At 35.2% G+C, this 288,358-nt stretch overlaps 1 long non-coding RNA gene across 1 annotated transcript; it reads right to left on the bottom strand.

Annotated features, from left to right (window-relative positions):
• Positions 1-80,602: 80,602 nt before the first annotated feature.
• LOC145520381 (uncharacterized) lies at positions 80,603-249,847 on the bottom strand. Its single transcript, XR_014064441.1, has 6 exons — positions 248,896-249,847; positions 238,556-238,731; positions 206,677-206,816; positions 200,418-200,502; positions 199,257-199,375; positions 80,603-80,805 (listed from the first exon to the last, which is right to left on the bottom strand). It is a non-coding gene; the product is annotated as an uncharacterized LOC145520381 (long non-coding RNA).
• Positions 249,848-288,358: the final 38,511 nt, after the last annotated feature.

The raw sequence follows: 288,358 nt of genomic DNA, 5'->3' as shown, positions 1-288,358 counted from the left end.
TTTCCTATTTGGAACCAGTCTGTTGTTTCATGTCCACTTCTAACTGTTGCTTCCTGACCTGCATACAGGTTTCTCAAGAGACAAGTCAGGTGGTCTGGTATTCCCATCTCTTTCAGGATTTTCCACAGTTTGTTGTGATCCACACAGTTAAAGGCTTTGGCATAGTCCATAAAGCAAAAATAGTTATTTTTCTGGAACTCTCTTGTTTTTTCGATGATCCAGCGGATGTTGGCAATTTGATCTCTGGTTCCTCTGCCTTTTCTAAAACCAGCTTGGACAGGCTACACTCTATGGGGTTGCAAAGAGTCAGACGTGATTGAGTGAATAACACTTTCACTTTCGCTGTAAAGGTAAAAAGTCGTTTGGATATACAAACTTTAGAATATCTGGATGAGAAAAGAAAGAAGACTTGTTAAATTACCCGTGTTTCATATTCAACTTTTGAAGATCACCAAGAAAATAAAAGGTAGTCAAACTGATATCGACACATCTATTATAAAGCAGTGAACAGATATTGTGGCTAACATGAAAAGGTTTGATACTAAAACTATGGAATGTATTTTTCCATTGTATTGCATGCTAAATCTCCTCAGTCGTGTCCTACTCTTTGCAAGCCCATGGACTGTAGCCTACCATGCTCCTCTGTCCATGAGATTCTCCAGGCAAGAGTACTGGAGTGGGTTGCCATGCTGTTCTCCAAACCTTCTGAGGTGGGTCATAATGTAAAGCAAAGTCTTGGAGATCTTTAATACTTTGAAGCCATATGAATGGAGGGTTAAATTGTGGAGGAAATTAAAATTGTGCTGGCATGTTTTTGATCAAATATACTTCCTATAATCCTATAATTCTAAACCTTGTTAAGGAGCAGCTGCTTAAATAAGGATCAACAACCTAATGGACATTAATACAGGGAAATGTACATGGCAAGAAGAAAAGGCAAGGAAATATACATAGGTATATATGGGTCAATTTTCTTAAAAAAGGCCAACTGGCCCTAAACTACCTTATAATTTAATCTCAAATATAGATTTGAAGAGCTACTCACAGGATTGCTTTTGAATTCATAATACTGAATAAAGTATTACCAGTCTATAACCTCAGATCATCATTTCTAACATTTAAAGAGCTCTGAAAAAGCTGCTCATCTTTCAGTGGAGAAATACGATGTGGTGGATTACAAATGGCCAATGTACACAGTGGAATTTAACATATATATGTATGTGTATACACACACACACACACACACACACATATATATATATATATCTTATATGCATGAAGCTCACCAGAGTTCAATTTTGTTTGCCTTAGATAATAAGAATACAAGTATGATTCATGTGCTAGTTTGCTTTGCAACTTCATCAATGTGTATTATCACGTATTGGAATTATCTTTACCCTTTCCCCTTTTTTGCTCGTATCTCTCACTTTTTGGCTTTGAGGTGCTAAAAATTCTGAAATGTTATTTTCCTTTGAGCTTTCTCAAGTATGAAATATCTCTAAATTGTTTATCAATGTATAACATTTAATAAACCATCTTATATATTTTTAAAATCATTAAATGGAAGTTATGAGAATAATTATGCTTCTATTATCCTGCATCTGTATCTTGAATTTCCATTTAAAAAGTGAACTCATACACCTCATCTCATTTTATCTTTGCACAGTCTGGTTAGCTTGATTAGTTTTCTCACTTTGCTTATATAGACTCTATACTAGGAGCATACACTGCCTTATTTATTGCCCTCATCAGGAATATTAGTTCCTCTGCGGCATAAGTGGATGCTTGGTGAGGATCCACAGTAATTTAGAGGACAAATAGGTTGTAAGCACAGAACAACTGTGTTTTATTCCCCAAATACCTGCTAGAGCAAAACAATCATTAAGTGTTGCTTATGAAAAAAATAGACATTTAATTTCATAGTCATTTTCATCTCTGAACATATTCAATAATTAAAATGGTGAAATATTATAACAAGAGAAAAATAACATATTTAACTTCAAAATTAAGGGCCATAAATCAAAAAATTCTGCTTTGCATACAGAATTTTTGAAAGTGGCATTTTAGTTTTCCAAGTATGTCATTTCTAATTAAATTGTGTCATCATAATGAAAAATATGATTAAAGATTTATTTTGAAAGCCTGATATTGCCATAAACACTAAGAATATTTGCATTTGTTCTTAGACTGTAATAATATGGTGCTAAACTATAACAAGTCTCCTTGTATTAGCTGTATTGATCAACATGTTTTGAATGTCTACTATGTGTAAATCACTGTATTAAAAGCTTTAGGGATTCAGGGAAACACAAATCCTCAAGGAACTTAATTACTTTTTGGAAAAAGAAACATGATAAAAGAAAGAGAAAAATTCTGAGAAATCAATACTTGCCAAATTTGTGGTAAATAATATCTACATTCAAAAGCAGCATATTAGTAATTATGTAGGATGACACAGAACACAAATCAGGAAATCTTGGGCATGTAGAAATGAATATACATAAGAGAAGCATTTTAAAGGCGTAGATTTCAGAGATTAAGTCAACAAAAATATGTTGGAGGAGAAAATTGATGAGAAGTAGTAAGAGCTAAAAAAAAAAGAGTTGATCAGCAATTTCAAATACTCTGGAGATCCAAGTAAAATAGAAGCAGAGAAATGTCTTCTCAAAAAGTAAAGACACGGTCTTTGGTGATCTTAATTTGGGTTATTGTAGCTTCAAGTTCTAAAATATGCATTTGGGTTTGTTTTATAGTTTCCAGTCTTTGGTGAAATTTTTGATATTGTCCTTTATTTCTTTGGTCATATTAACCATGCTTAGTCTAAAGTCTGCATAATGGTGATTGCATTGTCTAGATTACTTATAAAAATCTATTCTTACTGTCTGTTGTTCTTCATAGTCTTTTGTTAGATAGTTTTGCCCTTTTTCATCTTAAGTTATCTTTGTTATTGTCCTTGTTTGTAAACATTTTAACTTTGAAATAATTTTAGATACACAAAAGAATTGCAAAGATAGTATAGAGAAATCCTATGTACCAGTCACTCATCTTCTCCAAATGTCAACATCTTACAAAAAACAGCTCATTTATCAAAAGCAAAGATTAAACATTGGTACAGGATTGTAAAAGAAGCTAACATAACTTTATTCAGAATTCCCCAGTCTTTCCACACAGGTCCCATTTCTGTCTCAGGATACAATCTAGAAAGCTACATTGAGCTTAATTATGATATCACCTTAGTTTTCTCTAATCTATCACGGTTTCTTTGGCTTACTTAGTTTTTGTTGACTGACAATTTTGAATGTTAGTGGTCATATTTTGTAGAATGTCTCTCATTTGAGTTTTCCTATGATTACATTAGATTATAATTATATATAACTAAATTATATGTAATTTATAAATTATAAAAATTTTTGTGGAAGGATTACAAAAAGTCGATGTGCCCTTATCATGTCATATCAGAGGGTATATGTCACCATGACGTATCACTAGTGATGTTAATAATGTTATTAAACTGATATCTTCCAGATTTCTCTAAAGTCACTACTTTTCACTTTCCATATTCAATTTGTTAGAGTGATTCACTAAGTCCAGCCAACTTTCAAAGAAACTGTATTTAACACATACCACCAGAAGGAGAAGTATTAACAATTTTGTGAATACATGATAAAACAGTCACATGAATTTATATATTTTTGAAAAGAGTGTTTGAGGGTATGCAAATATCTTGCTTCTCCCTAATGTTTGGCTTGCTAATAAAATATTAATCAATAGATCTCACCTACAGTACTCATTCCTGAGGAGTACTAACAGTGATTTTCTAGGATCAGCTGCCTTCTATAATTTTTATTTGAAATTCTTGTAAAATAAAGATATCCATTTTATCCAATTTTTTATTTTTTCAATCATGTATATTTTATTTTTGGTTTCAAAGACGGGTGGGTGTTTATTTTATTCTTTGAGTTATAATAAACATTATTTATTTTGTGGCTCTAATTGCTCCAACTTTGGCCACTGGGAGCTCGTCTGAGGTTGGCTCCTGTGTCCTTTTGACATTCCAGTAACCCTTTTTTATTTGTCTGTTTGAACACTGCTTATGGCACTACAAGAGGCTCCATGTTCATCATGTGTTTTCCTTTTCCTAGCACTAAATTCAGCCATTTTGTCAAGAAATCCTAGTTCTTTTTGTTGGAGAGTAACATTTAGAAACCAAGGTCTAAGAATAAATTATGCTAATTATTAGGTTGTCACTGCTTATTTGTTGACTATCTCAACAAAAAACAGAATATATATATATATATGTTTATATATATATCTATATATATGAGATGTTTATATATGTCTCTATCGTACTGAAAATTTTTAAAAACTATTGAAACAAAAATGAGTTTTTTCTATTTTTGTTAAAGATTTTCTATATTAATGAAAGTCATTGTTCTGTAGTTTTATTCTAGCACCTTAATTTGCTTCTGATATTAGGGTAATGTTTCCTCTTCTATCTCCTAGAAAAGGCTATGTAAAATGTGTATTATATATTTCTTAACTATTTAGCAGAATTTGCCAGTGTGTTTGTCTGGGCCTGGATTAATATATATATATATATATTTTTTTTATATACATATATATTATATATATATATAAAATATATTGACTATACAACTTCAAAGAAGGACAGGAAATACTGTTAACAAATCTATTCTTGTAAATTTGACAATTTAGCTACAGTGAGCCAATTCCTTGATAAGTGCAAACTGCCAAAACTCACCAAAGAAGTAAATAACCTGACTAGCCCTATCCTATTATAGGATTTGTTAAAACAGTATTTCCTGTCTTTCTTTGAAGTTGTATAGCCATCTGGTGGTTGAGGTTGATTATATATAATCTAAAATTGATGAGTAGTCATAAATTGATGGGCTGGTGCTAAACTAAAGGGTTGGGGTTAGTGAGGTCATTGTGAGGGGGCCATGTGACCAGCAAAGGAATGCCAGTGATGAGCATTCCCTAAAGAGAGAAATGTCTGGTCCACTTGGCTGCACCTCTCTTGATCACATAAGTCTAGGTGCCAAGTGAGAGCCAGAAGTTTGTTATTCTGCTGTGTATACCCTATTGGCTGTCTTCTCTGTTTTATTAAACTAAATGAACTTGCTTTATTGTGTCCCAGGAGTGTGTTCATCTACTCAAGCCCAAGACTACTGCTGCGGGCAGACAATAGTGGGCATCTCAGCACACGTATCTTTTAATCCTGAAGTTGTTTATAGTAAATTTTAGACAAAATGTACATTGAAAAAATGCTCCCTCATCTCTAAATCTATTGTCTTTTATTATATACTATAAACTCTAAAATTAATTAAAACTACACATACAATAAAGTCCCCAAACTACAAGCATTTGTTTCAATTCCAATCTGCTACACTAATATAGAATTTTATAACATATTTTTAAAGATGAAAATAACTTCTCTGGTACACTTGCATTGGAGCTTTATACAGGCCTTTTTTGGAATAAAAATATATATTATTTATAGAAGCATTCATGTATAAAAATAGTTCAGAAAATATTCTATAAATTTAAAGACTATAACTTTCCATTTTAAAATGGCTAGTTTCACTTTTTCTACTTTGTGGAATGGTTAAAACGGACAGAATTTTAAAAGACTATGGAAAATAGCATATTAATTCTTGATTTATTTGCACCATTTTTTTCTTTCAGTATAAGAGTCATAAAAATAAAAAGTAACATATAAATATTTGTATAGCTGTTCTATCTATCTCTTCAGGAGTATAATAACTGACAGTGGTGCTAGCATCCTAGCAGTTGCCTGGGGCCCTGTCAAAGATTAAGCTGTTGAAGGATAAACTATCTTTAATACATTGCTCTTTCATAATCTCTTAGATCTCTGTGATATTACATTGAATTATAACTCCTACTTCAAAGATCTCAGAGTGCTTCATAGATTTTATATATTTTATTCTCAAACTCCCTCCAAGGTCAAACTGACAAATAATTACTCCCTCCCTCCCCCCTTTTCTTTAGTGATGGAACTACTCTAAACATCCAGCAATCATGATGAAGTGTTCAGTGCAAGTAACCCTCAGCCCACAGTAACAGTTATGTGGAGGACAAGGCAAAGTAAAATAATCACACCTGGATTTCTAGCTACAGTGGATTTTTGATTTTAAATCACATCATCATAATTATTAACATAATTGATAAGAATCATTAGAAAACCTTCATTGTTCAGATATATGCATTTTTACAACTAATTTTTTATTATTTAAAACATTTTATTGAAGTATAGTTGGTTTGCAAATTTGTGTTAGTTTCAGGTGTACATCAAAGTGATTAAGTTTTTCAGATTCTTTTACATTATAGATTATTATAAAATTTCAAAAATAGCTTCCTGTGTTATACAGTAGATTACTATTGTTTATTTTATATATAGATAGCATATGTCTATTAATGTCAACCTCCTAATTTATCCCTCCCCTACCCTCTTTCTCCTATGGTAATCCTTAAATTTGTTTTCTATGTCTGTGAGTCTATTTCTGTTTCTTGATAAGTTTATTTGTATCTTTTCTTCAGATTCCGCGTATAGGTGATACTATATGATATTTTTATTTCTCTGTTTGACTTACTTCACTTAGTATTATAATCTCTAGGTCTATCCATGTGTTGCAAGTGGCATGATTTCATTCATTTTTATGGCTGATTAATACTCCACTGCTTCCCTCATAGCTCAGTTGATAAAGAATCCACCTGCAATGCAGGAGACACCAGTTCAATTCCTGGGTCTGGAAGATCCGCTGGAGATGGGAAAGGCTACCCACTCCAGTATTCTGGCCTGGAGAAGTCCATAGACTGTAAAGTCCATGGGGTCACAAACAGTCGGACACGACTGAGTGACTTTCACTCACTTAATACTCCACTGTGTTATACTCCACCACATATTCTTATCCATTCATCTGTCAACAGACATTTAGGTTGCTTCCATGTCTTGGCTATTGTAAATAATGCTGCTGTGAACATTTAGGCACATATATCTTTTCAAATTAGAGGTTTCATCTTTGCCAGATATATGCTGAGGAGTGGGACTGCTGGATCATATGGTAATGCTATTTTTAGTTTTTAAGGAATCTCTATACTATTCTCCATAGTGGTTGTACCAGTTTACATTCCCATCAACAGTGTAAGAGGGCTCTCTTTTCCCACAACCTCTCCAGCATTAGTTATATTTGTAGGCTTTCTGATGATGGTCATTCTGACTGGTGTAATGTGATACTTCATTGTAGTTTTGATTTGCAATTCTTTAATAATTAGCAATGTTGAACAACTTTTCACATGCATGTTGGCTATCTGTATGTCTTCTTTGGGAAATATCTGTTTAGGTCCTCTGCTCATTTTTTGTTAGGTTGTTTGATATTAAGCTTTATAAGCTGTCTGTATAATTTTTATATGGTCAATTAATCTATGACAAAGGAGGTGAGAATGTACTAAGGAGAATAGTCTCTTCAATAAGTGGTACTGAGAAAACTGGACAGCTACATGTAAAAGAATGAAATTAAAACATTTTCTAACACCATATACAAAAATAAACTCAAAATGGATTAGAGCTAAATGGAAGACTGGATACTATAAAATGCCTTGAGGAAAACATAGGCAAAAAACACTGACATAAATCACAGCAATAGTTTTCTTGGATCTGTCTCTTAGAGTAATAGCAACAAAAGCGAAAATAAGCAAATGGGACCTAATTAATCTTAAAAGCTTTGCACAAAGGAAATCATACATACACACACACAAACAAAGACAACACAAGGAATAGGAGAAAATATTCGCAAATGATGCAACCGACAATGGCTTAATTTCTAAACATAACTTTCATATGCATGCCCTGGGAAACAAAAATATTCATGTACCTTGTTTTATTTTGATATTTGCTTTACTGCAATGGTCTGGGATCAAACCTGCAACATCTGAGGTATCCTTATACAGGTAAAATAATTCAATGGTTTGAAGTCAGAACAAGGATTTTGTTTGGTGCCTAGGGTCCAGAATTGGTTAGTAAAAGACACCAAGGAACTTTCCTAGGTAAATATGTACTCATACATGCATATTTAAATGAGTATACATAAATATTCATTGAATTGTGTACTGAAATTAATACATTAACTCAATTTACTACATATATTTTTATTTCATAGAATGTTTTTAAAAGTATACATCACAAGAACATCATGTTCATAACATTAGATGGTGTGTGTCAAGAACTTTAGTATTTTTGTTTTTCACTCTTTTGTATTTTACAAACAAGGACACTAAATCTCAGGCTAACATAGTCAAGAAGCCATGAAATGAAAGATCTTAGAAATAAGATAATGACAATGAGAACAGAAATAAAAGAATTGACAAAAAACATTAGAGACTGGTTATGTGGTTAGAATTAAAAAAAAAATTACCCACATAATGTTTTATGTAGATAACGGAGACAAAAGTGATATTAACCAAAACAGTATAATCATGTACAGAAGTGGGAAGATGTAAAATTTATGTATTTGCATTAAGGTTTGTAGCATTTGTACTGGTAATAGACTATTTAATGAGATGTCAAATATACAACAGAAACTAAAGGCTGTGAATAATCATCAGTTCATAACTAAAGTGGCTATTTTTGGAGTTAACTGCATATTTGATTATGAACATTATATGTTTTGCCTCAGGGCTTCCCAGCTGGCACTGGTGGTGATGAACCTGACTGCCAATGCAGGAGACAAAAGAGGTAAGGGTTCCATCCCTGGATCAAGAAGGTCACCTGGAGGAAGGCAGGGCAACCCACTCCAGCTTTCTTGCCTGGAGAATCCCATGGACAAAGAAGCCTGGTGGGCTACAGTCCATAGGGTCGCAGAGTCAGACATGACTGAAGTGACAGAGCAGGCATGCATGCATATTTTGCCTCAAATATTTAAATTTTGAAATTTTTTAAAAAATCAGGGAAAACTAGAAAGTGTGAAATATTAGATTTACCTTGAATTTTGGGGGGAAAGTCTGATAAAGGAAATGGAAGTCTCAAAACATTAGATATAAAAATATATTTGAAGACAGAATGATAACAAGATTTAATTTTTATACTTTATTGTATATTAATTTCTGCAAAAATGAAGTCAAAATATAAATTTGGCTTACACAGTTTCTCTTTAGTATATATTTTTGGTGTGTATATTATTTTTCTACTGCTGTTTGTAGCAAGTTATCACGAACTTAGTTGTACAAATTTATTATCTTTATTATCCTACTGTTCGTGAGGTCAGAAATCTTACATAGTTTTGTCTCACTGAACTGAATTTCCTTCTGGAAGATCTTGGGAAGAATCCAGTTCCTTTTCTTTTCCAGGTTTTAGAGGGTACCCACATTCCTTTGGTTCTTGATCCTTTCTTAGTTTCAAAGTCAGCAAAATCTGGTGGAGCCTTTCAGACAAAACATCACTCAAAAATGGAACTTTCTGCCTCCCTTTTCCACATTGAAGACCCTTGTAATTACACTGGCCCCACCAAGATAATCTCCCCATGTTGAGGTCAGCTGGTTAGCACCCATAATTCCAGCTGGTACCTTAATCTTCCTTTGTCATGTGAGGTAACATATTTAGGGATTCTAGGGACTCGGATGTGGATATCTTTGAGAGCCCAATAACTTATCTACTATTCTGGTTATATGAGGTTCCTTTTTGAAATTTTGTTCTAAAATATCAAAGAGGCAGTGTGTCATAATTCATTTATAAAATCTAATTTTACATTGTCAACTCTAGTTGGTATCTATGGCTTAGGTGAATTGTTGGTCATGCTTGTGGAAGACAAATTGCACTATAAAATTTTAATATGCACCACTCTGACTTTTTAACATGAAAATATTTAAACAAATTGAGTAAAAGATCTTGGTATATATAGCTTGAAATGCTAATTTTGAGCTTTACATTTTTTATCTGTGTATCACATGTTCATTTAGATTTATCTCTATTTTTCCATTCTCCCTTATTTCTACAAAACAGTTCACAAATATTGTTAATCATAAAAATATGCTATTGGTATCATGAAAATGTAATAATTATGCCAAAGGCCTTAGGTTTATTTTAAAGACAAAAATGTGTTTGTTTATATAAAACTGTATTAATAAAGTTTTTAAAACTAGAAAATTTCATTCAGGTATCTTAAACATGTTTCCTGAAATTCTCTTAAAATATTAACATCTTGAAAACCAGACACTTGTCACTTTGACCTTCATTTCTGGTTTTAGTTGATTTTTACTCAGTTCTAACTTGAAATTGATGAGAACTTCTCAGTAAAGAGCAGTACTGAAGATGATAAAAGACAGTTAAATGAGAGAATTCCAAAGTATTGTTGTTGTTCAGTCGTTAAGTCATGTCTGACTCTGTGATCCTATGGATGGTAGCACACCAGGCTTCCCTGTCTTTCACTGTCTCCTGGAGTTTTCTCCAACTCAGTGTCCATTGAGTCCAGGATGCCAACCAAGCATCTCATCCTCTTTTGCCCCCTTCTTCTCATGTTCTCAATCTTTCTCAGCATCAGGGTCTTTCCCAGTGAGTTGGCTCTTTGCATCCAGTGGCCAAGTATTGGAGCTTCAGCATCCGTCCTTCCAATGAATATTCAGGATGATTTACTTTAGGATTGATTTGATCCCCTTGCTGTCCAGGAGACTCTCAAGAGTCTTCTCCAGCACCACATTTTGAAAGCACCAGTTCTTTGGTGCTCAGCCTTCTTTACGGTTCTATCTAAATACAGAAAATCCTATCATAAAGAAATAATATGTCTTCATAATTTTTCTTTTGAAAGTCACTCAGTTGTGTCTGACTCTTTGTGACCCCATGGACAATACAGTATTCTCCAGGCTGGAATACTGGAGTGGGTAGCCTTTCCCTTTTCCAGGGGATCTTCCCAACCCAGGGACTGAACCCAGGTTTCCCGCATTGCAGGCGGATTCTTTACCAGCTGAGTTACAAAGGAAGCCCTGGAACTATTACTACTCAGAGAAGTGCTGAATAATGTTAGCATTGGAAACAGTGAATAGTAGCATGCGGATCTGACTCCCAGAAAAGGCTACAGCTATATTTGAAAATGATAAGCAAATTCTCCAACCTGCTGAGTAACAGTTCAATTTCTGGAAAAAATAATTAACCTCCTGTTAAATAATTTTAGCTGGTACACATTGGTGAATATATACGTATATTTCAGTGGGGTACCAGCTGTGGCAAAACCACTGTAATTATAGTGGGAAAAGTTTTCAATGCTTGATTTTTTTAAATAAGGTTCACTGGCTGCCTTCACCTGATCTTTCCATGTGAAAATAAACTCCTTTCTTGTGAAAAAAAAAAAAAAGAAATTAAGTCTCCTGAAAGATCACATGTGTAGATTTCCTAAAAATGATGAAGTTGTGTTAACTACTAATCTAACCGAGTAAAATTCTATTTAATTATTTATACTTGGCATGCACCTTTGATCAAATATTTTAATACATTTTATTGTAAGAAACTACTAATTACCTAAATTAAATTATATATCTTAAAAAAAAAGATTCATTCTTTTTGAGGTGTAAAGACTTCAATGAAATGAAACAAACCTTAAGTTTTCTATTTTCAAGTTTTAATATGCCTTACTATTTACCTATTAATATTTACTTATTACTTTACTATCAGCACATCACTTGGCCATGTCTTTCTTCTTGTTAGTTCACATGTTTTACTTGGGGGTGGATTTTCTTGGATCCTACAAAGCAGAAGACAAAGAATCTATTTAGGGATACCTTCATATCTCTTCTGCTCTTTTCCCTCCTCTTTTGCATGCCCAAGACTGTTAACAAATGGTTAAGGTAATATATAGACTGTTGGTGTCTATTCTTAGAAAATAGTGATTAAAAGGCAAGGACATAGCCAAAAAGTCAACTTTTTGGAGCTTGGAGGGAATTCACCACACACTATGCAGCAAATGTATGATTTTGTAAGAACCTGAGGGAACCTATGAAGTGTATCTGACTAGAAATATATTGTGCTCTTACCCGCTGAGTGGATCTATTTCCATACAGAAATGCTATCTTCTTTATATCTATTTGTGTTTTTCTGTGTCTTATGCCACATTTGTTTATATATTTTCTGTATATGTTTAATCAAAATATTGCATTTTCAAAACTGTTTCTATAAATACTCATATTATTTAGCCCATTGCACTGACCATAATTTGCACTTGTTATGTATTGAATAAATGCATATAACATTTTTTGACATCTCACTGGAATGACAGATACATTAATCAAACATTCATGCCTCCATAAAAAATTTATTGAGCACTTACAATTTGTCAGACGCTATTGTGATTGATGAGGATATCACAGAGAGTAAAACATATTGTTTCCACACTTATGATGCTTAAATTCAAATGTAGAGAGAAAATAAATATAATGATACCTAAATGCTAATAAGACATTGAGTAAAATAAGGCGTGACAGAATCCTGATTTTAGTGAACCTGTGGATAAAAAGGCAGTCAGAAATAATAAGTTATTAATTCTAGTAGAATATACTGGAAAAGGTCAGTTTTCATTCCAATCCCAAAGAAAGGCAATGCCAAAGAATGCTCTTACTACCGCACAATTGCACTCATCTCATACGCTACTAAAGTAATGCTTAAAATTCTCCAAACCAGGCTTCAACAATACATGAACCATGAACTTCCAGATGTTCAAGCTGGTTTTAGAAAAGGCAGAGGAACCAGAGATCAAATTGCCAACAACCGCTGGAACATCGAAAAAGCAAGAGAGTTCCAGAAAAACATCTATTTCTGCTTTATTGACTCTGCCAAAGCCTTTGACTGTGTGGATCACAATAAACTGGAAAATTGTGAAAGAGATGGGAATACCAGACTACCTGACCTGCCTCTTGAGAAATCTGTATGCAGGTCAGGAAGCAACAGTTAGAACTGGACATGAAACAGCAGACTGTTTCCAAATAGGAAAAAAAGTACATCAAGGCTGTATATTGTCACCATACTTATTTAACTTACATGCAGAGTACTCATGAGAAACGCTGGGCTGGAGGAAGCACAAGCTGGAATCAAGACTGTGGAGAGAAAATCAATAACCTCAGATATGCAGATGACACGACCCTTATGGCAGAACGTGAAGAAGAACTAAAGAGCCTCTTGATGAAAGTGAAAGAGGAGAGTGAAAAAGTTGGCTTAAAGCTCAACATTCAGAAAACTAAGATGTGAGAGTTGGACTATAAAGAAAGCTGAGTGCTGATGAATTGATGCTTTTGAACCATGGTGTTGGAGAAGACTCTTGAGAGCCCCTTGGACTGCAATGAGATCCAACCAGTCCATCCTAAAGGAGATCAGTCCTGAGTGTTCATTGGAAGGACTCATGTTGAAGCTGAAACTCCACTACTTTTGGCCACCTCATGTGAAGAGCTGACTCATTTGAAAAGACCCTGATGCTGGGAAAGATTGAGGGCAGGAGGAGAAGGGGACGACAGAGGATGAGATGGTTGGATGGCTTCACCGACTCAATGGACATGGGTTTGGGTGGAGTCCGGGAGTTGGTGATGGACAGGGAAGCCTAGTGTGCTGCAGTTCATGGGGTCGCAAAGAGTCGGACACGACTGAGCAACTGAACTGAACTGAAAATATATCAAGTTTTCATCAATATTTTAAACTAAAATAAATGAAATTTTTTATCCTCAAAGTGTGATGGTTAACTTCATTTGTCATCTTGACTAGGTGAGGAGATGCCCAGATAGTAAAACATTATTAAAGTATTTTTGAAAGTATCTGTGAGGGTGTTTCTGGAAGATTAGTATTTGACTTAAGTAGACTGACGAGCTCTGCCCTTACCAATATGAACTTGAGTGATCCAATCTTTGGGGACCTGAATATAACAGAAAGAAAAAGGAAGGGTGAATTCTCTCTCTCTTCTTCAGCTGAGATGTCCATCTTTTCTGCCTTCAGTCATTAAAGCTCTTGGTTCTCAGGCCTTTGGCCTCAGACTGTGAATTACACTACTGGCTCCCCTGGTTTTCAGGCCTTTGGACTTGAATTATACCACCAGCTTTTCTCTGTCTCCAGTTTGCAGGCAGACTGTGAAATTCATGAACTCAATAACTACATGAACCAATTCCTATAATAAATCTCCTCATATATATGTATGTGTGTGTGTGTGTGTATGTGTGTATATCTGTTTGTGTATACGTATTCTGATATATACATCTGAATATACATATCTGAATATATTCTATTGATTCTTTTCTCTGGAGAACATTAATGCACAAAGTTTTGTTTGGGGATAAATATTTTCAGTAATAAACATTATTTAATAATTAAATATTAAATAAAGCACACATTTTCAAATATATTTCTTACCATGGGCAGAAGCCTTTAAGAATTATAGAATATATCAATAAGAAAAGACTGCAGCAATTCAAGTGAAAGGAGGTAAGGTCATGTGCTATAGCAAAATAGGACTGAATGAAGAGATAAGCAGATCTAAAGATTATTTTAGAGGCAAAATCAGATGCAAAAAAGCAGGTCTCTAATGCTTACAATTAAAAAGAACATGTGGAGTTCATGGCAAAATTTAGAAAGGCATATAAAATCTTTAACTGAAATGAAATTATCATTCAATTAAAAAAACACATTGATGAGATGCAGAATTTCTTTCATCTAGAAAACAGGAGGAAAATACTCCACTAAAATCTTTTTATGTTCTGTGATAAAAGAATCAAGTTGACATTTTAAATCAAGATCTTGTATAAAACTAAATTGACAGCATTACTTAAGCTAGTCATGTTCATTAGTCTTTTAAATTTGGCGTGGTATTGTACTTATGAACATCTCTAAACATTTAAATATCTAGAGAAATATTTATTTGAGAACATTTTAATGTTATGTGCTGCGCTAAGTCACTTCAGTTGTGTCTGACTCTTTGTGACTCCATGAACTGTAGCCCACCAGGCTCCTCTGTTCATGGGATTCTCCAGGCAAGAATACTGGAGTAGGTTGCCATTTCCTTCTCCAGGGGATCTTCACAACCCAGGGATCGAATCTGCATCTCTTGAGTTTCCTGCACTGACAGGTGGATTATTTACCACCAGCACCACCTGGGAAGCCCTCAAATGTTATATTTTAATACAAATAATTATGTTTCCCTGAGGAGTAGAATTTTTTTATTACTTTATCATAAACTTTTTAAAGTTTCTTTTCCTCCAAATAAGTACACTGTGCTTGGGTACTCAGTTGTGTCTGATTCTTTGCAACCCCATGCATTGTTGCCTGCCAGCTTCCTCTGTCCATGGAATTTTCCAGGCAAGAATACAAGAGTGGGTTGTATTTTTCTCCTTTGGGAATCTTTCTGATCCAGGAATTGAACCCACTACCCCCATGTCTCCTGCACAAAGGTGGAATCTTTACTGCCTAGCCACTCTTCCTGCCTTCCTGCCTAGGGAAACCCAAATAAATACAAATTTATTTTAATTCAACATCTCATTAATATTTATAAGGATTGTTGTTTTTAGTCCATGACCTTTACACTGTATTGTATTTGCTTGGAGACCAGGTAATTTTTCTTAGAGGTAGATGTGAAGGATGGTTTTTCATTTTAGGAATTAAGCATGTGAAACACTAAATGGCTGATTGCTTTATCTAAACTAGGATATTACCTCAGAATTAAAAATTTTGAACTTTCATGGATGTTCTCTGGCTATCCATTATTTCCTTCCATTTTTTCTTGTTCTATCTTCTCATGACCTTAAAAGTAAATTCCAACAAGTTAATTACTTTTAGCTTGATTTAATATACCATATGCAATACAGGGATTATATACCTATATTTCTAACTGCACGTTGATTTTCATTTTCACTTGTGTTCACTGCATTCTGATTCTCAAGAGATAAAGACCCACATTTTTTTCCTGCAATCTCAAAATTTAATGTCTCCAAAAACACAGCATGAATTATTCTTAAGTTTGATATAATTGTAGTTAGAAAACCTGACCTGAATTTACATATGACTATTTAAGTTTTTATTTCAACTAGTGTGGATACTATATGTAATGCATACTTACATATTTCAATGAAGTCACATAAATGTTTATGACTAAAGAGTGTTGCCTCAGATAGTGCCAGGGTTGTTTAGTAATAACATTCACTCTGTTACTTTTGTAAAATCTGGAAAGAAAAAAAACCAAAAACCTGAATTCCAAAAGGCATCTCTGTGCAAATGGTTTGGACATGGTTGTGGATTTGTGAAAACAAATCTATAGCCACTGTAGAGTATATATAGACCTTGATTCTCTGCTGGCAGTTTGTCTGTCTTGATGACCTGTGTTCTATCTGCTTCTTTTATATCTCTTGAAATTTCTCACTCTTATGACCTTTCAATTCCTTATTTTAATATTCTCCCCACCTTTCATCAAACAGTAATAAAGCTCCCAAGGAATCACATACCTGATATTTATTTTTCAGAGAAGACGTTTCTGTGATCTACCATTGTTTCCTCATCAACACAGTTTCCTCAGTTTTTAGTTTGCATTTTTATGTGAAACCTTCCTGCTCTGCTTGCCTGTGCTGAGCTCTTCACGTACTCGTTCATGAGCTCTTCAGAGGACGTGAGTCATGATTTAAAGGCAGAGTAGGAAACAAGGTGAGGTAGCACATGCAGCTGAATATTTCAGGACGACTGAAAAATATTCATCGAGTTTCTAAGAAAATACTTATCTTGGTAGTTTGGCTAAAAGTGAAAGAATGTTAAGAATGAAAGGAAAGGAAAGTATTAGTCGCTCAGTTGTGCCTGACTCTTTGCAACACCATGGACCTTCAGGCTTCTCTGTCCATAGGATTTTCCAGGCAAGAATACTGGAGTGGATTGACATTTCCTTCTCCAGGGTATCTTCCCGACCCGGGGGTTAAACCTGGGTTTCCCACCTTGCAGGCAGTTTTTTTTTTTTTACCATCTGAGTCACCAGGGAAGCCATAGGAGCTGCTGCTGCTGTGGCTACTAAGTCTCTTCAGTCGTGTTGGACTCTGTGCGACCCCATAGATGGCAGGCTCCTCCATCCCTGGGATTCTCCACGCAAGAATATTGGAGTGGGTTTCCATGTCCTTCTCCAATGCATGCATGCATGCATGCATGCTAAGTTGCTGCAGTTGTGTCCGACTCTGTGCGACCCGTTGACAGCAGCCCACCAGGCTCCATGGTCCACGGGATTTCCCAGGCAAGAATACTGGAGTGAGTCGCCATCTCCTTCTCCTCATAGGGGCTAAAAGTGGGTGTCAGCAAAATAACAGATTATATCACCCAGGGAAATGGTATAGAGGGAAAACTGAATGTTATACAGAGAAACAAGTAGAGAGTACAGTAAGAGAAAAAGAAGATTACTTAAAAATTAAGAAGTGGTTGCAAAAATGGCAGGAAAATCGGGGTTTTGTGATTGGAGTAAATCAAAGTGAAAACATCAAGATAACTAAAACTATTAAAAGCTAGAATGTAGTCTGATGACAAAATAGAAAAATAACAACACCTATTGCATTTACCATAAGTAGGCAACTTTTTCAGTGAGAAGGTGGTTGAATAAGAAAGGAAGAAAAAGGGAAAGTATTTGAGAAATTCATTACAGTGTGGAAATAGAAAAGTCAAGTAAAGATAATTTCTGAAAGGGAGCAGAGAGATAAACTGGTACTGAGAATATGGTATAGAATAGAAGAAGAATCTGTTTTTTTTCCCCCAAAATTTGCAAGAAACTGTGTTCAAATACTGATGTGAAGAACTAATAAAAGTGGGAGGATGAAGAATGGGAGATGTGACATAATTTGGCAGAATTTTGGAGTTAACTGGAGGCTGGCATGGGCAGTAGGCTTGATCTCAAAGACAAGTGGGGGGAGACTCATTTCATCTATTAGATGTGAAAGAAGGGTGGGTGGACAGATGAATGGAAGGATGGCAATAAGTTTCTGAAAGAGCACATGAGAATGAATGGTGACATGCTTGAGGCTATAGTCTCTGTCAGTTAGGGACTATCTACCCAGAATGAGTAGAAAACTAATGGATAAAGGGATTTGGTTAAGTGACCAAGTTTTGAAAGAGCCTTGAAGGACAATGGGAGATGGACTTACTAGAACAATGGAACAATTTGGGGTGTTAATAATATACTACGTATATAATGATTTTTTTCTTTGGTCAAGTTCAGCTTGGTAAAGAGTTGAAAATGAGTTGTTACTCTGGACTTGCAGATTTGTATACTGCAGTTGTGTGTATAGACAGGGACTTGGTTGTGGAGAACAGAAGAAAAGAAGAATATATAAGAAAAGAAGAATATATAACAGGGTTTACAGATTAAGAAAAAGGAAAGAAGTTAGAATCTGGCTATTTAGAAAGATTAAAGAACTATAAAGTGAATAATTGGCAAGAATTAAATGAATAGTTTTATTTTTAGATATTAATTTTCATTTAAGATTTCCAAATAAAAGATTCACTCAAAATATTTATTGAGCAACTCCTGGATGAAAGACATTGTCCTTATCATTGTGGAAATGAAGGTGGGACAAATTTTATCCTTTTATGCAGCAAGAAGATCAAACCAGTCAATTCTAAAGGAAATCAACCCTGAATATTCATTGGAAGGACAGGTGCTGAAGCTGCAGATCCAGAACTTTGGCCACCTGATTCAAATTGCTGACTTATTAGAAAAGACCCTGATTCTGGGTAAGATTGGGCAGGAGGAAAAGGAGACGACAGAAGATGAGATGGCTGGATCGCATCACCAACTCAATGGATGTGATTTCAAGCAAACTCTGGGAGATGGTGAAGGACAGGGAAGCCCGGCAAGCTGCAGTCCATGGGGTCACAAAGAGTTGGACAGGACTTAGTGACTGAACTGAACTGAAAGTGATGAAGCTGAGATTCTAGCCAGGTGGATAATATTAAAATAAAAGATAAATGTGGCTGGATAGTATGCATTGCAGAGGTAACTGAGGGTGGAAGAGAATATTTCCAAGTTCCTTAACAATGCAACACAGACAGTGTCAGGCATTTCTGTGTGTGCTCTCCAATTGGGAGAGTCAATCATCAGCTTACAAGACAGGAGGGTACTTATATGCTGAACAGTATGAGAATTAATCCCTACCATCACCACAGCATAGGCCAGACCCGGGATCCTGACCCTGGCTCAGAACTAAGATCAGAAAGCCACAGGGTCACAAAGATACGTAGAAAAGCCACTCTAAATCTAACTAATAATAAATGGACGGTTATTTCAAAATAAGTGTTAGATGCAGTCAATCTGCTTTCAATTTGATTGATTGAAACTGTATTTTTAGTGAATTTTGAGAATGTCTACTAACCAAGACAGAGAATATGGCAGTTTAACACTTGGGAGGAAGATCCCGATATAAATTTGCATGTGGTAAAAAAATCAAAGAATGGACATAAGATAAGGAACAAAACTTAGAAAAGATGTAAATATGATTAGAATAAAGACATTTTCCTTTGGTACACCATACTTAGGATTTTTTTATGATTTCTTTTGAGTAGATAATTACAAATTATTTTAGAATACAAAAGTTTTGGTTTTGTTGATATTTGATGTGGTTATCCTTATATTATGAATGTTTTAATGTGTTTATTGTCTAAATTCACTGTATGTGTTAAAAATGATTCTCAAACACACTATGTACTGACTCCATAGTATTTCTAAATCTTTTCGATATTGTCATTTACTAAGTATCTAAATTTGTCAACCTAACATTTCACCTTTTTTACTTAGACTAGGAAACAATACAGCATCATTTTTATGCATTCCTTGAGGTACAGAATTCTGCACCAGTTAAAAGGGAAAACAGATTTTACTCATTTCTGAAAGATCAGATAGGACTGTGATATTCTTGTGACCATTTCTTAAAAAGAAAATCTGCCCCAGTGGGTAATATTAAGCAGTACTCCTGAGAGACAGTTGTTTTAGAAGAGATTAATTGTGGGGAATTGCCTGGTAGTCCAGTGGTTAGGACTCCATGCTTTCACTGTCGAGGGCCTCTGTTCAATCCATGTTTGGAGAACTGAAATCCCTAGCACAACCAAAAATAAATAAATAAATAAATAAATAAAATTTTAAACAAGGAGGCTATTTTTTTTAGGTTTTGCTGCTGTTTACTTGTGCTTTGTACTGTATAAGTACAGTGTAGAAATGCTTTCATTCTGTCCATAATGGCACTGAATAATGCTTTTAAGAGTAAGAGTTGAGTGGTCTATTTAAGGGCATTCTTGAGAAAGCTCCAGGGAAGATCCCCTGAATAAGGACAAGGCAACCCACTCCAGTATTCTTGCCTGGAGAATCCCATGGACAGAGGAGTCTGGTGGACTATAATCCATAAGGTCACAAAGAGTTAGACACAACTGAAGCGACTTAGATAGAGTTTATCAGGTAGGGAAAATGAATTTATTCTATCCCTTGTGGAGTGCAATGGCCTGATCAGAGATGGGTCACTGTCTATAATAAAGAAAGAGAAGGTCTCAAAGGTCACCTATAAGTCCATTCAAGCAGTATTTAAAAGAATAAAAACTTCAACTATAGACCAGATAAGTTATGATTCACACATACATGCATTTTACATAGTTGTCATTATCTGATAATCTGAAATGAAAGAATGATTCTTAGTGTCAACTAAGTTTCTTTTAGAATTTAAATATATTATAATTGGTAAAAAGGAGGTTAATGGTTGTTTCCAAATCATAATACATATCTTGGCATATACTTCAATTTTAATAATAGAGATGTCTATCAATACAGTTTTCCCTTTTATGGCATACAACTGGAGCTAAACTGTAGCTGTTCAAACAAGGACTACAATTGTGAGCCTAGGTTTTCTTTGACTAGAACTGTCCCATGTGACTAATTTCATCACTGAAATATGTTGGCTATCCTACATACTGTCCTAGGCTAAGACTTTTAAGAAAGGGCAGCTACATACTGATAAGGCCCTGGAGAATAGAATACAGACAGCATGAATGAAATTTATATTCTTTAAGTCAATATGTGGAATGGAGCCACCAGATGATCAGTAACACATAAATTAGATGACAATATCAGTAAAATATTAAAATATATTATGTTTAAACTAATATGTATTTGGGGTCTATTTGTTACAGTAATATATCCTAACCTAACTAATAGAACTAAACCATAACAAGAACTGAAGTCTGTTTGAATAGTGACTTTGTCAATTTATATACAATTCAATGCGTAAGAGAATCAAAATTAACTTAAATTGTTGATCTAACTTGTTTTCTTTTCAAATATCTTCTCCCCTGTATGAATTATATTTTTTTCAGAACCATTTATTTTGAAGATGAAAGACATTGAGATCTTACCATTTACTTTAAATAAAACTGACTAAAAATAGAGATTTTTCCAGCAAAATATAGACTGTGGAGTCCTTTATAAGTATGTACAGATTTTTCTTTCCCTAAAGAACAGTTGCCAGGAGCAAAATTCCTTAGGATATCAGTATATAATCAAACATTCATGAAAATGTGCATGTATGAAAAAACAAAAGAAAAAATATATCTAGTGACCGTTTCACTCTCTTGAATGTCCCTCTGGAACTTGAGGGGATTTCCTTTTCTTTTCATCCTCCATCATAACAGGTGTTAAGTGAAATGACTACGGAAGATGGTTGATTAAACAAAGTTAAAGACCTTTATTTTTCAGCTTTTAAGAGTCTAATATAATTAATTATGCACCTAAAGTTAAAGGATACTATGTGGTATTTCCCAAATTATTATATAATAATTTAAAAGTGTTTTTAAGAACACTGATTTTATATGGACTTAAGAGAAAAATTTATACTGTTTCTTCCAATTATTTCATAATTCCAGCAATGATTTTATTAGGAAAGAGTTGAGTTAAAGACAATTTAAACAAAATTTACACAAATATTTTTTTCACTGATTTTTGGTAGTGATCTCAGTTGAATCTTTTCCTGATATTATTATATTTATGTTATATGTGTTAAATTATTGAGAAAAATACACAATTTCAAAATAAAGTAAAACTTCAGAATTACACAGCACTGAAGAAACTATGGTTAACATTTTTCTCTACTCCAATATATTTTATATTCAGATTCATTCTTTTAGAAAAGAGAAGTCCTATTGTAAACACATTTTATATCATGCTTTTTATAAACATAATATCAATAATATTTTTGTTTTCATAAAAACATTTCTAATAATAATATCTTATTATATTATAATTATTTAATAAACTTATACTCATTTTTAAATATATTTTCTTAAGAAAATGAGAGATGTGGCAAACACTGAGTATTGTTTAGGCAAGCATTGAAATTTGTTTGCAGAGCTCTGAAGTGATCCAAGGAGTCTATGCAAATGATGGGAACTGGGAGAACTGAAGAAGTGAAGGCAAGAATCCTGGAGTGAGTTGGTATTTCCTTCTCCAGGGGATCTTCCAGACCTAGGAATTGAACCCAGGTCTCGTACATTGTGTGCAGATTCTTCACTGACTGAGCTACAAGGGAATACCAAAGGATGGCTTGTCAGGAGTGGGATATTAGAGGCCATCTATTTTATGTTCGGTTTTATGTGACATTTTATTTGAATTTAGGATTCTAAAAAACAATTTAGAAAAAAAGTATAAATGATCTACATATGTCAGTTTGTGATAAAAATTAAGCATAATTTTATTACTTTATTTCTATTTAAAATATTGTCTTTTGTTACATCAGCAATTATATATTGATTTAAATTATTGAGTGCTATAATTATTTTATATACAATAAATTTTGCCTTCTATTTTTTTAAGCCTATATGTGAACAAAATTCTATTTTAACTATGCTGTTATGTAAAACACTACTTTTCAAGTAAAATATGATAAATATGTTTAAATAAAACTATTGAGAAAACATCAGATTGATCGTAACAAAGTCAACTGAAGTAAGAGTTAAATTCAAAGTATTATTCTCCTTTTCCTTCTCCTTCTTTTTCTTCTCCTTTCTCTCTCTGTCTGTCTGTCTGTCTTTCTCTCTCCCTCTCTCTCTCCTTGCCAACCCCTTCCCCAGCCTCCTTTCAAATTCTAGTGCATTTTGAAGGCTAGTGGCTCAGCCAAAAAAAATTAAACATACTTAAAGAGAAAGCAAACCCCAGCCGTACTGAAAGACATAGATGTTTATGCTATAGTAGCACTAGCACTTTCTTCTCTAGGTTTGTTATTTCAAAAGAAAAGGATTAAGGGCCAATCAACAGAGATATTAAATGAGTAATGCTACTGGCCTCATATATAGCTAATGTTATGGCCTCAGAAAACTGATTTATGGTTGTTACAATATTTTTAAGAAGAGATCAATAACATATCATTGTAACCCATTTCAACGTCATACTGATTTTAAATATGTATGATCGTTGATTTTCTGCAACAGCTTATGACAATATATGCTACTTTTTCAAAGCCAACATTGTCGGTGTTCCACACAAATTAATATTCCCATACCAGAAAATTTATTTTATAGGAACATGAGTCTTTCAGGCTAATAAAGCTAATGAAAATAACACTGAACATGAATAGAGGAAACGGGACAGAAGACATTTGTCAAGACATATGAAAAGCAAATCTATACTTTGTCCCTCCAAAATGACACTTTAAATAGTTTGGAAATTTAGGTTTAAATATTTGGTTTTTTAAATGAATATTTTAAAATGTGTTATTTGTGATATATACTTAGATATGAGCAAATTTATACTATTAAATTTAAACTCCTTTACTTCATTAAATATCTGCATGGAGTTGGAAAATAAAGAATTTTTGTACTTTTTCTTCTCAGTCTTTAATTACATAATTCAGATATTATATGCCAAACTTATTTTCTTAATTCTTGACTTAGGTTCTTTCATAATTCAACCATAATAATGGAGCACCAGAATCTAGGATTTCTGTTCTCAATGGACTGTGCTCTTACACGTACACATATCAGTGAATAAGTAAAGTGGATGAACGAATTTCAAGTTGATTTTTCATTTACTCTTCTGTGTGCTTTAGCCATAAAATACAGTTCATTCAAAGGCCTTTTGTTGTTTCACTTCATTTATTTGGCATAATAGCAATAAATGTTCTACTTCGTGTGTTTCCCAATAGTGAAACAGCACCTGGCTTTACAATGAGACTAGAAGGGTTTATAATATGAAAGTAGCTTATTGTGCTCATGTACTAGAGGTGTCATTGTTTAAACATATTACAAGTTGATAATATCAGACTACCATTACCTACCAGCTGGAGTATAATATCAGAGTAGAGGCTTTTAGTATAATATATGTATTTGTAATTTGATTTCATATGATAACTCTTAGTAACTTTCCCAAGGTGTTAGCTCTTAATCAATTCCAGTATTCTTGCTGGTGAATTCCATGGACAGAGGAGCCTGGCGGGCTACAGTCCATGGGGTCGCAAAGAGTGGGATGCGACCGAGCATACAACAAACACAGAGAATGACCTTTCATCTTCATTAATTAGGGCCTTACATCATTCCTACTTACCTGAATCCCTGCCCTGGTTCTCTTCCTGACATCCTTGTGACTCCTGCCTCTTAACCTTTCAGAACCTGAAGCTTTCTACTTGACCTCAGGTTCTGTAACTCTTTGTTGTCAAACATAGGAGTCCTCATTTTACCTCCCAAACATAACTACAAAGATTAAAGTGACCAAGAGGGCTTCCCTGGTGGCTCAGTGATAAAGAATCAGGGCTTCCCTGGTGGCTCAGTGGTAAAGAATCCATCTGTCAATGCAGGAGACATTGGTTCAATCCCTGGTATGGGAAGATCACACATGCTGCAGAGCAAATAAACCAGAGCACCACAACTGTTGAGCCTGTGCTCTAGTGCCTGGGAACTGCAACTACTGAACCCACGTGCCCTAGAGCTGTCCTCTGAAACAAGAGAAGCTACTGCAATGAGAAGTCTGTGAACCACAGAGAGTAGCACCTGCTCTCTGCAACTACAGAGAAGTCCATGTAGCAATGAAAATTCAGTTCAGCTATAAATAAATAAATAAATTCCAGTTACCAAGGAATTTTATCACTGTTCTTCCTTCAATCTGGATATCTTCTCTGAACATTAATTAGAAATTTATTCAATTATCTTTCATACTCTTATAGCTATAAATGGTCAACCATTATGTAGATTCTCTTAATTTATTCCATCCTAATGAAAACAAAAGTAAATGGTATCTGAAGTTGTACAGGAGAATTTACTTTAAATTACCAAAATTTTTATAAGTAAGTATTTCTGTGTAATGTACCAACTCTAAATTTAGCTATTTTAAATAAATTCTTTAAATGTATATTACACATTGTTTTCTTATAAAGAAAAATTAAATATTTGAATAAAGTAACTTTTTAAGAATTAAGAGTTATCATTAGGAAAATTATACTTTAAGAAAATAGATGGTGAAAAAACATTCTGGAAACTGGAAAAATGGCAATTAGTGACAAAACACTTAAACTATTACTTGAGAATATTTTGGATGTCTGAAATTTTCCTTTCTGAAGCTGTGGCTATAACAAAAGAGTTCAGAAAACTGAAATAAGCATATTTTTTAAAAAAAACTATAAATATAAGCATATTTTTATTATTGACTATATCAGGAAAGGAGTTAGAGAAATAAAAATAAGTCAAGGAAACAACTATTAACTTTCAAAGAAGAAACGAAATAGGAAATTTGTAGCAATCTAAGGCCTTTCAAAGTTGTAAAAGCCATTTGACTTGAGATCCCTAAGCCCACCCCAATCAAAAAAAGAGAAAAAGAGAGAAAATCTTTGAGAAATAAGAAATAACCATCTAGGAGAAGTTTAAACAAAGTTAAATCAGAGATAATAACAGACTGCTGCTGCTGCTGCAAAGTCGCTTCAGTCGTGTCCGACTCTGTGCGACCCCATGGACTGTAGTGTACCATGCTCTTCCGTCCACGGGATTTTCCAGGCAAGAGTACTGGAGTGGGCTGCCATTTCCTTCTCCAGGGGATCTTCCTGACCCAGGGATCTAACCCGAGTCTCCTGCATTATAGGCAGACACTTTACAGTCTGAGCCACCAGGGAAGTCCTCCTAAGTCTTATAAATGAACAAAATATTTCACAAGACAAAGACCTGATCAAGCCTTTCCCAAGGAATCACAACAGCTTTAGGGTGGCCCTGTTTAAAATAAAAAAGAATAAAACTACAGAAAAATTTTTTTTTAAAAAAGGAAAAATGTAGCCTGTGCACAAACTGAGAAGTGAAAACGAAGATGAGTATGATTCCTGGAAAACCTTCAATGTAGGGATCAAACAGATACAAATTATAAAATGTTTGTGTTACAGTTGTACTTCCAAGAAACCACAAGCGAGTTGTGATTGTGGGCATTCAATCTCCTTCAGGAAGAAGCATCTTAAAAACATGCAAACCACTTAAGTAACATATGTATCCAATATACACTTTATCTTGAGTTTTAGAAAAGAAAAGTGAAGTCACTCAGTCGTGTCCAACTCTTCGTGATCCCATGGGCTGCAGCCTACCAGGCTTCTCAGTCCATGGGATTTTCCAGGCAAGAGTACTGGAATGGGTTGCTATTTCCTTCTCCAGGGGATCTTCCTGACCCAGGGATCTAACCCGAGTCTCCTGCATTATAGGCAGACACTTTACAGTCTGAGCCACCAGGGAAGTCCTCCTAAGTCTTATAAATGAACAAAATATTTCACAAGACAAAGACCTGATCAAGCCTTTCCCAAGGAATCACAACAGCTTTAGGGTGGCCCTGTTTAAAATAAAAAAGAATAAAACTACAGAAAAATTTTTTTTTAAAAAAGGAAAAATGTAGCCTGTGCACAAACTGAGAAGTGAAAACGAAGATGAGTATGATTCCTGGAAAACCTTCAATGTAGGGATCAAACAGATACAAATTATAAAATGTTTGTGTTACAGTTGTACTTCCAAGAAACCACAAGCGAGTTGTGATTGTGGGCATTCAATCTCCTTCAGGAAGAAGCATCTTAAAAACATGCAAACCACTTAAGTAACATATGTATCCAATATACACTTTATCTTGAGTTTTAGAAAAGAAAAGTGAAGTCACTCAGTCGTGTCCAACTCTTCGTGATCCCATGGGCTGCAGCCTACCAGGCTTCTCAGTCCATGGGATTTTCCAGGCAAGAGTACTGGAATGGGTTGCTATTTCCTTCTCCAAAGGATCTTCCCAACTCAGGGATCGAACCTGTGTCTCCCGCATTGTAGGCAGACGAGTTTTAGAAAGTTAATAATAATAATAATAAAAGTCTCCCAAGGAAATCATGGAGACACATGAAAAAAGTATAATACAGAAAGCAAAAGTTGAGTATAATCGAGGAACTTTCTTCTTCTACGGGTTTGCAGTCTTCACAGTATTCTCCCAGTAGGATTTCAGAATTGCTCTCATTCCCATAAATGGGAGAGTTTCCTGTGGCTATTCTGTCCCTCTCTACTTTCTTCTTGTGAGTGCGAAGGAATTGGTAGCAGGTTTGTTCACATGTTGTGAACAAAGAAGTCTGACATCTAGATCTCATATAAAAATCATCATGCGATAGCATCCTTTTTGTTTAGAACACAACAGTACATAATTTCACCAACTGGAAAACTTTACTGAACACTAAGTCCTATATTCTTTTATTACCAATCTTTCAAAAACTTTTGCTACAAATACTTTTCCATGTGAAAGAGTAAATATGGAATACTATATGTTGTTATTCAAAAGAGAGAAACAGTTAAATACATGAAAATGTGGTTAATGTCATTATTCATCAGGGAAATAAATGTACATTTTCTTTATCCATTTATCCATTTATCCTTTGATGGTCATTTACTTTGATTGTTTCCTTAACTTGGCTATTGTAATTAATGCTGCAATGAACATGGGGGGGGCACAGATATATTTTTGAGGTAGTGATTTAATTTTCTTCTGAAAATTTCCCCCCAGAAGGGGGAATACTGGATCATCTATTTTTAATTTTTCAGGAACCTCCGCATTTTTTTCCATAATGGTGGTATCAATTTACATACTCACAAAAAGTGTACAAGGATTCCCCCCTCCCCATCTTCGCTTTATGGCAGTGATCTATTACCCCAGCAAAAATTGAAGCTCTATATTAAATTCAGTCTTTGTCAATCTGTTTTATGGCATATTTGAAAATGGTACAATGAAATTGAAAGCAAATATCACATTGGAATGTTTACAAGCTTCACATGTGAAGTATCCTTGGAAAATCAGTCAGAAACTGCTAAAAGATAATGGCTTTGCTATGAAAGTGACTATAAAATTAGTCATAGCGGAGGTTATAGACCATTTGGCAACCATTCTAAAAGGAAAGAGAAGTCAAGTATTAAACTGCATCAGGCTAGGAAATCTCACCACTAAACATTTTCAAGGATATGAAGTATTAAAATAGACTCTTACTGCTGCAATGACTAAATCTTCCATGACATATTCACAGTAAAAGCCCAATTTAAATGCTAAGAAATAGATGGTTTTCCTCTCAAATTAGGTTGAAATCACCACCCACAATGGGATTGTACTTGAAAATAAGTTTTTTTAAGTGAGGTTAAATGAGGTCTTAAAAGTGAAACTGTAATCTTAGAAACTCTAATAAGATGGGTAATCTTATAGGAAGAAGAATGCAACCATCTCTTTCTCTTTACCCAATGCAGAAAGAAGAGGTTGTGTGAATACAGTGCAAGATGGTAGCCACCAACAAACCAAGAGAAGAGTCTTCAAATGAAAACGATTTGCTGTATCTTGTTCTTGGGTTCCCAAGATTTGGGTTGGAAATCTTGGGTTTCTTAACAGCTTCTAGAGCTGTAAGAAATGAATTTCTGTTATTTAATCTGCCTAGTCTATGGTATAATAATTTGTTATGGCAGCCTGGCATAGAGGATGATGGAAATTGAGATGGTTGGATGGCATTACCTACTAGATGGACCTGAGTTTGAGCAAGCTCCTGGAGCTAGTGATGGGCAGGGAAGTCCGGCGTGCTACAGTCAATGGTGCTGCAAAGAGTCAGACATGAATGAGAGACTGAAGTGAACTGATGGCAGCCTGAGCAGACTAAAAGAATGAATTGTACTAAAACTGAGTTTTAACAACTAAATATATTCCCTGATGGCTCATGTGGTAAAGAATCTGCCTGAAATGCAGGACATCCTGGTTCGATCCCTGGATTGGGAAGATCTTCTGGAGAAGGAAATGGCTCCAGTATTCTTGTCTGAAAAAAATCCCATGTAGAGAGGAGCCTGGCGGGCTCCTCATGAAATCTCAAGAGTCAGACACAACTTAGAGACTAAACCACCAAATACATTAGCATGTTATAAAGAATAAAACTTGATCTCCAACTTTGATAAATGTGCTCAAAATATTTGTGCTACCCATGCTACAATATTAAACAAGTACTACTTAATGGGTGACATGTACTTTGAAAAGTGCTTCAAACAATATTTTTCTGTTTTCATTGAAAATATTGATACATCTAACAGTGGTTTGGATCCATGGATTTAGAAAGAAAGTGAGAAAGTTTTTTTTTTTTTTTTCTCTTTAGCAGTGAAAATGACAACAGGAAGGATCAAGAAATAAAGAAGATTCTAAGAGCTCTAGAAAAAAAATGAGGAGGCATTTTTTCTGAAATTCAGATTGTGTGGTTCTGAGCTGAGTGATACTAAGAAAGCAACAAGCAGACAGAAATAAGAACTGGTTATAGAAAAGTGCCACATATATCTCACCCCAGGTTTAAGGACATTTTTTTTTTTTTCCAATCTGGCCTTCTTCTCTCAAGATGACAAACATGCTCCACTAGTAAGGCACTGACTGAGGATGATGGTCCCTGATCTCCTCAGCTTGTCTCTCTTGGGGTGGAACTTCCACCCTGAGTGACGGATAGGCTAAGGGCAATCAAAGCCTAGTGTCCTGACCTGTCATGCCTTTGATAGAGCTTTCATATTACAAGTGGAGGCTGAGTAGAGGGAGGAAGCCCCGCATGTGTCAGGTGTTCAGTTCAGTTCAGTGTCCAACTTTTTGCGACCCCATGGACTGCAGCACACCAGGCCTCCCTGTTCGTCACCAACTCCCGAAGCCTATTCAAACGCATGTCCATTGAGTCGGAGATGCCATCCAACCATTTCATCCTCTGTTGTCCTCTTCTCCTCCCGCCTTCAATCTTTCCCAGCATCAGGGGCTTTTCAAATGAGTCAGTTTTTTGCATCAGGTGGCCAAAGTACTGGAGTTTCAGATTTAGCATCAGTCCTTCCAATGAATATTCAGGACTGATTTCCTTTAGGATGGACTGGTTGGATCTCTTTGCAGTCCAAGGGACTCTCAAGAGTCTTCTCCAACACCACAGTTCAAAAGCATCAATTCTCTGGCGCTCAGCTCTCTTTGTAGTCCACCTCTCACATCCATGCATGACTACTGGAAAAACCATAGCCTTGACTAGACAGGCCTTCGTTGGCAAAGTAATGTCTCTGCTTTCTAATATGCTGTCTAGGTTGGTCATAACTTTTCTTCCAAGGAGCAAGCATCTTTTAATCATGGCTGCAGTTACCATCCGTAGTGATTTTGGAGCCCAAAAAAATAAAGTCTGTCACGGTTTCCACTGTTTCCCCATCTATTTGCCATGAAGTGACGGGACCAGATGCCATGATCTTAGTTTTCTGAGTGTTGAGTTTTAAGCCAACTTTTTCAGGGGTACATTCAGGTGTCTCAGGTGTACATTCCTAAAATAACGCTTCTGCAACTTGGGGTGGAGGTCGATGAGACATGCTGGTCACCTGCCTATCCCACAAGTACCATCCCCCTAAACTGGAAGTTGCTGTGGGAAGAAGCTCCATATTCTCGGCTATATCTGCCTGGGTAAATCCTCTGTCAAACTGAGATGCATACACTTCAAATCAAATAAGGATCATACAAGGTAGAATCAAGATAAGAAAAAGTAGAGTATGTTTTCACACATGAGAAAAAGCCATTATGTCTGAAGCTATGGAGGCAGAGTACAACAAGCTCACATATTCAGGCAAGATAGGCAGGTCTGGTGGGTCAGAGAAGTGTATATCCTCATATGATGTTTGAACAAAAGTGTAAATGACTGATCAAAACTTTGCCTTTCTAACCAAGAATTTTTTAATATTAATAAAATTCGGTTATGTAAATGAATAGCACAGTAATGGGAGAATTCTGGGTTGTTAACAACAGGTAGTGAATCATTTGAGTAAAAAGAAGGGCCTTTGACCATACTAAAATAGAATCAAAGAGAAATTTTCTCATTCCATGAAAGTATTCACTACTTTGTGTGTGTGTGTGTGTGTGTGTAATCAAATATAACTACCAGCCCTGAGGACAGGAGAAAGAACTCCAGAAGGGGATGGAGTTAAATTTTAAAGCAGTTGATCTGAGTGGAGATTTGCATTCAGGATATATTTTATAGAGTGGAAACCATGTAGTGATTTGCCATATGTCTGGTCTCAGCAAGGTGATGACTGAGCTACACAGCCACTACTTACCTGGAAGGCTAGCTTCATGTTGCTCTACAGAGAACATTAATTCTTTGTATTTGTTAATTAAATTCCTTATTTATTTTCTAATATGATATTCATTCAACAAGCACCTATTCATTGCTTACCCGTACATGTGTTACATAAGCAAAGATATAATAGAGTTAAGGCTATATTATATAAAAAGATATTTATATATAATACATTCATATGCATCCAATCTGATGAGCATTGCCTGGGTACAATTATGTATTTGAAAACAATAAATATATTCTAGGATATTCAGAGACAGAAAAAATGAATTAAATTTGTGATATGCTGTGAGAATAAAATGGACATAAGTCCCTACATTTGAATTTTTATCATATCTTTTTTACCTCAATATCATTTTGAGATAAATTAGGCATGCCACACATGTGCAAGTGTTAAGAATTATAATAAAGGTGATATAGGACAGCTAGTTCTCTTTGTAACTATGAGGTGGTGAATGCAGACCTTCAGTTGTTATGGCAACCTTCAATTAATGAGAGTATCATCAAAGTCATCTCTCTACAACATTTAATAAGTTATTTCCATTAAACATGATTGAATGTTCCTTTCTGAGTCCAATGACATAGCTGAAGTTAAGAGCCATATTTTTTTTAAAAAATGAAAATAGATATGTCTTCAATTGTTTAATGGATAAAAGTAAAAATCTTCTCTTAAAATTATTTTTTGTACAGATACCTGCAACTATGTTGCTAATAAAATATTAATAGCATCTACATATTTGTCTTCCATGTAGATTTATGGATCATTGTGGATTTTCCATTAAGCTAGTGAGGACAGATTTGATGATGATGGTGATAGTAATAATGATGACACAGAAAATTCTACTAATATTAGAAACATTAATTAATAAAATATTAAGAGATAATTTTGTTTCTATCAAAACAATCTCCAACTCTCTCACAAACTCATTAACATAAACAATAAGTTGAGAATACAAAGGCTATTATATAAGTGGATGTAGGATTGAGAAATTACTTGAATTTATGTCTACTACTTATAGAATGACTTTTCATATATTATCTTAGTACTCAACACATGTAAAGTAGATTTCATTAATCCCATTTTATAGATTGGGAAAATCAGACTCCAATCCAAAATTAAAGTAATATTTTACAGCTCACACAAAGAGTATGTATGAGACTGCTGCTGCTGCTGCTGCTAAGTCGCTTCAGTCATGTCCAACTCTGTGCGACCCCATAGACGGCAGCCCACCAGGCTCCATCGTCCCTGGGATTCTCCAGGGAAGAATACTGGAGTGGGTTGCCATTTCCTTCTCCAATGCATGAAAGTGAAAAGTGAAAGTGAAAGTGAAGTCGTGTCCGACTCTTAACGACCCCATGGACTGCAGCCTACCAGGCTCTTCTGTCCATGGGATTTTCCAGGCAAGAGTACTGGATTGGGTTGCCATTGCCTTCTCTGATATATGAGACTAAGTCTGTCCAAATGCCAAAATCTGTCCTCTTTCCATCAGGCCATGCTTTCTCCCTAGAATAATTCAGAGGTTAGGATATAAAAATAATATCACAACATGTATGAGTCTACAAACTACTACCACAAAGTACCAGTGCACTTATTTCACTACCTGTTAAATGATAAAGTTGAATATCTGAGCTTATTATCTGCTAGCTAATAATGCTTTTACGTTTATTACTCAAGTCCTAATATCTCCTTGGAGCACAACCAAGCATGATGTAAAAGGTAACTGGAGCATAATCAGAAAAGAAAATATTCTGATTCATTGATCAGCAATGTGAACCTTGAGAAAGAAGCTAAAAGGTACAACTAAAATAATAGGATTTTTCAGTAGCACAGATTATAAATACAGTCTGAGGCAAGTTTTAAAAAGTGATCCTTCTGAATTTTTTTTATATATATAAGAAATTAACCAAAAAAGCAACATTGTCTTTCCCTGTTAACCAGGAAGGCTGCATCAGTTACAATCTACAAAACTGAAGGCACTGCAACATTGGATATATGTTCATTTTTGTGCCAGCAATTGTAAATGCATTTGGAACACAGTCTTGGGCTGAAACCCTCACTTTTCCAAAACTGGTTAAATACCTTAATTAAAAATGATAATATTAAAAATGATTAAAAATGTGTTGATGACTTACTATGTACTAGATATGCTAGCTAAATATATTTTGCATGTACTGTATTTTCTGATTTAAAAAAATGTATTTCAGGAAATCAAACACTTAACCTTCAGTTTCCCTACTGAAATGAAAGTATAATATTTACTTCATAATTTTAAGATGAAGATTTTATGGAGGTAGTATATATATGATTATGAATACAGTTACTTGGTAAGATAACTCAGGATTTGAATTCCAGCTTTTCCACTGTATACCTCTGTGATCTTGGACAAAGATATTAGATTTTACATATTATATAAGGACAAAGTCTTACATTTTGGGAAACAAAATAATTTTTGTTTGTTTTGTATATTGGGAAACAATAACATAAAACAATAAAATAATTGCTTCACAATACTACAAAGCTACAGTAACCAAAACAGTGTGGTATTGGCATAAAAACAGATATATGGATCCATGGAACGGAATAGAGAGCCCAGAAATAAACCTACACTTCTATGGTCAATCTTCCACAAAGAAAGGTAGAATATCCAATGGACAAAACACAGTCTCTTCAGCAAGTGGTACTGGGAAAGTTGAGCAGCTGCATCCAAATAAATGAAGTTAGAACACACCCTCACACCATACACAAAAGTAAACTCAAAATGGCTTAAAGACTTAAATACAAGACATGACACTACAAAACTCTTCGAAGAGAACATAGGCAAATTATTCAAAGGAAATCATAAGCAAATGAAAAAGAAATCTATGGACTGGGGGAAAATATTTGCAAATGATATGAGTGACAAAGGATTGATTTCTAAAATATACAAACTGATCATAAAACTCAGTAACAACAACAACAGAAACAGTTCAATCGAAAAATGAGCAGAAGGCCTAAGTAGACATTTCTTCAAAGAAGTCATACAGATGGCCAACAGGCATGTGAAAAGATGCTCAACATTGCTAATTTCTAGAGATATGCAAATCATAACTATAGTGAGGTACTAATTCACACCGATGAGAATGGCCATTATTAAAACGTTTACAAACAACAAATGTTGAAAAGGGTAAAAAGGGAACACTTCTACACTGTTGGTGGGAATGTAAATTGGTACAGCCACTATGGAAAACAGTGAAGTGGTTCCTCAACCAAAAAAATGAAATAATGCCATTATAGCAACATGGATGAACCTAGAGGTTATCATACTAAGTGAAGTTAAGTTAGAAAGAGAAAGAAAAATACCATATCACTTATAAGTGGAATCTGAAATATGACACAAATGAACTATATGAAACAGAAACAGATTGATAGACATAGAGAACAGACTTGTGTTTTTGTGAGCCGGAGGTGGATTGAGAGTTTGGGGTTAGCAAATGTAAACTGTTAATACTATATATAGAACTGATAACCAACAAGTTCCTACATATTGCACAGGGAATTATATTCAATTTCCTCTGATGAAGCATATTGAAAAGGAGTATGAAAAAGAAGTATATATAGACATATATATAACTGATTCACTTTGCTGTACTGTGGAAATTAACGCAGTAAATCAACTATAATTCAGTAAAATAAACAAAAACAAATAAAAACAAATCATAGCTTCTGGAGTTTTACTGAGGACTAGACATGACTTCAGAGAAGGCAATGGCAACCCAATCCAGTACTCTTGCCTGGAAAATCCCATGGGCGGAGGAGCCTGGTGGGCTGCAGTCCATGGAGTTGCTAAGAGTCGGGCACGACTGAGCGACTTCACTTTCACTTTTCACTTTCATGCATTGGAGAAGGAAATGGCAACCCACTCCAGTGTTCTTGCCTGGAAAATCCCAGGGATGGGGGAGCCTGGTGGGCTGCTGTCTATGGGGTCACACAGAGTTGGACACAACTGAAGTGACTTAGCAGCAGCAGCAGCAGATATGACTTAAGAAGATTTAAAAAGTAATGCTTTTTAGGATTGTTTAGAGGATTAAACAAGCTTCCTAGGTGGCTCAGTGGTAAAGAATCTGTCAATGTAAGAGTCACAGGAGACACATGTTTGATCCCGGGGTTGGGAAGATCCCAAGGAGGAGGAAATGGTAACCCACTCCAGTATTCTTGCCAGGAAAATCCCATGGGTAGAGCAGCCTGGCAGGCTACAGTCCATGAAGTCACAAAGAGTCGGACACAACTGAGCGACTGAACACACAGGCCCACAACCATCTTAATACGGTGCCTGGCATATAGTTAATGCTTAATAAGCTTTACTTATTATTTATGGGCTTCCCAAGTGACTAGTGGTAAAGAACCCACCTTCCAGTGCAGGAGACATGAGAGTCATGGGTTCTATCCTTGGGTCAAGAAGATCTCCTGGAGGAGGGCATGGCAACCCACTTCAGTATTCTTGCCTGGAGAATCCCCATGGACAGAGGAGCCTGACAGGCTACAGTCTATACCTTGCAAAGAGTAGGACACAACTGAAGCGACTTGGCATGCACGCATGCATGGATTATTATTCATAATAACTTTATTGACACATGAAAGTCATCAGGCACATAGGAGGTACTCACCTGACAGTAAGTACCTTCATTCTTTCTACACGCCTTACTGCATGGATCATATACCAATTAATAAACATGATTCGGTAAAGTCTCTAAAGAGATCCCATGAAGTAGCCTAAAATTAAGTTCAATTTCACAATCATTTCTTGAATGCTTTCTTCCTACTTTTCCTGTTCTTTGCTTTGTTCTGTTTTATAATGTCTACTACCACAATAAAAATGCCCAAATTAAAGTGAATTAGGAGTAAGAGTATATTGGACAGTAACTACTGAGTTGAATCATATGAAATTGTGAATGTTTCTCTTTTAGCTCCTCTTTTAAAGAATAATATTTATTGAGTTTTCTACATGTATTAAATTACGAATTCCTCCAGGGTTTACTTGATACAGAAACAATTACCCTTGAAGAAACTAAGCTAAAAAGAGGTTATGAAAGGCTATTGTAGAAAAGGCAAATTAGTTAAATCTTAATTTTCATTCAAATATCCCCAAGTTTAAGAAACACAAAAAGAACTAAATAAAATGACCAAAATGATTAATTATAAGTTTATATTAGATGTCATATATGTTTTTAAAAGAATTGTATTTTATTACCTTTTTTCACTTTTCCCCCCCTAATTCTACAGAAGTGGCATACTTGGAACTCACAATGTTCACCTGAAAACAGTTTTTAAATAGTTACTTTTAAGTAGCCAACTCCAAATGTTTATCGAGTGCAAGGATTATTTTAAATGCTTCTCCAATAAATTAATTTTGTTATCACAACACTCCTGTGTGATAGATACTAATTAACCTCCATTTTTTGAGGCAAAACAGATAAATGACCTGCCCAAGGACACTCAGCAAAATGTGGCAGAGTCTAGAATTGAATGTCTAGATCTGATTCCAGAGAACGCTCTTTAATCATTATGCTGAACAAATGAGAGCAGCACCCACATGTAAGTGAAGCATAGTATGATAAGCAAGGAAATCTAATGTATTGCAAGAAAGTAATATATTTTATGTTTAGTTAATGAAAATGGATTATGTCAAATTCCAGGAATTTTATGGAATTTTTTTGAAGAGACTGGCAAGTTATGGAGAAGGAGAAAGAGACTGTGCAGTTTGAAAATCACATATCATGATATCCGTGATATCAAAGAAGAAACATGCAATCAACCAAATGGCACATCCTGTGCACTGCATGCAGCTCCCTTCTGAACCATTTATGTGATTCTTTCTTCTTGCTTATAATATTTTACTGCAAAAATCCAATGTAAATAAGTTAAACAGCAAGAGGTCAAAAGCTACATGATCTAGATAGATTCTGCTATGAAAGATTAGAAGAGGAATTTGATTAGAAAGAGTGTGCTATTTTTTGTGCTTAAATAATGTGATGTGAACAAGTTCAATTTGACTTATAAGTAAATGAGGTTGTACTAAGTATAGGAGCTCTGGAACTTCTTGGGTTCCAATGGCTTACGATATCTGCTTGTTTGAACATTGTTGGCAATGTAAATAAACCAGCTGCTCATGAATTGAAGTCGCCTCATTTATTCTTCCTGGTTGCTCCTACTGCATAGAAACCATTCCTCAGGTGGAGAATGGTAGAGATAATGGTACTGATGGATTTGAGAAGTTAGCTTAGGTTGCAAGTGATTTTAGCAGTTCGATGACTTATTTTTCCATGCCATTTAAGTTCAACAGTGAAGGGCAAGTCTGCTTCATGCAGAAGTAGACTTTCTTGACAGAGAATGGTATTGGAGACAGGAGGAAATCAGGAAAACAACAGCTAATTACCATGTTGTGGTCTTGTAGGGTTTAGAGCACTTTTGAGCTTTGCCAGGTATGTCTATTCCATCATCATATTTATCAGGCCCTGCACACTAGTATCACTCAGGTGAGCTCTTTCAAATGTGGTATCCTGTTCCTCATATTTTTCACAGTCACTTGGTGGAGATCCAGTGAGGGCAGATGATAGCAATTAGGGGAGACACCCCTTCAGTCTGGCGCTCCTAGAGATTCTAAAGCATCATCTCAATTCACTTAGCCCTTAAGAACTTGATAAACTTTGGTTATTTTCTTCTTACAAGTTTTATGGTAATTGCTTCTTCCTTCCATGATGTTCCTGAGTGAAATGAAGAGCATGTCTCTTCTCTGTGAGGGGCTTGTCATCATTTGGAATTCATTCACCTAGCAAACTCTCTCAAGGGTTAAAAATTATGATTTTGAAGGTTTTTCCATGTTTTATCAATTTCAGGACAGAAATGATCCTCCCTTGTGGTGCTTTTAACCTTATGTTAAAGAAAAATTACCTGATTGCTTATATAGTATATTTATTATCATATCTCTTCAATGGAAGTTAATTATTGTACGTGAACTGAAGGATTCCTAAAACTTAACAAGTCACACTATACTTTACACAGTTAAGTCCAAGAGTTCCAATCAACAATAATTAAATCAAATAGAGGTCCAAGTCATGGTTTAATCAGAGAAAATATCAGGAAATCATATTTTAGATAGATTTCACACTTTAAGCCTACGGTATGCTAAATTTCTTATCCGATTGTGTAAACATGGCAGTATGTCCATAAATACTTAGTTGAAATTTAGGTGAGATTTACTGAATGATAACTATGTCTAAGGCACTGTAATACAAACACTATGGGAGCATGCTCAGTTGCCCAGTTGTGTCCGACTCTTTGCGACCCCATGGACTGTAGCCTGTGAGGCTCCTCTGTCTGTAGAATTTTTCAGGCAAGAATACTGGAGTGGGTTGCATTTCCTCCTCCAGGAGACCTTCCTGACCCAGGGATGGAAACTGTGTCTCTTATATGTCCTGCATTGGCTGGCAGATTTTTTTTTACCACTGTGCCACCTGAGAAGCAAAAACACTACATGCTTTGCTTTTCAAAATTTTAGTGTAAACATATTGTTTATATAACATCATTATAGCACTTCTAGAAATATAAAACCATAACACCAAAGAAGGTATACATTAATTCTTCCCATGGAAATAAACCATGGCATTGGTAGTTTCAATAAGTGAGTCATGTTTATAGTTCATTTTTAATAACATAAGGAACCACTTGTTATGAATTACTGCAATAAAACCTGACTTCCCATAAGCAGAAGTCTTAATTTATGCTACTGTTCATCTTAAGGGGACTTTATAAATGTAATTCAATAATTTTACAGTTGTTTAATAATGTTGGACCACTAATTTTGTTTTTCAAATGCATCCTGTTGATGAATATTTAGCCATGTTCATTATATACACAATTTTTTTATCCATTGAAATGAACCTATACCTACATAATATTATTTTTCTGGTTTTGATATATTTACCTATTAATAATTGGTCCAAAATTACAGTGCTGATAAACAATGGGAGCAAGATCTATATCATGCTTCTGTTTTCATTGCTCATGATATTTTCTTTTGCTTGATTAATTCTTATTTTTTAAAACATAAATTCATGTTTATATCTTAATTCCAGTTAGGCTCAGAGTTCATTGCTCTTAAAAGCAGTATAAATTAGTGCTACTGTTATGAAAACTGTCTTTAATTTCAGATAAATTGGTGTTCTAGTTTTATATTCACCACTTAATAATTTTGCAATATTAGGCAAATTATATAATCTTTCTGAGCCTGGACTTACTAGTTTATAAAATAGGAATAAAATCTCATAGAATTCAACAGAGACTTGCAAGTTCTAATCAAAGTACCTGTAATAGAACAAATACTTAATATATATTAGATTTTGCTATTATTGTTGTTATCGTTCTCTGCCCATCCATTAAGAATTACACATAACTTAGTGGTGCTATTGTAATGATTATTTTATCTGATTTTCAGTCCCAAAGATTATCCATAATATAAAATTCATAAGTGCTTGTTTAATTTACTCAATGACTGTTCAAAATATACAAAATTGCTTATTAAGACAAAGAGATGAGAACAAGTTGATTGTTAAACAATCTGAAAAATAATCAGTAAGTTGAGCCCAGTATAATGGAAGTTAACTTTAATGGTTGCTAATGTACATCATTCATATTTAAATTCTACCATAAATTATGACCATCTCAAAATATTATAGCAAATTTTGCAATAGCTTGAACTATTTTCCTTCAAAACACTTCAAAATTAATGACTAAAAACAAATACATTATATGCTTATAAAATATATGAAAAGTGAAGTCACTCAGTCACGACCAATTCTTTGCTACCTTATGGACTTAGCCTGCTAGGCTCCTCTGTCCATGGGATTTTCCAGGCCAGAAGACTGGAGTGGGTTACCATTTCCTTCTCCAGTAAATTATATAAATATATGTAAACATATATTAAATGTATAAAGCTCCCAGATGGTATGTAGTAGAAAAGTACTAATTTGGAAAACTTTGTCATAAACCAGGTTTTTTTTTAATCAATAACCATTACTAATATAGAAATTAAAAATGTCTTATTGTCAATTTATAAAGGATTGCATATCAATTTCAATATACATGGTACAAAGAAATATTCATTGCATCAATGGCATTACTGCATAATACTGAGGTTATTGTGAGCAGAGTCCAGGAAATTTTGCCACAGCCTCAGGAATGGTAACACAGGAACAACGTTTCCATGACAACACTCTAACCATGCTTTCAAGATGTACTTGTAGATGTTCATACTTTGTAATGAGAAAATATAATAACATTTTTACCTTGAAAAGTAATCTAAAAACTTGTCAATCTTATTATTAACCATTTTATCTATTATTATCTGAAATTAAAAATATTTTATATGTAAAACATCTTCCTTAAAATAAATACTTTAAATTAATTTAATCATAAATAGTTAGACATTCTTACAGGAACTGTGCTTAATATAGGTTCATTTTTGCTGCCAATACCAGGTAGACTGCACATAATTTTACTTATTCATGATAGATAACAATAAATGTTATTATTCTAGAATCTAAATTAGTGCTTACACGTTATTGTTCAATTATTGGAGAGCAGTTTGTTTTTTCAAGTTACAATACAAATATTATATTTGTTAATTTGTTGCCAATTCATAAATTTTAAGCTGATTGAGTACTCTGTTTAAAAAAATAGATTAAAATCTAAATTATTTTCCTTTTGGTCACATTCATCTCCAGAACCTTATAGTAACGTTCACTAACTTTCCTATATGATAAGATTATGTCAATGTCTGTTTTGTAAGTGCTAGAATTAAATGATAGTATATGAAGTATAGTTCAAAATTGTTCGTATTTTAGAGAATTAATGCTCCACTTGATCTTCTACAAATATTTTCCTTTGGAACACTCAGACTGGATATCTCCTCTTTTTGAAAAGAGGAGGTCATGTTTTCTTTAACCAATTTAATTGTTCTTCATGATCAGGGAAACCTCAATGATGTAATGATTGATATCATTTCAAGATGCTACAGTTTTATCACGTATTTCTTAATATTTTAAATTCTAACCAATTTCCAACTCAAGGGAAAATGATTTGACTAGGGAGAAAGATGCTTACAGGTGGCTAAGTGGTGAAGAATCTGCCTGCCAATGAAGGAAACATGGGTTCAATTTCTGGGTCTGCAAGTTCCCCTGAAGTAACAGCTGGCAGCCTGCTTCTGTATTCTTTTTTTCTACTCCACTATTCTTGCCTGGAAAATTCCATGGACAGAGGAGCCTGGCAGTCTACCGTCCATGGGGTTGCAAGGAGTTAGACATAATTGAGCCACTGAGCACACACGCATGGAAGGATAAATACTCATAATTTGGTATTTTTGAGATAATCAGTACCACTTATATAAAAGATTTCCTAACCACTGTGAAAGTAGTAATTTCAAACTTTTATGAAAAGCTTTAATTTTGTACCTGTGAGGACAGATTATCTGATTGCTTTTCTCTGTAAAGCAATCACTTATTAATGTTGCGACTTATCTAATATCTCTGAAAATGTATTCCTGGAAATTTTACTAGTTGTCCTACAAAAATATCTTCAGTATTTATTTTTTGAGTTACTTAGTAATTTGTGTACATCTGTAAAGGTGTGAAACACATATGCAGATCTAATCATATAACTTTGATTTTAACATTTTTGTACTAAATGACAATATACCATTCTTGATAAAGCCAGGAAGTTTTATTTGCTATCACACTGAATGAATGCATGTGTAATATTCGATCTAAGCATGATAGCTTTAACAAATAACCATAACATTGATGTATATCATCTGTTCAGTGAGCAACTGTATCTATCATGGAATTCATTTCAATAGCTAAGTTATTTTTTTCTTTTTAATAGAATTGTTTTTAGCCTGCCATTTTTCTAATTTTTTTTGGCATAATATACTTTTTAAAGCAATACTAACAGGCCATGCAATTAAGATATAATACACATACATATAATAAATACACATGCATATACATATTATGTCTTTGAGCACAGATAAAATATGAAATCCAGAGATGTTTATCATAGTGTGGCAGAAGTGTATGAAAAGCAGTAGAAATAATTCAAAATTATATTTGGTTATTACCAAAACAGAAAAACAGAGACAAGAGAGAAAAAAAGGGAGACAGAAGGAAGGGAGAGAGGGAAGAAGAAAGAATGGAAAGGAAGAAGAAAACAAACAGTATAGCAAATTAATATATAGTGATAAAGAATACTCTTAGGTCAGTCTCTTAGGTTAGACTGTCTCTCCTCTGATTCTAATTTTATTACTGCAACTTGGGCAAGTTATTTAAGGCCTCTGAATTTCAGTTAATTTAACTCTAAATGTGCATAAAAATCACACCTATATATTTGTTATGTTGTATGAATTAAAAGAGAAAAATCTTAAAGATCATTTAATAGTATTATGCAGATAGTACTAAAAATAATATCGTTTCTTATTTTTATTGCAGTCCTCATTTATTATTGTAATAGGAAACGTGTGCATTATACAAATTAATTAACCATGGACCTATGACAAAGTATCTTTAAACAAAATGATATACCATCTTATATAATTAATCAACAAGCAAATTTTTATCATTTCAAAATAAATGCAAAAATTTCAGACACAAAACTATCAGGAAGTCAGTTACCAGAGATTACGTAGTCACTGATATTTGGCATGATGTTATTAATTATATCCTAACATAGTATAATTTATAGTTCATATTCTTTGCTCTTTTGCTCAAATATATGATTTGTTTTGTACTTTGTGTTATATTTGGATAAAAATAAAATATATAGAAATGGACTTGATATTGCATCTGATATAAGCATCTAACTTAACAATATTTAAATAGACACGGTATAGCTCATAAGAGTCAATTTGTGTCTCATTAATATTCTATAATATTGTGATCAAGTATGTTTAAGAATTATGGGATTTATCCATAGTGATTTTCAATTAACAAGCTATTTAAAAGGTTTGTTTTTAGGCGTAAGAATGTGGTTTGTTTTTTGAATTGGTGGACAGATGAGGACAGCATAATGCTACCAGATATGAAACTAGACGTCCAGCTTTCCTCAACAGCATTTATTATGTAAATAACTTTGTTAAAGTATAAGGATTAAAAAAAAGAGAGAGAACAGAGAGTTTGAAATGATTGTTATGGCAGTAGGAATTACCTTAATCAGCAGCTATATTACTGTCTCTGAGTTTTTGCTACTCTCTACTTGATAGAAAAAGAAGCAAACTGCAATTTCCCAAATGACTCACCTAAGTGGAGATACTACCTTCTAAATTTAGCTGGGAGTAATGTCTGAACATAAATGAATAAGAAATTATATTATTTTCCTAGAGTTTCCATAACCAAGTATCACACACTGGGTGGCTGAAATAACAGAACTGTGTGGTCCCATGGCTCAGGAGGCTTGAAGTCCAAAATCAAGGTATAAGTAGAGCTACTTCCCTCTGATGACTATGATGTCCCACGATTTTCTCCTGACTCTCATAGCCTCAGGTGTGCCTTGGCTTGCATAAGACATACTCCCAGTAGCTTTACATCATCTTCCTTCTACATCCATATCTTTCTCTTCACAAAGCATTCTTTTTATGAAGACATCAGTGATACTGGTTTACGGGCCCAATCTACTCCAATGTACTGTCATCTTAATTATTTCCAAGGTACTGATTATCAGGGCTTCAACATATAAGTTTATAGGGGATATAACTAAACCCATAACAGAAATCTATTACAATTTCATTTTAGGTAGTATTCTAGTTTGTTTCAAGCAATGTTTTTTAATCAAGTGTTACCATTAATAAAGCTGGTATTTTCATCCCTATTTATTTCCTATGACTACTTCACAATTATATCAGAACCTTTAGAGGTGGAGGAGAAATAAGTAGTATTTTCACCACCAATAATAAATAAGTTTATAAGGACCTGAATATCTACAGTTGTTAGAATTCAGGAAGCGTTACTTTGGTCTTGATACATTTGATACTTCATATATTGCATGTAATTGATAGTGTCTTCACATCAGATGAGATTGTTAGAGAAAAGTTATTTAGAAACTTAGTAATTATGACTACTTTCAAATAGATATTCTATTTATTCCAATGTGTTTTTTCTGTAGTGCTTCCCAGGTGGCTCAGGGGTAAAGAATCTACGTGCCACGGCAGGAGACACAAGAGACGTGGGTTCAATCCATGAATCAGAAAGATTCCCTAAATTAGGAAATGGCAACCCACTCCAGTATTCTTGCCTGGAAGATTCTACGGACAGAGGAGTGTGGCAAGCTACAGTCCATGGGGTCACAAGAGTTGAACACAACTGAGTGACTGAGCACACACACATACATATTTTTTTTTCAGTAAGCATCATTATTTTTCCAAGTAAGAGAAATTTAGTTAATTAGTAAAGTTGATTTCCAAATACCAGAAGTGTTGTGGCTGCTTTGTTTTCTGTGCAGTAAAATAATCACATTTTGAATGACAAACCCTTTAGCCATTATTTTCTAATTGTATTAAAAGTTTAGCACTTCCTTTAAAATGTACTGCACTAGCCTAGTAGTGTTACTAAAATGAGAAATAGAAGGCATCTTTTTGTAGTGTACTATTAAATATCACATTTGAAATGTGATGCTTTAAAATAGATATATTTTAAAGTAGAAACATTTGTTTCCAAATTGTTGTATTCTTTTATTAGAAATATATAATGTAAAATTTTTCAGTGTTTATTAAAATTTTCATATTGTCCTAAATTATTTGCTAATGTAACATTGTATATTATAATAATATACTCATGACACAGTAGTTTCTTAATTCTAAAATGTACATTTTTAGCATTTCTAAGTTTCAACTATTAGGATATATCTTTGAATTGATATAGCATTAGCTTTGCCAACAAAGGTCCATCTATTCAAAGCTATGGTTTTTCCAGTAGTCACGTATGGATGTGAGAGTTGGACTGTAAAGAAAACTGAGCACCAGATAATTGATGCTTTTGAACTGTGGTGTTGGAGAAAACTCTTGAGATTCCCTTGGACAGCAAGGAGACCCAACCAGTCCATCCTAAAAGAAATCAGTCCTGAATATTCATTGAAAGGACCGATGCTGAAGCTGAAACTCCAATACTTTGGCCACCTGATGCAAAGAGCTGATTCATTTGAAAAGACCCTGATGCTGGGAAAGGTTGAGGGCCAGAGGAGAAGGGGACGACAGAGGATGAGATGGACGGATGGCATCACTGACTCAATGGACATGAGTTTGAGTAAACTCCGGAAATTGGTGATGGACAGGGAGGCCTGACATGTTGCAGTCCACGGGGTCGCAAAGAGTCAGACACGACCGAGCGACTGAAATGAACTGGACAGAGCATTAGTTTGTCTTAGGGAGTGACACACTGTAGTGGTCACAAGAAAATGGGTAGCTGCTGGAGAGGTTTTCAATTCACCCTCTCCAACTTGCTTTTGGAGCCAGCCACTGTGAGTGTGCTCCTTAGAGCAGAGTCCAGCCTTCCCTCCTGTTAGCCTCCATGGCCCTCCAGCCAGTCATGGGGTGCCTGTACTCCCTGTGTGAGTCTTCAGGACTATGGTGCCCAATATGTGACTCCAACTGCTCATTCCTGAAGGCAAATCTTCTCTTATAATCTCCCTCATCTTCTGAGTCCCCTCCCAGGGGCACAGCTCCTAACCTGATTGCTTCTTTTCCCTGCCTACTTAATTTTGTGTGGATATTTCCTATAGCCTTCTTTATACAGGAATCTTTCTGCCAGTTTTCAGTTAGTTTTCATTGAGAATAGTTCCATAGGTAGATATATTTGTGATGTGTTCATGAAGTGAATTGAGTTCATGTACTCCTCCCTCCACCATCTTGATTGATCTCCCCATGCTTCTCAAATATGAAACTTCCTACTGTTCATACAATATAGACTGAAATAGAACATCAATACTTCTTCTGAGAAAGATGTTTAAGATAGTGACCATGAACATTGCAATCAAGTTATAATAATCATCTAAAATTGGTATTAAAATACAATTTTGAAAATGACATTTTAGAATATAATCTTGCTTAAAATCCTGGGATAAATTGATCATTCTCTGAAAACACTCTAAACTATACTGTTTCAGAATAACATATTTGGATATATCTCCAAGCCTAAAGAGTTACTTAACCAAAGAAAATATCAAATAAATCTCTTCCTCACAAATTCACAAATGATTTAAACAGCATATACATAAATGGAGATTCACCCAAAACTCCCCCCAAACAAACAAACAAAAATGTCGCCTGCCCAATTATTCTCAAGGAAGAAATAAACAATTATATTAAATAGATTATTGTATAGACTAAATTTTTATGAGGTAAGAAACATGTCAAAGTCTCGTTAGAGTGACTGGCAAGACAAGAGGGGAAGGAGATTAAAAAGCATTAATCCAGAGGCTCATCTCAGGACTCAGAAACTGTGACTAAGGCATGCATCTACAGGGAAAGAAAATTAGTTTTCTCTCTATCGTTCTAGATTCTCAGCTGAGACCACCTTGTAATAAAAGCCAGATTAACCAGAGAAAAACAGATGTTTAGTAATCAGTAAATTCTTGTATACATAGGAGATACCTGGGAAAACTGAGTAACTCCTCAAAATGGTTCAAGCCACCACTTTAAGTAAATCTCCAGCAGGAGTGCCAGCTGCGTGGCTCAGGAGCTGAGAGGAGATACCCCACATCCAAGGCCAGGAGAGGCGGCCCAGAGGAGATATGCCACGTCCAAGGACAGGAGTGGCGGCTGTGAGGAGATACCCCCACGTCCAAGGTAAGGAGCGGTGGCTGTGCTTTGCTGGAGCTGCTGTGAAGAGATACCCCACGTCCAAGGTAAGAGAAATGCAAGTAAGATGGTAGATGCTAAGAGAGGGCATCAGAGGGCAGACAGACTGAAACCACAACCACAGAAAACTAGCCAATCTGATCACATGGACCACAGCCTTGTCTAATTCAATGAAATTAAGCCATGCCGTGTGGGGCCACCCAAGTCAAACTGGTCATGGTGGAGAGATCTGAGAGAATGTGGTCCACTGGAGAAGGGAATGGCAAATGACTTCAGTATTCTTGCCTTGAGAACCCCATAAACAGTATGAAAAGGCAAAAAGACAAGACACTGAAAGATGAACTCCCAGGTCAGTAAGTGCCCAATATGCTACTGGAGATCAGTGGAGAAATAACTCCAGAAAGAAGGAAGAGACAAAGCCAAAGCAAAAACAACACCAATTGTGGATGTGACTGGTGATAGAAGTAAGGTCTGATGCTATAAAGAGCAATATTGCATAGGAACCTGGAATGTTAGGTCCATGAATCAAGGCAATTGGAAATGGTCAAACAGGAGATGGCAAGAGTGAACATTGACATTCTAGGAATCAGAGACCTAAAATGGACTGGAATAGGTGAATTTAACTCAGATGACCATTATATCTACTATTGTGGGCAGCAATCCCTTAGAAGAAATGGAGTAGCCATCATAGTCAGCAAAAGAATCCAAAATGCAGCACTTGGATGCAGTCTCAAAACGACAGAATGATCTCGTTTGTTTCCAAAGCAAGCCATTCAATATCACGGAAATCCAAGTCTATGCCCCGACCAGTAATGCTGAAGAAGATGAAGTTGAACGGTTGTATGAAGACCTACAAGACCTTCTAGAACTATCACCCAAAAAAGATGTCCTTTTCATTACAGGGGACTGGAATGCAAAAGTAGGAAGTCAAGAAACAGCTGGAGTAACAGGCAAATTTGGCCTTGGAGTACAGAATGAAGCAGGGCAAAGGCTAATAGAGTTTTGCCATGAGAACGCACTGGTCATAGCAAACACCCTCTTCCAATGACGCAAGAGAATACTCTACACATGGACATCACCAGATGGCTGACACTAAAATCAGATTGATTATATTCTTTGCAGCCAAAGATGGAGAAGCTCTATACAGTCAACAAAAACAAGACCGGGAACGGACTGTGGCTCAGATCGTGAACTCCTAATATTGCCAAATTCAGACTGAAATTTAAGAAAGTGGGGAAAACCACAAGACCATTCAGGTATGACCTAAAACAAATCCCTTATGATTATACAGTGGAAATGAGAAATAGATTTAAGGGACTAGATGTGATAGAGTGCCTGATGAACCATGGATGGAGGTTCATGACATTGTACAGGAGACAGAGATTAAGACCATCCCCAAGAAAAAGAAATGCAAAAAAGCAAAATGGCTATCTGAGGAGGCCTTACAAACAGCTGTAAAAAGAAGAGAAGTGAAAAGCAAAGGAGAAAAGGAAAGATATACCCATTTGAATGCAGAATTCCAAAGAATAGCAAGGAGAGATAAAAAAGCTTTCCTCAGAGATCAGTGTGAAAACATATAGAAAAACAATAGAATGGGAAAGTCTAAAGATCTCTACAAGAAAATTAGAGATACCAAGGGAACATTTCATGCAAAGTTTGGCACAATAAAGGACAGAAATGGTATGAGCCTAGCAGAAGCTGAAGATCTTAAGACCAGGTGACAAGATTACACAGAAGGACTATTAAAAAATAACTTAATGACCCAGATAACCATCATGGTGTGATCATTCACCTAGAGCCAGACATCCTGGAATGTGAAGTCAAGCGGGCCTTAGGAAGCATCACTATGAACAAAGCTAGTGGAGGTGATGGAATTCCAGTTGAGCTATTTCAAATCCTAAAAGATGATGCTGTGAAAGTGCTGCACTCAATATGTCAGCAAATTTGGAAAACTCAGCAGTGGCCAAAGGACTGGAAAAGGTCAGTTTTCATTCCAATTCTAAAAAAGACAATGCCAAAGAATGCTCAAACTACCGCACAATTGCACTCATCTCACACACTAGCAAAGTAATGCTCAAAATTCTCCAAGTCAGGCTTCAGCAATACATGAACCGTGAATTTCCAGATGTTCAAGCTGGATTTAGAAAAGGCAGAGGAACCAGAGATCAAATTGCCAACTTCCACTGGATCATCGAAAAAGCAAGAGAGTTCCAGAAAAAATATCTATTTCTGCTTTATTGACTATGCCAGAGCCTTTGACTGTTTGGATCACAATAAACTCTGGACAATTCTTCAAGAGATGGGCATACCAGACCACCTGACCTGCATCTTGAGAAACCTGTATGCAGGTCAGGAAGCAACAGTTAGAACTGGACATAGAACAACAGACTGGTTCCAAATCACAAAAGGAGTACAACAAGGCTGCATATTGTCACCCTGTTTATTTAAACTTATATGCAGAGTACATCATGAGAAATGCTAGGCTGGAGGAAGCACAAGCTGGAATCAAGATTGCCGGGAGAAATATCAATAACCTCAGATATTTAGATGACACCACCCTTATGGCAGAAAGTGAAGAACTGAAGAGCCTCTTGATGAAAGTGAAAGAGGAGAGTGAATAAGTTGGCTTAAAGCTCAACGTTCAGAAAACTAAGATCATGGCATCCGGTCCCGTCACTTCATGGCAGATAGATGGGGAAACAGTGGCTGGCTTTATTTTTTTGGGCTCCAAAATCACCACAGATGGTGATTGCAGCCATGAAATTAAAAGACACTTACTCCTTGGAAGGAAAGTTATGACTAACCTAGACAGCATATTAAAAAGCAGAGACATTATTTTATCAACAAATGTCCATCTAGTCAAGGCTATGGTTTTTCCAGTAGTCATGTTTGGATGTGAGAGTTTGACTGTGAAGAAAGCTGACTGTGAAGAATTGATGCTTTTGAACTGTGGTGTTGAGAAGACTCTTGAGAGTCTCTTGGACTGCAAGGAGATCCAACCAATCTATCCTAAAGGAGATCAGTCCTGGGTGTTCATTGGAAGGACTGATCTTGAAGCTGAAACTCCAATACTTTGGCCACCTGCGAAGAGCTAACTCATTTGAAAAGACCCTGATGCTGGGAAATATTGAGGGCAGGAGGAGAAGGTGACAATAGAGGATGAGATGGTTGGATGGCATCACCAACTCAATGGACATGAGTTTGGGTAGACTCCGGGAGTTGGTGATGGACAGGGAGGCTTGGTGTGCTGCGGTTCATGGGGTCACAAAGAGTTGGACATGACTGAGTGACTGAACTGAACTGAACTGAAGGATAAACGATGTTATATGGGGGCTGGATTGGATGAGGCAAGTTGTTATGGAGGTTACCAGGAAAAGACAGTAAAGAAAGATGTGGTTATTATGTAGATTTAAGTTGGTGCCTTCTTCATTCTAGGTATTTTGTCCTCCTTCTCTTCCTGGTCCTGATGAAGACACCCTTTAAAATGGAGATTTCCCTTTTATTGGTAAATGTATGTTACAAGAGTGTAACTTTTCCTTGGTTTCTAGAGCTTCTCCTATGTCTGCTGTTGCTTAAAAATAACCAGTTCAAGATAATCCTTATGCGAAAGAGGTATATTTTGGATGCCAGTAACTGATATTTTAATTAAATTGCTGTTGTTGTTCAGTTGCTAAGTCATGTCTGACTATTTGAGACCCCATGGACTGTATCACGCCAGGCTCCTCTGTCCTCCACTATCTCCAAGAATTTGCTCAAATTCATGTCCATTGAGTCGGTGATGCTATCGAACCATCCTTTTCCTCCCCCTTCTCCTTTTGTCTTCAATCTTTCCTAGAATTAGGGTCTTTTCCAATTATTTGGCTCTTCTCATCAGGTGGCTAAAGTATTGGAGCTTAAGCTTCAGCATCAGTTCTTCTGCTGAATATTCAGGGTTGTTTCCTTTTGGATTGACTCATTCGATCTCCTTGCTGTCCAAGGGACTCTCAAGAGTCTTCTCTAGCACCACAATTGGAAAGCATCAAAAGTTTGGTTAGATGCAAAATAATAACTTTCCTTTGGAATTCTCAGTTATCAAAATCAGATCAATATTCTAGGAGAAGTTCGTAACAAAGAGAAAAAAAAAACAACTCAGTCTTGCATCAGTATACAAAATTAACATATATATATTTTCAAAATTGTAAGAATTGCAATTTCAAAGTTATAATACCTAATGTAAACACTATAATAAGATTTAAACATAACTATATCAGGGAACACAGTAACATTTTAATTTATCTTCATGGAATATTTTTAAATCCAATTTTTCTTAATAAATTATCTTAAACTTATCATTTAATGCACAACAGGACCATTTCAAATTTCTTTAATTTATCTATTCATATTCTATTAATTTTAATTTTGTCTTGGACATTGACTTCACTTTATTTTTACTAAAATTTACATACTGCTAAATTGAGACCCTTTGATTTTTCAGTAAAGTCATATTAATATGTCATATACTACCATCTGTCATTAAATTTGTTTGAAGTTTCCATTTTATAGTATAGTGCTAATAATAGTTTTAATCATTTGTAAAATATTATAAATTTGCGGGTTATGTAGTAAAGAAACTTGTTGAGTTTGCCAGGAATGTACTTCATTTAATGAATAATATTTATTATTTAACAAAGTATAAATCCACAAGACTGTTAATTGATGTTAATTAAATTTCTAAATTGGTGATGGACAGGGAGGCCTGGTGTGGTACAGTCCATGGGGTGGCAAAGAGTCGAACACGACTGAGAGACTGAACTGAACTGAATTGAACTGAAACTATATTCAGACTTCAGTCAGTTATCTAACTTTAGATTGAAACTCTCTTTTTATCTCTTTTCTTAATATTATTTTTTTGTTGCTGTTGTTCAGTTACTAAGTCATGTCCAATTATTTGCAACCCCATGGATTGCAGCACACCAGGCTTCCCTGTCCTTCACCATCTCCCAGAGCTTGCTCAAACTCATGTCCATAGAGTCGGTGATGCCATCCAACCATCTCATTCTCTGTCCCCCCCTTCTCCTCCTGCCTTCAATCTTTCCTAGCATCAGGGTCTCTTTGAATGAGTCGGCAGTTTGTATCTGGTGGCCTAAGTACTGGAGCTTCAACTTCAGCATCAGCCCTTCCAATGAGTATTCAGGGTTGACTTCTTTTAGGATTGACTCGTTTTGATCTCCTTCAGTCCAAGGGATTCTCAAAAGTCTTCTCCAATACAAAAGTTCAAAAGCATCGATTCTTTGGTGCTAAGCCTTCTTTATAGTCTAACTTACATCCATACATGACAACTGAAAAAACCATAGCTTTCACTATATGTACCTTTGTCGACAAAGTGATGCCTGTGCTTTTTAATACTGGGTCTAGGTTTGTCATCGCTTTCCTTTCAAGGAGCAAGCGTCTTTTAATTTCATGGCTGCAGTCACCATCTGCAGTGATTTTAGAGCCCAAGAAAATAAAATCATTCACTGTTTTTGTTGTTTCCCCATCTATCTGCCATGAAGTGATGGAACCAGATGCCATGATCTTAGTTTTTTGGATGTTGAGTTTTAAGCGCTTTTTCACTCTCCTCCTTTTTACATCTATACAGTTCAGTGCCTGTGTGTGTGCTAAGTCGCATAGAGTCAGGTGAAGGAGGTGAAAAAAGTAATATTGCTAAGACTCCTTTTACCTCCAACACTGTGTCCGTTCCTGTGTCAGGGAAAGTGGAACTGATGCTACAAACATTATATTTATCTACTCCTTAGTGGTCTCAATGGTGATCTTTAGAGTGCAGTATTTAAAATGATGGTGAGTGCAAACACAGCTACCACCTGTGTAACAAAAATGCAAACTTTACTTCCCTGATTCCCCCTCACCCCAAGAAACACGACTGCTAATTGTCTCCTATCTGCTTAGCACAAGGGTTTTGGGATTGGTTAGTTTCTTCTCAATGAGGGGAATGTTCAATTTCTTATCAACACATTACTTTCAATCTGTGCATCTATATTTGTGTGACAGGGTACAAGAGGAGTTAGATAAAAAGTAAATGGGTCATGGCAAGTAAAAGGAGAAAACAGACCAAATTTCTGAGAGTATGCAATCTAAAAATCTGGTATCACTGCTGAGGATTCCACTGTAATGGAAAGTATTATTCTGCATTTTTTATCACTGCCTTAGTTGATTCACTTTGCTAATATCTTCTCCATCTATGAGATTTCCCTCAATTTATAATTTAGCATTTGTTTCAGATTTTATTTTGTTACAGACATTCTTGAGATGATTTTACCTCCTCTTTTTGACCATGGATAAAAAAGTATTTTTCAGTCTTGCTTAGCTTTATTATAAAACTTCTTAAGAAATTATTTACAGTCATTGCTTCCTTTCTTTCCCAACAAAATTAACAGTTTGCTTTCTGGGCCTCATGTTACTGATGTATTTGTTAAATATCACCAACTATTTCTTAATTACAAAACCTGATTGTTTTTCTTTAATTCTTAGCTTCCTTGATTTCTTACAGTTTTTGAATTTGTTATCCCTTTTCTTTTCTCAAAACTGTTCTTAACTTTCCTTCAGCTTACACTAGCCTGCTTTCTTTCTCTTTTCATTAGTGATGGCTTGATTTTTTTTTTTTTTTTGCCACCAAATCTAATCATTGAGCTATTTTTTCCCCATATCTTCTTCCAAAGAGAAAAGTCTCCAGATTCTCTCGAGGTTTTCATTATGATCACTATATATAGACAACTCAGTTTCTCTGAAGTTAAGAGTCACTCTTTCTGATAACAGTTTTCTGCACTTGATCTTAGCCAAAAGGCTGAGAAGTGAGGATAACAGTTTTCTGTTTCTTTTTTAGTCACTAAGTCTTTTAATAGGTATCCCCTTGGTCCCTCCATGAGGTTTGACTTCCCTTTCTCTATGTATTCAGTACTTTCTCCTCGCACTGCCATTTCTTACCTGATGGTCTTGTTTTCACTGCTCGGTACTTTAGTTTTTCACAGTGTTGCTCTATACCTCAAATCTATATCCATTTTGCACAGTGAAACAAAATTATTTTTATAGACTTTGCTTAAATATAATAAGATTATATAGTATCGGGGTCCAAAGCGCATTAACATAAACATTGGGCAATGCCCTTACTGTTTGATGAGGAAATAATGATAGTCATTAATAACTTTTATAAATACACATTAGTTGCTTAGCTAGAATGAGAATCTCATGGATACACTCATACCAGGCTTGTATCCTTCCACACTACCTAGTTACAAATAATATATTTCTAAAGTCATCAAGGAGAAGGCAATGGCACCCCAATCCAGTACTCTTGCCTGGAAAATCCCATGGATGGAGGAGCCTGGTAGATTGCAGTCCATAGGGTCGCTAAGGGTCGGACACGACTGAGCGACTTCACTTTCACTTTTCACTTTCATGCATTGGAGAAGGAAATGGCAACCCACTCCAGTACTCTTGCCTGGAGAATCCCAGGGACGGGAGCCCGGTGGGCTACCATCTATGGGGTCGCACAGAGTCGGACACGACTGAGGTGACTTAGCAGCAGCAAAGTCATCAAATTAAAAATTCTAAACCCAACATTATATGGCTGAACTGTCCAACAGATTGACCACTAATTATATTTGTCTTCTGTACATGTGAAAGATGTCTAATCTGGACTGAAATACTCTGTGATTAAAAATCACACTTCTTAAAAATACTTAGTACACAAAATAATGTAAAATGGTTCAAATACCTTAAAAGCACTGATTGCCCATTTAAATAATTATATATCAATATTAATATAGAGTCAAAAAATACTTATTTTACTTATTTCTTGCTGCATTTTAAAAATAATTTAAAATTTTATGTTTGGCTCTCTGTGTCTCACAATATAATACTGGACAGTGTCTTTCTAGAAACTCTATGAATCAATACTTTATATACCTCAAAAACTCCTCACAAGGAAATTTTCACATAAGGCCAGCCAGCCTAGCTCAGTTCTTCAACATTCAGTAATTCATGTTATTGTCGTATTTTGCTTTTCATTTCTATTATCTGGAATATACTTTTAGACACGTTTCCTCCATTCCTATGAGCATATATTTGTTCAATGAGATTTTGCTACATTTTTTTCCCTCCCATAAAGAAGTAGAACTCAGTTCTCCATTCTCTTGAATTAGGACTTGTGACTTCCTTTGATAAACAAAATTCAGAGGAAACAAATTTGATGGAGTACTTAGCTTAGGCCTTTAGACGTCGCACAGATTCTATTTTCACTTTCTTGGAATGCTGCCCCAAGATCATCTGTGAAGATGCCTAGTCTATCCTATAGAGGATGAAAAACCAAGTAGAGCAGAGACAAATCAATCTAGATACTCCTCCCTATATAAATTATCTGACAGTGAGCCCTAAGCATTAGACATGAGACCAGAGGTATATGGGGCAAGGCAACCTTTTTCAAGAATTCATATCCATGTAGTTTTATTCCAGTCTTCAGCCACATTAGTGACACTAGATGATAGCAGAAGAACCACCCAACTGAATTCATTCTGAACTGTAAACTTAAAAAACCAAGGATAATGTGAACAATTGCCACATTTTAGCCTGTTTTGTTATTCAGTAATAGATAACCAGCAGAAGTTCATGTCCCTTAGTATTTCAAATTCAACACTCTATCCAAAGCAACTTGAACTGATGACTTCCATGAATACTTTTCTCATTATCATAGGCCTCTAACTGCTTTCCTTTAACTGGATTGACATAATATTTGAATATTTTTTCTATAATTATAAGTTTAGAATTATTTTACAAATATTATTCTTGCATTCATAACTATATAGTTTAGCTCTTTCCTGACAAAAATATGAGATTTGTAACACAGTGCTGAAGTTCACAACTATCAGAGACACTGCAGTTATGACTGCAGCCATTTGTCAGCATTACTGTATGTCAAGTGCTTATTTTAACTCATAAAATTTCATGGCATGAGAAAATTTTTTATTCTCAAGAGGAACAGAGACATAGAAAGGTTTATAACATGTGCACACAATGGCAATCAGTGGGGCCAGACTCTAATTACCGAATAGTTATCTGATGCCAAAACTCATGCTCTTAACCACTTTAGGCTAATACCCTCTATAACCTGGCATGGTAAAGATCTTACCTAAGGGAAACGATGTATTCTAAAGGGACTAGTTAGTATCATGTAGCTTCCTACTCACATTTTTTTGCAGGTTTTCCCCTGCCCTATATTTCTTTGTCGTCTTTTTTAATATTGGAAATCATCAATGCTCAAATCTAAGCCTGCAGATTTTTATCAATCAATATTAGATTTCTAGGAGAGCTCAAACCCATAGTTTTAATTGCTACAAATGTCAATATTTCCAAAATTTATACTTCTTAGTCAGACTTCTCTAAATTTCATCATCTTGACAACTAAATCAGTCACAAATGCATGTGTTTCTGTCAATTTTCATAACTATCAGTCAAATAGAAATGATTATCATCGTGGGCTATTTCCACCAGCAACACCATGAATCTATTGTCCATGTTGCAAGATATATATCCTGAAAACACAGATCTAATCATATCATGACACTTACCTTATGAAACTCTTCCAGATGTTTAAGATTTGAGTGTATATATGTCTCTGCACAGACTGGCTACCCAACTTAAACATTTCCATTTCACTCATGCTCCCCTTTCCTCTACTCTCCATCTACATTGGAATTTACTTCCTTAAATGAACCATGCTCCCCACAGATTGAGTGGCTTTGGACAAGCTGATGTGTTTGCATTATTTTGTGGTAACATAAATAAATAACAGTAGGCTACAATTAAAGCATTCCTGAGTTTCATCTACTTCCCTAATTCTAGCTGTAAAAATACTGGTGCAGGTAGCTGAAAGGGGGTGGATTAATTTGAGGAATGAACTGTTTGGCCCTGGAAGAAGCAAAGGCTTATTATTGCACCTACTATTAATGAACACTCCAAAACACAAAAACCCATCTCAAGGGCCTCTGGCAGTTGAGAGAAGCCTAGAATAAACATATAAAGTACTGTAATCCTTGACCTGGTTTCCTTCAGCTCTGCATAAATTAAACACAAGATAAAAGATCATCAACGCATGGTCTTCAAGCTGGTCTTTTGAAATACAGTTGACCCTTAATACAGATTTGAATTGCACAGGTCAACTTATATGCAGACTCTTTTCAATAGTAGATACAATAGTACTATGTGATCTACGGTTGGTTAAATCTGCAAATGCTTAACCACAGATACAGAGGAAACTCAGATATGGAGGGCAGACTATATGTGTAAATTTCTCCCTGCATGGAGGATAGGCACCCTGAATCCTCAGTTGTTCAAAGATCAACTGTAACTGTACAAATAACTATATGTCATGGTAGTAAAGGCAAAACAGACTGCATCAATGATATATTTGGGGAGAAACAAAATTAATTTAAAAACATACAAATTATCTCTGCTTTTAAAAAATAAAGAGAAGAAAATAATAACCACACAGAAACACTTCGAGAGTTAAAAAGTAAAAAGCAGTGCAAAGTATGCAGACAATGAGTATCCATTTTATAGAGAGAAACACATAATTTTCAACAAGAAATGTTTCATACTTTCTCAATATCATTAGGCTAAAAAGATCAAATATAAGATTTTTAAGGGTAATAAAATGTGATATAAAATGTTAAGATCCAAGTTGAGGGATAGTTAAACTAAAATAAAACCATCACAGGACTTAGAAATAAATAAAAAATAATTAAAAAAGAAAGAATAGAAGCAAGCCTGGTAATGAACAAAAGCCATGGAGAAAAAAATCTGAAATAAACAAATAGACTATGGAGAGGAAAGTGACATAACTGAGAAGAATTAAAATATAACTGAGAAGAATATAAAAAATAATGGTGATTGAAAAGGCAAATTATCACAGTAATTCAAATAAAGAAAGTAAAGAAAAAGATAGAGATAGATAATAGACAAAATCAAAACCAAACTAAAGGAAAGTTTGTTTTTCTTTTTTTACTTTCCTTTCTTTTTTCAATTTATATTTGATCATAGGAGACACAGAATCTGTTGCTAGAAAGGAAATACAGTGTTTCTCAAGAAACACAGAAAATCAGCAATTGAAGACATTCAGGTGAACTTACAGGGCTTTGAAATATTTTGACAGAACAAAAGCAATTAGGGCAAAAAAAGCATGCCAGTGACTGGAGTTGACCTTAGACTTTGCCACAACTACCTTTAAAGCTAGGAAATAGTGGAGCTATGTCTATCTGCTTTGGAGGGATGAAGTTATGGTCCAAGAAATGTATATTTAACCAACTTCTAGTTCATAGAAGAACATTTTAATACATACATAGCTAATATCCTAGGATTCTAGGCAATGCAATTGAAAGGATTTCTTTATAAAAACTAAAAGTCTTAATAAATACACAAAACTTACATAGTTTGCCTTAGACATAACATAAAGGATATTTCAGGATTTGAAAAGATGCATTTTTTGTTTGTTGTATTTTAGACCGACTGCTTGTCTTCAGTCAAATGGCAAGCAACGTTTAGATATTATCAGTACTGCTATCAGTCCTCTATCAAATGAGAGACTTTCAAATATTCTTGGCAACCAACCATCTGAGATCATTTTAATAAATAAGCGAACAAAGAGAGATTTATTTGTAATTAATAGATAAGGTCTGAGCTAAGGCTGGGAACCTGTTTCAAACTGGATAATATTTTGATCCATTTTTGTCTTAATTGTTGAGACAGAAATGGCAGTCTCCAGGCATCGCATACTTCTATTGATATTTGGATTGGATTTATTGTTGATGTCTTATTACAACCTACCTGTCTCATATAAAAAAATTAAGTGAAGCATTGTACTCTACTTCTAATTTTATATATATGTATATATATATATACATATGTTAATATATATGCATATATATATATATTACATATACACATATAGGTGTATATATGAAAATCTTAACTTCAGAATTTTAACATTATTATTATTTTCTTCATAATAATATTTTAAAGAAGCATAGATATCTGTGTATTTTACTTAACACTTACTCCTAGTTTATGAATCATACATTTCCTCAAGGACAAAAATAAAAATCATTATTTGAATGGCAAGTGATAAGAGACATCCAGGCCCATAGAGAGAAATTTGTCTGACCATCTCCATTAAATACAAATTCCAAGTCTAGACTGTTTTCTGAGCTTCATCTGTAAATATCAAACCACCTATTCAAAATCTCCACTTACATATCAAAAAGATACCTGAAACTGAACGTGTCAAACTGGATTTACTATCTTCTTCTAAATCTTCCCCACATCCAAAGTTCAGTTTAAATTAAATGCCATCTTCATTTAACCAGTTGCTCAGGCTTGAGTCATGCATGATTTCTCCTACTACATCAGCCCCAGATCTCACAAAACTGCTTATTACAGTCCATTTTTATTGCCACAACTCTTGTCCAGGTTACCATCATTCTCAATTTATTGTTAATCTTCTAACATCCATTTGCTGAGCCTGGTCCTCCAATCAAGTCTCTACAGTGCAGAGAATAACCATTTAAATATGTGATAATACTATGTCTTTACTAAGAAACTTGCTTCCCACTGTCTCCACAATAAAAGATAGATTTCTTCTGGTAGTAGAAGACCCTGCCTAAACAAGGCCCACCTATCTTTCCAGGATCACCTCAAGTTACTCTGTCAAAGTCATCTCCATTCTAATACTGGGGCTTTACAGTTCTTCAAATGCTCATTGTTCCAGTTTTGCATCTTCGCTAAAGCTATTGTCTTTTCAAAATGATCTTTTATTCTGCTTTATATCTATTCTATTGATCCTTCCTGTCTCAGCTCATATTTTTCTCTGAGAAGTTTTCACAAATTGGACCCTTCTTTTCATATATGGGTAGGTACATTTGTTATAAGTTCTCCTCTACTTGAACTATTGATAATATTTTGATAATATTGATAATATTTTGAATACTTAAAATATTTTAATAACATAAATTAAAAAAAAAAAACTTACCATAGTGCATTATCTCTACTGTTCTCATAATGTCAATTATACAATTCACATAAACTGAATTCACATAATATATACTTTACTTATTGTACAAGTCATTGGTCAAACTCTCTTCTACTATTAAGTTTCTAAAACAGTGTTACATTTTTGTTGATATTTATCATAGAAAATTTTAAGAACTAGAGATAAATATGTAAAGAAGGAGATAAAAGAAAATACCTACTTATATTCTCATCTCAGAAATAATCATCATTAACATTCTTCTTTACATATATAACAGTAACAAATTTTGTATATATGTTTGTGCCTTTGCATTTTGCACTTGAGTGGGAGCTGATATTTTATAAACTTAATAAAAAATTGTCATTTTATTTCTCATTATAATATAAGCAATTTCTCCATGTGATTTAACAGTCCCTTCTACCTAGGTGACACAGTGGTAAAGAATCTGCCTGCCAAGCAGGATATGCAAGAGGCTTGGGTTTGATCCTTGGGTTGGGAAGATACTCTGGAGGAGGAAATGGCAACCCACTCCGGTATTCTCGCCTGGAAAATTCCATGGACATAGGTAGGTGCCTGATGGTCTATAGTCCATGGGGTAGCAAAGAGTTGGACATGACTGAGCATGCCTGCATGCAAAACATGCTTACAGCTGCATGGTTCCTTATATGAATTCATTGTATTTAATCATTCTGCTATCATTGTATATTTAGCTTATCTTTCATTTTTCACTTTAGAAATACTGCTGATATATAGCTGACCATATTGGCACATAAATTTTCTTGTACATCTCTGATCCTATGCTTAGGATAAGATCCTAAGAATTGACTACCCACATCAAAGAGTATGATTTTATTTTTTAGGTTAGAAGTTTATTTATAAATGGATTAAATTTCATCTCAATAATTTCAAAGAGATTTTACACAAAATGTAAGCATTCTAAGAGAATTCTAAACACATATAGCAATAAAATTCTCCACAAAATTAATATTGGTAATCCTGTGAATGTATGAAAGAAAAACCATTAATTATTAGAATATTGCTTTACTTAGAGATATAATTTTGAGATAAATTTTAAAGAAACAGCCTTTGTAAGTAGATCAAAGTAGATCTGGAATAACACACACAAATATAAGGTATTTATAACTCCATAAAATATTTTTGATTATCATTGTTGTCTACAAGTTATATGTACAAGTTAATATATAATGGCAATGCTCTAATAAGTTTTGAAATGTTTCCTGTATTGTACCACTGATCTAGAGTGTGCATTGAAAATGAATCTTTTCTAAATGGGTATGGATAAAGCATGCAAATGTATGAATTTTCAAAGGAAGCAAAATGATCTCTCTTCCAATTCTTGAAATATATTCATTGATTTTTTGCTCTAGCAACTGCAAAGTCAGGCATCTGTTACTGTTTGGTGTGGTGTTGAATTTCATGGTTTGTTAATTTTGCAGTTATGTCTACGAAGCTAATAAAAGGAAAATGGGCAAGTCTTTTATTCTGCAAAATTCAGAATATCCCTTGGGTAATTTTTTCTTCATGGAATTCATTTCACATTTTTCTTTTAAGTGAATGAGATGTTTCCCATTTTTTTAAGTTATCAAGAACTATTATGGGTTACTCAAATTTTAGATTGTTAAAAATAATAAAACTGTGGATCCACACCATTAATTCTCCAATATTGGTTTCAGAGATTCTTTTACTATGTAGAGGGAAGGATAATATAAAACTTTAAATAAAACATATCTCTATACTTCCCCAGTCCATATGGACACTGTCATAACACTTCTATTATTTTCAAACTATATAGCATGATAGTTGATCCCTGGATAAAAATGAATTCACTTGACACTATGAATATTTCATTGATTTTTTAATAGACAGAGTCTGAGCTTTTGGTAATTCTAGGCAGAGGCTCTGCCGTGCCAGGGACTGTAGATCCAAAATTAAATTAAGTATATTTTAAAATTTTGAGTTTAATATAAGGAAATACAATTTTATTTTCAAAATTCCAGTAAACATTTATGAGCAATTTTATATAAGTATACAGAGGAGTGGAGGAGAACAATGAAAACCTAAGATGCATCTGAAGTAGTCTTTATATAGTCTGGTTAAGTATAAAATTAGATATTGTATAAGGATTCAGTCAAGAGAAGAAGGCAACCTTTGTATTACAATTATACAAGCTTGTATACAGGGAATTAGAAACTTATCTCACCCACTGAATGGGTTGGGTGGAGTAAAGATCAAAGAACTTGGAAACCATCAACTATTGAAGGATTCATCTTGTAGCAACAAATCAAGTAATTTCAACAAGAGTCTTCCTCAGCAGTTGTTTTAAATACCAAGAACCACTTTTTTATTGGGTTGTTTGTTTTTCTGGTATAGACCTGCATGAGCTGCTTGCATATTTTGGAAATTATTTGTCAGTTGTTTCATTTGCTATTATTTTTTCCCATTCTGAGGGTTGTCTTTTCACCTTGCTTATAGTTTCCTTCATTGTGCAAAAGTTTTCAGTTTAAATAGGTCCCATTTGTTTAGTTTTGTTTTTATTCCCATTAAATGGGGAGGAAGGTGAGAGGGCAATTCAGGGTGGGCTGGGGGGGACACATGTACACCTGTAGCTGATTCATGCTGATGTATCACAAAAACAAACACAATATTGTACAGCAATTATCCTCCAATTAAAAAAATTAATTTAAATAAATATATATCAAGAACCTACTAGGAGCTTTTCCTACTACCACAAGAACCAATGATCCTGAAAGAGCCCTTGCCAGTCTCTCAGCAGCTACAGCAAATCCATTGCTTCACAGGGGCTTGACTGGAGTGACTCTGAACACTGCTAAGCCAGCACTGACTCTGGAAAATAATCGTCTCCCCTCTTCTTCTACCTCACATTAATAGTGCTTAATATTTCTTCAAATTAGCAGACTATACAGGAATCCTACCAGAAATAAATCTGGGAATTGTAGTCCAGTCCTAAATCAAATTAGGGATTTGATTTAGGTCATACCTGAATGACCTAGTGATTTTCCCTACTTTCTTCCAGTTAAGTCTGAATTTTGCAATAAGGAGCTGATACTAAATGATAACTGAAATTCACAACAATATTAATGTGCTTGGATTTGGTATTTGTTAGGATTATACACTCAACAACATGGCTTTTTTTCATATTTAGCCCAGTCATGGGGACAATGCAAAATCATAACATAAGTTAAGTTAATTTTATTGATGTGCTGTGCTTTAGTTGCACAGTCATGTCTGACTCTTTGCAAACCCATGGACTGTGTCCTGCCAGGCTCCTCTTGTCCATGGGAAGATTCCAGGCAAGAATACTGAGTGGGTTGCCATGCCTTCCTTCAGGGGAAATTCCCAACCCAGGGATCAAACACAGGTCTCCTGCATTTCAGGCAGATTCTTTATAATCAGAGCAACCAGGGAAGCCCAATTTTAATGACAGAGTTGAGATTAAGCAGTCTTTAGAACCGCTAAACTTCAGTTCAGTGTAGTCCCTCAGAGGTATCCAACTCTGCAACCCCATGGACTGCATCATACCAGGCCTTCATCACCAACTTCTGGAGTCTATCCAAACTCATGTCCATTGAGTCGGTGGTGCCATCCAAATATCTCATTCTCTGTCATCCCCTTCAACTCCTGCCTTCAATCTTTTCCAGCATCAGGGTCTTTTCAAATGAGTCAGCTCTTCACATCAGGTGGCCAAAGTATCGGATTTTCAGCTTCAACATCAGTCCTTCCAATGAACACCCAGGACTGATCTCCTTTAGGATGGACTCATTGGATCTCCTTGCAGTCCAAAGGACTCTCAAGAGTCTTCTCCAGCACCACAGTTCAAAAGCATCAATTCTTCTGTGCTCAATTTTCTTTATAGTCAACTCTCACATCCATACATGACTACTGGAAAATCCATAGCCTTGAATAGATGGACCTTTGTTGGCAAAGTAATGTCTCTGTTTTTAATATGCTATCTAGGTTGGTCATAACTTTCCTTCCAAGGAGTAAGCATCTTTTAATTTCATGGCTGCAATCACCATCTGCAGTGATTTTGGAGCCCCAAAGAATAAAGTCAGCCACTATTTCCACTGTGTCCCCATCTATTTGCCATGAGGTGATGGGACCAGATGCCATGACCTTAGTTTTCTGAATGTTGAGCTTTAAGCCAACTTCTTCACTCTCCTCTTTCACTTTCATCACTTTCTGCCATAAGGGTGGTATCATCTGCATATCTGAGGTTATTGATATTTCTCCTGCAATCTTGATTCTGGCTTGTGCTTCCTCCAGCCCAGCGTTTCTCATGATGTACTCTGCATATAAGTTAAATAAGCAGGGTGACAATATACAGCCTTGACGTACTCCTTTTCCTATTTGGAACCAGTCTGTTGTTCCATGTCCAGTTCTAACTGTTGCTTCCTGACCTGCATACAGATTTCTCAAGATGCAGGTCAGGTGGTCTGGTATTCCCATCTCTTTCAGAATTTTCCACAGTTTATTGTGATCCACACAGTCAAAGGCTTTGGCATAGTCAATAAAGCAGAAATAGATGTCTTTTCTGGAACTCTCTTGCTTTTTCTATGATCCATCAGATTTTGGCAATTTGATCTCTGGTTCCTCTGCCTTTTCTAAAACCAGCTTGAACATCTGGATGTTCATGGTTCACCTATAGCTGAAGAATGGCTTGAAGAATTTTGACCATTACTTTAGTAGCATGTGAAATTAGTGTAATTGTGTGGTAGTTTGAGCATTCTTTGGCATTGCCTTTCTTTGGGATTGGAATGAAAACTGAATTTTTCCAGTCCTTTGGCCACTGCTGAATTTTCCAAATATGCTGACATATTGAGTGTAGCACTCTAACAGCATCATCGTTTAGGATTTGAAATAGCTCAACTGGAATTCCATCACCTCCACTAGCTTTGTTCATAGTGATGCTTCCGAAGGCCCACCTGACTTCACATTCCAGGATATCTGGCTCTAGGTGAGTGATCACACCATTGTGATTATCTGGGTCATGAAGAGCTTTTTTTGTGCAGTTCTTCTGTGTATTTTTGCCATCTCTTCTTAATATCTTATGCTTCTGTCAGGTCCATACCATTTGTGTCCTTTATTTAGCCCATCTTTCATGAAATATTCCCTTGGTATCTCTAATTTTCTTGAAGAGATCTCTAGTCTTTCCCATTCTATTGTTTTCCTCTATTTCTTTGCATTGATCGCTGAGGAAGGCTTTCTTATCTCTCCTTGCTATTCTTTGGATCTCTGCATTCAAATGGGTATATCTTTCCTTTTCTTCTTTGCTTTTCGCTTTTCTTCATTTCACACCTATTTGTAAGGCCTCTTCAGACAGCCATTTTGCTTTTTTGCATTTCTTTTTCCTGGGGATGATCTTGATCCCTGTCTCCCATAATTTTTCAGGCACTCTGTCTATCAGATCTAGTCCCTTAAATCTGTTTGTCACTTCCATTGTATAACCATAATGGATTTTATTTAGATCATTACTGAATGGTTTAATGGTTTTCCCCAATTTCTTCAATTTCAGTCTGAATTTGGCAATAAGCCTTTTATGATCTGAACTACATCAGCTCCAAGTCTTGTTTTTGCTGACTGTATACAGCTTCTCCATCTTTGGCTGCAAAGAATATAATCAATCTGATTTTGGTGTTGGCCATCTGGTGATGTCCATGTGTAGAGTCTTCTCTTGTGTTGTTGGAAGAGGGTGTTTGCAATGACCAGTGCATTCTCTTGGCAAAACTCTATTAGCCTTTGCCCTGCTTCATTCTGTACTCCAAGGCCAAATTTGCCTGTTACTCCAGGTGTTTCCTGACTTCCTACTTTTGCATTCCAGTCCCCTATAATGAAAAGGGCATCTTTTTTGGGTGTTAGTTCTAAAAGGTCTTGTAGGTCTTCATACAACCATTCAACTTCAACTTCTTCAGCATTACTGTGCAGGGCATAGACTTGGATTTCTGTGATATTGAATGGTTTACTTTGGAAACAAACGGAGATCATTCTGTCATTTTTGAGACTGCATTCAAGTGCTGCATCTCTAACTTATTTGTTGACTATGATGCCTATTTCATTTCTTCTAAGGGATTCCTGCCCACAATAGTAGATATAATGGTCATCTGAGTTAAATTCACTCATTCTAGTCCATTTTAGTTCACTGATTCCTAGAATGCTGATGTTCACTCTTATCATCTCCTGTTTGACCACTTCTAATTTGCCTTGACTCGTGGACCTAACATTCCAGGTTCCTATGCAATATTGCTCTTTATAGCATTGGACCTTTCTTCTACCACCAGTCACATCCACAATTGGATGTTGTTTTTGCTTTGGCACCGTCCCGTCATTCTTTCTTAAGATATTTCTCCACTGATCTCCATTATCATAATGGGCACCTACCAACCTGGGGAGTTTATCTTTCAGTATCCTATCTTTTTGCTTTTTCATACTGTTCATTGGGTTCTCAAGGCAAGAATACTGAAGTGGTTTGCCATTCCCTTCTCCAGTTGACCGCATTCTGTCAGACCTCTCCACCATGACCCGTCTATCTTGGGTGGCCCCACACGGCATGGCATAGTTTCATTGAATTAGACAAGGCTGTGGTCCATGTGATCAGATTGGCTAGTTTTCTGTATTTGTGCTTTCAGTCTGTCTCTCCTTGATGACCTCTCTCAGTGCCTACCATCTTACTTGGGTTTCACTTACCTTGGATGTGGGCTATCTCTTCAAGGCTGCTCCAGGAAAGTGAAGCATAGATTTTCTTATATAATATGTTCACCTCATTAGCATTATCCTAGACTGCAATTATCTGCTGTATAGCACACTGAACTAGCTCTCCTATGTTGGTCTTCCTGCAACTGATATTTTCCCACCACCTCTTTCCACCTGTTCTCCACACTAAAGTTAGAGTGATATTTTCAAACTGAAAATATGATGATGTCATAACCAGAAACACAAACTACATTCTTAGGGAGATAAATGTTTTGTTGGAAAAGTTCAGTTTAGCAATTTTCTTAAATTTCCTCTGGCATTGTTTTGTAATCTTCAGTAATTTACCTAACTTCTTGGAATTTCTGATTTTATTTCTAAAATAAAGCACCACCTCAAAAGGGATTACTAATATTAAGCAAGATAAGCCCTCATACACTGCCTGATAAATACCTGTTCAGCAGTGGCTAGTTTCTCTATTAAAAATCTTTTCTGTATGGTAAAATATCTTTTAAAATAATTAATGATTAAAGGAAGCTATGATTAATGACTGTGGCTCAGATCATGAGCTCCTTATTGCAAAATTCAGACTTGAATTGAAGAAAATAGGGAAAATCACTAGGTCATTCAGGTATGATCTAAATCAAATCCCTAATGATTATACAGTGGAAGTGAAAAATAGATTCAAGGCATTAGATTTGATAGAGTGCCTGAAGAACTATGGATGGAGGTTCATAACATTGGACAGGAAGTGGTTATCAAAACCATCCACAAGAAAAAGAAATGCAAAAAGGCAAAATGGTTGTCTGAGGAGGTCTTACAGGTAGAAGAGAAAAGAAGAGAAGCAAAAACCAAAGGTGAAAAGGAAATATATACTCATCCAAATGCAGAGTTCCAGAGAATAGCAAGAAGAGATAAAAAAGCCTTCCTAGTGAACAATGCAAAGACATAGAGGAAAACAATAGAATGGGAAAGACTAGAGATCTCTTCAAGAAAATTAGAGATATCAAGGGAATATTTCATGCAAAGATTGGCACAATAAAGGACAGAAATGGTATGGACCTAGCAGAAGCTGAAGATATTTAGAACAGGTGACAAGGATACACAGAAAGACTATACAAAAAATATCTTGATGATTCAGATAACCATGATGATGTGATCACTCACCTAGAGCCAGACACCCTGGATGCTTCCTAAAGAAGTATCACTATGAACAAAGCTAGTGGAGGTGATGGAATTCTATCTGAGCTATTTCAAGTCTTAAAAGATGATGCTGTGAAAGCACTGCACTCAATATGCCAGCAGATTTGGTAAACTCAGCACTGGCCACAGGACTGGAAAAGGTCAGTTTTCATTCCAGTCCCAAAGAAGGGCAGCCAAAGAATGTTCAAACTACCACACAATTTCAGTAATTTCACTTTTCAAAGGTCATGCTCAAAATCCTCCAGGCTAGGCTTCAATAGTACATGAACCAAGAACTTCCAGATGTATAAGCTGGATTTAGAAAATGCAGAAGAACCAGAGAACAAATTGCCAACATCCGTTGGATCATTGAAAAAGCAAGAGAATTCCAGCAAAAACATCCATGTCTGCTTCATTGACTATGCTAAAACATTTGACTATGTGGATCTAAACAAATTGTGGAAAATTCTTAAAGAGATGGGAATACCAGACCACCTTACCTGTCTCCTGAGAAATCTATATGCACATCAAGAAGCAGGAGTTAGAACCAGACATGAAATAAGGAACTGGTTCCAAATTGGGAAAAGAGTACGTCAAGGCTGTATATTATCACCCTGCTTATTTATCTTATATGCAGTGTACATGACGTGAAATGCCAGGCTGGATGAAGCACAATCTGGAATCAAGATTACCGGAGAAATATCAATAACCTCAGATATGCAGATGACACCATCCTTATGTCAGAAAGTAAAGAAGAACTAAAGAGACTCTTGATATAAGTGGAAGAGGAGAGTGAAAAAGCTGGCTTAAAACTCAACATTCACAAAACTAATATCATGGCATCTGGTCCCATCACTTCATGGCAAATAAATGGGGAAACAGTGGAAACAGTGACAGACTTTATTTTCCTGGGCTCCGGAATCAGTGCAGATTGTGAAATGAAATTAAAAGACACATGCCACTGGAAGAAGAGCTATGGAAAACCTAGACAGAGTATTAAAAAGCAGCAACATGACTTTGCCAACAAAGGTCCATATAGTCAAAACTATGTTTTTTTCCAGTAGTCATGTATGGATGTGAGAGTTGGACCATAAAGAAGATTGAGCACCAAGGAATCGGTGCTTTTGTACTGTGGTGTTGGAGAAGACTCTTGAGAGTCTTAGACTGCTACAAGTTCAAACTAGTCAATCCTGAAGGAAATCAACACTGAATATTCAATGGAATGACTGATGCTGAAGCTCACACTCCAATACTTTGACCACCTGCTGCAAATAGACAACTCATTGGAAAAGACCCCAATTCTGGGAAAGACTGAAAGCAGGATGAGAAGGGGAGGGTAGAGGATGATTGGTTGGATGGCATCACTGACTCAAGGGACATCAGTTTGAGCAAACTCTGAGAGCAGGTGAAGGGTAGGGAAGCCTGACCTGCTACAGTCCATGGGGTCGCAAAGAGTCAGACGGAACTAAGTGACTGAACAACAACAGCAATGGATGCTAAAATCTAAAATAATATTAAATGTTTTTCTATCATTGTGATTTTTAGAATTAGTATAGATTAACTGAACTATAATTGATGTAAAATAAATTGCACACAGGCCCCAGAAAGCTATTACCAAAATCTAAATATCAAACATTTCCATAGCCCCTCATAATGCAAGGTTCTTTATCTCTTAATAACAGCACAGCTATTGATTTGTTTTCCAGCACTATTGATTAACTTGCATTTTCTAGAATTTTATGTAAATGGAATCAACACCATTTAATTAAAATATTACCTCCTCTCTATTATTACTTATGCCTTTGCACTTTCATAAAAGAAAAGAAAACTGACCATATCTGTGTGGATTTATTATTAGACTTTTTATTCTCTCCCATTAACCTTTTTGACTATACTTTTACCAGTAACACAATCTGATTATTATAACACACAGCATTATAGTTTATTTGACATTGGTTAGTAATTTGACTATGTCTTTATCAAAAAATTTTTTAGTAATTAGCTCCTATATATTTCCATGTAAATTTTGGGATTGGCTTGCTGGTAACCTAAAAAAATTCCTTATCTGATTTTGACTGTGGTTGAATTAAATGCATAAGTCAATTTGGCCAAGAAATGACTTCAGAATACTGCTTCTTCCAATTTATGTACATAGTATATTTTTCTATTTATTTGCATTTTTGATTCCTTATTTTCAGCTCCCAGTTTCTCACATGCTTTGTAAGACTTATAGCTCAGTATCTCAATTTTTTGACCTATTGTAAATCATAGCTTTCCGAATTGTGGTATCTTGTTGTTCAGTTCTAAGATATAGAAATAAGATTTTAAATATATATTTTTTGAAGTTGTATTCTATGACCCTGCTAAACTCACCTGTTAATTTCAGAAACTTTTATTTGTAGATTGCTTAGATTTTCTAGGTAGATAATCTTGTCATCTGTTAACAGGGACAATATTACTTCTTTCTAATTTGCTTGTATTTATTTTCTTCTTCTTGCCTTCAGTTCAGTTCAGTTCAGTTTGGCCACTCAGTCGTGTCCGACTCTTTGCGACCCCAGGGACTTCAGCATGCCAGGCCTCCCTGTCCATCACCAACTCTCAGAGTTTACTCAAACTCATGTCCATTGAGTCGGTGATGTCATCCAACCATCTCATCCTCTGTCATCCCCTTCTACTCCCACCTTCAATCTTTCCCAGTATCAGAGTCTTTTCAAATGAGTCAGCCCTTCGTATCAGGTGGCCAAAGTATTAGAGTTTCAGCTTCAGCACCAGTCCTTCCAATGAACACTCAGGACTGATCTACTTTAGGCTGGACTGGTTGGATCTCCTTGCTGTCCAAGGGACTCTCAAGAGTTTTCGCCAATACCAGAGTTCAAAAGCATTAATTCTTCAGCACTCAGCTTTCTTTATATTCCAACTCTCACATCCATACATAACCACTAGAAAAGCCATAGCCTTGACTAGATGGACCTTTGTTTGCAAAGTAATGTCTCTGCTTTTTAATATTCTGTCTAGGTTGGTCATAACTTTCCTTCTAAGGAGTAAGCGTCTTTTAATTTCATTGGTGCAATCACCATCAGCAGTGATTTTGGAGCCGCCCAAAATAAAGTCTGCCACTGTTTCCACTGTTTCCCATCTATTTGACATGAAGTGATGGGACCGGATGCCATGATCTTAGTTTTCTGAATGTTGAGCTTTAAGCCAACTTTTTCACTCTCCTCTTTCACTTTCATTAAGAGGCTCGTTAGTTCTTCACTTTCTGCCATAAGGATGGTGTCATCTGCATATCTGAGGTTATTGATATTTCTCCCGGCAATCTTGATTCCAGCTTGTGCTTCCTCCAGCCCAGCATTTCCCATGATGTACTCTGCATATAAGTTAAATAAGCAGGGTGACAATATACAGCCTTGACGTACTCCTTTTCCTATCTGGAACCAGTCTGTTGTTCCATGTCCAGTTCTAATTGTTGCTTCCTGACCTGCATACTGGTTTCTCAAGAGGCAGGTCAGTTGGTCTAGTATTCCCATCTCCTTCAGAATTTTCCACAGTTTATTGTGATCCACTCAGTTAAAGGCTTTGGCATAGTCAAAAGGCACTTTTTACCTTAGTGCACTGATAAAACTTCTAATACAATATTGAATACATGTAATGAGAGTGAACATTCATGCCTTGGGTCTGTCTTTTGTGCAAGTGTGTGTGTGTGAGTGTGTGCATGTGTGTTTGGTGGAGTTGGGGCACTGCTTTACTTTCTGGCATTAAGGAACACTCTCCAAACTCATCCTATATATTCTATACCATAGCCCTAGAATGAGCCATGTATTTAAGGCGAGTATTTTGTTGGTGAGTGATATGAAAAACCAAAACCTGGGCATTAGGTACAATTGCACCATTCATTGTTTGAATGCTGAACCAGCCTTGCATTTCTGTTATGAAAGAGGAAAGTATTAGTCACTCAGTCATGTCCGACTTTTCTGCAACCCCATGGACTGTATGAGTCCTACTTAAATGTAAAGCTTTATTATAAATTGCTAGATGTAATGGACCAATTATCTTATTTCAGAATTGTGAGTCTGTGCTCAAGATGGATATTGGGCTAAGGTTTGATTTTTCTTCTGCTCTCTTTGTCTGAGTTTGGTATTAGGATAGCACTGTCCTCAACAAATGAGTTGAGAAGTATTCTCTCTATTTTCTGGTGAGGCTTGTATAAAGTTGGTTCTGTGTCTGCATAAATGCTTAGTGAAATTCACCAGTGAAAAATCCGGACCTGAGAATTTTTTTTGATGGGGGCTGGGGGTGGGGTGGGGAGAGGCTATTAACTGTGAATTCAATTTCCTTAATAGGTATAGACCTATTAGCAGCCTACATTTTTTGTAATTAGTGCCTTTCAAGGAATTTATTCATTTAATCTAAGTTGTTAAATTTATAGGCATAGATTTGGCTGCAGATTTACCTTATTATCCTTTTAATGTCTGTGGAATCAGTGTGATGACTGCTTTTTCATTTCTAATACTGGTAATTTCTGTCTTTTGGTTTAGCATTTTATAGGTCTACTGATACTTTAAAAGAATGAATTCTTTTAAATGAATTCTCCTGAATTCTTGTTTTCTATAGCTTTCATGGACAAAGATAGAAAGATTCTAAGCAGATACCATGTTTGCTGATGTTCAACATCATTTTGGCAAATGTGGTTTCTAAATCTATTAAGATAATTGCATAGCTTTTTCTTTCTTTTGTTTTAAATCGTGAAGTCATCCATGAATTGGAATATATCCCATTGGCATGATGGATTATCCTATTTCACATATCAAATTGTTTAATACAGATTGTCCTTTATATAGTATTTTTGTTGTTGTTGTTAAGGATTTTTCTCTCTTTGCTTCAAAAAGCTATGGATCTTTAAGTTTTCTTTGTTCTAATGCTTTTGTAAGATTTTTATTTCAATATATGCTGGATTCATAAACTAGCTTGAAATTATTCCCTCAACTTTTTTATTATTTGGAAAGTTTTAGGAAAGATTGGTTTTACCTCTTTTTTAAATGTTTGGAATATCTCTGGGGTAAGTTAATCTCATCAACGATTTTGTTTATGAATAGACTCTTAAATAATGTATTCAATTACTTTAATAGATGGGAACCATACGGATAGACAATTTTCTCTCAGTTTTAGAACATTGTATTTTGGAGAAATTTTCTATTTTAAGTATATTGCCAAAGACATGTTTATAATATTATCTCATTAACATTTTATCATTTATAGACTGTATGTTAGCTTTCTTTTATTGTTTTTTATTAAAAAATGTTTCATTATTTATTTCACTTTATAGTAGTATATCTAGAGATTTATGATATTAATTTTAAGAAGTAACTAATGGCTTTGCTGATTTTATATATAGAAATGTATATATGTTTCACTAATTTATATTTCCTATATCAGTCTATATTATTTCTTATTTTTTATCTAGTATTTGCTTAATTAATCAAGCTCACAGATTTCTAGTCTCTTTCGTTTTCTTGTCTATATATCTAAGCTTGTATATTTAACTAATAAATGTATGATATAAAAAGACTCAGAAAGGTGGTTATGTTACTGAAAACAATATCAATCTATTTAATTATATAGACAGTATATTTAATTTCACAAAAATTAACATAATTGAAAAGCAAGCTTCTTTAAAAAATACAATAAAAAACAAAGTTACTATGAATTTTAAAAAGAACTGTCTCTTATTTTCTTTGGCATTTCATATTGTTCTTTTTTCAAGGTTAATAATACTTGACCTCCATGTTATGAGCTCTGAGAACATGTATAAGAGATTACATATTAAAATTTTATATTTATGGAGGTCATATGTCTAAACCATTCTATTATAACATAATATGTTAAAGCTCCCTGGTGACATACAAAAATAATTATGCCATCTGTGACTTCAGTTTTCTCTATAATAATGCTAAAATCTAAAAGTAGTAATTTTTAGAACTATTTTAAAAAATTCAGTTCCAGATGTTGCAGTAGGTTATTAACGATCAGTAATTTGAGATTCTGCTCTATAACTACACCTGAGATTCTTCCTCTTGGTGTAATTCATATACTACAGAACACTCCCACAGAAAGCATCCCTAAAGGTCACCTGACTGATTTACAGAGGACAAAAGTATAATGAGACGTAGGAGGAAATAAGCATTTTTAAAGAAAAGTGAAGATAAAAGGCATATGAAAAGACACTATTGTGAAAAATGATTCTGTGAACAGAATTTGGATATACAACTGTGAAAAACCTATCCCTATAATGACAACGTTTTAAATTCTAGATGGGCAACATAAATATCCTTTCTATATAATATCTCCATATATTTTATGAGATCCATGGTCTACTCTATTTATATTCCCTTATTCTATTTACTTTTTGTAATTGGTGAAAAGGATGTTAGACATAGAAAGGAAATTTTACTGTGCAAAGATTCATTATACACAGTCTGTTTACATATACTTGATAATCAATATTTTTACTACAGCCTCATATTATTTTAATGATTTTATTATGACAGATTTAGTCCATCAATAATTTATAAAATACTTCTTATGAATTATAAGTTGATAGGCCTGCACCCATCCCCAAAATTTTACATTCTGTGATAGCTTAATTATCAAGCAGTAGTAATATCTCTATTTACATTGAGAAAAGTGTGTGTGGGAGTGGTGTGCATTGTATGCATATATCACATATACATGAACTTAATTCTCAATCAGTGACTACTTCTCCAGTGAATGGCTCCCATATAAGTTGGACACTTGTTTTTATTTTCAATGCAAGTTTAAGCATATTTGAAAACATTTCCAACACAACAAAAATTTGAGATTCATCTTTCTTTTGTCCATGTTTATGCTGTTATGAAAACACTCATTCAGAAGCTCTGAATTTAAATAAGTTGGCCAAAGTTTGAATGCTATGCATGTAATGATAAAATTATTAAAGACATTGAAGTCAATTGGGCCTTAGGAAGGATCACTACGAACGGAGCTAGTTGAGGTGATGGAATTCCGGTTGAGCTATTTCAAATCATGAAAGATGATGCTGTGAAAGTGCTGCACTCAATATGCCAGCAGATTTGGAAAACTCAGCAGTGGCCACAGGACAAGAAAAAGTTAGTTTTCATTCCAATCCCAAAGAAAGGCAATGCCAAAGAATGCTCAAACTACTGCACAATTGCACTCATCTCACACACTAGTAAAGTAATGCTCAAAATTCTCCAAGCCAGGCTTCAGCAATACGTGAACCGTGAACTTCCAGATGTTCAAGCTGGTTTTAGAAAAGGCAGAGGAACCAGAGATCAAATTGCCAACTTCCGATGGATCATTGAAAAAGCAAGAGAGTTCCAGAAAAACATCTATTTCAGCTTTATTGACTATGTCAATGCCTTTGACTGTGTGGATCACAATAAAGTGTGGAAAATTCTGACAGAGATGGGAATACCAGACCACCTGACTTGCCTCTTGAGAAACCTGTATGCAGGTCAGGAAGCAACAGTTAGAACTGTACATGGAACAACAGACTGGTTCCAGATAGGAAAAGGAGTACATCAAGGCTGTATATTGTCACCCTGCTTATTTAACTTATATGCAGAGTACATCATGGGAAATGCTGGGCTGGAGGAAGCACAAGCTGGAATCAAGATTGCCAGGAGAAATATCAATAACCTCAGATATGCAGATGACACCACCCTTATAGCAGAAACTGAAGAACTAAAAGAGCCTTTTAATGAAAGTGAAAGAGGAGAGTGAAAAAGTTGGCTTAAAGCTGAACATTCAGAAAACTAAGATCATGGCATCTGGTCCCATCACTTCATGGCAAATTGATGGGAAAACAGTGGAAACAGTGGCTGACTTTATTTTTTGGGCTCCAAAATCACTGCAGATGGTGATTGTAACCAAAAATTAAAAGACACTTATTCCTTGGAAGAAAAGTTATGACCAACCTAGACAGCATATTGAGAAGCAGAGACATTAATTTGTCAACAAAAGTCCATCTAGTCAAGGCTATGGTTTTCCCAGTGTTCATGTATGGACTATAAAGAAAGCTGAGCGCAGAAGAATTGATGTTTTTGAGCTGTGGTGTTGGAGAAGACTCTTGAGAGTCTGGACTGCAAGGAGATCCAACCAGTCCATCGTAAAGGAGATCAGTCCTGAATATTCATTGGAAGAACTGATGCTGAAGCTGAAGCTCCAATACTTTGGCCGCCTGATGTGAAGAGCTGACTCATTTGAAAAATCCCTGGTGCTGGAAAAGATTGAGGGCAGGAGTAGAAGGGGACGACAGAGGATGAGATGGTTGGATGGCATCACTGACTCAATGGACATGGGTTTGGGTAAACTCCGGCAGTTTGTGATGGACAGGGAGGCCTAGCGTGCTGCGATTCTTAGGGTTGCAAAGAGTCGGACACGACTGAGCGACTGAACTGAACTGAAGCCTCTATATCCTGTGTTATTGATGGGGTACTCTCACCAATTCTTTAGCATCATTAAAGTATGTTGATGCTCTAAACTGACTCATGCCTTCTCAAATATACACACACATACTCTAAAACTTGGTATTTTGCAGTATGTGTGTGTGAGCTCAGTCACTCAGTCATGTGACTCTTTGCGACCCCATGGACTGTAGCCCTCCAGTACCCTCTGTCCATGGGACTTTCCAGGCATGAATGCTGGAGTGGGTTACCATTTCCTACTCCAGGGGATCTTCCTGACTCAAGGATCAAACTCACATCTCTTGTGTCTTCTATATTGGCGGGAGATTCTTTACTACTGCACCATCTGGGAAGAAGCACTATGTACTATTATACAAAAAGTAATTCAATTACAAAACAGAAGATGCAAACTTACTTTAGATATATTATGATCATATTTAAATCAAGGCAGTGTGATGTGGGCAAAAGATTGGACACATATATTAATGTATGTGAGTGGGAATACAGAAGTATACCTCCACATGTGATTCATTTTATATAAATATATAATGCCAAAGTAATAAAATAAAGAAAAGATAGAGTTAATAAATCAGAATAACACTGAGATAACTGGGCAGACTTTATTTTTTGGGGCTCCAAAATCATTGGAGATGGTAATTGCAACCATCTGTGTCTGAAAATAAAAGACGCTTACTCCTTGGAAGGAAAGTTATGACCAACCAAGAAAGCATATTAAAAAGCAGAGACATTACTTTGCCAACAAAGGTCCATCTAGTCAAGGCTATGGTTTTTCCAGTTGTCCATGTATGGATGTGAGAGTTGGAATATAAAGAAAGCTGAGCACTGAAAAATTGATGCTTTTGAACTGTGGTGTTGGAGAAGACTCTTGAGAATCCCTTGGACCCCAAGGAGATTGTACCAGTCCATCCTAAGGGAAATCAGTCCTGACTGTTCATTGGAAGGACTGATGTTGAAGCTGAATCTCCAATACTTTGGCCACCTGATGCGAAGAGCTGACTCATTTGAAAAGACCCTGATGCTGGGAAAGATTGAAAGCGGGAGGAGAAGGGGACACACAGAGGATGGTATGGTTTGATGGTATCACTGGCTCAGTGGACATGAGTTTGAGTAAACTCCGGGAGTTGATGATGGACAGGGACGCCTGGCGTGCTGGAGTCCATGGGGTCACAAAGAGTTGGACACGACTGAGAGACTGAACTCAACTGGGCATAAATATGTAGAAAATCCCAGTGGTAAAGAATCTGCTTGTCAAAGCAAAAGCCGCAGGAAATGTACATTTGATCCCCTGGAGGAGGAACTGGTAGTCCACCCCAGTATTTTTGCCAGGATATTCCCATGAACAGAGGAGCCTGGTGGGATTCAGTCCATGGCATCACAAAGAGCTGAACATGACTGAGTCACTGTGAACACGTGCATCTCATTATATACAAAACTTAGCCCCAAATGGACAATAGACATAAACATAATCTATAAACCTGTAAAACTTCTAGAAGAAAACGTAGAATAAAGTTTCTTAGAGAAAAAAAATAATAGCTATTGTTATACGAGTTGATGCGGAAGAAATGTTGAAAACAGAAACTTTATTTTTATCATGATAAAATAAAAAGCCCCTCAGATAAAAGAGTCAGGCATGACTGAAAGGACTTAGCACGGACTCATAGTATAAAAAATAAAATGTATTTTTGATACAAATAGAACAATTAAGACTATCAAGCCCAGAGGAAAACCACAAATATATGGACACAGTTTGTGACAGGTTGAGTTGTAGAGCAATCAGGAAACATGAACTTTTTAAATAAGTGATGGAATAATGGATATCCATATGGAAAAACAAAATAAAAATAGGATCCTACTTCTCATTATTCAAAAAAATACATTCCATAAATATTAAATGACTAAATATAAAAAGATGTATATAATTTTATAAGAAATGATAATTACATTATGATCTTGGTATGTGAAATGATCTTGTAAATAAGGATCCAAAAGTGGAAACCATAATGGAAAATTATTTGTGTTGGCTTCAGTCTATTGATAATGACGCACTATTAACCAGGAACATCTAGGACGCTTACCTGGACTTATATTATTTTGGCAGCTCCCACAGTCATTTCCCTAACCAGAGCCAATGGTGTGGCTGGTTCTTATGGTTCTTATGATTGCAAGACACACTTCAGAAACAACCATCATGTAAATTTGAAAAGACAAGGGTTATTGCTTATAAGTCCTAAGGGTACATGGCACACTCAGGCACACTCAGTGAGGTCTTGGGTAGGAGGCGAGAGTGTGCTTATAGCTCTACCTTTATGAGGGCCAAGTGTGGGGTGCTTAGAGTTTCCTGGGTTCAATATTTGTTGGTGAACTTAAAACATAAGAGGTTTACCATATTAAATAAAAAAAAAAAATAAGAGGTTGAATTAAAGCAGGAAGGGAAAAGCAAGTCAGCTATCCATAGAAAACAGTATGGAAATTCATCAAAGAATTAAGAATAGAATACCATATGGTCCAGATATTCCACCTCTGGGTACTTATCCAAAGAACAGGAAAACATTCATCCAAAAAGAAATATGCACTTCAGTGTTCACTGAAGCATTATTGATAATGCTAAGATACAGAAACGATCTAAGTGCCCATTATGGATGATAGAATAAAAAAAGTTGTGATATATATATATATATATATATGCCCAATTTTTTGCATCTTCTCATATCTAACACTAAAATCATTAATGAAGATATCTGTTGACTAGCAGAATCTCATTGTTACTAGTAGCAACCCTCTGTCAAAATGTATGCTTCACAGCACCATACTCCCCCTTCACCAAAATCACATATATACTGACCTTCTCCCTTACCTCTTTGGAGTAGCTCCTCAGAGCTATCTGAGATGCTGTTTCCTGGGCTGTAGTCCTCACTTTGCCCCAAATAAAGCTTAACTCACAACTTTGTGCATTTTTTTTTTTTTGTCTTTACAAATCTGAGTCATAAGCAGCAAGTGTCCTAATTATTATTATTCTTTAAGTTGTACAGTTTTTATACTTCTTGTGTGAATGCTCTGTTTTATTTCAGTTTCATAAGAGAGTATAAAGCAAAATACTTATAGAGATAGGTGTGGAATTGGTAAAATACTTTTCAGCATAAATCACTGTATCTAGGACATAGGTTCTGTGAAACTACATTTTAGAGATAATTTTGTGGAGTTAGGGAAGTTACTAAAATAACCATATAATGTGAGAAACCTTTAAATTGCACAGCTTTTAAGAAAGTGATACACAGGCATGAATATTATACCTTGACACATAAAAATCACTAATTTATTTCTAGTTTTATGTATGAAAAAGTGTAAGCAAGGATAGTAAATTTTTTAAAAAAGACTTTTTTCGGAGAAAATTCAAAGATGAAATGCTGATTTGACAGGTTATGACAACTATGATAAAATAGGTGGAAATCTTTGAAGACATAGTGTGATATTCTGTTGCTCACATTTCTTTTAACAGAGACACAACTTCCTTTCCTTTCAATTCTGCCAAATATTGCCATGATAATTCAAAATCTTTTTTGTTAACAATTTAATGAGGCAACTTGGGCTCTGCTATTAAGGGGTTAAATATGCATAAACTGAATTGTTCTTTAATCATCATAAAACAATTCTAGAAATTCTTGTTGTTTCTTGTTTTTGAAAGGCACATGTGGCATGATACTTTTGTGATAATTCATAATATTCACGTTATAGTCACACACTATAATTTTTAGATATTTTTGTTATATACCCAAAGTGTTCTACATAAAGATAGAAAACATTTGACTCACGTTTGTTTTCATGAGTGCTCCAAAATTTTTGTATTCCATAATGCAGCACCCCTGTCATCCTAAGATTGAAAAAAAAAAAATATATATATATATATATATATTTACTTACACAAAATTATAGTCCCCTCTGTGCACAAATAAAGACACAAATGCAAAGTCGTTAAACATAAAAATTGTTATTTTAATTGCAATATTCAGGTAAGAAAATCCTAGAGACAAAGAAAATAAAGATGTCCTTGGTTAAAAATATTTTGCACTATTTTCACCTTTTATTTCCAGTTAAAAAATATTATTAAGGTTATTATTTCTAAATGAAGGAGGAAGTTGTTTAGTCTCTTAACGTTTACTGCTTGAGCCAGCCAGTAAAATTCTAAAGATGTATAAAAGCATTTACTCAACCACTAAGAGACAGCAGTTCAGTGTTTAACATTCTTGCTTTTTTAATCTCTCTCTGGTTGATTTCCAACTCTACAGATCAATAAATTCTGCTTTTAAAATATACTAACAAAAAAAAATATCTCTTGAAAGATAGGGGAAATTACTCCTGAAATACAAAACCAACCCTAATAATAATAATACTAACAATCAATCAACTGAAACATCAAGAAATTATGTGTGAAATGCAAAAAGGAATTGAGAAAATTGACAATTAAACATTTAATCAAGAAAAATTTCATGCAATTATTTAAAGTCCATCTTTTCTCCAGTAAAATAATCCACTCATTATAATAATCATATTAGTGTGTTAAAATTTTTACTGGTCAAGACATAACTTCTAATCCCAGAGAGGTAAGTGAGAAATTACAAGTGCACACAAACAGTTAAGGAGACCGTGAAGATTCTGAACAGAAGACACAGGAACCAAGTCCATGCACAGCTCATGTAATCACGGACAAGAAAGCTCATGACTTTAACAATGGAATTTTCTTTTTCCAGTTAAGTAAAGTTCAGAAGTAACTTTTCCAAATTAACAATTACATCTTAAACTCTGCAATCTCTTAATACTGGTTTTGTGAACAAATTTAGAGCTCCACAGTTAGGTTTATCTAAGGAAAACATGTTTTGCCTTTAAAGAAAAAAAAAAAAGTTAAGCACACAATGTTATGTAGATTCCTTCAGAATCAAGGAAAATTATATTACTTGCAACTCACACAGGTTCCAAGTTAGAGCACTTTATTTTTAGTCAGATGTATTCTGCTCTCATTTTACTTAACTACATCAAGGTCAGTGAAACATTCCCTTCTCTAATACACATCCCTCTTTCTTCCCCTTGATCTTTTGATCCAGGATTGGCAAGTGTGAGAGACCCTGAGGCAAAGCCATTGACATGGAGAATCCAACAGAGCTTAAAGAGTCCTGAATTCTATTTTTGGAATTTCAAACTTCCCAAATAAGGCTTCCCAGGTGGTACAGTAGCAAAGAATCCACCTGTCAATGCAGAAGAATCAAGAGACATGGGTTTGATCCTTGGGTCGGCAAGACCCCCTGAAGAAGAAAATGGCAACCGACTCAAGTATTCTTGCCTGGGCGATTCCATGGACAGAGAAGCCCTGGCAGGTTACAATCCATGGGGTTGCAAAGACTCAGACATGATTGAGCGACTAAGCACACACACAGAAAATTTCCCAGCTATGACGTGTACTTTGGTGACTGTGATCTGTGATACGTAGAGTTCAACTTGCCATAATGTGAGGGGGATATATTCTATTCAGTTTTCAGGAAACCCCAATTTCTTCTCTATCTTGCCCTGCCTGGCTTGCTTTTCTTGTTTACTGCCAGCACTGGTTACTCTTTCCAGAAGAATTTGGAAGGAGGAAGGAGACAATATGTCCTATCAACCTCCCAAAAAGCCTCACGCTGAAATCTATCTTGTCTGAGAGACGCCTGTGCCACCAGGGAGGACCCTGAGTCAGAATGATTGGCCAGAGACAATCTGGAAACTAACTCCTTTACAATAAAACCTGAGACTGTTAGCCATGTGGCAGAGTTTTCTCCTGGGTTCCCTTACCCTGCTGCTCTCCACCTGGGCACCCCTTCCCAATAGTCTTTTGCTTTGTCAATACGTATGTCTCCTTGGATAATTCATTTTCAAGTGTTAAGTAAGAAGCCACCCTTTGGTCCTGGAAGGAGTCCCCCTTCCTGCAACATAAACATTTTATGCAAACTGATCACCCTTTCAGAGAACACTCCCACTGCTTCCTTCCCAGTTTGTCTAATTGCTTTTTTCCAGAGGGGTACATCAACTCTTTGTCTTTTTTTGGTCTTCTCCCATTCATTCCTTAGCACCTTCTCCTTGTACCTGGCATATTTTAATTCTTCAGAAAATCAAACCATAAGCAAGGCTGATCCTCTTTAAAGTCTGAGACCACTTCACCTTTGTTCTCCAGGTCCCAATCTTCTGACAATTCCTCTGGGAAAATTTCCCATTAATCATGTATAGGATTTTCTTTGTTATTACTGACCAAGTAATAGATATAGAACGTCCTTTCAAGAAAGTCCATTTTGCACTAATAAGCAAAAAGAATTGCTCCAAGAGTAATATTCCTTGAAGTGATACCAGGAAAAGATAGTTGATCAGTATTTCAAATTTTATATATATATATAAGGTTATATATAAGGTTATATATATATATATATATATAAGGTTTTCAAGGTTCAGTTGAGTCTCCCATGTTCAGAAACACAATATTAGAGGCTTATCTAAATATCGCTGGGTTAATTTCAGTTAGTGCCTACTACACACCATCCCTGTCTAACGCAGCCAACCAGGGCAGCATAAGTTTGGATCACAGCATGTACCTCTAAAGATCAGTGTAAGAAGTGTCAGAAATCTTCAGAAACCTTCAAATATTGCCAAAATTCCAAGTTTCTTTTATTCCCACCTATCCTTGATAAACTCACTTCAAAAATTCAAAGGACTTTTACCAAGACTCAGTAGCTACCAAGAAAGAATCAAATTTAGAAAATATACTTAAATACACTTCTTTAATTGACCTATGTGACAGAGACATTAGCCTAAGTCTTTAATACTTGTGTTCTATTTTATTGCTTGCTATTTCACTGAGGCATGCCTTCCAAACAGTTATTGTAAACCCATATCCAGCTTCCTGTTCTTTATTATTAGAGTACAATATGAAGACATGGAACAGCCATAAGACTGGTAGAAATTTAGACTATGATGCAGTTATGAAAAGGTAAGAGCTATTTGGCTGGCCATGGAAATGAGGAGAACCCTGCATGCCCCCTTCAAGTACAAAGTCTCTCTGTGCCCCTTGCCTCTTGTTTGTAGGAAAGTTAAAGTTTCCCAGGCCTGCTTGAGTCACAAAAGAGCAGGCTCAAACAGTTAATGACTAAAACACTAGAGTCACAGACTCAGTGTCTGATGCACATTCCTGAGTTGGTTTACAGATGCTATCACTGCCAAGAGAGTAAAAGCTAACTGCATAGTGACCAGACTACAGCCCTGACACCAACTGTTCCATCTTGAGCGATACAACATCTATAGCTAGCACAATAGCTAGGATTTAATGGGATTAACACTATTGCTCATAATAATCTATATCTTTGTGGGCTTCAAAATAACTGTAGCTTGTTCTGCCCATATATGTAAGCAGACCACTAAAACTGTCACCAAAGAGGTGCTACAGACCCTTGTCAACCTCTTCCATTCTAAGAATATGGTTCCCTAGGTCAGCATGATGCTACAGAAGATGGACCTTTGCCCCTAATCCCATAGAAATGGAATGATGTCTGACAAGTGGGGATTTGTAAGCAGCTCCTTTGCCCATTTCCTGTTTGCCCATTTCTGTTCCTCTCCAAACTTATAGGAATGAGATCACTCGGCAATTTAACCTAACTCCTTAATTATGCTCTCCTGAATGCACATCAAGCCTTCCTTAAACTGTTGATTCTTTTCCTAGATAAAAAGGAGTAAGACTGAAGAATTAAGTAGTTAAAGAATGACTGGGGTAGATACCTCAGCAGACCTCTTAGCACTCCTGCAGGCAGATCGTGCAGGCAAGATGACATCTGAAGAAATAGCCAGTCAGCAGCAATGGAGAATGACACAGAATCTATCCTCCTACATCGAAGACTTGCTAAGTGTCTTCCCCCTTCTTTCTCCTTTTCAAAATCGTCATACCTGAGCAGAATCTTCAGAGTTGGTTTGAGAGACAAACGTCGACCTCCTCCTCTTGCCGGCTTTCGGATTAAAGCAACTTTTCTTTCAATCACCATTAGCCTCGAGTACTGGCTTTCAAGCAGTGAGTGGTCAAGCCTGAGTTGAGTAACAGCTGGATTTTTCTAACCTTACATAAAATATTTCTATATACTATTTATTGGAAACCTGTCTAGTAAAACATGAGCCTATTCATTTTCAATTGGGTAAAGATTGGCATAGCAGTTGTATGATCCATTCTCATGCTATTATGTTTTGTTTTGTCCCAAGCCAGAGGTGATCCTTGCTTAATGCTTCTTAGACATTTATACAACAAATATTTATTTTGTTGTATGAAAAAGGGGGGATACCACTTGGCATTAGGTGCGGACTCTATATAATCATGGAGTGTATACTCTAACAAGGAAAATCAGATTGGTGAATTCTTATAAAAGAGAGGAAAATAATAAAGAATTACAAGTAGAGTGCTATTGGATTTCAAGTGAGGAAGAAATTCCCTCTAGTATCACTAATAACAGTAGAATTAAGTTTAAGTTTCAGTTTTAATCAAGTCTTAGTTTCCTAGCCAGAAGTCACAAATCTGCTCAAAAATTACCATATTTTGTGTAATTATGCTTTTGAGAATTTTGAAAAAAAGGAGGTTAGCAAGTTTTGATATCAGTATCTGTTTCAGAACTTCCCTAGTGCTCCAGTGGTTAAGTATCCATCTTGCAAAGTGGGAGACATGGGTTCGACCCCTGGGCAGGAAGCCCCACAACAAAAGATATCACATGCCACCACTAATACCTAACACAGTCAAATATATATATATATTTAAATATCAGTTTCATATGATCTCCACCTTGAGCACATCAGTTGCTTTTTCAAGTGGAGATCTAACCACTTCTTAATAAGAACACATGAATGGAGCAATCAGAATTTGCTATAAGAATGTATTTGTATATGTGTGTCTGTGTATAGTTTTGTTCATTGCTTTTGCTTGTTTATATTTTCTTTTTTGAGAAGGTAAGGGGGAAAAAAATACTCTACTGGCAAAACTACAGGATTCAATACAGAAAAGACAAAGATAAAAGAATCTTTTCCATTGCTGCATTATCTGTAAGATAAACTTCTCCCTGGAATTTATCTCAAGTTTTTCTCCTTTTAAGAATTTCAAAGGCCTTTACATGTTTCTTGAAATTATTGTTCCCTTGGCAGCTACTCAGTGAGATAGCTGCAGACAGGTGCTATTATCCTTACTATAGAAAATACAGTGTGGAGTAATATCCTAAAACTTTGATTGTGTCCTTTTCCCCACTGGGTGAGGAATTACTCAGATAACGTGCATCTGTGTGCAGGATTTTTATCTTTCATCTAGATTTCCTAACGTTTCTTTACACAGGTGAGGAAGGGGACAAATGCCAACCAAATATATATGAATTTCAAGAGAACTGTCACCTTTTTAGTCCATAAAGAAAATCTAGAGAATAGTCAGGTCAAAGAAACAAATAGATGGACAGAAATTTCTTCACAGTGGAAGATAATTTCTAGGCAGAGCATGCTCAGCCTGTAGAAAACAGAAGATAGTTAGAAAGCATATAGAAATTGTTTTTGATGCTGAAGATATCCTCAGACCTGTAAAGCATTAAGTTTTTTAAAACAGGTGAGTCAGAGATCAAGTTGTGTGTACAAATATTTCATTTGTCTAAGAGGTAATACTATCTGATTCAGTAATATTAATAAAGATTTTCCTTGATCAAAAAAGATAGGGTGATCAAAGCTGACAAAATGAATTAAAATCATGTTAATGTTTAGCCATAGACACTAGAAGTGAAAGCCAGTAACTGTATGTTTAGATATTCTTTAGAAACCAAAACTATAGGTGTTTCATGTGTCTGCTCCTACTGAGATACAAGAAGGTACACAGGGGGCTGATAAAGGAAGAATAGGCTCTAAATGATGAATTTATGATCAACATATGGTAATAAGACTGAACTATCTCTGTCTCAGTGGATTAATCTGAGACTCAGACTAGAAGACAAAACAAAGAGGATATTTAACCCAACTTTCAAATTTTTATTTTTTCGAGCTGCAGCTTTTTGACCAGGCTATTAGTCTCCTTCAGTGAGCTAGTCAGAGAACATAAAACTTAGCATAGTTAAAAGGCTTCACTGACTTACTGTATTTCAGAAAATCTGAGGTAGAACTGAACTAGAAATTTAGGCAGAAAGTTCAGACTCAGTCAGGTGGCAAAGTACTTACACATGAAAAGATATATATATTTCCACATTGCTAAGTTATTTTTCTTGGTACAGATCTCCGATCCAAACTTGGAGAGAATGATGATTTTTTCAAACAGAAAAATACATACTCTTTGAAGACAGGTGGGTCCCTCACCTAGGGGTTCAGTTCATTTCAGTAGCTCAGTCATGTCCAAATTTTTGCAACCCCATGGAGTGCAGTACACCAGACTTCCCTGTCCATCATCAACTCCCGGAGCTTACTCTATCTCATATCCATTGAGTCAGTGATGCCATCCAACCATCTCATCCTCTGTCATCCTCTTCTCCTCCTGTCTTCAATCTTTCCCAGCATCAGGGTCTTTTCCAATGAGTCAGTTCTTTCCATCAGGAGTCCAAAGTATTGGAGCTTCAGCTTCAGCATTAGTCCTTCCAATGAATATTCAGGAAGGATGTCCTTTAGGATTGACTGGTTATATCTCTATGCAGTCCAAGGGATTCTCAAGAGTATTCTCCAACACCACAGTTCAAAAGCATCAATTCTTTGGTGGTCATCCTTCTTTATGGTCCAAATCTCACACCCATACATGACTACTGGAAAAAACATAGCTTCGAATAGATGAACCTTTTTTGGCAAAATATTGTCTCTGCTCTTTAATATGCTGTCTAGTTTGGTCAGAGCTTTTCTTCCAAGGAGCAAGTGTCTTTTAATTTCATGGCTTCAGTCACCATCTGAGGTAATTTTGGAACCCAAGAAAATAACGTCTGTCACTGTTCAATTGTTTCCCCATCTATTTACCATGAAGTGATGGGACCAGATGCCATGATCTTAATTTTTTGAATGTTGAGTTTTAAGCCAGCTTTTTCACTTTCCTCTTTTACTTTCATCAAGGGGTTCTTCAGTTCCTCTTTGCTTTCTGCCATAAGGCTGGTGTCATCTCCATATCTGAGGTTATAGATATTTCTCACGGCAATCTTGATTCCAGCTTGTGCCTCATTCAGCCCAGCATTTTGCATGATGTACTCTTCATATACGTTAAATAAACAGGGTGACAATATACTTTTCTTTTCTTAGCTATTTGTAAGGCCTCCTCAGACAACCATTTTGCCTTTTTGCATTTGTTTTTCTTGGGGATGGTCTCGCAAATCTCTGTCCATTGTTCTTCAGGCACTCTGTCTATCAAATCTAATCCCTTGACTCTATTTGTCACTTTTACTGTATAACGTAAGGGATTTGATTTAGGTCATGTCTGAATGGTCTAGTGGTTTTCCCTACTTTCTTCAATTTAAGTCTGAATTTGGCAATAAGGAATTCATGATCTGAGTCACAGTCAGCTCCCAGTCTTGCTTTTGCTGACTGTATAGAGCTTCTGCATCTTTGGCTGCAAAGAATACAATCAGTCTGATTTTGGTATTGACCATCTGATGATGTTCACGTGTAGAGTCTTCTCTTGTGTTGTTGGAAGAGGGTGTCTGCTATGACCGGTGCATTCTCTTGGTAAACTCTGTTAGCCTTTGCCCTGCTTCATTTTGTACTCTGAGGCCAAACTTGCCTGTTCCAGGTATCTCTTGACTTCCTACTTTTGCATTCCAGTCCTTTATGATGAATAGGACAACACCTAGGGGTTGGTAGAAGTCTATATAAAATTATTAACATATCTAAAGAATTAGTACATCAGAGTAATGCTGGCACAGATGAGGTAGGGCTGTAAAAGTTAAAAAAAATATATTGTGTTCTTTAAAGACCTTACTAGGATGGACGGTGCTCTAAATATGTGTATGTGAATCTTTAGCAGCTCTATACTCTCAATAGAATATTTGGATATACTAAACTTTGTGTTCCTGTGTCTTCCTATGTACACTTTTGTGGCTGCACCTAACTCATCATTACCTAATAGAACACAGAAAACTGTGTTCCTGACTCCAGCTCACTAAGAAATTTTCTGACCACAATAAGACTTTCCATGTGGATTTGCCCCAAAAGATAAAATCAGCAAATTGGTAGTCATGGATTCAGTTCACTTGAACATCATGTTTACCTGTATAAATTATATTAATTCATAGTCTTTGTTAGAGTTTATATCAGTCTCTTTGAGTTTTGTTGATGTGACTGAATACTCCACTTCAGATTCTAATCATCTCTTGACATTAGAATAGCAGAAATCCTGAGACGGCAGAGGTGAAGTCCAGCTCCTGGAATTTAATGACTAACTTCAGCACTGAAATTATGTAACAAAGTTGAGCTGTACCAGCAGGCAGAAGCTCCCTGTAGGCAATGTTCCCCTGTCTTATTTAAACATGGTCTTGAAGTAAAATCGTATTTCTAAGACTCAGTATAACAAAGTTAGACTTGGAAAAAAGTTATGCAATAAGTTATTATAAAAACTATTTAAATTCAAAAAGGAAAAATGGAAGCACTCAAGATCCCAGAGGTTACCAGAACGAATTACTTCTAGAGCTGAAGTCAGAGTTCAACATGGCTAGGCTTCATTTGGCAGATTCTACTAGTTATTCTCTTGTTCTAAATGCCCACTATTCTTTAAATTGCCACTCACTGTATGATTTAATTGGCATTTCATAGAATTACTTTAAATAATTTTGGAGAAAAATATTGGGTTTCATCAAGCATTAAGTACATAGGCCAGACTCTCAGGTGATTTGGGGATTTAATGTAGCTAATGAAGATTAACTCATACCTTTGGAAATCTTTATTGACATATAAGCTGTATGCCTAAGTGCACTGGAAAGAATGTTCAGAAGGTGTGAAGAAAGAAGGATTAGTAATCTTAAGATGGTCTTTGGGTGACTTCATGGAGAATAATTAAACTCTCCTCTGAATTTTACTTATATACTTGTAAAATAACATGTGACCTTAACTTTTGACAGTAAAATGCTAAAGTACTGTGGAAACTCCTCTCTAACTATATGATAAAACTTTATGAAAATGTGGTGGAAATTCAAGATCAAAATCGGGAAGGTTTAGGACGATGAAGCATTTCTATTATATATCAGGCTATCCAAATACAATGTTTTAAAGGAAATGTTTCTACTTCCAAATTTTCTAATTGACTTAGTTTTTTTAACCCATACTGGGTAAACCTAGCCAAATTATAGAATCCTTAATTCCTTCTAACCTTCAGGGGAAAATATGATTAGTTTAGAAGAGTACCCTCACATTTAGCCATATGTCTTTCAAACATTTATCTACTTAGATTTTGGAAATATTTCTGTTAATATTGTCCCTAATCATGAGAAATATATAAACATAAAGTTTCCTCAGAAGGAAAACAAAAGGTACAAAACAAGAAAAAGCAGATAAAGATGAAGTAAAGGCAGTAAATGATTAATAGTGAATGCTGGCCAAACCCTGGATCATTTAGCTAAGCACATCATGGCTCAAAGGGGAAGGTGATGCTGCAATACAATATTAATAATAGTAATAACAATAACTGCAATAAGTTAAAATAGGCACAACCAGACTAATAAAGAAGAGTGGAGGTTCTTAGAGATTGGAGTAAAACCTGCATTGGAAAATAGAAGTATGAAAGAGAAAGGTAGAACAGAATAAGGAAAAGTTAGTAACACAGAGTACGGTAGAGCAGAAACCAGAAGACTCACATATCCAAGGATTAGGACAGAAAGTTAGTCTACAACTGAGAAAAGACGTTGAGAATAAGTTGAAAAATAAACCAAGCAGCTGACTTTAGATATCTCAACACTTTGTCTAATAGAAGGTGCTTTTCTTATCCACTATAATTCTAAGAAGCCTGGGGACAACTAGTCTGTTCTCAACTTCATTAATCTGGTATCTGGACAGAAGCACACATAGCTATACCTGTTAGTGCGATTTATCTTCAATTTTGACATATACTTGAAAAAATTATTTAAAAATTATATAAGGTTTAAGTGACAGATACTTACTCATTTTTTAAAATATTCACATATTTGATGTGGATTGTTATTTCAATATTTGAGGATGGGAATCTGTCCCATAATACTTAAACTTGGTTGTCATTCAGATCATCTGGCATGCTTGTCCTTAGGCCCATCTGTTAGGTTGTCATGGTGCCATACTGAGGAAGTGGAAAGCTAGTTTGAAGTAGATATAAATGCCAACCAAAGATTAATTTAGCAGGAGAGCTTGTTGAGTACAAAAAGTGACATCTCCTATAAGAGGGAACTCTTGACTAGCAATGCCAAATCGGGGCCCTGTGCTTCATTACATGTGAGTGCATCTGTTGCCACTTGTAGGCCTAATGCCATAAAAGAGAATGACTTTCATTGTGAAAGCTACTTTGGAAAAAATGGAAGCTTAGGTAACTGCATAGCTTATGAAGGATAGACTTAACTGTTGCGTATCTAATAAAGTTACTGAGATGGATACCTCTGAAAAGCTGATGAAAAAAAATAATATACAATATTTTTGTAGCTTAGAGCATTTCCTTATGAAGTGAAAGGCAGAATTAAAGAGAAAGAAAATGTATAGAGTAATATGTAACTATTAATACTTTATTAGAGAAGTTGGTAATATATGGAATGGATTTTAGCATTACAGGATTATACTAACACCATAATGGAAAGAGGGAAAGTTAGAACCAATGGGATAACTTCAAGCATCACAACATGAAATACGTGTGGTTTGGAAACAGAGAAAACATTTAGGATTCAAATTAAGAAAGAAAGATTAGTTGGGAAATTGTATCTAACAATTATACATAAGAAATAAAATATACTGTAGAATATGCAAGAATATTAAGAATAAAATTTAAAAAATGAATTAAGTTAGAGTAAAACTTGGCATGTCATAGATTTTAATGAATGTGGCAAAGCTCATAAAAGTCATCTCTTCAACTTAACTGATGATAATTTTTGAACAGATGCTTTCAGAAATATTTCATGACAACATAGAATGTGTCACATTCAGTGACTGAATTTCCTTTATGATTGATTTGAGATAAATCTAAATTAATTTTTTTTTTAAACTTGTAGGTGACAATTTCTTAAACTTACAATTTGAAAAAAAAAAAATGCTGGTGGCTTTTGTTAAATAACCAAATAATCACAACAATTGAAAAGTAATGAACTATTTTTTCTTCCTTTTGTTTCTATGAACTAATGCTTTAGAGATATTTTATATTACTTTTCTTTTAAAAATCACCTTAACTGTGTCTTTGATTTGAAATCTCAAAATCGATAATTTGACAGATTTGTTGGTTGCATATCACCACACTGCTATACTAACAGGTATATTTTGTGTGATAACTTTCCAGATAAAAGCATGATTTGTAACCCTGTGAATCAAATTCTCAAGTTTTATTTTTTAAAAGTAGTCTTTAGGAAATATGATATTCCATAGAAGTTGAAGCTTTTTCATAATATATTGCATAAAATACTGCATAAACTACTTTAATCACCTTGAGGAATGAACCAAAAGCTGTGATTGAAAACTTGCAAAAGCTGTAAGCGTCTTAGTAATTATTTAACAGTGGAAAGCATCATCCAATGCCTTTGAAGTTAAGAATCCCATTTCTTCATGTGATGTCTTTAAATGCATTTCAGGGCAGAATTATTTCCTTTTGTAATATGGCAACTCTTTATCATACTTGTAGATTAAAATGAATGTGTTTTGTTGAAATCAAGTGGCTCTACTAATGAGCCAATTTGAAATCATCTTTATCTTGATCTCAGGAGAATTGTTCCTACTTCTTAAAAACCTCATGTTGGATCCATATATATTGGTTTTTAATTTTGATTCAAAATCTTATCATTTTATTCTATAGAAAAAAAACTGAATTTTCCATTTCTAGCAATATTGAGCAACAACTATTTCAGCAACATTGAGTATTAATTATTTTAAGTAAGTTAACTCATGTATTTTTCACAGTTAAGCCATGATGCAGCTACTGTTATTTTCTTGCAATGAATAGATGAAGGAATTAAAAATCTTGGAAGAGTTATAATTTGTCCAGGATCTTGTAGCTGGTAAACAGCAGAGCTCAAACTCAAACATAGGCAATCTAGATCCATACTATTAAGCCAAATTAAATCTTAAATGATGTGCCATAAAACTTTTGTAAATATGTGGAATAAAGTACAAGAATCAACTTTTTAAATGTATTACTGTGTTGTTGTCATTGCTTTGGGCTATGTAAGGTCATGGCAGATCATGGAATCTGGTCCCATAACTTAATGGAAAATAGATGAGGAAAGAGTGGAAACAGTGACGGATTTTATTTTAGGGGGCTCCAAAATCACTGCAGATGGTAACTGCAGCCATGAAATTAAAAGAGGCTTATCCCTTGGAAGAAAAGTTATGACCTACGTAGACAGCATGTTAAAAAGCAGACATTACTTTGCCAACAAAGGTCCGTCTAGTTAAGGCTATGGTTTTTCCAGGAGTCATGTATGGATGTGAGAGTTGGACTAAAAAGAAAACTGAGCACCGAAGAATTGATGCTTTTGAACTGTGGTGTTGGAGAAGACTCGTGAGAGTCCCTTGGACTGCAAGGAGATCCAACCAGTCCATCCTAAAGAAAATCAGTCCTGAATATTCACTGGAAGGATTGATGTTGAAGCTGAAACTCCAATACTTTGGCCACATGATGTGCAGAACTGACTCATTGGAAAAGACCCTGATACTGGGAAAGATTGAAGGCAGGTGGAGAAGGGGACGACAGAGGATGAGATGGTTGGATGGCATCACTGACTCAATGGACATGAGTTTGAGTAAACTCTGGGAGTTGATGATGGACAGGGAGGCCTGGCGTGCTGCAGTCCATGGGGTTGCAAAGAGTAGAGCACGATTGAGTGACTGAACTGAACTGACTGATAAGTAAGATAGATATAAGTAATATTATATCATCATCAAATGAGTTTACGTCAAACCTTTGGAAAAAAAATTGATTTCAGAGCTTTTGTTTTTTTGAATTTGAATAAAGGATTTGAGATCTTTAATATATCCACTGTAGAGAGAATGAAGCAACTTGACTATGGTCTTGTTTCATCAATTTCTTTGTTCTTTAAATTTACACTCCAAGAGAAAAAAATAAACTAAATTAAATATACTTATAAATCTTAAAATACGTACAATTTGTAAATAAAAAAGACCTTTGTGTGATTTAAAATTTTTATGTAATATATAGTGTTGTTTTTTTTTTTAATTAAAGACATTCAGAGTTCAAATTCAATTCTAGTTTCAGGCAATAACATTTTTATTACCCTAAGGGACATTTGGAATTCATTGTAAACATGTGGAGTCAGAAAGAGAAATTTATATTTTCATGTATTAATGTTTATATTATCATACAGAGCAAATACTGAGCATTCATTTAAAATGTTCTCTGGAATATAACCTTAGGGCATTACAATTACATTTCAGCATGAAAACTTGATTTGCAAAATATTTTTTGACTGGGGACAAGGCAGAATGTATTTTATTGTCTCGTTGACAAGTGCACTGATCCAGGTATATTTTATTTTGGTATTTGACATGAAGCATTAATGGAATATATGTGTAGGGTCTGCACTTATTTATCCTTTCAATAAAATATAATATGACTATATCTCTAAACTTAAATATTTAATATATTGAATGTATTTTAGCTTTCCTGTTTAAAACTTTCTTAGAGATATTTGAAGATTTTCCTTTCCCATTCAACTCTTCTTTCATGAAAATCCTATAACACACTCAGAAGCATAAATAGAAAACAATATTTGAAGAAATAAACACTCAAATTAGAACATGATTGTCTTTGGGTTCCGTGTCTCTCTTTGCAGTATTTGTAATAAAACAAAGAGTTTTCCCTAAGATATACTGACAATGATAATATTATTGAAAACAACTAGATTAGGAGTGAGATCTTGTTGAATGGCATTGTTATACTGGGACCTTGAAATAGGGCTGAAGTGAGATAGGATCACGACTCTTGAGAGTCCCTTGGACTGCAAGGAGATCCAACCAGAACATCCTAAAGGAGATCAGTCCTGGGTGTTCATTGGAAGGACTGATGTTGAAGCTGAAACTCCAATACTTTGTTCACCTCATGTGAAGAGTTGACTCATTGGAAAAGACCCTAATGCTGGGAAGGATTGGGGACAGGAGGAGAAGGGGGCAACAGAGGATGAGATGGTTGGATGCCATCACTGACTCAATGGACATGGGTTTGGGTAGACTCTAGGAGTTGGTGATGGACAGGGAGGCCTGGCGTGCTGCAGTTCATGGGGTCGCAAAGAGTCGGAAATGACTGAGCGACTGAATTGAACTGAACTGAACTGAACTGAAATAGGATCACATGGCTGAAAGGAAAGCTTTTAACAATACTGACAAAACTCTGTGAGGAAGATATTGTTGCTATGATTGTTATTTCTATTGCCCACATTTTTTTAGCTAAGATAAAGGTTGGAGATTAAATGATTTTCTCAGTATCACAGGGCATTTTAAAGTATCAGACCAAGACTTCAACAAAAGCCTTCTTATTCAACATTCTCTGTAATTTTAGTAAGGCTGCTAGAAGAAAAATAACTTTGGACATGACTTTCAGTCTTTTATTCTTATAATGAGACTTATTTTAAAAACACATTAGACAATTGTATAATGCAATGTAAGTAAGTGCTGGTTTGAAGTTTGAATATGTATAACTAATTGGTTTCAGTGAAGTAGAAGACAACCGACTGAGCACATATGGTGATGACTGTTAAGAAACAAATGTGTTTGATGTTTATCTCAAAAAAATAAAAAGAAAAGGAATGCTGCACCTCCTCTTCAGGCTTCCCGCATAGCTGTTGGTAAAGTATCTGCCTGCAATGTGGGAGGCCTGGGTTCAATTCCTGGGTCAGGAAGTTCCCCAGGAGAAGGAAATGGCAACCGGTCCAATATTCTTGCCTGGAAAATCCCATGGACAGAGAAGCCTGGGAGGCTACGGTCCATGGGATTGCAAGAATCAGACAAGACTTGTTGATAGTTTAGTGATATCGACTACTGTCACTGCTAGGAGGCATTGCAAAATACTTTGCATCCCCTAACCAGAGAATTAAATGTTACAAACTGTGAGCTATATACTATCACTATTCTAATACTTAACCTAACCCATATAAAGCCAGTGGGAGCCCCTTTGAGATGATTCTCTGACTTTTTGTCCCAGCCTTATTCTGAGCACCTGCTTAATCTCTGCAATAGCAATATGTTACTAACTTATGTTTTCTATGCCCCAGCTCTGGAATCATCCAAATCATTAAGGGCTCAAGAATAGTATAATTAAAATTTTGATGCTAGTGTACCCATTGCTACCTGTATACCATTGCTTCTAAATTATTTCAGCATACAGAGTAATTAGGGGATATATGCATATCTTCTTTCAACCATCTATCTAATCTCTCTAAAATATGCATATAGCATATATTTATATAGGTATATACATTTGTATATGGAATTAAATTTAGTGATATCTATATTAAGATTGAAAGCAAAAGAAGGGGGTGACAGAGGACAAGATGGTTAGATAGCATCACCGACTCAATGGACATGAATCGGAGCAAACTCCAGGAGATAGGGGAGCACAGAGGAGTCTGGCACGCTGCAGCCCATGGGGTAACGCGACTTAGTGACTGAACAACAACAATATTTATATTTTTATTTATAGTTCACCTATATATTTAAATACTTATATTTAATGAACTCACATGAATTCACATATTTCTGAGCCAATATTCTATAGTTTGTTTTAACATTTCTTTTTGTTGTTGTTTGTTTGCAGCTGTCTTCACCAACTATGAGAAACTTACATCTCATTATCATTAATGTGATTATTTATTCAAACTTATACAACAGAGTATTTATCAATACCACACAGAGTACCAAACTTGATAACTAACTCAAGAACAGTATTTTAATATTGATTTTTATTTGGGTCTTTACTATGTCGTATTTATTTTAAAATAATGAAATACACAGTATTTAATTTTAGGCATTTCTATGCTTTAAGTATAATGCACAAAATTTCAGTGTACTATTAAAGTTTGAGATATTCACTTGCCCATGTAGTTCATGCCTTTACTAAGATTTAGAGCATTCATACTAACAGAGAAAGCTCACTCATGTCCTCCCCTGTCAACCCATGCTCCTACTCATTCTTCAGACTGACATGGTTTTCTGCTGATCAGATTATCAGCTGCCTCAGAACCACTCACTTTCAAACTCACCAATCTATCAGTATAAAGGCACTTGAGTAATTTCAAGTCAGGAGTAGTTTGAGCTTGTTTTAGAAGAATAAATTTTAAAAATTTATTTGCTTATTATTTTCATTCGTTTGCTTATCAATGCTCTGCATATTGCCTGACACAATTTGATGCAAAATTGTGAAGGGGTGGATTGTGCTCCTCTGTCTTTAAAGTCAATTTAAATCCTTTCAAAGGGATTTGGTTATTATCTTTCCTGAATTATTTTTGCTAAAATCATTCTTTAAGCTTGCCGGATAGGACCTTTCTACTTCTGTTTTACTTTTTTTAAGACAAAATATCACCATCAACTTATACACAGTCTTTCTAATATATTTTTACCTGTGCATTCTTTTTTTTTTTTTTTTTACTCCTCCTACTAAGGAAAATAAACTCAATTAATGGGTTGCTTCTACTGAAGTACCAGAAGGTCTATCCTCAATCAAAGCTCTCTAATTCCATACTTCCCTGCTAACATCCTCCCTTTAAGTTGCCTGGATGATTCTAAATTATAATCCTCTTAATTATATATATACTTAATGATATTGTAATCAATTTATCTTAAATCATGAGCATATTTGGAAGCTACAGATATTATTTTCTAAGTATTTTTAAATGATATTATGGCATTACAATTACATGACTATTTGTGATAAACTGACTTCAGATTGGTGCCAATTCTTCACCTTCCCATTAATAAAACCTTTCTTTGTAGCTCCTCACCTCAAGTGATCCGTTACCTTTTTCTTTCTACCCCTAGCATCTAGGCTGGATTTTTAACTTGCTTTTACCATAATGATGTGACAAATGATAGTGTTCCAGTTCCTAGCTTAGATATTAAGAGTCCTCAAAAGTTTCTAAGAAGTCTACCACTGCTTTGTGAACAAGCCTGACTAACCTACTATATAATATGAGATACACAGCTAAGTTATCTATAATTCACCCAATCAGCAAATGTGTATAAGTTTATCATACATTATCTATCCTCTAGTTTGCTCATCTCCTAATGTAGGAAACATTTATTACTTGCCCTCACATTCAACCAGCCACTTGAGAGTGGCCCAATAAAATTAATAAACTATAGAATCCCAATACAATTTGTAAGCCACAGAGAAGACTGAGCCAAAATTGAAGTTTTTAAGTTGCGGTGCTGCAAAGACTCTTGAGAGTCCCTTGAACTGCAAGGAGATCAAACCAGTCAATCCTAAAGGAAATCAACACTGAGTATTCATTGGGAGGACTGGTGCTAAAGCTAAAGCCCTGATCCTTTGGTCACTTGATGAGAAGAGCCACTCATTGGAAAAGATCCTGATTCTGTGGAAAATTGAAGGCAAAAGGAAAAGGAGGTGGCATAGGATGAGATGGTTAGATAGCATCAGCCACTCAATGGACATAACTCTGAGCAAACTCTGGGAGATAGTGAAGGACAAGGGGGCCTGGAGTGCTTTAGTCCATGGGGTCGAAAAGAGTCGGATACAACTTAGCAATTGAACATCAACAAGAACTCCTTCTATTCATGTTTAGACATCCTGAAATCTGACCTCAACTGCATTCTCCATTTTCACTTGTTCAGTATGTTATAGTCTTTTCTAAGAACCTAGTTGGTAAAGATAAATATAGTCTTAGGAGTGAGGAGAGTAATTAAGATTTTGTTGTTTTGAACTTTGGAGCATGAGCTATTTTTCCAGTAGTTGGTAACAATAAGGAAAATTTAAAAAATTTCCTGTGAGTTATTTTTTTTTATTCAGAGACAGAAACTGGTGAGTGTTTTGGGTAAAGCAGTAGTGATCCAGGTAAAAAACAATGCCCCTTGAAAGAACTAAAAATCAATATTAAAAAGTAAAGTGATAGTCAACAGCTTAGGTCCCCAAAAGGAAAAAAAAAAAAACAAAACAAAAACTGAGCATCGGAAAGTTGTCATTGTATCAAGAAGCCAGCTTATGAAAGGATAGATGGTTACCCTTTCAATTATTTTGAATCCTATCTTTGTCTCCTACACTCTCCAAGTGTGCAGAGCCTATTGTCTTTAAAATTTGTGGTCATCATTTTCACTCTCTGATGAAAAATATAATAACCATGGACTGATTTTATAAGACCCTAATGCTGGGTAGGATTGGGGGCAGGAGGAGAAGGGGACGACAGAGGATGAGATGGTTGGAAGGCACCACTGACTCGATGGACATGGGTTTGGGTAGACTCTGGGAGTTGGTGATGGACAGAGGGGCCTGGCGTGCTGCAATTCATGGGGTTGCAAAGAGTCGGACACGACTGAGCGACTGAACTGAACTGAACTGATTTTATAATAGTATAACGTTAATACTGCTATGATTACTGAGCAAGTTCTATGTCAATAAACTCTGTTTGGCTCTCTGTACTTAGTCGCTCAGTCATGTCCAATTCTTTGTGACCCCGTGGACTGTAGCCTGCCAGTCTCCTCTGTCTACAGGGATTCTCCAGGCAAGAATACTGGAGTGGGTTCTCATTCCCTTCTCTAGCAGATCTTCCCAACCCAGGGATCCAGCCCAGGTCTCCCACATTACAGGCAGATTCTTTACCATCTGAGCCACCAGGGAAGCCCAAATAAACTCTAAGGGCTTTAAACGTTAATCACAAGTTCACATACTATTGTAACATTTTAAGATTGATTCTGGTAATAACTTGAGATAGGAAAATTTCTTACTTTTTTTTCCCTTTTTTTCCCAAGAGAATATTTATGCTTTTCTCACTGTATAAATATCTGAGTACAACCCAGAGAATAGCAAACTGCTAGACTAGGTAGGGGGTCAATTCTGGCAGCGAATTTCTAACCAGAGTTATATTTTCTATCCTTGCCCACTGCCCCATCCCTGGGCCAGATATAAAATTTGGCTATCAGTGGAAGAAAATAGTGGGAAGTTTTGAAGAACCAGAATAGTGCAACAGAGTTTGGAGTGAGCCTAAAAATGATTTTCACTATCCCTCTACCTAGAGGGATGATGTGCTGTGCTTAGTCGCTCAGTCATGTCCGATTCTTTGCGACCCTGTGGACTGTAACCCTCCAGGGTCCTGTGTCCATGGGGATTTTCCAGGCAAGAATACTGGAATAGGTTGATATGCCCTCCTCCAAGTGATATTCTCAACTCAGAGATTGAACCCAGGTCTCCCCAAAAGGATGGTACTTAGAAAAAAATGTGACTAAAACAGTCAAATTTGTTGGTTTTATAAATAGTCTGTGAACTGCTAAATTTTCTACAAGTTGCTACATGCTGGCAACTCATGGAAATAAATTATTTCAGTAAAATATGACTGAAAAATCTTGTAGTGTTGCCAGGAAGAACGTGGACTTGCATGCCCAATTAGGCACAGAAGAAGAAGAGAATTTTGAAAGTGCCTATTGTGGTGCTACTGAAAGTGAGCTGAGTGCAAGAAATTGATTCAAGTGATGGATTTATTGAAAGCACAAAAGAACTTTATGGCTCCATTTAATGTGGGGCTTATGGAGACATGAGGTCACTTCTCGGAAGATCCATTATACCACATCAAGGAGCTTTGAGAGAACAGACAACTGTCTGAGAATTTCTGATCTATTTGTCCTAAGAACAGCATAAACCCTAGCCTAACCAGACCCCTCAGGTCAGTTCAGTTCAGTCACTGAGTCATGCTTGACTCTGCAACCTCATGGACTGCAGCACGCCAGGCCTCCCTGTCCATCATCAACTCCCGGAGTTTACTCAAACTCATGTCCATTGAGTCAGTGATGCCATCCAAGCATCTCATCCTCTGTCATCTCCTTCTCCTGGCTTCAATCTTTCCCAGAATCAGGGTCTTTTCAAATGAGTCAGTTCTTCACATCAGGTGGCCAAAGTATTGGAGTTTCAGCTTCAGCATCAGTCCTTCCAATGAATATCCAGGTCTGATTTCCTTTAGGATGGACCGGTTGGATCTCCTTGCTGTCCAAGTGACTCTCAAGAGTCTTCTCCAACACCACAGTTCAAAAGCATCAATTCTTAGGTGCTCAGTTTTCTTTACAGTCCAACTCTCATATCCACAGATGACTACTGGAAAAACCATAACCTTGGCTAGATAAACCTGTGTTGGCAAAGTAATGTCTCTGCTTTTTAATATGCTGTCTATGTTGGTCATAACTTTTCTCCTAAGCAGTAAGTGTCTTTTAATTTCATAGCTTCTGTCACCATCTGTAGTGATTTTGGAGCCCCCCAAAATAAAGTGTGTCACAGTTCCCACTGTTTCCTATCTATTTGCCCTGAAATGATGGGGCTGGATACCATGATCTTGTTTCTGAATGTTGAGTTTTAACCCAGCTCTTTCACTCTCCTCTTTGACTTTCATCAGGAGGCTCTTTAGTTCTTCTTCACTTTCTGCCATAAGGGTGGTTTCATCTGCATATCTGAAGTTGTATATTTCTCCCGGAAATCTTGATTCCAGCTTGTGCTTCATCCAATTTAGCATTTGTCATGATGTACTCTGCATATACGTTAAATATGCAGGGTGACAATACACAGCCTTGACGTATTCCTTTCCTGATTTGGAACTAGTCTGTTGTTCCATGTTCAGTTCTAAATGTTGCTTCTTGAACTGAATACAGATTTCTCAGGAAGCAGGTCAGGTGGTCTGGTATTCCCATCTCTTGAAGAATTTTTCAGTGTTTTTTATGATCCACACAGTCAAAGGCTTTGGTGTAGTCAATAAAGCAGAAGTAGATATTTCTCGGAACTCTGTTGCTTTTTCGATGATCCAATGGATGTTGGCAGTTTGATCTCTGATTCCTCTGCCTTTTCTAAAACCAGCTTGAACATCTGGAAGTTCACGGTTCACATACTGTTGAAGCCTGGCTTGGAGAATTTTGAGCACCACTTTGGTAGCATGTGAGATGAGTGCAATTGTGCGGTAGTTTGAGCATGCTTTGGCATTGCCTTTCTTAGGGACTGGAATGAAAACTGACCTTTTCCAGTCCTGTGACCATTGCTGAGTTTTCCAAATCTGCTGGCATATTGAGTGCAGCACTTTCACAGCATCATCTTTCAGGATTTGAAATAGCTCAACTGGAATTCCATCACGTCCACTAGCTTTGTTGGTAGTGATGCTTCCTAAGGCCCACTTGACTTCACATTCCAGCATGTCTGGCTCTAGGTGAGTGATCACACCATTGTGATTATAGGTGGGCAGATATGGTACACAGACATCCATGGATATAAGTAGGAACATCAGGCTTTACAATCAAAATGACTGAGAAAGTAACCCCTTTCCTTCAAATTCCAGTGATATCTGTTAGTGTCCACTTAAATAAATATTCCACCAACGTTTGTGTGGCAGGTGCTTCGACTTTAGAAAAGACAAAGTAGGTAAAAGAAAGAAGTTAGAAACAACACACCAGGGATCATGGTTAAAACACTGTGACAGATCTTTCGCTAGTGTTCTTCAGATTGCCAGGTGAGAGGAGGAGAAAACTTGGAGAGAAAGCCTTGATTGATTAACAAATGAATAACTGATTATATTCACTGATTGAAGTCTTTTGTTAAAGAACCTAAGTAGCAGACTTTTAGTCTCTGAGAAGTGACTGTGGTTACAAATAAATTGTTCTCAAAGTCACTGAGCCACTTCATGGCAAAACTGGAATGTACACCTGGTCTCTTCTGTCTTGAAATACTTTGCTCTAAACTATCATTTGATGTCTCCACATTCCCAAACATCCAGGTACCTAATGACAACTCCCTTCCTTGTGCAACCTAGACTTGATATTTCTATTCTGATTAAGTTCTGTCTGTGAGTTTCTCTTCCTTTTCATTATCCATGTCTGGTGAAACAATGAATTTGGATTTATTCATCTGTCCTCTACAATGTTTGTTGAGAACTGATGGTGGGCAGATATCACACATTCTCAGACCAGTAAAAAGACAGGTAGAAGTGGTAGGCAAAGGAAGAAAAACCTTTAACCAGTAGAAAGAAGTTATATTCTTCTCTAACTAAAAATAGGATTTCTAATCTTTCCTTTTTACTTTGTATCCTTGGGCAATTGTTTACCATACTTTTTAAGTTGTTTTGTTCACACTTCTATACTCAAGAACATCTCTCATCTGCTTCAATTCAATTCAGTTCACTTTAGTCACTCAGCTACGTCCGATAATTATGGACTGAAGCACGCAAGGCTTCCACGTCCTTCACCACTTCCTGGAGTTTGCTCAAATTCTTGTCCATTAAGTCGGTGATGCCATCCAACCATTTCATCCTCTGTTGTCCCCTTCTCTTCCTGACTTCAATCTTTCCCAGTATCAGAGTGTTTTCCAGTGAGTTTGCTCTTCATATCAGGTGTCCAAAGTATTGTAGCTTCAGCTTCTGCAACAGTCCTTCCCATGAATATTCAAGGTCAATTTCTTTTAGAATTGATTGCTTACATTGGGAAAATCTGTTCCTTCTATTCTTAAAGATTAATCTCTCACTCTCTACTTTCACATATCTTATCTCTTTAGGGACTTATTCTACAGTTATCAAATCTCCCTCTTATATCTTCACTTTTTTTCTCTCTCTACCATTTCTTCTCATTAGAATTTAAAATATTCAGGTCCCTCCTAACACATCTTATCTGAAATATTATTTCCTCTTAACTTCCTGAATGCTAACAGATAATCTATTAACTTTCTGGCTATTCATATGCAACTTCTATATATCTCAAAGTTCTTAATGCATGTTTGCAAAATGGATGCATCAGAATTACCTAATTCTGAATGAGGAAATACAGTTCTGAGGCCCCACACCTTATTTACTGGATCTCAGTTTGTAGGTATTTATTCGTTAAAATGCCTCAGGTTTCTGCTGCACTGCCAGGTTTATGACCACTGTTAAACGGTTTTTCTTCATTTGCCTATAACTTCTATGTTGGTGTTCTTCATGATCTGTTCTGACCCCCTTGTTTAATTTTCTCTATGGACCATTTCACATGTTCCTATGTCATCAATTATTACTGAAGATGAAATCCCACTTTTCTGTAATTGCAGTCTGGTTATATCAATTACTTTTTTTATGACTTGGGCATATCCTTTATGTGTATGCTTCAGTTTCCATTGCTCTAAATAAGGATAATAATAAAAATTTCTACATAGAGTTTTCTGGAAGGATTATAATCATTGTAAAGGCTTTAGAAGAGTGCTCAACATGTAGTAAAAATAGATAGGTGATAGATAGATAGATAAGTAAGCACTGAGCTGAATTTAGCTCAAATTGCTGACCAATAAATCATGAACAGATAAACTTCTCATTGCTTTAAGATAATTCATTTTGGGGTGATTTGCTACAAGGAAACAAATAACATACAGAGGTTCAGGTTTAAGCTTTCATTTTTATAAAACAAATATGTTATATGATCTAAAGTTTTGTGATTTTTAACCCACAAGATAATGCCATACTTGAACATAGAACAAATTTCCCTTGACAATCTAGAGAGGATATTAAAATGTTACTTACTTGTTGCCAGATCAAAGATACTAAGCTACTTCTCTAACATGATTTTATTGTTTCCCATACTCCTCTTCCTATAATGAACATCCCTATTATTCCCTCGCTGGTATTAGCCTTCTACATCATTTTCCATCTAACTAGATTCTATCACCCTTATGGAATCCAGTTCAAAGCCCATCTCCTTTGAGAACATTTTCCTTCAAGGCACAGAAATATTTTTTGTGTGATCTGTTATAACAAGGATAATTGTCAGTAGAATCTACCCTGAGGCTTACTTTTCCAGAATCTTCCAAAAAGTATTTGCCTTAAGAACTCTCTCGTGCCTTTGCCCCAGGTTCATGTCATGACCCAACAATTTTAGAGTACCAGAGGAGACATTTCTGATTATCTTGAAAGAGAAAAAGAAATTGTGGACTGTGAAAAAAAAATTATGACTACTGATATATTTTGTTCTAGTACATTGATCAGATTCTAAAGTTTTTGAATTCTCTAAAGTAGAATATAACCCAGAACATATAACTATAGATAATAGTTGATTGGTGAAATTATTTTTTTTAAATGCATTGAAATGCTCTTAAAATATCAAAAGTTGCAAAAGTATAGTAATGTAAGTGCATGGAATAATTAAAGGGGAAAAAAAAGAACTTTAGAGCTTTGTTACTAGGACATGAGGCAACAAGAAAATCTCACATTTTTTAGACTTAACATAAAACTACATAAAATCTTGGGCTTCCCTTGTGGCTCAGATGTTAAAGAATCTGCCTGCAGGGAGACCTGGGTTCAATCTCTGGGTTGGAAAGATCCCCTGGAGGCGGGCATGGCAACCCACTCCAGTATTCTTGCCTGGAGAATCCCCACAGGGAGGCCTAGTGGGCTACAGTCCATGGGGTTGCAGAGTCGGACATGACTGAGTGACTAAGCACAGCACAACACAGAAACGCTTATGCTTACAATTCCTTTACACAGAGGATCTTGGCTTATAATGGCTCAACTTATAAATTTTTCAACTTTACAAAGCCGTGAAAGCAATATGTATTCAGTAGAAACCACACTTTAGATTTTTAATTTTGATCTTTCCCCCAGGCTAGTGACACATGGTGAGATAACCTCTCATGATGTCACAGCTCCCGATCAGCCACCAATTGTGAGGGTCAAATCCTGTACAGTCTACAACCACTTTTACCAACACAATCATTCTCTTTTTTCACTTCTAGTACAGCATTCAATAAATTACATGAGACAATCAACATTTCATTATAAAATATGCCTTGCATTAGATTTTTTTGCCCAACTGCAGACTAACACAAGTGTCTGAGAACGTTTAAGGCAGGCTAGGCTAATCTATGATGTTTGGAAGGTTTGGTGCACTAAATGAATTTTTAACTTTAGACAATTTTGATTTATGATGGGCTTATTAGTATGTAACCCCACTGAAAGTCAAGAAAGATCTGTATATCAAAAATAAATATTAATATTTGTCAGTGATTGAATAGCATGAAGGTTGAAGCATATTAGTTTCATTTTGCATGGTTAAATATTTCAATTGCTATTTGGCAAAGATCTTTTTAAAGTTAGATAAATAAGTTACCCATTAACACATACCTTACTATAAAGTCAAAATTTTAATATTTGAACTAGTTCAGTATTTTTGAAGGCATTTTCCCTCCTAATAATGCCACTACGGTAATATCTCACTTTTCTGATTGTGTATATTTAAAATAAGAGAGGAAATGCACTCTCATCACTACTATTCAACATTATTTTGGAAGTTTTAGCCACAGCAATAAGAAAAGAAAAAAGAAATAAAAGGAATCCAGATTGGAAAAGAACAAGCAAAACTCTCACTGTTTGCAGATAACATGATCCTCTACATAGAAAATCCTAAAGACTCCACCAGAAAATTACTAGAGTTAATCAATGAATATAGTAAAGTTGCAGGATAAAAAATTAACACACAGAAATCCCTTGCATTCCTATACACTAACAATGAGAAAACAGAAAGAAATATTAAGGAAACAATCCCACTCACCATTGTGATGAAAATAATAAAATACTTAGGAATAAATCCACTTAAAGAAACAAAAGACCTATATATAGAAAGCTATAAAACAGTGATGAAAGAAATCAAAGATGACACAAATAGATGGAAAAATATACCACGTTCATGTATCGGAAGAATCAATATAGTGAAAATTAGTATACTACCCAAAGCAATCTATAGATTCAATGCAATCCCTATCAAGCTACCAATGGTATTTCTCAGAAAACTAGAACAAATAATTTCACAATTTGTATGGAAATACAAAAAACCTCGAATAGCCAAAGCAATCTTGAGAAAGAAGAATGGAACTGGAGGAATCAACCTGTCTGACTTCAGACAATATTACAAAGCAACAGTCATCAAGACAGTACGGTACTGCCACAAAGACAGAAATATAGATCAATGGAACAAAATAGAAAGCCCAGAGATAAATCCACACACCTATGGACACCTTGTCTTTGACAAAGGAGGCAAGAATATACAATGGAGAAAAGACCATCTCTTCAACAAGTGGTGCTGGGAAAACTGGTCAACCACCAGTAAAAGAATGAAACTAGAATACTTTCTAACACCATACACAAAACAAACTCAAAATAGATTAAAGAGCTAAACATAAGACCAGAAACTATAAAACTCCTAGAGGAAAACATAGGCAAAACACTCTCCGACATAATCACAGCAGGGTCTTCTATGACCCACCTCCCAGAGTAATGGAAATAAGAGCAAAAATTAAAAAATGAGACCTAATTAACCTTAAAAGCTTTTGCACATTGAAGGAAACTATAAGAAGGGTGAAAGACAGCCTTCAGAATGGGAGAAAATAATAGCAAACGAAGCAGCTGACAAAGAATCAATCTCAAAAATATACAAGCAGCTCATGCAGTTCAATACCACAAAAATAAACCACCCAATCAAAAAATGGCCAAAGAACAGACATTTCTCCAAAGAAGACACACAGAAGGCTAACAAACACATGAAAAGATGCTCAACATCACTCATCATCAGAGAAATGAAAATCAAAACCACAATGAGATACCATCTCACCCCAGTCAGAATGGTTGCTATCAAAAAGTCTACAAACAATAAATGCCGGAGAGGGTGTGGAGAAAAGGGCATCCTCTTACACTGTTGGTAGGAATGCAAACTAGTACAGCCACTATGAAGAACAGTTTGGAGATTCCTTAAAAAACTGGAAATAGAATAGCCATACAATCCAGCAATTCCACTGCTGGGGGTAGACACCGAGGAAACCAGAATTGAAAAAGACACGTGTACCCCAATGTTCATCACAGCACTGTTAACAATAGCTAGGACATGGAAGCAACCTAGATGTCCATCGGCAGATGAATGGATAAGAAAGCTGTGGTACATATACACAATGGAATAGTACTCAGTTATTAAAAAGAATGCATTTGAATCAGTTCTAAGGAGGTGGATGAAACTGGATCCTATTATACAGAGTGAAGTAAGTCAGAACGAAAAACACCAATACAGTATATTAACGCATATATATAGAACTTAGAAAGATGTTAACGATGACCCTATATGCGAGACAGCAAAAGAGACACAGATATAAAGAAGAGACTTTTGGACTCTGTTGGAGAAGGAGAGGGTGGGATGATTTGAGAGAATAGCATTGAAATGTGTATATTACCATATGTGAAATAGATCACCAGTCTAAGTTCGATGCATGAAACAGGGCACTCAAAGCCAGTGCACTGGGACAACCCTGAGGGATGGGATAGGGAGGGAGATGGGAGGGGTGTTCAAGATGGTGGCCACAAGTACACCTATGGCTGATTCATGCCAATGTATGGCAAAAACTTATTGTAAAGTAATTAGCCTCCAATTAAAATAAATAAGTTAATTTAAAAAATAAATAAACAGAAAAATGAAAAGTTGTTTTCTTGGTAGAAATATGATGTTGATTAGAAGTTCAGGTAATATTCAATGTTATTCTTAGTTGAAAACTTTGCAGTTTTATAAATAATAAAATTACTATTAATTTTAAATAGATTCTTAACTTAGCAATGCTGTTTTGATGATTTATTTTTAAATAGAGAATCTGAAGTACCTTTTAGTGAGAGAACTAACAAAGGTCATGTAAAGAAGAAAGTCACCAAATGACATAAACCAAGCTATTTAATACTGCTTTTATTATTGCTTAGAGTTCTGAGTTTTATAAATTATGGAAATTAGCACTTGTACTAATGATATATTTTTTTAGTTCCTTCTTAAACATTTTACAGAATTACAGATTGGGATGAGCATTGCCTGTACCATTCTTAAAATGTGCCCTATAAATGAGCTAAGAAAACCACACAAAAACTGTTTATCTGCTTTGTATTTATCTTTTTAATATAAAAACATCTTTGTATTTGCAGAGATTTTAAATAACTATTTGCTTTTTTGCCATATCTACCATCCTTTAACTGCACAAATTTAATATGTTTGCACATTATCTACATCTGATATGATAATATATGCCATTTATTTAGCTTCCACCTAGAAATTATTTCTTCATTGATGTTTTGTAAGTTATTGAATACTTTATCAAGAAACTATATGTATTTTGATATTTAACAGTCTCAATTCAGGTTAAAGTCTATGTTCTAAAGTGACTAAAATTGTTTTCTTCTGGATAAATAGAGATCTCTTCCTTTCAAATTTTAACCTTAAATATGTAACTCTGACAAAACACTCTACAGTCTTTGTAATTTGAGGGGGAAAAGCTATAATTTTATACTCTTAGGTCACACTGAAGGGGACACCCTGTACTTGCATTTGGCAGTAATAAAATATTTCTCAGAAAATTTAATTAACAAGTTGAGGTTTTAAAGTACTTAATGGTATTTCTCATCAAAATATTTTAAATTGCTTTTTAAATATTAACTCATTAATTCTCATAGCACTCATGAGAGGTAATTATGTACTCAAGAACATTTCTTCATTTGAGGACTACTCACAGTCATTTATAAAACTCCTTTCTTATATCCTAAAATAAATATTTGTGATAGTGTGATTACACAATTGGTTAATTTATATTCTCATATTATAATACTTTTCCTGATACATTCAAGGTGCTGTGCTAAGTTGAAGAAAGAACATCGGAATAAAAATAAAATGAATTTGTGACATTTCTCCTCTTTAGGTTCAGACTTCATACTGATTATGATCTTTCACTAACTGTTTTCCTGTGCTTTGAAGGAATATGAGAGATAATGAATTTAGCATTTAGAAAGATGAGGAAATGTCTAGGTCCTGAAAGACAACTGAATAGGGCTGAAATTGTGTTGATTCTAAAGAATCATGTACTTTAGAAGGCCCAAGAAGGCCCATGTTCCAATATACCCTTTGTATACTTCACCAATAGAGATCTTATTAGATTAAAATACACTAAGAAAGCAACTATACACTCGGTAACAGCTTGAATGTTTATGATTTAATATAAATTTTAAAAACACAATTATTCACTTTTATAATGACTCTACATTCATGACTTCCCCAATGGCTCAGTGGATAAAGAATCCACTTGCAATGCAGGAGACACAAGAGATGTTCGATCCCTGGGTGGGAAGATCCCCTGGAGGAGGGAGGGGCAACACACCCCAGTATTCTTGTGTGGAAAATCCCATGCACAGAGGAGCCTGGTGGGCTACAGTCCATGGGGTCACAAAGTCTGACATAACTGAGTACATGGCACACTACATTCAGGGAGTGAGTAAGATGGATTCAGTTCAGTCCAGTGGCTGAGTCGTGCCCGACTCTTTGCGACCCCATGAATCGCAGCACGCCAGGCCACCCTGTCCATCACCAACTCCCAGAGTTTACCCAAACTCATGTCCATCGAGTTGGTGATGCCATCCAGTCATCTCATCCCCTGTCGTCACCTTCTCCTCCTGCCCCCAATCCTTCCCAGCATCAGGGTCTTTTCAAATGAGTCAGCTCTTCGCATCAGGTGGCCAAAGTATTGGAGCTTCAGCCTCAACATCAGTCCTTCCAATGAACACCCAGGACTGATCTCCTTTAGGATGGACTGGTTGGATCTCCTTACAATCCAAGGGACTCTCAAGAGGCTTCTCCAACACCACAGTTCAAAAGCATCAATTCTTTGGCACTCAGCTTTCTTCACAGTCCAACTCTCACATCCATACATGACTACTGGAAAAACCATAGCCTTGACTAGACAGGCCTTTGTTGGCAAAGTAATGTCTCTGCTTTTTAATATGTTATCTAGGTTGGTCATAACTTTCCTTCCAAGGAGTAAGCCCTTTTAATTTCATGGCTGCAATCACCATCTGCAGTGATGGGATGGATTATTAAATGCTTAATGAAAGACTGAAATCAATAATAACTAGTTGGAAAGTTCAAGTAGGTTTCAGGTTGATTTTGAAGCTGAAGAGTCAGATTGTTGGGGAGTAAAAAAACTGAAAAAAACCATATGGTAAGAGGGAACTCAAATTGATTGAAGGTATCAAAATTCTTTTGTTTTATGCAACATTTTATCTGGACTCTTAGTAAAGGTAATTAAGCTATTAAAATCCATACCATGTATTGTCAACTCTTAAATTAAATCTGTTTAGAATGCTACAATCCTTAAACTTCCACATTCCATTAAGTCTCTAAACCAGGTAGCTTCCTCTACCATCTTAAGTACTGTCTAAAATTTTGCTGGTTAATCTTCATCCTTTCCTCTCAGAGATGAGGATATAGACAACCTAGTAATACAATAGCTAACATCTTAAAATGCCTAATAACTGTGAGAAAGTATCATGAGCACTCTGCTCTTCTTTGGTAATATTATTTTTACCCACTGCACACACACAAGAGAAATCTTAGAATGGTTAAGTATTTTGTTCAAAATCAGATCAGCAGAGAGTGATAGCTTCAGGATTTGAAGGTCTGTCCAGTTCAAGATCTCACTTCTCCAGTGACTGTCCAGCAAGGTTCCACAAACTAGTTAACTTCTAGGTTCAGTAATTTCTAGGTTACTGAACCCAGAAGAAGGATCAGTGAACATATCCTTGGCAATTTTGTAAGTTTTTTATGGAATTTTAAGTTTTTGTGGGTCTCTTCAATAGTTATATAAATTTTGGATTATCTAGAAGAACACTTAAAAAAAATAGAAAGCTACCATTTTACATCAATGTGTTTCCCTTTATGTTTAATACATTATTTGTGCCAAGTACTACTCTCATTGTCAGGGACTATTGTGGAAGGGGAAATAGTGAACTCAGCCCACAAGCATACATCTAAATATGTGAGCACAACTGTACACTGTGAAATAACAAAATTAAAGAATCAGTGAGGCAGAATTGAAAATGGTACTATAACATACCACACTAAGAAGAATGTATTTGCTGCAGTCAGTATCACATTCAGTTTGAGGGCTGTAAAGCACCATCTATCACAGTAAATTAAAATTGATGTATGGAATATGGTTGCTTTCAATTTAATGCATATATGCTATATACTATAATAATGTAACAATGTGAGTGTGTGTATATATATATATATATATATATATATATATACACATATATATAATTGTCGTTATTTAGTCTTTCAGTCATGTTCAATTCTTTTGTGACCCTATGGATTGTGGCCCATCAGGCTTCTCTCTCCATGGGATTTCTCAGGCAAGAATACTGGAGTGGGTTGCTACTTCCTTCTCCAGGGGATCTTCCCAACTGAGGGATTGAACCTGTGTCTCCTGCACTGCAGGCAAATTCTTTCACCACTGAGCCACTTGGGAATTTATATGTGTTATTAATATAAAATGGCAAATGAGAGATGAAATATAAGAGGCATTATACTTAGTTTTATTACTAAAATAATTAATCAACAATGGAATTTACAAATTTTTTTTCTTAAAAAAATATACAAGTGTTACTCAAAGTTTAGAAGTACTTCCATCTTCAGGGTCAAGCTTTAGATATGTCTTTCATTCTTCATCTTATATTTTATTAGTGTTATTATACTTTTGTTCAGGCATAATTCATCTGCACAGCTGCTAGATAAATAGCTGACATGAAGTAAAAACATATTAAATGCAGCAAAATGTTAAGAATCTAATAGATAACAGAGGGAACAATGACTCTGTGAGAATGTTATTAATACCTTTTGGCTGATACACGCTTCTATAATAAGACCTCTGGCAATGGTTTTAAACATACAAAAAAATTGTTGCTGACTATGCATGGCTTTTACATTTGCCTGTGAGGAGTTCAATGTAAATATAGTTGTTTCTACTGAAAATACACACATTCAAGGAAGTAAATATAAGTTGAATAGACTCTCTTATAGTCCATGATTCAGAAAGTGTTTTCCAGAGCATGCTCTACGCTCACTGTTTCATATTTGCACATGTACTCACATGCACTTCTCTTCCTCACCAATAAGCCTACATTTGCCCTTAAGGTAGTAAAGCAGCACTCACTAACATTCAAGACTTATTCTTAGTATGCTCTTTTCGTACTTATTGACTTCCATGTATCATTTCTCTCACTTCACCATACCTACTGTCAATTTCTGTGGCAGTAAGTATTCTTCAAACATCTGTAGAGGGCCATCTGTCCTTAGTTTCATTCATGGATCTACCATCTTTTTACACAGTCCTTGAATATTGATATTCCTTCCAAGATCTTATTATTATCCCTCTCCCTAAAATTTATAGTAAATCTCACCAATAACCAGTGTTCTTACCTATATATTAACATTATTACCTTTGTTCATTTAACCCTTGGGCATTTGCACTTGGATGTGGAGACATGTAAAACTTAACAAATATAAAAATTAATTTGATCTCTTTCTCACAGTCTCTACTCCTTTTTTTATATACCTTATGTTAGAAGCAGATTGAAGTGTGTTGCCATTTCCTTCTCCAGGGGATCTTCCCAACCCAGGGATCAAACCCACTTCTCCAGCATTGCATGTGGATTCTTTATCCACTGAGCCACTGGGAAGCATCTAGATAGATAAGTAAATGGATTTTAAATTATTTTTTCCTGGAGTCCTCAAATGTGCTATTATTTCTGCCTGGAAAACTGGTCCCATGTAATTAATATTCACTCTATTCCTTCAAAACTTCCTCAGGGAGGACATTCCTCACCTCACAGAATAGACATATACTCTTATTCTGTGCCTTGGAGCTCTTTTTCTTTCCTAATATAACACTCATAGCAATTTACTGCAGTATCTAGTGCCCAAGGTTTTTCTCAGGGCTATGAAGAAGAAAATAAGTGAAGGAAAGCAGAAAACAAACACTCTAGCAAGCCTCCAGAACTTTTAGAATATTAAACACATTCCCAGAAGTATGGCTTCTCTGGAGTCTACCTGAAATTGTGGTTTGCTGTACAATTCCAAAACCAAGTGAATCCCCAGTTAAACCTAAGGATAGTCAAAAGGACTTAAAAACAACAACAACATTGAATCCTTAGGCTGCACTTACTAACCCATTCTGTGTATCAGGTCCAAAGAGTCAATTTAAATTTTTGGTGATAATGATTTAAGAATATACATGGCTAAGAATATAACTTATTATAGAATTAAAATCTTATCATATAGCCAAAGGAAAGGAGAGAAATCATTGTGTGAATGATAATAAAATAACTTTGATTGGCCCTATATTAATCTTAAACATAGATTTAAATATTTTTCTGTGACAATGTTTAAAGAGAAATGATAGCAAAGTAAGTTGTAGACAGTAAACGTACATTGAAACTTTAAAGATACAAACCAGATCAACCCTTTATCATACCTTGGTTTTAAATTCTTCAGTAATGTATATGGATTCCATGGTTTCTAAAAATTCCATGACAATGCTATATAACTCTTACAAAAGTTTACTAATTTGACTTTTGGAAAGAATAAATCAAAGATATAACTTTACAATATAGCAAAATAAACACATTAGCCTTTCCCTTCTCCTGGGGATCTTTCTGACCCAGGGATCAAACCCAGGTCTTCCACATTGCAGGCAGATTTTTTTACCATTTTTGCCAGCAGGAAAGTCCACCCTTAAAGATAGTCAGCTTAAAATAGTAGTGAAGAATTTCTCCAGGAATTTTGAAAGTCTTAACAGAAGATGAAATATATAGTATATACATATGTTTTACTTTGTTTATTGCATGGCATATACTTACATATATTTTGTTAATGACTAACTTATAAACAAAATTCAAAATATATTTGATAAAAGGTCTCAATCTGGGGTTCAGTACTTTTTTCACTGGCCTAAATTAACAATATCAATAATAATAACAACTGATATTCATCCAATACTTATCATGTGCCAAATATATTTGTAAGTATTCTATCATTACATTTACAAAGCATGCTATTCCCATCTTACTTAGAAGATAAATGAAGATTAACTGTGTTAGATTCTTTGCTGAAGTCCACACAGTTGTTAAATGAAACAGAAAGGGCTTGATTTGATCTTGACACTGATGACCTTACTACAATGATCTATGGTTTGCCATAGGAGAGAGTGTTCCTTCTAAATAGCCTAGCATATAAAAGGGATAAAATTAGCTTCCATTCAATAAATATTGAAATCTAAACTAATTAAACATTTAGATATAAAAAAAGAGTAAATTCATCAACATAAAAGGGCTTTGGATGCTATAAATAAGAACAGGGAGAGTCACTATCCCAACTTCCTCCAGAGAAAGTTGTAAATTCAGCAAATGGAATTTCTGGATTTTACCTCCTTTGGCATGTGTATTTGTAAAATAGAATGCGGACCTACCACACTGTTAGAAATATACATTCATTAAGTTGTCTGCATTGTATTTCCAAATATTTTATTAAATATTACATTCACTCAAAATTCCCTTACTCACATTCTCTAGTCAATCTTTTAAAGTTTTCATTTTTCATAAATGTATTAACATAAGAATATATACATTCATTATACTGATAATGAGTATAATTTGTCATTTGACATTCATATTTTGGCACTCAAATATTGTATATCAGTTTCTTGATTTATGCTTATATGAAATGTGTTTTAATCTCATAAATTCAAGGACAAGGTCACAGATTGTAATAAAAATATAGATGATATGAAGTCATTTGACACAATTTTCCCCAGTAATGTTAGGCTGGTGCCATCACCATTGGCAGAATGTAACTATTTTCTTAGTTTGTAAATTTGTCTGGTCTTAGAAATTTGTATTTAAAGATAATAAATCACATCATAATATTTTCATAAGGAAAATATTCAACTTTATTTTCACTCAGAAATTCAGACACACCAAGGGGGTAAGACATGAATATTAACCAGACTATATTAAGGGAATAATACTATAGTTCAACAGTGACTGATGAATTTTAACTTTATGTTGACATCATGACAAGGGTAATGGGAGAGTGGAGGTAGTTAGTGGAAAATGCAAGTATTAAAAAATATAATATATCTCTAGACAATATAGAAGACTACATTTCAAAAATAGAAATTATGAGGCGTTAGGCAAATCATAAATATATTAAGAAAATAGTTATGCTTGTATCATATATTTTTGAATTAGACATACTAGTGACCTGATTAGCAGTTACATCATTGGTGCAATTACATCCATTTTAAAACTTCTAAAATAGTGATTCTTAGTTTATTTCTTTTTATTCACTCTCCTTAATAACTCTTAGTATTCCTTAAACTTTAAAGTTCTAATAATTCAATAAATTCTAATAACCAACTGTCTACTGAGTGAAGATTTTATTTTGATGTGGCATAAAAATAGAAACTTATTTTTAATATATATGTTATCACTTTTAAAAATTAATGATTATTTTAATAATTTTCTTTAATAATTTCTTTGAAGGTCACTTTTATTACTAGACCTTTTCTTTATGCTTGAGATATTATCTACCCAATCTAGCTATGTACATATATACTTATCTGTGAGCTATTATGAAAGATAACTCATGTCAATTATTTTTTCAAGAGTACACAGTAACTCTTGGAATTTATTATTTTTATGCCAAATTGTTTTGTTCATTAATTTGGATCTTTCTAAATAAACATGTATGGAATGCTAAGTATTTAGCACTAAATCAGTCTCTTGAAGCATAAAAAATGAATACAGTGTTCTGAATGTCAATGAACTCATGATCTTGGGTGGAAAGGTGAAGGTTAAAGAAATTTTGCCATTGTGTGATTTTCATAAGGAAGATGCTTTGCCAGTGTAGACAGGGTTGCATTTAGATTTGGAGGAAGTTTCTGGAAAAGTCTTTTCAGATTTAGTGATATCAGCTGAATCTTGAAATACCAGCACACATTAGCAAGAAGCCCAGGGGAGAGATGACAGTCAAGGAAGGATAGGCATAGAATCTGTAGCAGAGAAAACATAGCACATCTAGGAGAGACTGAAACTTAAATCCACAAGGCTGGAAAGGCAGGAAAGATAAAAACACTGACAATCCGCATGCCATGAATGCTAAAGAGTTTGGATCTTTCACTGAAACAAAGGTGATTTTCAAAAAGGATAATACTTCTGAAAATGGTCAGAATAAAAACTACCATTTTTTCTGTAAATCTTACAAGGTATTCACTACCAAACTGACAAAATCACCCTGTTTATAAATTAATATTTATATTTGAAATAATCATCAGAGAGCACCCCTTTTATATTTTAAAGTAGATTCCACACAAATGTACATACAAATTTTTGGAGTATTAATTTATAAGGAAATGATAAATCCAAGTAATTTGAAAGTTTTCTAAAATCAGTGTGTTCTCTATATAAACAAATAATTCTATGCCACTAAAATGACAAATCTCCAGAATACTATAGTTTTACTTAATTTTTAAAATAAATCTAGATTTTATACTAAAACAATGTTTATAATAGAATTATTAAGTGTGCCCTATGATTGTGTGATTTATTAATAGCTATATTGATATTAAAAATATTAAAGGTTTAATTGCAGGCTTGCTTTGAGTAAGATGAGCTTAAAGGAATAAGATAATAATAATGTAAACATTTAAATCAAGACCAATAATCAGTAAAAGGCCTCAAATAGTGGCCCACAGCTAAGTTTTGTTGGTAGAAAGATTCTTATATTATAATATTCACATTCTATAGAAGAAATTAATCTCTAAAAAAGTAATAATAAAATATAAACTAATTCTGACTTTTGTTATAGGAATGATTTTATGTATTTTCCCTTATCTAACACATTTTAAATAAAATGATGACAAAGATAATTCTCAAGATTCACACTAGAAAGTGGACATTGTTATTCCAAAGGCCACTAGCATGTTCTATACAATAAACATGCTTCTTGGATTTATATGGTGATAAGACAGCCACCACAGAGTTGTCGGCTACACAGACTAAGTGATACTCACTTCCAGTATCAAAATATGTATTAGTCTAAGTTCTCCAGAAAAGTAGAAGCAATATGTATGGATATATACAGTCATACCTCTAGATGTCTATCACAGGTTCAGTTCTAGAGCACCTCATTAAAACCAGTCACACAGATATCACTGGCTTCAGGGCATATATAAAAGCTATGATTATACTATGAAAAGTCAAAGTGTCAGCCACTCAGTTGTGTCCAGCTCTCTAAGACCCCATGGACTGGAGCTCACCAGGCTCCACTGTCTGTGGAATTCTCCAGGGAAGAATACTGGAGTGGGTTGCCATTCCCTTCTCCAGGGGATCTTCCCAACTCATGGACTGAACCCAGTCTTCTTCCTGACCCCTGGATTGAACCCAAGTCTCCTGCATTGCAGGCAGATTCTTTACTGACTGAGCTATGAAGGGAAGCCCAGATTAATCAGTATGGTGGCTGCTAAACCCTGGGGTAGCTATAGAAATTTTTTAAAATATGATACAAATTAAGTTTGCTGCATTGATTGACTCTTCCTTCCTGGAATGATATCTCTGTGGTATGCCATGGAGCTTTGATAGCATTTTACCCATGACAGAACATCTTTCAAAAGTGGAGTCTGTCCTTTCAGACTCTGCCACTGCTTTATTGACTTAGTATTTGTAACACTCTAAGTCCTTTGTTGTCCTTTCAACAAATTTTACAACATCTTCATCAGGATTCCATCTCAAGAAATCACTTTCTTGGCTCCTCCATCTGGAGCAACTCCTCATCCATTAAAGTTTTATCATGAGATGGCAGCAATTCAGTTACCTCTGCAGGTTCTGTTGCTAATTGTAGGTCTCTTGCTGTTTCCACCATACCTGCAGTTACTTTCTCCACCAAAGTCCTGGACCCCTTAAGTCATCCATTAACAGCTGGAATAAACTTCTTCTGGATTTTTGTTCATCTTACTTGGATCTCTTCCCATGAATCACAGATGCTCTTCATGGCATCTACAATGGTGAGTTCTTTCCAGAAGGTTTTCCCTTCACTTGATCCATCAGAGGAATCACTCACTATCTATATGGCTACAGCCTTATGAAATGTGTTTCTTAGATAATAAGGCTTGACATTACTTCTTGACCTCTGGGCTGAAGAATGAATATTGTGTTAGTAGGCATGAATAAATTAATCTTTTATACATCTCCACCAGAGTTCTTGGGTGACCAGATGTATTGCTAATAAGCAGTAATATTTTGAAAATAATTTTTTTTTTGGAGTGGCAAATCTCAGAAATGGGCTTAAAAAATTCAGTAAATCATGTTATAAACATATGTGCTGTAATCCAGGCTTTGTTGTTTCATTTATAGAACACAAACAAAGAAAATTCAACATAATTCTTGAGGGCCCTAGGATTTTCACAATGATAAAATAGCATTAAACTTAGAATTGCCAGCTGCATTAGCCTGTAACAAAAGAGTTAGCCCGATCTTCTACTTTTTGAAGTATTGACTTCTCCCCTTAAGCCATGAAACTTCTACATGCATCTTCTTCAAGTAGTAGGCTCTTTCATACACTCTGAATGCAAAAGTAGGAAATCAAGAAATACCTGGAGTAACAGGTAAATTTGGCCTTGGAGTACAGAATGAAGCAGGGCAAAGGCTAAGAGAGTTTTGCTAAGAGAATGCACTGGTCGTAGCAGATACCCTCTTCCAACAACACAAGAGAAGACTCTACACATGGACATCACCAGATGGTCAATACCGAAATCAGATTGATTATATTCTTTGTAGTCAAAGATGGAGAAGTTCATACAGTCAGCAAAAGCAAGAATAGGAGATGACTGTGGCTCAGATCATGAACTCCTTATTGCAAAATTCAGACTTAAATTGAAGGAGGTAGGGAAAACTACTAGGCCATTCAGGTATGACCTAAATCAAATCCCTTACAATTACACAGTGGAAGTGACAAATTCAAGGGATTAGATCTGATAGACAGCGTGCCTGAAGACCTATGGATGGAGGTTTGTGACACTGTACAGGAGACAATGATCAAGACCATCCCTAAGAAAACAAAATGCAAAAAGGTTGCCTGAGAAGGTCTTACAAATAGCTGTGAAAAGAAGAGAAGCAAAAGACAAAGGAGAAAAAGAAAGAAATACCTATTTGAATGCAGAGTTGCAAAGAATAGCAAGGTGAGAAAAGAAATCCTTCCTTGGTGATCAATGCAAAGAAATAGAAGAAAACAATAAAATGGGAAAGTTTAGAGATCTCTTCAAGAAAATTAGACATACCAAGGAAACATTTCATACAAAGAAGGGCACAATAAAGGACAGAAACAGTATGAATCTAACAGAAGCAGAAGATATTAAGAAAAGGTGGCAAGAATACACAGAAACTATACAAAAAAGATTTTCATGACCCAGATAATCACGATGATGTGATCACTCACCTAGAGCCAAACATCCTGGAATGCGAAGTCAAGTGGTACTTAAGAAGCATCACTATGAAGAAAACTAGTGGAGGTGGTGGAATTCCAGTTGAGCTGTTTCAAATCTTAAAAGATGATGCTGTGAAAGTGCTACACTCAATATGACAGACAATTTGGAAAACTCAGCAGTGGCCACGGGACAGGAAAAAGTCAGTTTTCATTCCAATCCCAAAGAAAGTCAATGCCAAAGAATGCTCAAACTACCACACAATTGCACTCATCTTACACACTAGTAAAGTAATGCTCAAAATTCTCAAAGCCAGGCTTCAACGGTACGTGAACCAGGAACTTCTAGATGTTCAAGTTGGATTTAGAAAAGGCAGGAGAATCAGAGATCAAACTGCCAACATCTGTTGGATAATCGAAAAAAGGAAGAGTTCCAGAAAAACATCTATTTCTGCTTTATAGACTGTGCTAAAGCCTTTGGCTGTGTGGATCACAACAAACCATGGAATATTCTGAAAGAGATGGGAATGCCAGATCATATGACATGCCTCCTGATAAATCTGTATGCAAGTCAAGGAGCAACAATTAGAACTGGACATGAAACGAGAGTGTTTTCAAATCAGGAAAGGAGTATGTCAAGGCTGTATATTGTCACACTGTTTATTTTACTTATATGAGAAATGCATCATGAGACATGCTGGATTGGACAAGCACAAGCTGGAATCAAGATTGCCAGGAGAAATATCAATAACGTCAGATATGCAGATGACACCACTCTTATGGCAGAAAGTGAAAAAGAACTTAAGAGCCTCTTGATGAAAGTGAAAGAGGAGAGTGAAAGAGCTGGCTTAAAACTCAACATTCGGAAAACTAAGATCATGGCATCTGGTCCCATCACTTCATGGCAAATATATTGGGAAACAGTGGAAACAGTGACAGACCTTATTTTTTGGGTTCCAAAATCACTGCAGATGATGACTGTAGCCATGAAATTAAAAGACGCTTGCTCCTTGGAAGAAAAGCTTTGACCAAACTAGACATCATATTAAAAAGCAGAGACATTACTTTGTAAAAAAAGCTCTGTCTAGCCAATGCTATTGTTTTTCCAGTAGTCATGTATGGATGTGAGAGTTGGACTATAAAGAAAGCTGAGCACAGAAGAACTGAAGATCTTGAACTGTGGTGTTGGAGAAGACTCTTGAGAGTCCCTTGGATTTCAAGGAGATCCAACCAGTCCATCCTAAAGAAATCAGTCCTGAATATTCATTGGAAGGACTGATGTTGAAGCTGAAACTCCAATACTTTGGCCACCTGATGTGAAGAGCTGACTTATTTGAAAAGACCCTGATGCTTGGAAAGATTGAAGGCGAGAGAAGAAGGGGATGACAGTGGATGAGTTGGTGGGATGGCATCACCAACTCAATGGACATGAGTTTAAGTAATCTCCAGGAGTTGGTGATGGACAGGGAAGCCTGGCATGCTACAATCCATGGGGTTGCAAGGAGTCGGACATGACTGAGTGACTGAACTGAGCTCATATATTCTGAAATTCTGTTTAGTGTTGCTACATTCATTCACTATTTTAACTAGATCTCCTGAGTACTTGCTGCAGCTTCTACATAAACATTAGCTTATTCACCTTGCGCTTCCATGTTGTAGAGATGCTTTCTTTCCTAAAATCTCAAGAATCAATCTTTGTTGATTTCAGTTTTGTTTTGTTTTTTTTCCTTGCAGATTCCTTACCTCTTTCAGCCTTCCTGGAATTGAAGATAGTTAGGACCTTACTCTGTATTAGGCTCTGGCTTATAGGAATGTTGTGGTTTGTTTGATCTTCTCTTCAGACCACTCAAACTTTCTCTGTATCCGCAATAAGACTGCTTCACGTTCTTATCATCTGTGTGTTCACTGGATTGGCAATTTAATTTTCTTCAATAACTTTTCCTTTCCATCAACAATTTGGTTGTTTGGTATAAAAGGTCTAGCTTTCCGTCAATCTCTGCTTTATCATGTCTTCTTCTGTAAATGCAATCATTTTTAGGTTTTGAGTTAAAGCAAAAGATATGCAACTTTTCCTGTCACCTGACCACTTACAGGCCACTGTAAGGTTATTCATTGGCCTAATTTCAATATTATTGTAACTCAGGCAACAGGGAGACTTGAGGAGAGGAAGAACGATGGGAAACAGCTGGTGGGTGGAGCAGTGAGAACACATACATTTATCAGTGAAGCTTGCTGTTTCACATGGGCACAGTCCATGTTGTTCATTACAACAGTAACAACAATTACAACAGCAACAACAAAGACTGTTGATCACAGATCACCATAACAAATACAATCATAATAAAGTTTGAAATATTTTGAAAGTTAACAAATATGACACAGAGACATTAAGTGAGCAAATGCTCTTAGGAAAACAGTGCAGATGCAGAGTTGCCATACATCTTCAACTTGTACAAATCACAATATCTGTGAAATACAATAAAATGAAGTACATGCATGTTTATGTGTTTCTGTGTGTGTATTGGATAGATACATGTATATGCATATGGGGCTTCCCAGGTGGCACTAGTGGTAACCTGCCTGCCAATGAAGGAGACATAAGAGACACTGGTTCAATCCTTGGGTTGGGAAGATCCCCTGGAGGAGGGCATGGCAACCCACTCCAGTATTCTTGCCTGGAGAATCCCTATGGACAGAGGAGCTTGGGGTGGTGGGGGGTTATAGTCAACAGGGTCGCACACAGTTGGACACATCTGAAGCAACTGGGTACACACACATGTATATATACTATACTCACACACACACACACACACACACATATATGTGTATATATATAAAGATAATTACTATCAGGAGTTGACTCATGCAATTTATGGTGGCTCAGAAGCCCAGCTTGTCTTCTGCAAGCTGAAGACTCAGAAAAGCTGGTGGTGTAATTCCAGTCCAACTCCACAAGCCTGAGAACCAGGAGAACCTAAGGTATAAGTCCTAGTTTGAGGGCAGAAGAAAGAAGATATATGTCCAGAGGAATAAGTCAGGCAGAGAGTAAATGCTCTCTCCTTCTGCCTTTTTGTTCTACTCAGGTCCTCAGGGAACCATGATTTACTTTGTCTGCCAATTTAAATGTTAATCTCATCTGGAAACATCTTCACAGACACACCCAGATATAATGCCCAACCAAGTACCTGGGCACTCCTTATCCCATCAAGTCCATTCATATAATAAATAACCAAGAGTATGAAAGTGATGTGTTAAGATGACTTTTGTTTAAAAGGCATATATCTTTCATCAAGTAAGAAATTTACAAGCATAAACACAAGTGTACAAAGGATTATTTTGAGTTTTTTTTTTTTTTTTAGACTAAATAGAACATCACCTTTCCTGAAGATTTTCATAGCCTTTCTTCTAGCAGCATCAAGACAACAGATATCTGTTAATTCCTCTGAATCTGGGCCTGTGCTTGAAATTCACCCCCAGAGTACACTCCTCTGTAGCGTCACCTTCTATACTCATGGCAAACAATAGCTATTTCTATGCTCCTCCTCTCTTCTTTCAACTTACTGCAGCTTCATCCTTCAACTTATTTGGTAAAAAACAGTAACTTGCATTGCTTTTAAATATTGAACTTTCTGTTTTGTAACATATTTATGTAGTCCTCTGTTATTTCCCATGCTATAACATGGCATGATGTTTATGGTACAGTATGCAAATTGTATGTGTTAAAACTTGCAAGCCAAACATTTATTAACAATTCATCTTAATCAATGATCAGGAAACAACGTTTTAAGTATTTTACATAAGAACTGCTACCAGGTCCTTTATTACTGTTTTTAATTATATTTTAGGAAATTAGTTGGGGATTTTAGCCTAATGTGAAATTCATAGTAAACGTCCCATTTACAAAACTGGGAAATAGACAATCTGATGCCATTTGGTAGCATAATTACTACTTTTCAATATTGTATTTCTGAAGTTATGTGGGAGATACATTTATGTTTATGCCAGGAAACCTGTTATTTTTATTGACACACTAATGGTCCTTTATTACATATAAGATTTTGAGCAAGGGAATAAAATGGTCCAATTTTCGTTTTTAAAAGACATGCACTCCCTTGAAACCTTTCAAGAAACCAGATTTTATATGTATAATTTACAATGATGGTGAAGTATTTTTATTGCACTTTTAGTAGATGTTCTTCTGTACATAAAGCATGAAATGGTTCATGTTCAAACACTGTAATTCAGAAGCAATAATAATATAAACATTTAAATAAAAAAGGTTGATCATTACAAAGATATTATTTTGAATACTATTTTCTACTGATCAGTGCATTTTCATTTTTTATTGCTGGTAATAATATAACTTTATTTCAGAATTCCATAAGAAACTACTTGTCTCTGAAGTATATTACAATGTCACATCTGCTTATTTATTCCCCTTTTCTTTCTGGAACTTGAAATGAATGCTGTTGAAATATACAACTAAAAATATTTGTCAGGTATTTGTTATAAAATGAAACTTTCTTAGTGTCTCTCTACTCAGCTCATTCTATAAGCAATATTCATTTTACTATCTCTTAAATTTTTTCATTATTTTTTTACTCTGTTTTCTAAGCCAAAATATCTCTATATTGTAAAACACAATTTCATATTGTATCTTACCCCAGGCTTTCCACCCCCCTCCAAATTCTCTGAACTTGGTTCTATATCAACCACTATTCTCAAATGTTTGGTTTCTATCTAGATTTACACTATTTAATCATTCTATTATGAGTATTTATTAATTAATGATATTTTCCTTCAAGATTAAAATAGTCTAAAAGTAGAAGAGTTCATGCATGTGTGAGTGTTAAGTTATTTCAGTTGTGTCTTACTCTTTGCAACCCCATGAATTGTAGCCCTCCAGGCTCCTCTGTAGAGTACTAATAATCAAATAATTTATTAGTAATATGGAAATTAAAAAAATATATTTGCATCAAAATCATCTCTAAAGAAAATGAAACAAGACAAAGTAAAATAAGACAAAACAAAAAACAAACTCGATCAGTTGGAGTGAGTAACCCAACTCCAGAAAGTGTGCTTAAAGAACAGATGATTGCTTTGCTAATATTTGGAGTTTCCTTTTGATAAGTCACATATGCAAGATGAAGTTGACAGTAGAATTAGTAGGGCAATGGCAGCTATTATTTCAGGGACTCGTGTAAAGAGAGAACATGTCTGAGTTATCTATATCAAAGCCAGCATTAGCGAAGTGTCTGGTTTTTATGTTTTGTATAGTCCACTTGATTAATCATACCTTTCTTAAAATATCCCTTTGTTGGTTGTTTGAGGTGTGTGAATTTTTATTTAGTTTTGTTTTTGTTTTGTAATTTAGATATGAATCAAAGTATCATGCCCCATTTCAAAGGGACTCAAAGCAAGCACTGCCCCATGTATCAATTCCATTATTATGCTTGCAGTTCTATTGAAAAATACAAAATACAAAAGCAGAGGGTTAAGTATTGAGGTATCATAGTGATATTGACGAAGAGAGAAATGTTTTATTGAGATATAGTTGACATATGGTGTATGTTTTAGGTGTACAGCACAACAATTTGACTTACCTACATCATTAAATAATTACCACAATAAGTTTAGTGAACATTCATCACAAAAAAATAGGAAAAAAAACTGTTTTCCCTTGTGATGAGATTCATCTATCCCATTAGTTCTTTTTATTACTGAGTGACATTCTATTGTACAGATATAGTACACTGTGTTGACCCATTCACCAGTTGATAGATCTTTGGGTTGTTTTTAGTTTTTGGTGATAAGATAAAAAGCCATTATAAACATTCTCACAAAGGTCTTTGTAGTCAGTAAATAATAATATGAAGAGTAATTTAAATTAAATATGCTCTATTTTATGTTGTTAAAAACATAATCATTAAAAAAAGGTTACACTTTAAAAGGAAGTCAGTTAATGGTGTTTCAGTCTTAAGGCTCATGTCTTAATCTGAGATTGCTCATGTTCAAATTGAACACATTTTGGTAATTCTTTAAGTTTTATGAGTAAAACTGAAGTGACTTAGCCTGCAAGTGTGAAACTTTAGATAGGAGTTAAAGACAGTGACCACATTATTGCCAGTGCTTGTTTCCATATTACAAATTTCTGTCTTAAAAGTTACTTTGGCTTTGCAGAAATAGCATGCTAAACCAGATGGCAGAAGAAAGGAAACACTTTCTCACAGAATAATTTTTGGACTATCAATAAAAGCTGTCTAGTTAATGACCAGGTATTAAGCCAAACCCGCTTGGCTCAAGGTCATTAAATATCCTTTCCAGCTCAACTTGTTTTGGTCGACTAGTTTAAATACACTTCTATGGAGAAATAGTCCTGTGAAAGTGAGCAGAAAATAAACTAGCAAATAAAAGACAATCAATCTGAAAGTATAGCTACTTTCCAGATTGAATCTTTTTCTGTAAATTTTCTAAATATGATGAAAGACTGTTAACACACATACACACAAAACAAAGTCTACATGGTTAAAATAATGAATGGACCAGAGTTTAATCAACTGCTAGCAAATTGGTTTCCTTAAATGGCTTCTATTTTGCTCCCAGAAAATTACAATCCAAATATCATATTTAGACTCTTTTAACGTTTACCTCTACAGTGATGAAGACTATGAAAATAGCAGTAAGTAGACATTAAGTGAGAGAAAACAAGGTTTCTAGGAAATGGTATCATGGTTTTAATCATAGTAGATTCTCAAGAGCATATTGAGCTACGTGGATCTTTATCAATTGACCACAATAAAAATATCTTCTGTCATGTAGCTTTCTGCCACTGATAACATAGCAGAATCAGTAGACAGTAATGGGGACCTCATTTTTAATGTGTGAGAAACTTTTTTGCTGGCCAATATGTTTAATTGAAAAGTCAGTCTTGGGTATTGTAGAAAGCCTACCAGTAGATAAAGGATATTTTATCTAACTTTTTATATATTTGGGAGTTGAAGATACTTGCAAATTAACTTACTTATTTTAATTCCTACTGGCTTGATAGATTTAATTGATGTGGCTAATTCTTTCTTGCTGTGTTATTGATAATTGACCTTTTATCACCATCTGGTATCTGTTTGCTTTTGTAGTCCATTGTGCCCACATAATATAATTAGTTAGCTTTGCTTCAGATTGCCCATGGGTGATAAGTTTTCATAGCAATCCTACAAAATATTTTGTGTCTTTAGAATACAATGTAGGTTTCAGCAAATGTTTGGAATTATTAATACAATTTTGAAATTTAGCAATATATTGGAACTCATTCATGGAAACAGACTAATCTAGACATTTTAGAGGTATGGTTTGACTCATTAGTCTTCCAAATTATAACAGATTACATGTAATTTTGTATGTTCAGAAATGTTTATTTTTTTTTTTACTTCTCTTAAGAATATATGATTTCAAGTCACTTGTGCACTATCTGAGATTTAAAAAAAAATGACTTTAACCTTTGCAGACTGCAGGCTAAATCTTTATTTCTTATGAAATGATTATTGACTAAGTTATTAATTTCAAAATGCAGGACAATCAACAATGTATTATTTTCCTCACTTATTAAATATGTACCTTAGGAAGACTAAATTTGAGATGGTAATTTTTAAAAAACTGTACTACAATATATATTAATAAGCATGTATTTGTCATATAAGCAATAATGAGAATAAAGGCAACAATTAAGAAATGAAAGTACTAAACCTAGATACAAAATAATGAGAGAAAAATGCTTGAGATTAGATATTATGCATAACTGAATTGAGAATAAATTAAGCTCTGTGTAATTAAGATATTTTTACTAAACTAGGTATTTGGTAACTAATGGAAGGAAGAAACAGTGGATAGAGTAGACCAAAATGAAAGGAAAACATACACAAACACAAGAAAATGTACTGTAAGTTTGTAAGGGCTACGAGAACTAGATTAAGAGATACCCCTTTCAATGGGCTAAAATCATGCAGTTATGCGGATGACACCACCCTTATGGCAGAAAGTGAAGAACTAAAGAGCCTCTTGATGAAGGTGAAAGAGGAGAGAGAAAAAGTTGGCTTAAAGCTCAACGTTCAGAAAACTAAGATCATGGCATCTGGTCCCATCACTTCATGGGAAATAGATGGGGAAACAGTGGAAACAGTGTCAGACTTTATTTTTTGGGGCTCCAGAATCACTGCTGATGGTGACTGCAGCCATGAAATTAAAAGACGCTTACTCCTTGGAAGGAAGGTTATGGCCAACCTAGATAGCATATTTAAAAGCAGAGACATTACTTTGCCAACAAAAGTCCGTCTAGTCAAGGCTATGGTTTTTCCAGTGGTCATGTATGGATGTGAGAGTTGGACGGTGAAGAAAGCTGAGCGCCGCAGAATTGATGCTTTTGAGCTGTGGTGTTGGAGAAGACTCTTGAGAGTCCCTTGGACTGCAAGGAGATCCAATCAATCCATCCTAAAAGAGATCAATCCTGGGTGTTCATTGGAAGGTCTGATGTTGAAGCTGAAACTCCAATACTTTGGCCACCTCATGCGAAGGGTTGACTCACTGGAAAAGACCCTAATGCTGGGTAGGATTGGGGGTGGGAGGAGAAGGGGCCGATGGAGGATGAGATGGTTGGATGGCATCACCAACTCGATGGACATGGGTTTGGGTAGACTCCGGGAGTTGGTGATGTACAGGGAGGCCTGGCATGCTGCAATTCATGGAGTCGCAAAGAGTAGGACACGACTGAAGGACTGAACTGAACTAAGTGTATAGCATTTGCATGTAATGGAGGATGGACAAAAAAATGAAAGAAACTCTAGTAAATAGATACATTAGTCATACAGACATCTGGTGAGACACAGAATGTGACTAGAACTCTGAATGACTATAAGAAATTGTCTAGCATAAAAAGGCCAGACTTCATGTTACATAAATATGAAAAAAGTTTTATAATGTTCCCATGAGTTCCCTCTAAGACTAGGAAAATTTAATAATAAAACCAATGTCTATTTCTTAGTCTCTCTGGAAATCATTTTAAGCTTATTTAACTACAATTAATAAGGACATTACTATATACTTTTGCTGTTCAGTTGTTCAGTAACGTCCGACTCTTTGGACTGCAGCATGCCAGCTTCCCTGTCCTTCACCATCTCCCGGTGTTTGCTCAGACTCATGTACATTGAGTCAGTGATCAACCATCTCATCCTCTGTCATCCCCTTCTCCTCCTGCCTTCAATCTTTCCCAGCATCAGGATCTTTTCTAATGAGTCAACTCTTCAATTCAGGTAGCCAAATTATTGGAGCTTCAGCTTCATCATCAGTCCTTCCAATGAATATTCAGTGTTGATTTCTTTTATGATTGACTGGTTTGATCTCCTTGCACTCCAAGGGACTCTCAAGAGTCTTCTCCAATACCAGTTTCAAAGCATCAGTTCTTCAGTGCATTAGTGGTTGGGGCATAGACTTGGATTACTGTGTTATTGAATGGTTTGCCATGGAAACAGACAGTGCTTATTCTGTCATTTTTGATATTGCGCCCATGTACAGCATTTAGGACTCTTTTGTTGATTATGAGGGCCACTCCAGTTCTTCTAAGGTATTCTTGCCTACAGCAGTAGATATAATGGTCATCTGAATTAAATTCATCCATTCCAGTCCATTTAAGTTCACTGATTCCTAAAATGTCAAAGATATCATTCTTGACATCTCCTGTTTGACCAATTCCAATTTACCTTGGGCTTTTATTTTGGATAGAGAAAATGAAAGTTTTCTTTGTGTATCAGTGAGCTTTATGTTTACCTTTGTAGTTTTAAATTAATAATTTTATATTTAAAAGAGTCTAATATCATTGTCAGCATAATTTAAATAATATGTAATTTATTAGAAAACAAAAACAGAAGTCCTCCATCACTGAACCCCCAGTGTTTACATAAACATCCCAGCTATTACACTGGCCAAATTTAGCATGCAGCTTTGGAAACCTTTTTTCAATATATATTGAACACACAATATTTCTGTTCACAAGCACACAGACACACATAATGTAAAAATACAGGTTAATTTTTATGTTAAAAGTAATAATCTTTCTATTTTTGCAATCTAACTTCCCAGAATTGATCTCTTCTCATATATCTATTGGAGAAGGAAATGGCAACCCACTCCAGTATTCTTGCCTGGAAAATCCCATGGACAGAGGAGCCTGGTAGAGTACAGTCCATGGGGTCGCAAAGAGTCAGACACGACTGAGCGACTTCACCTTCACCTTGCTTCACCATATATCTATACATATAAGTGTACATATAATATATATGCCTGGATTAAGAAATGCAATGCATTGAATACTTACATACTCTCCATGAGTAAAAGCAATTGAACATATCAACATTATTTACCTGCCTAAGCTTACCACTAGAAGACATCTTTCCTCTGTTTTGTGTTTCATTTCTTTGTTTATATAATAGATTAAAATATGTCCATATTGCCTTCAAATATAAATGAAATTAGACTATATGCATTTCTCTATTTTTTCACAGTGGTGTATGTAGGTTTTACTTATGCCAATTTATATAGATTGTGTTAATTTTTCACTTTTATTAAATTAGTTATAAAATTTCCATTCTTGTTCTATGATGTGGCACAATTTGGGCACAACGTTTTCTTTTGAAGCAAACACTACCGATCAACCATTTAAAAAAAAACCCTAAAACTGTGGAACTTCGGTAGGAGTGGAATGGGGGTATTTTTTAAAATTACTATTTCTACATTTATTGGGTATTAAATTACATTTTCCATTTCTTCTTTTATTTTACATTTTACATTGTTTTTAAGTACTATTTTATAAATTGCTACACTTTAAAATATTTTTTACTGTTCAAAATTTCTTTTGTCCAAAATTATTCCAACATTTCATTTTAATTTTTTGGTCTTATGCCCTGTATTTAAAATTAGTTTTATAAAATGATTTCTATAATAATCACTGCTTATGATATTATGCATATATTACAATATATGCAAAATTTATTCACATATCTAAAATCAAAATCAAGTTCAACTGTATGTCATCAAAATATAATTTGTAAACAAATATATAACTTTAAATATAGAAAGAATAGGAGTAAACATATTGTGATTTTTAATATCATTAATTATACTGTATCTCTAGTTTTCCACTAAAATAATTTAAATTCTTACTTACACGATTGCAACAAAGATTTAATCCTTTTTTTTGCAGGGAGAATATGCATAGGTATCTAAATTCTTATTCAAGTCTTAAATAATCTAGACCTGATGCCCAGTTATTACTACGACTTAATTTCTGTATTTCTTCTTATGGGTCTTCAAAGTTAATTCCTGTATTTCTTGAGTCTCCAGTTTTTTTTTTTTTCTTTCTTGAATAATGTTTTCAGTATAACAAAAAAATTAGAAGTGTTTGTTCACATAATTGACTGATATTTTGACTGAGCACCCCTTTGAATATGATAATCTATGTTTAGATTTAACTCAAGCATTTATTGCAACTGAGATGAATGGTGTGAAAGTTAACTTAGCATATGTGTTAAAACAGATTGTTGTCAGTCTTAAAATTCCACATTAAAAATTCTGGAAAGAATGAGATTTCCAATTCCAGAAAGAAAAAGTAGACATATTTTTCTTTATTCTCCCATTATGCACAAAGACAAGCATCAAAACCCTGCACAGTATATATATAGTAAACACAAGAAGATTCTAAAACATAAAGATGAATTATATTTTAAATATTTTGTTAATGGGTATAAGGAGATTCAAGGAAAAAAAAATAGTGATGGGTTCCCTGGGTTTTTTTTTTTTTCTGCTTCACATGTGTCAAACTTGAAGATGAAGAAACTGGTAACCAGGAAAACTAACAAATAGACCAAAACACCCCTCCCCCACCAAAGCCTACTCCTTCTAGCTGAAGAATGAGTAAAGGGCCATCCTAGCAAAAACAAAACAAACAACAAAGACCATAACTTTTAGACAGAGCACTCTACTCCATCCAAACACAGAAGAAACAAATGCGCCTTTTATCCCACAACAAAAAAGGCTGAGTAAGGACCCTAAACACTAACACTGGTCAGGCTGCAGAAAGGTATTTCAACACTCTTGCTGGAGGGGTGTCAGAAAAGGCCAAGTAGATTACTGGATTTCATCCCTACTGGGTAGAAAACATTACCAAACAATTTAAGAAGAATCAATCTTAATTCTGCACATTCTCTTCCAGTGTGTTAGTTGCTCAGTCATGTCTGACTCTTTGTGGCCCCATGGACTGTAGCCTGCCAGGCTCCTCTGTCCATGGAATTCTCCAGGTAAGAATAGTGGGGTGGGTAGCCATTCCCTTCTTCAGGTAATTGTCCTGACTCAGGGATGAAACCAAGGTCTCCTGAATTTCAGGCAGATTCTTTATCATCTGAGACACCAGTGGAGGGAAAACTCAATTTATTTAAAGAGGCTAGGGTTACCAGGATAACAAAATCAGATCAAGACAGTACAAAAACCAAATCAAATAAAACCTACATATCATTAACCTCCATGAAGGGAGTTGCAAAAATTCTTCACTTACTTTTAACAAACAGAATTAGCAATATATAAAACGAAGTATGTATCATAAACAAGTGGGGTTTATCCTGGAATAAATCAATTGATGCAGCCCCAAATCTTAACAGGCTAAAGAAGAAAAATCACATGATTATATCAATTGATTAAAAATAAATGGAATATTACTCAGCCATTAAAAAAAATACATTTGAATCGGTTCTACTGAGATGGATGAAACTGGAGCCCATTATACAGAGTGAAGTAAGCCAGAAAGAAAAACACCAATACAGTATACTAATGCATATATATGGAATTTGAAAGATGGTAACGATAACCCTATATGCGAGACAGAATAAGAGACACAGATGCATAGAACAATTTTATGGACTCTGAGGGAGAAGGTGAGGGTGGGACGTTCTGGGAGAATAGCATTGAAACATGTATATTATCATATGTGAAACAGAACACCATTCCATGTTCGATGCATGAGACAAGGGCTCAGGGCCGGGGCAATGGGATGACCCAGAGGGATGGGATGGGGAAGGAGGTGGGTGGGGGGTCCAGGAAGGGGAACACATGTAAACCCATGGCTGATCCATGTCGATGTATGGCAAAAACTATTACAATATTGTAAAGTAATTAGCCCCCAACTAAAATAAATAAATTTATAAAATAAAAAAAAAATAAATAAATGGACACAATTAAACACCAATTAATCATGAAACTGTTAGGAAAGTAGGGCCAGAGGGAGACTTTCCAAACTTCGTAAAGAGTACCTATCATCAATCTATAGCCAGCATCTCGAGTATTGATGATAGACTGAGAGCTTTCTCTGTGAGTTTGGAAATAAGATGAGGAATAAGGATGCTAACTCTCATTCTTACTCAATATACTACTGAAACTTCTACCAGTGCAATAAGGCAAAGCAAGAAATAAAAGGCATAAGTGCAGGGGGCTATATTCAGTATTTTGCAATAATCTATAATGGAAAAGTATCTGAAAAAGAATCCCAAGTAATTTACAAAAAAAGAAATATTTTTGCAATTACTAATTGAGTTCAGAAAGGTGGTGGAATACAAACTACACATATGAAATAGACTATACTTCTACATAATATAAATAAACCTATGAACAAAATATTTAAACTATAATATCATTTACAATAACTCAAAAATGTGAACACTTTGGTGCAAATCTAGCAAAGCATGTGGTGTCCAACTCTTTTTTCAATCCTATGGACTGTGTAGCCTGCAAGATTCCTCTGTCCATGTGATTACCTGGGTAAGAATACTGGAGTGGGTTGTCATCTCCTTCTCCAGGGGACATTCCCAATGCAGGGACTGAACTCATATCTATTGCATTGGCAATCAGATTCTTTACCACTGAGCTACCAGGGAAGCCCATGTACATAATTTCTGTGCTGAAAAGTATAAAATACAGATGAAAATAATCAATAAATATCTACATAAATGGAAAGATATATTACCCTAATTGATACATAGGTTTGATATAGTTTTCATCAAAATTCCAACACCATTTTTCTAGATAATAATACAATCATTCTAAAATCCATATGAATGGGAAAAGAAACTAAAATACTTAAAATATTTTTTAGAAAAAAATAGAATAAATTGGAAGCAATCAGTCTACCTCTTTTCAAGACATGTTTAACCTTTCATATAGTTCATTAGGTACAACGAACAAGAATTTTGGTGTTGGTGTGGTATATAAACATAGATCAGTGGAACAGAACAGAAAACCAACAAAGAGATTCATATAAATATATCCAACTGATCTCTGATACAGGTGTAAAAGCAATTCAATAGAGGAAGTGCTTTTGGAACAATTGGACATTTATTAACTCAAATCAGACTATGTACTAAATGTAGAATGTAAAGCTACAAAGCTTTTACAAAAAAAAGTAGAAAACTTCAGGATTTAATGCTAAACAGAGGTATCTTAGAGTTGACACCATGGTATAGTTCATAATAGGAAAACTGAACAAATAGACTTCATCAAAATTAAAATTTTTTGCTCTGTGAAGTGTTAATCAATCAGTTGTGTCCAGCTCTTTGCAACCCTATGGACTTTAGCCCCATGCTCTGTAAAAGACCCTGTTAACAGAATAAAAAGAAACTACAGATTGGAATAAAATATTTTCTATATACCTTAAAAATCAAATTAGTATAGAGATTATATAAACCATTCCCAAAACTCTACAATAAAAATTAAAAACCCCACTAAGAAAGAAATAAAAGACAAAAAGAAACATTTTACCAAAGAGAATATATAGATAACAAATGAAAACATGAAAAGATGTTAAACATCACTAGTCATTAGAGAAATGCAAGTTAAAACCACAATGAATACCACTGAACACTTACCAGAAAGGTTAAAGTAAAACAAAACAAATAAAAGATAAAAATATCAACAAAACCAAATGCAGGCAAAGGTGCAGAACTAGATCACTTATTTCAGGTGGGAATGTAAAATGGTTTAGTAACTCTGTAAAACAGCTTCACAGTTTCTTAAAAAAAAAACTAAACTGAACATGCAACTAACATATATTTCAGCACTTGTACCCTTGAGCATTTATCCCAGAGAAATGAAAATTTATGTACATAGCAGCCTTATTTATTACAGTCCCCAACTAGAAACAAAACAGGTACCTTCAATAGGTGAAGAGGTAAAAAAAACTACAGTGCATCCATAACAACAGAATTCTTGTTGATGTTCAGTCACCCAGTCTTGTCTGACTCTCTGTGACCCCATGGACTGCAGCACATCAGGCCTCCCTGTCCCTTACCATCTCCTGGGGTTTGCCCAAGTTCATGTTCATTGCATCAATGATACCATCCAGCCATCTCATCCTGCTACCCTCTTCTCCTTCTGCCCTCAATCTTTCCCAGCACTAGGGACTTTTCCAATGAGTCATCTGTTCGCATCAGTTGACCAAAATATTGGCGCTTCAGCTACAGCATCAGTCCTTCCAGTGAATATTCAGTGTTGATCTCCCTCAAGATTGACTGGTTTGATCTCCTTGCTGTCCAAAGGACTTTCAAGGATCACTTCCTTGTTGTGGTGAAAGGGCTTGCATAACTCAATGAAACTATGAGCCATGCCTTGAAGGATCACCCAAGATGAATGAGTCATAGCAGAGAGTTCTGACAAAACATTGTCCACTGGAGTAGGAAATGGCAAACCACTCTAGTAAACTTTCCATGAGAAACTCATGCACTGTATAAAAAAACAGAATAACTACCCAGTGATAAAAAAGGAAAGAATTGTTGTTATATACCACAACCTAGACCAATCTGCAGAGAATTATGCTAGGTAAAAAAATGCTAGCTCTTAAAAGTTACATATAGTATGTTTCTATTTATATAATATTCTTGAATTGTCAAGATTATAGAAATGGAGAACAAACTAATGGTTGGCAAAGATAAAGGTGGGAGTAGTGGTGGATGAGAAGTAGATGAGGCTATAAAAGGACAAAAATGAGGGACACTTGCAATGATGGAAATAGTTTGTATATTGAGTATAATAGTGTTCTGGTTGTGATATTTTACTATAGTTTTTCAGAATGTTTTCATTTATAGATTCTGGGTAAAGGGCATAGAACATCCTTTTGTTATTTTTCACAACTGCCTTTGAAGCTACAGTTATCTCAAAATTTTGCTTTGAAAACATTTAAGTTTTAAAAAGGCACTTATACTACTTTTCTTGGTGAAGAATGAACTATTTTCAAGACTCAAGTTAAATATCAGCCTTTCTTTGCCAAGCTCTCTCTGATTAGCCATCCGTAATATTGACAATGTTTCCTTTCTGAATCATGGTTAACTTCTTTTGGTTGACATGCCCAGACCTGCCTTAAATCTAATGACAACAGGCAGAAATGGAATTCCAGAGTATATAAGTAAGGTTAGGTAAACATTTTCTTATTTGGTAGTAGATAGACCTTGAGAACTGACATGGCATCCTTAACAGCTAGTGGAACAAAAAGAGAATACACTGTTATGGACTCTTCCGTGACGGCAAGTATCTCTTTTCACACAATGGCTCTTGCCATTTAACACAAGGCTTACCTGCAGGAGCAAATGGAAAGGAACTTGAAAGGAGAGCCATGTCAATCACTTGTATTTATTGAAAACCTTTTTTACTTCTCTACTTTGCAGATTGGATTACATAACAAAGTAGACTGCCCCTAGTCAGGGGTATTCGTGCTTCTTTTTTTTTTTTCCTTTTCTCTCTTAGTGCTTTTTATTTCTATTTAGATTTAGCAGTGTTAGTGCTTTTCAAAATACACCATGCCATTTCTATCTAGCCTACCTCACTTATGTGTACTTCCATCACAACACCCACATATTGCTATTGCTTTTAGTTTTGAAACGTGTATTTAGATTTGCTGTTATATTATAGTGTCAAATCCCTAACAACAAAGACTGATATATCTCATCAAACATGGGACACATCTCAAAAATGCCTATGTGTTTTTACCTTTCTATTCTTGATCCATTTAGAGTTTATTTTATTCCTGTGTGTGTGTATTGTTCATTTCTTTCATTTTTCTCAGCAAAAAAAGTAGAAAACTCTGATTTGAAAAACATTAATCGCAGCCACTGTTTACGGTAGCCAGGACATGGAAGCAACCTGGATGTCCATCGGCAGATGAATGGATAGGGAAGCTGTGGTGCATATGCACGGTGGAATATTACTCAGCCGTTAAAAAAATACATTTGAATCGGTTCTACTGAGATGGATGAAACTGGAGCCCGTTGTACAGAGTGAAGTAAGCCAGAAGGAGGAACAACAATGCAGTGTGCTAATGCATGTATGTGGAATTTGAAGGATGGTAACGATGGCCCTGTGTGCGGGACAGAATGGGAGACACAGATGCATAGAACAATTTTATGGACTCTGGGGGAGAGGGTGAGGGTGAGACGTTCTGGGAGAATAGCATTGAAACATGTATGTTGTCGTGTGTGAGACAGAGCACCATTCCATGTTCGATGCGTGAGACGGGGGCTCGGGGCCGGGGAGGTGGGATGGCCCGGAGGGGTGGGGTGGGTGGGGGGTCCGGGAGGGGGGGCACGTGTGGACCCATGGCTGGTTCATGTCGATGTGTGGCAGGAACTATTACAGTGTTGTGGGGTGGTTGGCCCCCGACTAAAATAAATAAATTTATAAAAAAAAAAAAAAGAAAAACATTAAAAAAATCTATACTCACAGTTCCCAAGAAAATCATTTAATATAATAGATCTGAGGAGTAAAAGCTATGTTTTTTTCCAGTAGTCATGTATGGATGCTGTGAGTTGGCTGAGCACTGAAGAATTGATGCTTTTGAAATATGGTGCTGGAGAAGACTTTTGAGAGTCCCTTGGACAGCAATGAGATCAAACTAGTCAATCCTAAAGGAAATCAACTCAATATTCACTGGAAGGATTGATGATGAAGTTGAAACTCCAATAATTTGGCCACCTGGTGTGAAGAGTCAACTCACTGGAAAAGATCATGATGCTGAGAAAGACTGAGGGCAGGAGGAGAAGGGGATGACAGAGGATGAGATGGTTGAATGGCATCACCAACTCGATGCACATGAGTTTGAGCAAGCTTCGAGAGATGGTAAAAAACAGGGAAGCTTGGTGTGTGGGGTCCATGGGGTCACAAGGAGTCGGACAGAACCTGAACGACGACAATATACCCTGTAGGATAGTTTGGGTGTGTGCTTGTATCCTTTGTGTGTATTTAACTCTTTCTTGATTTTGGTGGCTCAGATGGTAAAGAATGTGCCTGCAGTGCAGGAGACATAGGGTTGATCCCTGGGTCAGGAAGATCCCTTGGTCAGGAAGATCCCTTGGGAAGGGAATGTCTGCCCTTTGCAGTATTCTTGCCTGGAATTTTCCATGGACAGAGGAGCCTGGTGGGCTACAGTCCACGAGGTCTCAAAGAGTAGGACACGACTGAGTGACTAACACTTTCACTTTTTACCACGTTCCTGTGGAAACATATTTCAAGGCATGAATATCATCCCATTATTGTTGTCTCCTAATATTTATACTATTTTCCTAATTGGAAGTGTACAACAATTATCTTTCGTTAATACTAAAAATATTTTGTAAAAGATCATCTTTACACAGAGATCTATATATACATATATATGACATTAAAATAATAAAGAAAATTACCTTTAATTATAGGAAAAATATATAATTTTAAAATGTCTTATTTAAAAAATAACAAAAATATTACATTTATTGACACTGGGTATTACATTTATTGGCATTTAGGAGGAAAATATTTTACAAGAGACATTACTCAATTTCCTATGAAGGTGACTGAACATAATCTATGTCAATTTTTGTTTGGGAAAAGATCACATTCCTCAGCCAAGTTTTAAATGGGTTGCAACTCTACTCAGCGTATTCTAATGTTAGCCAATTATCTTGCTGGAACTCTTGTACTCAGGCATATAGAAATCATTATAATGTGAGTGGAGAAATGATTGCATTAAGCGGTATAAGTCAACACAGCAGGAGTAAAAGAAGGCAGAGAGACAGCAGTAAAAATAAAATACTAAAATATTAATATAATGAGAGATATGACAAAACCCGATATATATATGGCAATTGCATTAACAGAATGCCTAATCTTAGGTCACTAGCCATCAATGTTTTAAGTTTTGAAAGCTTTTTCAGTATACTGAAAGATATGTGTAACAATGTATAAAGACATAAAAGTATATACCATCTATTCAAAAAATGCAGGATGCCTTTACTTTCAATTGTGGAGCAAATGAATAAATGCTCATTATATAATATTCAATTTAGATTTCTCAATTCTAGCTTATTTCTAAGTTTAGTGAGTACTAGTATGAGAATAGACTGACAAAGTAAAATATATTTTATTGCCTCCACTTAAAAAATGCTGAATAGTCAAAATTTAGATATAAATGTAAAAGAAAGACTGTTTAACATTTTTTTTCCTATTTTTTTTTCTTCTGGCCTTTTATAAACAATCATTCATCTCTTATTTGTAAGCATTTTTGATTCATAAACTAATTTTTACATCATAAGGTAAGAAGAGAAGGAGATGATTAGGTAGCAGTTGTGTTAACAGAGTATGAATATGCATCTTCTAACTTCAGTGAATATTACAAATTAAATATCTACATATTTGAGCAAAAATAATATTGTCTTTTCACTGTCAAAGTGCAATATTTTTAAATATCTTAACCAAAAATGCTGGAAACCTGGGTTTGATCTCTGGGTCGGGAAGATTCCCTGGAGAAGGGGATGGGTGTCCACTCCAGTATTTTTGCCTGGAGAATCCCATGAACAAAGGAGCCTGGAAGGCTACAGTGCATGGGGTCACAAAGAGTTGGACACAAGTGAGTGACTAAGCATACACATACATAACTAAAAATATAATTTACTTCCACTTCTGATCATTCCCATAATTTTAGAAATGGCAGTACAAAGTTACCGAATGTAGGATAAGAAGTCTCAAAGATACTGCCAAGATTTGTAATGAGTTTCAGTTAAAGACATTCCATCAATTTGAATATATCACCTCCTCAAGATCCTAATAAAATCATAGAAAAATAAAGTGATAAGGATATTGACCTACTACAATGAACAACATTGGAAAATATCATTAGTTCCTATACGACTTCAAAGATTGCTTAACACGGGAAATCAGATGGCTCAATAATGACTGGTGTAGTAATTTAAAGAAGTTAAGCCAAATTTATGTATACAAGAGTCACAATCATGGAGCAAGCCCAATTCTATAAAACCTGTAGGCATGTAGTCTGAAAATCAAGCAAAACAGAGAGCAACAGGAAGTAGAATTTGTAAGAAGGAATGGGTTGAAAATTTTCATATACATTATCACTTTATTCACCTTCCTGCTTAGAATGAGCCGAAACCAGTATTCTATTTTCTACAGGTCATAAAGAAGCGTTCTTTTCTGTCAATTAGATAAGTAATCTGGAGAAGTAAAGAAACAACCTTGGTGGGTAGCGAGACCAACTGAGAAAATCTTAAACTCCTGGACAATATAGAGTTCCAAATAAAAGGTAGATCTTCACACTCATTTACTCTGTAGAAGGAATCTGAGAACAATTCCAAATTCAGGAGGACAAAGGAAGATTTTCCTACACATAAGAATGTCTTGCACTTGCCCTACAACATGCCAAATGTTCTCAATGAAAAAAAGCAAAAATATTCCCATCTAACTTATAGGGCAGGTTTATGGATTCAATTAGTTAAAATATTGAACAAAATATGTGTAAGAAAACATTGCAAGGATGGAATGAGTGTTCACTGTTCTTTATTTGCAGTGCCTTCTAATAGCTATAACAATCAAAAATGACCCCAAATATTTTTGAACCCTTACCAAGGGCCACCTAACTATACTCTAAAGCAGAACCTTTTAGTCAACAAGTCTAACCCTTTAACAATGATTACAGCAGAATTTCTTTTGCCTCATCATTAAATATGCTTAGGCAATCAAGAGTCACCAGATACTTGAGGAGCCCTCATAATGTAAAAGAGGAAGATCAAAATAATAACAGAAAAAAAGTAATTACAGAGGAAAACCAAAACTAAAAATTAATAACAAGAAAAAGCAAGACCAAAAACAAAGGAGGAAATTTCTAGCTATGCAATAAAATTAGGGTAGATACTGTTAATGAAAGATGCATATAGTAAATTTCAGCAAATTGATAAAAATTAAAAATTATCTCTTATTGGATATTCAATATAAGAGAACTGCATAATAAAAATGAGCAATTAATATGAAAGGAAGGAAAAGGGAAAAAAAGAACAGAAATGAGAATAATAAATAGTAAAAGGGTAAACATTGTTAATGAATTTAAAGGCAAATGATTTAACAATATAGTTGAAATTTAAAGATACTCAGAAATATAGAACCAAGCTAAATGTTGTCTAAAAGAAACTCATATACACAATGATTAAAAGTAAAAGGATGGAAAATGATATACCATACAGACTTAACTGTGAGAAAATTAAATTAATTCTATTAATATGAGACAAAAAAACTGCAGGAGTGGGAATAGTATCAGTAGTAGTTAAGTCTCAAAAGAAATATTTAGAAATGTACCATGAAGTAGGGTGGGAATTTGACTGGAAAAATGGTCAGGCAGGGTTCTATTTATTATGAACCTTTCTTATTCTTTGATTCTTTCTGATTATGCATATATATTACATTAATAAAAATAGAAAATGTATATATTAAAGTTTATTAGAAGAAATTTCCAGGATTAGTATATTTAGAGATTTGAAGGCAATTTACTGAAGAAATGGTTGGAAAATTCATGTTTATAGTTAACAGTAGTGGTAAGAAGGATTTTTTTTTTTTAATTTGCATTAGCCTTGTGTAGTATATGTTTTTTTAAATATAGATATGTTGTATTAATAATTTAAAATGCATATAGTTATTTTCTTTCTGGTAGAAATATACTAGAAAACTACTGGGAAGTACAATATCCATCATACTGTCAAGAAAAACTCCTCAAAGGAAGGTTTGTATTGTAAATAGATTTTTAGGAATTGCAATTTATTTAAAATAATCTTCAAATTAGTTTGTATCAACTGACTACATAGTTTACACATTTTTTAAATGAAATAACCTTTAAAATATGATCCATAACTTAGAGATCATAGTGCCTTGATCAACAGCTTTCAACAAAGATTTGTTGGTTAATAAATGATTGGAAATATAGTAAGTCAGTAATATCATTATATGCATTCAAAGGTAAATTTTGTGTACTTCTGCAAATTTTGTTTCTTTTATATTATTTATTATAACTATTGAAGAATGATGGAGTAGGAAATGGCAACCCACTCCAGTATTCTTGCCTGGAAAATTCCAGAGGAGCCTGGAATGGACAGAGAAGCCTGGTGGGCTAGAGTCCATAGGGTTGCAAGAGTTGGACACAACTGAGTGACTTTCAATTCACATTGAAATATGAACAAAATAGATACTGAAGGAACATTTCTCAATTATTTTTCTTTTAATTTTTAGATCAACATATAAATCAAATACCTGCAATCTTTCTATAAGAAAATATCTCTAGGGTCTTCCATTCAAATATTCTATGAGTTTTTGATAAACCAAGTAGAGCACACTTGTCCATTCCAGTAATAACTGGGTTAATAAACACTCAAAATTTTTGTCAGTTATTATTTGCTGTGGAAAACAAATGGTGAAATAGAGACCCCACAAAGGACTATAATGAAGCAATCAAATATTACCATGAACTTTCTAGATAATTTTTTATTATGCTACTGGTAACATATAGATTCATAAATTGATAGGAGCTTTAACTAATCATCTGTTAGTTGGCTTCATTTTAATATAAATCATGAGGTAAACTATTAGAAATGTGTGCTTGTGTGTTTTATTCTTGAAACATCTGGAGATAATTATTTTCATTCTCAGAAATACTTTCTAGAATTTTTCAACTTAATAAACAATTTCATGTCTAATTTCCAATATATTTCTTCTTTGTGTTAATTAAAACTAATAGCTAATTTATTCATTCTAATTAATTTTAATAATATCTTATGAATGCAATTCTTACATTAACTTTCAAAATAATCAAAAACTTTTACTGCTTTTATGTTTATTTTCTGAGCGCTTCTAATTCAAATTTCTGGTGTTTTATTTTTAACTATATTTTGCTCTTTAGTAATCTTCTACATTTTTATATGATTAAAACTGGAAAACTAATGAAGGTTGACTTCATAGGTACTTTCTTTCTAAAACCAACTGAAAAACTATGTTGTCTTATTTGAATATGATAAAAACAGTAGCTGACTTTGAACTTGTTCCTAACTCCTGCTTGGAAAAAACCTACCCTTTGGCAGCTGACATTACAGCAGGGTGTAGTGAGGGAACTGTAATGAAACCATCACATACAGTGAACAGAGTGTACACGGAGCAGGCACCTAACCTTTTCTAACCCACATGAGCTATTATTTAGATTAAATATTCCCGAGGTCTTTACACATTTAACACCAACACAGAATCAAAATTGAGAATAACAGTAGTATTCCTAAGGTGAATATCTTGAAGATTAGTTCACTTGAGAAGTTGGCATTTTAAGGTTTCCTTCCTATATTTGAGTCTTCACCATTGTGATATGTTCAGAGAATTGTTGAGGATTGCCCTAGCTTTGAGCCTCTTATGGTGTTTTTATCTTTTAAAGTGTTCCAGTAGAAGAGCACAACAGTACCCCTGGGAAACAGCTAACATATTCCACTGCCAAGAACAAGCAATGTGGAAGTATTTAGAGACTTTTTCTTTTTTTTTTAATTTTATAATTACCAAATTGTAAAGGAGAAAATCCCTCTTAAAAACTTAAAAATTTTCCTTAACACTCTGTCTTGGTATGGAGCCAAATAATTTGAATTGTATTACAGAAAGACTTATACAAATAAGCATCAAGATACATTCATGCATAGGTATTAACAATAATCTGTTGGTTCCAGGTGATTTCATATTTTCTTTTCCTTTAATTGACACAAGAAGTAAATCTACCTAAATAAATATAGTGGTGGGCTTACTGATCACTGGCCAAGTGAAAAGCTTTTAGTATTGGTCTAAAAACTCTTAATATAATACAAACGAAAAATAAATTACATAATTGGAATGTATTAGCCATTGGGTAGTTACATAATAAACTGATAAAAAATACACTCATTGATATATTTGGAATTTGATGTGTCTGTTGAACATGGCAGGCTTTTCTCAACTTCTCTTCATAGTCTATTCATTTCCTTAGGCTCTGTTATGCAAAATACTAGATAGAACTGAGAAAGGACAGACTCATCAAGAAGGCTTGTGCGTGCTGCCTGCTAAGTCACTTTAGTCATGTCTGACTCTTTGCGACCCTATGGACTGTAGCCCTCCAGACTCCTCTGTCAGTGGGATTTTCCAGGCAAGAATACTGGAGTTGATTGCCATTTCTTCCTCCACGGGATCTTCCTGATCCAGGGATCAAACTCACATATCTTATGTCTCCTGCATTGGCAGGCAGGTTCTTTACCACTAGTGCTACCTTACAAACTGATATCTAATTCTATTCCTTCTTATTTCAAAAATGAATGCATATGTTCATACACTTTCTGCTGTTTTATTTCCTTTCTTGAAAGTGTGGTACCCAAAGTAATTCAAGTCCCACTTTTTTCAAAAATCTCCTTTCCCAAGTCCTTTAGGAGCTGTCCATTCATATCATTCACATTGTCCATTCACATTGTTAGAAAGATCTTCCTGGACCCACAGCAGCATAATCTCTAATGATGACTGTGATTCCTTTAATTAGGGAATACTGTTATTTAAAGATATAAGTGTAAAAATAGAAGATATCTTTTCTGTCTCAACTCCTCTCTTTGTTCAAGTTATCATCTTTTTCCCTTTGAATACTGCAGCCAGCTTACTTAAGAGCCTTCAAATGCTGATATTGCTGCATCATACTTATTTCACCCATTCTTCCTATCTATTTGCTCAATGTCATCATATGGTATATATTTCCTTCCCATTTAAAGTATTGTCTTATTTTCCAGCTGCCTCTACAGCAAAGCTCAAACTTCTTGGGTTGATACAGAAGATCTTTCAAAGATTAATTCTCAATTACTGCTTCCTATTCATTAAATTATCTTTCTCTTTCAAAATATACGTAAATGATAACCACACTCAAGAAACACAATGGTTTCCAGGCTATCCAATTTACATCACAGTTCTGTTTCCTTGGGCGGGTTGTTTATTCTGATGGAGTATCTTTTTCCTTTCATTTTTGTCTGGTTAAATTATTGTACATTTTTTTGAAATCTGCACAAATAATAGCTCCTTTGTGAAGCAATTTTGCTTTCTTTAGATAATTGGTGATTTCTGTGATTTCACATGCAATCTATATGTGATTCCTCTTACATACTTACCCAGAGGCATTACAATTATTTTCAAGCAGTAGGTCTCAACAGGGGGCTTAAAATATTCAGAAATGATGTTGTAAACAGATGTTTAGGCTTCCCTGGTGGTGGCTCAGTGGTAAAGAATCTGCCTGCCAGAGCAGCAGATTCAGGTTCAATCCGTGGCTTGGGAAGATCCCCTAGAAAAGGAAATGGCAACTCTTTCCATTGTTCTTGCCTGGGACATTCCATGGACAGAAAATCCTGGCAGACTATAGTTCATGGGGTCTCAAAAGAGTCGAACAAGACTTAGCAACTGAACAACAACAAAACATATGTTCTGTCTTCCAGGACTTGTTCCATTAATGGGACACAGGAAGAGTAGATTTAGCATAATTCTTCAGGATCTTATGATATTCAAATGGTAAATGAACACTGTGTTCAACTAAAAGTCACTAGCTATATTAGCCCCTAACAAGAGAGTCAGCCTGTCCTCTGAATCTTTGAAGACTTTCTAGCTATGAAAGTCCTCAATGGCATCTTCTTTCAAAAGAAGGCTGTTTTGTTTACAATGAAATCTGTTGTTTAAAGTAATTACCTACATGGATCATCTTAGCTTGATCTTCTGGATAATTTGCTGCAGCTCCTACATCAGTACTTATTACTTCACTTGCACTTCTATGTTATGGAGATGGTTTCTTTCCTTAAACCTCATGAACCAACCTCTGCTAGTTTTAGACTTCTTCTGCACCTTCCTCATCTCTCTCAGCCTTTAATAAATTGAAGAGAGTTAGGGCCTTGCTCCAGATTAAGCTTTGGTTTAAGTGATATTGTGGCTTATTTGATCTTCTATCCAGAAGCACTAAGGCTGTTTCACTTTGGTATCATTTGTCTGTACACTGGAGCAGCACTTTAAATTTCCTTCTTTTCCTTTGCATTCACAACTTGGCTAACTGTTTGGCACAGAGTCTAGCTTTTAACCTATCTCAGCTTTTGACAAAGCAATCCTTCTGACTAAGCTTAATTATTTATAGCTTTGACTTAAAGTAAGAGACCTGCAATGCTTTTCTTCAGTTGAACACTTACAGGCCATTGTATAGTTATCAATTAGCCTAATTTCAATATTATGTCTCAGCAAGGTCTGAGGAGGTGGAGAGAGATGGGGAAGAGCTGGTTGGTGTAGCAGTCAGAACACATGCAATGTTTATTAAGTTCAATGTCTTACATGGCTGTGGTTCATAATGACCTAAATCAATTACAATAGTAACAACAAAAATCATTGATTACAGATCACCATAACAACAACAATAACAATAATATTTGAAATGCTGAATTACCAAAATGTGACACAGAGACAGAAAGTAAGCAGATACTATTGAAAAGAATGGTTACACTTGCTTGACACAGGGTTGTCACAGGGTTGCCACAAATCTTCAGTGTGTAAAAAGTACAGTATCTGTGAAGTTCATTGAATCAAAATACAGTAAAATGAGGTATACCTATAAGTTGGCAGGAAGGAACCATTTTTCACCCTGTCATAAGGCTATACGTAAGTTTCTCTTCACATGTGTGTACATGTGAGGGTTTTGAGTGAAATTTAAGAGTAGAATTTGGCTCTTACTTTCTTTACAGTTTTTAAATTTGAGACCTTAGTTAGAAAGCAAACAATTTATTTTCCAATCTTATATAGCACTTAACATATATACATATATATATATGTATATAGATTAGAGGTAGATTTACTTTTTTAGACAAAATGCAAGTCTTCATGTTATAGTATGTAGATTTACTGCAATAAGAATTCTGTTATATTTAGACTATATCTATCATATATTTTTGTGCTTTGCTTTATTTTGTAATTTAAAAATGTTTCACTATGTGATATGTTTCTTTGCTTTTCTTCTCTTGTGTATATGTATTTTGTTATTTAGAACATTTCTTCATTTTCATTCCAGTGATTATTTTTACAACTGTAAGTTATGTAATAAACTTAATTGCCTAATTTTAAGCAGTATCTAAAAATTCCCCACTGTGACTAATTATAGCATTACTAAATCTCTTTTATTCTATTTTGTCTTCAACATTTAATTTTATTAAATTGTTTATCTTTTTAATATTAAATATATTGATACAAACATTTTCAGGTTTAAGTGATATTCTTTGATAGTCAGCTGTAAATAAAGAACACGGCATATCTACCATAAATATAATCTTCATTTATTACATAACTTTCAATTTTTGGAAAATGTATTTTATTTCTACATATACAGAGAATATAACAAATATATTCTGTCATCACTACTTGGTATGTTGTGAAGAGTTTATGACAACATTGTCAATTTCAATATATTAAAAATTAATATTCTGTTGGCATTCATATATAAATGATTTGGTAGATGTTGTTCCAGTGTCATCTAATATTAAATATTGCCATTAGAGGCCACACTGTGCTTTCTCCTTATAAATTACTTGATCTTTGGGTTAACATCCACTCCAAAAGATTCTTTATTTACATGATCATTTAATGACTTTACTATGTTGTGGCCAATGGTAACAATTTGGGGGTAATTTTCTTCGGGATTTAGTAGAGATTTTCAATATGCACTGATGATTTATTTTAAATATTTTACCTTGTATTTTTTTTCTTTAAGGACTTCAAGAACAAATATTTGCATTTTCTTTAACTTTCATATCAATCAGTTTCTCTGATCAATTTTATCTCTTTATTCGTCTTTCTTGGTTCTTGATTGGCTCATTTTAAATTGCTATAAGGGGATTCCCTGGTGGTCCAGTGATTAAGACTCCACACTTAACCCTGCAGGGGGCACAGGTTTGATACCTGGTCACAGACCTAAGCCCCTTTATGGATCACAGCCTTGTCATGGTGAATGGCTTGCATTAACTCAATGAAGCTATGAGCCAAGGCATGCAGGGAAATCTAAGATGGATGGGTCATAGTATAGAGTTATGACAAAACGTGGTCAACTGGAAAGGAAATGGGAACCCATGGTTCTAGTTTTCTTCAGTGCTCTTTTCTGGAGAACTGCATGGACAGAAAAAAAAAGCAAAAAGATATGACAACAGAAAATGAACCCCTAAGGTTGGTAGGTATCCAGTATGCTACTAGGGAAGACTGGAGGGCAGATACTAACATGCCCAGTAAGAATGAAGCAGCTGGGCCGAGGTGGAAACAATGCTAAGCTGTGGATGTGTCTGGTGGTGTAATAATGTCTGATGCTGTAAAGAAAAGTACTCCACAGGACCCCGGTGGTTAGGTCCATGAATCAAGGTAAATTGTATGTGGTCAAACAGGACATTCCAAGATTAAGCACTGCCATCTTAGGAATTAGTGAACTAAAATGTATGGGAATGAGAAAATTTAATTCAGATGACCATTATATCTATTACTCTAGGCAAGAATCCCTTAGAAGAAATGGAGTAGCCCTCATGGTCAACAAAAGAGCCTGAAATGCAGTACTTGGGTGAGATCTCAAAAGGACAGAATGATCTTGGTTCATTTCCAAGGCAAATGATTTAGTATCATAGTAATTCAAATCTATGCACCAAGCACTAATTCTGAAGAAGTTGTAGTCAAATTGTTCTATAAAGAGCTACAAGATCTTCTAGAACTAACACCAAAAAGAAGACGTCCTTTTCATCATAGGGGATTGCGATTCAAAAGTAGAAAGTCAAGAGATAACTGGAATAACAGGCAAGTTTGGCCTTAGAGTACAAAATGACAGGGTAAAGTTTAACAGAGCTTTGTTAGAAAACACACTGGTCATAAGAAACACCCTTTTCCAACAACTCAAGAGATGACTCTACACATGGACATAACCAGATGATCAATACAGGAATCAAATTGATTATATTCTTGGCAGCTGAAGATGGAGAAGCTCTATACAGTCAGTAAAAACAAAACCTGGAGCTGATTGTGGCTCAGATCATGAACTCCTTATTGTAAAATTCAGGCTTAAATTGAAAAAAAGTAGGGAAAACCACTACGACATTCAGGTATGACCTAAGTAAAATCCCTTATACAGTGGAGGTAATGAAGAGATTCAAGGGATTAAATCTGGTAGACAGAGTGCCTGAAGAACTATGGACAGAGGTTTGTAACATTGTACAGTAGACAGTAACCAAAACCATTCCCCAAATAAAGAAATACAAGAAGGCAAACTGATTGTCTGAGGAGGCTTTACAAATAGAAGAGGAAAGAAGAGAAGCAAAAAGCAAGGGGGAAAGGCAACGGTATATCCAAGTGAATGCAGAGTTCCAAAGACAAGGAAGCAGAGATAAAAAGGCCTTCTTAAATATACAATGCAAAGAAATAGAGTAAAGCAATAGAACCAAAAAGATTAGAGATCTCTTCAAGAAAGTTGGAGAGATCAAGGAAACATTTCATGCAAGGATAGGCCCAATAAAGGACAAAAAAGGTAAGGACCTAACAGAAGTGGAAGAGATTAAGAAGAGGTGGCAACAATACATTAAATAACTATACAAGAAAGGTCTTAATGACCCAGATAATCATAATGATATGGTCACTCACCTAGAACCAGACATCCTGAAGTATGAAGTCAAGTGGGCCTTAGGAAACTTCAAATTAACACACAATTGTGCTCACTTCACATACTAGGAAGGTAACACTCAAAATTCTTCAAGCTAATCTTCAACAATACATGAACTAAGAACTTCCACATGTACAAACTGATTTAGAAAAGGCAGAGGAACCAGAGATTAAATTGCCAACATCCATTGGATCATAGAAAATAAGCAAGGGGATTCCAGAAGAACATCTATTTCTGTTTCATTGATTATGCTAAAGCCTTTTACTGTGTGGATCACAACAAATTGTGGAAAATTCTTAAAGAGATGGGAGTACCAGGCCACCTTACCTGTCTCCTGAGAAACATGTGTGCAGGTTAAGAAGCAACAGTTAGAAAATTACATGGAACAACTGACTGGTACAAAATTGGGAAAGGAGTATGACAAGGCTGTATATTGTCACCCTGCTTATTTAACTTATAGGCAGAATACATCATGTGAAATGCTGGGCTGGATGAATCACAAGCTAGAATCAAGATTGCCAGGTGAAATATCAACAACCTCAAATATGCAGATGATACCACTCAAATGGCAGAAAGTGAAGAGGAATCAAAGAGTCTCTAGATGAAGGTGGAAAAGGAGAGTGAATAGGTTGGGTTGAAATTTAATATTCAAAAAACTAAGATCATGGCATCCAGTCCCATCACTTCATGGCAAATAGATGGGGAAACAGTGGAAATAGTGAGAAATTTTATTTTCTTGGGCTCCAAAATCGCTGTGGATGGTGACTGCCATCATGAAATCAAAAGATGCTTGCTCCTTGGAAGAACAGCTATGAAAAACATAGACAGCATATTAAAAAGAAGAGGCATTGCTGACAAAGGTCCATATAATCATAGATATGGTTTTTCCAGTAGTTATGTATGGATGCAAGAGTTGGACCATAAAGAAGGCTGAGCACCGAAGAACTGATGCTTTCAAAAGTGGTACTGGTGAAGACTTTTGAGAGTCCCTTGGACTGCAAGGAGATCCAACAAGTCAATTCTAAAGGAAATCAGTCTTGAATATTCATTGGAATGACTAATGCTGAAGCTGAAGCTCCAAAACTTTGGCCATCTTATGTGAAGAGCCAACTCATTGGAGAAGACTCTGATGCTGGGAAAGACAGAGGGCAAGAGGAGAAGGAGGCAGCAGAGATGAGATGGTTAAATAGCATCACTGACTAAATGGGCATGAGTTTGAGCAAATTCCGGGAAGAAGTAAAGGATAGGGAAGCCTGGTGTGCTGCAGCCGATGGGGTAGCAAAGAGTAGGGCACAACTTAGTGACTGAACAACAACAACAAAAGGAGAAGGAGGCAGCAGAGGATGATTGATTAGATAACCTCACAGAATCAATGCTCATGAATTTGAGTAAACTCTAGGAAATAGGTCTTCCCTGGTGGCTCAGTCGGAAAAGAGTCTGCCTGCAATGAGGAAGACCCAGGTTCAATGCTCGGGTCAGGAAGATCCCCTGGAGAAGGAAATGGCAACCCACCCCAGTATTCTTGCCTGGAAAATCCCATTGACCAGCCTGGCAGGCTACAGTCCTTGGGGCCACAAAGAGTCAGATACAACTGAGTGACTAACACTTTCACTTTCACTGGGAAATAGGGGAGGACAAAGGAGAGTAGCATGCTACAGTCCTTGAAAACAAACCTTACTTTATTATTATTATTCTTATTCATTGATAGTGATTGATTTCTCTTGTTCTCCTTTCAGTTTTACCTCTAGTGCTATGATGGTATGCATTTTTTTAGCGTCTATCTGTCTCTTCCTACTATGTTTCATCTTTTCTTGTCACCCTGCTATCAATTCCCTCAGGTCCTGCATCTTGTTTCGTGCTTCTACTTCATAGAGATAATTACTTGATTAATCTGTTTCTTGCTTCTGTTTTTAAAGTTTTTGTTCACAATTTTCATCTGCTTCATTACAATAGTTTCCTAGTACATATTTTTCTGTGCCACATGAATTCAGTTTCTTTGATTCTTCTTCTTTTTTTTTTTTAAATTGTTGAATCTGATATAGATTTTATGCTTACGGGAACTACTCTTCTTTGAGGGAGTCTCCTGCCCACTCCATTACTCGCTCTAATAAGTATGTACTATGCCCACTGTTGCAACCTAAGGAAAATTAGATTTTGTGACTCACATTGTGTCTGCCTACTTTGCAAAGTATAATTTATAGTTTTTCTGGCTATTTTTGAATCCAAAGCAAAGTATCTCTGTCCCTCAATACCTTTGTCAGTTTCCTCCAAAACAATAAAAAACTATTCAATGATTTGCACTTCCTTTTGTGAGATTTTAACTATTCCCTGTGTCACTAAACATAGTGTTGAGATTTTCATTTCTTATATTGAATTTTTTAATAACTTTGCAATTATTTCCAAAATAAAAGTCTGGACTTCTCACTTTCTGTTTGCATCTCTAAACTGAAAGCCTAGGCATCAATTTTAGATTTTTTCATATATAATAAAAGTAATCTCTTTTCATAAAAATCAAAGTTTTGGCTATGTTAAAATTAGAACCCAATTACAGTAAAATTATTAATTGTGAAAAATCAAGTTCTGATTTTATCAAAATATATAACTATAATTGTTCATTCTGAATTTTCCTTTAAAGAGAATGGATATTGAAACTTTAGATTAGCAAATGGATTTCATATTACCTGATTGAATGAGTGAAGCAATGGATATACTCATTAATATTCTGAGCAAAACAAAACAAATTATCTACATTGTAGGGATGTCCCAGTCCCTCCATTTTATACTATTTAAGAACAAATGTATAATGCCATGCTAAAATCATTTTCCCAGAAAATGTTACATTAAACATTCAGGATGACCAGGGGACAAAACAAAGGGATATTTTCATATTAATAAATGAACAGCTATGTTCTAACTAGTTGTGTGGTCCCAGTTATAACAGAGGATCACAAAGGTGACTATACCGAAATTATGAACAACTGTAATAAAATGAAAAGAGGAAAATCACATACTCTAGGTTTGTGGTTAAATGTGAGGCACTATTCCTGTGAAGAACAGGCAAGCTTCGGTTCGTTCCCAAGCAAGAAGATAGTGAATATGTTATTCAGATTTAAATGAGATAATGTAAATTAAAAATGTAATGTTAATCATGTATGCATGCATGTATGTGCTCAGTGGTGTCAGACTCTTTGGACTGGGTCCACCAGGCTCCTCTGTCCATGGAATTTTCCAGGCAAGAATACTGGAGTGGGTTGCTATTTTCTACTTCAGGGGATCTTCCCAATGCATGGATTGAACTCACATCTCTTGCATCTCCTGTATTAGAAGGAGGATTTTTTGTCAGGGCAGTACTTGGGAAGCTGAATGTTAATCATACATTCAAAAAATAACTTTCATTAAAGTAATGATATATACAACAGTTATTCATAATATGTTCATATTGTTTTTTCCCTCCACTAATGACTTTAACCATTTCTCACTTAAGATAGCTTAACAGAAAAGAACAGAAAAATGTGAGTTAACTTGAGTCTGCTTTAGTTATTTAAAATATCAAGTCTTTACGGCATTTGATATACTAGCTAACAATAGCAACAAATTATTTATAGCATGCCTAATAACCACAACACATGTATTTGTCGGTCGTCATGGGAAAAATTATAGGAATCTGTCAAAGTTTAGGCATCAGAATATTAATTTCAATAGTTTTACAATGTCCTCTTAGTGCAAATAGTTATCTCAATTAATACTGTAATAATTATTAAGAAAACAACATATCAGCTAAGAATTTTGGAACCTGTACTGATTTTAATTTTGTTATAATTTTATACACAAAATTTAATAAATAAAGCATTTAATATAAATACAATTTACTTGCTTATGCACACATATATTAAATACTATTCTACACACACACACGCACACACCATGAATAAATTGACATAACGTTGGATAATACTGTAAGATCTCATTTACTTTCCATTTTATAACTCATCAAAATCCTAAAGCCACATTACATAAAAAATACTTTCTTTTTCATACAGTCTGTTTTTATTTTATAAATCTCTTATGCATGTTTTAATTCTATTCCACAATTGTGTCAGAGACGTTATTAGTGGCCTGGCTAATAGATGGCCAGGCTTATCCTAAATACTGCTTATCAAGTTGTTAGGATCTATTTGCATGACTGATTTGCATATTATGAAGAAATCATAGAGAAAAATGTTTAAAGCACACATATCTAGAGTGAACGACAAGAAAGAAAAGAATATGCAAAGAGCATCTTGACGTGATTCAATGAGTTTTCAGTTTCATGGAGAGAAAAATTTAACATATTTTTGTTGAACAGAATGGTCCCAGTGTTGTGAGTTCTGAAAGAAATGAAGTGTTATTTTTGATTATTTTAATCTTTTGCAGGTTGGTCCAAAGAGGTGACACTCTAGCCAAAATTTCTCCTTTACAAAGTAGTGACAGAACCTTGGGAGCACATGGCTTAAGATGGTGTAGGAAGAAGCCTGAACTTACCTCCTACTGCTGAAAGAACAAATATATACCAATGTATGTATTAGTTCTCTCTGAAAAGAACTTGAGAATCAGCTGAATACTTATCTACAACAAAGAATAGAAGGAACATCGAGACAGGTTGGAGAGGGAGAGAAATGTTCTTGTAAAAACCCCACCCCTGGCACAGTGGCACGTGATGGGGAGAGATCTTACCAGATGGGTGCTTTTCCCAGAGGAGCAAGGAGTGAGTGCCCTGCATCAGGCACCCAGTCCCTGGGGTTTATACCAAAGAGATGAACCTGTAAATCACCTGGTTTAAAAAATCAACAAGGCTGATATCTAAGAGTCCCAAAGTGACATAGAAAACTGAGAGTCCTCCCTCAAAGAGCTCCTGTGCAGCTTCTTTCCCCTGAGACCCAGAAAAAGAACTGTAGTTTAACAAGTACTGAGACAATATGGCAAGGAGAATCATTTGTGAATATAAAAGCACTAACTAGTGGGCAGATGCATGATGGAAAACTGCCTGGAGCTGGAAGTGCAGGCAGACACCATCGTTGAGCTTCCCACTTAATCTGCTAGCACAAGTGGGCAAGCTTGGATGCATGGATGGGTGATTGCAGCTCTACCTCCCTACTTTGCTGAAGGTGACACCTCCAGCCACTGGAGCACTGCCTTACTCCTCAGCTTCACTAGGCAGGCAAGAATAGGCCTGTAGCATTTTGGCTGAAAACTGGCCTGCTTCCTGGCTAAAAACTGCAAACGTGAGAGACTACAACACTCCCTGGTGCCCTAGCTGAGGCCCTTATGTGCAGTTGAGGTATTCTGCATTGCTGAAGCCTGCAGGTGCACAGTATTAAGTCGTTTTCTTAACACATTTCTGAAGTAAGGTAGTAAGTGTCTACCCTGTACTTTCCAGCTCTCTTGCTAAAGCCAGTGTGTGCACACAATCCACTCAGAGGACATCAACTGATCAAATGGCCCTGACTGCAAGGGAGCTGCTGATTCTGAGCTCTAAGGAACTGAAACAACTGGAAAGATAGTTCTCTGTAGAATGCCACCCCAGGGCACAGTAGAGATAGCAAACTGAAACATATTCCCAGTCTTCCTGTGAATAAAGTCTACTTAACTAGCCTGGGGCTTCACCTAGAGGAACAGGCCTCAGGTTTCCCACATGCCTAAAGGCTTAGGACATGCTCCCAGGGTTCATAAGCAAGGAAACATCATCTTTGCACATGCCCTCGACCTCCATACAGCTTGAAAAGATTCCCCAGAAACAAGTTTCCACACTCATTAGGAATCCTGATTTTTGCAACTGTCACTCAGGGTACATATCCACATTCTCCAGTCTGGAAGATAACAGGGAGTATAACTGCAGCCCAAAAAGACTGAAAATATCTGCACACTTAAAAAGCTGCTGCCTGAGGGTTTGGCATCCAAATAGCCTGAAACAGGGCTTCCCAGGTGGCTCAGAGGTAAAAATCTACCTACCAAGCAGGAGATGCAAGTTCAATGCCTGGGTTGGGAAGATTCCCCTGGAGAAGAAAATGTCTGGGAAATCCCACGGAGAGAGGAGCCTGGCAGGCTGCAGTCCATAGTGTCACAAAGAGTAGGACACGGCTTAGTGGCTAAACAACAACAAATGTGCTAAGGGAGATTCTTTCCCTTAGAACACTGGCAGGTTTTGGCACACCCAGCACCCTGTGCAGAACTGGGATGGGTAAGCGTCCTAAGAGAAATACCTTACTAAAATGAAGAAGCAGCCTATTTGACAAAGAATTCAAAGTAATTATAATAAAAATGCATATTGATCACAGGAGAAGAATAGATGAGTACATTAAAATCTGCAAAAACAGAGATATGAAATCTAAGAAAGTACCAAACAAAAGTTATATTTGCACTAGAAAAATACACTAGAGGGATTCAACAGCAAAATGGATTAAATAGAGGCACAAACTAGCAAACTGGATGGCAAGCAATGGAAATTCCCCAAACAGAGCAAGGGATTTAAAAAAAAAATAATAATTACAAAAAAGTTAGAATACCTTAACGGACCTCTGGGACATCAAGCAGAATAACATCCACATTGTAGTGGTCCCAGAGAAGAAGAGGGGCAGAAGAAACTGAAAAAAGTGATGGCTGAAAATGTCCCTAATCTGAGAATGGAAACAGACATCCAGATCCAGGAAGCCCAGAGATTTCCAAATATGATGAACACAAAGAGAAACACACTGAGACAGAGTATAAATAAAATTGTAAAATTTAAGGATCAAGAGAGAATCTTAAAAACTGCTAGAGAAAAACATCATATTAAAGGCAAGGAAAGTCTCATAAGTCTATCAGCAGATTTTTCAGCAGGTTGGAAGAATTGGCATGACATATTAAACTGCTCAAAGGAAGAAGTTGACAACCACAAATTCTCTACTCAGCAGGTCATCATTTGGAATTGAAGGAAAGAGTGAGAATTTTATAGATAAGCAAAAGCTAAAGGAGTTTATTACCACTAAGTTGGCCTTACAAAACATATTAAAGGAACTTCTCTAAGCTAAAAAAGGCAGTAATTAAGAATAAGAAAACACACACAAGTAAAAATCTCAGCTGAAAAGATAAATAAATAATAAAGGCAATGGCTCAATAACTTATAAAATGAGTATAAAGGGTAAAAAGCAAAAGTAGTAAAGTTAATTAAAAATAAGATAATTAGACAAAGTATACATAAAAGGATGTACAGTATGTCATCAAAAATACAAAGCATGGAAGGGAGTAAAAATATAAAGCTTTGAAATGTGTTCAAAATTAAATTACTAAAGAGTTGGACATGACTGAGTGACTAACACACAACACATTATAAAAGGTACAAAAGACTGTTTCACATGTAGGGTGTTTATTATATGTGAACCTCATAGTAATCACAAAGAAAAAACCTACAGTAAATACATAAAGAAAATGAGAAAGAAATCTTAGCACTAAAGAAAAGAATCAAAGTGAAAAGAAAGAGAGGAAGAGAAGATTAATGAACAGAGAGGAACTACAAAAAATTATTAAAAAAACAATTAACAAAATGCCAATAAGTACATGCATGTGTCCTCAGTTGCTCAGTTGTGTTTGACTCTTTTCAACTCCATGGACTGTAGTCTGCCAGGTTCATCTGTCCATAGAATTTTCCAGGCAAGAATACTGGAGCAGTTGCCATATTCTACTCAGGGGATCTTCCAGATCCAGGCAGTGGACCCAAGGATCAAACCATAGTTTTCTGCGTCTCTTGCATTGGCAGGCAGATTCTTTATGATTGAGTCAACTGGGAAGCCCCAATAAGTACATACTTATTAATAATTACTTTAAATATAAATGTACTAAACTCTCCAATCAAAAGACCTAAGTGACTGAATAGGTTAAAAACAACAACACACAAATCCTTCTATTTTTTTGTCTACAAGCAAACTTGTCCACTTTGAAACTAAAGGCAGTCAGACGGACAATGAAGGGAAAAAAAAGATACCATGCAGATGGAAATGAAGAGATAAGTGGGGTAGCAAAACCAGTTTAGACAAAATAGATTTTAAAACAAAGACTGTGATAATAGATAAAGAAGGGCATTACATAATGATAAGGTATTCAAGGAGAAGGTAATGGCACCCCACTCCAGTACTCTTGCCTGAAAAATCCCATAGACAGAGGAGCCTGGTAGGCTGCAGTTGATGGGGTCATTAAGAGCGGACATGACTGAGCGACTTCACTTTCACTTTTCCCTTTCATGTACTGGAGAAGGAAATGGCAACCCACTCCAGTATTCTTGCCCGGAGAATCCCAGGGATGGGGGAGCCTGGTGGGCTGCCGTCTATGGGGTCGCACAGAGTCGGATACGACTGAAGTGACTTAGCAGCAGCAAGGCATTCAAGCTAACAAGAGAATATAAAGTTTGTAAACATTCATGTTAAGGAATGGTTTACTGTTGCATTTCTATACAGGAAGAACAAACTATCAGAGGAATGAACAATCCCATTCACCATTGAATCTAAAAGAATAAAATACAATGAAATAAGTTTATGCAAGGAAGTGGAAGACCTGTACTCTGAAAACTTTAAAACACCGATGAAATCTATTGAAAATGACACAAATAAATGTAAAGACATTCCATGTTCTTAAATTAGAAGAATCAATATTAAACTGGCTACCCAAAGCAATATACAGTTTCAATGCAATACCTATCAAAATACTCATTACATATTTTACTAAACTTGAATAAATAATCTTAAAACTTGTATGGAACCACAGAGATCCTGATAGACAAAACAAAGCAAGAATACATAATGGACAGTGTTTTCAATAAATGGTATTGGAAATACTGAACAGATATACGCTAAAGAGTCAACCTAGATTACTTTATTACACCTTATTCAAAAACTCAAATTGGATTAAAGACTAAAATGTAGGATCTAAAACCATAAAATTCTTAGAAGAAATAGTGGCAGTATACACTTTGACATCAGTCTTAGCATTATATTTTTGGATATGTCTCCTGAGGCAAGAATAACAGAAGAAAGACAAAACAAATGACATTACATCAAACTAAAAATCTTTTTCACAAAAAGGAAATAATCAATAAAATGAAAATGCAACCCACCAAAGGGGAGAAGATATTTGTAAATGATATGTCTGATAAGGAAGGGGTTGACATCCAAAATATTCAAAGAACTCAAACAACTCAATCAGAAAACCTAAACAACCCAATTAAAAAATGAGCAGAGAACCTAAATAGACACGTTTTCCTACTCAAAGACATAGGGATGACCAACAGGCAGAGAGGATACTCAACATCACTAATCATTAGGGAAACGCAGATCAAAACTGCAATTAGATACAATCTTACATGAGTCTGAATTGTTATCAAAAACACAAGAAACAACAAGTGTTGAGAAAGATGTGAAGGAAAGGGACTCTCCTGCACTACTGGTGGATCTGCAAAACTGTGCACTCATTATGAAAAACAGTATGAAGATTCCTCAAATACCTAAAAATAAATTACCATACAATCTAGCAATTCCACTTCTGTGTATTGACTTGAACAAGTTAAAAACACTAATTCAAAAAGATGTATGTACCCTTATATTCACTGAAGCACTATTTACAATAGCTAAACTATGGAACTATGGAAGCAATTTTATATGTCATTTAAGAAGAGGAAAGGATAAGGAAGATGTGAAATATATATATATATATATATATATATACACACTATACACACACACACACAATTGCAATACATATATATTATATGTTGTTATACATGTACACATAATACACATGTGTACACAGTATAACATTATACAACATTATATGTACGCAGTAATATAATGGAATATTACTCAACTATTTGCAACAATACAGATGATATAGAGGGTGTTATGCTAATATATAAGTGAAATCAGATACAGAAAGACAAATATCATATAATTTCATATATATGGAATTCAAAGAACAACAAAACAAAAACAGACTCATAGATACAAACCAGTGATTGCCAGAGGGGTGAGGGTTGGTAGAATGAGCAAAGGAGATTAAGGGGATTAAGACGGACAAGCCTCCAGATATAAGGTAAATGTCACAAGAGTGTAATGCTTGGCATAGAGAATATAGTCAATAAAATTGTAATAGGTCTGCATGGTAGCAGGTGGCAATTAGACTTACTGTGATGACCATTTCATAAAGTACAAAAATGCTGAATCACTGTGTTGTACATCTGAAACTAATCTAATATTATATATCAACTTCAATTCAATTAAAAACTAGAATTAATGACAGTGGTAGTGGAAACTTTGGTGTCTAGGAAATAGAATAGATGATCATCATAATATTGGCTGCAAAACCTGCAGTGGCCACCTATTTCTGATTTAGGATATAAATGCTAATGCCCACAGACTCCATGTTTGAAAAAAATCTGAGTTACATAATTATTTTTAAATTTATTATAAATTTTAATTGCTCTAAATTCACATTAAATACCATTTTGTTGCCAGTTCTTCATAAGCAAGGTTTTTAAGCATGTTTATTTTTCTCAATTACATTAATCAAAATATTTGCTACTAATTTTATATTTGTAGGAAGACCTCTTTCAGTTTGCATGAGAATACATATGTGCTTTATAACTTTCTAACATGAGTATTACTTAAAAAAACAATAATATATCTATCCTCTTGTAGAGAAGAGCTAAAGACTAAATTCTCCCTTCTTTCTTCGCTGTTCATGCAGAAAAGTAGATATTCAGCTTCCTTCATGGACTCTTTATGTCTTTATCAATGTCTATGCTTGTATCTATGTCTATATCCATGAACATAATCTAGACGTTATATAATTAATATAATTAATTTTAGTCAATATGAGTTGCAAAAGTGATTTATACTATAAATTTCAGGACTAGTATCCAAGATCAACTATTAACATTCTGCCTTTCCATTCATGCAACTGAAAGAAACAATCTGAGATACCAGGATTATAAAATGGAAGAGTCAGGATTCCTGAGATAGAGTAGAATCAAAATCCTCAGTGAAGACATCTGATTTTTTTTCCCTTTGGTGTTACATGTATGAGGGACTATTCTTTACTATGTTCCATAACTAATATTTTATAGGCTAGCATTATTTCCCTTAATACATGCTCCTTTGGGTGCTTTTCATTCTTTGGCATTTTAATTTGTATAGAAAGATTTTCCTTTTCAGACGGGTGTATAGCTAGAGTGATCAAAATAACATTTTTAGTCCTGATAAAACTAAATTTCATGCAGCAAAATGTACTGACCTGAATTATATAACTAAATAGTTTTAATAAACATATACACTCATGTAGCCACTACCCTAATCAAAATATAGAACAATTCCATCAACTCAGAAAGTTCTCTTATCCCTATTTCCAAACATTTTCATTACCATAGTACCTCACGACCACAACCAAAATCCTTCATCTATTATCAATGACTATAGTTTTGACTATCCTTGATTTTCATATAGATGAAATTCTATAATCCATACTTTTCTGTATCTGGTTTCTTTTAGTTGACAAACTACTGTTGGGTTTCCTGTTTTTGCATATATTAGGAGTTTACTATACTTTATTACTGAATAGTAATCAATTCTATTAATACACTGCAATTTGCTTATTTACACACCTGTTTTTGCATAGTGCTTTCATCTTCGGTTTCTAGATATTACAAATAAAACTATTATTTTTATTAGGCTTTTCCCTTCAAAACATATGAATGAAGAAAGCTGCTCCCCTGGGCTTAAAACTAGGAATAAGTCACAACATAATCCAGGCAGAGATGTGTTGTGTCTGATAAAGACTAAAGAGATTGTAATCCAAAGGAACTACAAAGTCTAAAGCCAAAAATATATCAGGAACTAAAACAGTGTGCATATAATCTGTGATTTGCATCTATAGATCATGGTTAGAGGCAGGAGACACCATTACAAAGCTAGACTCACAGATAATGATGGGTCTGGTAGGATTCTGAAATTATAAAGGTCAGTTGGTGGTACTGAACTAATTGAATCAATGAAAATACAATTACGATAATCGGTGGCAAGAACTAAGGATCAGTTGGTAAAGCACAGGAGGGATATTAAGTACTTATAGAGGTCACAGAGATGTTTATTAGAAATTAGCATTCCTATAAGAAAATCAGATGGATCCACAAGGTTATTACTCAATTTGTATCATCAAAATAAATCAAGAATGATGGCTTAGCAGGCTGTGAGCAGTGGCCTAAGTAAAAAGGCATAATCCCTTGCCCAGTTAATGAACCTGAACCAGTTTTGAAACCTGAAACCAAAGGGATCTACAATCATTGATTTAGGTTAGCAGGGCAGTAGGGAAAGGGGCAATTCAACTATTTAAAGGACTGGAGCAAGTGTTCTAGTTAGCATCAATGCACCTAAATTCAAAGCACAATTATTATTAACATCTCAATATAAATTGGGGTTGGGTGCAAAATTAAGTAATTAATTAATTAATTAAAGAATCATGGGCAGGATCTGCCATTACACTATTTTCACTAGACATTCCCCTGAATATGAAATTAGAATAAACATACTTAAAATGAGCAAAAGCTCATGTTGGGTCTTTAGCCTTCGGGGATAAAAATCATCATATTTAGGTACTTTGGTGGTTACTTTCAATCAAGTTATTATTATTATTATTTTGTTATTGCATTGTAGGAGGTTCTGATATATTTTGGAGATTAACCTCTTATCAGACATATGATTTCAAACTTTTTAAATTTAATAGATTGCTTTTTACTCTGTTGACTATTTTCTTTGCCGTGCAGAAACTTAGTTTGATGGAGTACCATGTGTTTATTTTTGTTGTTGTTGTTGCCTATGCTTTTGTTGTCATATCCAGGCAACTGCTGCTAATACCAATGTCATGAGAAATATTAACAACTTCACATACACATATGATACCATTCTAATGGCAGAAAGTGAAGAGAAACTAAAGAGCCTGTTGAGAATGAAAGAGGAGAGTGAAAAAGCTGGCTTAAAATTCATCATTCAAAAAACTAACATCATGGCATCCAGTCACATCATTTCATGGCAAATCCATGGGGAAAAAGTGGAAATAGTGACACTGTATTTTCCTGGGCTCCAAAATCACTGTGGACAGTGACGACTGCCATGAAATTAAAAGGCGCTTACTCCTTAGTAGAAAAGACACAGGAAACCTAGGCAGCGTATTAAAAAGCAGAGATGTCACTTTGCTAACAAAAGTCCATAAAGTCAAAGCTATGGTTTTTCCAGTAGTCATGTACGTTTGTGAGAGTTGGACAATAAAGAAGGCTGAGTGCTGAAGAATTGATGCTTTTTTAATTGTGGTGCTGGAGAAGACTCTTCAGAGTCCCTTGGACAGCAAGGAGATCCAACCAGTCCATCCTAAAGAAATCAACACTGAATATTCATTGGAAGGACTGATGCTAAAGCTGAAACTCCAATACTTTGGCCACCTGATGTGAAGAGCTGACTCATTGAAAAAGACTGATGCTGGGAAAGATTGAGGGCAGGAGGAGAAGAGAGCAACAAAGACTAAGATGTTTGGATGGTATCACCGACTCAGTGGACATGAATCGGAGCAAACTCCAAGAGATAATTAAGGACAGGGGAGCCTGGAGTGCTGCAGTCCATGGGGTCGCAAAGGCTCAGACACAATTTAGTGACTGAACAACAACATCATGAAGCTATTCTTCTATATTTTCTTCTAAAAGTTTTATAGTTCCATGGCTTGTATTTAACCCTATAATCTATTTCGAGTTGACTTCTGTGCATGGTTTAACAAAAGAAATCCTTCATCTTTTGCACAATATTTCTCTAAAGAAGACATAGAATGGTGAACAGAAATGTGAGAAACACTCAACATAATTAATCATCAGGGAAATGAATACCTAAACCACATGATATATCATCATAACTATCAGGATTACTATTGTCAAAAAAGGAAAGGTAAGCATTGGGTGTGGGCAGTGTTGAACAGTGTTGATGGGAAGGCAAAATAGTGACATTGTTATGGAAAACATTACAGAGTCTTCAAAATATTAAAAACAGAATTACCATATGACTCAGTAATCCCACTTCTAGATATTTACTCTAAAGAAATTAAATCAAAATCTCAAAGATATATTAGCACCCCTATGTTCATTGCATCACTATTCACAGTAGCCAAGGTATAGAAACAACCTAAGTGTCCACTGACCAATGAGTGGATAAAGAAAATGTAGTAAGTATCAGAAAAGCTACAGGAGAGTAGACCAGAGATTTAGAACTGTGCTGTCCAGTACAACAAGCCACTGACCATATGTAGCTATTTAAATGGAAATTTAAATAAAATAAACATTTAAAATGCCATCTGTACTAGCCACATTCAAAGTGCTCAACAGTCACATGTGGTCATGTGGCTATCAATTGCACAATGTCTACAACACTCCCATAATCACAGAACGGATGGCTTTATTGGGTAGGAAGCTTTCACAGAGGAACTAGGGACATATTGTTAAAAGGTAATTCTGGAAGATGACATCAAAAGACTTGGATCATGTCCCCACTCAAATATCAAACTTGTACATAACTAATTTTTGAAATATATCTTTCTTGAGCTTACCTAGATCATTTTATTTATATGTACATAATAAGCCTGTACTACTGGTTGAGTAACAATCCCACATATGTCCCACCCACCATGTGAAATCACTTTTGTTTTGACCTCATTCTATTTTATTTTCCCAAATTAAACCAATGTCATCTCATTCCAGGTTTCTAGCTACACAAGATTTATCAGCCTCTGCCAGGTGGCATCTGAGATTGGGAAAGAGCCAAACTGCATTTCATTCAGAAATCTGATTTCATACTTTGTCCAAAAGTAAGCCTTCCACCTTATCCTTTCAAAGGGGTAAAATAAGGTTCATAATGAGAAATTTGATCACTATAACAGTCTCTGGTCTTAGGCAATGGAAGTGACAATGTAAGAAACTGATAATCCACCCTCACAGAGGTGTCAGGAGTTCACCTTGCAACCTCATTTCAGGAAAGAATATTCAGTTTTGAGGAGCATCAACACTTTTCAGAGGAAGATTTATGAATGTTAGAAGGTGCCTTTTGTTGAACACTTATTCCCAACGATTCTGCTGTGATAAGTGATTCATGTGAATTATTTCAATCTTCACAGAGATTGTGGGTGGTAGTGACTGCTATTTCCATTTTAGAGATGAGGAAACTGACCTCTAAAAGGTTTAAAACTTGTCCAAATTCACATAATAAATGGCAGAGCCAAGAATTCAAACGTCTTTGATTTCAGAACCAACATGAAAAAAATCACCACCAAACTAATATATTCCTCTCCTGTAACAATGGTAACTAAATCATAGATTATAAAATTAAAAAAAAAAAAAACACAAAAAGAGGTATATACAATGGGCTATATCAGTTCGGTTCAGTCACTCAGTCATGTCCAACTCTTTGTGACCCCATGAATCGCAGCACGCCAGGTCTCCCTGTCCATCACCAACTCCCGGAGTCTACCCAAACTCATGTCCGTTGAGTCGGTGATGCCATCCAGCCATCTCATCCTCTGTCGTCCCCTTCTCCTCCTGCCCCCAATCCTTCCCAGCATCAGGGTCTTTTCCAGTGAGTCAGCTCTTAGCATCAGGTGGCCAAAGTATTGGAGTTTCAGCTTCAACATCAGTCCTTCCAATGGACACCCAGGGCCTATCTCCTTTAGGATGGACTGCTTGGATCTCCTTGCAGTCCAAGGGACTCTCAAGAGTCTTCTCCAACACCACAGTTCTAAAGCATCAATTCTTCGGTGCTCAGCTTTCTTCACAGTCCAACTCTCACATCCATACATGATCACTGGAAAAACCATAGCCTTGACTAGACGGACCTTTGTTGACAAAGTAATGTCTCTGCTTTTTAATATGCTATCTAGGTTGGTCATAACTTTCCTTCCAAGGAGTAAGCATCTTTTAATTATGCATGCACCATAAGATGAGACACAAACCATAAAAAGGTGAGATACAATCTTACCTGAGCTGTATGGGGCCAGAATAGGAAAGTCTTCTGCAGTAGGTTCAAGTTTCAGTGCAAGTTGTACTGAATAAACTATAACAAACGGCAGATCCTCTAGTATTAGATGTATCAACAATGCGAAAAATGGCCAAGTGGAGTGTAGAGCATGTCTCTAAGAGAAGATCACAATACAGACCCCTAGATTTCCAAAGACACACTAAGCATTTGCAGCACAGACTTACCTACATTTAAAAAACAAACAAACAAAAAACAATGAGCATTGTTACTGAGTTTCAATGAAAATGAAATGACTGACCATGTGGTATCAAGTGACCATGTGGCCACAACTGCTTATTATGACCTAGCTTTTGTCAGGACTTAAAAATCATAGGATCAGTCAGGCTCAAAGAAAGGCTACTGTAAATTAGAAACGACAATTTTGGAACTGTAAGATAAAGAGAACCAGAGGGGACGAGTGAGCTTCTGGAGTGTGTAGTAGATCCTTGTGTCATTCAGTAATGTTATAGCCATGCTCTTCCTTCAGCTCACACAGAAGCCTACATGGGGAATCTTTTACAACCAATTGATGAAGGAAGGAAAGTGTAAACTTGGTTCACAGATGAGCCAGCTTGATAGACATGTGCAAGTTAGAAAGGGAAAGCCTCTCCACAGCTGTTCCACTGAGCGATGATTCTGAAAGACAGTGGCAAGGGAAAATACACCCAATGGTGGATCTAGCCATCCAATTTATGTAGAAAGAGAAGTGGCTGGAGGTTAGAAAATATATGGATTCAAAATCAGCTGTGAATGATGGCTGGATGGTCAGAGGCTATAAGAAGAAAGATTGTAAGATTAGGGAGACTGTCAACAATTTTCCTAATCTATATACACATAAATAATAAACTCCTAAAATCTTGATATTGCATGCTAACATTTGACAGAGACTATTCTCTATGGAAAAGACACAAAATAAGTAGACACAAAATGACTGGAAAGAAGACTAGCTTACAGAAGAAGAAGAGGAAACAGAAGGAAAATGAGGAGAAGGAGTAACACAAAAAAGGCAGAGAGGAGACAAAAATGTCAGTATTTATTACAGCGAAAATGTTAAAACAAGTAGAAAAATCAAAGTTTTGTGAGGAGTTAAAATTTCCACAAATGTTAGAAATGATACAAAAGAACAAAAATGGATTGCAATTAATACTTTTAAAAAGTGACATTATCATCAATGTTCTAACATAATATGCTTTAATAATATTCTTTAGCTGTCTCAGCATCACAAAAAATTCAGACATTATTAAAAACTGAGAAGAAAAGTGGTTGAGAAGAGGGCTTTAGTACTTCATAGAATAAAATGGGATTAATAGATTTGAGGACAAAATAAACATTTATTTTTATTAGGCACAGGTTGATAATGTTAATATTTCCAAATTATGCTGGAATTCAGTGAAAGTTTTCTGTTCTAAATTTACATTCGAAGGTTAAGGAAGGAAGGGAAGAAAATGTTACTTATTTTTTTAAAGATATTAATGTTAGAAAGCCATCTCAATTCAGAAAATAAATTGTGCTAACCTCTGGAATTACAGTGAAGACAAATGTACTATATGGACTATAAAATGTTGGAATCAAGAAATACTTCCTAAGGGCAAATTGTAACTTTGACCTCTGTATAACTTCCTAACTATGGATAGTTTATATGAAAGCTAGGTAAGATAGTGATTTATACAGTTAGAATAAATAAAAATGAACATTATGGGAAAAGTAAGACTTTTCAGTTAAATTTCTTCTTAAAGTGAATATATTTTCATTGTTCATTCAAGAAATTAGAAAATAAGAATGGAACAGTAAGGAAAACTATAGTGAAATGATGAGGACAGATGGAAATGATAAGAGAATTCTGATAGATTCTAGGTACAATATAGGTATATATAAATCAATTGTCTTTCTTTACACATGCAAAATAAAAGTTTAAACCTGGCAAAATATCTATAAAAAGATAAGCATTCTGAAGAGGGAAAAAACATGATATTAAGATTTAAAAATAACTCATGAGGAAGGGAATCAAAACTGTAATTACTTAAAAACTTATGAGGTTTCTGTGGGTTGAAATTCACTTTTGGGGCTAATGAGAGACACTAGGGAAGAATTAAACACAATGAAAGGCCTACATGTTTTTGGATATTAATATTTTGATTAATAGCATTTTTATATTTACCTAAATTAATATATGTTGATACAAAGAGTTATATCAGCAGGATTTTCTTAAGATTATAATGGTCATAGAGGAAAATTAATCAGAAAAGTTCATTTAAAAAGGACTAATGTATAAGATGTAACTTTTCAGTCATTAAAAATATTATGACATTCAAAATATTAAAACAATGTATCATAGTGCATTTATAGCCTGTTACATTGATTGATGGAAAAATCTAGAACTAGGTCCAGATATACTTCTAAAGCTGTGAGGAAAAGATGGATTATTCAAAAAATTTTTGAGACAACTCATTTGTCATACTGGAAAAAATAACTGAATCTGTAAAGTCAACTTATCTTCAAATGATTTAAAATGCATTGATGATTTTTTCTTAAAAACAAATCCAAGAATATACTGAAAGAGTATACAGAAAAAGTATATATAAATGTGAAATATCTTTACAAGTATGACTAAAAGCTTCTAGAAATAACAAAAAAATGATATTTTATTATATAAGTAAAAATTATATAAATATAATTTTATTATATAAAATTTTAACATATCTCCATTGAAATGAACAGAATAATTCCAAGGAAGAACAAATTTGGGAAAAAATACTTGCAGTAATAATACAGATAAAGTATTAATTTATTAACATATAAGTAACTCATAAAATTACAGAGTAATTTAGTATTTACACTAAATATAAATATAGACTATTGGGAAAGAGAAATATAAAAAATGTGTTGTAAATACAAGAAATTTTCAACCTCACTCATGAATGCATATAAAATTACAATTGAATGCCATCTTAAAACTGCCTGATTGATGAAAATAACAATACTGACCACTTATTTTGATGTTGATGTTAAGTTGCTAACAGGAAAGTAAGTTGATACAAAAATTTGGAGAAAACTTTGGCAATGTTTGTCAAAATGGAAATATACTAGCAATAATACTTCGAGAAATTTATCTAACAGATTTTCTTACAAATGCATGAAAATCTGTTAGTGTAAAAATGTACATGGAGCATTTTGGTAATAATAAAATTCTAAAGAACATAAATGACATTAATTACTGATTAAATAATTGTAGCAAATTGATGGAATGGACTACTACAAAATTTTAAAAGAATGAGGTGATCTTACCTGTCTTTATTTTGAATAAATGTCTAGTTAGTGCTAATCATAGAAGGAGAAAAATCGGTATAGACTATAAACATCTGATTACAGATGTGTATTACATTTAAAAGTATTTGTTCTTTTATAATTTTTTGAACTTTGTACCAAGTGTTCAATTTTGTAAGAAAAGATAGTTTTGTATTACTATAAAACTAAATTAAGAAGAGGTGGTAAGAATACACAGAAGAACTATACAAAAGAGATCTTACTGACCCAGATAACCACGATGGTGTGATCACTCACCTAGAGCCAGACATTTTGGAGTGTGAAGTTGAGTGGTCCTTAGGAAGCATCATTATGAACAAAAATATTGGAGGTGATGGAATTTCAGCTGAGCTATTTAAAATCCTAAAAGATGATGCTGTGAAAGTGCTGCACTTAATATGCCAGCAAATTTGGAAAACTCAGCAGTGGCAAAAGGACTGGAAAAGTTCAGTTTTCATTGCAGTCCTGAAGAAAGGCAATGCCAAAGGATGTTCAAACTACTGTGCAATTGCATTCATCTCACACACTAGCAAAGTAATGCTCAAAATTCTCCCAGCTAGGTTTCAGCAGTACATGAACTGAGAACTTCCAGATGTTCAAGCTGGATTTAGAAAAGGCAGAGGAACCACAGATCAAACTGCCAACATCTATTAGGTCATAGAACAAGCAAGAGAATTCCAGAAAAAAAACATCTACTTCTGCCTCATTGGCTACACTAAAGCCTTCAACTGTGTGGATCACAACAAACTGTGGAAAATTCTTAGAGATGGAAATACCAGACCACCTTACCTGCCTCCTGAAAAAACTGTATGTAGGTCAAGGAGCAACAGTTAGAACTGGGCATGGAACAACATACTGGTTCCAAATTGGGAAAAAAGTACGTCAAGGCTGTATGTTGTCACCTAGCTTATTTAACTTCTATGCAGAGTACATCATGCAAAATGCTGGGCTAGATGAAACACAAGCTGGAATCAAGATTTCAGGGAGAAATATCAGTATCCTCAGATATGCAGATGATATCACACTTATGACAGAAAGCAAAGAGGAACTAAAGAGCTTTTTGATGAAAGTGAAAGAGGAGGGTGAAAAAGGTGGCTTAAAACCCAATTCAAAAAACTAAGAACATGGCATCCTTCACAGCAAATAGATGGGACAACAATGATATAAGGACAGACTATTTTCTTGGGCTCCAAAATCACTGCAGATGATGACTGCAGCCATGAAATTAAAAGACACTTGGTCCTTGGAAGAAAAGATATGACAAACCTAAACAGTGTATTAAAAAGCAGAGACAATACTTTGCAACAAAAATATGTATAGCCAAAGCTATACTTTTTCAACTGGTATGTATGAATGTGAGAAGTGGACCATAAAGAAGGCTGAGAACCAAAGAATTGATGCTTTTGAACTGTGGAGTTGGAGAAGACACTTGAGTCCCTTGGGCTGCAAGGAGATGAAACCAGTCAATCCTAAAGGAAATCAATCCTGAATATTCATTTGAAAGACTGATGCTGAAGCTGAAACTTCAATACTTTGTCCACCTGATGCAAAGAGCTGACTCATTAGAAAGACCCTGATGCTAGGAAAGATTGAAGGCAGGAAGAGAAGGGGACAATAGAAGATGAGATGGTTGGATGGCATAGTCAACTCAATGGACATGAGTTTGAGCAAGTCCTGGGAGATGGTGAATGATAAGGAAGCCTGGCATGCTGCAGTCCATGGGGTTGCAAAGACTCAGACATGACTGAGCAACTGAATAATAACAATAAAACTAAATAATCTAAACAAAATATTGTAAGAATGTGCAGGCATTGAACTCCAACCTTTAAAATTGAACCTCTTAATTTTATAACTGTCATTTATAGTTTTATAGATAACAAAAGCTTCTGTCATCTCTCATCTTAATTTTCCTAAGACGTGAAAATTGTTGAAGCTCTGATGTTTATCTTACTGATTTACATCACCACATAGTTCAGATGAGAATATTTTAAAAAATAACTTCATCTGATATTTGGGCAGCACAATACTGTTCAAAAGAAGTGCTTAACCAAATATTATTTCCTCATATATTAGGAATCTCTAATTAATGAATTCATGCATAAGTTCTAAGCAAACGAATGTGATGCTAGATTTTCTTAATTATAAATCATGACAATCATAATGAGTACAAACTGATATTGTGTGGTCTACAGTAATCAAATACTGACTGTGTAAATCATTAATGCTATTTTTCAGTCAAAAAAATGAAATTTTGCTGTTTCTCAGACTGAACGTTTTCTTGGGTTCGGAAAGCTCTCTGCTGACCAACAGATGGATCAGTAAATAGCAGATGGTTTCATGAGCAGTTCTGTAATCTTAGCCTCCAAAATACTCTACATGCCAAAACTACAGAATTTTGGCCTGTGCTCTTGTGTGGTAAGCCTGCTGTTAGCCTGGTTTTCTGACTGAATTCTTAGCAAAACTGATGTTTTCTGATTGAGCATCATGGCAATGCGTGTACACCTTCCCTCTATATTCCCATTGTTTCAGAAAGCCTTCATGTACAAAGAAAATATCTTAATGGGACCTTACACTAGTCAGTAAGGATAGTTAGATCTTGTATGCTATTTTATAGCTACTTGCTTTTTATCACTTTGGTCTTTATATTTGTGCCAGTTTTTAGACTGAGAATGCTAATATGTTTTTATTTTAAATTTAATGAACCCAAGTAACTGTCTTGCAATTTGTAAGAAAATACATCTTCATTGTAAACATACACATACATACACACACAGAAGGGTATGAAGAAGCCAGGGTTATTCCATCAGCTAAATTAAAATAAAACATGGAATCAACATATTAGTATAAAATCTTTAAAATTCATTTTACACATGTACACATGCATATGTAACTAAACATACACCAACATCTTTTTACACTAAAAGCAAAGTTTATAATAGTTTCCAAATTTTATTTAACTAATAATTTAAAATAAACATATTTCCTTGTTGATACGTTAAATATCCATGCTATTTTAACTACTGCACATGCCATTGCAACATATATATGTAAGACATGAGTAATTAATTACTTGATCATATTTATGCCTGTACTACTTTTTCTCACAGAAAATGAAAAATATCTTTGGATATATGTCTGTGTACACTTCACTTACAGAGTACTTACTGCTGTATGCTATACTCACTCTGTATCGAGAACATTACAAACTTTAACATAAGAACTCCTCTCAATAAATCTGTTAAATAGGTATTATTATTATTTCCTGATTATTGAAAAGGAAATTGCATCTTACAGAGGTAAAGGTATAATTCAGTTAATTAGAATGTAAACTTTAGAAAGGGCTGCCCTGGTGGCTCAGTGGTAAAGAATCCAACTGAAATGCAAGAAATGCAGGTTCAATGCCTGGGTCAGGAAAATGCCCCTGGCAAACGAAATGGCAACCCACTCCAGTATTCTTGTCTGGGAAATGCAATGGATGTAGAAGCCTGGTGGGTTACAGTCCACGGGGTCGTTAAGGAAGTGGATGTGACTTAGTGACTGAACAACAGTATCTGTGGGTTATATTAATTTCAAGAAGGTAGTCAGTAGTTGTTGGAGCAGCAGCAGCAGCTAAGTCGCTTCAGTCTTGTCCGACGCTCTGCAACCCCATAGACGGCAGCCCACTAGGCTCCCTCATCCCTGGGATTCTCCAGGCAAGAATACTGGAGTGGGTTTCCATTTCCTTCTCCAATGCACGAAGGTGAAAAGTGAAAGTGAAGTCACTCAGTCGTGTCCGACTCTTCGCGACCCCATGGACTGTAGCCTACCAGGCTTCTCCGTCCATGGGACCTGCCAGGCAAGAGTACTGGAGTGGGGTGCCATTGCCTTCTCCGTGTTCTTGGAGAACTTTTACATTTTTACATTCTTAATTAGCAAAGCTCTAGCTATGAAACAAAGAAAAAAATATTTTGGTTGTATTTTATAGTGCTGCCCTTATGCATTATTTTATTGTACTAAGTATTAATAACACGGCTTAGCAGACAGATGTCAAAAATCTTTCTTATTGTCACCCCATCCCTCCAGCCTTTGTGCCTTTGTTGTTTTTAGGTATGTACTATCAAGAATGTGCTCCATGCATCTTTCACAACATCATAATCAAAAGGGAGATTACTTCTCTTCTAAGTGAATAGGGAAACTAAAAATAAATAATTTATGAAAATGCACCTGTATCTAGTAGTATACTCCCAAGTTTAGTATAGAACTGGCAATGCTTCTGAATTTTTTCCTTAGTAAAGTTTCTACTTTTGATCCTTCCTGTTTTGCTTCTCACTAAGAATCTTTATACAGGTAATTATTAAACATTGCTTGTGCCACAATCTTTCCTGTTTGACTTCTAGATGTTAACTCTAAGCAACATTAAATGCAATGATTGATATCTGAAGTCTGTTTCTAATTCAGGATGGTTTCAAGATAGAAAGAGTAATGGAAGACTACATTAGTGTTTCAAAAGTCATTGAAAATCCTGAGGAAGCCTAGTAGGTAGTGACTGTAAACATCTTTGAAAAATTATACTAGAAAAAAAATGAGTAAGTCATATTGCTTCTACAGCTATTTATTCTGCTCTCCTATATCCTCAGTGAAGTCTGGAAATGATAGAAAAAGAGGAAGAATTTAGAGTTATCATCCGTATATAGAAAACTTCATAAATAACTTGTTAGATATAATTTAAATTGGACTAAACTGAAGTAAAACTTCAAGGATCTAATTGCAACTCCCTCTCCATAAAGTTAGTGGCATCAGTTAGTACATGATTTGTCCAGAATCACCAACTAATAAATTATTATCCCAGAAAAATTTCCAAAAACTTTTGCAGCATACCACATTAATTCTGTGGAAATTAAATTTTGGCAAATATATTTTTATTTGCAATGACTATTCAAGATTATAAACTACCTAAATATGATAACTGTACAAATAAACTGTGAATATTTCCAACATGCAAAACAAATTTAAGATAAATTTGATAAATGTAAAAATAGAAATATTAAAATAGAATATACTTATTGCTTAGATTTATAAGTCTTAACCACAAATTTTAAGTATCATTAAAGATTGTGGCCACTATAAGTTTAACAATTTCTTTTAAACCTGCTTATTCTCTAAAATATATTTCAGCCTGGGGTCTCTGAATTGATTCTAAGACATAGGCTTGGATGGGAATAGTTTATTAGGAAATTATTCCAAAGAGCAATAGTAAGTGACAAGAGATACATATAAAAAGAATGAAGAACCAATTCAATCAACAAAATCTTATGGTGATTATCAACTTCTCTGAGACCAGTGTTCTATTCCATGAAATCTGAGTGACACAATAAGCATCTCATAATGATGTACACATTGGCCTTCATTTATTATTGGTCAAAGAGGCCTAAGAGGTGACTGTGAACTTCTAAATTGTCCATATGTTGGTCCTGAATGGGTTACACTAGGTTTCCTATTTGTCCATTTCAAACAAGCACAAGAAAAAGAAGCAAAAATTGCATGGCTCTAGACCAAATGTGAAGAACTGTTGGGTTGCTTTGAAGCTGGTTGAAGCAGAGCAGTGACAGGAGTAGCAAAAGGGGAAGAAATGGTTTGAAAAGGACTATAAGAACTGTGCAGTACAATCAATTAGACTTTTAGGGTAATCAAGGATATTAACCATAATTTAGATTATACTATTTAGGTTAATTGAGGAAAACTGTTCTAGTATCAAGGTTAAAACTTCTTGCAAAATTGGATTTATATGGAAAATTATTATCTAAATGCCTATTTATATTCTTTTTGAAGAATTATAATCCTTCATATTTTTCTGCCCATGGGGTAATTTCTAGCATCTCTTATCAGTCACTTTCTATCATTGCTTTCTAGTTGAAATTCCATAAATGTACTATTTGGGCTACAATACATTAATTTTAACGTTCTTAACTACAATGAGGCAGCTTCCTTTGTAACTCTGTCCTAGATTTGACTCAGAATCTAATTCAATATTCTAATTAAAATTAAGTGTTTCAGTGTTGCTTAATATACTACACAGGATTTGCAAAGAAATGTCTACTCTTGTAGCCAATTTAAAGCTTACATCTGAGTATTTTTCAGTCTCACCAGCAGTGCAACTTTATAGTGGGTGATTTTTCATCCTGAGAAATGAATCCAGCTGTGTTGTCACTAAGAAATGGTGGTGTACAGTCTGTTAAATAGCAGGCGATTTAACTAAATCCTGATAACAATGTGCAAATAATGAGATTACAATAACTATGTTAAGCATGGTAAATTCACAGGTTACATTTATTAAAAACACATTTCATGCATTTTTAAAACAAAGTTTTCTCCATTATGAAATCATTTGTCAAGACAGAAATCGTTTGAAGAAAACCATAACAGGCACTTTTAAGAGAAATACTCTTCATTTTGAAAAATATAGTGAGTTTTACAGAAGTACAGTCTGTGACTATTGGGTTCATTTTCTAAATTAACAAAGAATTTTAAAATGTATGTATGACTTGGATTAAAAAAATATCAGGTAAGTGACTTTTAGTTTATATAAAATGTATACAGAACTCTATATGCCTACATATGCTTGCATAGAATTAATACTGTAATCCACATCTTACATAAAAACCTGGGTGCTGAGGCAACTTTCACTTCTAAACATACCCATATGCAGTTCTGAATATGTTAATACGAATGCTCAATCATGCCCACACTGAAGAATCCCCTGTGATGTGCTAATATGCATGAAGAATACCAACTGATAGAAGAAATTTCCCTTCTCATGTTCTTTATACCAACTGCACTTACAGTGCATTTAAATATTACAAGAATTAAGTGCCATCAACAAAATATTGGCAGCAATATGGAAGTAGCATAACCTGGTAACTTATTGATAAAATCACTCACATATTTAAGCCATGATTATGGGAGTAAAATTGATAAGTTCAATGTGATTTAAAGAAGTGAACTTTGGTATAGGATATTGATAATTGAACCTCTGCAAACAAAATCTCTGTATCTCATCTCTAACTCAATTACAGTTGCATTACCTAATACCAATAATGATGGTCCTGAAATAATCTGAAAGGTGAAATCTCGCAAGTATATATGCCATAATACTTTATTAGATGTCAGTTTTATTCTTTATTTACTGTTTATCCTAAACAATGCTCTGTAAGAGCACTATTATTTTCACTTTGTTAATGTGGAAAAATATGAGGGTCACAAGTAGAAACTTCCCAAAATGTGTATAATGTTAGAGCAAGTTCTTGAAATCAAATCCTCTTGGTTCCAAACCTCGCTGTTTCCATAGTATCACAGCCCCTAGCAAATTGTAAAAAATAACAAACTATCTGTTGAAAACAATAGAATAAAATGAACCGAGGAATTTCTAAAAAGAACAAGAAAATATAGAGTATAATAAAATAGGAGTAGACATCTGGAAAAGATAAAGAACACTGAGACAAAGCATTCAGACACTGGGAACATGTATCAGATCTAAATGTGCACAAGCACATGTGAGAAGAGCTCTCTGACATATTTACATCTACAGCGGCTTGTAGCCAAAATGGGTGGAGCAAAACTCAGTGTGTTAAGAAAGAAGACTACAGTTTCTGGAATTCTGTCTCTAAACAGCCAAAATAAGAAGCTAAATGAAATGACTATGTGGTTTCATTTATATTGTCTCCATAAAGATGAGCTAATAATTTATTCACCTTAATTTTATTGTTATATATATGCATAGTGGAGTTGAAGTTTGACTATAGTCCCAATTTAAGATGATAGGTATTAATGAATTAAAGTTCAAGATATATCATTATTTTATAAACATTAATACATATTTTGAGAATTTTATAGTTAGATATGGACACTTATTGCTAATAAGAAACAAGTGAAGTTTTTAGGCAATAGAATAGCCTGTCATTTGATTAACAGGTTAACAATGCAGGACAATTCCTAAAAGTCTTAATGGTGATGTAGTAGCTGAATAAGCGCTTGGCAAACCTTTATTAGTGGGAGTACGTGTGTGTAGATGTATGTTTCTGTGTTTATGTGTGTGTATTTAAAGTGAATTGAAATTCAAATTATATACTATATATACTCTTTAGGCAACTTGTAACTTATATAAGTATGCAAAATACACACTGTACTAACCCAAACCTGCATGTAAAACATAAAGTATATCTTTAAGAAATATATTTTATTATAAACACATTCCTATCTATGAATGTGTATATTTATATATATATATATATATATATATATACCACATAATATGAGAATTAAAGTTGCACCTTTTAACCATCTTATATTTTTAATTTCCCAAACATGTGTAACATGATAATTAGTGATGTAAAATTTCTTTACACTCTTTTTGCTAAAGATGAATCTAGGACTTCCCTTGGTTCCCAGTGGTTAAGACTCCACACCCCCAATGCAGGGAGAATCGGTTCAGTTCTTTGTAGGGGAACTAAGATCCCACAAGCTGTACAGTGCAGCCAAAAATAAATAAATAAATAAATAAATATGAGTCTAGCAAAGGGATATGGGATAGAACACAAGAAGGTGTTAAGAACTGTACAACTTAATCCAGTGATACAGAGGTCCAAATGGAAATGGATGTGAAGAGAGAATTAGCAAAGGACAAAAACAAAAGACAAATGAACAAAGATACAAAACTCAATTTGATTTCAGGAGAAAGACAGGAACTACAAGTAAAACCAAGATCAACTTTTGTGGAGAGTTGAAGAAGATTTAGTATACATCATGGAAACACTAAAACTTTTCTAGCACTGAAAAAATTGTGAATTATGGTAGAAATTTGATCCTGGCTATTTTAAAAGAGGAAAACTTTATAATAATTAGGCTAAAAATATCCCCAAAGGAATAATTACATGTAAACTCTGTGCTTGAAAAAAGTAGACTTCTCTTTGGGTGGGGTGGTAGTAGAAAATTATTCAAAACAAGGCTTTCTTGCAACTACAAAGAGACAATAGAGGATCCAAGGCCACTTTTTCCACTTATTACTAAAATATAACAATTAATTAACTCTTTCTATCAAATATATGAACTTTAAGATAAGCAAATTCAAAGAGGAGAAAGCAAAAAGAACCTTCCAGTTATCACTGAGCTTTCCTTCCAAAGTGATAGGATTCTGTAAAATATTATTAGAGAATACACAGCAACCTGGAGCTAACAGAAAAGCTTCTGGTGCTCATGTGAAAATAAGATAGTGTTCATCTGTCTCTAATCATCCACTAAAATGATGCATCGGGGATAGGTGAAAAAATAGTAATTCCAAATTGTTTACCTATTTTATCTAAATTATTTCTTTTTGCATCATCCAAATACATAGTGTAACCCACTGAAAGAAACTTTAAACATCCACTTGTACCAATTCCTCGCAAATTCTGCTGGAAAAAGTTTCTGAAAATAAATAATACTGCAAAGTGAGTTTGATGTGAAAATGGTTTATGGTAAGCATCACAATTTGGAAGTCTTTTTATAGTTCTAAGGTCTAGTTCTTCTTGGGAATTTTTTTTTAAGAAAAAGAAAAGTGACGCAAATGAAGGAGTTAGTGGTGGTAGTTTTATTGTTTTGGTTGTGTGGTTCACTTGTTTTGATAGTATTTACTTGTTTTTAAATGAAATGAATGTAGTGTTCTTAATTGTCTCTGATTTTTGCATCCAAAGATCATTGCCTCCTTCATCTGGACACCAGAGAAATTCATGGAGAGGAACCAAGTATTTGCTTAAAGGTTATCTCTGTCAAAAATGACAACCAATTTTAAATTTAATTTTGCATAAAGTATGAGAAAATGTTATGATCTCATTGTTTTACATATAGTTGTCTAGTTTTCCCAGCACAGCTTATTAAAGAGGCTGCTTTTTTTCCCATTGTATACTCTTACCTCCTTTGTGGAAGATTAGTTTAACATAGGTGCATGGGGTGATTTTGGGGCTCTCTATTTTGTCCCACTGATCTATGTGTCTGTTTTTGTGCCACTACCATACTGCTTTGATTAATGTAGGTTTGTAGTATAGCCTGAAGTCTGGGGCTGTGATACCTCAAGCTCTGTTCCTTTTTCTCAAGATTTCTTTGACAATTTGGGGTCTTTTGTGGTTGCATATGAATTTTAAGACTATTTGCTCTAGTTCTGTGAAAAAATGTGATGGGAATTCTCAGAGGGATTGCATTAAATCCATAGATTGCCTTGGGTAGTATAGCCATTTTATTCATATTAATTCTTCCAATCCAAGAGCATGAGCTATCTCATTTCTTTGTATCATATGCAATTCCCCTCATCAATGTTTTATAGTTTTCAGAGTAAATGTCTTTCACTTCACTGGTTAAGCTTATTCTTAGGTAAAAATAATTCATCTGATGTGATTTTAAACAGGATATTTTTAAAACCATCTCTCAGATAGTTCACTATTAGTATATAGAAAATAACAGATTTCTGCATATTAATCTTATATTCTATAACTTAACTGGGCTCATTTATTATTTCTAAAAGGTTTTAATGGAGATTTTAGGGCTTTCTATATAAAGTATCATGTCATCTGCAAATTCAGACCATACGGTAAAACCTGAATCCTAAAACCATAAAATTCCTAGAAGAGAACATAAGCAGAATATTCTTTTTTTTTAATTAGTTTATTTATCTATTTTTTAACTTTACAATATTGTATTTGTTTTGCCATACACTGACATGAATCCACCATGGGTGTACATGTTTTCCCCTTCCAGAACCCCCCTCCCACCTCTTTGACATAAATGGTAGCAATGTTTTCTGGTTCTCTCTCCTAACACAACAGACATAAAAGCAAAAATAAATAAACAAGATCTAATTAACCTTTAAAGTTTTTGTACAACAAAAGAAATATATAAAAAAAAGCCTACAGAGTGGAAGGAAAGTTTTGCAAATTATATGACCTACAAGGGATTAATATTCAAAGTGTATAAATAGTTCATACAACTCAATATCAATAAAACCCACAAAGAGCCCACTCAAAAAAAAAAAAAAGTTCAGAAGACCTCAGTTCAGTTCAGTTCAGTCGCTCAGTTGTGTCTGACTCTTTGTGACCCCATGAACCACAGCACACCAGGCCTCCCTGTCCATCACCAATTCCCAGAGTCCACCCAAACCCATGTCCATTGAGTTGGTGATGACATACAACCATCTCATCCTCTGTCATCCCCTTCTTCTTCTGCCCTCAATCTTTCCCAGCATCAGGGACTTTTCAAATGAGTCAGCTCTTCACATCAGGTGGCCAAAGTATTGGAGTTTCAGCTTCAACATCAGTCCTTCCAGTGAGCACCCAGGAATGATCTCCTTTAGGATGGACTGGTTGGATCTCCTTGCAGTCCAAGGGACTCTCAAGAGTCTTCTCCAACACCACAGTTCAAAAGCATCAGTTCCTCGGTGCTCAGCTTTGTATATAGTCCAACTCTCACATTCAAACATGACTACTGGAAAAACCATAGCCTTGACAGGATGGACCTTTGTTGGCAAAGTAATGTCTCTGCCTTTTAATATGCTCTTTAGGTTGGTCACAGCTTTTATTCCAAGTAGTAAGTGTCTTTCAATTTCATGGCTACAGTCACCAACTGCAGTGATTCTGGAGCCCAAAATGTAAAGTCTGCCACTGTTTCCACTGTTTCCCCATTATTTGCCATGAAGTGATGGGACCAGATGCTATGATTGTGGTTTTCTGAATGTTGAGGTTTAAGCCAACTTTTTCACCCTCCTCTTTCACTTTCATTAAGAGGCTCTTTAGTTCCTCTTAACTTTCTGCCATAAGGGTGGTGTCATCTGCATATTTGAGGTTATTGATATTTCTCCTGGCAATCTTGATTCCAGTTTGTGCTTCTTCCAGCCCAGCGTTTCTCATGATGTACTCTGCATATAAGTTAAATAAGCAGGGTGACAATATACAGACTTGACGTACTCCTTTTCCTATCTGGAACCAGTCTGTCATTCATTGTCCAGTCCTAACTGTTGCTTCCTGACCCGAATACAGATTTCTCAAGATGCAGGTCAGGTGGTCTGGTATTCCAACCTCTTTCAGAATTTTCCACAGTTTATTGTGATCCACACAGTCAAAGGCTTTGGCATAGTCAACAAAGCAGAAATAGATGTTTTTCTGGAACTCTCTTGCTTTTTCGATGATCCAGTGGGTATTGTAAATTTGATTTCTGGTTCCTCTGCCTTTCCTAAAGCCAGCTTGAACATCTGAAAATTCAAGGTTCACATATTGTTGAAGCCTGGCTTGGAGAATTTTGAGCACCACTTTGCTAGTGTGTGAGATGAGTGCAATTGTGCGGTAGTTTGAGCATTCTTCGGCATTGCCTTTCTTTGGGATTGGATTGAAAACCCATCTTTTCCAATACTGTAAGAATGACTATCATCAATCAATCTACAAATAACAAATGCTGGTGAAAATGTGGAGAAAAGCAAGACCTTGTACAATGTTTGTGGGAATGTAAATTAGTACAGTCACTGTAGAATAAATGAATGTCAGCATTCAATTATTTGAGGCTTCCTCAAAAAAGTAAAAGAAGAACTACCATATGATCCAGCAATTCCACTTCCAAGTACATATCCATAAAAAACTAAAACATTAATTCAAAGAGATATATGCATCCCAATGTTCATAGCAGCACTATCTATAATAGCCATGATATGGAAGCAGTCCAGCCGCTCATTGACAGACCAATGAATAAAGAAGATGTCAATGTCATATATATATATATATATTACCCATATAATATATATATATATATATTACCCAGCCATAAAAAAGAATGAGATTTTTCCATTTGCAACAATGTGTATAGATCTAGAGAATATCATGCTTAGAGAAATAAATCAGGCAGAGAAAGACAAATACTGTATGACACCACTTATATGTGGAACCTAAAAAATAATAGAAACGGATATATACAGCAAAACAGACACTTACAGATATAGAAAACAAACTAGTGGTTGCCAGTTGTGAGAAGGGAGGGTAGGTACTTTAGTGGTATGGGATTAAGAGATAAAAGCTACTATTTATAAATAGATAAACAAAAAGGATATATTTAACATCATAGAAGATTAAAAACATTATTTTCCAATCACATTTAATGGAGCATAATCTGGAAAAATATTTAATTACGGTATACCTTTAATATGTTGTATCAAAGGGGTGGAAAGGGCTGGGGGGTGGGAGGGAGACAAGAGGGAGTGGTCATATGTATACTTATGACTGATTCATGTTGTTGTATGGCAGAAGTCAACAGAACATTGCGAAGCAATTATCCTCCAATTAAAAATAAATTAAAAAATATTCATCGAAATAAAAACAACCAATAATATCTATATCAGTAGGTTCAACAGGCAGACTTCATTCTCCAACCCGCTTTATTGCAAAGCAGCATTTACCACAGCAAACCACTTCTCTTTAAACACACATCTCCCGCTTCTCCCTAGTGTGTAGGCTCTTGGCTTTCCCCTTAACCTCTCTTGATGATCCTTTTATGTCTCTCTTGCCAATTTTTCTCCCTTAAGACAATTGTCAAGCAACAGAATCCCTCAGTCTTTTTCTATAATTATAGATCTTTTCTGAGGTGATTGAGTCTACTCCTTATGTTTTAATGAGCATTCATAGACATATACACCCAATCCTATACTTCCAGTCTTCTGAGTTTTAGATTTATATATATGTGTGTGTGTGTGTGTGTGTGTGTGTGTGTGTGTGTGTGTATTCAATATTTTTGGTTGGATGAATCAGAGGACCTCAACGTACTTTGTTCAAAATAGATGTCAAATCTCTTCTCCAAAGAAGATATACAGATGGCCAATAGGCATCTGAAAAGATGTTCAACACTGCTAATTATTAGAGAAATGCAAATCAAAACTACAATGAAATATCACCTCACACCAGCCAGAATGTCTATCATCAAAAGAACCACAAACAATAAATGCTGGAGAGGGTGTGGAGAGAGGGAAACCCTCCTACACTGCTGGTGGAAATGTAAATTGGTACAGCTCCTATAGAGAACAGTATGGAGGTTCCTTAAAATAATATAGAGCTACCATATGACCCTGCAATCCTACTCCTGGGCATCTATCTGGAGGAAATATGTGATCTGAAAGAATGCATGCACCCCAATGTTCATTGCAGCACTGTTTACAATAGCCAATACATAGAAGCAACCTAAATGTCCATTGACAGAGGAATGGTTAAAGAAATGTGGTATATTTATACAACGGAATATTACCCAGCTATTAAAAAGAATGAAATAATGCCATTTGCAACAACATGTATGGACGTAGAGAGTGTCATCCTGAGTGAAGTCAGACAGAGAAGGAGAAATATCATATGACATCCATTATATGTGAAATCTAAAAAGAAATGATACAAATGAACTTACTTACAAAATGGAAAGATACAGATTTACAAAACAAACATTGTTGCCAGAGTTAAGGGATAGTTAGGGAGTTTGGAATGGTCATGTACATACTGCTGTATTTAAAATGGATAAGCTGCTCAACATTATGTAGAAGTCTAGATGGGATGGGAGTTGAGGGAGAATGGACACATGTACATGTATGGCTGAGTCCCTTAGCTGTTCACCTGAAACTATTACAACATTGTTAATTGGCTCTACCCCAATACAAAAGAAAAAAAAACCCTAAAAACAAACAAACAAACAAAAGAAAACAGGTGTCAAATCATTATACAACACTTCTTCCCCAAATTATCCTTGTCTATGTTCCCTGAAGTGAAAGTCGCTCAGTCTTGTCTGACTCTTTGTGAACCCATGGACCCGCCAGGCTCCTTTGTCCATGGAACTCTCCAGGCAAGAATACTGGAGTGGGTACCCATGCTCTTCTCCAGGGGATCTTCCAGACACTGGGATTGAACCTGGGTCTCCTGAATTGCAGGCAGATTCTTTACTAAATGAGTCACCAGGGAAGCCCCCTCAATGTTCTCTATATCAGCTAATTCTGTGAGAATCAACTTGCTTGAGCCAGGAAACTGAAAAATTTCATTAGCAACTCCCTTTACAACTCTCTCACTTCTTAATCAACTGTATTGCTTCCCCATTAACATACCTATTTGTTATCCACTTCTCTCCATTTACATTAACAAACTTAGTTTGTTTTTTTTTTAAGAAGTATTCTTTGTTAGATGTACCGCTTTAGCCACCTAATTGGTATCTACACATATAGTGTACCTTCCACTTACTTCCCTATATAGGAATTTAAATGATGTTAAAAATATTCAATTTCATGTTTGACAGTCTTCATTATGATCTTACTCTCCTTTTCACTTTACACTTAGCTCCTGCAAATTTTGATACTAATGCTCTACTGCAAACAATTAATCAATATTGGCACACTTTACTTCAAATGTTTGGCAAGATATTAAAACTAAATGTTTATAGAACTACGAATAATATGTAAGTATGTGTGTGCATCTGTATGTATCCAGGTATACATACTGGTATAGTTATGTCTTCTTAGAGATTTGAGTTCTTTATCACTATGCAAAGTTTCTTTTTTATTCCTGATATTTTTCCTTGCCCTAAAGTCCACTCTGTCTGAAATTAACATGGATATTACAGATTTCCTTTGATTAGTGTTAGCAAGGTTATCCTTCTCCATCACTCTCCTTTCAATCTGACTTCTTATAATTAAATGGGTTTCTTTTAGACACAGATAGTCTGATCTCCCGGAGAAGGCAATGGCAACCCACTCCAGTACTCTTGCCTGGAGAATCCCATGGATGGAGGAGCCTGGTGGGCTGCAGTCCATGGGGTCGCTGGGAGTCGGACACAACTGAGCGACTTCAGTTTCACTTTTCATTTTCATGCATTGGAGAAGGAAATGGCAACCCACTCCGGTGTTCTTGCCTGCAGAATCCCAGGGACGGCGGAGCCTGGTGGGCTGCTGCCTATGGGGTCGCACAGAGTCGGACACGACTGAAGCGACTTAGCAGCAGCAGCAGCAGAAGTCTGATCTCCTTTATCCATTCTGATAATTTTGGCCTTTTCACTGTATATTTAAGTCATTTATATGTAAAATGATTAAAATATAAACGCTTGTGACTACTTTATAGTTATTGCATTTGTTCTTTGTTCCTTTTCCCTCTCTTCTTTTGCCTTTGCTTGCTTGAACTGAGCATTTTATGTGATTCCATTTTCTGCCCTTTCTTCTTGAAATTTTGGTTAGTGATTGCCCTGAAGTTTGACAATATTAATTAATCTGTGTCTCACTTCACATAACACCATACTGTTTCACATGTAGGATAGATACCTTGTAGCACAGTATTCCAAATTCCAAATTCCTACCCCAATTGTTTAAGACACTGCTGGCATTCACTTCACTTACACAAATGTAACAATTACCCAATATAGTGATAATACTTTTACCCTAACCAAAATATTTTAGATCAATTAAGAATATGTAAAAGTTTCATTTTACTTTTATATATTTCTTCTCCCAAGGTTTTTTATTCTTTATGTAGGTTGTAGTTTTTTACCTATCTAATTTTTCTTGTCCCTGAGAAGTTTTTAATGTTTTTTTTTAACTTTTTATTTCCCTCCTGGGAAGTTCTTCTGCTTGAAATTGGATAATTTATTCCATGGTTTAAACTCCATGTACAACACTTGCATATAATTTTTCTACCCTATATTTTCTTTCATTCCATATTACCTGTGAAAGACTAGTTCTGTATTTCACAAATTTGTGTTTACATATGTGTGATTACGTGCATATATGCAGTTGTTTCAGGTTAGGTTGAGAGCAAGTGTTTGATAAGTAGACATTTTATTTGAATTTACAGTCAAAATATGGCATAGAATTTTGGTGTACTGCTTTAGCTTTGGTTAAAGCTTTTTATTTGTAACACAGAGTTTCCATTTTATATAAACAAATAAGTAGATATCACCTTGAATGGGTTGATTTTTACCTCAACCAAAGCTAGAGTCGTCAGGTAATACATAATGTCTGCACCAGCAATGATGAATCTTTTAAAGTCACCTCTACCTACTCAACTGTAATATTTTCTGAACAATTGCATATCTTTGATATTTACCCATGTCACCTATGCCACAGTTACATCTGTTTTCAGGGGAAAATTATATTTGAGACATGGAAAACAGCAAAAAATAGTAAAAGTTGACTAAGTATTTATTAAGGCATTTTTGCACAGATTTTCACTAATCTTGATTGACAGGATGAATCTTGAGAGGTGAATGATTCACTGAAATATAGCTTAAATCAACACAATGCTATAAGAACTATTCTCATACTATATAAGTGATGGAATGGCAATAAAATATTTTATTGTATTTATAGATGAAGATACCATATAAAATATTTCCCCATGAATGCTAATTAATTAGAAGTGATACTAAATATGGGGTATTTTATGTAAAAAGTGAAATAGTAATGTACTTCACATCAAACATGCATGTGTTTTTGCTGTTTATCTGCAAGAGACTCAGATCTTCCATTAATGTTTGCATTTCTAAGAACATATTGAGATGTTAATATCATATTCAACTTTATGTAGTATTAAATTAAAAAATAAAATTTTCCTAATAATTGTTTGTGAATGCATTTTAGCAGCAAACATTGTAGGATGAAGCACTCAGAAAGCTGTCTTTTGGTTCAAGAAACAGTTTAGGATGAAACTTGCTTTATCACAGAAAATTGCTTTATCCTTTAGCTTTGCTTTCCTTTCATTCCTCCTGCTTCTTTCCAACCACAATCCCATACAAAATCTGGCACAAGACTAATCATTGATTCATGTAGAAATTTGTTTAAATTTTGGCTAGAAATCAATTTAAAGCATATCTATTGTAGAGTAAGGATATTAAATAGTTTAACATCCCTAACAATTTAGATGGAAAATCAAACTGCTGAATTTTTCAGCACACTGAAATCTTTTCACTAAATATTAAATTATGTACAAAATTTAAGCTTTTTTAGGGCAAGTCATGCTTTATTCCTCAAAGTTATTGACATGGTATTTCTCTCACAGTATGAATTTAATTAAAAAAATCATCTTATTGAGAAGTGAATAGAAGAGCTAATTCAGAATGAAATTGATGTAAGAACATGCTTCTGAGTATATCTTAATTTTTGGTAAGCTGTTCTCAATGTTCCAAAGCCAAATAGAATATTGAATATGATCATCCCCTCAAGAATTTTCAAGTTAATATGCTAGAGGCACTACTATATAAGATAGTGATAAAAAAAAAAAAAAACTAAATGATATAATGTCAATAAAAAAACATTAATATCTAACTTGGAAAATCAGCATATACATAAATAGCACAAAATTAAGCTGTTTTGACAGGTTTGAGTCAGTTTAATGGAAAAAGAGACTGATTCCAGGATCTAAGTAGGTCCTACTTAATAAGGCCATTTTCTCTATCAGGTGGGTCCCACTATTACATAGTAAACTAGAAGCTCTCCTTGAAGTAGAAATATATAATGAAGGCTACAAAAGTTGGGTACTTCTGTCAAAACTCTTTTCAACATAAATATACCTCTGCCAGACCTGAGTATATTTCTGTGCATATTTTTCCCAGGAAAACTTAATTTTTGCAGTATGTTATGCAATAGTTTTGCCTGTCTCTAGTTTTTTATATTCTACAAGGTCATATAAATTGAATCATACAGTATGGAACATTTTCAGTTTAGTTCCTTTTATTTATTATAATGCTAGTATCGCTTTGTTTGCTTGGTATTTTTCTGGTTTGTTTTCTCTTGGTTTGTTGGATACTTGTATTTGTATTTTGATGTCTATTCTTAATTTTGGAAAATCCTCTGCTGTTATTGATTTTGGAATTCTTTTGAATCTTACCTTTTTGTTTTCATTCTGATAATCCAGTTTAAATATATATATATGTGTGTGTGTGTGTACATGTGTCTATATATATATGTATATGTATTACAGTTTATTATTGTATCACACCTCTTGGAAACTCATTTCATTTTATATATATATATACATATATTTTTTTTTTCCTTTTTTGTGTTTCAGTTTGGGCCATTACTACTAGTCTATCTTTGAGTTTGCTGATTCTTTCCTCAGCTATGTCTAATTCACTGATGAGCTCCCAGAAGTTGTTCTCCATCTATTTTTACCATATATTAAATTTTCTGCTTCTCTTTGACTCATTCTTGTAATTTTTATGTCTATCCTAAAATTCTCCATCTCTCCATGAATATTATCTCTCTTTTCCATATAATGTCTAACACAACATTTACAGGTACTTAATTTCCTTACCTGATAGTTACAACATATGTCTTACCTGACTCTTATTCTGTTAAATTATTTATCTAAATATTGTTTTTGTCTTGTGTTCTCATATGTCTCATAAATTTTGTATTAAAGTCAACATTGTGTGTAGGGTAATGGATACTTAGATAAATAATGGTTCATTAAATGTCTTACTTGCTGGGCTCTGGTAAGTCAATGCTTGTATCCCACCTCTTCTTGTTTCTTTCTATGTTTCAGTTTAGATTGTCTTTGAACTTTAGCTCTCTGATTGTTTGACAAACACAACTGCCTTTTACACTGCATTTCTTATGTTTGAAATCTAGCAATCCCCAGACAGGCTTTCTTGGTAATATACACTTTCCTCTTCCCCATCCCTGACTTAGAGAAAACATTTCAGTCTCTTGAACCTTCCCTGAGTTTCAGAAAGTCTGGTTCAAGATCTAATGATTAGAGGAGTGAGAACTTGCAGAAACAAACAACAACAGGGCATCAAGGGTGGGGTCAGGGGTGGAGAGCTGGAGAATTGGTAGCAATTTAAACAATAGATCAGCTATATAGCAGAGTCACAGGGCCTTTATTTCCTCTCTGAAGGCCACAAATAACAATGTCTGGCACACATTCCTAAGTTGTTTTACAGAAAGAAGACTCTCACCAGATGAGACACTGCTGATTACAGCATGTAGACCCCAGACAGGCTAGAACAAGAGGCTGATGATTGAGATTCCCACAACATCTCTCTGTTACCTCATCATTCACAAATCAGTGACCCTCTCCCTAACACTGTCTTTAAAAATCCTTCCCTGAAAGCCACTGGGTAATTCAGGTCTTTGAGCATTAGCCACCTATTCTTCTTGCTTGGCACCCTACAATAAATGCTGTACTTTTTTTTTTTGCCACAACCTCAGAGTCAGTAGTTTGGCTTTGCTGTGGATCTGTTGAGCAGACCCAAGTTAGTCTGGATAGCAGGTTTTCTCATTGTTCCTGTAGGAATATGTACATTTATATCATAGACCTATATTTGTGTCTACCTATCATTTATCTATCTATATAATAATATTAATCTTTACTCCCCTCTTTTGAATTTAACTGAATATGTTACTAATCCAATTTTCTTGTATTGTTTTTATCAGAAGCTATCAGATGTAGAATGTTATTGTATCAGAGTGCTTGACGTGATGTAATTAACACTTCTAAAGAGAAAACCTTTTTTATCAATATATAGAATATTTTATCATTTATTTTGGTCCCACAGATAATTCAGTCATTTTTATCTGAAAAATGACTTTCGTAAATAAATAAAAGGAAAAAAAAACACAATATAGCATAATCTCAAGAAGACAATTTTCAAGGTCTGTTTACATTAATGTTTTATAAGATTTATGAGTTGACTTTGTCTTTTTATGTTTGATGGGCAGACTGGTGAAAGCTGGAAAATTAAATGTCTACATAGAATAAAATCTGTTTAAAGCAATTGGATATTTGTTCTTTTTTGCTCACATATGTTTGTATATATATTTAAAATACATACCATTTCTTATTATGTTGACAGCATTCTTTATACTATTTAGTAGTATTTATACTTCTATTCAGTTGTATATCAATTGTATATTTTAAACAACACAACAAATAAATCAATTCATTAATTCAGTCATATCTAAGAAACAGGCTCATCTATTTCTACATTTAAAAGTTCCAACTGTTAAAAAAAAAAAAAAACTTCAGTGTAAAAACTGTTTATTTATGTATTTTTTTAATCTCAAGGGGGTTTTTCTCTTCTATTACTTTTTCCTGGTTGGTCATGAATTTGCCTACATTTCTTGTCTCTTCAATGCATTTTAATTATGCATAAAACAAAAAATTATATATGAATAATAAAAATGCACTCAGAATAAAAAAAAAAGAATACTCCATTCAGTGCAATAGTATTGAGTGTCTATTACCCTGCAAGGACTTCCCTGGTAGCTCAGCTGGTAAAGAATCCAGTTGCAATGTTGGAGAGCCCAGTTCAATTCCTGGGTCAGGAAGATCTCCTGGAGAAGGGATAGGCTATCCACTCCAGTATGCTTGGGCTTCCCTGGTGGCTCAGATGGTAAAGAATGCATCAGCAACGTGGGAGACCTGGGTTCAACCCTGGGTTGGGAACATCCCCTGGAGGAGGGCATGGCAACCCACTCCGGTATTGTTGCCTGGAAAATCCTCATGGAAAGAAAAGCTTGGTGGGCTGCAGTCCATGGGGTCAGAAAGAGTCAGACATGACTGAGAGAGTAAGCAATATGTAATATGCACATTACATATGTAACATATATTAAGTAATATACACATTACACTGCATATCTAAGATTATATAAAAGTAGACCTATTTTCTTTTCTGATAAAATATTTAGAAAAATTTGCTGTTAATAAAAGCAAATGTTGATTTTTATAAATGCCTATTAAAGGATTTCTTTAGAGAGTCTAGAAGGTATCTCCTGAAAAGGTGATACCTGAAACAAATTTCAAATACATAATAATATGATATTGTTAATTTTAACAAAAAGTTAATCACTGGAAGTTAGCCAAATCTTTTCAATCTCATTAAAGACATTTGTTTGTATATGCCTCTTCTCTGTATTCTTTAATTAACATCTATGTCTTTCAGAGAAAGTGACAATTAGCTCTCCATAATTTTGTGGCAATGATTTAGGTTAATTACCATTAAACACATTTCAGTATTCTTTTCTGATAATTAGACAATGGTATCCATTCAGTACAAGCATTTATTCTTAACTGAAATAATTTTGGTGATAATGTTAACTCATCACTATATTTAATTTGGAGAAATATTTGTTGCCCATGAGATAATAAGCGAGAACAAGAATGCAATTCCTTTAAAACTTTCACTTTTTGAAAAAAAATTGTTGACATATTCTCAAATTTTCTCCCATTGTGAATCACTTATGCTTTTCTTTGATAATCTTTTTGAGAGAAATTTAATTAGGCTCCCTATAAAGTAAACTCTTGCTATACATTAAGGATCTAGGAATTAGGGAGGAAAGAAATATCATTTTGTAAAATATTGGGTTTCTCTCAAATCTCTTGAAAATTTCCACAGCTGCATGTAGAGTTAGGTAACATGTAAAACAGAAATAATCCTTTCATCCTAAAATCAAAGTAAAGGCTAAAAATGAAAACAACAACCACAAACAAAGAGTAAATGTACAGAATAGGAGAAAATATTTGCAAACGATGTAATTGAGAAGAGACTAATCTCCAAAACAAACAAAGAGCTCATGCAGCTCAGGATCAAAAAAACAAACAACCCAACAAAAAAAAGGGCAGATCTAAAAGTACATTTTTCCAAAGAAGACATACAAGTGGCCAAAAGGCACATGAAGAAATGCTCAAGACTGCTAATTATTAGAGAAATTCAAATGAAGCCTACAATGAGGTATAACCTCACATCACTCAGAATGGCCTACATCAAAAAGTCTATGAACAATAAATGCTAGAGATGATGTGGAGAAAAAGAAACCAACCTATAATGTTGGTGGGAATGTAAACTGATGCAGCCACTATGGGGAACAGTATGAAGGTTCCTTAAAAAACTAAAAATAGAATTACCACATGATCTTGCAATCCTATTCTTGGGCATACAGCTGGAGAAAAGCATACTTTGAAAATACACATGCACCTCAGTGTTCATTCAAACAGTGTTTACAATAGACAGGACATGGAAACAACCTAAAATGTCCATTGACAGATGAATGGATAAAAAAGATGTGTGTGTGTTTGTGTGTGTGTAAGATATAGATATATAAAATATATATACACACATGTATAGAAGGGAACATTATTCAGTCATAAAAAGAATGAAATAATGCCATCTGTAGCAACACGGATGGACCTAGAGATTATCATACTAAGTGAAGTAAGCTAGACAGAGAAAGACAAATATCATATGATATGACTTATATGTGTAATCTAAAAAATATTAAAGTGAACTTATTTACAAAACAGATTACAAACATAAAAAAAAAACTTCTGGTTATCAAAGGGAAATGACAGAGGGATAAATCAAGTATTTGGGAATAAAATATACACATATACATTGCTATATATAAAACAGATAACCAATAAGGGCCTACTGTTAAGTGTAGTTATGCAGAATTTGACCATGTAAACTTCATATGCAATAACAAAATATTTAGGTTTTCTTTTGGATTACTGAAGAATTTGGATTACTTGAAGAATTTTAAATGAATATAATTTTCTGGGTCATGCTTGAGAGATACCACTGTGGCTGCTGTGGGATTATGAATATAAGGAAGGAGAAGATAGAGATAAAGACAGGCAGAGCTAGTAGGGAAGTTTAACATAGCACAGTGATCAATGGTAGTATTTAGACTCAGAGTTACATCAATGGAGACAGATATATTGTCAAATTTAGTTATACTTAAAAGTTATAGTCATTAGGATAAAAAAAAAAAAAAACTGGCCTGTATTTGAGATGATATATGATGCCTCATTTCAATTTTGGTCGAGAAACTGGGGACATTGTGGCATTATTTATTGAAATGGAAAATTTGTCAGAAGAAGTAGAATTAAGGCTGGAGGTTTGGGTAGGAAAATGTTAATAATTAAGTATTTGCATTCAGCAGTTCTAATAGACATTTCAGCTATCCAAGTGGAAGTGTAAAGTAGGCACTTGGATATATGAGGTTTATGCTCAATGGAATATTCCAGAGGGAGATAAAATGAGCACATATTTCAAGTTTTGAAAACTGATACAGAAATACCATACAATTTTGCTCATTTCACGTGCTAGCAATGTAATGCTAAAAATCCTTCAAGCTAGGCTTCAACAATATGTGAATTGAAGACTTCCACATGTACAAGCTAGAGTTAGAACACGCAAAAGAACCAGAGGTCAAATTGCCAACATTCACTGGATCACAGAAAAAGCAAGAGAATTTCAGACAAACATCTACTTCTGCTTCACTGATGATGCTAAAATCTTTGACTGTGTGGATCACAACAAATTGTGAAAAATTCTTAAAGAGATGGGAATACCACACCACCTTACCTGTCTGCTGTGAAATCTGTATGCAGGTCAAGAAGCAACAATTAGAAACAGACATGGAACAATGGCCTGGTTCAAAATTGGGAAAAGAGTATATCAAGGCTGTATGTTGGCACCCTACTTATTTAACTTATATGCAGAACACATTATGCAAAATGCCAGGCTGGATGAATCATAAGCTGGAATCAAGACTGCAAGGAGAAATACCGAAAACCTCAGATATGCAGATGATACCATCCTAATGACATAAAGCAAAGAGGAACTAAAATAACTTCTTGATAAAGGTGAAAGAGGAGAGTGAAAAACCTGGCTTAAAACTCAACATTTCAAAAAATGAAGATCATGGCATCTGGTCCCATCACTTCATGGCAAATACATGGGGAAAAAGTGAAAGCAGTGACAAATTTTACTTTCTTGAGCTCCAAATTCACTGCAGACAGTGACAGCAGTCATGAAAATAAAAGACACTTGCTCCTTGGAAGAAAAGCTATGTCAATCCTAGACAAGGGTAATAAGAAGCAGAGAAATCACTTTGCTGACAAAAGTCTACATAGTCAAGTTGTGTCCGACTCTTGGTGACCCCATCGACTGTAGCCTGCCAATCTACGCTATTCATGGGATTCTCCAGGCAAGAATACTGGAATGGGTAGCCATTCCCTTCTCCAGAGGATCTTCCTGACCCAGGCATAGAACCAGGTCTCCCATATTGCAGGGAGATTCTTTCCTGTGTGAGCCACCAGGGAAGCCAAAGGTATTGTTTTCCAGTAGTCATGTATGGATGTCAGAGTTGGACCTTAAAGAAAGCTGAGCACCAAATAATTGATGCTTTCGAACTGTGGTGCTGAAGAATACTCTTGAGAGTCCCTTGGACTGCAAGCAGATCAAACCAGTCAATCCTAAAGGAAATCAAATCTGAACATTCTCTGGAAGGACTGATGCTGAAGCTACAATAACTCTTGCCACCTGATGAGAAGAGCCAACTCGGTGGAAAAGACTCTGATGCTGGGAAAGATTGAGAGCAGGAGGAGAAAGGGGCAACAGAAGATGAGATGGCTGGATGGCATCACCGACTCAATGGACATGAGTTTGAGCATACTTCAGGAGATAGTGAAGGACAGGGAAGACTGGCGTGCTGCAGTCCATGGGGTCACAGAGTCAGAAACGACAAAGTAACTGAACAACAATAACAATTGGACATGTAAATTAATTCTATATTTTTGTTTCATTCATTCATCCTGATATCTAAAATTACTTTTATTTACTTTATTCTTCTTCACGTTTAAAATTTGACTTTGCTAGTCTTATATTCATTTAACATATTTCAACAAATTTTTATTGAGAACCTACACCAAAATAAAGCCTAATGTTAACAATATTTAAGGATGATGATTATATTCTTTCTGATCTCAAGTAGCTCACAAGCCTGCAAGGGATACAGAAGATGTAAGTTGCATCATAAAATAATATGGGTAACATCTCTGAAAAGGGAACATTTGAGTCTGTGCAGCAGTTACACTTCAGTTTTATTTTGAAGGGTAGATAGACTTTTTAAAGAAAGTCATCTAGATAGAAGTTATTCTTGGGTATTCATATTAACAGAAACTATGTGTATGAACGAATAGTGTTTCTAATAATGAACATAATCAACGAATAGTGTTTCTAATAATAAGGTGTACTATGGGGCAGGAGTGTTGTGTCGAGTTTAAAATCAGTGAGATTACCAAACTCAAAAGAAATTTTAGTAGAAATTTGGTTTCCCCCTTAGGCATTTGCTAGCAATTAGTAATAATAGCCACAAGGGATTCCCTTGTTGCTCAATCAGTAAAGAATGCCTGCAATGCAGGAGACCTGGGTTCGATTTACAGTAATTCCTTTTTAGGCAGTGAATATATGGACTTGGGGAGATTTGCATGGTTGTTTATATGTCACTTTGATCCAAGTAACATTTTGGTTTATTAAAACTATATATATTTATGTACTTATATTTTAATTTTTTAACAACAACATGGCTTCAGGATACAAACCAGCTATTTCACCAAATTCAACACTAAAGGATATATGTATTGTCTTTTGTCAGATGCATAATCATCTCCAAAGTGTCATATTACTAAGTGATGTTAAGCTCATTAAAATCATTTTTTCTTTACAAAGAACATAATCCCCAAATTACACTGTAGTTGTCTTATTGCTCTTTGTAGTTGTTCTTTACTGACTTAAAAATTAGCAATTATATATTAATAACCTCATATTTAAGTTGAAGAATATATTTCAGAATGGTAACTCTGTCCCATCATCCCCTTTCCTATTTTTTTAACTATTTTCAGTATTGCTGAAATTCTTAATAATATGATTCAGTCAAATACAAAGTCACTACTTTATCAGAATAAAAATATATGGAGAATGAAATTAGCAAGCTAATACACAATAGGGTATTTGTGTATTTGTTTCTATGAGCCTACCTAGTTATTAGTAAATTTTTAGATATATTTGCAGAACACGCACCAGCAAAAGAACAGAAGTAATATGTTTACCAGAATATTTATAAGCTACCCAATTGATAAATCTGTTTTGTATCATTGAGAAGCATGAAAATATGAATTTAGAATTGGAGGGCTTTGTTATCTAAATTTGTCTGATCATATTTAATCTTTCAGAAAAAAAAAAAGGAAATGTTTTGTTGTACTAAAACTGCCAATCTGTATTTGGAATCTTTCATGCATCCATGCATCTTCTACTGTGAAATCATGATGATGGTATATGATTAGAACTGTCAAAGTTTTATGTGCTCTTTTGAATTTCTAATTTACCCCTTTTTAACTTGACAGGCGATGATTCTTTTTCCTATCTTTAAGACACTGATGAAAATATTTACATATTAACAAAATCCCACACTTCCCCACACTTTTTACAAATGATGAGTACACAAAAGTGACACTGTTTGAAGTCACACATCACAGCATTTGATTCATCTTTTTTCAGCCCTTAGTCTTGACAGGTGCTGATGGTTTGCTTCCTATCTTAGTAACTGCTGCAAGCTGTCACATCTACTTCCAATTAATACATATCTGTTACAGTCCAGAAGCTCTACCAAATGCAAAACTACAAAATATTTCTTCAGCTTCCACTAAGCAGGTGTTGCTATGGTATCTGGTCTAGCAGACAAAGTGATATGGCCTGTTTCTAACAAGTATATTGCCAATAATTATACCTACCATTTTTACTTGTAGACAAAAGCCATCAGTGTCATAATAGAACTTTGACTTTCTAAGTAACTTTGTAAAATACAGAAAAAATTCAGTAAATACTTTACATTCCCCACACATGTTGACTGATACTAATTTAACTCTATTGTGTGTGTGATTCCTTCTTTAATTTGAAAAGTTGGTCTTCAAGAATATCATTTAGGCTTTCACAAATTCCAAATGTTATGCTACTGCATCGCCATTTTATGAATATTAAATCATTAAAGTTATCACACTTTCACTAGAATGTATTAAATTCTGACTAAAAAACTACAAGAAAAAATAGCCTAAAGAAGGATATTTTATTGCTTTATCAGGGAATTTCAGGGTGATATTTCAGGAAAGAAAATGTAGATTAGTAGGTAGGTAGGTAAGTAAATAGTTGATAGATGTATACATACATAGATACTGGATATTTTTTAATGAGTAGATTTTTTGATCTCTTAAATAATTTTTACTGGTGGTCTATGCTTCTCATTCTCATTTAAGAAATTATCAATTAAGTTTTTTATAATCAAAATAAGTGTTTAAGAAAAACAAAATTAAGTACAAATGACATTCTTTATATTGATATGAAGACACTTATTTCTCTCATAAATTATATTGAAATGGCAATAAGATTCAGAGTGGACTGTTTTGTATCTCAAAGTGTGTATATAAGTGAAAGAGTAATATATAACTGTTTAGTTCTTGTCAGAGCAAGAGAACCTCAGTTTGATGAGCATAGTAATATTAATTAAATTTCTTTGCATTGTGTCAGAATCAGCAGATAAGCGTAAGTGGCTGTGTAAGAGAATGGAATCTGAACAAGCAGCTGACTGTTACAGTGCTTGAGAAAGTGAGGCTGAGCAAGATAATGTCTTTCTGAGTGTCTGTATCTTTTCGTAATTGATAATATTTGTTTAAACAAATGGAATGGAAGAGAAACTAAACACTAATAGAAAGATGACAGAGGAGAAAAAGGTCATATGCTTCATTAATAGAATATGAATATAGATAGTTTTAATTGAGTCAAGAAGAAAAGATACTGTTTTGTGATGCCAGAAAACATATTTCATAAATGGTCTGTACAGCTAAATGCCTAAGTGCATTCTACTCAAGTGAAGTTCAGTTTAGAATGTTCACACAATTCATTGTGTTCATTTACTCATTTTTAAAAAAATACTTCACTGCTATATTACAAATTCTGTCTTTAACACTGGCTAAGTAGTGGGAACATAATACAAGTAACAACTCCATTCATTTAAGAGATGATATTCATTGACTTAAGTTTTGGGTATTTTGTATATATCAGCAAATAAATCTAACCAAGATCCTTGACCTCTCACAAGTTATATTTTAGCATGGAGATTTAATATAAAAAGCCATCCATAAATAAATGTAATACAGGGTATTGGCAGGTAATGCATGCTATGGGAAACAAAGGGATAAAAAGATTGAGGACTAGTCAGATTTCAGAAATATTTTGAAGGTAGTAGAAACAAGTTTTTTTGCTTAGTTGATTTCAAGAAGAGAGCAACAGAAAATATTTGACTCAAGGACGAGTCCAAGATTTTGGGATACCTGGGATAATGGTACTTACATCAACAAAGATGGAAATGGTTTTAGAGAATCATCGTGATTTCAGTTTCAGGTACATAAAGTCTGGCATAAGTATCATACATAGAAGTGGAGACATTGTAGGCAACAGGACATATGAGGCTAGAATTTGGAGAGAAATATTTGGAGATCTAACCTTGAGGGTTAACAGCATATGAATAATATCCAGAATTATAAAACTGGTTAAGTTCACCATGGGAGTGTAGATTAAAAAAAAAAAGTTAAACCTATATAATGAGTACACACTCCATAAAAACCAAATAGCATATGCTATGTGTACATTATTAGGAAGGGGCATTAATAATAATTTTCATTATTTATATGTGCTTTTCATTGTCTCTCTATTTATATTGTATTAATATGTATGCTATGATATAAGAAAATACTTCATTTTTAAAATTAGGAAACGTTTTAACATAGGCAAACTCAATACACAATTTTAGTACTTAATATTTACAATATTATATTAACATCTTTACATATAACATTTAAAGTCATATATTATATGAAATACATTCACTTATAAAAAGTATTACTTTTCTGTTTTCATAAAGCATTTCTTTAAGACTTTTCAGTCATTTTTAACATTGACTTTATCAACATTATAGATATTTTCTGAGTGATCTAATACAGTGTTCTCAAGAATCTTAGTTTAGACACTGAAAAAAAAATGATGCCTTTAGAATCCCCTATTCTCTGTTTACTGTCAAAAAGATATTCAAGAAGAAATCTTTTCAGTAGTTGCACTTATCATGAAAGTAAATATGGTCCGGAGGCAACCTTCTGCACTTAAGCAGTTCCTGTAACACTAACAGATGGGAATGTTTATTATAGATACAGTATTGGCAAAAATAACATAAGTAATTATGATAGTTATGCTTATTTTGTGTTTGTTACATATAGAGTGAAAATCAGGAAACATATCCTAAATTTGTGTAATGAGAGGAACAAAGGTATCATGCCAGTTTTTGTTTTTTATTTAGAATATTGTGGAACAATAAATTCCATTTTTTTCTGCTTAAACTAATTTGGGTTGGGTAAATTTCTAATTCATGCTAAAGGCACATTGGGAACTAGTTACCAGATGAATTGTTTTCTTTTCTTAAGGGATAATTACTTTACAAGTAACATTTCAGGGACTTACCTGGCTGTCCAGTGGTTAAGACTTCACTTTCCAATTCAGGGGGTGTGGGTTTGATTACTGGTCAGGGAACTAGCATCCCACATGCCTAGAGGTCAAAAAGCCAAAACGTAAAGCAGAAGTAATATTGTAACAAATTCAATAAAGACTTTAAAAGCAGCCCACATCAAAAAATCTTTTTTTAAAAAAGGTAAACCATTAAAAAAGTAATAGTTTATACTTGTAGTGCAAAATTGGACATAAAATCCAAAAAAATAAAACGTTTAATGATCTAAACTTTTTTTAAGAAAGCCTGGTTTCATATAACACTTATCTATAAATGAATATTATTGTCTTCATAACACAGTTAAATCAATTTCAGAGATTCTTAGGTAAAACACATTAAGTAAAAGCAAAATTTGTCAGAAAGTTCATAAAGTTCTTGGAAGTAATATGAATGTGAAAAAACCTAAGAATCTCATTTTGCTTTAATTTTTAAGAAAAAGTCTCCCATAAAGACTTTTTCTAATAAAACAATGTATCTCAGTATTTTCCCCAACAAAATGATTGATGCTTTGTTATGATGATATATGACATATAAATAATAATTACCATTTACGTACCATTTGAAAGGGCACTTTCTTATATACTATGAATTTGACATGTTCTACTTGAAACAAAATAAAAGAAGAAACTAACTAGGGCTTAACTTTGATTTCTGATTTGTAAAAAGTACTGACAAATTAATAAGATATAAAAAATAGCCCTTGGACACAGAAACTCACAGCTTAGTTTTTAATGTTACTATAATTTTTTGCTTAAATGTTTTCAGGATTTTCACACATTTTCTTATATATTTTATAAGTTAATATAATTAAACTTACTTTTTGCCTAGCATATGTTACTTTCTAACACTATTTATAATTTGGATGAACTGTAGATAAATTTGTGGCTCTACAGAACTATTCTATGAAGGAAGCAAGAATAATTAACTTGAAGTTTTCCAGTATATATTATTTATTTATATTCCTGAAAGCCACACAAATATTCATTTAATGAGGAGCATCATCAACTTAATGGACATGAATTTGAGCAAATTCCAGGAGGTAGGGGAGGACAGAGGAGCCTGGCATGTTACACTTCCCTGGGGTTGCAAAGAGTCTGATATGACTTAGTGACTAAACAGCAAGAACAAATCACACATTTCTAAGATATTAAATGCAAACTTTCTTTTAGGTTATTACCTTTATGGCATTAAATGCATCGGATGGCATTTTTTGCATATGTCAATTTACTTGAAAGACATTTTGGTATACTGGAGTAACCTAGAGATTTAAAGCCACAAAAACTGTTTCTTTCAGCTATGTTCATTTGTAAAAGTTTTTACACTTAACAGTTTTAGAATCTTTACAAGAGAGATAATACAATTCATCTGAATTGTTAGAAAAATACCTTTTAGACTATTTCTTTAGCTCATAAATAGAATTCAAATGCCAGACATTATTATTACTTATAGGTTAAAATAATTCTATGCTTTTGCATTATAAGAAAAATAGTTCTGAATTGTTATTCCACATATTAGTTTAATGTATTTAGTGGATTTTGTGTATTTATTTCTTTTCACTATACTCTATCTTGACAATTTTGAGTTACAATGGACAGAAAATTTAGTAAAAGAGAAATAACAGGCACTGAGTAAAAACAATCTGCATTTTACTTTTCACTCTACTAGAAAGAAGTATGGGCTTTGACATACTTCTTAATCTTTTTCTTATTCTAATTTTTAAAATGAAGAAAGTGCTGTTTATTTTAGAAAGTTATTGGAAAAAAACATATCCTTTCTTAGAAATGGTTAAAACTCAAATAACCTATGTAAAAGTTGTGGAACATACTAGTGATAACATAAATGTCAATCAAAACTGATCTCTATGTGTATGGGAGTAAGGTTGACTTATACAACACACATAATGCTCTTCATACATAACAAAGTTGACTTATTCTACTATGGTTCCATTTTCTCACACATCCCTTACAGCTTTCTTCCCAAATAAATTTATTTGCCCAAGTAAAATGGATTGTATCATTAAACATTTGTTTAACGATTTAACATTTCCCTCTTCTGGTTCCCTTTCACTTCCACAAAATAGCCTGTCAAAATTATATTTCTAATTAAAATATACTTTGTGTATCCTACATCTATGTAGCTGGTTAAGACTAGAAAAATAAGCATACCGTGGAGGTTGTTCTCATTTTAAATTCATGAGGTCACTTAATCCACTTTTTCATTTCTCTCGGCTATTTTATGAAATCTTTTACTTTAACCCCCCAACACCTCATTTTCTATGCTCACTCTCAGCAGAAGATATTGCTTTGTGCTATTAAGAGAAAATTGAAATAATAAGAGATGTTATTTAAAAATCCCCTGTTAAATATCTGCTTTTTAATTCAATGCCATCTGTGTAGTCACAGGGATGAACTATTTTGCACCTATCTATAATAGATCCCCCTACTGGTGATTCAGAAGGTAAAGAACCTGCCTGCAATGCAGTAGACCTGGGTTTGATCCCTGGGTCAGGAAGATCCCCTGGAGAAGGGAACTGCTACCCACTCCAGTATTCTTGCCTAGAGAATTCCATGGACAGAGAAGACTAGCAGGCTACAGTCCATGGGGTTGCAAAGAGTCAAACAGGACGGAGTGCTAAACACTTTTCGCAATTTGCATTAAATCCCACCCTTCTCACTGCAGAATCTGGCTAGAACATTTCCCCTTTTCTCCCAGATCCTCAACACCCCTCTGTTCAAGTATTTCCATCAATGTACAGATATTATTTTAATAATCTCAGTAAAAAAAAAACTTCCTTGACCCTTTTACCATCTAGATGTTGCCCCATTTCTTTATTTCATTTTACAATAATTTTTCACTTTTACTGTCTCCTATTTTTATTCTCCTTTTGTTCTTAAAGTGACTCTAGTCAGTATTTTGCTACCATCAGTCCAATGAAACCACTCAAACCTCACCTGTGTAATGCTAATTCCGAAGATCCATTCTTAGCCATTATCTTACTTAGGTTATCAGCAGCATTTGCTGTAATTTATCACTCCCACTTAGAAATAAATCCTTTGGTTGACCATAGTTTCATCACTTGGCTTCCAAGATTCTATGTTCTCTTGTTTTTTTCTTTTTTTTCGCAAATTGTCTGCTTTTTGAAGGCGCTGTGGTAATTTTTCTTCTATATTCCAAACTCTGTGATCACTGGAGTGTCTCCAGACACAATTCTAGATCTTTTATCTTCTACCTAGGCTTATTAATGAACTCAGCTAGTCTCAAAGCATTAAATAATAGCTGCTTATTTCTTGTTGTATCTCCCTTATAAATTATAGCTTCTCCCCTGAATTTCAGACATATACACCAAACTTCACATCTCTTGCTTAATACGGCCATGACATTCAAACTGACACATGCTCAAGGGAAAATCTGAACTCTTTCCCAAACCTTCTCCATCAGTGGTATTCTATTATCTCAATGACAAATCTATTTCCTCTGGTTAAATTTCTTGAATTCATTCTTCTCCTCTTACTCCTTCAATTTCTATAGTCAATCCATCAGAAATCCAACTTTAACTCAAGAATCTCATCACCACATAGCAGCATTGTTGCTTTCACATGAGTTTAAGTTACTACTGTATCCACAAGCTACCCAGTTTATTCTTACTCTAAATTCTGTTATACTATTATATATAAGTCAAAATGTGTCACACTTTGTTTATAACCCTTCAGTAACTCTCTACTTATAACAAAAATCAAATATTAAAAATGGCCAACTAGGCCCCAAAGAGTCCAATACCCAATCTCACTTCCTTTTCTTTTTGTGACTGCTCCTTCTGTCTTTCCTTCTTTGCTCTTCTCCAAGAATGTCAGGCATGCTTCCTCTGTCTGAAGCATTCTTTTCCCTGATAAAGCATTGCTCAGTCTGACATATCTTTTGAAACTTAGAAGAAATTTCAACTTCTCAATAAAGTCTACTTGGATTATACTAGCAAATTAACAACAACAACAAAAAACAAAACAAAAACAAAACTCCTTTGAGCATTTCCAAACCCCATTAGATTGTTTTATTACTGTATCACTTAGTACTTCTAGTGTGTTATATTATTTATTTTTAGTTTCCTTTACACAAAAAGGTAAGATCCACATATCCAATTTTTGCCTATTTTCTTCACTGATGCTCTGAACAGTGTGCACAAAGTGTCTAACAAATATTTATTTAATGGATAGATCACCAATATGGTGGCTATGACAGTTGAGGGAACAAAGACAGAGAGAGGAAGTAATTTGCCAAAGATAAAACCAAGAATATGCAACAAATAAGGAACTGTGATTGCAGACAATTATGTTACTTGATAGCATGTCTTTAACCATTATAGTTTAAAAACCATATGATAGATTATAATTTTCACCATGTGCATTTCATTCTGCTGCATTGTCATCTCATATCACTGTACTGACTAATTTAATCTCTTCATATGTTTCAAATAATAAACTCTGTAAGTATATATTTGGAGACTGTATATTCATTCAGCTCAGTTCAGTTCAGTTCAGTTACTCAGTTGTGTCTGACTCTTTGTGACCCCATGGACTGCAGCACGCCAGGCCTCCCTGTCCATCACCAACTCCCAGAGTTTACCCAAACTCATGTCCATTGAGTCAGTGATGCCATCCAACTAGCTCATCCTCTGCCGTCCCCTTCTCCTCACACCTTCAATCTTTCCCAGCACCAGGGTCTTTTCAGGTGAGTCAGTTGTTCGCATCAGGTGGCCAAAGTATTGGAGTTTCAGCTTCAGCATCAGTCCTTCCAATTAATATTCAGGACTGATTTCCTGTAGGATGGACTGGTTGGATCTCCTTGCAGTCCAAGGGACTCTCAAGAGTCTTCTCCAACACCACAGTTTAAAAGCATCAATTCTTTGGTGCTCAGCTTTCTTTATAGTCCAACTCTCACATCCACACATGACTACTGGAAAAAACATAGCTTTGACTAGGAAGCTAGTCTTTAGTGATATATTCTTCAAATAAATATTAGAAACACCGTTCACATTTCAACCAGGCAGTTTGTGTCTGGAAGCAAGGTTCGCTTTAGGTATAAAGAATTATTTGTGCCCCTGAGTCTCTGAATTCTCATGAAACTACAGCAAAATCTGCCTAAAGTAAAAATAGATCATTTATGATATAAGGTGAAATTCAACATATCTTTTAAGAACCAAGCTAAATAGTAGGTGTTTAAGGTCTTGCCTGCTTTTCTGAACTGGAAATATTCACTGTTGTCACAGAAGCCCATAACAACTTTACTCTTCTGTATTAAAGGACCGTATTCTAATTTGCAGGAAAAAAGCATTATATATTCCTAAGCACATTATCAGTTATTTGAGAATAGATTTACTTATTTATTTTTGCCCATCCAAAATAGGGCATTGGTACAAAATATTGCTGAGCTGAATGCATCAAAAAGGAACAAAGTGTACTCCAGTTGTATGGTAAAGTAAGTAAAATGAACCTGCTCATTTTTAAAATGGTGATCATTAAGGTCTGTTTTCTGTACCATCTCCCTCAACCAACAGAGAAGACAATCCGACACAACTAAGAAATTCTACGAGTTGCTAGTACTGAATATAACCAAATACTTGAAGGAAGATTTGTGTTCTGTTTGTCACAAGATGAGAATTATAAATGAGCTATGTGATACCCTGGGTTTATTTCATAATTTCAGTGTTCATTGGATTGTTTCAGAAAAGCTTAAGAAATCTCTCCCTGTGTCAGAAATCTTTAAAATCCCATGTACTTTTGGTGTTTTCACACCATGAATATGGTAGGATTTTCAGAGATGTAACAAATAACATTTAAATTCATTAGGCTTGAAAGCAACTGAACCCTTCTTTGCAAGATTACTGAAGTACATTTATATATATATATACATATATATACATATAAAATATGTAAATAAAGAGCTTCTTATAAACTTTGGAAGTTGGCCAAAGAAAATACTTAAAGTTTTGAAATTTACACTGCTTCATTTGCTGGACTATTAGTCTTAGAGCCTTATAAATTTTTGTGAAAGAGTCTGTTTTTCAAGCTCTGCATTAGAAAATTCTTAGCATATTACTTTCAAAATGTTTAGCTACATTATTAACATTTCTCACTCAAGTACTAATGTTAATTCAGATGCATATTTCAGCTTACAAAAGTTATACATTATGCTTTTAACCAACATTTTCCCATAATCACTCACATGCCAACTACAAGGAGCATTTGTTTCTGTCTGATGGCTTTGTGCCTCAAATGTGAATGCCACAAACATATGCCAGGTGTCTCTTTTCTATGATATCTTTTATCTTGCTGATCATAGACCACCAGAATTCTGAAATATTCCTAAAGTGAAGAAAGAACAATAATGAAATAGAGAATTAAATGCAAGAGAAATGTAAACTATTGGCTTCAATAATAAGGTTTCACTAATTTTAAGGATATGTTAAGTACTAAACATTTAAAGAATATTTCTATTACTCATTTTCTGCTCATAATTTTACATGTCATTTTATCTCCACATGCATCTTCTCCACAGCATTCAATCTTTCCTGTTTCTTTGAGTTAGTATTATACATTTGAAAGCCTAAAGGCATTTTAGAACTGAAAATAAAATGTCAAGTTAAAAATTTTACTAGAAATGGATGAAAACAAGAGGATTCAGGCTCTGCATGACAAAATTCTCAATTTTGAAAGGGCTATATAAGCTCATGACAAGTATGAAGATGCAATAGCATATTATGTCTAAGGTAGCACTGCCTTTACATTTTATATGTGTATCCTCAAAATGACATATTTATATCTTTGGAAAAATTCATTCTTTGCCATATGATCATTGATTATATGTGGTTTTTCAAGTAAGTCATGATCAGTGACTGTGGATACATTTAAAATCATAAAAATAGAAGAAAATATAGAACAAGTTAGCTTAAAATTTTAACAAAATCCTTATGCTCATTTTCTTCCAGTATAGTCAATAGATTATTACCTAGTTGATACTTCTCTGATTCAGCCTTTTTGTTTAGTAAATAAGGGAAATCTCTTCATTCTAAGAGATAATAACTGCACATATTCCATTTGGGTGCTATAATTATTGGGGTTTTTTGCCTGTAAAAATAAATTACTTAATGATTTTTCCAGCTATGGAGCTCCAGTTAAATTCATGACCTAATTTCATACACCAAGACATTTCACTGTCTCATATCATTTTATTAAAATTTCTTGTGTTTCTAGTTATCTCTACTCTAGGCTTTATGGTGGTTAACTTCTTCATGTCATTAACATTTGTGATTGTCAAGCTCAATTCAGTTTCTATAACAGCAATCCTTCTCACTATGCATTTCTATATTCAAGTTCTGGACAAGCTAAAGGCAGATGGAAAAGAAGTTTATATCACAGTAATAAAACCAATAGTAACAGACACTGCAAGGACCATATTTCTTTCATTTTTGCAAAGATAAAGCAATTTTACTGTTCTAGAATGCAATCTCTGCATCTTGTCAGTTTATCAGTTCCCTTTTTCTTCCCTTTTCTTCTCCATTATCTAGTACCTCTCTCTCTGTTTCTCTCAGGAACTCAGTAGGACAACAATAAGGCATCTTTCTCTTTGTTGTGATGAAACCTACTGTCATCTTATGATAAGGTCAGGATGGGGACGGTGGAGTTTCTCAATCCTAGCTTTTAGTCACTGTATCTAATTAAATCATTTAATACACTTAGTAAATAAAATTGTACTTTTTTTTTCTATTTCATTGCAATTAAAATAAGGTTAACCTGCTTATTTAACCTATATGCAGAGTACCTCATGAGAAATGCTGGACTGGATGAATCACAAGCTGGAATCAAGATAGCATGGAGAAATATCAATATGCTAAGATATGAAGACTATAATACTCTAAAGGCAGAAAGTGTGGTACATATACACAATGGAATATTACTCAGCCATTAAAAAAAATACATTTGAACCGGTTCTACTGAGATGGATGAAACTGGAGCCCATTATACAGAGTGAAGTAAGCCAGAAAGAAAAACAACAATACAGTATACTAATGCATATATATGGAATCTGAAAGATGGTAACGATAACCCTATATGCGGGACAGAATGAGAGACACAGATGCATGGAACAATTTTATGGACTCTGAGGGAGAAGGTGAGGGTGGGACGTTCTGGGAGAATGGCATTGAGACATGTGTATTGTCATATGTGAAACAGAGCACCATTCCATGTTCGATGCATGTGACAAGGGCTCGGGGCCGGGGCAGTGGGATGATCCAGAGGGATGGGAGGGGGAGGGAGGTGGGTGGGGGGTTCGGGAAGGGGAACACATGTAAACCCATGGCTGATTCTTGTCAATGTATGGCAAAAACTATTACAATATTGTAAAGTAATTAGCCCCCAAGTAAAATAAATAAATTTATAAAAAAAAAAAAAAAAAATAAAGGCAGAAAGTGATGAGGAACTTAAGAGCCTCTTGATGAAGGTAAACAGGCGAGTGAAAAGGATGGTTTAAAATTCAACATACAAAAGAGTAAGATCATGCCATCAGGTCCCATCATTTCATGGAAAATAGATGGGGAAAAAGTAGAAGCAGTGACAGATTTTATTTTGGGGGACTCCAAAAACTGCAGATATTAACTGCACCCATGAAACTAAAAACACTTGTTCCTTGGAAGGAAAGCTATGACAAACTTAGATAGTGTATTAAAAAGCAGAGACATCACTTTGCTGACAAAGGTCCAAGTATTCAAAGGTATTGTTTTTCCAGTAGTCATGTACAGATGTGAGAGTTGGATCATAAAGAATGCTGTGCACTGAAGAACTGATGCTCTCAAACTGTGGTGCTGGAACAGATTCTTAGAGCCCCTTGGACTGCAAGCAGATCAAATCAGTCAGTCCTAAAGGAAATCAACCCTGACTATTCATTGGAAGGACTGATGCTGAAGCTTAAGCTTCAATACTTTGTCTACCTGCTGTGAAGAGCCAACTCACTGGAAAAGTCCCTGATACTGGGATAGATGGAAGGCAAAAGGAGAATAGGGAGGCAGAGGATGAGATGGTTAGATAGAATCACCAACTCAATGCACATGAATTTGAACAAACTCCAGGAGATAGTGAAGGACAGGGAAGCCTGGCATGCTGCAGTCCATGGGGTCACAAAGAGTCATGCAGGACTTAGTGACTGAACAACTCAACAACAATAGCTGATTAGCGATTTTGTGATAATTTCAGGTGACCAGCAAAGAACGCAGCCATTCACGTACATGTATCCATTCACCCCCAATCTGCCTTCCCATCCAGGCTGCCAATAACATTGAGCAAAGCTGCATGTGTTATATCTTAGGTCCATGTTGGTTATCCATTTTAAATATAGTATTGTGTGCATGTCCATCTGAAGCTCTCTAACTGTCCCTTCCCCACCAGGAACCATAAGTTTGTTCTCAAAGTCTGTGAATTTCTGTTTCATAATTCATTTGTACCATTTCTTTATAGATTCCACATATAAGGAAAGGCATGTGTTATTTCTCCTTCTTCAGCTGGCTTAAGTCATTCAGTGTGACAATCTCTAGGTCTATCCGTGTTGCTGTAAATGACATTATTTCATTATTTTTAATGGCTGAGTAATATTCCATTGTCTAGAGATAGCACATGTTTTATGTTTATGAACCGTCTTTAGTTTGACCCCTGTGTTAAATTAACAGCTCTGTATTTGGGTTCATGTTCTGGTTTTGACTGATTCTAATTCTTAAGCTTTCTAGGTTTTTGGGACATCCTTGGTGGCTCAGATGGTAAGGAATCTGTGTGTGGCAGACCTGGATTCAGTACCTGGAAGGGAAGATGCCCTGGAGTAGGAAACAGTAACCCACTTTAGAATTCTTGCCTGGAGCATTCCATGAACAGAGGAGCTTGGCAGGCTACAGTCCTTGGGGTCGCAAAGAGTCAGACACGACTAAGCAACTAACACACACATCCTAGGTTCCTACTACACTTTTGCCTCAAGGTCTTTTCACTGTTTCTAAAAGTATAATTCTAGAAATTACTATATTAATATTTTATATGTGAATTCAAGTCCATAACTATATATTTGCTTTAACTGTCATATTGAATTTCAACTTATTTATAACATTGCTATTATTGTTGTTAGCCACTAAGTCATGTCCGACTCTTTTTTGACCCCATGGACTATAGCCTTCCAGGATTCCCTTTCCACAGGATTTGCAGGCAAGAATAAATAGTGGCAAAAATTTTAAGAATTCTATAACTTCAGATCATCTCCTTGTGATAATTCTCATTATTTATTTTTAAAAATCACAAAAATAAAACTCTTAGCACATCAAAGGATGTTAAGTAATTTTACATGAGCTACTTTTTAATCTAGATTAAGCATTTAATTGGGAATTCCTGTACCTGAAAATAAGAACATAATTTTAATTAATTATTAACATTAGGCATATATCTGTTGGCAATTTTTATGAGTTCTTGAGCTTTCTACTTTTCCTGATATTGTAAGGAAACACCTTTTTTGTTAAAAATACATTGAATTTATAAAATACCTGTGGCTTAGATATGATAGTTTTCATTTTGCTATGGAAAAATTGAAAATAAAATTTTGGGCTATGGAACTCTATGCCCTCTATTCTAAAATGGTTTTATTTTAAATGGCAAGTAATTATGAAAAAATGTTTTTGTCCTACTACTTGTATGTAAACAATTGTATTGGTTTTAATGTCATAAAATCCTGAGCTTAGAATCAATATGTTCTTCTAAGATAAAGATAAATCTTGTTGTTGAGGAAAAAAAAGGAAATAGAAAGAAAATTTAGTCATTTTAAATGCAAATTTACATTCATGTAATCCTCTTTTGCATGTATGCCCAGTCATTTAGTGGTGTCTGACTTTTTGTAATCCTTTGGGCTGTAGCCCTCCAGGCTCCTCTGTCCATGGGATTTCCCAGGCAAGAATACTGGAGTGGACTGCCATTTCCTACTCAGGGTATCTTTCCTACTCAGGTATCAAACCCATTCTCTTGCATCTCCTGCATTGCAGGTAGATTCTTTACCACTGTACCACCTGTTAAGTCCCAAATGCATGCATGCAGTTCCAAAATGACTATGTGTTTCATGTGGAAATACTAAAAATTACTTGCCATAGAAAAGTATCTGCTACATATACATGGAGATATTATTCAACCTGGAGAAAAATTTACTACATGCATCAAACTGACATTATAAAGGCTGTAAAACAATAAATAATAAATACCTGTCAAATGGATTGCATTTATTTAAGGACATTTTATAAAAAGACCCTAATGCTGGGAAGGATTGCGGGAAGGAGGAGAAGGGAATTACATAGGATGAGATGGTTGGATGGCATCACCGACTCGATGGACATGGGTTTGGGTAAACTCCGGGAGTTGGTGATGGACAGGGAGGCCTGGCCTGCTGCGATTCATGGGGTCACAAAGAGTCAGACACGACTGAGTGACTGAACTGAAATTGAAATAATGATAAATGTATCTGTGTAAAAAAACATTTGTCACCTGTTTTAATCTAAATTTGTGTACATCCCATATATTTTAGTTTTATTTTGGTATTTCATGATATAGACATTGGAAATTGCAAGAAAATCAGAATCACATGTTATTTTTTTACAACACTGCTCTGCATTTTTGATAGAGGTCTTTTATTTTTTTACTCCTTAGTCTCTACATATCATACTGACTGCAAACAAATGCTCTGCAAATTGTCCTATTTCTTAACCATAAAATCGCAATGCCAACTTCTCCTAATCCAAAATTCAGTTTGACACATAAGGAAAAATAGACATGAACCTAAGGAAAGAGACAAGCACATAAACAGAAAAGCCAGTGATATCTATGAAAAAAATTATTTCTAAGGAGCAGATTTATTTTTTAAATATGTTTGAAAGTTATTTCTCGAATTATTCAGAATGAATATATCTTATGTACCACAGAGGGAAAAACATACAATCCTGCTTTGACGTTTTGCTTCTGCCTGGGTTACTTTACAGTTTAGTACAGATGATCTGTATAGATACTATAATAGGAAATCTGTATGTAAACAGTTAAACATTAGGAATATGAAACACACACAAGTGGAAAAGAAAAACACACATGTGCACATTGCAAATTGAGCAATAGGAACACTTTTTTATCAAAAAAAAAACCACTTACAGAGGAAAGGTATTACTGAGAATAGTACAGGTTTAAGAAAAAAGTCACTTAAAAAAATAATAACCATATTTTAACTAGTTCTCAATTGCAGGCAAATATTTCTCTATTTCTCTACCTGGAACACCATGATGAGTCACAGTTAGACTGAGAGTTAGAAATTAATATTCTAATTTTAGGGGGTTTCCCAGGTGGCATAGTGGTAAAGAATCCACCTACCAATGCAGGAGACATAAGAGATGCAGGTTCAACCCCTGGTTTGGGAATATCTCCTGGAATAGGAAATGACAACCCATCAAGGTATTATTGCTTGGAAAATTCCATGTGTAGGATGAGTAGCCTCGTGGGGGATAGTCCATGGTGTCGCAAAGTGTCAGACAGGACTCAGCAACTGAGTTTTTAACTTTATCTCATATTAGATATACAGGTATAGGTGTGAAGCACCACCCAGAATCTTCTTTGAAGAAGGACTCCTCATTCCTCTTGGAATCTGAATTAGGGTTTAATGCAGCTGCACTTCACCCAAGACCATGCTTTTCTTGTGTGTCTCATATCCAAAGATGAATCCACAAGGTCAATCCTAATGTTGGACAATGCTGACAAGACACACTGATTCTAAATGTCTCATTGTTGTTGTCGTTTAGTTGCTAAATCGTCTCCGACTTTGCAAAACCACAGACTGTAGCCCGCCAGGGTCCTCTGTCCATGGCATTTTCCAGGTAGGAATACTGGAGTGGGTTGCTATTTCCTTCTCCAGGGGATCTTCCCAACCCAACAACAAACACACATCCCCAGCATTGTAGGTGGATTCTTCTTTATCATTGAGCCACCACGGAAGCCCTAAATGTCATCATGAGGATGGTCAACTATGTCAGGTCTCCATCACTTTGATCTCTTCCTCTTCTCAGTGCTGCTTCCACTGTCATCCTTCCACAGGTGTTGATCCTTAATTAATACTTCACATGATAAACTCTTTCTCAGCTTCTCTTTCCTCAAAAACAAGCTAGTGACAGTAATTCTCAGGAGTGGTGCAAGAACAAATGCAACAATATTTGTAACCAAATCTCTTGCCAGATTCTCTGCCATCAAAAGCAGTGCTTCAGTGGCAATAAGTGGGGTACAGAGAGCCCCTGACTCAAGGTAGTGATCCATTTGTTAAAAGCCTCACAAGCAGTGAACTGGCATGGTGTAACATTAGGCATAATTAGGTGTAACAAAGAAAGGGAATGTATAAGCCGGAGCCATTTACCACACATTTGAGAGACACAAGGGAAATAGTAAATAGAGAGATAATGGGATAGAATAGTGATCACTAAGTACCATTGAACCTTGAAAAAAATATAATGAAAAGCTTCAGGGGATTAATAGGTAATTAAAGCTAGTGTGAAAGCCCAAGTGTTCCTTTGGCACTGTGTAAAGTAACTCTTCTCCTGCAGTTGGACAACAGATAAAGCAGAAGCCAGGCCAAGAATTTAATAGTCTGAATGGCTAAGGTCCAGATAAGGTTAAAACCCACCAAATCAGATTTGCCAAGGCAAATTTAGGTCCAATGTTGGGGAAATACTGGACCCTAACTTGACAGGTGCTCCCAAATGTTGAATCCTTAGACATAACTGTAAGCCCTGAACCTGCAGAAGTTGCCTAGGCCTCCCTATTAAAAGCTAACATTTCCCTTTTTATTTAAGTAATGCAGAGACCCCTTCCTTGTAAGACAACTTTCCCAAACAGTTTGGCACATTCTCAAAATGTTAAGTGCAGAATTTACCATAGGACTTAGCAATTCTAGTCCTGGATATAATCCTAAGAGAATCCAAAATACATATCCACACAAAAGCTTGTGCACTAAATTCATATAGCATTACTCATGATAGCCTAAAAGTAGAAATGTTACAAATTTCCAACTGATGAACAGATACACAATTGTTTGTGATCCACTTATGCAACAAAATAGCTATACAATGGGAGAAAAATTAATGAGGTGCTGATACGTGCTACAACACGAAAGAAACTTGAAGACATTAGGCTAAGTGAAAGAAGCCATAAAAGATGAACTGAATGAATTCATTTATTTGAAACCTCTACCGAAAGCAAACTTGGAGACCAAAAGTAGATTAGTGGTCTAGATTGGGAAGTGGTGATGATGGAAAGAAATGAGGACTGACGGCTAATAGATATGGGGCTTATTTTGGGGGGATGACAAAAAGTTCTAAAACTAGATTTTTATCATAGGTGCATAATTCTAGTTAATATACTAAATGTTATTGAATTGTACATCAGTGAATTTATGATTTGCAAATTATATCTCAAAGTTGTTTAAAAAATGGTACAGACAGTTCTCATATAACTTTCACTCATCTTTTCCTAATGTTAATTCTCTTGCAATTATCAATACCAATAGAGTCACAGACTTTATTTACTAAAGTACTTTTTCAGTTTCAAGATCCAATTCTGGATCTCAAAATGCATTTTGTTGTAATATCTACTCAATCTCCTCTACCAATTAGTTTTTCATTTTCATAATCTGTTGTTAGGATTTAGTTAATAATTCTAGCACACAATGAAAAGGAAAGTAACTGAACTCTCATCTCCTTGATAGCGAAGTAACTGAAAATTCATGATAATTTTTTAAAACTATCAAACTAAGTACAAACTTGTGGGGAAGTTATTTTGGGGTAATCAAATAGTTGGTTTCTCTTAAGTTTGTCCACTAATTCTGTCATTAATCAATGAATCTTGCCTGTAGTAATTATTACTATGGTGTTCTTACAGTGTTTTTTTTTTTTTTTAATTTCCCTTGTTTTTCTACATTATAGAGGAGGAGGAAAAAACTTTTCTTCCTCCTCTTCTTAGTTCTTGGGTGGGGCTTTGTAACAAAATACAGATTAACAAGAGAAAAGCAGAAATGTATTTAATATTAGTTTTACAAGACACAGGAACTTTCATAAGAAAAAGAAGATAAACATTAAGGGACTTCCCTGGCAGTCCAGTGGTTAAGACTCCATGTTCCCAATACAGGGGCACAAGTTTGATTCTTGGTCAGGGAACTAAGATGTATTATGGCGTATAGCATGGCCAAAAATAAAAATAAATAAATAAATAAATAAAAAGAGTTAAAACTGAGTATGTTTATACTAAGTTTGATGGAGAGGAGAAAGTCATGGAAAAAATGTGATAGGACAAAAGGGTATAAGCTCAATATAGTAACCTGGGGAAAAATTAGCAAATCCTGTTAGTTAAGATTCTTCTCGGCATCCCTATGTCTTATGAGATAAGGATGCCCCTTTTCTCCAGATATAAGAAGAGTATCTCTCACATAAGGGTTTTAAGACCAGCTCCAGAGAAGCAGGGTGGAGGTGCAGGAAGGAAGTCAGAAGGCATTTCTGCCTCTGCGGTTTTCTTACATTCCTTTAGCTTAAAATATTCAATGTGCTAAGGTATTGTATTTTAGGGTAGTACATCTTGCAACTTATCACAGTATTTAATCAAGTCACTCTTTGCAATGCTACAGTTCTATGGGTTCTACAAATGCATGGACTCATGTATCCACCATCCCAATACAAAACAGTAAATTTCCTTTAACCTAAATTCACCATATGAAGCTCCTTTGAAGTCAGCCCCTTTCCTCCTCCAATCCCTAGCAAATACTTACCTGTATCATATCTCTGTAGTTTAACCTATTGAATCTGAGTAGAGTTAAGCATCCCTCCTTCTGCATCCCCATCACCCCCCGTTCTAGTCTTCCAGCTACAGTGAGTTTTTCACTAATGCCTTAAGGCTCACAGTGTTGAACCCTCCTCCGCCCCCCCCACCCCCCCACACACAGAGTTGTGGCTTCTTTTCCATAGCAGAGATAGCAAAGAGAAGAATCTGGGTCAAATTTCCTGACCCAGTTGCAAGGCTGCTGTGCACCTCCCCTAGGTCTGTAGCACAAAAGACACTTCTCAGAGTTGTTTCTGTAAAGATTCAGGAAAAAATAGCTCATATATTATGACTGTTCATTTTAGGGTTTCACACTATCCTCTAACCTGTATTTGATGCTTAATATTTTGTCAGCAATTCTAGCTAAACGCTAATGTCTTCAGGAACTTCTATCCCAGCAAGTGTGAATTTGTATCCGCCCAGTAAGGATGAATTTGTACCTGCTTTCTTCCTTTCAAGCATTGCATTTTATTAGATTTGGGGCCAGTTATTTGCTATGACAAATATTAAAAAGCAGAGACATTACCTTGCCAACAAAGGTCCATAAAGTCAAAGCTACGTTTTTTTCAGTAGTCATGTATGGATGTCAGAGTTGGACCATAACGGACGTTGAGTGTCGAGGAATTGATGCTTTTGATCTGTGGTGTTAGAGAAAACTTTTGAGAGTACCTTGGACTGCAAGGAAATTAAACCAGTTAATTCAAAAGGAAATCAGTCCTGAATATTCTTTGGAAGGACTGATGCTGAAGCTGAAGCTCCAATCCTTTAGCCACCTGATGTGGAGGGTCGACTCATTAGAAAAGACCTTGATGCTGGGAAATGTTGAAGGCAGGAGGAGAAAGGGACAACTGAGGATGATATGCTTAGATGGCATAACCGACTCAATGGACATGAGTCTGAGCAAGCTCTGGTAGATGGTGAATGACAGAGAAGCCTGGCATGCTGCAGTCCATGGGGGTCACAAGAAGTCGGACACAACCCAGAGACTGAACAACAAATTTGCTCTGATACCAGTTATGATTTTGAAGTTTGTTCACCTCTTTTTCTATTGCAAGAGAGAATGTGTCATCAAAAAGAGAGAGAGAGAGAATGTATCCTACTACTTAGCTCTACATCTTGAGGTAGAATCCAGAAGTTCTCAGTTCTTTGGTTTTTTTATTTGCTACTATCAATTTACACTTAGTATGCAAAACGGGACTCTACACTAAGATTAGTGGTTAGAGTGAAAACAGGTATGTCTAAAATCCAGCCCCACTGGTATAAACTATGCAAACTCTGTCCTTCTTTCTGAGTAAAATTTTTCTCACTTCTACCTGTGTGTATATATCTGGTAAGTAACAAAACCAAACTAGGTAAGCATTGCTCTATTTTGATTATTTGTCTTTCAAAATACATTTTATTTATTATTCTCTTTCTTGTCTTGCTGTTAGTGAATGTTTCTGCTTGCACATTGTAGTATCTGGCTTCCCTGGTAGTTCAGCAGTAAAGAATTCACCTGCAAAGCTAGAGACATGGGTTCCATCCCTGGGTCAGGAAGATACCCTGGAACAGGAAATGGCAATCCACTCCAGTATTCTCACCTGGAAAATCCCATGGACAGAGGAGCCTGGTGGGGTACATTCCATGGGGTCACAAAAGAGTTGGACATGACTGAGTGACTGAACAGCAACATCTATGGGTTATATTAACTTCAAGAAGGCAGTGAATCCTTCTTGGGGAACTTTTACAAAAGATAACATCAAGGAATGTGATTGTTGATCCACAGAATACCAGGAATTTAATGATAACCATACTTTGCATGTGCAACTCACTTTAAGTATAGAGCATTTGTTTCAAGGTAGTTGAGTAATTTTCTTCATGTGTGAAGGCTGAAGTCTGGACTAAAAGTATAAGATTTTGATGTACAATTTAATCACTTAGTTTTTCTTTAAAACTATGAAATGCAAGTAAATTTATATTTCTTCAGTAGATATTCAAAACCTAAATTTGAGTAGGAAAAGGATCTATGTATATATTCCTCTTTTTGTTTACTGAGTCCAAAATATACCCTGCTGTAAAGGCCTACTTCAAAAACCAGTAAGGCTTCAAACAATCTAACTTTACATCAAATGGAACTAGAAAAACAAGAAAAAATAAAGCCTGAAGTTACTAGAATAAAGAAAATAATAAATGGGAATGGGAAAATGAAATATAGACTGAAAAAAATAGAAAAGATTAGTTAAACTAAGAACTTTATCTTTGAAAAGATAAAAATGATAAACCTTTAGTCACATTAACCAAGTAAATAAAAAGAGGGATAAAAGAGAAGCTTCAACCAATACTACAGAAATACAAAAAATCAAAATAAATTATGAACAATTACACATCAACAAATTGGAGAATCAAGAAGACATGAAGAAATTCTTAGAAACATATAATCGTCGAAGACTGAATTAGGAATAAAGAAAATATCTTAACAGATCATTTATTTAATAATAATGAAACTGAATCTTCAATCAAAGAACTCACCACAAACAAAAGTCCATATCCAGATAGCTTCATAGGTGAGTTATACCAAACATTTAAAGAGTCAATACCTATCCTCTGCAAATTATCAAAAAAAAAAAAACTGACCAGAAATACATACTTCCAAATACATTTCTTGAAACCATAATTACACTGATATTAAAAACAAAGATACTACAAAAATTATAGACCAATATCCCTCAAGAATATAGATATAAAAGTCCTCAACAATATATTAGCAAACTTATTTCAACAATATGCTGTGTGTGTGGTAAGTCACTTCAGTTTGTGTTCGACTCTGCAACTCCATGGACTGTAGCCCATCAGGCTCCTTTGTCCATGGGATTCTCCAGGCAAGAAAACTGGAGTGGGTTGCCACACCCTCCTCCAGGGGATATTCTTGACCCAGGGATCAAACCCGTGACTCTTATGTCTCCTGCATTTGCAGGTGGTTACCACTAGTGCCACCTAGGAAGCCCCCTACATTCAAAATATCATGCACCATGATCAAGTTGGATTTATTCCAGTGATGCAAGGATGGTTAAAATCCAGAAATCAATCAACACAGTATACCACACTAACAAAACAAGGATAAGAATCACATAATCATCTGAATAGATACAGAAAAAGCCTCTGACAAAGTTCAACATTCATTCATGATAAAAACTCTCAACAAAGTGGGTACAGAGGAAACATACCAAAATAATAAGGATCATATGTGACAAACTCATAGTTAATATTATACTCAATGTTGACTATATGTCCTTCTAAGATCAAGAAAGAGACAAAAATGCCTAGTCTTACTACTTTTATTCAACTTTATATTGAAAGCCCAAGATACAACAATCAGATAACAAAAGAAATATCATTCATCCAAATTGTAAAAGAAGAAGTAAAACTCGCATTGTTTGCAGATGATACTGTACTATATATAGAAAACCCTAAATATGCTACCCAAAAAACATAATAACTAACAAGTGAGTTTGGTAAAGTTGCAGGATAGAAAATATAAAGAAATATACTGAGTTTAAGTGAAATATTGTCATTTGAAGCAACATGAATGGATTGAGAGAACATCCATGCTAAGGGAAATAAGTCAGACAGAGAAAGATGGATATATCACGTAATCTAGAAAATAATACAACTCAATATACAAAACAGAAATTGACTCATGGGAATGAAACACAATCTTACAGTTACCAAAGGGGAAAGATAAGTAGGGGAAGGATAAATTAGAAGTAGGGGATTAACAGATACAAACTACTATACATAAAATAGATAAGCAACAAAAATTCAATATGTATGTAACACAGGGAACTATATTCAATATCTCGCAATAACATACAATTGAAACAAATCTGAAAAAAACGTAACTGAAAAAAATTCTCTATATTTTAAAATGCTAATAATAAACTATCATAAAAAGGAATGAAGAAAACAATTTCATTTAACATACTTACATAAACATCATACATAACATAGAGGTGTATATTTAGACTTTTTCTGGAGCAGTAATAAATAAACATTTTTGTACTTGTATTTATCATGATTTTATGAGTAATTCATGATTTTCTGAGTCAAAATGATTAAAATGTTTATTTTGATGGATATTGCCAATCTGATAGATTACAGCATTGTTCCATGTATTCAAGACTGTTCCTACAAATCTTAACTTAATCTCTGATCACAGACAACAAGGGAATAAGAGCAATATGAGTCTCATGTTTGAGAAGAATTTCAAGGTTCGTCAATTAGAACTGGGGAAGTAGGTACTGCTGTGCAGCTTAAAAGGGGATGAGGGTCTGGACCTAGTTTTATGATTAGAAATGATATCCCTTATGATATGATATATAGGATGAGTTAAAAGAGTGGATAGGAATAAAACATGGAACAGCAAAATTCATTTTACCCTTAAAAGGTACACAGTAATTGTGAATTGAACTTTACATTAATATATGATTATAAACCAAATAGGGGTATGATGGATATCCTTTAGAAAGTCTAAGCAAATAGTATTTCCAGAGTGCAGTACTTTATTTCATCTCTTAATACCTCTTGAATCAACCTCTCTAGTTTTTAAATAATGTTTTACAAAGCTTTAAAAAATATATACAATTCAAATTCCTCAACTAGTGTACAAAAGCATGAAGAAGGTTAAGTTTGCAAGGCTATCATTAAACAAGACAGAATGTGATGGCCAGGTCCTGTCTAGTTTTTTCTATGATTAGATTTCATCTTGCAAACCAGGTTGAAAAACATGTTCAGTTTGTTTTAGCAAAAAAAGAGAATAAAGAATATAATCATTGAGTGTGGAATTATAATACAAAATCTTTTAAAGAAAATAGCTCCTATAACTAAGATTCACAATCTCTATTGACTTGGCAGTTTGTATAATAAAATGAAAATAGTTTACCAAAATTCATGTTTACATTATGCAAGTAAATTAACACTGTGAAATGACTGAGTTCATTTTTCTGTCAACTTAAAATACAGCTGTTATAATACTTATCCAGAGCTCATTTGAAAGCTTTTATGCAAGGAGTTAGAGTATATATATCTAGATTTCCAGAAATAGGCAGAGGGTCTCATTCCTTTAATTCATGAAAGAAATATCTATAAATGTTACTATATAACAGATACTTGTCTACCTAGTGAAATTTCTGAAATTTGGCTTTTTTGTTTTCCTTCTCCAGCACTATATTTCATTAATAGCTCAACTTTTCATGAGTGGAAACTCTGGAAGAATAAATGTGTTACTAAATATTGCAGTCCTCTGGTGCAAATTAGATAAGTGAAAGTGAAAGTCACTCAGTTGTGTCTGACTCTTTGTGACCCCATGAACTATACAGTCAATGGAATTCTCCAGGCCAGAATACTGGAGTGGGCAGCCTTTCCCTTCTCCAGGGGATCTTCCCAACCCAGGGATTGAACCCAGGTCTCCAACATTGCAGATGGATTCTTTACCAGGTGAGCCACAAGAGAAGCCAAAGAAGAAAGAAAATTCATTTACTTGATTAGAATGTCAAGCACTGGTTTCTCAATTATAACATACAAAGTAGGCATTAATCTTGATATTTTAGATCAGGTTAATTAATTCCAATGGGCATATAACAAATCCAGGCCTAAAAGGTTATAGGGTATTTGCAATTATTTAACTATTGCAGCTACTTCCCTGGTGGCTCAGACAGTAAATCGTCTGCCTACAATCCAGGAGACCCGGGTTCGATCCCTGGGTGGGGAAGATCTTCTGGAGAAGAACATGGCAGCCCACTCTAGTACTCTTGCCTGGAAAATCCCATGGACGGAGGAACATGGTAGGCTACAGTCCATGAGATAGCAAAGAGTCAGATACGACTTCACTTTCACTTTTGCTTTTTAAGTATGGCAGCACTCTGGACACAGAAATAATTTAGCAAATCTGCTTTTTTCAGATTCAGTTCAGTTCAGTCGCTCAGTCATGTCCAACTCTTTGCCACCCCATGAATCGCAGCACGCCAGGCCTCCCTGTCCATCACCAACTCCCGGAGTTTACCCAAACCCATGTCCATCGAGTTGGTGATTACTACATAGACAAAGGCTTCATATCCCTTCTACAGTAATATAAAAATACTACAGAATTGGCAACTATGTATAAATAATTATGCATGCACACACATATATCCACGGTGGTGGTTTAGTCGCTAAGTTGTGTCTGACTCTTGCGACCCCATGGACTGTAGCCTGCCAGGCTCCTCTGTCCATGGGGATTCTCCAGGGAAGAATACTGGAGTGGGTTGCCATTACATATCCCTACACAAAACAAATATTAAGATAAACTATACTGATATATATTCTTATTACATATACAGTGTTCTGAAACCATATCTAATTTTGAAGTCTGTGAGGGTTCTTATGGTAATTGGAATTAAACTTTATTAATATAAGACCTAGGAGTACCTTTTACATAAACTTTACATTTTCTATTTCAGTCATAAGTACTATGTATGATATATTAGTATAAATATTGCTTAGATACTTCAAGACAATCCAGAAAAATAAAACTCAAACTTTTTCTACAGAGGAATTCAACTTACTACCTACAGTTTAAAAAGCAGTATAACACTACTGAGAGATTTTCTTTGAGAGTCATTATTTAAACCATATTATTTGATTAATTTTAAGGCTGTGATTATATGAAATACTTCTAGCAGGAAAGCAATAACATATGGGAATGAGCCTCAAGATAATTTGTAAAAAACATAGAAAGAATTAGAGGATTAATAAAGAAAAATTACAAAAGGATTAGTATATTTTATCCAAAGAAACACATATTCCAAAAAACCTCAAGTAAGTCAACTTCAATATTTTGAGTCATTTATAGGAGTTGGACACATTATTATATATTCTCACACCTTAGAAACATTTGAAGAATAACTTTACTTATAGAATTCATGCTTAATAAGGATAAACAAATCCCATGGATTATTCTTACTTAAATGAGATATCACTATCACTAAGAGAAAAAAAATACTCGATACATATGTATTACATATATATATATATATAAAAGGGCCATGAGATACTTAAGAATATTTTATTAGAAAATATTAATATTATTAGATAATACATAGGAATATACATGAAGAGGTGCAGAAGTAAAGATGTGAAGGTATATCTTTTCTCCTGATTTTTTTCCTTCAGGAGACTATTTTAAAAAATATAACAGGGATGTGTTTTTTATGGAAAAGCAACATTAAATTAAATAATAAAATATGCAAGTGTGCTATGAGAAAATACTATAATAGATGAAAAATCAGAACATCAGGGGAAATGAATACACAATACTCAAGCATAAAAATGAGGACATTTGTAGAATTTTAATCAAGGGATAAAGAAAGAAGTATCTTTATAGAGATTATACAGGGCAAAACAGTTAATAAGGCCTTGAGGGAGAGATTAAAAAAGTATTAAGGTTAATGCCCAAGTTTCACACTGATAAAATTGAAAGAGTAATAGAGCTGGGAAGAGTGGAAGGGTGCTTAGCAGGAAATTTCAAGAGTTTGATCTTGTCACATTAAGTTTTAGATGGCAATGGAACATACAGGAAGATGTCACAAGTAAAGGTATAGATAGTGAATTGAATAAAGCAGAACATGTCATGGGTAGAAAGACCCATGGAATTGGAATTGATCAGATAGTAATTGAAGACATGAGAAAAGATGAAGACCAGTGGAAAGAGAATAGAAAAGAACATGAGAGGGTAATAAATGGTAAATATATTCTGTACAGTGAATAAAACTGAGAAATCACTGGTAAAGTTGCTGGTATTATAACAGGAAAGAGAATTATTTTATTCTGAACAGATATCTGACTGAGACATTTTTGAAGTGGAGTAGTAAGAAGAATATAAAGATATGATAAGGATAACAAAGTAGTGACAATTAGATCATGAGTAGGGATATATAAGGAGATTAAGAGTTTAGGAATGTATAGGAAACACAGACCAGTTTATTTCATAAAGGCAGTAGCTAAAGAAATCTTAAGTGAGGATACAGGGCTGAAAGTGGGTTGTAAGAGATCAAGATGAAAACTGGATGACTGAAAGCCTCAGTACTTTTGTAAATTGCCTCTTAAGGGACCATAGATATCAAAAAGATAATAGTGGTTGGAAAGAACAGGCATGATTTGCAGCTGCAAAATCAAAGCAAAACTGACAAGGGGAAAAAGATGAATGTGACAGAAAAAGAGGCTGAGTGTTTAAGTATAGATGCCATGTAAGAGTAAATGAGTTTATCTCTGAAGTTGAAAATATTGAAAACTTTTCTTAAGAAATCTCTTCTCTGTTATCATGTTATTAACATCCATGTTTATTTACAGCCTGACATCTGTTTACATATTCAAGACAAAGAAAATCCCTTGCTTTTGCCAACATTGTCTTTTCTCTCTCTCTCTCTCTTTTCAAAGGAAATACCTTAAAGAAATGAAGCAGTGGCCAATGATTCTTAGAGCAAAAATTCAGCTAAAATTCCTATTAAACAAGATTACCTAAAATTCTGTTCGGAGCATCATTGAAACCAAAAGAAATTCATACATACAAAAGTTTTAGACTTTATCTTGGATTTTTTGAACAATCAAAAGTGTTTGTTAATTAAAAGTTTAATTTTATCTTGAGGCTTTTATTTAGAATATTCATAAATCAAAGTATAGGCAGAGAATAAAGTACTAAATTCCTCATCTCAGTTAGCAACCCTCTACTTCCTCCACACCCACTGACCACAAAAGTAATCTTTCTTACTATCTAATTTATCTGGTTGGTTCACAACACTTTTACTATCCTTCCACATCTACAAATTATTCATTGTGCTCTCTGGAACTGCTCTTCCAAACCAGCAGATCCTCTGTGTCGAATGAGGAAACTACTTCCCTGCAATCTCCTTAGATGGTGAATTCCAGTGTATGTTGCCACTTTCCCCTTATTCCTTTTCATGCACTCCCGTTCACATCCATTGAACACAGGCTCAGTTTCCGTCCTCACCTCAAGCCCTACCATTATTTTAGGGGACTCCAATAATTAACTGTATTACAAATCCTAAAGCCTTCCCTGCCTCTTCACAATCTCATTTCAAGTGACCTCCTTTTCTCCACTTGAGTAACCCATGCCCATAGCTAAAATTTAGGTCACAATCACAAAAGTACTGACTTTTTTACTTTTTCTAAATCCACCCTCCTCTATTTTCTTCACTTCCCTTCTATTTAATTTGATATCCTATGGTCTATCATTTCAGTAACATATTCTTACCAGTGTCCTAAACTCCCTCATTTCTCTAAATTTTTGGTTGCATTTGTCTAGCAAAACTTCAGCTTTTGATGAATCCAAATATTTGATTTCTCTATGACTCATTTAAGAACCTAGGAATCTATTCCAATGACAACTAACCTTTCATATATATAATCTCACCTATGGAAGGAAAAAAACTGCTAATGTCTAAGCACAAGTGGTTTAGATGTTGTTTTAACAAGTCAAATTTGTATGTCAGATTAATGCATTTTTCCTCCAAAATTATACAAAAGGAACTTCAACTCTTTGACAGGAAATTATTAATTCTGCAATATACTCAGAGATTCAATAGTTTTCTGTACCAGATGACATTGATTGACTTTGAAAACATAATCAGTAAAATACAGTGTATATAGTAACATCTAAGTAATCATGTTTATTGTAATAGGAGTTTGTTCCACTTGTGTGTTTATGTGGTACTGTCAATTGAATGCAACTTCATTTTTCAGGATTGTTGTTTAAGTGTAATACTTGGTAGCCACTCAGCATAATTTCTTTTTCTTTTCCTCCAGTGGAGAAATGATACTATAAATCTCAATTAGTTGATCTCAGGTATAGCCTCAGATACCTCTTGTAGAACCCATCAAAGTGTCTCAGGTACAATGAAAAAACAAGGACCAGGAAACAGTATGGCTCTCAATAGACTCAAATGACTGCCTACTGCCACCTTGCACAGAGCTGGTCTACACATGATTTGATAAAAACCTGGAATAGGTGATCCCTGAACGTTTTCTATTTATTTAGAACCATACTTCAGAAAACTGTCTGAAACAAGCTGAGAAAGACTAGCAACACCAGTTGAATGCAGCCAGGAACAGAGTTGTTGACTTCAAACCTGATCCAGCAGATTGCACACAAATTTTCCCAATTACCTCAAAATAGTATCTCTTAGGAATCCAAGAAAATTATTCACTACTACTTAGATAGAGCATGCCAGATATTAATATGTATCTTAACCCTAACACTTAATACTAATAAAATAAAAATCATTGATAGTATGTGCAGAGAACTCTGAATATTTGTTATTCAGAGTTACAATATCACTTCATTATAAGGGATAAAACATTTTATGTTCTCATATTCTTAAAATCATACTTCTGTATAATAAAGAGCATGAATTGAGAGAACTATATTCCCACAAGTCAAAAAGAATAAAATTCTTGACTATGGATATCTCTCACCTATATAAAATAAATCTATAAATTTTTGTATTTAAAACAAAGGAGGCTGTCAATGAGAAGCTATTGAACCTCAGGTACCTGTTTAAATTATCTGAACTTCAGTTTTCTCAACTACAATATGGAGGCAAAAAAATCGTATAACATAGAATTGTGAGGATTCAATTAGTTAGCACAGGGGCCAGGTTAAGCAGCAGTAAGCACACAGTACATGTTAAGCATTAATACTGAACAAAATATAAATTAAAATGCACTTTATAAAAATTAATATAAATGATTTTTAAATACAACTTTTTTAGGTGTATTTATAAAATTACACTTTAGTGTCTATGTACATTGTGATGTTTTTCAGGCTCACCATTTATTTACTTATTTCTTCCCCCCCTGTTTTTGCAGCATATAAAATGTATGATAAGAACTTGCTGGATGCTGAGCACATCATACTAAGAAGTACTCAGAACTTACCCTAAGGGAACTCAGGAAGCTCACAGCATAGTAGGAAAGATAAACAGATTAACACACTTCTGACATAGGATGGTGAAGGCTCTGACAGCCCTATTCACAAAATGTTCTGAGACCTATACCAGCACCTCAGCCTCATGGAGACTTTAAGGTCCTATTAGAGGAAGTAACTTTTAGTAACACAAATCTCAAGCAAAAGAGAAAACTGGTTTTCAAAAAAATAAACCATATGTGAGAGAAGAAAACTAAGAAACAAAATTAAAATTCTGGGAAAACAGAAGCTGAAACAAACAAGAATAGTGAAAATGAAGTTAAAATGCAGACAGAGGCTGGATACAAAGTGTCTTTTCTATGTCCCTTAAAACTTTTTCAACTTTACCCTGAGGATAATGAGACATTGACATGTTACACACATCATTTGTACATGTCTTTGAGAGGTCACTCCAGGTCTAAGATAGAGAATGGTTTTTAACAAGAACAATCCAGAACTTACTGTATATAATTAGAATAACAATAGTCTATTCTGAGGTACTGACAATGGCAAGCCAGGCTGAAGAACTAAACACCTACGGAGGGTCAATCTAGAATGGATGCCTGAAGAGTGTGGAGGAAAAAGCACATTATATCTGGCACAAACTGTGTTAAAAATCATGTTTCAGGTTCCTTTTGCTGGAGAACACATTTCCTCAAAATATAGTGATATAAAACAAAAATTTATGATGATCTCTCAGGATTCTTTAGTTAGACTGGGGTCAGCTGGGCAGTTCACACTTAAGATGTTAGTGACAGACAGATGACAATCATGACTGGAATGATCTGGATGTTTCTTTATGATTATATCTGACAAAAGGGCTGCGATGTTTCTTCATGATTATATCTGACACAAGGGCTGTGATGACTGAACTAACTGGAATTTTTTAAGGCATCTCTTTCTCTTTCTCTATGTAAGTCTATTTTAGCTATCTTAGCTTACACATGCTGTCTTAGCTTCCTCACAACATGGTAGCTAGACTTCTTCCTTGGAAGTTGGATTTCATCAGACAGAGTGCTATAATAGACATGAAGTGGACACTGCCATTAAGCTCAGGGCCTGGAAATGTGCATATTATCACTTTTTCCATATAGGTTGGTCAGAGAAGATACCAAGTCTACCCAGATGCAAGAGGAAGGATCACTGTCTCTCACTCATTATGGGAAGCGTGCAAAGAAATTTTTCTGGCAATCTCTAATTCACCACTTCCATTAATGCTACTATTGATATATTTCCTGAGAATCAACTGAACAAATAGAGTGATACAACACGAGGGTAATTGCCAGGTTTCTAGATACTGAAATTTTGAAAGATAAAGTAATTTGAAAATGAAAATGAATCCTTTCTGGGGAATAGTCAGACTGCTTAGTAGAGATATGCAACAACAGGATTTGGATCTGGAGACCAGAAACTGGAATCTCCTTTGGAGTTAGGCTTTCGAGTTATTCATCTACACATTCTACAAATGGCAACTGGAGATCTGACAATGGAGGTGAATATTCTTGTAGGTCAGAGAGATAAAGGAGATTAGGGGGTTCAGAAAGAAATGGCAGAAGAAACGGTCAGTTTTCTATGGGCTGGGAAAAGTGATGACTACTGGGAAAAACGGTCAGATATGTAAGTAGAAAGGGAAAAGAGTCTGTTACCATAAAATCCAGGAGAAGAAGGCATTTTATTAAAAGTCAAGAGATTATCATGGAAGTTTTAGGGAATCTTCCTTTACTCTGGATCTGAAATAAGACAAATCCATAACATATATTACTAAGATTAAGGTTTCTTTTAGATTGGAATAGTTTTTTGAATCTGAGAATACTATAGTGTTTGGAAAACGTTCATTTTAAAATTAAGGCTTGCTGTGTTTGGACTTGCTTTACCTTTTAATTTTGCTACACCTTCTGTTTCATATTAAATATGTCTACCTGTATCTGTAATCTATACCTATATCTGGTTCATCAATACTTTCTTAAATTGTGTGAGAAAAACGAAAAGAAAAATGAAAAAGTAAGAAGGAGTCTGACAAATTTTTGTGATAAACATTTTAAGTGTTAGACCTTCAAAAGCCTTAAAGGTTCTTTAAAGCACCTCTTAGACATTTCTCTTTTAACATTTTAGACACACTTGGCTTTTCTAAAGCTAGGTATCAAGACAAAGAGATTCTGCCAAACATGCGATATCCAATCTGTCATGGGAGGCTTTGCTGCCATTTCTGAGAAATCTCCTTTTGGGTATGATCCTTCCTAGAATAGAAAAGATTTACAACCCTAATACAACCTGCAGTGAAATGCCATTGCATCATTCTAGAATTACTTATAAGTCTCATTAGAAGTCATCTTTGTTCCTATATGAAGAGTAAATATGATAAACTTTCATGAAAGAAAATATGAGTAAAAAACTGAATTCATTAAAGTGAAAGTTTAAAGGGTAACAACGTGAAAAATATGCTTTATTTTTTTAAGTATGAACAGATTTGTAATTCTGGAAGTAAATAAGTAGTCTTCCTTTATATACTGGCTGCAATTGATTTAAACTGTTGTTGACATGGGTTGCCACTGATTAGTTCATATATATATATTCACACACATATTCTTTATATTCTTTATATGTGTGTGTGCATGTGTATGTATGTTTATACAGTTAAAAAATCCAACTTTAATAATATGTGGATATTTATCTGCACTGTAAACTTCAAAATATAATCCTTTGAGTGTCACAACTTAAAATATATGGCCATCTCTTTGTAAAGGAAATAATATATAACTTCTTAATGAGAATAACTGTGAAATAAAACTCTAAGAACATATTTTTATATTTCTTTAGATGTTTTAAGCAAAGCCATAAAGTACAATTATTTTTTAAATATCTTAGAAAGAAAACATCTAAATATTCATTTGTTGTTGTTGAGTTGCTAAGCTGTGTCTGACTCTTTGTGACCTCATGAACTGCAGCACACCAGGCTTCCCTGGCCTTCACCATCTTCCAGAGCTTGCTCAAACCATTGTCCATGGAACTGGTGATGCCATCCAGCCATCTCATCCTCTGTTGTCCACTTCTCCTGCCTTCAATCTTTCCCAGTATCATGGTCTTTTCCAATGAGTTGGCTGTTCGCATCAGGTGACCAAAATATTGGAGCTTCAGCTTCAGCATCAGTCCTTCCAATGAATACTCAGGGTTGATTTCCTTTAGAATTGACTGGTTTGATCTCCTTGTTGTGCAAGGAACTCTCAAGAGTCTTCTCCCACACCATGATTCAAAAGTATCAATTACAAGTAGCTGAAATATTTCTCTTAGCTCTATTTCAGTATTGGTCCAACGTGAAAACACTGGTAGGTAAAAAATCTTTACAAACAAAAGTTTTATGTACAAACTGTGGGAGTTCATAAAATAGAAATTATGACCACACTAAAGGCAAAATTTACATTAAATAGAATGGTAATCAAGGGATAATTAAAATTTAAAGCAATTATATCCAGATTTAAGATATATCTGATGATTTGATTTCTTTATAGTAAGAAACCTCTCATTATATTATCCAATTATTAACAAAGATTGATATCATTGTTCAGAGGTATTATTTTAAAAAGGATTTTAATTAAGATGACATTTGCATTATTAAATTATTTTTTCATTGTCAATATAGATAATTAGCAAACTATTTCTAGCTTTATTGCTCTATCAACTTTGTATGATGTCATGATAGCTTGAAAGCAGAGCCTGGAGAATGCAAAACAAATATGTTTACAGTTAGACTCATAAACAGGGAGTTATCACTCCCTGATAACGTGAACCATCCAACCCCTCTAGAGGAGAAACTAGCAGTCCTAAGATGTTGCCTAACAAAACTAGCATGGATAAAACTCATTATGAAAATGGAATTTCTCAAATAGATGCTTCATTCAGGCCAGTACACATTTGATATTTTAAATGTGCAGGTTAAGAGATGGGGTGAACAATCTTGAAGAATCTGTAAAGCTAGTCTCCAAGAGGAGAAATTAGAATTATCTTTCACAGAGGGGACATGGTTTAAATTGAAGACTGAAACAATGGTACTACCATAGAAGTGATGACCAAATCATTGCAGAATTTTAGAATAGGCCTTTAAGAACAGACATATGTGAAAGGTCTAGCATTTTGATAACATGTACACTAAGTTGCTTTAGTTGTGTCTGACTCTTTGTGACCCTATGGACTATAGTCTGCCAGGCTCCTCTGTCCATGGGATTCTCCAGGCAAGAACCCTGGGGTGGGTTGCCATGCCCTCCTCCAGTGGATCTTCCTGACCCAGGGATCAAACCCGTGTTTATATCTCATGCATTTGCAGGTGGGTTGTTTACAACTAGCACCACCTGTGAAGCTTCCTAGTGTTAACACGACCTCTCAGTAATTTTTATTATCTGAATTGTGAAAGTGATGGGAAGAAGATAAAGCAATTGAAGTATAAGTTGCACCAAGTATGAAAGATGGCACAGGAAAGCATAGTATAAAAGAAAGTTTTTCGCCCATGGTGAGAAAGATGGTGAACATTAGACTAAAAACAGAAAGGCCAATTCCATTATCACTGTATTATAGTTACTTTCATATAAAACCATTAATCATGTACCAAGTTGATAAGAACCAAACTGTGGAAAAATAGATTAATGTCCAGGTTTCAGTAGAACCCACAGTAAAATTATGAATATGTGTTGTAGCCAACTTGGGTTTTTGTCTGCTTTCATGTTCACAATGAATTTGGTTCATAGGTTTGTAGGACTGCAACCACATAGCAGGCTAGATTTCCATAAGCAAAAGATAGATTTAAAATAATTTCATATATACCTTTAATAGTTAAAAATTAAAATTTATTCTAAATGTCAATAAAACATTCAATTTGATAATGAAATTTGATCAAATAAGGGGGATATTCACTTATAACCAGAATCTAAAAATAAATGTTACAGATAAACCTATTTATGAAACAGAAACAAACTCACAGAGCACAAACTTATGGCTGCCAGGGGGGAAAATGAGGGGAAGGAATAGTTAGGGAGTTTGGGACAGACATGTACACATCACTATATTTAAAATGGATAGCGAACTTCCTCCTATACAGCACAGGAACTCTGCTCAATGTTATTTGGCAGCCTGGACGGGAGTATACACCTGCAAGCTATGGTTGAGTCCCTCTGCTGTCCATCTGAAACAATCTCAAAACTGTTGATTGGCTATACTCCAATATAAAATTTTAAAGCTTGAAATATGATAATCAGTAAATAAAGCAAAAAAAAAAGTTGACTTTCAGGCAGAAGTACTTACAGGGGTATTATTTAAAACTAAAATAGGGCACATAATCACATTCAATTGTATATGGAATTCAATTAATGGGATTCAACTGATCTTTTTTCCCTATTTTATTATTAGGGAAATAATATATTTTATATGCTTTGATAGCATAAATTGTATCTCAAACTTTGAGCTTGCTGAGAATCTTCTAAAGAAGATATGAAGTTTTGATAGACTTTTTAAAAACTGTCTTATTTAAATAATCACTGATTCAGAATCTCATTTTATGAATTATCTTTTTCCCTGCATTATTAACATAATTTTTAATGAAACAACTTGGAATGTGTCTTAAAAGAAATCGAATCCACTGCTGAATTTATCATGTCTTATGAACCAGTTAGAGAACAATGAATAATGACTACCCAGTTTGCAGTTTGTAGAAGTTAGAATAGACAACATGACATCATGAGCAGTGATGATACAATGAACAGAAACAACATTTGACTTCACAACCATATAAAAGATTACCTGTTGGAACATTTGAATTATAGTGAAGACTTTTCTGTGATTGCCTTTAAAACCAATTTTCCTCATGCTTGTGTCCCTTCTCGTTTTAAATATCTCCAAAACACTTCAGTCCTAAGGCCATTAATTAACTGTCAATATAACAAACACTTTTCTCTCTCTTTGTAGTGAGATCACAGTTATGACATCTGAATTCTCAAAGATAATGACCTAATATGTGTTAAGCTGCAATTGAAAAGAAAGTGACCAGGAAAAGCTCTTAAATACTGTGATACTTTCTTTTTTTTAATAAAATGTCTGATATCAGGTAAAATATCAGAATATTGGCAGCCATAAATATCTGAACCAAGATTAGAGTTATGGTTAATAAGAATAACTAACAATTTAAATGAGTGATTTCATTTCAGAAATTTCATTTAAAATTTTTCATTTTGAAAAAATCAAGTCAATTTCCTTGAAAACCATTATAAGTGATCATATATCTATAGAATCATATGAATTAATTATATGTTGTCTGTCAACTATTTCCAATCATCACTGCAACATTATTTTAATATTTATGTTCCTTATTTTTCTATGTAGGGGATAGTTTTTCTGGTTGATTTATAATAACTTCAAAACTTGTGTAAAAAATGCAAACATAAAAAAATGAAAAGTTCTTTATCAATAATGACCATAATCCTTCCTCATCCTAAAAGAATGCTATTGATATATGCTGGTAAAGCAATATTGAAGGAATGCTAGATTTGGAGGATAAGTAGGAAACACCTTAAGTTGTTAAACTGGAGGTCTCAATAAAAAATCCAAGTACAGTAGACCACTGATTGGTTGGGTTAAACTGATTAGCATTTGATATGATGTCTGAGCTAGAAATACAAATTTGGGGCATGGGAACATAGGTGTAGAGGAACAAAAAGATGCACAGAATTGCCTGCTAGTAGAATGCTGAGTAAGAAGAGAAATAGGGCAGAAAAACATTTCTGTGAGACTCCAGTCCAATCTTTAGGGACAGACTAAGGAAAGGAAGCCAACAGTAGGAATTTCAAAAGACACAGAGTTCACTTTGCCCTTTCCATTTCTTTAGCTGTACATCAAACAGCCATCAGAAGTTGTGGCTTCTTCTGTCTAATGTCACTAGCATATTGTTTCTTCTACTAATAATATCTGTAGCTTTACATATATCTGCTAGCCACAAGGTCACTTCTCCTGCTTCAGTTAACTCCTTTTCATTCTTCAGACCCACTTTATGTTCTGCCTTCTCTTGAAAAAACTTATGCTGATTTTTATGTCTTGCACACTCTACTACTAATAATGTCTACGCTATTAATAAGATTTTAGGGTGAGCATCAAATTGAGAAATTGGCAACAATTTCAATATAGAACACATGCCAAGTTTATTAAATATGGTATTGAACTCACCTTGTTTTAGTAACAGGAATGTTGGAGACAAACTTTCATATAAAAAGAAAGCATACATTCCTGTGAATTAAGACAGGCAGAAGAAATGTAACAGAAGAGCACACATAGATTTCAGGTCTCAGACAAAAATCAATGAGGTCCCTAGGTAAGCTACATAAGGGCACAGCCCCTTCCAATTGTATAATTTCAAAGCAAAATGTTCCAATCAATACCTGATTTCACTGGAGTTAGTACAATCATTGCTAATGAAGGATACAACTGGATTTTTTGAAATACGTGGGGAAAAAATATTGATCAAATATCAGTTCAAGTGCTACATATATTAGAATCAACAAAATAATGCATATAGTTCATTTAATAAGATACATTGAGGAAAATGGCAACCCACTCCAGTGTTCTTGCCTGGAGAATCCCAGGGATGGGGGAGCTTGGTGGGCTGCCGTCTATGGGGTCGCACAGAGTCGGACATGACTGAAGTGACTTAGTAGCAGCAGTAGCAGCATTGAAGAAAAATATTAATTTAGCAGAGAAAGCAAGTTCCTTAAATAATCTCATATTTGCTTTTCCTTTATTGGAACTTAATTCTTTTTTCCTTGTCTTCTTGATTCTTTCTAGCATCCAGTGAGCTTGCATCACATACTTTATATAAGCACTATCACTGCCTACTAACAATGCTTACTGCTCCTCATTCTCCCTGCTCTTTATAAATTAGTCTTGAAATAGAGGTAGAAGCATGAAAATAAATCACAATTTCTTTATGCATTCATCCTTCCATGGACACCTTGGTTGTTTCCATATCTTGGCTCTTGTAAATAAAACTGCATTGGTCAAAGGAGTGCATATTTCTTTTCAAGTTAGTGTTTTCATTTTCTCCTGATATACACTCAGAAATGGAATTGCTGGATCATAGAGCAGCTCTAATCTCTTGATGAAAGTGAAAGAGGAGAATGAAAAAGTTGGCTTAAAGCTCAACATTCAGAAAACTAAGATCATGGCATCCAGTCCCACCATGTCATGGCAAATAGATGGGGAAACAATGGAAACAGTGGTTGACTTTATTTGGGGGGGGGGCTTAAAAATCACTGCAGATGGTGACTGCAGCAATGAAATTAAAAGACACTTACTCCTTGGAAGGAAAGTTATGACCAACCTAGATAGCATATTAAAAAGCAGAGACACTACTTTGCCAACAAAGGTCTGTCTAGTCAAGGCTATGGTTTTTCCAGTAGTCAAGAAAGCTGAGCACCGAAGAATTGATGCTTTTGAACTGTGGTGTTGGAGAAGACTCTTGAGGGCCCCGTGGACTGCAAGGAGATCCAACCAGTCCATCCTAAAGGAAATCAGTCCTGAATATTCATTGGAAGGACTGATGCTGAAGCTGAAACTCCAATACTTTGGCCACCTGATGCGAAGAACCGACTCACTTGAAAAGACCCTGGTACTAGGAAAGATTGAAGGTGTGAGGAGAAGGGGACGCCAGAGGATGAGATGGTTGGATGGCATCACAGACTCAATGGACATGAGTTTGAGTAAATTCCAGGAGTTGGTGATGCACAGGGAGGCCTGGCGTGCTGCAGTCCATGGGGGTCACAAAGCGTTGGACACAACTAGTGACTGAAGTGATTTTTAATTTTATGAGAAACTTCCATATGGTTTTCCATAGTGGCTGCATGAATTTACATTCCCAATAGTGCATAAGGGCTCTCTTTTCTCCACATTCTTACCAACACTTCTTATTTCTTGTCTTTTTGATTAGCCATTATAACATGAAGTGATATTTCATTATGATTTTGAGTTTCATTCCCACGGCATTAATAATGTTGAGCATCTTTTCATGTATCTGTTCACCATCTGTACATCTTCTTCAGAAAATTTTCTATTCAGATTGCCCATTTTTCATAGGATTGTATGTGTATGTATGCTAATGTTGAATTGAATCCCTGTATACTCACTTAACCCAATATTCTGGCCCCTGCAAAAGCAAATATATCATAGCAGATGACAGTGTTCTAATCTAACTTTAATCATGTGATAGCCTCTATCATAGCTTCTCTAACATATGTAGTATCTTACTGAAACATATCACACAACCCTGAACACTGGAAAATGGTTACTGATGTGGTCTTATTACCCTAATCCAGGATGGGAATCAGAAGTCATTTACATTCCTTTAAGACAGACAACAGGACACATTTACTAGCTTGACAGTTATATTAACATTCCTTCTTTGCCAGAGTAAATTATGAAGAAGGCTAGACTCTGTGGTCAATGTACAGAGCACCATGCATGTCTTCCATATTGACAAAAACTGAATCAATTTTGGGGCTTTGACTGAGCCTGTAGCGAGAGAGGATCCTGTATCCATTTCAAATTACAGTACTAAGTAGTTCTGTCAGTTGAGTCACATGACTTTGCAAATGCCATGATGCTAGAAAAAAGTCTATACCTTCCAAAATAATAACGTTATTAAAGTGTCCAGAGAGTAGATAAATATATGCAAATATCTTTTTGTATTATCCAAGAAATCTAATGGAAAAAAAGATTTCACATCTCAGTAGCAACACCAATAAAATACCTAGAAATAACAGTAAGGAACATTGCTTGAGATTGATATGAAGAAAACAACACAATTTTGTTATTACAAAAAAATTCTAATACATTTGAGTTAGGTATGAGGATGAACTTGTATCTCCGAACAAATATATTATGGTGTGTGTGAATTGTACATTCACTATATAATAAAACTTAAGGTTACCAGAAATTTGATCATTAAAAGAGTAGAATGACTGGCCAAGAATTTTGAATTTTACTTTGGTATTTTAGGAATGGGTTTGATCATTTGTGGATTTTGGAAAGGTCTGGCACTGAATGGTCCAATTTGGAATATCAAGAAACCATAGTATGTAAAACATGTTCTATGTGGCAATGACATAATAATTATTGGTGTGGATATTAATAAAAGAAGATTAAGCTGGTAAGATAAGCTGATAATTGAAATACTATTTAAGAAGGTAAAATACTCTGTTTCAATCTTCCTAAACAAATATATGTGTGTGTGTGTGTGTGTGTGTGTGTGTGACAAGCTGTGTATAAAATTTAAAATGTAACCATCACTGACTATATGGCTTTTTTTTTTCTAAAGCTCAAAATGGTCGACTTTTCAAGTACATTCTATGGCTCAAAAACTGCAATCAGTCTTGCTATGGCTGTTGGTAGTTCTGATATCCAGGCCAGCATGAGTGTCCCTGCTTTAGCGGAAAACTGCCAGTCCCCTCAGTATCTATGAAAATTTCAGAACTGTTTTCTCTTTTCCTGATATGGTTATGATGTAGATATGTTACCAATCAAGAATTGAACATTCTACTTCATTCCTGTCTAGGAATTTGATTTTAACACCATCTTTGAACATTAAAAACTAAAATAAAATCCCTTAAGGGTAAATAGAAGATGTCCGGATAGAGATAAAACATAAAGTACTTGGAGGTGATTCTAAGGTTGGGGATTATGTATATATACATATAAAAAATCTATTGCAATGCCAATAATCCCTTTGAATTTTCACAGAATAGATTCTTCAAACAAATTTAAAATGAATCATCAAATTAGACAGATTCCATTTTCCAGATACTCAACAAACTAAAGCAGCACTTTCCACATTGTACAGCTTTCTTAGGTATAAATGTGGTTAATGCATACAATACAAAATCAATTAGAAGTGTTACAAAATCAATTAGAAGTGTTCATTCCATTATTAGACTTTTGTGAGATACACTGAAAAATATTTTGTATAGAATAACATTTGAAAATTTTAAGTCTCCTTGACTCTCGTTTCTAAAAATAAATGTTTATATTTCTGCTCTGGCATGTAGTGTCATTCTTTCAATTAAAAAAAATGCTAATAAGCTGAAAAACAACGCAGAGAATTGAGGTCAAAGAGTAAGGTGTGGCCTGAAAACCTGAACAGAGGCTCAGATTTGGAGATTCACAGAAAATCACAACTTACTTGGTGCAGAAGCCACTGCTGGCACCGGTACAAGTAGGTAGACATAAACTGCAACTGAACAACTGCTGGCAGTTAAGTGTGGAGTATCATGAAAGTTATGCACTTTAGGATCCTAGTGTTAGGGAGGCCACCAAAGTTTTATGTAGATTACCTTCAGGATCCCTGCCAGTTTCTCACTGTGTAAAGAAAAAAGGAAAAAAAAAAAATCCCTTAGTTCTTCCGGCATATAGTATTGATTACATAGCTTCATAACAATATTTGAAAGTGGATACTCTGAGTCTTTCCATTTTATTTTTCTTTTTAAAAAAGTTGTTGTGGCTACTTAAAATCCTTTGACTTTCCACATAAATATTAGAATCAGTGTGTGAACATATGCAAAAATATGGTGGGAATTTCATTGGAATTCCATCAGCTCTATACTTCAAATGGGGAAGACTAGTAAATTAACAATACTGAATCTTTAAATCCATCAACAGCATTCTTTTCTCCACTTAACAAGGTTACTTAAAAATTTATTTGTATTTGGAATTTTCTTTATCCAGTTTTACTGAGATGTAATCAACTTACAACATTGTATGAGTTTAATGTATATAACAAGATGACTTGATATAGGCATATGTTGTGAAATGATCACCACAATGAGTTTGATTAACATACACACTTCACATATTTACAACTGATTTTTTCTGTGATGAGGACTTTTAAGATCTAGTCTCTTAGCAATTTACAAATATACAGTACAGTATTGTTATCTGTAATACTATAATATTATGATACCATCGGGCTTCCCTGGTGGCTCAGATGGTAAACAATCTGCCTGCAATGTGGGACACCTGGGTTCGATCCCTGGGTGGGGAAAATCCCCTGGATGAAGGCATGGCAACCCATTCCAGTATTCTTGCCTGGAGAATCCCCTTAATAGAGGAGCCTGGTGGGCTACAGTCCATGGAGTCTCAAAGAGTCAGACATGACTGAGTGATTAAGCACACAGCACATTATTATCTATTGTCATCAGGGTGTACATTACAGTTAGAACCAAACATGGAACAATGTACTGGTTCCAATTGGGAAAGGAGCATGTCAAGGCTGTATATTGTCACCCTGCTTATATAACTTATATGCAGAGTACATCATGTGAAATGCCGGGCTGGATGAAGCACAAGCTGGAATCAAGATTGCCAGGAGAAATATCAATAACCTCAGATATGCAGATGACAACTACCCTTATGGGAGAAAGAAGAGGAACTAAAGAATCTCTTGATGAAGGTGAAGAGGAGACTGAAAGATATGGTTTAAAACTCAACATTCATAAAACTAAGATCATGGCATCCGGTCCCATCACTTCATGGCAAATAGATGGGGAAACAATGGAAACAGTGGCAGACTTTATTTTCTTGTACTCCAAAATCACTGCAGATGATGACTGCAGCCCTGATATTAAAAGCCCTTGCTTCTTGGAAGAAAAGGTATGACAAACCTAGACAACATATTAAAAAGCAGAGACATTAGTTTCCTGACTAGTCAAAGTTACAGTTTTTCCAGTAGTCATGTATGGATGTGAGAACTGGACCATAAAGAAGGCTGAACGCCAAAGAATTGATGCTTTTGAACTGTAGTGTTGGAGAAGACTCTTGAGAATCCCTTGGACTGCAAGGAGATCCAACCAGTTAATCTTAAAGGAAATCAGTCCTGAATCTTCACTGGAAGGACAGATGTTGAAGCTGAAGCTCCAATAATTTGGCCACCTGATGTGAACAGTTGACTCATTAGAAAAGACTTTGATGCTAGGAGAGATTGAAGGCAGGAGGAAAAGGGGATGACAGTGGACAAGATGGTTTTTGGCATCACTGACTCAAAAGAAATGAGTTTGAGCAAGCTCCAAGAGATGGTGAAGGACAGGGAAGCCTGGCATGCTGCAATCCATGGGGTCATAAAGAATAGGACGTGACTGAGGGACTATACAACAACAACATTACATCCCTAGAAGTCATTTTTCTTATATTTGGACATTGTACCTTTTGACCACTTTCCCCATTATCTTACTCACACTTAAACCTTTGCCAACTATCATCTTGATCTCTGCTTTTACCATTTTTTTTTCTTCAGATTCTACATAGTAAGTGAGATCATGCAGTACTTGTCTTTCTCAGACTTGTTCCACTCAGCATAATGTCCTCAAGATTCATCTATGTTGGTTCAAATGGTAGGATTTCCTTTTAAATAGCTGATTAGCATCTATATATATACATCTATACATCTGTTCTATTCTTTTCTGTATGTTCTATTCTTTTTTTTTTTTCAAGGAATGCTAGCAACACTTTCTCTAGAACTCTAAAATCATGGTGGAAAATATATATATACATTTTAATTACTTTCTGTATAAAGAGTGAAACACTGATGTAGCTCATCAACCATGTATAACTAGATTCAATAAACTTTATCGTATTATATTAGGGTGATTTTTTTTCTTTTTGTTTAATTCTGTAATTTATTGCATGAGTTTCACTTATATTGATGTAATATCTTATGGCGTGCAAAATAGCAGGCCCAATCTTAAAATGGGAATCCCTAGTGGCTCAAAGGTAACGAATCTGCCTGCAATTCAGGAGACTGCCTTTAGTGCAGGGGACTACCTGTGATGCTGAAGATGCATGTTCTATCCCTGGGTTGGGAAGATCTCCTGGAGAAAGAAATGGCAACCCACTCCATTCTTGCCTGAGAAATCCCATGGACAGAGAAGCCTGGTGGGCTATAGACCATGAGGTCCCAAGAGTTAGGCATGGTTTAGTGACTAAACTACCACCAATTTTAAAATATTTCTATATGGTAGGAGTATTCCCATTTTAGATGAAGAAATTTTCAAAAAGGAAAACTTTTGACAAAGTTTACCAAGAAAATATACATTAAAGTTTGAAAATAAACTAATGCTTCCAAAATCCTTGCCATTGTTCCATACTGACTCTGTGTTTTATGTAACAGTGCATTTAAACATTATCATTAAAATTAATACTGAATGTATAACAATATGTTTATAAAACTGATTAATATACAACTAATTAACAATTAGACTTTATATCTGTGTTGTGAGTGATCTGGGGATATAAACCTATTAATGGGTAAGATTTATCTAATCTAGATATCATAATACTATTATATGGCTTAGACAGTAAAGAACCTACCTGCAATGCGGTTGACCTGGGTTCGATCCCTGGGTTGCAAAGATCCCCTGGAGAAGAGAATGGCTACCCACTTTGGTATTACTTACCGGGAGAATTCCATGACTGAGGAGACAGGTGGGCTACAGTCCATGGGATTGCAAACAGTTGGACATAACTGAGCAACTAACACTTTGACCTTCATTCTATGTTTCATGAATATTGGTATCAAGCATTTTATTTTTTTATTTATTTATTAATTGGAGGATAATTGCTTTACAGAAGCATGCTATATTTAAATGACTATCAATGTAAACTACTTTGTCATTGATAGGCTATATAGGAAATTATTATTTAAGAAAAAAAGATATAATTTTAAAAATCCTTGTCTTCCCACTAGGAAAAAAAAAGGTTGAAGTAAAGAGAAATATTAAATTATTTTAAGAACTAATTAAATAGATTTATTACTAAAGAAAAAGGAAATATTTTCCTATATTTTTAATTCTGTTCTTCTAAATTGAAAATATATTACTGTGCTAGATATCAAGCCAAACCTCCAAGAAAAACACTTAACAGTTTCACAATTTCACTGACTAGTGTTTGAGATAGTTACTTTAAATCACAGCAGGATATGTGGAGTTAAATGATTTTATCTTGGCTTGAGAATTAACCAACAGCTGAGCACTTTACCTGCAATCTCACTCAATGTGATTTTAATGGACTAGCTCATGGGAAAATGCCATCACAATTAAAATGAATCTTTTCGGTTTATGAATCCTTGCAGAGACTAACACAAGAAGGATATCAACACAGGTTACAAAGAGTTATTTCAAACTTGAAATTATCTGTAATACCCTGAATATGTGACATTTTTACAAACACTTACAGTTTACCATATTTTCTATTTTAATACACACAAAAAAATCAAATAAATATTATGTGCATATTTTAAAAAGTGCTATGGACCAGATGTTAATGGTCTTGCTTTCAAGAGGATTATTTGTAGTTCAGGGCTTTACTCTCTAATGTACAGAATTCTATACCGAGCAGTTTGCCCAAGTGTCCCTAATCCTTTGACTTTGCAAGACATTGTCATTAGAGGCATCAAAATTCTAGACCTGAAACAACAAACACAATGCTCTTTGTCTAGAAGGATTCTGGAATTAACAAAACCATTGAGGCAGGTTCCAATCAGTTTTTATTTTTTTCAGTAAAATTACAGCACTGTTTATTTTAATAATGTTTAAAATCATTTTAATGGCAGAGGTGTTGAGAGGATGAATAGATATGATAGATTTAAATGAAGAAACAAATAAAACTTCATAAAGAGTACCTTGTTGGTAATAACACAAAGGCAGGAAAGACAATAAAAACAAGTTGATAATTAGAAAGACACTTGAAATTGAAAAGATAGAGAGTCGTGGACTAGGATGGGAAATAAGGTACAGAATTAAAGGAGGTACTCTCAAATTCTTGAGGTGAGTGCCTCCATACATTTTGTGCCCTAGGCTCTTGGCTTACCTCATCTTAGTCTAGACCAAGAAAAGCTGAACTAAATACTACACAGATTCCCCAAGTTTGGATATCTCAAGTGCTAAGTGCTAAGTCGCTTCAGTCGTGTCCGACTCTGTGCGACCCCATAGACGGCAGCCCACCAGGCTCCCCCGTCGCTGGGATTCTCCAGGCAAGAACACTGGAGTGGGTTGCCATTTCCTTCTCCAATGCATGAAAGTGAAAAGGGAAAGTGAAGTTGCTCAGTCATGTCTGACTCTTAGCGACCCCATGGACTGCAGCCTACCAGGCTCCTCTGTCCATGGGATTTTCCAGGCAAGAGTACTGGAGTGGGGTGCCATTGCCTTCTCCTGGATATCTCAAAGGACTCATCAAACTTCCCAATGCATATACACATACTGCTTTTTAATTAAAAGGTGAAAATAAAAGGCAGCAATAGAAAGAGTGTACAGACAAGTTCTGGAGGACTGAAAGATACTCAGTGGCAATCTCCACAGAGTCCATAATGCACACTGGCCAGGCATTAACATCAACTGAGCTATCAAGATCAACTGGAATGAAATGTGGGTCTCATGAGCACTTAGGTAGAAGTAAGGGAGAGGGATTACACACATTTGGCTATGCAGTTAAGCTAATGTAGCTAACAATATATACCAGGTGAAAACCACCAGCAAATCAAGCCCTAGGTGTATATAGGAAATTTTGACTTTTAACTACACCTTATAAATATCACAGCCCTTATTTTGGTTAAAGCTGGCCCCCTGTACCCACAAGAGAAGGAAAGAGTTTTCCTAGATCAGCTGAAAATCAACCCTATCCTACACATATTTCAATATGACTTCCCAAACCTTAGAGCTTCTGTACAGAAACATTTTAACAGATGCCAGCTGGATGGCAAGTTAGTTTTAAAACAGTCTTAAGTATGCGAGAGAGATTTTGACAGATCTAGATGTGGCCCAGGGCTCCCTGGTGACTTGGTAGTAAAGAATCTGCCTGCAATGCTGGAGACCCAGGTTTGATCCTTGGGTCTGGAAGATCCCTTGGAGAAGGAAATGTCAACACACTCCAGTATTCTTTCCTGGGAAATCCCACAGACAGAGGAGCCTGGCGTGCTACAGTCCATGGGGTCGCAATAGAGTCACACATGACATAGCATGTCTTCTGAAGCCCCACTTGACTCCGTGGGCCTTAGGAAGCTTCAATACGAACAAAGCAAGTAGAAGTGATAGAATTCCAGTTGAGCTATATGCAATCTTAAAAGATGATTCTGTGAAAGTGCTACACTCAATATGCCAGCAAATCTGGAAAACTCAGCAGTGGCTGCAGCACTGGGAAAGGTCAGTTTTCATTCCAATCCCAAAGAAAGGCAATGCCAAAGAATGCTCAAACTACCACACAGTTGCACTCATCTCACACACTAATAAAGTAATGCTCAAAATTCTCCAAGCGAGGCTTAAACAGTATGTGAACTGTGAACTTCCAGATGTTCAAGCTGGATTTAGAAAAGGCAGAGGAACCAGAGATCAAATTGCCAACATCTGCTGGATCATCGAAAAAGCAAGAGAGTTCCAGAAAAACATCTACTTCTGCTCTATTGATTACACCAAAGCCTCTGACTGTGTGGATCACAACAAACTGTGGAAAATTCTTAAAGAGATGGGAATACCAGACCACCTGACCTGCCTCTTGAGAAATCTGTGTGCAGGTTAGGAAGCAACAGTTAGAACTAGACATGGAACAACAGACTGGTTCCCAATAGGGAAAAGAGCATCTGGAATTTCACAGTTCACATACTGTTGAAGTCTGGCTTGGAGAATTCTGAGCATTACTTTGCTAGCATGTAAGATGAGTGCAACTGTGTGGTAGTTTGAACATTCTTTGGCATTGCGTTTCTTTGGGTTGGAATGAAAGCTAAACTTCTCCTGTCCTGCGGCCACTGCTGAGTTTTCCAGATTTGCTGGGATATTGAGTATAGCACTTTCACAGCATCATCTTTCAGGATTTGATATAGCTCAATTGGAATTCCATTACTTCCACTAGCTTTGTTCACAGTGATGCTTCCTAAGGCTCACGTGACTTTGCATTCCAGGATGTCTGGCTCTAGGTGAGTGATCACACCATCGTGGTGCTAGAGGAGACTCTTGAGAGTCTCTTGTACTGAAAGGAGATCAATCAATCCTAAAGGAAACCAAACCTGCATATTCATTGGGAAGACTGATGTTGAAGCTGAAGCTCCAATTTTGGCCACCTGATGCAAGCAGTCGACTCACTGGAAAAGATCCTGATGCTGGGAAAGACTGAAGGTAAAAGGTGAAGAGGGCAACAGAGGATGAGGCGGTTAGATAGCATCACCGACTCAATGGATATGAATTTGAGCAAACTCCGGGAGATAGTGAAGGACTGGGAAGCCTGGCGTGCTGCCATCCATAGAGTTGCAAAGAGTCAGACACAACTTGGTGACTGAATAACAACAATAATAACTGACTATAGAAATCTGAATTGTCTGGATAGTTATCAAATTTTGCCTTTTCATTTTTTTGTTCCCTCCTTCACATGCACACCTTTTACATGTACTGAAGAATTCCAAATATGAAAAACTACATTATATTTAGCCATTTGCATTATGCTCAGGCAATGTTGAGTATTCAGTGATCTGATCCTTAGAACAGGTTTCTTTGGGAAATTTTCCAAAACTATATATTATCTTTGAACTCTTGCATGTACTTATTTGCTATTTCAGTAGGTAAGATAAAAAGAAAATAAAGAAATTAAGTATAACCAATTTAAAATGGTTAGTAATCAAATAGATGAAACATTTAGATGAAATGGGAATGTTTCTATTATAATTAACACATTTCAGTGCCCAGTATTAGTTGCTCAGTCGAATTTAACTTTGCAACCCCATGGATTGTAGCCCACCAGACTCCTCCATCTGTGGAATTTTCCAGGCAAGAAACTGAAGTGGGTTGCCATTTCCTTCTCCAGGGATCTTCCCAATCCAGAAATTGAACCCAGGTGTCCCTCTTTGCAGGCAGACTCTTTACCGTCAGAGCCATGAGGGAAGCCCATAATAACACATTTGGAGAGTTTAGATGCAAAAACTAAATGCCTGTGAGAATTTCCTATAGTTTATGATTTCTAGTTTCCGATACAGTGTATGTAAAAATACTCTGAAATTATGGTTTTTTTTGGTCACTAAGAGAAATTAATGAAGGTACCAATATAACATTAGGATTGAAAATACTCTGAATTTATATTTTATAGACAGCCTTAAGAATTTTCTTTATAAGCATCTGTATAGATATATTTTTATTTTCTATTAGCATATTCATAAAGTAGAAAATTTTTTCTGTCCAAAAATGTTTTATCACATAGATGCATAATATTAAAGCATACATTTACTATTTAAATTATATTGAGATTATTAAATCAAAAATGAAGACTAGGAAAAATGTTTTGAAATTACATATTTCTGTGAAATTATTTAAAGTAGTTGAAGTAATTCTTCAACATTAAAATGATAGTTATTTTCTTCATTTAAATAAGATATTATACAGATATAGGTATATATAACATGATGGAAAAATTTCATTGATTTATAAAATCAGAGCATAAAAAAAGAAATATTCAAAAACAGTAAATTACATTATAAATTCCTGGTGAATGAGGTCAATAAAGCTACAGAAATGTCTTGGAATTAGCAGGATGAAATGACTATAATGAAATATATGTGATAATGTACTACTTTCATACATAGCTACTAAAACACTAACTATGTTGAATAAGTATGTACTGCTTAACATCTTTTATTATAATTTTAATTTTGTTTTCACAATTTTATTTTAAGCATCATTTTCAATACTGTGTAATGGCATTATTTAAAGATGAAGAATGTTTAAGTTTTATAATTTTCATTAAAAATTTGAGTCAACAATATAGCAGGGGAAAAAATCTTTGGAAATGTTATAATTAAAATTTTTATGAGATTAATGTATTTCTATTAATGTTAGAAAAAAACAACTTAGGAACTATAATATTTTGACATAATTTTGAATTATCTGAGTTATTTTATTTAAATAGTATCTCATCCTTTCTCAGTTTCCTAGACTTGGTTGTTGGGGGACTTCAGTGGAAGAGGATATTATGCATATTATACTTTCAGTAAAATAAAAATTTATAAAATCATATATCTGTCAATGAATTTGAGACATATGGTAGTTCAGTTTTAGAAACAACATATTAATTCATCAGCTTTTTAAACTCTTTTACATATTGCTAACACTTAAAGTCTATTATAGTAAATATGTAAGAATATCCTTTAAACTTGTTACCAATTTTTTTTGTATGCTTCAGTATGTTAGTTTTATTATGGCCATAAAGAGATTAAATCTGCATACCTAAAATAAAATTAAAGACAAAATGGTACAGAACTTCTAAAATGTGAAGTTCTTAACTTTGCAATCTTCTAACATGCAACTGCCTTTTGTAAAAAATGCACTCGTCAAAATAGCCATCATCAAAAAGTCTATGAACAATAAGTGCTAGAGAGGGTGTGCAGAAAAGAGAATGCTCTTGCTCCATTGGTGAGAATGTAAATTGATACAGCCAGTATGAAAGACAGTATGGAGATTCCTTAAAAAACTAGGAATAAAACCACCATATGACCCAGCAACCCCACTCCTAGGCATATACCCTGAAGAAACCAAAATTGAAAAAGACATCTGGATCCCATTGTTCATTGCACTATCTACAATAGCTAGAACATGGAAGCAACCTAGATGTCCATCACAGATGAATGGATAAACAAGTTTTGGTACATATTCACAATGGAATATTACTCAGCCATAAAAAGGAACACATTGGAGTCAGTTTTAATGAGGTGTATGAACCTAGAACCTATTATACAGAGTGAAATAAGTCAGAAAGAGAAAGGTAACTATTGTATTCTGATGTGCATATAGGAAATCTAGAAAAATGGTACTGAAGAATTTATTTACAGGGCAGCAATGGAGAAACAGACATAGAGAATAGACTTATGGACATGGGGAGAAGGGAGGAGAGAGTGAGATGTATGGAAAGAGTAACATGGAAACTTACCTTATCATATATAAAATAGATAGCCAACGGGAATTTCCTGTATGGCTCAGAAAACTCAAACAGGGGGACTGTATCAACCTAGAGGGGTGGGATGGGGAGAGAGATGGGAGGGAGGTTCAAAAAGGAGTGGATATATGTATACCTATGGCTGATTCATGTTGAGGTTTGACAAAAAGCAACAAAATTCTGTAAAGCAATTATCCTTCAATTAAAAAAAAAAAAAAAAGCTATAAGTCCTCTCTACCAGTAGGATAAAATGCTGAATTGAGACACGGTTAATGTATCAATTTGGTGAATACAAGTTATGCTAATTTCAATCAGCTTTGACTTGCGGCCACGTGAGCAGATGCGGATGAGGAGGTGAGAAGACCCAGAAGGCTGGAACTGTGTCGCCATTTAAATGAATATTCCTAAAAGGTGTAGAGAGTGGAGCTATGAGAGCCTAGGAAATGGTGACAAGAGGAACGTGAACACCGTGGCGCTGTCCCTGCTGAGTGCGCCGAGCCCCACATGCTGCTGAGCCAGTACCTGGAGGAGGAAGTGGAGTACTGAGGTCAGTTAATATACACTACGCACCTGGGCACCTGACTGCCTCTGGTAGGAAGGAAATCCTGCACTTTACTGACGGTGCAAAGAGCTCAGCCTGTCTCGGAGCACAGCGCCATGACCAGCGGTCCCGCCTACAATGTCAGGCCTGGAGGGACTGGGAGAACACCATCAGTTTCCATCCACGACACTGCCCCTCCCACCTCCAGGACGAGGCCTTGCGCCTGGGGGGCCTGAAGAGCCCAGGACCGCAGCGTCATTTCTCCAGTCTAAGTCTGTCTGCGGAAAGTTCCAGAGGCCTCAGGGCAGCTCCTTGTCTGAGAGAACCGGCGCGGGGCTTGCGGAACCAGTTGCTTGGTGATCCCGTCTCCCGCTCGGCCGAGGCTTCCAGATTTTTTGCCCGAGTCCACCGTGGAGGGGAGGAGTCGACACCCACCAGCATTATGTTCCTTCACAAAAAGCGACTGGCTCCTCCACCAAAGTGGACAATAAAGGCTCCCACGAGGCCGAACCTTGCACCTTTATCCCTGAGTGTGCGCACACTGGGCGGCACCTGGTCCAGCCTCCTTCGTTCGGAAGTAGCAGAGGGCCCCCATCACCAGTGAGAGTGCTCAGAGCACCGGCCCGTGAGCTGCTGGCAGCCTCCGGGCTGACGCCGCATGCCTGTTTCTCCTCCCAGGAGACCCCGCGGTTGGCCGCCATAGGGTACGGCTGCCTCTAAGGGCCCCAGTCCACGAGTTCGCCATCCGCGTGCAGCAGCTTTATGCGGACGGCCACAAGTTCCTGCTGCTGGGGCCTAGGACTATTATCCCTCAGGAGGACTTCTGGAGGACGCCAGGGTGACGGATGGCCACCTCATCATCACGGTAAGGGCAAGGATAGGGCGCTTTGCGTCCCCACTCATCCCTTAATCTTGGCCCATCCTTTCCGGGAAGAGGTTCCTGAGACCTCTGTGCATCCATACTTCCTCTCCCTGAAGTGGGCTTGGGGCAGGGCAATAGAATCCAGGCACAGGTGTTCCTCTGCCATGAAGAAGCAACTATATAACAAGAAACAATATGTCACGCAACATAAAATGATAACTGATTTATTACGATCATATTAAACTAAGCTTTGCAGATATTTTCATTTCCTGCTACATTGACTGCACTATTTTTTTTCTCCTGACACCTCCTTCTAGAAATCCCCCTGTTACTCACATCCTTCAAAAACATTTTGTAAACATACGATGCTACATATTTTTAACTTAATTATTTGTTCAAGAAGAATTCATTGGATGCCAGTTATATGTGGGGAGAGTTCATGTAAAAATTAATTTTTTGACAGTCCCATAGGTAATGTCACAATTCTGGAGAAATATACTCTGTTTACTTGTTCATTGCCTAACAACTGAGATCTCAGTGGTGCAAATTATTTCCAAGCTAACTAACAAAAAGTCAATGAGATTCTCAGAGTGCAGGTTTTTTTTTTTTTTTGGTAGAAGTAAAGAAGTTGATGTTCCAGTGAAAGCTTTCTAGGCTCTTCAAAAATTATTGTACTAGTCCTGACTTTGCATAAATTAATACATGATCAATGGAAAGCTCCAAATCAGACTTTTGCATCACAAAATAGTTCACTGCACTATGTAACTAAACATTTATTATTAGCTCGGTCTATGATTAAGACCAGAAGAGATTACAGAGTGGAGTTGACATAAAGTGTTTCTACACTCTTTACCGAGATTCCTTTTTACATTAGAAAATGTGTGATAATCTATTACTAGAAGAAGATGAGCACTTTATGACACTTTCATTAAAATCTACCAAGTATATTTTTTCCTGTAAAATCAAGCTAAGTGGCTTTAAGAGAGACAAAACTATCATTCCAAATAGACACCGTGTAGTTCTTTTCAGAAAAGGCCATTTTGAAATCTCCCTGAAAGTGAAATAGGTCATCACTTGGGTGAAATGACAGATAAATGAAATTCTTATGAAGGCTCCATACTCCTATGCCTTTACTCAAGACTCCTAGAAAATTAGGTGAATCATTGTACTTTCTCACAGAGGGCACTCTTCTCATCTATGCTCTTCATTTATTTGGACCAGCAGTTTCTCAGATTTGTAAGTTTGAAACAGATACAAAGCTGAGTAAAATTGCTAGTTCTTTTAGTTTATCCACAATTGTTTCTTCTGATGATATTAGATAACATCTAGTGCTTTGGCACCCCACTCCAGTACTCTTGCCTGGAAAATCCCATGGACGGAGGAGCCTGGTAGGCTACAGTCCATGGGGTCACTAAGAGTCGGACACGACTGAGCAACTTCACTTTCACTTTTCCTTTTCATGCACTGGAGAAGGAAATGGCAACCCACTCCAGTATTCTTGTCTGGAGAATCCTAGGGACGGCGGAGCCTGATAAGCTGCCGTCTATGGGGTCGCACAGAGTTGGACACGATTGAAGCGACTTAGCAGCAGTGCTCTGGATACATTTCTTTCATACATATACATACACACACATAGATACATGCATATGTGAGAGAAATTTCTATTTCTATATGGCTTTGAGTTAGAAACATTGTTTCTTTAATATTGAGGTGTTTCTTATATAACTGTGTCTTTTATATTGTCATTTCATGTCATCTAAAGTATTGAGTTTTAAAAATCCCTCCATTTCTATTATGACATTCTATAATCCTTTCATGTACTAGTGTGAATCATGCAGAAAATATATTTGAACAAAAGTACCGGTCTGTAGCGCCATGGGAAATCAAGGCATGGCCATAGATGACAAAATTTTGTCTAACTCTAAAATAAGAGCTATGCATTGCAGAACTTGAATAGGCCCTTGTATTCATGTAAAAACAAATTCATCTTAACTCCTAGGAAACAGACTCAGAGTTCATAGGTAATGAATAATGACAGAATAACATCATTGGTCATTTATAGAGGACTGCACATACCATGATTGCACTAGAATTGATTTTTTATTTAACAGTTTCATGTATTGCAAACTAGTTTCTCAATTTTCTTATGTTTTCTTAGTTGCAATTTTATCTTCTCATAAGTTCTTATTTAGTAGTATTGTTTTCAAAGAACTGCAATGTTTAATTTAGGCCATTTTGCTACTCTTATGATTAAAACATGAAAAGATTTTGAAGTGCAATGTGAAACTTTCCACTCAATGAATAAAAAATTCATATGAAATATATAAACTGAGTAATAAAATGTTAATGAATATTTGATTGCTTGAACAAAATGTAGGAAGGTCAAAAATAGATTTAAAAGGTGATAATTTTAAATCTTTAGAAAAAATTCAAGCAAACTTAAAATAAAGAAGACTTATTAGTAGAAGACAAATGCAAAGCTTGAACTTGCAAACATACAAGAAATCCCAACAAAAACCATACATTTGATCGGGAAGATAAACCTTTAAGCTGCAAACATGAAAAATCTTGTGACTACACATTTCTGATTACAATTCACTAATATTGGAATTAACAAAAGAGGGATAGCCAAACAACCAAATTTTCCTGCTCAGATATTTAGTGCAAAAAAATAGGCAAAAGCAAAACGTGTATTTAATACAAAAATGAAATCAAAATACATGTTAAATTTTTTGAGATAAATCAAACTTTATTGCAGAGCTTGTGTGGAAATTTACAGACTTAAACATTTTTATTGAAAAATATGAAAAGCTGAAAATAACTTAGCAAAGACATTAACTCAATAAGTTAGAAAACATGACAAAATAAACTTTAAAATGGAAGAAATATGAACATATATTGTTATGAAGCAAAATCGTAGAGTAAAACTCATCAGTAAAGCCAAAATATTTTATCATAAAACCTATATAAATTAAACTACACAGACATTTAAAGGAAATAAGGGTGAAAAATAATTATTTCAAAAAGGAAAACAGATAAATGTAAGACAGTGAGATTTTAAATAATTAAGCAATTAAAACATTTTTATATTAATAATCTTAATTAGAGATAAAAGGACTTAATCCAGGAAAAATATAAATAGAAACCCCTGAAGAATAAGTGAAGTACATGCATATATTAATAATTTTGTAAGATCATTGAAAATAAACAGAAATTCAATACACCGGTTTGTGGTTAGAATTAAAGAAACAAACCAAGATTAGTGGGGCCCCTGGGGACTAAAAACCAAGGAACTTCATTACCACTCATAGGTGGAAGGTAAAAACAACTGTATTATGGGTACCTGGGAAACATTCAAGTCTACAAAATAGATTCTTTACCACAAGTTGCAGCCCTTGGAAAAAGGATGGCTCCTGCTAAAATTTAAGTCCTAGAGAAAAGAATCAAGATATAAGTACACTTAATTCTCCTGTCAACCTCTTCCATTAACCGGACACAAAGGGGACCCAGAGTGCACGGAACAAGGGTCGTGAGATCAATAGAGGTCAGCCTCCTAGGCCTAGAATAGCTAATTGGAAGATTGAGTAGTCTCTGAAGTGGCAAATGGACAACAAGTTGTCCCATTGCAGAAAATGTAGTCCAATCAAACTTTAATATTGGTAGGGTAATCTTTGGATATGCCATACCCTTTCAAAGCATTGTTTGGAGTTGTTGTATCATATGCTATCTATTCTGCATAACTTATATGCAGAGTACAAAATGAGAAATGCTGGGCTAGAGGAAGCACAAGTTGGATTCAAGATTGCCGGGAGAAATATCAGTAACCTCAGATATGCAGATGACACCATCATTATGGCTGAGAGTGAAGAAGAGCTAAAGAGGCTCTTGGTGAAAGTGAAAGAGGAGAGTGAAAAAGTTGGCTTAACAGACAAACAATTAATCTCAAAAACATACAAGCAACTCCTGCAGCTGAATTCCAGAAAAATAAATGACCCAATCAAAAAATGGGCCAAAGAACTAAACAGACATTTCTCCAAAGAAGACATACAGATGGCTAACAAACACATGAAAAGATGCTCAACATCACTCATTATTAGAGAAATGCAAATCAAAACCACAATGAGGTACCATTTCACACCAGTCAGAATGGCTGCTATCCAAAAGTCTACAAGCAATAAATGCTGGAGAGGGTGTGGAGAAAAGGGAACCCTCTTACACTGTTGGTGGGAATGCAAAGTAGCATAGCCACTATGGAGAACAGTGTGGAGATTCCTCAAAAAACTGGGAATAGAACTGCCATATGATCCAGCAATCCCACTGCTGGGCATACACACCAAGGAAACCAGAATTGAAAGAGATGCATGTACCCCAATGTTCGTCGCAGCACTGTTTACAATAGCCAGGACATGGAAGCAACCTAGATGTCCATCAGCAGATGAATGGATAAGGAAGCTGTGGTAAATATACACAATAGAATATTACTCAGCCATTAAAAAAAAATGCATTTGAATCAGTTCTATTGAGATGGATGAAACTGGAGCCCATTATACAGAGTGAAGTAAGCCAGAAAGAAAAACACCAATAGAGTATACTAATGCATATATATGGAATTTGAAAGATGGTAACGATAACCCTATATGCGAGACAGAATAAGAGACACAGATGCATAGAACAGTCTTCTGGACTGTGAGGGTGGGATGTTCTGGGAGAATAGCATTGAAACATGTATATTATCATATGTGAAACAGAACACCATTCCACGTTCGATGCATGAGACAAATGCTCAGGGCTGGGGCAATGGGATGACCCAGAGGGATGGGATGGGGAGGGAGGTGGGAGGGGGGCTCAGGATGGGGAACACATGTAAACCCATGGCTGATTCATGTCAATGTATGGCAAAAACTACTACAATACTGTAAAGTAATTAGTCCCCAACTAAAATAAATAAATTTATTAAAAAAAAAAAAAGTTGGCTTAAGGCTCAGCATTCAGAAAACTAAGATCATGGCATCCTGTCCCATCATTTCATGGTAAACAGATGGGGAAACAGTGGAAACAGTGGCAGACTTTATTTTTCTGGGCTCCAAAATCACTGCAGATGGTGACTGCAGCCATGAAATTAAAAGACGCTTGCTCCTTGGAAGAAAAGTTATGAGCAACCTAGACAGCATATTAAAAAGCGGAAACATTACTTTGCCAACAAAGGTCTGTCTAGTCAAGGCTATGGTTTTTCCAGTAGTCTTTTATGGATGTGAGAGTTGGACTATAAGGAAAGCTGAGCACCGAAGAATTGGTGCTTTTGAACTGTGGTGTTGGAGAAGACTCTTGAGAGTCCCTTAGACTGTAAGGAGATCCAACCAGTCCATCCTAAAGGAAATTAACTCTGAATATTCATTGGAAGGACTGATGCTGAAGCTGAAAATCCATTACTTTGGCCACCTGATACAAAGAACTGACTCATTTGAAAAGAGCCTAATGCTGGGAAAGATTGAAGGTGGGAGGAGAAGAGGACGACAGGCTGAGATGGTTGGATGGCATCACCAACTCAATGGACATGAGTTTTAGTAAACTCTAGGAGTTGGTGATGGACAGGGAGGCCTGGAGTGCTGCAGTCAATGCGTTGCAAAGAGTTGGACCTGACTGAACAACTGCACTGAACTGATGCTATCTATTATACATTATTTTTACAGTTGTGTTCAGTAGATTGTTTAGTATTAGTAATAGTTGAGTTGCTTTTCATTCATTTCTCCCTTTTATGGCTTTTGATATTCATTTTTAAAAATATATTTACTGGTATACCTTTTTTGTCTTATTGCCCCAGAACCTGTGCTTCAGTCTTAAATCATAATAATGATAAATACTAACCTTGTTGGTAATTTGAATGCATATGCTTCTTCAACTCTGAGTATCTTATATGCTATAAACTTTAAGTAGGTAGCTTTTGGTCTTCCCAGGTGGCTCCGTGGGTAAAGAATCCACCTGCAATGCAGGAGACACAAGCAGATGTGGGTTTGATCCCTAGGTCAGGAAGATCCCCTAGAGGAGGGCATGGCAACCCACTCCAGTATTCTTGCCTGGAGAATCCCACGGACAGAGGAGCCCAGTGGGATACAGTCCACTGGGTTGCAGAGTTGGACACAACTGAAGCAGCTGAGCATGCACACACAAATAGCTTTTAATAGGGTTAAGCATTTTTTTTTACTGAAATTGTGTTTTGTGTTTATAGTATATGCTGTACACTAGGTTTTAAAATCATATATAAAATGATATCCACCAAGATTGGCACATAGACACATTATTACAATATGTTGCTATAGTAACATAGTCCTTACTAGAAATGGATTTATTGAAAAATTTTAGTAAAGGAGAGGTTTGGTCAGTAAGATGACATAATAGGAGGTATCTCACTTGTGTCTCTCCAGCTATCTGTGGATAAAAATGCCTTTGTATGAGCACTGGGATCCAAGTAGGAGGTTTTGAAACTCTCATTAAGCCCAAAACTGAAGAGAAATACTTTGAGAAGATAGACCATGCCCTGGTGGCAGACTTTCTATGTTCTGGCTGCAGACCCAGAAATAGCCCCATTCCCCTATAGACTCATCTACATCCACGTTTGGCCTTGACTGTGGCTCTAGTTCCACTCATAGAGTGACCTGGAGGAGTCAGGTGTGCCTGTGTCACAGGCAACAGCCCAAAACTTATTTTACAGGGCCAGAATACCCTGATATCAAAGCCCTATGAGGCACTACAAGAAAATAATATCCCTGGTAAACGTATGTGTGAAAATTCTCAGCAAAATATAGCAAGCTGAATTCAACAGCACATTTAAAGGATAATGCAGAAATATCTAATGAGATTAATACCTAGGGTGCAAGGATAGTGCAGCATATGCAAATCAGTATTTGTGAACACCACATTAATAGAATGAAGGACAAAAATTATGTGATCATCTGAGTATAAAAAGAAAAAACTATATTTGAAACAATTTAGCATCTTTTCATGACAGAAACCCTCAACAAATTAAGTGTAGAAGAAATATACCTTCTCATAATAAAGGCTCTATATGTCAAGTATACATTGTAATAACTTACTCAAAGATGAAAAGCTGTAAACTTTCTTTCTAAGTTCTGGAACAACTCAGGTTTACCCAGTCTCACCACTTTATACTCAACACAATACTTAAGAGTCCTAGCCAGAGCAATTAGGCATGAAAAATAAATAAAAGACACCCATATTTTAAAGGAAGAAGACTAATTGTATCTGGTTTCAGATGGCATGATCTTATTTATAGAGAACCCTAAGTTCTCCACCAAAAGATATTAGAGCTAGTACACAAATTTATTTGTTATAGGATACAAAATTAGTTGTATTTTTACATACTAACAACAGCTGTTGGAAAAAGATATTAAGAAAACATTCCCATTATAATACAATAGCATCAATAATAAAATAAGATAAAGTAGATACTTAGGAATAAGTTAACTAACAAAATGAAAGATCTGTACAATGAAAATTGTAAGACACTGATGAAAATAATTGAAGTAAAAAGAAATAAAAGATATTTTGCATCCATAGGAGGAATTTGTTCAGTCACTAAATCATGTCCAACTATTTGTGACCCCATGGACTGCAGCACGCCAGGCTTCCTGGTCTTTCACTATCTCCCGGAATTTTCTCAAACTCATGTCCATTGAGTTGGTGATGCCATCTAACCATCTCATCATCTGTTGCCCCCTACTCCTCCTCCTCTAAGTCTTTCCCAGCATCAGCGTCTTTTCCAGTGAGTCAGCTCTTCCCATCAGGTGACCAAAGTATTGTAGCTTCAGCTTCAGTCCTTCCAGTGCATATTCAGTGTTGATTTCCTTTAGGATTGACTGGTTTGATCTGCTTGCAGTCCAAGGGACTCTCAAGAGTCTTCTCTAGCATCACAATTCAAAAGCATCAATTCTTTGGCATTCAATCTCCTTTATGGTCCAGCTTTCACATCCATACACGACTACTGAAAAACCATAGCTTTGACTAGATGGACCTTTGTAGGCAAAGTGATGTCTCTGCTTTTTAATACACTGTCTGAGTTTGTCATAGCTTTTCTTTCAAGGAGCAAGAGTCTTTTAATTTCATGGCTGAAGTCACTGTCTACAGTGATTTTGGAGCCTGAGAAAATAAAATCTGTCACTGCTTTCACTTTGTTCCCATGCATTTGCCATGAAGTGATGGGACTAGATGCCGTGATCTTACTTTTTTGAATGCTGGGTTTTAAACCATCTTATTTGCTTTCTTCTTTTATCCTCATCAAGAGGTTGTTTAGTTCCTCTTTCTGCCATTAGAGTGGTATCATCTGCAAATCTGAGGTTATTGATATTTCTCCTGGCAACCTTCATTCCAGAAGAATTAATATTGTTAAATGCCCATACTGTCCAAGTAATCTACAGAGTTGATGGACTCTCTTTCTAAATTCTGGTGGTATTTTTCACAGAAAAAAGAAAAAAAAAAAACACTAAAATGAGATAACGAAAGACTTTTTTTCAGTTTCTGCTGTCCAATGAAGTGAATCAGCTATATGTATACATACCTCCACCCTTTCTTGGACCTCCCTTGTACTGTCTTCATCCCACCAGTCTAGGTTAGGGAGCACTGAGCTGAGCTCTCTGTGCTTTATAGCAGGTTACCCTGTATTACACATTGTAGTGTATTTATGTCAAACCTAAATTCACAATTCATCCCACAGTTCATCACAATTTCCTTTCCCTCACTGTGTCTTCACATACATTCTCAATGTCTGTGTCTCTATTCCTGCCCTGGAACTAGACTTTTCTAGATTAATGTATGATATTTGTTTTTCTCTTTCTGATTTATTCCACGCTGTATGACAGATTCTATTTCCACCCACATTTCTACAGGTGACCTAATTTGTTCCTTTTTATGGCTAAGTAATATTCCATCGTGCATATGACAAACATGATTTCAGGTTGAAAATTGCACCATCCTCCAAAAAATATCAGACTCGGTAGTAAAGGCAGGCTAAGCAATTGACTAAATATATGAATGTTTACCAGAGTTCCCAGGTGGCGCTAGTGGTAAAGAACCTACTTGCCAATACAGGAGACATAAGAGACACAGGATCGTCCCTGGGCTGAGTAGAGACCCTGGAGGAGGGCATGGCAACCCATTCCAGTATTCTTGCCTGGAGAATCCCATGGGCAAAGGAGCCTGGCAGGCTGCAGTCCATGGGGTCACAAGAGTTGGATATGACTGAAGTGACTTAGCATGCACACATGAATGTTTACCAGAATGATTATACTGTTATGCTGCTTATTCTCAAGTGGTCAATATAAAAAGTTTTAAAGTTAATCAGTATTAATTGGGCTTTTAAATACACCAAGCTATATTAATTAATTAATTAATTTTGTCCAAGGTAGTATAGTTCTACAAAATAAGTTTGCTCCCACTCTTTCCTCATCTGATACAATTATATTATTTGCCACAAACAGCAAGCATCATGTAAGGAAAAGAGAGTCTCTTACATTTTCTGTGATACTCTGTGATGCTTTCTCTGTCACTGGCCTGAATCAAGTTGTAAACTTCCTGACCCAGTCAATGTGAACAAGCTAATTCAATTTAATGTTTGGTTGAAGATGTTCTTGGCCTACCTCAGAGGTCAAGGTGGGGTAATCCTTTTAACCTTCATGGGAAGTTTGAGGAGGGGTGAACTTGAAAGCAGAAAATGAAGAGATCTTTGGAAAAAATGCAGAAATGAAAGCTTTGGAGGACATTGAGACGTCTTCATCGTGCTCTTTCCAAAGTCGTCATATACAATTCTCCCCAACTCTCAAATCTATAGCTCCTCAGTTTCTTTATAACACCAGTGTTCTTTCTCTGTTTCTAAGTATGATTGATCCTCCTCACCTTTTAGTTTTTACACCTCAGAGAGAACTTCCATAGCTGTCCTGTATATGTAGACTCCCTTTGCACTCCACCACTCTTAATTTTTAACAAAATTTTGTGTCATTTCCTATAAACCATACATCACAGTTTGATTTCTAAATTAGCTTTACATCAGACTTGTGTAAAAATGTGTACTTGTGTTTGTTTTTTGTCTATTTCTCCTTGTAGATAATATGTTCCTCAAGAGTATAGGCTTTGCAGCAGCTTTTTTCAGAACTCCAGAACCTGATATAGTGTCAGATAACTAGGAGAGACTCATAGGAACTTTTTAATTAGTTGATGATAATGCTGATGTCTATAATTAACCATGGGGGAGGGCATGTGAAAGTCATGTACCTCTATATTATAGGCAAAGAAAGGTAACCAGAAGTTACAGTCCATGAATATTAAGAACCTAAAAAATCAAGCTGAAAGGCAAAATTTACGATACAAAACAAGGAAATAATGCAAGATATCTATATATGTGAATATATTGACATTATAATGGGCCTTACCGAATATTATCTAGTGCAATTCCCATGTTAAGTAATTATAAAAATAAATACATAAGGGTAGTAATTGACTGAGCTTTGTAATTAGGATTACCTGTCTCAGAAAAGTCTTACTAATGTAGTACACAGACTCGTTATAGGAACAGGCTGTGCATATCCTAATCTATTTCAATAATGTATTTTATTTATATATATATATTATACTTTCATGTATTAATTCAGTTTACCTCTAATTATATAACTTGCACACTTCTGTGTTTTTGAGTGGACTGAATACATGTCTCTATTTGAGCATGACTTATACTGCTCTGTTTTAGCCATAGACTATTTTCCTTTATCATTAAAATTGTGCTAAAATACAATTCATCTAACTCAATTCAAATTCATCTAAAAGAATATCCAATGATACTAAACAAAAGAGATGTTACACTCAAGTAATATCCATTTACTTTAATAAGACTAGCTCTAAAAATTACCACTTTAAATATATTACTTATCCTTTTTCCTGAGAATGAGAAGAGTGGCAGGAGTTGCCCATACTCTCACTGTCCTGGTTCTAGATCCCCCAAACTGTTATTCTGTTTGGTATCCCAACTTTATTTCCCATTTCTCCTCAAAATTATCCTTTCAACACACAGGTCAGACTGTTCAATTTTTCTACAAACACACTATGGGCATTTATATCCCAGTTTCTTTTCTTCGAGTGACACTTTCTCCTGGAAAGTTTTTTTGTTTTGCTTTGATTTTCATTTCTTACTGACTGCTGTCTCATAGTAAATTCCAGTATTATTCTCTCTAGGTGCAATATATGCAGTTATATTCAGTTTTCATATGTGGAGCAAGTAACTCCACTGAAACTCAAATATTACAGCCACAGTGATCAATTGTGTATTTCCAAGTCATTCAAAGTTACAGAAAATAATTTAATAATGTAAAATCTTGCCTTCTGGAAGAAGAGCTCACCAGTGCTTCTTGGTACCCAAGGGTGCCCTTTTCACGAAATACAAACTTCCAATATTTACAGCATCAAGGTCTCAAGCTAACTGATTATTCTTTTAAAGCAGGGCTACATTTCAGATTGCTGTTTTAACAGATGGTTAAGATAAAAGGAGAATGGGGATAAAAGTTTCATATGGAGTGATTCGTTTTTTCAGCTACTTTACTTGCTAAACTTACTTTCTAAGAGTGGAGGCCTCCAGGGCAAAGATACGTCTTCTTTATGCCTTTTGTGTGGCTGCAACAAATGATAAGTAATAATGTTTAACACATTATGGTAACACAGTGCATTTCTTCAGTATAGACTGTTTTTTCAGTCTATACACTTATCTAGAATTTACTCCATGTTATTTATTTTTTTTCTTAAGTTAGCTATCTTGTGATAAGCAATGGGGTGAAGTCAGATGAATTTTCTTTTACAGGGCCCTGATTTAATGACCTATTAATTTGAAACAACTTGGGAGGAAACTTTAAAATTCTATTAGAAGAATTCCCTATAGGAAAAAATGCACTACTAAAAACATGGTTTTGTTTCTTATTGGTTCTCCATTTAATTACAATTAAACATGTTTCTCAGAGAAGGCAATGGCACCCCACTCCAGTACTCTTGCCTGGAAAATCCCATGGATGGAGGAGCCTGGTAGGCTACAGTCCATGGGGTCGCTTAGAGTCAGACACGACTGAGCTACTTCACTTTCACTTTTCACTTTCATGCATTGGAGAAGGAAATGGCAACCCACTCCAGTATTCTTGCCTGGAGAATCCCAGGGATGGCGGAGCCTGGTGGGCTGCCGTCTATGGGGTCGCACAGAGTCGGACACGACTGAAGCGACTTAGCAGCAGCAGCAGCAGCAGCAGCAAACATGTTTCTACAATTCATTGTATGATGTACAGTGTAAAAATGTAAAAGATGATCCTTCTCATTTTTCTGCTTTTAAAGTATCTAGATTTTTTCCTAACATAAGTAAATTTATAACTGATGTGGAATATATGTAGAGACTTTCGATATTTCGTTACACATTAATTTAGTAAGAGGTAGTTGAGAATATGACTAGCACTACTTAGGGATTGGTTCATTTTAGAGATTTATGTTAATGGATATTCTTAAACTTTCTTCATGTTTTATCTATTATAGCATTCCCCAATGATTGCATGAGTAAAAAGAGAACCTTCAGAAGCAAAGTCGTAAGACTATTAGATACTCAAAGAAAGACTACCTTTGGCATGGAATAGGTTGATTACAATATACATTAATTATGTTAAAGATGTTAGGGGGACTTCACTAGTGGTCCAAATGTTAAGACTCTGAGCTCCCAATGCATGGGGCATGGGTTCTATCTCTGGTCAGTCTGGTCAGGGAACTAAGATCCCACTGCTAAGATCTTGCATGCCCCATGGCATGGCCAAAAAAAAAAAAAAAGTTAGATAGATAAAGGAAGGAAGTAAATAGAACTCAGTCCAAATTTCATGCTTTTTATATAGCATCTTAGCTACAGTGGATATAAATCAATAAATACATGCATACCTGAACACAGGAAGTATACAAAAGTAATTTTAGTATTATACTTATTGTATTGTTATCATTTGTTTTTCTTTTTGTGATTTGCTCCCTTCCAAATACCTTCTGATTATTTACCTACCTATTTATCATCTAATTATTTCTCTATGAGGTCAAAGATTTAGCTGGAAAGAGGAATCTATACTCAAATAAAATATAGCAACCCCCGCTTTGTCTGCAGGGAATATATTCCAGTACCCCCAGTGGATGCTTGAAATGGATGACTGTACCGGATGCTACTACATGTCATGTGTTTTTTTTCTTATGCATGCATACCTATGATGCAGTTTAATTTATGAATGAAGCACAGTGAGAGAACATCTGAGTTCCTGCCATCACTACTCATGTGCTCCGGTGCCATAATTAAGTAAAATAAGGGCTACTTGAACATAAGCACTAACTGTGAAACTTCGAAGGTGATCTGATGACTGAGACAGCCACTAAGTGACTAATGGGTGGATAGCATATTCAGCGTGGTTACACTGGAAAGAGGGATGATTCACATCCTGGGAGTGACAGAGTGGGATGGTGTGAGATTCATCATGCTACTCAAAATGGCCTGTGATTTAAAATGTATAAATTGCTTATTTCTGGAATTTTCCACTTACTATTTTCAGATCTTGGTTGATCACGGGTAACTGAAAGCACAGAAAGCAAGCCCATGGAAAAGGGGGACTACCATAGAAAGGCCAACAATGTTGTCCATCTTAACTAAAATTCTTAGTTTTGCTAAAATGGATGGCTCACAATGATCCCACATGAAATATTTCATGACATAGATGTACTTCTCAAAAAGTTCAGCATCTGAGTCTTTAATTCTTTATAGTTCAATGATAATTTAGAAAGAAGCAAATTCCATAAACTGTTGTTGCAATTAGATACCTCCCACTACACATGAATCTTTAATATCAGATTGTTTTATCTACATCAAGAAACTCATGCTTTTCTATCCATAAGTGGGACAAAATAAAAAAGTTTACTGACATTTATTATTTTTATTCTTTTGAATTATCTGTTTACTCAGTCCCTCAATACATTTCTAATATGTCCTAGTAAGTATTGTTTTTTCCCTCTATTTTATTTCATTGTAACATAGTTTGTTTTTAAAATGCTTTGCTTCAAAAACAAAGCAGTGCCAGTATACTGAAAAACAGTAAACTACTAAGGATGTTGTATGTTGATGGTCTGTTCTCAGAAGTCCAGAAGGCCATGGAAAGGTCTGCATTTGGGAGAGCTACAGCTGCAGATTGTACTGTACTCTCTGGATCCAAGAGCACTAGGAAACATACCGAAAACAAGCCAATCAGCAATCATATCCTACAGTGCTGTTAGGATTTGACTACATTCTGCAACATGTACTGTTTATTCCTTTGTGGCTTCCCTTTATTTTATGTCCTGGTGAAGCTTTATACCAATACTGGCAGACAAATTTTGTGCAAAAGAAAGAAAAATCATGACTTAATGTAGATTTGTATTTCCTAAGGGTCAAGTTTCCTGAGGCTGAAGTTGCCTTTGAGGAAATAGACAATAAATATTAGCATGTGATTAGGATGCACTGGAGTCACTTGGTATCATTAAGAAGATACATACAGTATTGTAGCTAGAGAGGCACTGTTCCCTGTTTGTAGTAAAGGTCACTTGAATAAACTGTAGTCAGGGATATGTTGGGGCTTTTAAGGTATTTGAAGAAAACAGAATGATTATCAGGATAAAAGCCTTGGATGAAAATCCTGAATAAAACTGATTCTGTTAGCAGCCCCATTTCCAAGGAGAGATACTTATACTATTAAAAATCTCCTTGATACTCATAACAAACAAACTGATTATTGTAAGCTTCACAAGGGCAAATTTCACTTTCATTATCAAATGAATCAGTGAAAACTAGAGATACGTATCAATGCCTTGTAGATGTCCTATGTTAATACATATAAGTAAAAATTTAAAAATAAGTATAGATATATGGGGGTAATCATGAATAAGTCAAAACTAATAGTTTAAATCAATTCTAGCTGAAATAACTCTGAGTGTAAATGATAATTTAATGCTTTTATGGCTAAATTCTTATTCTATAAGTTAGTAACATATTTTGTGTTCTATTGATCACACAGTAAGATTTTGAAAGAAATGATTTGTAGCATGTGTTTCCTACCTTATGATCTGGTTTATTTGACTTCAACACTGTTTGATTCCTACAATCTTTTCTTTTTTAAAAATTGATATTCAAATTTGAGATGAGTGTAAGATTGTCTGAAAGCTTATTTCTATTTTTTGAAATTCTGTTTTGATGTGGCGGCAACATGTTTTTAAGGAAGGAGAGAGACAATAACATAATTGCTGGACAGGATGAAGTAACAAAATTCAAGTGAATATCAGTTTAAAGTCATTGAACAATTTGTGTCAATGTAAGATAAAAATCTCAATAAAGATATTAGAGTTATGAGTCTTCAATTTCAAAATATCACACTGAATAAATATTTCAAAATTTCAGGAGGAAACTGAACATACACATTTTAAAGGAATGAATTTTTATGTGCTAATATGTGTGAAAATGTAAATGTTTAGCTGATAATCTAATGTAATATATTGTTATTGAAAAGAAAAATGTCTAGAAGATTTTTAGTAGTGTTGGGAGAGTGTGTAATTTCCTCAGGTAGCCCAGTGTTTCAGCTCCGTGTTACAGCTCAGTTTTATTTAGAAAGCAAAGGAGAATACATCCTCAAGGTGTGAGGGTGGGCTGACCCAAAAGATGCAAAGAGAAGCCCCCAGCCCAATTTTGGCTCCTCTTTTTATGTTTTTTCCTCCTCCCCCTGAGCCTGCCCTGTGTAAATTGGGCTAGCTAGGAGTGCTGTTTGTTCTACCTGAGGCCCTCATTCCAGTCCTCAGACCTTCCTTTCTTCTATTTTCACGAGCTTTTCCCTTCCTAGTCTTTTAGCCACCATCATTCTGGACTCCTTTTTCCTATTCTAACTACCTAACAGTAACATAAATATTATAACAGAATTTTAATAAGCTGTGATAGGATACACATATTTATCTCTACCCATCCAACTTTCACAATTCAAATATATATAAAAGACTAAATCTTCATAGATAGATACAGGAAACAAAGATGACCACAGAGGAGAAATGCTAACCAAGTTTGCCAAGGAAAGTAAATGTACAGATAATAAATGACATAGGGTTTGTTGTATCTCTCTGTCTGAAGTGCCTAAATGAGTGTCCAGGAGAAGGTGGAGAATAGTCCAAGAATCCCATAGTTTCCTTCCAGAGAATTCCTTCCAAATGCTCAGTGACTTGAGACCAATGCATCTGTCTGAAAGAATGTGTGCAAGGCAGAGATGCTGAAAGGAGAACTGCTTGAAAATGCATGAAGATAATTGATAACCCTGTCACTAGCTAGCTAAGGGACTGCCTTCCTCTATTTCTGTCAAAAAAGGAAATTTGCTTCTTTGGAAAAGTGAATAAGAGAAATTCTGTCTTGGGCCCATTGAACACTGATGAAAGTGGGGGAAAAAAAAAAGGAAATTTGCTTCTTTGGAAAAGTGAATAAGAGAAATTCTGTCTTGGGCCCATTGAACACTGATGAAAGTGGGGGGAAAAAAAAGATGTCTTACACCATAAAACTTCTGATCTTCACCTCAAACCCTCTAAGGATACCTGGCCAAGCTTACAATCCTTTATAGGAAACTAAGCAGTTGAAGAGAAAGCCCACACATACAGTATCTGGTGATGGGAATGGATGTTCTGGAGATGGGGATGGATGCTCCACATAAAAGCAGCCAGGTCTTGTGCTGCACAGTGGACCTAGAGGTCCATCAGTTTATAAACTGTTCATGCATCTGAGCCTTCTGGCAGCTTTGAATGCCTAATTCATAGATATGAAAATATACACACCAAGAATCATCAGTTGTTGAAAAATACCTCAAGAAAAAAAAAAAAGATGAATTGAAACAACAAAAAATACCTCTTATTTAAAAAAATCTATTTATATGACAGCTTTCCTCCTGAATACATCTTGATTCTAAGAATAATTATATTATTAAAGATTTTACAACACTGACTTAACAGATATCCTTTATACCACACAGAGAAAGATTATTAGTTTATTCATGTTTTTAAAAGCCACATTGTATGAAACTCACTGCATGGATTATGGTCATTAAGACCTATGGAACTCAAGAAAACATTTTCCTATTTTGACAGGTTTATGATATTCATTATTGAAGTACCAGGATGTTTCTGTCAGGTTTGCTAGCCGTAGACATTATTCTCATTTGCAGTCAATAACTTGACTGGCAGTCAACTCCCAGAGAGAGAAAGTGAGGATATTTAACTGCTAGCTTTGCCACACTGCATCATTTTGCTTCATCTTTCAAGCATTTTTCATATGACACAGCACAGAAAATGCCACAGAACACTGCTTCATAATTAGTTTCCTATTTCCTTTTGATACATTTTTTTTATGAGAGGCACTATGTCTTGATACAATATGTCATCCTAATACTGTGTAGCCTATTGAAGATTTTATGTTGTGTCTTCCTTCTTTAAAAGAAGGAGGGAAGTTATGGGACATTTTCAATGTAATTAATAATTCTCAGAGTCCAAAAAATATCTGCCCGTAATTGCCAAATGTCAGGTTATAATATTTATTATTTTCAGTCTTCATTTAAGTCCTGATGTTAGGAAAAACCCTTTTCATATATCACATATTGTTATATTGCAGTGGGTGAGTTGTGATGCTTGCTCCAATTCTACCCATAATTTCAACATCCAACAGTCCATAGTTTAAAAAGCAGATTAAAGTTTTGTTTTTTATTTTTCCTCACAATTTTGATAGCAGAAGAAAAAACACGGGTGCCTAAAATCTACAACTTCTGTGTCTGAGTTGATCACAGGTAATGGATTTTGAATTTCCATTAGAGAAATGTGTTATAAATCAAACTGTTTAAATCATTTATCTCTTAGTTAAATGGATGCAACCATGAGGAAGTCCTAAAATATTTATGACCAAAGTTTGAAGAAACTGGGATGCAGACAGCAGTCATGCTCCAATCTAGAAGATGTAAAGATATAACTACAAGTGTGTTCTGACTTAGTGATATTTTGGTATTTCCCTCACGACAGTGTTCATGTGAATCATCAGCCTTGTTCGTTTCCATGACTTTACTGTCTATCTTGTGTCCTGTCTCAGCCCCTTATAGACCACTTTTCATGAGCAGCCAATTTTTTAATATGTGCATCAAAACACATGATTTCTTTCTTTGAATTTGTCAACGGCTTTTCTTTACATATTAAGTAATAATTTTTTCTTGGTACGTGGACTGCAAGGCTGTACATGGAATGGATCTGGCTCTGTCTTCCATCCCCTTCCCTGTTCACAAAGCACACCAAGTTTGGCCTCTGTCTGCCCTTGTTTCATAGCACTTGCATGTGCTCCTCTTTCTGCATGGCTTTTTTGCTTATATCTTAGAATACTTGCCCCAGTTTTGTATTTTGTGTCACAGTGCATATGCTCCTGTCATGAAGCTGTATAATGGCAAGTGAATTCTGTTGCAGCAAAACTATAGCCTTGCTTACTGCAGTTATCAGCCAGTAGCTCATGGAGAATCACCTCTGCCTCTCTTCTACTCATCAGGTCTCATGTGAGTGAAATTATCTGACATGGCCTAAATGATACTGAGGATCCCAGCAATAAAGGACTCCTTAAATATAGTGTTTTAGCTTTACAACTTCTCTTGATAAAAAGAGAGGAATGGAATAGCATTGAAACATGTATATTACCATATGTGAAACAGATGTCTGGTTCAAGTTTGATGCATGAAACAGGGCACTCAAAGCCAGTGCACTGGGACAACCCACAGGGATGGAATGGGGAGGGAGGTGGGAAGGGGGTTCAGGATATGGGACATATGTACACCCATGACCGATGCATGTCAATGTATGGCAAAGACCACCACAATGTTGTAAAGTAATTAGCCTCCAATTAAAATAATTATTTTTTAGAATAAAAAAAAATACGTTTAAATTTTATTTTTTTTGAAATTTTAAATTAAAAACTTAAAAAAAGAGAGGAATGGAAGTTGAAGCAATTTAAGTTATAGAGATATAGCTAGATGTTGATGAAAATTTGGTAGATAATAGATGTTATGGACTTGTAAAAATAATGATGCTTGTCTCTGCACAAGACTCGAAGACCAGGCGTGTGAGAACTTGAGAAACATGTTAAGACAACCCCTTTATTGGATCTGGAAAAAGAGCAAGCAATTACTTTTCTGCATGACAAATTGCATGTTTTTGCATATTCAGATGTCTCCAAGGAGGGATGCTTTTGTTATTATTTGGCTATCCAAAAGTTCTTAAACATGCTTTGAAATATTCTTCAACTTTCTTCCTTTGAAACTTTCATCTTCCTAATATATCCCTACTGAAAGCTCTTTGTATATCTTAGAAATGCCCCCAAAGACATAAGACATTTTAGTCTTTTGTTTAATCATTTCCCTTAAAGAGAGTTATATTGAGTTTCCAAAGTGACTCAGATTCTACACTTGGCACAGTCCATCAATGAAATAGAAAAATGAACTAACAGTTGCATTCTGTGTAGTAAGTGCAATTCTCTATTTTTGCAGAAGTGAATGAAAGAGCTATCCATGTTGAATGGGGTCAGGGAGATCCAGGCTGGGAAAGGAATGGTCAACCAGGTTCCAAGGCCTTGAAGTTTACATAGGAAAAGCTAAAAAGAGATGGAATCTTTTTATCTTCAGCTGTTATCCCGGGTCTTAACACATATGTTTGTTTATGTGATTGAATGAATGAATTTGTATATGGATGTGGGGGATGACTGTGTTTATGTAGATTCATAGGAGGATCAAAGCTGTTAGGTTTCCCTAAGTCCATGTTAGTAAGTGGTCTTGGGAAGGATATGATCTATAATAGCTCTTTTCAACTCTAAACTGGTTTGTGTAAACTTATACCTTTGTGTTTCCTTTCCAACCACCTATTCCTGATTGGTTTCTTAGTCTTTCCCATCACCTGTGTAACCATTCCCTGCATTAAATTCCCTCTGTTAAAAACTCTCAGAGTGGTTTATGTTTTCATAGCTGGATCCTGGCTAATAGAAGCTTATCACTAATAGAAGTAATAAAGTATTTCTACAAAATTGTGTATGCTTCCAGAGTTCAGCAATGCATCTTTGAATGAAAGTGAAAGTCTCTCAGTGTTGTCTGACTCTTTGTGACCCCATGGACTATACAGTCCATGGAATTCTCCAGACCAGAATACTGGAGTGGGTAGCCTTTCCCTTCTCCAGGGGATCTTCCCAACCCAGGGATTGAACCCAGGTCTCCAACATTGCAGGTGGATTCTTTACCAGCTGAGCTACAAGGGAAGCCCAAGAATACTGGAGTGGGTAGCCAATCCCTTCTCCAGCAGATCTTCCCGACCCAGGAGTCGAACCAGGGTCTCCTGCATTGCAGGCAGATTCTTTACCAACTGAGCTATCAGGGAATACATGTAACTGAATATGATGTATAATAACCCAGGTCTACTTACTATCAGATATATATTGTCAAAGTTTTGACGTAGATTCCCACTTGGTACTTCAAAATATCTGTGTATATATTGACTTCAGCTGTGAGGAATGCATTGCGATTCTGGCTCTCCAAGTGATAAGATGTGGACAGTTGCTTGGCATACTTGATACTGGCTTGATATTGGTTGAAATCTGCAAGTGTTTCAACATGACAGATAAGAACGTTGAATGTCAGGTCCTTGATATCCTGAATTATAGTTTAGTAAATGTGAAAGCTACTCAGATAGCCTCTGGAGGCTCCATGGCAGGTCAGGCAGAACTAGAACACAACAGGATAAAGGCCTTAGTTCTGCTACAGCTCTGCTAATAGGGTGAGGGATATTGATGAGCTTGATGCTGATTATGTGTAGATACTTACCAAATGCTGTGCCTTAATCCTAGTGAAACTACAAAAGCTACATATAAATACAGATACATTTTGTGGAGACCAGAGTATCCATTTTCCTGTCATGTATCAACAATTTGGTCTCATATTTAAAAATATAGAGCCATGTCAGATGTTAACCTATGGCCAAACTCCTTGACAGATCCTTGAACCTTGTACTACTGAAGGTACCTGGAACCTATACAGACACTGAATTATACTCAGATTACAATACTCCTTCAGTCTTGCTTTTCTGAAACCAGGTACTCGTTAGTACATCTTCATCATGAACCTCAGTTTCACAGCAGATCTGTTTCTGCTTTTTTGGACGTTAGCTCTGAACACCGTTTCACTTACTGCCGCGGTTCCTAGTATCCAGCCCTGCGGTACAATGTTATAATAAAGGAACATATCCTTTACTTTGGATAGGAGGAAACTATATAAAAAGTCTGGGCTTCCCTGGTGGCTCAGTTGGTAAAGAATCCGCCTGCAATGTGGGGGACCTGGGTTTGTCCCTGGGCTGGGAAGATCCCCTGGAGAAGGGAAAGGCTAACCACTCCAGTATTCTGGCCTGGAGAATTTCATTGATGGTATAGTCCATGGGGTTGCAAAGAGTCAGACATGACTGAGAAACTAAGCACATTACAGTGTATAAAAAGTTTACTTATGATAAGAAATAAACATTATTTACGTTTCCACTAGTGTAAAATCTCCCTGTGAAACTTAATGATAAGTTAAGTTTGGTTAACTAAGTAACATTTGGTTTACTAAGTTTTAAACACAATGCCCTTATCAACCTATATGTGGCAATTTTCATCACATTATTTAAATGAACAAAACTTTTGATACTCAAGTGTTTTATTTCATGAATTTTTTATTAATTAGTGCTGGTTCCTTTTTAAGGAAGACTTGTAATTTTTTATTTGATATCTTTTTCTTAAAGTAGGATCTTAATATTTTTTGGTATATATATATATGTATACGTGTATATATATATACATATTTATATATATATAAATATGTATGTATGTATACGTGTATATATATATATATACATATATATACAAATATATATATATATTTGTGTTTTTTTTTTTCTTTTCTGTTCAACTGTCATTGCACAGCCTAGCTGGCACAGCTGTCTCTGACCATGGTGGTGTCCTTTGTTATATTGAGATCTTGCTCCAGCTTGGAGATCATAAAGTGTCCCACTCCTCATCCATTCCTACCTTCTTATTATTGATCACAAGTTATTTCATAAATGGAGGTTGTGTTCTGTGTAAGAAAATGGGGCTTTTTTTAAAGATTTAAAGCAAAGAAGAAAAACTATCTTAGTTTTAGAGATGATATGATATGTATTGAAAATCTTAATATGTATAACTATTAGAATTAATATATAAATTTAGCTATATTTTAGGATGAGGGGTACATTTAAAACTATAAATTTTTGATATTAATTGTTTGTCTGTTGCTTCATTTGCTATTATTTTCTCCCATTCTGAAGGCTGTCTTTTCACCTTGTTTATAGTTTCCTTTGTTGTGCAAAAGCTTTTAATTTTAATTAGGTCCCATTTGTTTATTTTTGCTTTTATTTCCAATATTCTGGGAGGTGGGTCATGGAGGATCCTGCTGTGATTTATGTCGGAGAGTGTTTTGCCTATGTTTTCCTCTAGGAGTTTTATTGTTTCTGGTCTTACATTTAGATCTTTAATCCATTTTGAGTTTATTTTTGTGTACGGTGTTAGGAAGTGTTCTAGTTTCATTCTTTTACAAGTGGTTGACCAGTTTTCCCAGCACCACTTGTTAAAGAGATTGTCTTTTCTCCATTGTATATTCTTGCCTCCTTTGTCGAAGATAAGGTGTCCATATGTGCGTGGGTTTATCTCTGGGCTTTCTATTTTGTTCCATTGATCTATATTTCTATCTTTGTGCCAGTACCATACTGTCTTGATGACTGTGGCTTTGTAGTAGAGCCTGAAGTCAGGCAGGTTGATTCCTCCAGTTCCATTCTTCTTCCTCAAGATTGCTTTGGCTATTCGAGGTTTCTTATATTTCCATACAAATTGTGAGATGATTTGTTCTAGTTCTGTGAAAAATACCATTGGTAGCTTGATAGGGATTGCATTGAATCTATAGATTGCTTTGGGTAGTATACTCATTTTCACTATATTAATTCTTCCAATCCATGAACACGGTATATTTCTCCATCTGTTTGTGTCCTCTTTGATTTCTTTCATCAGTGTTTTATAGTTTTCTATATATAAGTCTTTTGTTTCTTTAGGTAGATATATTCCTAAGTATTTTATTCTTTTTGATGCAATGGTGAATGGTATTGTTTCCTTAATTTCTCTTTCTGTTTTCTCAGCTGAATTCCAGAAAAATAAACGACCCAATCAAAAAATGGGCCAAAGAACTAAACAGACATTTCTCCAAAGAAGACATACAGATGGCTAACAAACACATGAAAAGATGCTCAACATCACTCATTATTAGAGAAATGCAAATCAAAACCACAATGAGGTATCATTTCACACCAGTCAGAATGGCTGCTATCCAAAAGTCTACAAGCAATAAATGCTGGAGAGGGTGTGGAGAAAAGGGAACCCTCTTACACTGTTGGTGGGAATGCAAACTAGTACAGCCACTATGGAGAACAGTGTGGAGATTCCTTAAAAAACTGGGAATAGAACTGCCATATGACCCAGCAATCCCACTGCTGGGCATATACACCGAGGAAACCAGAATTGAAAAAGACGTGTGTACCCCAATGTTCATCGCAGCACTGTTTATAATAGCCAGGACATGGAAGCAACCTAGATGTCCATCAGCAGACGAATGGATAAGGAAGCTGTGGTACATATACACAATGGAATATTACTCAGCCATTAAAAAAAATACATTTGAATCGGTTCTACTGAGATGGATGAAACTGGAGCCCATTATACAGAGTGAAGTAAGCCAGAAAGAAAAACAACAATACAGTATACTAATGCATATATATGGAATTTGAAAGATGGTAACGATAACCCTATATGCGAGACAGAATAAGAGACACAGATGCATGGAACAATTTTATGGACTCTGAGGGAGAAGGTGAGGGTGGGACGTTCTGGGAGAATAGCATTGAAACATGTATATTATCATATGTGAAACAGAACACCATTCCATGTTCGATGCATGTGACAAGGGCTCAGGGCCGGGGCAATGGGATGATCCAGAAGAATGGGATGGGGAGGGAGGTGGGTGGGGGGTCCAGGAAGGGGAACACATGTAAACCCATGGCTGATTCATGTCAATGTATGGCAAAAACTATTACAATATTGTAAAGTAATTAGCCCCCAACTAAAATAAATAAATTTATAAGAAAAAAAAAAAAACTATAAATTTATATGTACTCTCATAAATAATTGAAAGTAAAGTTACTATATTATGATACCATCTCACCCAGAAATAGAAGTGAATTTAACAGGATATTCACATTTTTTACATTGAAAGTTGCAAAACATTGCTGAGAAAAGCTGGGCAAAATCTAAATAAATAAATGGAAAGATATATCATGATCACAAATCAGAAGGCTCAATATTATTAAGATGTCAGTTTTCCTGAAATTGGTTTACAGATTCATTGTATTCTGAATCAAAATTTCAGATGGGCTTTTTTAAGGAACTGTATACTAAGCCTAAATTTTATGTGGAATGCAAAGGAAATGGAAGAGATAAACAATGTTTTACAAGGAACAAAGTTGGATGCGTTTACTGCCTGATTTCAAGATTTACCATGGAGCTATAGTTAACAAGACAACGTGGTGTTGGCATGAGGGATGACAAATAAATCAACAGGACAGATTAGAGATACCATAAATAGACCAGTGTTTACATGGTTATTTGATTTTTATCAGAAGCACTGAAGCAATGCACATATAAAATGACTGGGATCACATTTTTATTTGAATTTCTTCTATTTGTAAAAATATTTAAAATTTGATAGTATCAAGCATTGCAAGCATATGATGAATTAATTTCTGTAATACTCTGATGGCAGAGTGAATTAGTATAGTCAATTTGGAGAACAACTGGTATTATTGACCAAAAAAAAAAAAAAAGTAGAACTCTCTGGCAAGATAGACTCTAAGCAGGGGACAGTGATTTCTTCTGAAGGTGAGGAAGTGAAAAGGTGCTTTTCATCTGTGAGGAAAATGTTCCACGGAGGCTTGCTTTATCTGTTCAATACAACAGTAAAGGAGAAAGTATGCATATATTAGACTGGTTAAAATGTATGTATGGTATAGATAGGCTGGAAGTAAATGTTGAGTTATTCATTCTATTGAAATGTGTGTATAGATTGACTTTTGGTAGTTTTTTTGTATTCTGTATATTAATTATTACACCATCTGCAAGACCTGAATTGATGCAGTCAGTCCTCAAAAAGAATGCATTCCATCTTGTTCCTGACTTCTTGGTCCCATCCCATTCCTCAGATGCTTTACCCAGGCCTCAAATCTCAAAACTTGGTTCTCAGGTCTCTCTCTCCATGTAAGCCTTCTAATCCTATTACCAAAATGGGCTTACCTTAACTCTCTTGCTATCAGGCATTCAATAACCTAGAATATCCCTGCATATGAGTTTCTCTCTGCAAAAGGCTTGCTCTAGAGCCAGCAGTTATTCAAGCACATGCAGCTTCTTCTTTTTGTTTATTCTGCACAGCACCACCCAAAGAGTGGGGTCCTTTTTATCTCTCCATGATGGCTAATGTTCTATCATTCTGTGTATGGATATAGTCCTGTGATAACTCTAGTTTGTTTTATCCAAACTACATAGGAGCTACAGATAGGATCGATGTGTTTTTGGTAACCAGTTCTCCCTCGATTAAATACTGTGCTTTGGGCATCTGGTTGTCTCTTGGCTGTACTTTTTGCTGCTGGTTGCTTGTTTGGACAGGGCATTCCTGTGGATAGGATCCAATTTGAGGTTTTATATTGACTGAAGTCTCTCTCCAGCTTTATCATCTCACACTTGCACCTTTCTCCTTTTTCACAATTAGTAATTTTTACTACACTAAGGGTTTGTTGAGACTTTCCTAAATGCCATAATCAAATATTATGCCATCCTCCTAATTAGACATTTTACAGCCATGTTTAAGAAAAGTGACTCTGTCCTCTAAGCCATGGTTCTGCATTGCCACCTGTCTTTATGCCTATGCTGTCAATATCACACTCTACTCTGTGGCAGAATTGTCACTTTCTGTATATCAGAGATTCTGTAATGACTGCAAAGATGTCTCAGCTTCTGTATCTGCAAATACTCAGTTTTCACACTTCCATTATCTCTCTTTCAAGGTATTTTTGTACATAAAACTATTTTTGCTAACAGAGACTGAACCCCTATGCAATACATAAACAGAGTCACTATCTTTCTAATGATTTTCAAAAATGCCTGCTCCTATTATTCCAGAAATAACTTTTCCCTCTGTGTTCTCTTTGGCACTGCTCTGATTATTTTCTTTTGTCCCAAGTTGCTGTGGGTTGGAAAGGTTATCCAAGAACTGGTTATATTTTGTTTGGAAAACAAAAAATTCCACTTTTAGAAATGTCAGAGTTGGCACTATAGAATGAAATGGTATTATATGGCAATGGTATTTGATACAGAATTAAGCATCCTTTGCTTGGCTTAAGCAGCCAATGGTTTTACAATTTAACATGATTTGTTAGTTTAATATGTTCTGTTAAGCAAATCCCACCAATACCTTCTACTTAATGAAATTCTAACAGTCCTTTCATTTACAAGTTTAAATTATAATCCTTGGAGCTTTTCTTGATGCCCCTTTGGAATTAATTGATCTTTCCTCTGCATTCCCATGTTATTTTTATCTCAGTGAAGCTACTTGCTTCTGTATAGGTGGAACTAATAGTTTGTTGTTCATGTATTTTTTTTTTTAAGCTAATACCCCCTCCCAAATACGAGCTTCATTTACAACAGAAACTTTCATGTAATCTTGCTGAGAACGTAGCACACTTAAAATAGTTGATATTAAAAATATGTTTTGAAAACTCAAGTTTTACATGTTTAGAAGGATAAGTATAGACTAAACTTCAGACATTTAAGTGTATTACTAGATTAATTTTCAAAATTAAATTTGAGATAAGGAATGATACCTGCAACACAGAAACCTCCCTTGGCCTTTCCTAGTCAGTAACATCATTATATATTAGATCTGTCCATTTTTTTAAACTTGGGTTAATGAGACAACAGAGTATTAATTTGTGTCTGGCTTCTTTCATTCAACATATCTGTCCAATTCATAACTATCTTTGCATATACTTGGGGTTCATTTAATCTACTGTATGAACATTCCACACTGTAGTTAGTTATTCCTTCTACTGGTAATGAACCTTTGATTTGTTTCAAGTGTTTGGCTATTGTGTACATATATGTACTCAAGATAGCTGAATGCATGTCTAAGAATTGATAGTATAAAGTGTGTGCTTAGTTGCTCAGTCATGTCCGACTCTTTGTGATCCCGTGGACTGTAGCCCGCCAGGCTCCTGTGTCCATGAGGATTCTCCAGGCAAGAATACTGGAGAGGGCTGCCATGCCCTCTTCCAGGAGATCTTCCAAACCCAGGGATCAAACCCAGGCCTCCCACATTGCAGGCATATTCTTTACAGTCTGAGCCACCAAGGAAGCCCAGGATAAGAACATATGTGCATATGTTAAGCTTTGAAAGATTTTGACAGTTTTCCAAAGGTTGTTTAACTTCTCACTCACAGTATATGGGACTTTCTGATGTTCACATTATCCTCAGCACTTTCCAACACTAAGACATTTTTTTTTTTTTATCTTTTGTATTTTAAACTATTCTCATAGATGTGTGTCAGTATCTCATTTTAAATGGCATTTTTTTATTGTTGACTACTAATGTTGAATGTATGAATATTGTGCTTTTATATGTCATATTTGAGTATTCCTGGAATAATGCTCACTTATTGGTTGTGTATATCATTTTTATGTATTGTTGGGATTAATATCCTAATATCTAGTTTAGAATTGTTACATCTATATGCATGAGAGAAATTGGATCTACCATTCTTCTTATGGGGCTTCTCAAGGGAGCTAGTGATAAAGAACCTGCCTGCCCATGCAGGAGACATAAGAGACGTGGGTTCTATCCCTGGGTTGGGAAGATCCCATGGAGAAGGGCATGGTGACCCACTACAGTATTTCTGCCTGCAGTATGACATGGACAGAGGAGCCTGGCCGGCTACAGTTCATAGGGTCACCCAGAGTCAGACACGACTGAAGAGACTTAGCACAGCACAGTATCCTTCTTATAATGTCCCTATTGGTTTAAAAATTATTAGGGCCTTATAAAGTAAATTGAGACACTTTCTTTTTTTTCTCCTTAATTATTTACTTAGGTACATTATTTTACTTATTTCCTTCTATGGTTTTTCATTCTTCATTAATCCTTTAGGATTATGTCAGAGAGTACTATATGCTGCCTTGATGTATTAGTGTCTATTTTAAATTAGTATTCTTATCACTTCCTGGACAATATGAGGCCTACAAAAGTTTTAATTACATTTTTTTCTTCCCCTTCACCCTTTCTGCTGTTATTTTCAAACCTTTTAATTCTATGTCAGTTTAAAAGCACACATAACCTTCTTATTATTTTCAACAGTATACTATTAAATTTATTCCTGCATTTCCTTCCTTACACATGGATTTTCTATTTGTCTGAAGACCATCCATTAGTGTTCCTTTTGGTATAGTTTTTTGGTGATAATTTTATTCTATCATTTTTATTTTATTGAAATACTGTATTTCTCTCCTATTTTTAAGATATTTTTCATTGGCTATAGAATTCCAAGTCAGCAGTCATTTCCTTCAAAGACCTAATTCAACTTTTATATTTCTAACACTGTTAAAAAGTCTGCCATCCATCACAAGATTACTCTGTTAGAGATCGTTTGTGTGTGTTTAATCCTGCTTTTGAGTTTTCACTTCATTTTCAGGTTTCAGTAGTTTTATTGTAAGGTGACTATTTGTAGTTCTTGGGGTCCATCAAACCTGAATCAGTGATCTGGGATCTCTCATCAGATATAGAAATCTAAGTCAGTATTTTTTTTTAATATCACCTCTGTGCCTTTTGCTGCTGAGATCACAATAGGATGTAAAGATTATGTACAATATTTCCCTTTAGCTTTTCCTTAGTTCTTTTGATTTCTTTTTGTCCTTGAATTTGGATATTTTTAAACTGATGGGTATGAGTTACCTAAATGGAATCCCAATTGTTGGCATATCTGCTGATTTTGTTCCTAAATTCTAGACATTTCATATGAAAAACTTGTGAAAGCTCTACATGGTATTTTCCTCCAGTGCAGGGTTTTGTTTTTTTTTTTTCAAGTAGGGAGATATAAAAGATCATTTGATTCTGTCTTCTCCAATTGAGCAATTCAGGTGCCATGAGAACACTTCATTTGTTTTATGCTTAGTTTCTCTATCTCTCTGTCAGCTTCAGACCTGACACATTATTGAGAGGAAATTGCAGACAGAAATTTTGGCTCACTTCTTTAAGGTTTCACTCCTTCTGAAATCTTGGTTCTTCAATTTCAGCCTTTTTTGCCAATTCTGAAATCTAGCCTCTGTTTCCCCTACCTCAGGAGACTCATATACCCCAAGACGCTACTTTATACTTGGTGTCTATCCACAGACGTGGGTATTGGCAAACGTCCTGTAGTTGCCACTTACTTTGAGCGGTCCTATACTAAAGAGGAGAGTTAAACTCAAACCACTGTTATAGGCCACTCCTGGTACCGATTTTATTTCATGTACAAGGCAAGAATTTCAGAATACCAGAAGAGATGCATCAGACATGCCTTTTAAGGTGAATTACAAATGAAGACTCAGGTCTGAGAGAATATTTCTTGAGTGGGTACAGCATGAGACATCCTTTTAGGGACTGTTCTCTCTTGTAATAGCTCCATGAACGCAACAAGGGAGAAGTTGACGAGTAACACTCAACTTATGAAAACTCAAATGTGTGAATTCCAGGAGTTATTTATAATTGGTTTTACTATTCCAAGTTAAGATACAACTTACCAATTGGAAGTCATTTTTACCAGAAGCAGTTTGCCTAGTAACACAGGTGATAGTCCCTCTTTATCAAATTTCTAGTAAAATATGATGTTTAACCCAAACTCAGTCTCCCACAGAGAAAGAGAAAGATCTTGAAATCCTTTATTCATGTAAACTGGTGAGTGAGTTAGTGAAGTTGCTCAGTTGTGTCCAACTCTTTGCGATCCCATGGACTATAGCCTACCAGGCTCCTCCATCCATTGAATTTTCCAGGCAAGAGTACTGGAGTGGGTTGCCATTTCCTTCTCCAGGGGATCTTCCCAACCCAGGGATCGAACCCAGGTCTCCTGCATTGCAGGCAGACGCTTTACCATCTGAACCACCAGGGAAGCCCATGTAAACTGATAGAAAATTAGAAACTTATTTGAGCTTCACCTCAATGTGCCACCCTTTTCTCTGGACATCAAGTCTTGACGTCATGATTGTTTTCAGTGTCTTCAAGCAGTTGGTTTATATATTTTATGCAACTGTTGATGTATTTACCTGGAGTGTTAGTGTGATAGAATTATTCTGCTACCTCCAGATGTAGAAGTGAGTCAAAAAAGTTAAAGTTGTATATACATTAGCTTTCATTATTTCCTTTTTTTGGCTTCAAAGAGATTTATAAAGGTCATGACCCTGGGAGCCGTTAGCTATTTATATTTAGTGGAATCTTTGAACAGATTGTAAATTGTAAAATAGTCTTCTGTATACATCTGAGGATATTTCAGTGAGAGTTGTAGGGGAAATGATGATACTTGAGCGAGAGAGAAGATACTTGAGAGATAAGAACATTGACAGTGTGCATCATTACTCTCTAGAGACCACTTTATGTAAAAAAAGATAGCCACCTGTTATATATATATATATGTTCTGTTAAATTCAAATTATTAGAGTGTTCTCTATATCTCTGAAAAGATCACATCAGAAAATTAGAAAATCAGTCATTGTAGCAAATTTGGTAGTTTGTCATATATTTTTATTTACCCCCAGGAAGAGACAGATAAGAAGAAATAAAAACTAAAGTAAGGGAGTAAAATATATAAATCACTTAAAAAGTCAATTTATAATATTTTAAGGACATCCAGAATCAAAGAGGTAGAAACATCTACTATAATTCTCTGCTAAATCCATAAATTAGGAGTTGGTGATAGTTCAAGAACAGAAATTTGCCTTTCTTAGTCATCAAAGTATTGCTTAAGAATTCAACAGTGTTAACAGTTGCAGATTGTTCAGGTTTTTTTTTGGAAAAGATACCCATGAGACTTAAAATAGTTTATCTGAAAGTAACAGATTCTTACTAATTCCTTCTGTCATGAGAAATGATGCTCTACTAATTATATAGAAATCTTTTAAAACTTTGGATGATGTGCATGATCCATACATAAGAAATTTTAGTCTCAAAAATATAATAAAATGAATAAATCAGTTTTCACCTTAAACAATGGAGAGAGGATTAAGTAAACTATGTGTGTTTTGATTTTTACATTAAGAATGACTTTTTTGCTGTGATTAAATATTTTTCTATTGTGTAGTAATTAACATTAGCTTATGATCTATATTTGTTGACTTCACTACACATTCACAGACACATATCTTTCTATCTACCTATCTATCTTTCTATCTACCATGTGTTATATGTCATTTAAAAAATTCTACAGATCTCATGCCTTTGTGAGAGACCGTAATCAAGACTGGAAAAATAAAAAGATTCTGAACATTGTAACACTGTCTTTCTCTGGTGTTGTCACTTTTTCCTTTTTATTGATTTTATTTTTCAAGATGCTTTCTCTCTGTGACCTTATATATTCTAGTTTCATCTCATGACAGCGCTACTCCTGTGTAGTCCAGAATGTAGTTGGCATCTGTACATGCTGCTTATGATAGGTAATCTGGTATAATTAAATGTTTTAATGTATCAGCTAAATTTCAGTTTCTCTCATCTTTGTTCTTTAAGAGGCCACTAAATTATCTTAATTCAGAGTTTTACTAATTCAAATTCATTACCATTGTCATTTTCTTCTGGTTTTATTTATTTCTGTTAACTCATTTAAAAAATCACTCTTTTTCTCTTTGGCACAGCCTTATACACACATCTCAGATACTCTGCAGATAAAATAAAGTAAATGTAAAACACTATCAACAGTTACTAACAGTGAATGATTGAGAATGCCATAACTTTAGTGAACTCAAAATGGGATTTTATTTTTTTCTTTGTGTGTGTGTATATATATATATATATAATATATATATATTATTGAAATATAGTTGAGTTACAATGTGTTACAATGTTTTAGGTGCACAGCCAAGTGATTCAGTTGTACATATACACAAGTATTGTTTTTCAGATTATTTTCTATTATAAGTTATTCTAAGATACTGACTACAGTTCCCTGTGCTATACAGTAAACTTTTATTGCTTGTTTCATATCTATTTTTTTAATTAGAAATTTAGCATTCTATTCTTATGAAGTCAAACAAGTAGAATCAAAATGTCAAAATTGTTAGGCAAAAATTCATAAGTTTTCTAAAATATATATATTATGCATAATGTTTGTATATATATATGCAAAAGCTTTTCTACTATGCTTGATAAAAGCTTGAGAAAGAACATAAAAACAGAAAAAGAGATGGGGAAATTGGAAAACATAAACTAAATGAAATGAGAGCGCTAAATATGAAAGAGAAAGTGAAGCAAACTAGACAAAATTAAAGATCATCATATACTTGTTTTTAAACATGGCTGCTCATTAGAAATATATCTGGAGATTTGAAGGAAAAAAAGCAATATGTGGGCATTTGTATTTTTCAGAAAATATTCCAAGGTAGTTCTATGTGCATCTGGATTTTAAAAAGTGATTACAGTTTTTTTCTATTAAATGATAGTTTTGGTGATATAGAATTATATTACTTTTCTGTTGACCAATCATAACAACTGGAGTAACAGGCAAATTTGGCCTTGGAGTACAGAATGAAGCAGGGTAAAGGCTAATAGAGTTTTGCCAAGAGAACGCACTGGTCATAGCAAACACCCTCTTCCAACAACACAAGGGAAGATTCTACACATGGACATCACCAGATGGTCAACACTCAAATCAGATTGATTATATTCTTTGCAGCCAAAGATGGAGAAGCTCTATAGAGTCAGCAAAAAGAAGACCGGGAGCGGACTATGGCTCAGATCATGAACTGCTCATTGCCAAATTCAAACTTAAATTGAAGAAAGTAGGGAAAACCACTAGACCATTCAGGTATGACCTAAATCAAATCCCTTATGATTATACAGTGGAAGTGACAAATAGATTTAAGGGAGTAGATCTGATAGAGTGCCTAATGAACCATGGACAGAGGTTCCTGACATTGTACAGGAGACAGTGATCAAGACCATTCCCATGGAAAAGAAATACAAAAAAGCAAAATGGCTGTCGGAGGAGGCCTTACAGAAAGCTGTGAAAAGAAGAGAAGCAAAAAGCAAAGGAGAAAAGGAAAGATATTCCCATTTGAATGCAGAGTTCCATGGAATAGCAAGGAGAGATAAGAAAGCCTTCCTCAGTGATCAATGCAAAGAAATAGAGGAAAACAACAGAATGGGAAAGACTAGAGATCTCTTCAAGAAAATTAGAGATACCAAGGGAACATTTCATGCAAAGATGGGCTTGGTAAAGGACAGAAATGGTATGGACCTAACAGAAGCAGAAGATATTAAGAAGAGGTGGCAAGAATACACAGAAGAACTGTACAAAAAAGATCTTCACGACCCAGATAATCATGATGGTGTGATCCCTCACCTAGAGCCAGACATCCTGGAAGGTGAAGTCAAGTGGGCCTTAGAAAGCATCACTATGAAAAAGCTGGTGGACGTGATGGAATTCCATTTGAGCTATTTCAAATCCTCAAAGGTGATGCTGAGGAAGTGCTGCACTCTATATGTCAGCAAATTTGGAAAACTCAGCAGTGTCCACTGGACTGAAAAAGGTCTGTTTTCATTTCAGTCCCAAAGAAAGGCAATGCCAAAGAATGCTCAAACTACTGCACAATTGCACTCATCTCACACGCTAGTAAAGTAATGCTTAAAATTCTCCAAGCCAGGCTTCAGCAATACATGAACCATGAACTTCCAGATGTTCAAGCTGGTTTTAGAAAAGGCAGAGAAACCAGAGATCAAGTTGCCAACATCTGCTGGATCATCGAAAAAGCAAGAGAGTTCCAGAAAAACATCTATTTCTGCTTTATTGACTATGCCAAAGCCTTTGACTGTGTGGATCACAATAAACTGTGGAAAATTCTGAAAGAGATGGGAATAGCAGACCATCTGACCTGCCTCTTGAGAAACCTGTATGCAGGTCAGGAAGCAACAGTTAGAACTGGACATGGAACAACAAACTGGTTCCAAATAGGAAAAGGAGAAGGTCAAGGCTGTATATTGTCACCCTGCTTATTTAACTAATATGCAGAGTACATCATGAGAAACGCTGGGCTGGAAGAAACACAAGCTGGAATCGAGATTTCTGGGAGAAATATCAATAACCTCAGATATGCAGATGACACCACCTTTATGGCAGAAAGTGAAGAAGAACTAAAGAACATCTTGTTGAAAGTAAAAGAGGAGAATGTAAAAGTTCTCTTAAAGTTCAACGTTCAGAAAACGAAGATCATGGCATCTGGTCCCATCTCTTCATGGGAAATAGATGGGGAACCAGTGGATACAGTGTCAGGCTTTATTTTTTTGGGCTCCAAAATCACTTCAGATGGTGTTTGCAGCCATCAAATTAAAAGACGCTCACTCCTTGGAAGGAAAGTTATGACCAATCTAGATAGCATACTAAAAATCAGAGACATTACTTTGCCAGCAAAGGTCCATCTAGTCAAGACTATGGTTTTTTCCAGTAGTGATGTATGCATGTGAGAGTTGGGCTATAAAGAAAGCTATAAAGAATTGATGCTTTTGAACTGTGGTGTTGGAGAAGACTCTTGAGAGTCCCTTGGACTGTAAGAAGATCCAACCAGTCCATCCTAAAGAAAATCAGTCCTGGGTGTTCATTGGAAGGACTGATGTTGAAGCTGAAACTCCAATACTTTGGCCACTTGATGCGAAGAGTTGACTCATTGGAAAAGACTCTGATGCTGGGAAAGATTAGGGGCAGGAAGAGAAGGGGACAACAGAGAATGAGATGGCTGGATGGCATCATGACTCAATGGGCATGAGTTTGAATAGGCTCCCGGAGTTGATGATGGACAGGGAGTCCTGGCGTGCTGTGATTCATGGGGTCACAAAGAGTCAGACACGACTGAGCAACTGAACTGAACTGAACTGAACTGAATCATGATACAATGGTATTAAGTGAATAATAATTACATAATCACAATAATAAATATGTTTATCAGTTTTCACAATCAATATCGAGACAGAAAGTAAAAGATAATTACAATTGCAAGCCATCGTAGGTACATGATTACTCTAACAACATAAAATAATTCTATACAATTTGGGGGAGTCCAGCAGAGTGATGTGGTAAGTGTAAGTACCACATGTTTTCATCTGCGCAGCCAGTCTTTGGCGTTTGGTCAATGCATTTAATCCATTTACATTTAAGATAATCATTGATATGTATGATCCTATTACCATTTTCTTAATTTTGGGGAGTTTATTTCCTGTAGGTTGTCCCTTCTCTTGTATTTCCTTTCCTAAAGGAAGAAATATTCCTTTACCATTTGTTGTAAAGCTGGTTTAGTGGTGCTGAATTCTCTTACCTTTTGCTTCTTTGGAAAACTTTTGATTTCTCCTTCAAATCTGAATGAGAGTCTTGCTGGGTAGAGTATTCTTGGTTGTAGGTCCTTCCCTTTTATCACTTTAAATATATTGTGCTATTCTCTTCTGTCTTGTAGAATTTCTATTGAGAAATGGACTGATAACATGATGGAAATTCCCTTGTAGGTTATTTGTCATTTTTCCCTTGTTGCTTTTAATGTTTTATCTTTGTCTTTAATTTTTGTCAGTTTGATTACTATGTATCTCAGTATGTTCCTCCTTGGGTTTATCCTGCCTGGGACTCTGTGCTTCCTGGTCTTAGTTGACTGTTCCCTTTTTCATATTAGGGAAGTTTTCAGTTATTATCTCTTCAAATATTTTCTTAGGTCCTTTCTTTCTCTCTTCTTCTGGTACCCCTGTAATGCAAAGGTTGCTGCATTTAATGCTGTCCCAGAGGTCTCTTGGGTTGTCATCATTTTTTTCATTCTTTTATCTATATTCTGTTCTGTGGCAGTGATTTCCACCATGCTGTCCTCCGTGTCACTTATCCATTTTTCTGCCTGTTATTTTGCTATTGATTCCTTCTAGTGTATTGTTCATCTCTGTTTGTCTGTTCTTTAGTTCTTCTAGGTCTTTGTTAAACCTTTCTTACATCCTCTCTGTTCTGCTTCTGAGATCCTGGATCATCTTCACTATCAGTATTCTGAATTCTTTTTCTGAAAGGTTGCCTATCTCCACTTAATTTAGTAGTTTTTCTGGAGTTTTACCTTGTCCCTTCATCTGGGACATAACTTTCTGCTTTTTCATGCTGATTAACTTTCTGTAATTTTTTTGTTGTTTGTTTTGTTCTAGTTGCTATGGGATTGTGGATCTTCTTGCTTCTTCTGTCTGCCCTCTGATGTATGAGGCTATGAGGCTTCTGTAAACTTCCTGATGGGAAGGACAGAGTGGGGAAAACTGGGTCTTGCTCTGGTGGGCAGGGCCTTGCTCAGTAAAGCTTTAATCCAATTATCTACTGTTGGGTGGGGTTGCACCCCCTCCATGTTAGTTGTTTGGTCTAAGGCAAGCCAGCTTCAGTGTCTAGAGGCTTTATGGTAGGATTAACTGTGACCTCCAAGAGGACTTATGTGAAGGGGGACCTTCCAGGACTGCTGCTGCCAAAGCCCCCATCCCTGTGGTGAGCCCCTGCTGACCCACTCCTCCACAGGAGAACGTCCAACAATAGCAAGTATTTTTGGTTCAGTCTCCTATAGGGTCACTGCTGCTTTCCCCTGGATCTTAGTGCATGCAATATTTTGTGCCCTCCAAGAGTGGAGTCTGTTTCCCCCAGTCCTGTATAAGTCTGATAATCAAATACCACTGATACTCAAGGTCTGATTCCCTGGGGATTCCCATTGCCTTTGCTAGCTCCCCTGGCTGGGAAGCCTTATGTGGGGTTTAGAACCTTCACAACAGTGGAAGAACTACTTTGGTATTATTGTTATCCAGTTTATGGATCACCTACCCAATGAGTATGTGATTTTATTTTCTCGTGATTGTGCCCCTTCTGCCATCCTGTTGTGGCTTCTTCTTTGTGTTTCGATGCAGGGTATCTTTTTTTGGTGGGTTTAGTGTCCTCCCATCGATGGTTGTTCAACAGCTAGCTGGGATTTGGTGCTCTAGCAGGGGGAGATGAGCACATGCCTTCTACTCCACCATCTTGAACTGGAAGTCCTCAAAATAGGATTTTAAATTGCTTCAGAAATTATTGTCATAATGTCATGTGTGTCATTTTAAAACTGAGTTAGTTATATCTATACAAAGCATAAATTGAATTAATAGATAATTCTTGATACATATTAATATTTGTATATCATATTATAGCTGGGGGAAAAACCTCTTACCATAATATTGTTTTAAATGTTTAATGTGAAGGACAAGCTCAGTTATAGTGACTTTATCATGATGTTTGTAAAAAATTCAACTTCCTCTGAGAAAAATATTGTTAGCGAAACTTGAAAAACAGAATGTCTCACTATGCTTTACCTATGAGAAAAGATTCCTCACATACACAGTGAAGAGTAAGATATTTTTCCTTTAATCGATTAATATTCAGATTATTTTATTTCAGTGACCAAATGGATGACATATTTGGATTTTTTCTTGTATGCATGACACTTTTTACCTCAAATTTAGCTCCCACATTTATCATCATATTTTCACTTCCAAATAACTGGGCATAGCAAATGCATAGGATGTTCCCATTTTTCATTTTAGAAGACAAAGGCATTGAACTTAATTAACTTGACTGAGGAGAAAAAGCAGGAGTGAGTACAGTTTGCTTCTTTCCAGAATACAAAGGGACAAATTAATTTCTGTGTTATGTTCTGTTTAACCCTTCTTTCAGCATATATGTATAATTTGGTAATCAATAAACCTGCCAAGTAAATCAGAATATGCAATAAAAGGTTGTGTTCATATTTCAAGCATTATAGTTGAAGATTTTTGAGCTCTTGTAATATATTACCATCTATAAAGGTACTTTGCTCTGCCTATTTTAAGTGGTAAACAAAAGCAGCCCAGTAGTCTTATTTGAAGCCTGCAGTAGTTTTCTGCATTAGAGAACCACTTATGACAGACCATGAATGTAATAGCTATTAAAATAGAATTTTTTAAGTTAGTGTTGAGGCCAGCATTCCCAGGTTAAATGTATGATGTCCAATTATATGTCACTTTCAATTGAGCAGTGATTGTGTGTGTGTGTGTGTGTGTGTGTGTGTGTCCTGTTTATATATTTGGGGCATACTATACTAAAAAAATGGATATGATCCCTGAGTTTGGAAGATC

This window comes from Giraffa tippelskirchi, chromosome 9 (genome assembly GCF_054371585.1).
Source record: "Giraffa tippelskirchi isolate mGirTip1 chromosome 9, T2T-mGirTip1v1.2.pri, whole genome shotgun sequence".
In the NCBI taxonomy this organism is placed as follows: domain Eukaryota; kingdom Metazoa; phylum Chordata; class Mammalia; order Artiodactyla; family Giraffidae; genus Giraffa; species Giraffa tippelskirchi.
This window is presented reverse-complemented; position numbering and strand designations above follow the sequence as displayed.